Source organism: Capra hircus, chromosome 13 (genome assembly GCF_001704415.2).
Source record: "Capra hircus breed San Clemente chromosome 13, ASM170441v1, whole genome shotgun sequence".
Taxonomy (NCBI): Eukaryota; Metazoa; Chordata; class Mammalia; order Artiodactyla; family Bovidae; genus Capra; species Capra hircus.
Genome location: NC_030820.1, coordinates 72780143 through 73068500, shown reverse-complemented (window position 1 = coordinate 73068500; position 288358 = coordinate 72780143). Strand labels below are relative to the sequence as shown.

Below are 288358 nucleotides of genomic sequence, written 5' to 3'. Positions count from 1 at the left end.
TGAGACTGATGCAAAGTCAATCACGTTGGAGCCGTGTTTCCTGAGATAAACCGATGGGGCTCTTCTTAGCAGTCAGTTGAAGAGCCAGTTGAAACAGGTATGTCATTTCATATGCTCAAAAAAATCCTCTCACACCCCAGAGTCATCCTCACTGGTCTTGCATGATCATAATGGACATTTATTGTACACTGGCTACATGATGAGAAGTTTAAACAGTTCTAAATAGCGAAAGAAAGCCTTTTAAGGTGAAACCAAGAAAAAAAATGCATGAAATACACAAAGTAGAATGCAGGAAAGGAAAAAAAGAGAGTCCTCATGATGATGGTGACAGAAAATCCCAGAGTGAGACCTGAGTGCCAGAACAAACTAAAGGTTATGTGGGGAGAAGGAAGCTGGGAGGGACAATACAGGGGTAGGGGACTAAGTGTGCATGCTAAGTCATTTCAGTTGTGTCTGACTCTTTGCAACCTATAGACTGTAGCCTGCTAGGCTCCATCTGTCTATAGGATTCTCCAGGCAAGAGTATGGGAGTGGGTTGCCATACCCTTGTTCAAAGGATCTTCCCAACCCAGGAATCAAATCTGTGTCTCTTTCATCTCCTGCAAGGGCAGGCAAATTCTTTGCCATTAGTGCCACCGGGAAACCCAGGGGGACTAAGAGGTACAAACTGTTATGTATAAAATAAGCTGCAAGGATATATTGCACAACCTGAAGGATAGAGCCAATATTTTACTATAACTATAAATGGAGTATAACCCTTAAAATGTCAGTCACTATATAATATGCCTGTAACATATAATATTGTATATCAACTCGACATCGACACAAAAATTTTAAGAAAGCATTGTGCATTTGCTACTTCAAAAAGAAAAAAAGAAAAAAAAAAAAAAACGGAACTACCAGACCAGATTGGAGAGGGTCAGAGGGCCCCAGGAAATTCATCTTCTGAAAGGTGAAATTAATAGAGAACATCTGGCACTGATGAATACTTGGAGAGGAGATTGGGCAACTGGTGAAGAGGATGTGGTTGAATAGATGCTCTCTCAATTCACATGCAGAGAAGGCAATGGCACCCCACTCCAGTACTCTTGCCTGGAAAATCCCATGGACGGAGGAGCCTGGTAGGCTGGGGTCCATGGGGTCGCTGAGAGTCGGACACGACTAAGCGACTTCACTTTCATTTTTCACTTTCATGCATTGGAGAAGGAAATGGCAACCCACGCCAGTGCTCTTGCCTGGAGAATCCCAGGGACAGGGGAGCCTGGTGGGCTGCCATCTATGGGGTCGCACAGAATTGGACACGACTGAAGTGACTTAGCAGCAGCAGCAACTCATACGTGCTCAGTTGTGTCCAACTCTTGAGGCCTCATGGACTGTAGCCCACCAGACTCCTCTGTCCATGGGATTTTCCAGGCAAGATTATTGAAGTGGGTTGCCGTTTCCTCCTCCAGAGGATCTTCCGATCCCAGGATTGAATCCTCATCTCCTGTGTCTCCTGCTTGGTAGGCAAATTCTTTACCACTGAGCCACCTGGAAAGACCAATGTACATAGGAAATGTAGCAAACACAAAATCAGACAATTTTTTTTCACCTCAGAGAAAATAAAAAAGCCATATCAGAAGGGAAAAGGTGTTGGGTTTACAACAGAGTTCAACTACAACATGTTTTCGTAATCATGATAATGTAAACAACAGCGCGGATCAAATCACAAGGAGCATATAGTGTTGATGGGAGGGAGTGGCGGTGGGAGGGTGAGCCTAGGTGCCAGAGGTGTAGGGAGCAAGGAGGTGGACAAAAATCTCCTTTTCAGTCATGGGAATTCAATGGACTAGATCTAAAACTGAAAAGTCCAGATGCAGCATTATTTTATCAAGGTGTTAATATAATGGATATTACTTAGAAATGGAGATACAAATGCCAAGATGATAAACTAGAAATGGTTTCCTCTAGGGGGAGGCTGCTGGTAAGCAACCGATACTCTTCACAACATACTTTGTAAAAGCATGTGACTTCTTAGTCTATCTTCATGTATGAGTGAGTGATAGTCGCTCAGTCCTGTCTGACTCTTTGCAACCTGTAGCTTCCAGGCTCCTCTGTCCACGGGATTTTCCAGGCAAGAATACTGGAGTGGATTGCCATTCCCATCTCCAGGGGATCTTCCCAACCCAGGGATCAAACCCAGGTCTCCCACATTTCAGGCAGATTCTTTACCTTCTGAGCCATTAGGGAAGCTCTTACCTAAATGTATAACTTCAACAAAAATAAAGAAAATTATTTTTAAAAAACTATAAAACACTGGTGAAAGAAATCAAAGAGGACAGTAATAGATGGAGAAATATACCATGTTCGTGGATCGGAAGAATCAATATAGTGAAAATGAGTATACTACCCAAAGCAATTTATAGATTCAATGCAATCCCTATAAAGTTACCAACAATATTTTTCACAGAGCTAGAACAAATAATTTCACAATTTGTATGGAAATACAAAAAACCTCGAATAGCCAAAGCAATCTTGAGAAAGAAGAATGGAACAGGAGGAATCAACCTACCTGACTTCAGGCTCTACTACAAAGCCACAGTCATCAAGACAGTATGGTACTGGCACAAAGACAGAAATATAGATCAATGGAACAAAACAGAAAGCCCAGAGATAAATCCACACACCTATGGACACAATAAACTGTGGAAAATTCTGAAAGAGATGGGAATACCAGACCACCTGACCTGCCTCTTGACAAACCTGTATGCAGGTCAGGAAGTAACAGTTAGAACTGGACATGGAACAACAGACGGGTTCCAAATAGGAAACGGAGTATATCAAGGCTGCATATTGTCACCCTGCTTATTTAACTTCTATGCAGAGTACATCATGAGAAACGCTGGGCTGGAAGAAGCACAAGCTGGAATAAAAATTGCCAGGAGAAATATCAATAACCTCAGATATGCAGATGACACCACCCTTATGGCAGAAAGTGAAGAGGAGCTAAAAAGCCTCTTGATGAAAGTGAAAGAGGAGAGTGAAAAAGTTTGCTTAAAGCTCAACATTCAGAAAACGAAGATCATGGCATCCGGTCCCATCACTTCATGGGAAATAAACGGGGAAACAGTGGACACAGTGGCAGACTTTATTTTGGGGGGCTCCAAAATCACTGCAGATGGTGACTGTAGCTATGAAATTAAAAGACGCTTACTCCTTGGAAGAAAAGTTATGACCAACCTAGATAGCATATTCAGAAGCAGAGACATTACTTTGCCGACTAAGGTCCTTCTAGTCAAGGCTATGGTTTTTCCTGTGGTCATGTATGGATGTGAGAATTGGACTGTGAAGAAAGCTGAGTGCCAAAGAATTGATGCTTTTGAACTATGGTGCTGGAGAAGACTCGAGAGTCCCTTGGACTGCAAGGAGATCCAACTAGTCCATTCTGAAGGAGATCAGCCCTGGGATTTCTTTGGAAGGAATGATGCTGAAGCTGAAACTCCAGTACTTTGGCCACCTCATGCGAAGAGCTGACTCATTTGAAAAGACCCTGATGCTGGGAGGGATTGAGGGCAGGAGGAGAAGGGGATGACAGAGGATGAGATAGCTGGATGGCATCACGGACTCGATGGACGCGAGTCTGAGTGAACTCCAGGAGTTGGTAATGAATAGGGAGGCCTAGCGTGCTGCGATTCATGGGGTAGCAAAGAGTCAGACACGACTGAGCGACTGAACTGAAAGGAGTCAAGAATATACAATGGATTAAAGACAATCTCTTTAACAAGTGGTGCTGGGAAAACTGGTCAACCACTTGTAAAGGAATAAAACTAGAATACTTTCTAACACCATACACAAAAATAAACTCAAAATGGATTAAAGATCTAAACGTAAGACCAGAAACTATAAAACTGCTAGAGGAGAACATAGGCACAACACTCTCTGACATACATCACAGCAGGATCCTCTAGGACCCACCTCCCAGAATATTGGAAATAAAGGCAAAAATAAACAAATGGGACCTAATTAAACTTAAAAGCTTCTGCACAAAAAAGGAAACTATAAGCAAGGTGAAAAGACAGCCTTTGGAATGGGAGAAAATAATAGCAAATGAAGCAACTGACAAAGAACTAATCTCAAAAATATACAAGCAACTCCTGCAGCTCAATTCCAGAAAAATAAACAACCCAATCAAAAAATGGTCCAAAGAACTAAATAGACATCTCTCCAGAGAAGACATACAGATGGCTAACAAACACATGAAAAGATGCTCAACATCACTCATTATCAGAGAAATGCAAATAAAACCACAATCAGGTACCATTTCACGCCAGTCAGAATGGCTGTGATCCAAAAGTCTACAAGCAATAAATGCTGGAGAGGGTGTGGAGAAAAGGGAACCCTCCTACACTGTTGGTGGGAATGCAAAGTAGTACAGCCACTATGGAGAACAGTGTGGAGATTCCTTAAAAAACTGGAAATAGAACTGCCTTATGTCCCAGCAATCCCACTGCTGCTATACACACCAAGGAAACCAGAATTGAAAGAGATATGTGTACCCCCAATGTTCATTGCAGCACTGTTTATAATAGCCAGGACATGGAAGCAACCTAGATGCCCATCAGCAGATGAATGGATAAGAAACCTGTGGTACATATACACAATGGAGTATTACGCAGCCATTAAAAACAATACATGTGAATCAGTTCTAATGAGATGGATGAAACTGGAGCCTATTATATGGAGTGAATTAAGCCAGAAAGAAAAACACCAATACAGTATACTAATGCATATATATGGAATTTAGAAAGATGGTAATGATGACCCTGTATGCAAGACAGGAAAAGAGTCACAGAAGTATAGAACAGTCTTTTGGACTCTGTGGGAGAGGATGAGGGCAGGATGATTTGGGAGAATGGCATTGAAACATATATAATATCATATACGAAACGAATCACCAGTCCAGGTTTCATGCATGGTACTGGATGCTTGGGACTGGTGCACTGGGATGACCCAGAAGGATGGTGTGGGGAGGGAGGAGGGAGGGGGGTTCAGGATGGGGAACATGTGTACACCCGTGGCAGAGTCATCTTAATGTATGGCAAAACCAATACAATATTGTAAAGTAATCAACCTCCAATTAAAAGAAATAAATTTGTATTTTAAAAAAATTAAAAGAAAGCCTATTTTCTTACACAGATCCCCATGTACAATCACCCAGAATTATTCTTCTCAAGATAGGGCTCTTTTCTTTTTTTAATATTGACTTAGCTGTGTTGGGTCTTAGTTGTGGCACGCAGTCTTCTCTCTAGGCATGGTGCGGGAGCTTAGTTGCCCCCGAGGTATGTGGGATCTTAGTTCTCCAACCAGGCACTGAACCCACGTCCCCTCCATTGCAAGGCAGATTCTTAACCACTCCATCACCAGAGAAGTCCCACAATAGGGTTCTTTAAAACGTAAGACTTTCTTTCCGAATTGGGAGTCCTTGGTGGCCTGTTTTTTCATTTTCTTAACAGTGACTTTTCAAAGAGTAGAAGGTTTTAATTTTGATGACGTCGCATTCATTAGTATTTTCTTCATCATGCTTTTGGTTTTTTACCTGAGAAATCATTGCATAACCTAAGGTCACAGAGATTTTCTCCTTATGTTTTCTGCTATAGTTTCCATAGTTTTAATTTTTGCATTTATGTCTATGATCCATTTTGAGTGAGTTCTTGCAAATGATATGAAGTATGGCTCAAGGTTCATATTTTTGTATATGGATATCCAACTGTTCTGGCATCATTTGTTGAAAAGACCATTCTTTCTCTGACGAATTCCCTTTGCACTTTTGTCAACCGTCAACTGACTAGTTGCATGTGAATTCACTTCTGCACTGTCCATTGATCTGTGTGTGTATCCTTTTGTCAATACCACGGTGCCTTTATTACTATAGTACTGTGGTCTAAATGTTTGTGTTCCCTCAAAATTCCTGTGTTGAATCCCCAGCACCCAATGTGGTGATATTAGGAACTGGGGCCTTTGGGAGGTGATTAGGTCATGAGGGTGGAGTCGGGTGGAGCCTTCAACAATGGGGATTAGTGTCTATAAGAAGAGGAATGAGAGAAATGATCTTTCTCTCTCTGGCGGGATACAGCAAGGACGTGGTAGCCATCTACAAACCAGGAAGGGGAACCTCACCAGACATGAAATCTTCCAGAGCCTTGAATTTGGACTTCACAGACTTCAGAACAGTGAGAGATAAATTTCTGAAGTTTAATTCACCCAGTTCATGGTATTTTGCTATAGCAGTCTGGGTAGATTAAGACATGTAGCTTTAGGGGTCTTCCCTAGCGGTCCAGTTGGTAAGACCCAGTGCAGGCGGCATGTGTTTGATATCTGGTTGGGGAACTAAGATCACGCATGCTGTGGGCGTGGCCAAGTAGATAAAATTTAAAAGACATGTAGTTTTATAATAAGTGTTCATTTCAGCCAAAATTTTCAGCAGCCCCTTCTGTGCCCTGTCCATAGCCCCAGGGCACTCTCCACTCCATTGCATGCCAGTGGCATCTACTATAAGCCTGTGATTCTCTGCCTGAGGGGTTTCAGGGAGCAGCCCTTAGCCAATGACAGATAGGAGTGGGAGGATAAATACCTCCTCTTTCTCATCCAGAGTGGGAAATTCTAAGGCAGGCTCTATGAAAGCTCTGAGAGTTTTCCAACAGGATGTCCCCTCCGAGCCCCCAACAGTAAACTCCTCAGCCCTGCCCCCTTTATGGCTTCCTTCTACTCCCCGCCTCACAAGCCGATTCTCTGAAAAATGCTTCCTGGATCACTTCCCACGTAAATTATTTGTCCTCAAATTACTGCCTTAGGGTCTGCTTCCAGGAGAACTCAACCGAAAGTACATCCCAGCATCCAGCTCTGACTGACAGGCGTAGACTCCGATTGTCGTCAGGAGGAGGGTGGCATCTGTGTGGTTTGGCACAGCGACACATAGTATGTGTTGAATGAATGATTCCTTGAGGAAACCAGTGAAGGAAGCCAGAAAGTGCTCTCAGCCACACTCCAATCTCTCCCTCCCTAGTCCTGGGAGACACTCATCCATGTCCTGGTATGTACAGTATTATTGTCACATTTGGAAAAGTTTCTCTGAAAAATTCCAGTGATCTCTAAGGGGGTTGGAGGGCCCCTTCGCCATGAGGCTGGCTGCCTGAGATCGTGGTCTTATGCCAACAAGCTGGTGGTGGGCGGCAGGGTAGAAACCTGCTGAATTTGACTGAAAAATAGATATTGGGAAATCTGGTAAAAACAAGGGAAGGTCACTCCAAGCATACTCCCTTTCTTTCCAGTCATTTAAGGGATGACAACTGTGGCCGTCAGATCTCCTCCAATCATGAACGCGCTTCACAGTTGAAGCCTTTCTGCAGGGGTTTCCCCGTTCCAGCTCTTTCCACATGGGTCTTTTGAAATTTATGTAAGGTTCGAATGTCCTCGTAAACATCCCCACAATGAGCCCAGGGCCTTTGGAGGCGTCTGGGAGAAAGCACTGTCCCAGGTAACTGGTTGGGAATCCTTGCCTGGGGCAAGAGTGGTGTTAATGTCAGGGAGGCCTTGCACAAACTCTGCCGGCAATAACTAAGGAGGCAGCCCCTCCCCGTGGGTCTGGGGTACTGAGGCCAACTGGATCGAAGAAGTTTGATCTGAGTTTGGACTTCCTCTTTCCCTTCTGCGAGGTAAATGCATTGCTTTCCTACACAGGACCTCGCGATGTTCAGTCACACTTCTGCACTGGCTGTTGTTGACATTTATCACTGTAGAGGACCTTCTGCTGTGGCTTTGTACCACCAGATGCGTTCCAATCTTCCCAACTAGACAGAGCAGGGCACTGGGCACTCCCTCCTGACCCATCAAAGCTACTCTCTCTTCCAGGGCTCATACCAAAGATGTCTGTGATGGGAGCACTGTGGGTACTGGTTACACTGAACACTGTTGCTTCCATGCCCAGGTGCCTTCAATACCTTTGAGTGTCTCTGTATGGCGAGGACCCCAGTTAGTGTTTCATGCTAATATCTTACTCTGAGGCACATCTTTGAGCTATTGCAGTCCCTTTGTCCAGAGGAAGAACCAGAAATGCCTGGGACTTCCTTTGATCTCCTTCAGCTCCTAGGCAATGTTTGACCACTATGGGAGTACAAAACCCCTTTTTTGGTGTGCTTTTTTTAAATAAAAAAAATTTTTTTTTTGGCTGTGCTGCGCAGCATGTGGAATCTTAGTTTCCCAATCAAGGATTGAACTCACGCCCCCTGATTTGGAAGGGTGGAGTCTTAACCACTGGACCTTCAGGGAAGTCCCCCAAATCCCTCTTTTTAATGCTTCAAAGATCCCTCTGGGATCATGCTGTGTCTGGGACATCCTCTGAATGGCACCACTGCTAGGCTTCTTTCCCTCATCTCCTTACCAGTTTCTCCTGGGTGCCCTTGAGCCCTTGGCACTGGAGAAATGGGTAAGGGGGAGAACCCCCCGAGATGGTGACTCCATGGGACTCTTGCTGAAGGACTGGGAGTGGGGATGATACTGAAGGCCAGGAAGCCTGGCAGAGGGAACAAGGCAGAGAGCCCCTTTCTGTGGGTCTGGACCAAGTGGAAGATGGATTGAGACATTGAAATAAGCCTGGACCTCCTCTTTAGCTTTCATGAAGGGGCAAACATGTGCCCACACCTGCCTTCTTGGCCCTTGAGGTTATTACCCTAACCATCCTGCTCACATTGGTGCAGCAGGTAGAGTCTCCTATCCTTGCTAGAATCTCCTTGGCATTTTCCAGGCTTCACCTTAACAGGACAAGACAGAGGTGCAGGTTACAGGATGCCTCTGGGTGCCCCCTGCACTCTGCCAAATCCCAGCCCAGGTCTGAGTGTTAGTAAAGAAATCAACCTGTCTCATATCTCCCATATCTCAGGACCATATCTTCCATATCTGAGGTCCAATCAACTCCTGAAAGAGCGACTGATTCCCCAGGGAGCCTCTAGCAGTGCCCGTAGCTCGTGGCATGTGGCACTGACAGACAGGCTAACTGACTGGGTCACCAGCTGACTGACCCCCAATGGAAATGGACACCTACATACTGTGGAACTACTCTTTCTGGGCAGGAGCTTTGCTTTGGAGTCTGAGATGCCTGTGGAATTCCCATATGTGATGCAGCAGAGGCTAGGGTGTGTCTTTTCTGCCTGGGCACTGCCATCGTATGGCATTATGGGGGCTGAGCCCCCTAACGCGAAAGAGTGGTTTTGAGGGGAAGAACCCAGCTTTCTCTTCCTTCCCACATGCCGTGAGAAGGGGATGGGTACCCCAGTGCATTAAGGAGGTGAAAGGATCCAAACTGTCGGGGAGCAGTTGTGATGGGAGGGGGCGTTGAGGGGATAGTAGTTGGGTTATCCCATCAAGAAAAGTCACTGGCTTAGGAGGAAAGTTATAGAGCTCATGATCAGGTATCCCTGTTTCAGGGAAAGACAAAGACATCCAGAGACAAAGAATGCCAGAAACGAGGGTGGAGTGGAGATTAAAGACAAACAGATGGAGGCATCTGGATGGAGAGTTGAGAGATAGAGGCAGAGACAGGCAGACAGAAGAGAGAGTAAGGAACACACACAAAGAGTAAGAGACAAAGAAGGTAAATCAGATTAAAAGGAATCCAGACAGAGACAGAAATAGAGGCATAAAGAGAAAGACAGTGAGGAGGTATAGAGAATAAGAGAATGAAAATAAGAGAGACAGAGATGTTTAGGCAAAGGAGATCATGTTACTTAAAAAAAACAAAAACAAAAACAAAAACAGATAGCCAGTTATTTCTCCAGCAAAAACATTAAGGATCAGCAAAGAATTGCAACTTGGGGTTTGCAACCATGGTGGGCCAAGTGAAAGTCCCTGCCCAGCAAGGGAAAGAGAATGCTTTTACAGAGAGGAAAAGGAAGTGGTGGGGGGTGCTTCCCATGTGGCGCTAGTGGTAAAGAACCCACTTGCCAGCGCAGAAGATTTCATCCCTGGGTGGGGAAGATCTCCTGGAGAAGGAAACAGCAACCCACTCCAGTATTCTTGCCTGGAGAATCCCAAGGACAGAGGATAGACTCACAAAGAGTCGGACACAACTGAACAACTTAGCATGCACTCACATAAGCAAAGAAGTCGGGAGGACTCTAGGAAACAAAAGATCTGTGGCTTTTCATTGCCTGAGTCTTTGCTAGGGAGGAAAAGTCTCCTGCTGGGCTCTGCTACGGTCAGAGGGTGTGAGAGCGCCCCCTTCTGACCTCCCAACTCTAATTGCGGTTTCTGTTACAACCTCTATACTCTTGCAATACAAGTATATCACAATTTTGGTAAAACTGTATTCAACGATGACCTTTTGCAACTCAGTAAAAATGTCACTACTGAGTCGAGTTGTGTTCCATGATCACAGTTCATTCTTTATGCAACCATATCTCATTTTGTTGTACTTTGTTTTATTGTGCTTCACAGATGTTGCAATTTTAACAGACTGAAGGTTTGTGGCAATCCTCTGTGGTGCAAGTCTGTGGGTGCCATTTCTCCAACAGTATATGCTTACTTTCTGTCTCTGTGTCATGTTTTGGTAATTCTTGCAATAGTCGAAACTTTTTCACTGTGATCACATTTGTTATTAGGGACTTACGATCTGTGACTTTTGATGTTATCACTACAATTCGCTAAAGGTTCAGATGACCAGAATTTTTTAGCAATAAAATATTTTTAAATTAAGGTATGTGCATTTTTTAGACTTAATTCTCTTGCCCACAATAGACTACGGTATAGTGTAGACATATATATTCAGTAAATGTATATAGTGTACACATATACATTGTAGTACAAACATAACTTTGAGAGGCACTCAGTTAAGTTCAGTTCAGTCACTCAGCTGTATCCGACTCTTTGTGACCCTATGGACTGTAGCATGCCAGGCTTCCCTGTCCATCACCAACTCCCAGAGTTTGCTCAAACTCATACTCGTTGAGTCAGTGATGCCATCCAACCATCTCATCCTCTGTCGTCCCCTTCTCCTCCTGCCCTCAATCTTTCCCAGCATCAGGGTCTTTTGAAGGCAGGCAGTTCTTTGCATCAGGTGGCCAAAGTACTGGAGTTTCAGCTTCAGCATCAGTCCTTCCCCTGAATCTTCATGGTTGATTTCCTTTAGGATTGACTGGTTTGATCTCCTTGCAGTCCAAGGGACTCTCAAGAGTCTTCTCTAACACCACAGATCAAAAGCATTAATGCTTCGGCACTCAGCTTTCTTTATGGCACAGCTCTCACATACATATGTGACGACTGGAAAAACCAAAGCTTTGACTATATGGACTTTTGTCAGAAAGTAATGTCTCTGCTTTTTAATATGGTGTCTGGGTTCGTCATAGCTTTTCTTCCAAGGAGCAAGCCTCTTTTCATTTCATGGCTGCAGTCACCATCTGCAGTGATTTTGAAGCCCAAGAAAATAAAGTCTGTCACTGTTTCCTCATCTATTTGCCATGAAGTGATGGGACTGGATGCCATGATCTTAGTTTTCTGAATGTTGAGTTTTAAGCCAGTTTTTTCACTCTCCTCTTTAACTTTAGTTCCTTTTTGCTTTCTGCCATAAAGGTGGTGTCATATGCATATCTGAGGTTATTGATATTTCTCCCAGCGATCTTGATTCCAGCTTGTGCTTCATCCAGTCTGGCATTTTTCATGATGTACTCTGCATATAAGCTAAATAAGCAGGGTGACAATGTACAGCCTTGACATACGCCTTTCCCAATTTGGAACCAGTCCATTGTTCCATGTCTCGTCTAACCGTTGGCTTCTTAATCTGAATACAGATTTCTCAGGAGGCAGATCAAGTGGTCTGGTATTCCCATCTCTTGAAGAATTTTCCACAGTTTGTTGTGATCCACACAAAGGCTTTGGTGCAGTTAATAAAGCAGAAGCAATGTTTTTTCTGGAATTCTCTTGCTTTTTCTATGATCCAGTGAATGTTGGCAATTTGATCTCTGGTTCCTCTGCCTTTTCTAAATACAGCTTGAACATCTGGAATTCTCAGTTCACATACTGTTGAAGTGTGGCTTGGAGAATTTTGAGCATTACTTTTTTAGCAGGTGAGGTGAGTGCAATTGTGCAGTAGTTTAAACATTCTTTGGCATTGCCTTTCTTTGGGATTAGAAAGAAAACTGACCTTTTCCAGTCTTGTGGCCACTGCTGAGTTTCAAATTTGCTGACATATTGAGTGCAGCACTTTCACAGCATCATCTTTTAAAATTTGAAATAGCTCAACTGGAATTCTATCACCTCTGCTAACTTTATTTGTAGTAATGCTTCCTAAGGCCCACTTGACTTCACATTCCAGGATGTCTGGCTCTAGGTGAATGATCACACCATCATGGTTATCTGGGTCATGAAGATCATTTTTGTATAGTTCTTCTGTGTATTCTTGCCACCTCTCCTTAATATCTTCTGCTTCTGTTAGGTCCATACTATTGCTCTCCTTTATTGTGCCCATCTTTGCATGAAATGTTCCCTTGGTAGCTCTAATTTTCTTGAAGAGATCTCTAGTCTTTCAAATTCTATTGTTTTCTTCTATTTCTTTGCATTGATCGCTGAGGAAGGCTTTCTTATCTCCCCTTGTTATTCTTTGGAACTCTGCATTCAGGTGAGTATCAGTTCAATTCAGTCACTCGGTCATGTCTGACTCTTTGCGACCCCATGGACTGCAGCACGCCAGGCTTCCCTGTCCATCACCAACTTCTGGAGTTTACTCAAATTCATGTCCATTGAATTGGTGGTGCCATCCAACCATCTCATCCTCTGTCGTCCCCTTCTCCTCCCACCTTCAATCTTTCCCAGCATCAGAGTCTTTTCCAATGAGTTGGTTCTTTGCATCAGTTGACCAGAGTATTCGAGTTTCAGCTTCAATATCAGTCTTTTCAAAGAATATTCAAGACTGATTTCTGTTGGATCTCCTTGCTGTCCAAGGGACTCTCAAGAGTCTTCTCCAACACCACAGTTCAAAAGCATCAATTCTTCAGTGCTCAGCTTTCTTTATAGTCCACCTCTCACACCCATACATGACTAGTGGAAAAACCATAGCTTTAACTAGATAGACTTTTGTTGGCAAAGTAATGTCTCTGCTTTTTAATGTGCTATCTAGGTTGGTCATAGCTTTTCTTCCAAGGAGCAAGCGTCTTTTAATTTCATGGTTGCAGTCACCATCTGCAGTGATTTTGGAGCCCCCCAAAATAAAGTCTGTCACTGTTTCCATTATTTCCCCATCTATTTGCAATGAAGTGATGGGAGTGGATACCATGAATTTAGTTTTCTGAATGTTGAGTTTTAAGTCAATTTTTCACTCTTTTTCACTTTTATCAAGAGACTCTAGTTCCTTTTTGCTTTCTGCCATAAAGATGGTGTCATCTGCATATCTGAGTTTATTGATATTTCCCCTGGCAATTTTGATTCCAGCTTGGGCTTCATCCAGCCCAACATTTCTCATGATGTACTCTGCATATAAATTAAATAAGCATAGTGACAATATACAGCCTTGACATACTCCTTTCCTGATTTGGAACCAGTCTGTTGTTCCATGTCCAGTTCTAACTGTTCCTTCTTGACCTGCATAACAGATTTCTCAGGAGGCAGATTGGGTGGTCTGGTATTCCCATCTCTTGAAGAATTTTCCACAGTTTGTTGTGATCAACACAGTCAATGGCTTTGGCATAGTCAATAAAGCAGAAGGAGATGTTTTGCTGGAACTTTCATGCTTTTTCGATGATCCAATGGATATTGGGAATTTGATCTCTGGTTCCTCTGCTTTTTCTGAATCCAGCTTGAACATCTGGAAGTTCATGGTTCACGTACAGTTGAAGTCTGGCTTGGACAATTTTGAGCATTACTTTGGGTATTTTTCCTTTGCCTTTAGCTTCTCTTCCTTTCTCAGCTATTTGTAAGGCCTCCTCAGACAATCATTTTGCCTTTTTGCATTTCTTTTTCTTGGGCATAGTCTTGATCACTGCCTCCTGTACAATGTCAAGAACCTCCGTCCATAGTTCTTCAGGCACTCTGTCTATCAGATCTAATCCCTTGAATCTATTTGTCCCCTCCACTGTATAATCCTAAGGGATTTTACTTAAGTCATACCTGAATGGTCTAGTGGTTTTCCCTACTTTCTTCAATTAAGTCTGAATTTTGCAATAAGGAGTTCATGATATGAGCCACAGTTAGCTCCTGGTCTTGTTTTTGCTGACTGTATAGAGCTTCTCCATCTTTTGCTGCAAAGAATATAATCAATCTGATTTCGGTGTTGACCATCTGGTGATGTCCATGTGCAGAGTCGCACCTTGTGTTGTTGGGAGAGGCTGTTTGCTGTGACCAAATTGTTCTCTTGGCAAAACTCTGTTAGCTTTTGCCCTTCATTTTGTACGCCAAGGCCAAACTTACCTGTTACTCCAGGTATCTCTTGACTTCCTACTTTTGCATTCCAGTCCCCTATGATGAAAAGGACATCTTTTTTGTTGTTGTTAGCTCTAGAAGGTCTTGTAGGTCTTCATAGAACCATTCAGCTTCTTCAGCCTTAGTGGTTGGGGCATAGACTTGGATTATTGTGATACTGGATGATTTGCCTTGGAAACGAACAGAGATTATTCTGTCGTTAGATGCACTAAGCAACTAAAAATTTGTGTGAACTTGCTTGATTGTGGTGGTCTGGAACTAACCCCACATTATCTCCGAGGTATGCCGGTACAGTTTAAGTCTTTCCTGTAATGAATTACCTTATTATTTCATTTTTCTTCCCTTAAAAAAAAAGAAACTAGTGAAGTCCTCCATTATTCTGCAACAGCTCTGTAAAATGCTTCTGTACCAAATTTTTATGTGGCCAAAACTATCAGTCAGTCTATTGTGTTAGATTCTTATGACTGCTTTAACAAACTGGCATCAACTTACTGACTTAAAACAACAGACATTTATGCTTTTACATAAAAGTTCTGGAGGCTGAAAGTCCAACGTAGTTTCACTGGATTGAAACCCAAGTGTTACCAGGACCATGCTCCCTGCAGATGCTTTTGGGGAGAACCATTCCCTGCTATACTTATTTCCTTCCAAGACACAAAATTCCAATAATGCTTAGATGATTGCAAAGTGTAAAAAAGATAATCTTTCAATTCTTTTTCTGAAGTAGATATAAAATTGACATCCCAACTTGGTAAAACTACATAAAAAAGAAAACTACTGATTAATTTCAGTAATGAATATTAATTCCAAAATCCAAAATAAAATTTAGCAAGCAGAATACAAAGTATATTTTAAAAAATGATTCATTATGCTCAAATACAAGATGGTGGAAATCTTTAATATAATTTCTTATCTAAATATATCTAAGGAGGGAAAAATGATAGAATTTATTCTCACAAATGTTGAAAAGAACTTCAGAAAAATAAACACTTATTTATAATTTTTAAAAGCTATATGCACATAAGCTATAAAATGGACTAATAACCTCTTGAATAGAGAAATACAAAGACTTTTCCATTAAGATTAAGAAGGGGAGCATGTCCACTAACTTCACTACTGTTTCATATTGTAATGGAAGAAGTAGCTAACGTATTGCACAGGATTTTAAAAATCAGATACACCAAAATTAGAAATGAAGACACCATTGTAGATAACATGATTGTGTATCTGTAGAAGCCAGAAGATTCCATGTTAAATCCAAAGCATATAAATGATGAAAGCATTCAATCATATTTTATATTAGCACCAAAAATCACTGATATTCTTACACATGAAAAAGTTTAAAGATTTAATGTAAGACATTATGCATTTAATGCAACAAAACTTTACACTAGAAATAAATGCCTTAGGAAATTATCAAAGTTTTAAAACATTTGTCAAAGATTCAAAAGTATGCTTAAATAGGAACATCCCTTGTCCTTGGATGGAATGATTACAACATAATAAAAATGTCAAATTTCTTCATTAGTATAATTTCAATAAAGTACCAATAAATTTTAAGAAGTTGATTCTAGACTTCATATAAAAAGTAAACAGGCAAGAACACTAGGAAGCCCCTAAAGGAGAAAAGCATCAACAAAGGCTAGCCTTCCCATATGTTACAACGCACTCTAATGCCCCTGTAGTTAAAGCACTGTGGTTTGGGTATGTGAATAGAAAACTCCACATGGAAGCTGTACTGTTCCCTGTCTTCCAAACGGGCGGAAATTTAAAAGCTTGGCAGCAAACTCCATTACTAAGACTATGCAGAAACAGTCTTTCTCAGACATAGCTGGTAGGAATCCAAAATAATGCAGTTCCTGGGGACAGGAATTGAGCAATGTTTAACAAAATGACATGTTTTTAGCCTGTCAACAGTCTAACTTCTAGGAATCTACTCTGAAGACATGTGTCAACAACCATGTTAGCATAATTTGTAACGTCATTTGTAATAGCAAAGGATTGCTTATCTGTGCAGGACGAGAAAAATGGGATAATAAACGGTGATATATCAGCACAATAAAATATCTGGACAATATTTTAAAAAATAGAGTGAGGCAGGTCTCTATGAGTTGAGATGAAGAGTTGTCAGTTATCATGTTTAGCAAAAACAGTGTATATAGTAAACTATCCTTCATGTTAGAAATACAAGCAAATAAATCATGATTTTTTAAGATGTTCTAGATAGCGGTTTTATCGCCTTTGTATACATACCCAGAAGTGAGATTGCTGGATCATATGGTAGCTCTATTTTTAATTTTTTGAAGAACCGCCATATTGTTTTTCATAGTGCTCTACCAATTTATGTTCCAGCCAACAGTACGTGACGGTTCTCTTTTCTCCACCTCCTCAACAACACTTTATTTCTTTCCTTTTTTTATTTTTTTTTATTTTTTTTTTATTTCTTTCCTTTTTGATGATAGCCATTCTAATAGATGTGGGGCAATATCTCACAGTGGTTTTGATTTGCTGTTTCCATGATTATTAGTAATGTTGAGTTCCTCTTCATGTACTTGCCAGCCATTTGTATGTCTTCTTTGAGAAAAAGTCTATTCAAGTCCTCTGTCCATTTTTTATTGGGAGGTCTGTTTTTGTTTCTGCTATTGATTATATGAATTATTTATAGATTTTGGATATTAACCTCCTATCAGATATATGATTTGAAAATATTTTCTTCCACCCCTTAGGTTACCTTTTCATTGTGTTGATTGCTGATATTGCTGTGCAGCTTTTTAGTTTGAGGTAGTTCCACTTACTGATTTTTGCTTTTGTTGCTTGTGATTTTGATGTTGTGGCCAAAAACATCATCGCCAAGTCTGACGTCAAAGAGTGCTTTCCCTGTTTTCTCCTAGTAAGTTCAGTCAGTTCGGTCGCTCCTCCTATCCAGCTCTTTGCGACCCCCTGGACTGCAGCACGCCAGGCTTCCCTGTCCATCACCGACTCCCGGAGCTTACTCAAACTCAGGTCCATCGAGTCGGTGATGCCATCCAACCATCTCATCCTCTGTTGTCTCCTCATAGTTTAATGATTTCAGGTCTTATGTGTGAGTCCTTACTCCATTTCAAACTAATTTCTGTAAGTGGTGTAGATCCAATGCCTTTCTTTTGCATGAGTATATCCAGTTTTCCCAGCACCATTTATTGCAAAGACTCTCCTCTCCCCACTGAGTATACTTGGCTCCCAGGTCAAACAGTGGGCCATAATATGTTTAAGGTCCATTTCTGGGCTTTCATTCAACTGTGTCAGAGAGGCACTGTCACCTGCCCAAGGCAACAAGTCGGTCAGGCAAAGCTGACATTCAGACCTCAGTCTCATGAACCCTAAGTCAGGGCTGCTTCTCCAAGCTTCTCCAGACCATCTCCCGCCCGGGGCCCAGGTGATAGGTCAGGCATAGAGGCCCTGCAATGTGATCCTCTGAGGTTTTGTGCCCAGAAGACAGCGGGAGATGTTGTGGAAGGGCCAACATTCTGCTGAGGCAGCCCCCTGTCACAAAGCACAGACCTCCAGGGTACTTAGGCCAGGCTGAGGGAGACTGATGGCAGATGACTCAGAGATTTGAGTCTGGCTGACTTCTTACTTCCTCAGGAACGATGTACCACTGTCTACACTTGCCCTCATGTCAACACCGAGCAGCTTCCAAGTGTCTCTCACCACTAAACACTTCCCAGGCTTCACCTGAATTGGAGAGAGCAGGTCTGGAGCTTGAAACCCTCCCACTGTCCAAGACTACAGCCCAGTTTTACCCTCCTTCATGGAAGCTAACTGCCCCAGTCCCCAAACTGAGGCCTAAGCATCTCATGAAGGCAGACCTGATTCCTTTAACCCAGGGCGCCCCCTGCTGGACTGACAAGTGGCTGATCTCGAGTCAGGCTGAAAGTAAGTTCCACTAACTGATCAAGCCAACAACAAGAATCACAAAATTGGCAATGGCAGAGACTGGACTAGCTCCTGTCTCCAGCCACGTTCAGCAGACAGATGGGGAAACAATAGAAACAGTGAGAGACTTTATTTTCAGTTCAGTTCAGTCGCTCAGTCGTGTTCGACTCTTTGCGACCCCATGAATCGCAGCACGCCAGGCCTCCTTGTCCATCACCAACTCCCAGAGTTCACTCAGACTCACCTCCAACAAGTCAGTGATGCCATCCAGCCATCTCATCCTCTGTCGTCCCCTTCTCCTCCTGCCCCCAATCCCTCCCAGCATCAGAGTCTTTTCCAATGAGTCAGCTCCTCGCATGAGGTGGCCAAAGTACTGGAGCTTCAGCTTCAGCATCATTCCTTCCAAAGAAATCCCAGGGCTGATCTCCTTCAGAATGGACTGGTTGGATCTCCTTGCAGTCCAAGGGACTCTCAAGAGTCTTCTCCAGCACCACAGTTCAAAGCATCAATTCTTCGGCGTTCAGGTTTCTTCACAGTCCAACTCTCACATCCATACATGACCACTGGAAAAACCATAGCCTTGACTAGACGGACCTTTGTTGGCAAAGTAATGTTTCTGCTTTTCAATATGCTATCTAGGTTGGTCATGACTTTTCTTCCAAGGAGTAAGCGTCTTTTAATTTCATGGCTGCAGTCACCATCTGCAGTGATTTTGGAGCCCCAAAAAATAAAGTCTGACACTGTTTCCACTGTTTCCCCATCTATTTCCCATGAAGTGATGGGACCGGATGCCATGATCTTCGTTTTCTGAATGTTGAGCTTTAAGCCAACTTTTTCACTCTCCTCTTTCACTTTCATCAAGAGGCTCTTTAGTTCCTCTTCACTTTCTGCCATAAGGGTCGTGTCATCCGCATATCTGAGGTTATTGATATTTCTCCCGGCAATCTTGATTCCAGCTTGTGCTTCTTCCAGTCCAGCATTTCTCATGATGTACTCTGCATAGAAGTTAAATAAGCAGGGTAACAATATACAGCCTTGACGTACCCCTTTTCCTATTTGGAACTAGTCTGTTGTTCCATGTCCAGTTCTAACTGTTGCTTCCTGACCTGCATATAGGTTTCTCAAGAGGCAGGTCAGGTGGTCTGGTATTCCCATCTCTTTCAGAATTGTCCACAGTTTATTGTGATCCACACAGTCAAAGGCTTTGGCATAGTTAATAAAACAGAAATAGATGTTTTTCTGGAACTCTCTTGCTTTTTCCATGATCCAGCGGATGTTGGCAATTTGATCTCTGGTTCCTCTACCTTTTCTAAAACCAGCTTGGACATCAGGACGTTCACAGTTCACATATTGCTGAAGCCTGGCTTGGAGAATTCTGAGTATTACTTCACTAGTGTGTGAGATGAGTGCAATTGTGTAGTAGTTTGAGCATTCTTTTGCATTGCCTTTCTTTGGGATTGGAATCAAAACTGACCTTTTCCAGTCCTGCGGCCACTGCTGAGTTTTCCAAATTTGCTGGCATATTGAGTGCAGCACTTTCACAGCATCATCTTTCAGGATTTGAAAGAGCTCAACTGGAATTCCACTAGCTTTGTTCATAGTGATGCTTTCTAAGGCCCACTTGACTTCGCATTCCAGGATGTCTGGCTCTAGGTGAGTGATCATACCATTGTGATTATCTTGGTCTTGAAGATCTTTTTTGTACAGTTCTTCTGTGTATTCTTGCCACCTCTTCTTAATATCTTGTGCTTTTGTTAGGTCCCTACCATTTCTGTCCTTTATTGAGCCCATCTTTGCATGAAATGTTCCCTTGGTGTCTCTAATTTTCTTGAAGAGATCTCTAGTCTTTCCCATCCTGTTGTTTTCCTCTATTTCTTTGCATTGATCGCTGAGGAAGGCTGTCTTATCTCTTCTTGCTATTCTCTGGAACCCTGCATTCAGATGCTTATATCTTTCCTTTTCTCCTTTGCTTTTCATTTCTCTTCTGTTGGGGGGCTCCAAAATTACTGCAGATGGTGACTTCAGCCATGAAATTAAAAGACACTTGCTCCTTGGAAGAAAAGCTATGACCCACCTAGACAGCATAATAAAAAGCAGACACATTACTTTACCAACAAAGATCCATCCAGTCAAAGCTATGGTTTTTCCAGTAGTCATGTATGGATGTGAGAATTGGACTATAAAGAAAGCTGAGCACTGAAGAAGTGATGCTTTTGAACTGTGGTCTTGAGAGTCCTTTGGTCTGCAAGGAGATCCAACGAGTCAGTCCTAAAGGAAATCAGTCCTGAATATTCATTGGAAGGACTGATGCTGAAGCTGAAACTCCAATACTTTGGCCACCTGATGTGAAGAACTGACTCACTGGAAAAGACCCTGATGCTGGGAAAGATTGAAGGCAGGAGAAGAAGGGGATGACAGTGTATAAGATGGTTGAATGGCATCACCAACATGATGGACATGAGTTTGAGTAGGCTCTGGAAGTTTGTAATGGACAGGGAAGCCTGGCGTGCTGCAGTCTATAGGGTTGCAAAGCGTCAGACACGACTGAGCGACAGAACTGAACTGAACACCAGCATCCCAAGACCCTCTGCTGTCCGTCTCGATCTTTGCCCCTCTCATGGGTTCAGAACAGCTGGAGGATTCCTGTCTTTCATGCAACCAATACGAGGCCAGCATTGCCTCTTCTCTGAACACTGCTGGCCATCCTGGCACCCGTCCGGGGGCTGGGGGCAGGGGTAGGGGCTGGCTGGAAGCTCCAGCCCCAATAGGGAGTTTTGGGGCAGGGGAGAGTCTTTCGCTGTCTCTTCCTCAAGAGATACAACATAGAGGGAGGTGGATTTAAGGGCTCAGAGACCATCTTCCTGGAAGATGAAAGGATTCCCCAAAAACCAGAAGGAAGGCGGCGGGGGAGCAGACATGACCCAGAGGTGGGCAAGGGGAGGGTGCTAAGGACAGCCTGACAAGGGGCGTGACATGTCGCTGACTCCTGAGGGAATGCGCCGGGCCCCCACACAGGTGTTTCTGGCCCAGAGAAAGAGAACAGGCACACAGAACAAAGCAGGACAGAAAGAGAGAGAAGAAAGTAAAGCGCACGCATGAAAACACTGGATGAAAACTGAGGCGGAAGGACAAGCAAGACAGGAAAGGAGAGCAAGACAGCAAGACAGTAATAAGAGGAACAGGAAACGGAAAGAAGGATATGGAGGGGAAAGAAGATGAAGAGCAAGCGGACAAAGGAGACGCAGAGAATGAGAGGGGCGAGAGGGAGGGAGGAAGCAGGCGAGAGACACACAGGGTGTGGCAGACAGCGCTGTCTGCGCAGGGGTCCTTTCAGGTGGTCCAGGCACACTCCCAGATGAAGCCCTCACGAGAACTTGGTCTCTGTCAGGGTTCCCATTCCGGAGATGCCCAGTGGAAGGACTGGGTTGAACTCCTGCTCTAGGAAAGAAAAAGGCACTCCCCCTGCCCGCCGAGCTAGCCAGGCACCCCTCCACCCCTGCCCATTCTGAGCTACCCCCAGTAGTTGACTGTGATTCAGACCCTCGCCTTCAGCCAGGTCAATGCTCCTTTACTATTACACTGTCTTCAAAGACCCTTCCTCCTCAACCCTCCATCTTTCCCTCCTTCGCCAGGAGTCAACCCTGCACCTAGTCTGATGGCTGCCCTCACCCCCTTGTCACCCGTTTACCCCGACACGCCTTTTCCCCAGGAAACCCTTGGTGATCTAATCTTACCCTGACATCTGCCGTCCAGGGGACCTTAAGCTCAGTCAGTCACCTGTTTGTTTTCGGTTTGAATTGTTCAAGCAATGAAGGGAAAGGAAGCGAGGAGTCGGACACGACTGAACGACTTCACTTTCACTTTTCACTTTCATGCACTGGAGAAGGAAATGGCAGCCCACTCCAGTGTTCTTACCTGGAGAATCCCAGGGACGGGGGAGCCTGGTGGGCTGCCATCTATGGGGTCGCACAGAGTCGGACACTACTGAAGTGACTTAGCAGCAGCAGCATACATATATTTCAAATTTTCATAAATTTAAGAATTGATATTTATCTATTTATTAAGGGAATTGTTACAGTTCATGAAGGTAGGAAAGAAAAATACATTTTTTGAAGACCACTCTCTAAGAACTGAAATCCCTCTGTGATCCCAAATTAAGAAAGAATCACAAAGCAGAAAGAGAGGAAATGCATGGCTAAATAACACTTCATTATTAGGTAGATTAGGGTCTTCGACCCTTTAAATTAAGATTCAAGGTTGCTAAGCAGAATTTCCTTTTCTAAATTTATGAAGGCCTAGATTTTAGACGCTGAAGTAGCTTAGAACCAAGGCCACGTTCCACTCCATTTCCAGCCCTGAAGTCCCAAGTCTAGTCTTACATCATACAGCTCCCACAGGTGGAGAGGCACCAGAGATGATGTAGTGAAGAGACTTGTCCCTCGCCTCAGGATAAGAATGTACACCTTTCATAGCATCCAAACAGAAACTCTGACTCAAAAATGCCCTGGGAATTTAATGAACAGAGAGTCGGAGTGTCAGGAGGCATTAAAAAAAAAAGTATCAGAAAAACAGAAGTGCAGGCACTTAAGAGGAAGTATGAAACTGTGATCCCATCCTTTCATACAATCACCAAAGGGTCCCCCACGAAAGGCTGAAGACAGAGAAGAGGGCAGGAGAGAGAGAGACTCAGTAGTCATAGACGTCCCTGTAGTTTTAAATAGAGAACACTTTATTTCTTTGTGGCATTTTCATATCGAGAAGCATTCAACTCTTGATAAAAAGAAGTCTTGCGGAATGAGGCAAGCAGGGAAGCACCGGAGATCAGTTATCCAAGTCTGAGCCTGGACTCCCCCACGTCTTCTCAAGCCTTGAGAAGCCTCTTCTCAAGCCTTCTCAAGAAACCTGTAAAGAGAGGTTTCTACCTGGGGAGAGCAGAGAGAGAAACAGACATGGGATGATGCAGACCCTGAGGGGAACACGGACTGGATCCCACGACCACTATGGTCTGCACCCCATATACTCCTCCCAAGGATGCTGAGATGCACTTCCAAGGAATCAGGGTTCGGGAATTTTAGGCGAGCCATGCTGAAGAATTATACTCTCAGAACCCCTTACCTCACTGTTTAAATGTAAAGAGGTAAGTGCTTCCTCATTATGAGCGATTAGAAAAAATAATGGCCAGGGCTTCCTTGGTGGTCGAGTGGCTAAGACTGCACTCCCAATGCGAGGGGCTGGGGTTCCATCCCTGGTCAGGGAACTGGATCCCACAAGCTTCAACGAAGATTACAGATTCTGCGTGCTGCAACTAAGACCCAGTGTAGCCAAATAAACAAACATTTAAAAAAAAAAAAAAGGCCCTGGAAAACAGTTATGATAAAAATTCAGTAACAGTTCAGACGCTTAGAGATAATCTCATCCTGACCTCCTTGTCATTTCACCAAACAGTGATGCCTAAGACACAAATGGTGCATTTTCTGAAGAAGGTTTGAAGGGCCTCTCTCTTCACTGTCTTTGAGGTGAGTTTTGGGGCAGGCAGACCAGACCTTACTTCCCCAGTCAGGGACCCAACCAGGGCCCCCCTACAATGGAAATGCTGTGTCTCAACCACTGAATCCCCAGAGAAGTCCCAGACCAGATATCAATTTAAAAGCTCTTGTCTCCATGAAATCTAAGGGTACTGACAGTCCTCCACTCCCTCTGGAAGACCTGGTTCTTCTGCAACCTTTCAGGGGCAAAGTGGAGGGGGTGAGGGGTGGGGGCAGATGTAGGGCCTCTCACCTCACTCCAACGATGCCCAGGGTTCCATACACTGACGCCTACAGTTGTAGAAACAACACTTCTTGGTCCCCTTGCACCCTCTATCGCGCTGGCACATAGGTAAAAGGACGAAAGGGCAGGAAAGAAAAAATTCTGGGCAATATCCAGGTTTCTGGACGCCTGGGGAAAAATGCCACAAGATGAGGTGGGGGCCCCTGGGTATCTGCCCCAGCGGGTCCCACCGGTTTCTCCGGGAAAGCGTGCCCCCACCCCCACCACACCGAAGACCGCCGCGCCCTCCACGCACCCTTGCGGGGTCCCGGCTGCGCCGTGTGCAAGCAGAGCAGGAGGAAGATCACGGAGAGCGCAGAGAAGCTGCTCATCTTCATTGTGGAAGCAAAGAGTGTCGGTGAACGCGGAGACTGGATGTCTTGTTTATATCGACTCTGGCAGGCGGCGGCCAGCAGGGGGAGCTGTAGTTCCCAGGGTCCAAGGTCAAAAGCGCCTGCATTTGACCAGGAAGTATCAAGTCTCCCATCCTTGAAAAAGGAACTGTAATAACCTCTGAGGCATAACCTCTGAGACCCCACAAGTGCGCCCTCGTCTTCAGAGAGTGTCTGGGCTGGACATTCCTGCTTTATGCAGTGGATTTGGAGGCATATAGGAGGAAATGGTCTTTCCCAGGGCACTTCATCCGGTCTGACAAACTCTCTCCCCTTCTCACCATGTATCCAGGACAATGTAACCCCAACCCTCCCCACAGATTTCAGAAAGGGGTGCATTCAAAGAGTTTCCTTTGAACAAATTAACCTTTGAAACACACACAGGTACCAAGACAAAGCACAATAATAAGCTATTAGAAAAATAAAATGGAGCTTTTTTTCTAAAAAAACAAAAACAAAAACACCAACTCTCCTATTTAAAACATTATTTGTTTATTCGTCTTGGCTGCGCCTGGGCTTTCTCTAGTTGCAGCAAACGGGGGCTGCTCTCTAGCTGCAGTGTGCGTGCTTCTCATTGTGATGGCTTCTCTTGTTGCGGCTCACGGGCTCTAAGACGTGCGGGTTTCAGTAGGTGTGGCCACGGGTTTACGTGCCCAGTGGCATGTGGATTCCTCCCAGACCAAGGACTGAATCAGTATCCCTGCATCGGCAGGCAGACTCTTAACCACTGGACCACAGGGAAGTCCCTTAATACGGAGATTTACGGATACCATCGTGCATTGGTAGCGTGAGCATTCTTTGGCATTGCCTTTCTTTGGGACTGGAAGGAAAACTGACCTTTTCCAGTCCTGTGGCCACTGCTGAGTTTTCCATATTTGCTTAATTCAGACTGAAATTGAAGAAAACAGGGAAAACCGCTAGACCATTCAGGTATGACCTCAATCAAATCCCTTATGATTATACAGTGGAAGTGAGAAATAGATTTAAGGGCCTAGATCTGATAGTTAGAGTGCCTGATGAACTATGGAATGAGGTTCATGACATTGTACAGGAGACATGGATCAAGACCATCCCCATGGAAAAGAAATGCAAAAAAGTGAAATGGCTGTCTGGGGAAGCCTTCCAAATAGCTGTGAAAAGAAGAGAAGAGAAAAGCCAAGGAGAAAAGGAAAGATATAAGCATCTGAATGCAGAGTTCCAAAGAATAGCAAGAAGAGATAAGAAAGCCTTCCTCAGAGATCAATGCAAAGAAATAGAGGAAAACAACAGAATGGGAAAGACTAGAGATCTCTTCAAGAAAATTAGAGACACCAAGGGAACATTTCATGCAAAGATGGGCTTGATAAAGGACAGAAATGCTATGGACCTAACAGAAGCAGAAGATATTAAGAAGAGGTGGCAAGAATACACAGAAGAACTGTACAAAAAGGATCTTCACGACCCGGATAATCACGAAGGTGTGATCACTCATCTAGAGCCATACATCCTGGAATGTGAAGTCAAGTGGGCCTTAGAAAGCATCACTATGAACAAAGCTAGTGGAATTCCAGTTGAGCTCTTTCAAATCCTGAAAGATGATGCTGTGAAAGTGCTGCACTCAATATGCCAGCACATTTGGAAAACTCAGCAGTGGCCACAGGACTGGAAAAGGTCAGTTTTCCTTCCAATCCCAAAGTAAGGCAATGCCAAGGAATGCTCAAACTACCACACAATTGCACTCATCTCACACGCTAGTAATGCTCAAAATTCTCCAAGCCAGGCTTCAGCAATACGTGAATCGTGAACTTCCTGATGTCCAAGCTGGTTTTAGAAAAGGCAGAGGAACCAGAGATCAAATTGCCAACATCCGCTGGATCATGGAAAAAGCAAGAGAGTTCCAGAAAAACATCTATTTCTGCTTTATTGACTATGCCAAAGCCTTTGACTATGTGGATCAAAATAAACTGTGGACAATTCTGAAAGAGATGGGAATACCAGACCACCTAACCTGCCCCTTGAGAAATCTGTATGCAGGCCAGGAAGTAACAGTTAGAACTGGACATGGAACAACAGACTGGTTCCAAATAGGAAACGGAGTACGTCAAGGCTGTGTATTGTCACCCTGCTTATTTAACTTCTATGCAGAGTACATCATGAGAAACGCTGGGCTGGAAGAAACACAACCTGGAATCAAGATTGCTGGGAGAAATATCAACAACCTCATATATGCAGATGACACCACCCTTATGGCAGAAAGTGAAGAGGAACTAAAAAGCCTCTTGATGAAAGCGAAAGAGGAGAGTGAAAAAGTTGGCTTAAAGCTCAACATTCAGAAAACGAAGATCATGGCATCCGATCCTATCACTCCATGGGAAATAGGTGGAGAAACAGTGGAAACTGTGTCAGACTTTATTTTTGGGGCTCCCAAATCACTGCAGATGGTGACTGCAGCCATGAAATTAAAAGACGCTTACTCCTTGGAAGAAAAGCTATGACCAACCTAGATAGCATATTGAAAAGCAGAGACATTACTCTGCCGACTAAGGTCCGTCTAGTCAAGGCTATGGTTTTTCCAGTGATCATGTATGGATGTGAGAGTTGGACTGTGAAGAAGGCTGAGCGCCGAAGAATTGATGCTTTTGAACTGTGGTGTTGGAGAAGATTCCTGAGAATCCCTTGGACTACAAGGAGATGCAACCAGTCCATTCTGAAGGAGATCAGCCCTGGGATTTCTTTGGAAGGAATGATGCTAAAGCTGAAACTCCAGTACTCTGGCCACCTCATGCGAAGAGTTGACTCATTGGGAAAGACTCTGATGCTGGGAGGGATTGGGGGCAGGAGGAGAAGGGGACGACAAAGGATGAGATGGCTGGATGGCATCAGGGACTCGATGGACACGAGTCTGAGTGAACTCTGGGAGTTGGTGATGGACAGGGAGGCCTGGCGTGCTGCGATTCATGGGGTCGCAAAGAGTCGGACACGACTGAGCAACTCAACTGAACTGAACTGATTGAATGCAGCACTTTCACAGCATCATCTTTCAGGATTTGAAATAACTCCACTGGAATTCCATCACCTCCACTAGCTTTGTTCATAGTGATGCTTGCTAAGGCCCACTTGACTTCACATTCCAGGATGTCTGGCTCTAGGTGAGTGATCACACCATCGAGGTTATCTGGGTCATGAAGATCGTTTTTGTATTGTTCTTCTGTGTATTCTTGCCACCTCTTCTTAATATCTTCTGCTTCTGTTAGGTCCATACCATTTCTGTCCTTTATTGAGCCCATCTTTGCATGAAATGTTCCCTTGGTGTCTCTAATTTTCTTGAAGAGACCTCTAGTCTTTCCCATTCTGTTGTTTTTCTCTATTTCTTTGCGCTGATCTCTGAGGAAAACTTTCTTATCTCCCCTTGCTATTCTTTGGAACTCTACATTCCAAATGAGCATATCTTTCCTTTTCTCCTTTTCTTTTCACTTTTCTTCTTTTCACTATTCACTATTTGAAAGGCCTCCTCAGACAGCCATTTTACTTTTTGCATTTCTTTTGCTTGGGGATGGTCATGTTCCCTGTCTCCCGTACAATGTCATGAACCTCCGTCCATAGTTCTTCAGGCATTCTGTCTATCAGATCTAGTCCCTAAATCTATTTCTCACTTCCACTGTATAATCATAAGGGATTTGATTTAGGTCATACCTGAATAGTCTAGTGGTTTTCCCTACTTTCTTCAATTTCTTCAGCATTACTGGTCGGGGCATCAGTTCAGTTCAGTTCAGTCGCTCAGTCGTGTCCAACTCTCTGCGGCCCCATGAATCGCAGCACTCCAGGCCTCCCTGTCCATCACCAATACCCAGAGGTCACTCAGACTCGTGTCCATCGAGTCAGTGATGCCATCCAGCCATCTCATCCTCTGTCGTCCCCTTCTCCTCCTGCCCCTAATCCCTCCCAGCATCAGAGTCTTTTCCAATGAGTCAACTCTTCGCATGAGGTGGCCAAAGTACTGGCATTTCAGCTTTAGCATCATTCCTTCCAAAGAACACCCAGGGCTGATCTCCTTTAGAATGGACTGGTTGGATCTCCTTGCAGTCCAAGGGACTCTCAGGAGACTTGGATTACTGTGATATTGAATGGTTTGCCTTGGAAATGAACAGAGATCATGCATTTTGGACTCTTTTGTTGACTGTCATGGCTACTCCATTTCTTCTAAGGGATTCCTGCCCACAGTAGTAGATATAAAGGTCATCTGAGTTAAATTCACCCATTCCATTCCAGCTTACTTCGCTGATTCCTAAAATGTCGATGTTCACTCTTGCCACCTCCTGTTTGACAACTTCCAATTTGCCTTGATTCATGAACCTAACATTCCAGGTTCCTATGCAATATTGCTCTTTACAGCATTGGACCTTGCTTCCATCACCAGTCACATCCACAACTGGGTGTTCTTTTTGCTTTGGCTCCATCTCTTCATTCTTTCTGGAGTTATTTCTCCACTGATCTCCAGTAGCATACTGGGCACCTACCAACCTGGGGAGTTCATCTTTCAGTGTCCTATCTTTCTGCCTTTTCATACTGTTCATGGAGTTCTCAAGGCAAGAATACTGAAGTGGTTTGCCATTCCCTTCTCCAGTGGATCACATTTTGTCAGACCTCTCCACCAAGACCCGTCTGTCTTGGGTGGCCTTACACGGCATGCCTTAGCTTCATTGAGTTAGACAAGGCTGTGGTCCATGTGATTAGATTGGTTAGTTTTCTGTGATTGTGGTTTCAGTCTGTCTGCCCTCTGATGCCCTCTCTCAGCGCCTACCGTCTTACTGGTGTTTCTCTTACCTTGGACGTGGAGTCTCTCTTCACAGCTGCTTCACAATTGCACTCATCTAACACACTAGTAAAGCAATGCTCGAAATTCTTCAAGCCAGGCTTCAGCAATATGTGAACCATAAAATTCGAGATGTTCAAGCTGGTTTTAGAAAAGACAGAGGAACCAAAGATCAAATTGCCAACATCCGCTGGATCACTGAAAAAGCAAAAGAGTTCCAGAAAAACATCTATTTCTGCTTTATTGACTATGCCAAAGCCTTTGACTGTGTGGATCACAATAAACTGTGGAAAATTCTGAAAGAGATGGGAATACCAGACCACCTGACCTACCTTGAGAAACCTGTATGCAGGTCAGGAAGCAACAGTTAGAACTGGACATGGAACAACAGACTGGTTCCAAATAGGGAAAGGAGTACTTCAAGGCTGTATATTATCACCCTGCTTATTTAACTTATATGCAGAGCACATCATGAGAAACACTGGGCTACAGGAAGCACAAGCTCAGATCAAGATTGCTGGGAGAAATATCAATGACCTCAGATATGCAGATGACACCACCTTTATGGCAGAAATGGAAGAAGAACTAAAGAGCCTCTGAAAGTGATGAGCCTCTGAAAGCCTGATGAAAGTGAAAGAGGAGAGTGAAAAAATTGGCTTAAAACTCAACATTCAGAAAACTAAAATCATGGCATCTGGTCTCATCACTTCATGGCAAATAGATGGGGAAACACCAGAAACAGTGGCTAACTTTATTTTGGGGGGCTCCAAAATCACTGCAGATCATGAAATTAAAAGACGTTGCAGCCATGAAATTTAAAGTTTTGTACAATACAGATGTGGGAATGATTTCTGAAAGCCAACTGATACAGTTAACCTCAAGTAAATGAAAAACTTCTGTAGGGCAAAATTAATCCTACACTAGGAAAAAAATTAGAAATTCTGAAAATGTGAGTGAATACATACAATAGGAATATATATTCTATAATAAGTAGAAAGACATTTTACAATACAGTAAAGAAAACAGATCACCTAATAGAAACATGAACACAGGCCAGGGAGATATGGATGGCAGAAAATTTATACAAGTAGCATATCCATATATATAACTGTGCCTGTAATTAAAGAAATACAAATAAAGGCAACACGATTCTTATTTTTTTCCCCATGAGACTGGTTTCCCACTGTTGATTTGGCACAAATTTCATCTACCACTGGTCTCTGTCTCAGTTATTATAAAATGGGTGACTTAGTCCCTTAGGACCCATCTTGGTGGAGAAACGCTCCAAGAATCTAAGCAAAGGTCTATGCCTGGTGAGGAGTAAATTGGTGAGAGACAAGCAGAGGCATCTTTGAGAGGGCTCCAAAATGATGCCGGACACTCATGATAATAGCTGACCTGGCAAATTGCAGAGTCTCAGTTCATAGCTGACTTCTCAACTCTTGCCCAATTCTTTGATTATTATCTTTGATTCTATACTTTGGGATTTTTTTTTTCTGTTATGTTCCTTTTGTTGTTGCTGTTTGGGTTTTGTTTTTGTTTTTCTGGCTGTGCCAGATGGGCACGTGGAATCTTAGTTCCCCAGTGAGGGACTGAACCCATGCCCCCTGAAGTGAAAGCAGAGTCTTAGCCACTGGACCATAAGGGAAGTCCCTGATTCTACACTTTGGGTTGAGAAATTCTGTTACTCTGGAATTCCTGCCATGAACTTGAAATCCGGTTCAGATCAGATGAATAGATCATGAAGTCTTTCTTTGAAAGGTTACTTCTCCTCCTACTTCATTCAACATTTTGTATAAAATGGGAACAGTTATTAGGCAATGCTATTAAAATAAAAGCAGTGATAAAATACAGTAATGAAAAAAACACCCCATGGAAAGAGAAAAAAGATAATATCAGGACAGGTGGCTCCTAGCCCCAGCTCCGCCTGTGACTACCCATGTAAAGTTTGATGATGCCCCCAGATGTCAGTTTTCTACTTTTTGAAATGAAGGTGTTTGTCTGGCTCATGTTCAACTCCAATTCAACAGAATGTTGTGACTCTGAGCATCTGGGACAAGCTGAGAAGCTTGTGGTGTCTGTGCATGACCCCTGTCACACTGGACACCCGAGGGCAGATACACATGGCTGGCTAGAACAGAGTCTCCTCATCCAAGGAGGTTCTGGACAAGGAGAGCCTAAGAAGTGGCCAGAGAATGTCCGAGAATTATCAGTGACCCCGGGGCACACACAGAGCGTGCAGGAATGACATCAGAGCTTCATCTCAACAAAACATTCCTCAGCTGGGGAGCACTGCGTCTCTGGCAGGCATGTGGTAGCACTTGAGCTGGTCCCAATTAACCGTATATTTCCTGGCTGCACTGCCCATTCTGGGAACCTCAGCAAGCATCTCTTATTGACTTCACTAACATCATGCATTCAGAAAACTAACATCATGGCATCCGGTCCCATCACTTCATGGGAAATAGATGGGGAAACACTGGGAACAGTGGCTAACTTTATTCTGGGGCTCCAAAATCACTGCAGATGGTGACTGCAGCCATGAAATTGAAAGTCGCTTACCCCTTGGAAGGAAAGTTATGACCAACCTAGAGAGTATATTAAAAAGCAGAGACATTAATTTGCCAAAAAATGGTCCATCTCGTCAAGGCTGTGCTTTTTCCAGTAGTCACGTATGGATGTGAGAGCTGGACTATAGAGAAAACTGAGTGTCGAAGAATTTATGCTTTTGAACTGTGGTGTTGGGGAAGACTCTTGAGTGTCCCTTGGACTGCAAGGAGATCCAACCAGTCCATCCTAAAGGAGATCAGTCCTGAGTGTTCACTGGAAGAAAGGATGTTGAAGCTGAAACTCCAATACTTTGGCCACCTAATGTGAAGAGCTGATTCATTTGAAAAGACCCTGATGCTGGAAAAGATTGAGGGCAGGAAGAGAAGGGGACAACAGAGGATGAGATGGTTGGATGGCATCACCAACGCAATGGACATGAGTTTGAGCAAACTCCGGGAGTTGGTGATAGACAGGGAGGCCTGGCGTGCTGCAGTCCATGGGGTCGCAAAGAGTCAGACACGACTGAACTGAACTGAACATCATGCATCCCCAGAAGTTCTCACCTTCCCCATCATCCTTGTTGTCTCCTCACCACAACAGGCAGAGTGGAAAAGGCTTGATGAGGCAGTAGGTGGTTTAGAGAATATTGAAGCCACTCTGCTCCACCCAATTCCCTTCTTTTCTTTAAAATCTTTTTTTTTTTTAACATGCACACATTGCTTTATTTATTTATATTTGGCTGCACTGGGTCTTCCTTGCTGCACGCAGGCTTTCTCTAGTTGCAGAGAGCAGTGGCTAGTCTCTAGTTTGGTGCACAGGCTCAGCTGCTCAGAGGACATGGAATCTTCTCAGACTCGGATCGAGTCCAAGTCCCCTGCGCTGGCAGGCAGATTCTTCTCTTCGGCACCACCAGGGAAGTCCCAATCCCCTTCTTTTTAACAGGTGGTTAAACTGTAGGGCAGAAGCTGAGACCAGAAGACAGAATGGAGAGGAGGATGCAGAGCTGCTCCAGTGCTCACAGCAGGAATGAGGTGCTTTAGACAACTTTCACGTCTGGACTTCTAAGCATAGGTGGAAGGAGGGAGTGTCCCACCAGGTCAGTCTTGGGAGTGGGAGGTTGAGGCTCACCCCCTGTAGCAGCTGCAAAGTCCAGACATCAGCTCCCTCTTGCCTTCTTTGCAGCCATCACGTGTGCAAGAGTGCTGGTTTTAAGAACCCATGCACAAACACTGTCATGGGTGTGAGGACTGGTGACTGTTAGAAGCAGACACAGAGAAAGGAAGTGAGGATTTCTCCCAGCAGCCAATGGCTGCAGCATCTCACTTCCAGGCAGAGAAGCAGAAGGGATGCCCAAGGCTTTAGCAGTGTTGGCTGGACAAGATGTGACATCATTCTGCCCAGAGGCAATGGGGGATGGGGCACCCTACTGTGATTCAGGAGTAAACAACCCTGGGACACGTATTGAAGAATTACTATCTTAGTGTCTAAAAACACTCAGTTGCAGACTAGGGAAGACCAAGCGCCATCTAGTGTCAGAAAGCTGGAAGGTAATTTGGGATTAAAATCCCACTTTAGAGGGATAGGAGAAGGCAATGGCACCCTACTCCAGTACTCTTGCCTGGAAAATCCCATGGACGGAGGAGCCTGGAAGGCTGCAGTCCATGGGGTCGCTGAGGGTTGGACACGACTGAGCGACTTCACTTTCACTTTTCACTTTCATGCATTGGAGAAGGAAATGGCAACCCACTGCAGTGTTCTTGCCTGGAGAATCCCAGGGACGGGGGAGCCTGGTGGGCTGCTGTCTGCGGGGTCGCACAGAGTTGGACACGACTGAAGCGACTTAGCAGCAGCAGCAGGGCTTCCCTGGTGGCTGAGATGGTAAGGCGACTGCCTGCAATGAGGGAGACCTGGGTTCGATCCCTGGGTGTGGGAAGATCCCCTGGAGAAGGAAATGGCAACCCACTCCAATATTCTTGCCTGGAAAATTCCATGGACGGAGGAGCCTTGTAAGCTACAGTCCATGGGATCACAAAGAGTCAGACACGACTGAGCAACTTCACTGGTTCCCTGGTTAGAGGGACTTCCCTGATGGTCCAGTGGCTAAGTACTCCATGCTCCCTATGCAGAGGCCCTGGTTCAATCCCTGGTCAGGGAACTAGATTCCACATGCTGCAGCTAAAGATGCCAAGTGCTGCAACTAACACCCAGAGCAGCCAAATAAATAAAATAAAATGAGTAGCAAAACGATTCAGATCCATTAAAAATGACCCTGTGAAAGAGACTACTGCTAAGAGAGAAACTGGCAGAAGAAGAGTCCGATCAGAGAAGGTGCTTTCCAGGGACGTTGCCATGGTAACCAGGGAGTGTGGCTTCTGTTTCAGAGGTGGCAACATTTGTGATGTCCCCTTTGTAACCACCAATGTGAAGACTCTCTGGAGTTTCACGGGGAGTATGCAGAGGGTATCTGATGTTTGTTGACTGCCCGCTGTATTTTGGTACCTCCCTTTCAAGTTCATACTTGAGTCTTTTTTTTTTTTAATTTTTTAAATTTATTTGGCTGTGTTGGGTCTTAGTTGTGGCATGCGGGAACTTTAGCTGCAGCATTCGACCTCTTAGTTGCAGGATGTGGGATCTGGTTCCTTGACCAGGGATTGAACCCGGGTCCCCTGCATTGGGAGCAGGGAGGATTAGCCCCTGAAACACCAGGGAGGTCCCCATACTTGAGTCCTGTTGGACATTCTGGACCCCTGTTGCAGACACTGAACAAATCAATGAGTCACTTTGTTTCGCCCTGATACCTAGGGCTGCACTAAGATGCCTGGCAAATCTGATGCTCCTACATGACACTTAGATCTCCACTGAGTGACCCTAAGCAGCAAGGACCAAAGGGCAGCCTTTTGCAGGGCAATGTAATATTTTCATCCACAGCAGCACCCAGTCAGGGACCACTGGTGGCTGCGGTGAGTGTCCAGGACCAGAGTAAAGGTGTTCACATCACACGGTTGTTGAGCTGTGGTTGGCTGTGATCACGCCACCTGGACGCTCATTCTTGCAGTGCCCTGAGCCTGAATCCTCACAATCCCATGAGCCACGCTTTGCAGATTGCATTCTCCAGGGAGCAGAAGCTGAGACAGAGTTAGCAGTACAAGTTTCATGGCAAAGTAACATCAGTGAAAGGGAAGGAGAGGATGCAGGACTAGGTACCAGAAGCATCATCTTGCTGACCTGATCGCATCCCTGCCAGCCCCCCGGGGAAGCTCTGGAGCAAGGATTTTCCATAAGAGGGGGTCCTCCATTAGGCAGAAGAGGAAAGAGCCTTGAACGACAGCCTTACTCTGCCCCTGGCCAGGGGCTTCACCAGGTATAGTGTGATCTCAGCTCAAGTACCAGGTGTCTGAGCAGCACTTGCTGTCTGCGATCAGCTAACACACTCCTCGCAGTTGGGTGGCGAGCTGCTTCTTGAAGGACCTCTGAGCTGCACATCACCTTCTGCTCTGGGGATCCACATCTCCGTTCACACTGGGGAACAGCTCTGGTGGGCTCTCTTCCTGTAGGAAATCATAGAGGGTGGGGGTCCATGGGGCAAACTACAGCCCCAGCCCCTGCTACAGCTGCTCACCATCATCATCACCCCTCCTCATCACCCCATTCTAGTCTCCTTATCCTCAGCTACCATCAGAGTGGTGGCTCCTCTTATTGCAGAGCACGGGCTCCAGAGCACACAGGTTCAGTAGCTGCAGCTTGTGGGCCTATTTGCCGCACTGTATGTGGGTTTGTAGATCCCGGACCAGGGATCAAACCCATGTCCTTTTCATTGGCAGGTGAACTCAACTGAACCACCAGGTAAGTCCCCTCTACAGATATTTTATTGTCCCTAACCCCTTGCATCATCATCTTTTGAGCTATTTAAAATCCTAAAAGATGATTCTCGAGAGTTACTTGGACAGCAAGGAGACCAAACCAGTCAATCCTAAAGTCAATGCTGAAGCTGAAGCTCCAATACTTTGGCCACCTGATGTGAAGAACTGACTCACTGGAAAAGACCCTGATGCTGGGAAAGACTGAAGGCAGGGGGAGAAGGGGGTGACAGAGGATGAGATGGTTGGATGGCATCACTGACTCAATGGACATGAGTTCGAGCAAACTGGGAAATGGTTAAGGACAAGGAAGCCTGGCTTGCTGCAGTCCATGGGGTCGCAAAGAGTCAGATGTGACTGAGCGACTGAGCGACTGAATAACAATCACAATCACCGCTTCCTTGGATTGTTTTGTTAATCCGGTGCCAAAATCACCAAGGGAGTCTGTACAGGGACAAAACTATTGCATCCTTGAAAGTCACTGTGAAAGTAGAGCTTTAATGTTCTCACCATAACAACCACAACAATAAAATACCCATTACCTGAGAAAGATTTATGAACTATTTTTATTGTGGTAGATATTTTGCAGTGTTCAGTTCAGTTCAGTCGCTCAGTCGGGTCCAACTCTTTGCGACCCCATGAATTGCAGCACGCCAGGCCTCCCTGTCCATCACCATCTCCCGGAGTTCACTCAGACTCACCTCCATCAAGTCAGTGATGCCATCCAGCCATCTCATCCTCTGTCGTCCCCTTCTTCTCCTGCCCCCAATCCATCCCAGCATCAGAGTCTTTTCCAGTGAGTCAACTCTTCGCATGAGGTGGCCAAAGTACCAGAGCTTCAGCTTTAGCATCAGTCCTTCCAAAGAAATCCCAGGGCTGATCTCCTTCAGAATGGACTGGTTGCATCTCCTTGCAGTCCAAGGGACTCTCAAGAGTCTTCTCCAGCACCGCAATTCAAAAGCATCAATTCTTCAGTACTCAGCTTTCTTCACAGTCCAACTCTCACATCCATACATGACCACTGGAAAAACAATAGCCTTGACTAGATGGACCTTTGTTGGCAAAGTAATGTCTCTGCTTTTGAATATGCTATCTAGGTTGGTCATAACTTTCCTTCCAAGGAGTAAGCGTCTTTTAATTTCATGGCTGCTGTCACCGTCTGCAGTGATTTTGGAGCCCCAAAAAATAAAGTCTGACACTGTTTCCACTGTTTCCCCATCTATTTCCCATGAAGTGATGGGATCAGATGCCATGATCTTTGTTTTCTGAATGTTGAGCTTTAAGCCAACTTTTTCACTCTCCGCTTTCACTTTCATCAAGAGGCTTTTTAGTTCATCTTCACTTTCTGCCATAAAGCCTTCCTCAGCAATCAATGCAAAGAAATAGAGGAAAACAACAGAATGGGAAAGACTAGAGATCTCTTCAAGAAAATTAGAGACACCAAGGGAACGTTTCATGCAAAGATGGGCTCGATAAAGGACAGAAATGCTATGGACCTAACAGAAGCAGAAGATATTAAGAAGAGGTGGCAAGAATACACAGAAGAACTATACAAAAAAGATCTTCAAGACCAAGATAATCACAATGGTGTGATCAACTCACCTTGAGCCAGACATCCTGGAATGTGAAGTCAAGTGGGCCTTAGAAAGCATCACTATGAGCAAAGCTAATGGAGGTGATGAAATTCTAGTGGAGCTCTTTCAAATCCTGAAAGATGATGCTATGAAAGTGCTGCACTCAATATGCCAGCACATTTGGAAAACTCAGCAGTCGCCACAGGACAAAAGGTCAGTTTTCATTCCAATCCCAAAGAAAGGCAATGCCAAAGAATGCTCAAACTACTGCACAATTGCACTCATCTCACATGCTAGCAAAGTAATGCTCAAAATTCTTCTAGCCAGGCTTCAGCAATATGTGAACCGTGAACTTCCTGATGTCCAAGCTGGTTTTAGAAAAGGCAGAGGAACCAGAGATCAAATTGCCAACATTCACTGGATCATGGAAAAAGCAAGAGAGTTCCAGAAAAACATCTATTTCTGCTTTATTGACTATGCCAAAGCCTTTGACTGTGTGGATCACAATAAACTGGAAAATTCTGAAAGAGATGGGAATACCAGACCACTTGACCTGCCTCTTCAGAAAGCTCTATGCAGGTCAGGAAGCAACAGTTAGAATTGGACATGGAACAACAGACTGGTTCCAAATAGGAAAAGAAGTACGTCAAGGCTGTATATTGTCACCCTGCTTATTTAACTTATATACAGAGTACATCATGAGAAACGCTGGGCTGGAAGAAGCACAAGCTCGAATCAAGATTGCCGGGAGAAATATCAATAACCTCAGATTTTGCGGTGTATACATATAGCAAATCACCAGGTTATACACCTTAAACTTATACAATGTTATATGTCAATTTTATCTCAATAAAACAGAGGAAAGAGATAAAATCCAAGGGGTAAATATTTATTTCTATCTTCACCATACAGAATCTTCACATTCTGGAGCATGTTAATTATTTATGCAAGACTTTTTTATTTGCTACATGAATACTTGTTTACATTTCTTTTTTAAAATTCTGCCTTCTCTCATTAAGTTTATTTGTTGAGTGGTTTAATTGTGTTGATATTAGTATTTGGAATTTTTTTTCCATTTTCTGATTATTGCTGCTGCTGCAGCTGCTAAGTCGCTTCAGTCGTGTCTGACTCTGTGCGACCCCATAGACGGCAGCCCACCAGGCTTCTCTGTCCCTGGATTCTCCAGGCAAGAACACTGGAGTGGGTTGACATTTCCTTCTCCAATGCATGAAAGTGAAAAGTAAAAGTGAAGTCTCTCAGTCATGTCTGACTCTTCACGACCCCGTGGACTGCAGCCTACCAGGCTCCTCCGTCCATGGGATTTTCCAGGCAGAATACTGGAGTCTGATTATTGCTAGTTTATAATAACAATAGGATTCATGGGAGTTCCCTGGGGATTCAGTTAGGACTTGATGCTTTCACTGCCGTGGGCTGGGCCTGGGTTCAATCCCTGGTTGGGGAACTGAGATCCCGTAAGCTATGTGGTGCAGCCAAAAACTTAAAAATAAAACAGGATTTAGTTGTGCCCCTATGTTTATATTGGGACTTCCCTAGTGGCTTAGACGGTAAAGTGTCTGCCTGCAATGCGGGAGACCCAGGTTCGATCCTTGGGTCGGGAAGATCCCTGGAGAAGGAAGTGGCACCCCACTCCAGTATCCTCGCCTGGAGAATCCCATGGACAGAGGAGCCTGGTAGGCTACAGTCCACAGAGTTGCAAAGAGTCAGACATGACTGAGCGACTTCACTTCACTTCACTTCACTATGTTCAAATAGCCTATTCAAATAACCAATACATGGAAACAAACTAAATGACCATCAACAGATGAACAAAAACAAAAACAAATGGACGGATAAAGTAGGTGTGATATATACACAAAGGGTACTATTCACCCATAAAAAAGAATGAAATAATGCCTTTTGGAGCAACATGGGGGAACCCACAGATTATCACACTAAATGGAGACAGTCAGAAAGAGAAAGACAAACACGATATGACATCACTTAGAGGTGAAATCTAAACTATTACAAAAATAACCTTATCTGTGAAACAGAAACAGACTCACAGACATAGAGAACAAACTTGTGATTACAATGGGGTGGGGGTGGGGAGGGATGGACTGGGCATTTGGGATTAGTAGGTGCAAACTATAATATATAGAATGAATAAACAACAAGGCCCTCCTGTAGAGCACAGGGCACTATATGCAATATCCTGTGATAAATCATAATGGGAAAGCATATGAAAAAGAATCTGTGTGGATATGTGTAACTGAATCTCTTTGCTGTACAAAAGAAATGAACACAACATTGTAAATCAGTTATACTTCAATAAAAAATTTTGAAAAACTAGGACTTATCCTCACTTACTAGCTCTGTGTCTTTGGGTGATTAATGATGCTTTCATGACTTCAATCTTTTTTTTTTTTTTTTTTTTTTTTTGTCTGTGCAGGACCTCAGTTCCCTGATTGAGGATCAAAGTCACATCCTCTGCACTGGAAGTGCAGAGTCTGACCCATTGGACTGCCAGGGAAGTCCCATGGTTTCAATCTTTTAACAAAATTAAAGAGGTGTATATGGCCCAGATGAGGGAGTTCTAATGAGAAATAAGACAATAGTTATGACATGTTTAGTACAGGATCTGAAAGAGACAAAATACTCAGACAGGAACCATTCTTACCACCAGTGGTGCATCATATGTTTCTCAGGCCAGAAGTTTAAGCACTGCTCCTGTCTGTCCTCCAAGATGGTCCAGTCCATCCCCTGGAGAATCAGAGGGGAACCCTGGCTCCTGGGGGGTATGTCTAAGGGACACTGGGCTCTCTGTTCTCTCACCCCTAACAAAGCCTCTGCTCCCCACCTCCCCTCTAGCAGAGCCCAACACACATACACAAAGAAGAGATGTTTCAGCACCAGAATATCAGGGCTGAACTGACATTCATTACTATACTTCCAGAATAATTTCACCCAACTCCCCTCAAACTGAACAGATAAAACTGAGGCTCAGAGAAAGAAAGAGATTCATCTGCAGTCATCTAGCAAGTTGGGAGGAGGCTAGAGCTAGAACTCAGGTCTCTCGACTCCCAAGTGGGGTGCCCACTGCACCCCAAGGCTCCTCCCACTTCTTCCTGGAGAACTCCATTGCACAAGAGCAGGGGGCAGGTGAGCCAACAGCAGAGCCATGAGGTCATTCAAGGTTAGCCAACATACACCTTCCCGCTGTCTTCACTCCTCCAGTCTACTCTACCCCAACTTGTATGTCCCCAGCAATGACATGGAAGGATCGATGTGTCTTGCCTCCTCATTCACATCTTGAAATAGAAAGCTGGGAGAAGATATTGCTTCACCCAAAAGAATTATGTGTTATTGGAGGTCATCTCAATCATGAACGGGTGAAATGCATCATGAGCAGGGATTTCCTGGCATCTGTCTTTCTGTCTTCTTGGAGGATACAGATTCATGGGAAACATTTGAGGAAGGGAAGGAGGGAGTCAGGGGTTTAGCCAGGAGGGTTGGTTGGTCACACTGGCAGGATTGATCATAGCCAGGTCAGAAGTGGAGGTCAATGGGAAGGTTTGGGGGTTTATTTCCCTGGTCCAAGGCCAGAGGCCAGAGGCCAAATGTCTAGGCTTCCGTTTTCTGGTGAAATGGAGGCTGCGGTTCTTGGGTTGATTTTTGGATTTCTACAGTGAACCTTAGGAATAGGCCTCTTGTTCCTGCCCCTCCTCTCCTTCACACCCCAAGAACATCTGCCATGGGTTCTGCTCCACTCTTCACTAGGGACAGGAAGTCCCAAACCCACACCCATCTCCCCAGAGCTCTTGGGAGCCCAGAAGTCACAGAAACCAGAAACAAATGGAGTTGAAAGCAGTGTTTTATTGGAAAGTTCATGAGGGAAGCAGTCCGTGCTCAAGCTTGGGCCTCCTGGATGAGAGGAAGAAGGGGCAGTGTGGGAGAGGGTCATGCTACAGGCACCAGGGCCTACATCCCTGGGGACCTCACAGGTGCAGCAAGCACAGACTCTACCTGGTAGAAGAAAAGAGAGAGAATCGAAAATGTGAGTCAGCAGGTGGAAGACTCAGAGGCGGTGGGAGGCAGGGCCAAGTCCACATGCCATCCTCCTCAGGACCTCAGCTGTAGCCCCTGAGACCCCTCAGTCTCTCCATCACCTCCCATGTCCTTTCCCCCATAGCCTAGGATCGCCCTCTGCCAGTCGGCCTCTCTGCGCCCTCACGGGCCACCTTTCCCTCAACCCATTTCTCACCTCACTGGGGATCCATACAGGTCTTCCCACAAGAGCCTTCACAGCACTTCTTGGCCCCTGGGCATTGAGCATCTCTCAGACACCGGTTAGGGGGGTTCATCATGGCGCACCGGATCAGAACCCTGGGGCAGGAGCCACGCTTAGTGAGGAGTCGACCTCTGACTCGGTCTTGTCCTTTGACTGGATCTTGTCCTTTGACTGGATCTTGTCCTTTGACTGGATCTTGTCCTTTGACTGGATCTTGACCTTTGACTGGATCTTGTCCTTTGACTGGATCTTGACCTTTGACTGGATCTTGTCCTTTGACTGGATCTTGACCTTTGACTGGATCTTGTCCTTTGACTGGATCTTGACCTTTGACTGGATCTTGTCCTTTGACTGGATCTTGACCTTTGACTGGATCTTGTCCTTTGACTGGATCTTGACCTTTGACTGGATCTTGTCCTTTGACTGGATCTTGACCTTTGACTGGATCTTGTCCTTTGACTGGATCTTGACCTTTGACTGGATCTTGACCTTTCACTGGATTTGGTCTTTTGACAGGATATTGACCGTTGATTGGACCCTTTTCATTGACTAAAACATTTGTTTTCTTAGTACCTTGACCTTTTGGACGACCTGTTGAAAGAAATATCCCTACTATTACTATTTAGACCAGCATGTCTGCTTCAACTATCTAGTCTTTCCTCCAGGTCCAGCCACTGCTCACTGTGGTGCCCCTTAAGCTGAGGGACACTGAGACAGAGGAGGCTCACCAGGGCTAGCTAGGGTCTGCACTCTCGGATGGCTGTTCCCTGGGCTTTGGAGAAAAGGTCCATAGGACCAGGTTTCCTTTGGGTGTCCATTTCTTCCCCTCACCCTCCATTCTGGGTCTTGGGGCCCTCATGAGGATATGCCAGGGAGGAGTGACTTTCAGGAGATGAGGACACATTGTCATCTTTGAGGAAACTTGGTGGAAGGGCAAGGAGCTTTGAGACAAATGCCAGGAGACCTGAGCTCCAGCCTGGCTCTGGAGATTGCCCTGACAATTCCTCACCTCGCTCTAGGTCTCGGTGTCCTGCTTTGGAAAACAGAGGTCTTCAGACTCCATGATTTCTGAGGCCCTGTTAGTTCTTAACCTCCCCTTACAGGACTGATGGCTCAGGTGCTTTGATGGAGCAAACAGGCAGGGAAGAGACACCACCCAGGGCCCAGATTCCGGGGGCTCCTCAGCTTCATTGCATGTTCTGTCCAAGTATCAGTGCTTGAGGCCAAGGCCATGTTACAACACTCCTTCCACAAACAGCCCTGATTTCTCAGTCCTGGGGCAGAATGTACATGGAATCTAGTGGGCAACTTCCTACATCTCTGGATACACTCAAAACTTTAGCCTGCTGTCCAGGCTAAAGAGTGGGCTCCAGCTCTGCGTGCTGCCCCTTGTCAAGACCCAGGCTGCCCCTAACAACCTCTCCTCAACCCAAGCCAGCCTCACCCAGGCCACTTGTCCACTCACCTCTTATGATAGCTGCCTCTGCCACCAGCGTCCCAAGGACGAGAAGCACTACCACCTGGACCAAGAAGCTTCTGGTCTTCATGTTGTCAAGAAGATGTATGACTGAGAGCTGAAGCTAAGCCTAGTTTTATGCAGCTTCAGCTTGGCCAGGTGCCAAGGGTGGGTCTGTGGTTTCACAAGGGATAAGACTTAAATTTTCTTAGTTCTACCAGGAAATATACACCCTCATCCTGGGAGGGACCTTGGGCCCTTCCCCAAGGATTATCCACAGGGAGAAATGGTGGCTGTTACATCATTTCTAATAGCCCCAAGAGCTATCTCACATTCTCACAAAGAAGTAGGGCTGGCTGGTCTGTAGGCACCGTCATGACCAAATTCTTTATACTTAAAGAGTATGAAGCCCAAAGGAGAGAGAGGAATCGCCCACAGTCATTCAACAAGTCAGTGGTAGGTCTGGAGTACTGTTTGTATAGCCAAGGTGTTCCCCCATTTCTCCCGAGCTCCTGCAAGCCCCACCCAGACCTACCCTAACAATTTATTCTTCCCAGCATCATGCTAGGCTTTTCTTTCATTCTCCCCCTGATCCCAAGAAAAACTCTCAAAGGCAAATTTGCCCTGAATGTTTAATGACTAATCATTATACTTTTCCATTTCACAGGCAGCCTCTGAAATGCACCAAGAAAGTAATAGGGAAGGTGGCATTTGACATCTGGAGCGGCATGATGCTCTTGAAATCACAGTAAGAAGAGAGGGAATACCCATAAAGGGAAGAAAATAAAAACCATCTATAAGGTGGAATCTACAGTGCATACATCCAATATGGCTTCTTCCTTTTTAGAACAGGCCCCCTGTTTCTTCTGAAGGATTCCTGTTTCTTTGTACCACCAACTTAGGAATCTAATGGGGACTGTTGATCATGAAAGCTTGACAGCCAGTCACAGATCAGAGGTGCGTGCATATGTGGTCAGTTGACATCTTTTATTTAAATGGACACTAAGGGGAAGTCCCTCCTTTTGGTAGGAGAGATGAGCCTGGAAACTCCTGAAGCTACGGTTCCAGTCTGGGAGGAGGGCAACTGTTTGAGAAAAATAAACTTAATTCAATTAGAAAAGCAGAGAAAGGATGGTAAGAGCAGCTTTGGAAGGGACTAAACTTTGGAAGCCAGCCCTTCATGCCCCTCTATCTTGAGAGCAGTTCTTCCCACACCTTTGCCGTAGTTCGGTTATGACCCAATAAACTGCCTAAGCTAGTCTGAGTTGGTATTTTATCACTGCTGTCATAGTTCAGAGTAATAAAAATGAGTACACAGAAGTTATGTATTGACAGGAACAGAACCTGAAGTGTGGAAATAACAGTTGAGTTCTGGGCGAGACAGGGATGGAAGCAAACTAAGTATTTTAGAGTCAAACAGTTGTTTAAATCTCCATCCTTTGTCTCTCTGGACTCAGACCTCATCATGCCCACCAGTGCTGCTGAAACATTAAGAAGCCATAATAAATGCAAGACATTAGAGTTGGCAGGCTACTTAAAAAAAAAAACAAAAACGCTCATCACAAAATAAATTATACAAACAAAAAAAGTGTGTAGAACTTATATTATTCAAAGAATTAAAGCATTGAAATGGCAGCCTGCTTACTAGGTAAAAAAGGAGACTATTTCCTGTATATAGGCCCTATCAACATTTACTCCTCACTAATTTCTTCCCTCTCCATCTTCCACAGACGTAACCACTATCTTGGATTTTCTAATTTCCTGTTAACTCAAGCATCTTGCCCATTTCTAGCTGGGTTGTCTATTCTTTTTCTCATTGTTTTGTAGAGAGAAGAAACTCTCACTCATTACTAGTGAGAGTGTATATTCATGCAACCTATTTGAAAATGAATTTGGCATCAGCTAGGAAAATTAAACATGAGCAAAATCTTTTAGATTTTTACCAGTCTGGTGAGTGAGAAGCGATACACTCCTGAAGTTTTTAGTTAGCATTTCTCTATCAATTATTTCAAGCATTTTTTCATATCTTAAAAGCCACTTATATTTGTTTATCTGAAAGCTTCATTTCTTTTGCTCATTTTCCTCTATAGCCATTAGCTTTTTTCTTCTCAACTTCTAACTCCTTATATATTACAAAGGTCTTTATCTGTGATAAGGTTTGCAAGTAAAAATTTTAATTCATTCTTAGACCTGCTCAAAACACCTCAGGGTGGCACCCTTTTCTCCACTTATCTAGAGATTGCCTACTGTTGTTTGACTATTTCTGCTCTGGACTTCTGCATTTCTGCTTCATGATATCCTTAGATTGGTGAAACTGGGTCATTAATCTTTTTTCAATTTGTGTGCCAAAAAAATCTTAATGGTACAAATGAATCATAGAAAAAAATAACTTTCTAAACTGAAACTGACACAAGAAAAAGTAGAAAATTGGAATAATACTGTAATCATGACAAAGATGGAAACAACAGTCAATAATATTTGACCAAATTAAAGCATCAGGATTAGACCTCTTCATAAGCATATTCTATAAGGCAATCAAGGAACAACTAATTCTAATATGACATAAATAAAAATAAGAAACAATTCCCAGTTTTTTATGTTTTATGAAGTAAACATAACCTTGATACCAGAGCTTAATAAGAACTTATGTCAATTATATGTCAATAAAGCTGTTTAAAAATAAAATTATCAACAAGGTTTCTATGAAAAAGGAAAGCTTCTAGCAAATCTCACTCATAGAACATAGATTCATGAACATAAAAATCAACTATGTTCATAAAATTCCAAACAAATCTACATAAAATTGTTAGAATCAATAAGAGTTTATCATAATAGACGCATACAAAGGAAATGTACAAAAATCAATGGTACTACATATATTAACAACACAAATCAGCAAATGAAATTTTAATAATTTTTATAATCATATAAAATATGAAGAGCTTATAAATACAAGTAATAAATTTTGTGCAGACTCATTACAGAGAAAATGACAAAACTTTAATGAGAGATGTTTTGTAACACTCCCAAATCAGATATGTATACCATGTTCATGGATTGGAAGACTCAATATGATAAGCACGGCAATTCTCTTCATATTGATTTTTAGTCTCAATGCAGTCAAACCCCCAGAAAAGTTTTTATAGAAGTAAACCAAGAGAAAATTAGCAATGCAATTCTGAAATGCATGCAAAAAATGCAAAAGGCAAGATAGCCACAATACTCTTGAATAAGAATAATTTAATAAAACTTGATGTAAGAGATATCAAGCTTTATTTTAAAGCTGTAATAATCATGATAAAGTGGTATTGCAACAACCATAGATAGATATGCAAATGAAACAGAATAGAGAGTCCTCAAACAGATGACTGCACACGAGAGTATGTTTCTAACTTGGCTATAGTAAACAAATATCGCTACAGTCATATTAAGAAGGCTGCACATCATAATATTAATATGCATTCCCTAAGTGGCCGAAGGAGGATTCAGGTTAAGAAGGTAGGATAGAAGGAAGAAGAAGAGAAATAAATAAATGTTGATTTACCAAAAAACTCATCATGTCTCATGGGATACTATTACATTTATAAATGTATTGCCAAAAAATGAATATCATTAGATCTCTGTTTACTGTCTTCCAGTGATGTCCATGAAATCTTACCAACAGGAAAAAAAAGTTGGAGAGTAATATATGGGTTTTGATAATATTTCAGTTGAACTTTCCTGTATACAAAAACATTTATGTATGAAAAAGGAAAAGGGTTTGAAGGAATATCCACTGCTGTGAATACTGGTTACATGATGATGATGGGAGTGGAAAGGGGATAAGCATGAGTAGCTCTCCCTTTATCCATATTAGTTTCTAAGTTTTTTCTTGTTACAGCTGTCGATGAAAGCTCAGTTAACAGTTAAGAAGAAAGGGAATTTTAGTTGAACCAGACTGAGGATTACAACCTGGAAGAGAGACTCTCAGAAAGCTCTGAGAAACTGTTCCACCAGGTGAAAGTTGAAGGCACATTTTTGAGACAAAGGCTCATACATCAAAATGACATACTGATATTTTATACAAAGTTCACCAAGGACACGTAGTGCAGGTAAGCACGTATAAAGAGAGCAGGAAGTCCGTGATCCCCCCACAGAGTTGGGAAAGAATGCTATCCTTTTAAGAAATTATATTGCTAATGTCAGAAGAAAGGGGGAAATGTTATCTTTATGGTCAAGCAGACACTCCTGTCTTCAAGGAGGTTTGTTTAATATGTAATGCAAGCACACCCTACACATTAGGGAGGGAGGAAAGAGGCCCAAACGGATGCAGAGAGAGAGTTTTGTGTTTAACTTTTTTTTCATCCTGCCTGGAAATAAGAATTTTATTTCATCACAGCAAAAATCACTATTCTTATGATCTGAACATATCGAATAAAGAAAATTAAAATTCATAGTTTGTTGTTGTTGTTTAGTCGTTGAGTTGTATCCAACTCTCTTGCAACCTCACGGACTGTAGCTCCCCCCAGGCTCCTCTGTCCATGGGATTTCTCAGGCAAGAATACTGGGGAGGGTTGCCATTTCCTTCTCCAGGGGATCTTCCCAACCCAAGGATCAAACTCACATCTCCTGCACTGCAGGCAGATTCTTTACCACTGAGCCACCAAAATTCATTATAGGCTAGAATAAAGCACTCAAGTAATCACGTGAGTGGAGGAAACAGTGTAATTGAGAGTTGCATCTAAAGAAATGATTATACATACACATAATCATTAATGTGCTACAAAGGGATGTTTAAAATATGTCATAATGTAAAAGTAAAATAGGGCATGAATCAGAGGCAGTCAAAAGAAATCGCGTAGGTAGTTCAAGCAGAAAAAGAATTTCAGCTATTGTATGAGCACATCTCATTGTAAGAACCTGAATCACGCGTGAAATCCTGGATATGAAAGAGTCTGGGAAAAGATAGGCATTTGATTTACAACCCCTGCAGGAAGGCAGTCTGGGAGCAGCTGAAATGCTTGTAGATGGAGACACGGCATAGTACCTGCCATACCCCAGCTCCCTCCCATACTTATACTTCCCATTAGAAAATACTCACCTCTCAGAAAGCAAAGTGCCCACCTTGAGTGGGAGCTGAAGTGAGTGGGTCTGAGAATAAGCAAGGCAGGACACAAGTGCTGGGAGATATGAATAAAATAAATAGAGAAGAATACAGGGTATTTATGAGAGCAGTTGTTACCTTGCAATGCAGGAGTAATATCTCATAGTGGCCAGAGCTGATGGTGGGAGCCCTCCTCTTTCAACAAGTACCTAAGAAAGAGAAGTCCCCCTATGTATTAGGAAAACTGCAACAGAGGAGGGAGCCCTTGAGCTAAATTAAGAAACCTATTACTTCCAACCCTTCCCACTCAAATAAGATACTCCTTTCAAAAGATAGTCCCTGACTCTGATTTTAAAATAAGAAATGTGGAAACCATATAAGCTGTATAAAGAGACTCCTTAAAAAAAAAAAACAAACAGAAATGAGAAGCAAACCTTAAAAGCTTTTGAAAGAGGAGTTTTAAAATCCCCAGTAAAATATCACCACAAAGCTGAGAAAAAATTATAATCTAAAATAGATTTTTAAAACTAGTGAAACAAATTAAAGGTATGAGGAGAAATGAAAGTTGCTCAGCCGTGTCCAGTTCTGCTACCCTTTGGACTGTAGCCCACAGGCTTCTCTGTCCATGGAATTCTCCAGGCAAAAATACTGGGGTAGGTAGCCATTCCCTTCTCCAGGCGATCTTTCCAACCAAGGGATTGAACCCAGGTCTCCCACACTAAAGGCAAATTCCTTACCATCTGAGCCACCAGGGAAGCCAAAAGGTATGAGGAACCATCATAAGAGAAATATAGAAACTCAAAAAAGAGATAGCAAGGTAACAGGAAGATGTGAAATAGAATCTGATGGAGAGAAGAGAAATTGAAGAAAAGGACAAAAATATTTCATAAATAAGGACTAAGTAAAGTAAGAAAGAAAAAGGAAAACATTTTAAAAAGTATATAACATAAACTAAAAATAACTAAAGAAGTAGCTTAAAAACACAGAGTCTTAAATATTAAAAAGGGAATGAAGATCCACCAGACACAAAAATCAAGTCCTACAAGGAAGAAAACCGAGTCAACAAAACAGAAGAATTATTTAAAACAATAATCGAGGAAAATATTTCTGAAATAAAAGGTTTGAGTATGCATATTAAAAGCTCACATTATACTAAACATAAGATGAATGCACATAAATATTGTGGTCTTTCAAGATAAAAATAAAAGCTTTCAGGAGGCCAACACTCCCCCCTCCAACTAAAAAAGAAACAAAACCTTAAAAAATCAGGTTGTAAGATAGCAATACTCAACGCCAGAGAATAGTGGAGCAAAACTTAGATACTCTATGGAAGAAAATATGCACTGAGGATTTTTGTACAAAATTTGTCCTTGACCTAAATGTATTTCTAAATGTGCAAGAACTCAAGAAATATTGTTTCTGATAACTTTCCTGGGGAGTTTCCAAGAGACAAGATTTATTCAATCAAGAAACATTTGCGGGAATTAGCAACATGATTATTACTGAGTACTGAACATTTTCATTGTGGAATTAAATCTGATGAAGGAGTAATAAATAGTATGTAAATGTGACCTATTGTGATAATATACAAACGCCAAAACTTCCGTCAGACAGGAGGATGAGGGAGAGAGGTGGCTCAAAGAATAAGTCCACTGACTGCTTTATTTATAATAGCTTCAAGTCAAAGGATATTTAAAACACATAAGGGTCAACAAAATTAAAAAACTTGTGCATCAAAGGATCCTATCAGGATAGTGAGAAGATCCTGCTGAGAAGAAACAGACCAGGTCTCTGATAAGGGCCTATGACCCAGACTATACAAAGATCTCTCACAACTCCACATTAAAAAGATGAACAACCCAATTTAAAAATGGGGAAAGAACTTAGACATTTCTCTGAAGATACACAACTGGCCAGTGAGCACCAGGAAAAGATGCTCAACATCACTAGTCATTGCTGCTGCTAAGTCACTTCAGTCGTGTCCGACTCTTAGCGACCCCATGGACTACAGTTTTCCAGGCTCCTCCATCCATGGGATTTTCCAGGCAAGAATACGTGGGTTGCCATTTCCTTCTCCAGTCATTAGTCAGATGCAAATCAAAGTCACAAGATACCACTTCAGGGGCTGGTGCACTGGGATGACCCAGAGGGAGGGTACGGGGAGGGAGGTGGGAGGGGGTTCAGGATGGGGAACATGTGTGTGCCCGTGGTGGATTCATGTTGATGTGTGGCAGAACCAATACAATATTGTAAAGTAATCAGCCTTCAATTAAAATAAATAAATTTACATTTTAAAAAAATTAATGGAAAATGACAAGCATCGGCCAGGAGGTGAAGAAATTGGAACCCTTGCACATTGCTGGGGAGAAGGTAAAATGGTACGAACTCTGTGGAAAACAGCCTGACAGTTCCTCCAAAAGGTCAGCATAGAATTACCAGATGACTCAGCAATTCCACTCCCAGATGTATATGTAAAAGAACTGAAAACAGGAAGTTCTGGTCCATGACTGAGACACAGGAGGCTCCTCAACTCACCTCCACCCCTGGTCACACAAAGTTGACAGCTACAATACAAAGCCATTGAAAGAAATCCAGTAATGAGTTGAGCCAGTGCTACATATTGGGCAAGCAAGAAAATACTCACTTTGGAGAGGGTCTTGGCACACCCGCAAGCCACGAAGAACAAAGAAGTTGGCTTGGACAATTACAAGGGTTTGAGACACAACCAAGAGCTTGGGAGGGTGGGATGACAAGGTTCCTCTCCTATATGTGGTCATGTGGTCTAAACTGGAAGACGTTGCTATTTTATCTAATGCCCAGAAGCCAGTACAGACTGTGGAGGAAAATGAAGTCTCCACACTGGGTCTTGCACATTTCCCCCACACCTGCAGGTAGCTCCCTACTGGGCACACCCACTTTCACTGCAGGCTCCAACCCAGACCACTGGCCCTCACCTCTGCTAGCCCTGCCATCTCACCTCATTATGTCCCAGGAATATCAGAAAGTGTTGCTGCATCAGTTTACTGGGAGGTCCCTGCTCTTTAAGCATCTCTCCTGTTGGAGTCTGAGATTCAGCTTCACTGGCAGGCACTCCATCTGCCTGGATGGCACAGTAACCTCCTCCCTGTGGTCTCTTTTGAGAAATAAATGATAAGGCAAAACACCATGAGTCTCTGATATGCTAGAATAATTTAGTGGCATGAACAGTCTCCTCTCAGTTCAGTTCAGTTCAGTTGCTCATGTCTGACTATTTGTGATCCCATGACTGCAGCACGCCAGGTCTCCCTGTCCATCACCAACTCCCGGAGTTTACCCGAACTCATGTCCATTGAGTTGGTGATGGCCATCCAACCGTCTCATCCTCTGTCATCCCCTTCTCTTCCTGCCCTCAATCTTTTCCAGCATCAGGGTTTTTTCAAATGAGTCAGTTCTTTGCATCAGGCCAAAGTATTGGAGTTTCAGCTTCAACATCAGTCCTTCTAATGAACATTCAGGACAGATTCCCTTTAGATTGGATCTCCTTGCAGTCCAAGGGACTCTCAAGAGTCTTCTCCAACACCACGGTTCAAAAGCATCAATTCTTTGGTGCTCAGCTTTCTTCACAGTCCAACTCTCACATCCATACATGACCACTGGAAAAACCATAGCTTTGACTAGATGGACCTTTGTTGACAAAGTAATGTCGCTGCTTTTTAATATGTTCTCTAGGTTGGTCATAACTTTCCTTCCGAGGAATAAGCGTCTTTTAATTTCATGGCTGCAGTCACCATCTGCAGTGATTTTGGAGCCCCCAAAAATAAAGTCTGACACTGTTTCCACTGTTTCCCCATCTATTTGCCATGAAGTGATGGGACCAGATGCCATGATCTTCGTTTTCTGAATGTTGAGCTTTAAGCCAACTTTTTCACTCTCTACTTTCACTTTCATCGAGGAGCTCTTTAGTTCTTCACTTTCTGCCATAAGGGTGGTGTCATCTGCATATCTGAGGTTGTTGATATTTCTCCCGGCAATCTTGATTCCAGCTTGTGCTTCATCCAGCCCAGCATTTCTCTAGACAATAATAATTTGGGGGTAGGGAAGACTTAAGAGGTGGCAGGAGCCTACGGTGGAAGGGGGACTTTCCTAGACAGACCCCAGTGACCTCATGGCTCTGCTGTCCATGCACTGGTCTAGTAGTCGGGTTTCAAGGAGGTGCCAAGGAAGTTCAAGTTCCTGGGAGGAGATACTCTGAGTGACTTCAAGAACAATGGCCTGGAAGTCAGTCTCAGCTTTTCCCCAAACTTGCTGTGTGACCTCAGGAAAATAACTCTCCTTTTCTGAGCTTCAGTTTGGGGTTTAGATTTTTACTGAACTTGGTTGTGAGCAACAGCCAAGTAGTCTGTGTAGTTTGGAATCAGGAAAAAAAATCAGCCTCATAAAATTTGCCTTCTAAATAAAGCTGCCATGGGAATGCCAGAATTTCCAAAGTCACATCAGATCATGAACTACAGGGCCCTTCTTTTCCTGAGAGCTTAGAAGATAGCATGAGGTTAAACCCCCGGGAACACTTCCTGACTGTGAGGGTTGTCCTGGACTGGAACATTCTCTTCCTTTCTCAGGGTCAGAGGAGGTATCGCCTCACTTCCGAGAACAGGATGGGGATCATGGAGAGGCGATGTTCTCACGAAGAAGATGTCCCAGCCTAGTTAAGAATTAACTGCGTCCTTGAGCCAGCCCCCTCCCATCTACAGCTGACTGTTCCCTTATCTTTCAGATGGGAGGGTGGGGAGGATGGCCTTGGTCTCCTTCAGTCCTGGTGAGTTACTCAGGTTCAGTACATTTCCGCTTGGGGCCCCTTAGGACTTTGAGCTCCACTTGTCTCTCTTCCACCAAACACAGGAGCCAGATGATGTGAAATCTAGGCGGGGGGGCCTTGGCTAAGATGACCTTTTGCTAAGGATCCCTTAGGGCCAGGGAAGGGGACCCAGAGGCCACCTTCATCCTCTGTGACCAGCCACCACAGCCAAATCTAAAGCCTCGCTCCGTCCACCCCTGATAGCTCAGCCAGCTCCAACCAGACGGCAGTTCTACCAGATGCCACTGGAGGTGATTTTACCAAAGGCAGGGTGGTCTCTCTCTCATCCACCAGGCGCCAGCCTGGGCCAGCCATCTCCAGCAGAGTGCTTACCCTAACTCGAATGCTCCACTTCACAGGTCTCAGAGCTCTGCAAACCCTTCCTGGACGTTCAAAGCCGACTTCTATCCTCCACCTAAGCCATGGCTGGGGCTTCAACATGTTAGAGACCCAGGAAAGGGACCATCTAACTCAACAACTCTCACCCTTTATACAAATGAGAAAAACTGAAGTCCAAACACGGACAAGGTTTTTCCAAATCACAACCCAAGTAGGCGATACAAGCAGGACTGGATCCCAACCCCTTACACGCAGGATGGGTCCTCACCCGTCATCAATTCTTGCACAAGCAGCTTTGCATGGTGGCTCTTGGGCAGGGGGTGGGGCCAGGATGAAACAGACACATACCACTCTGTTTATCCTCTCTCCTTCCTCCCTTAACTCAGTTGCTCTAGCCTCCCAAGGTTAGTAGGTGTTAATCTGGGGGCCTCTGGGTTTTACCTTATCAGGTGTCAGCAAAAGAAATATGAGAGGCCAGAGCCTCCTCCTCCTGGTGGCCCTCCTGGGTTTGGGGAGCCAGTTACCTGCTGCCTTGGGCAGGAGGAAGGGAGGTGAGTATGGGTAGGTTCCTCTGCTCCAGGGACAGAGGTGGTTTCTACCTTTAAGGCGAGAATAAGGGTTTTGGGGAAGACAGGCAATGAAGTGTAAGTGTGTGTGTGTGTGTGTGTGTGTGTGCGTGTGACCACGTCTTAGTACCTCCAGCAGCTTGCCTCTTGTCTGTACATCTTCATGCCTGTCAGCCTGCTTGCGCGTGCAGCTGTAAATGTTTTCTTGCCAGTTTCCCGGTGCTTGCTTGTCTACACGTCTGAGTGTAGGATTGTGTTCACACGCATGTGTCTACCTCTAGTTATATGTGTACCTTTTGCCTGCTTGTCGGTGTGATCTGCGTCTGCCCATGTATCCCTAGGGTCGACCACAAACGTGTGTCTGAGCCTGCATGAGTGTCCATGTGAGAACACGTGTCTTCCTGTGCCTCTGGGGAGGGTTGGAGTGGACGGTCGGTCCCTGCTCCTCAGTGTCTCCATGGGGGCATCTGGACCTGTGGGTCTGCATGGCAGGGAGATGGTCTTTTCTGTCATCCTCTGTGGAAACGAGGTCTGGTCTGGCCCCCTGCCATCTTGTTTGTGTCCTTCTCCAGGCTTCTCTGTCTCCCAGCCCAGTCTGTGAAAGGGACTCCTGAGTTGAGTAGGAGGCGTGGTTTCTGGGATCGGGGATCTGTCGGAAGGAAGCTCCACCTACCCTACCTCTCTTCTCCTCCTCCTCCTTTAAAAGGCTGAGTCTGACCTGTCAACAGATGGGAGAGGCTGGGGCTGCAGAGATAGCAAGACAGGTGCCTCTCCACCCAGGCGATGCCTCCACCTCCATCCCTTCTGGGCCTGTAACACTCTGACCACACCGGTGTGTGTATATGACTGGGTCTCTGTGTATATGTCTGTGAGTGAGGAGCCTGGATTTGGAGAGAAGGTTAGGGATGAAAGGCAGATGAAAACTTGAGAGTAATACACGGGGCACGAAAAAAGGGCCTGCAAAGAGAAGCAGCTTGGAGTTGATCAGGAGCCGCCAGGTGGAGACAGGGCAGAGGAAGAGACCAGAGAGATGGGCTGGGGCTGGGCCAGGCGCGGTCCAGGTGCCCCGGTGGAGATTTTGAACTTAAAATTGTTTTTTTTTTTTTCCCCTGCCTTATATGTCTCAAACCAACCCTGGGAGGTTGGAGTTTAGCTTCCCATTTCACAGACAGCAAACTGAGGCTTAGAGTACAAAACAAACTAAAAAACAACAGCAGCAAAAGCCTTGCCAGCCATTTACAGGAGCCTGGATGGACCTGAGGCCGTTGTGCTGAGCGAAATAAATCAGAGAGAGATAACTACTGTACGGGATTATCTCAGAAACAAAAAAATCAAGCTCACAGACACAGAAAACACTGGGTGGTTGTTGCCAAAGCTAGGGTGTATGGGTGGGAGTGAAATGGGTGAAGAGGGTCAAAATGTACACACTTCTAGATATAAAGTAAGTCACGAAAATATAATGTACAGCATGGTGCCTACAGTTAATAATGCTCTAATTCACATTTGGATGTAGCTAAAAGAATTGATCTTAAAAGTTCTCATCACAAGAAAAACAATTTAACTATGATGGTGACGGACGTTAATGAGACACTGTGGTGATCATTTTGCAGGACATAAAAAATAAATCATCACATTGCACACCTGAAACTAACATAATGTTACATTTCACTTTAGATGTCAATAAAAAAAATTTAAAAAAAAAAAGCAAGTCCATTCCAAAAAAAAAAAAAATATTGCAAACGATGGGCAAAGAAGTATGGAATGGAGAATTTAGATCATGCTATCCCCAGGACAGCGCTTATACTGAATTCTGAACTGCCTCCAGTGGCAAAATTTGGGGAATTCTCTTACAGAGAAGTCTGGGGGCTGCCCACCGGATGACGGGCCCTGCCTCCTCCGGGTGCCTGATCAGTGTCTGCAAGACAGCCAGTGTCCCTCAGGGATGAAGTGCTGTCGCCAAGGGTGCTTCCTCCAGTGTGTCCGGAAGGTCTCAGGTAAGTGTCCCTCTCCACCTTGCTGATCGCCAGCCAGACCCCAGACGCCAGGGCCGGGGCACAGGCAGGGCTCACCCGGTCCCTGTGTTGCAGTTAAGATGGGCAGATGCCCTGAGGACCGTCTGCGCTGTGTTAGCCCCGTGCAGCACCTGTGCTCCAAGGACTCGGACTGCCAGGGCCGCAAGCGGTGCTGCCTGGGCGCCTGCGGCCGGGACTGCAGAAACCCTGTCTGAGGTAGGGCTGTGTGTGCCTCGGGCACGCTCCTTCCCTCTCTGAGCCCCAGCCCTAAGACATTCCTCAAGTTCAACCAGCTGAACAGGAACCTTCCCAGAAGTCTGGGCCTCCTGTGGCCAGCACTGGAAAAGTGGATGGGGTGGGAGGGGTCCTCCGAGGATGACAGAGGAACTGGGGGTCCCTGTTCTCTTGCTGAACTCGCATCACCTGGACCACAGCCCTAAATGCTCGGAGCTTCAGTTTGCCCTTGTGAAGGAGGGCGGGGGATCCTGCCTTCATGGCTGGGCTGATGGGGCCTCGATGGGGGAATCAGGCCCAGAACCCAGAGCTTTATTATGGAAAGGGGGTTAACCTTTTCCTTCTCTCTCCTCAGGCTAATTCTGGCTTAGGATCCATAACTCTGAACCTCGGGATGGGGTTCTCTGCAGGAAGATATGAAGATAGGTGGGGTCTGGGACCCAGCAATCCAGAGAGAAGCCCCTCTGCCAGTGGAAATTCCAACCTTCTAATAAACACTGTTCTAGAAGAATTTTCCAAACATCAATCTGTTCACAGTGTTCGCCATATCTGCAAAATAGCATCATAATATTTTGTGTATTGCCTGTACTCCTATTGACCTAATGTTTTTCTTCCAAGGGACTCATTTTGTATAAAAATAAATTTACTTGAGAAGAAAAACTGGATATCACTACTTTAAATGGGATAAGCAGGGACACTTTCACAAACAGAATGTAAGTGTAAAAACAGATGCAATGAAAGCAATTAAGTTCCATGTAAGTAAATCATGTCTGATTAAATGATATGAAATAATAATATTAGATTCTGGCTAGATACTGCCACCTGGCCGAACTGTGAGCCTGAAGCCTGCTCTCTGTCTCTGTTGTAATAAAGGAAGATTAATGAGGGTTAAAGAGACATTAAAGACACAGATCTCTAATCTGGGATATTCTTGCTGGTGTGATCAGAAGGATTGAAAAGAATTTTCTCAGTGCAAGAGTCACTGTTGTACAATGTTGCATCCAGACACACCCAAGATAATTTCAAATTGCTCCACATTTGGGGAAATGTTGTCTGAACAGTTGAGATGTCATTATTTATGGGTGGGTCTGACTCTACCATTGGATAATAACTCACTGGCCTCTATTTCTTGTGGGCCTGGTCCATAGTCAGAGCTTAATGAGTGGGGGTGTCAAGGGAATGACGACCATCCCAAGTGGCACTAGTGCTAAAGAACCAGCCTGCCAATGCAGGAGGTGTAAGAGATTAGGGTTCGATCCCTGGGTCAGGAAGACGCGCTGGAGAAGGAAAATGGCAACCCACTCCAGCATTCTTGCCTGGAGAATCCCATGGAAAGGGGAGCCTGGTGAGCTACAGTCCATAGCGTAGCAAAGAGTCAAGACACTACCAAAGCGACTTAGCGCGCACGCGCGCGCGCACACACACACGCACGCACACACACACAGCCATCCCAAGGGACATTCCTGAGAGTGCTCCCCAGCAGACAGCAAGCAAGAAAAGGTCCATCCTACAACCACAGGGAAATGAATTCTGCCAACACTCTGTGAGCTGGAAGAGAACCCCAAACCCCAGATGAGAACCATGACCCTGGCTGACACCTTAACTTCAACCTAGTAAGACCCTGAGTAGAGAATCCAGCCATGCCATGCCCAGGTTTCTGATCCACAGAAACTATGAGGTGATTAATTTCATATTTTTCAAGTTGCCAGGGAGACCAGGTTCAATCCCTGGTTGGGGAACTAGATCCCATATGCCACAGCTAAGAAAGAGTTTGCATGAAGTGAAGTGAAGTGAAGTGAAGTCGCTCAGTTGGGTCTGACTTTTTGCGACCCCGTGGACTGTAGCCTACCAGGCCCCTCCATGCTTGGGATTTTCCAGGCAAGAGTACTGGAGTGGGTTGCCATTTCCTTCTCCAGGGGATTTTCTCAACCCAGGGATCGAATCTAGGTCTCCTGCATTGCAGGCAGATGCTTTACCATCTGAGCCACCAGGGAAAGCCTGGTGTTTGCATGCTGCAACTAAAAAAAAGAAGAAAAGACCCCACATGTTGCAAGTAAAAGAGCCCACATGTGGGGCATCCCTGGTGGCTCAGATGGTAAAGATTCCACATGCCACAGCTAAACCTGGTGGAGCCAAATAAATAAATACTAAAAACAAACAACCTCCTCCAAAGTAATACCTGGATTTTGAAGACAGCGCAAAAGTGAAAATGTAAAATTTCTCATTCATACTTTTTTTACTGATTCCATGTTGAAATTATATTAATAATATTGGGGTTAAATAAAGTATAGTAGTAAGACTAATGTTACCCATTTCTTTTTACTGTTTTTAAAAGTTGCCTTAAGAAAAATTTAAAGCCTATAGGTGGCTCACATTACATCTATCAGACACTGATGGCCTAGAGGACTCAGAAGTCGACCGACCATATGACCTTGAGCAAGTCACCTCACCTCTCAAAGCCTTACATTTCTTATCTGCAAGATTGGAATAATAATAATGGCGCCTATGCCACAAACATTGTGCAGTTTAAGAGATGAGGTCTATAGAATATTGGAACCAAGGTAAGTGCTCAATAAATAAGCCATGATTATTAATAACAATATCTGTAAAGTAGGAATCCTTTCTTGTATCCAGGTCCTAATCTTCAGGACCAGGCATACAATAGCTGTTTAATAAAAGCTTGTGGGTCACACACTTTGACAAAGCTCTTTGGCAGGGTTCTGTCTTACCCTTGCCACTGTGAATCAGGAATTCTGTGGGCAGGTAAGGACACTGAATTTCGGGGGCAAAATGGTTTGTTTCAGGCTTCCCTGTTTCAAGATGTCCCTGCTGAAATATTGGAATATGTGAGTTCCAATTCCAGGGCCACAAGGTCTAGCTAAGTGCCCTGAGCAAGTGACACCTGGAAACAAGGAACAGAAGACCCTGCCGGCAAGAACTTAGATAAGCCACCTGAAGCCCAGCCCCTGGCCCATATTAAGGACTCAACTAACGAAGCTATTATTACTGTTGTCCTTCTCTACAGGGACCCCCCCCCCACCAAATTACCCCTCATCCCCTGGCCCCTGACTTGGTGAGGATGCTGTGGGGGCCCAGTCTCCATACAACCCCCTTCTTCTCTCATCCGAGTCAGGAATAGAAACCACTGCTTCCGGGCTCCCTCCCCGGGCAGCGGCAGCGATCAATAGACCTCAGCCACCGGGGACGGAGGAAGGTTGGGCAGAGGCGGCAGCGGGGCCTCTGGCTGCAGGCTGCAGAGGCACAGAAGGGGCGCGGGGCAGAGAGATCCCGCCCAGACAGCGGCTCTCCAGCCTCTGCGCCTTTGGGAACCACACGGCCTGCAGGCACCCTGGAGGAGCCCCTACAGGTAAGGGACCTCCCTTGGGGAGCGGGGAGTGACGAGGTTAGGGGAAGGGGTGTGGGCTGCAAGAATGGGAAGCCAGGCTGCCCCGGGGTTCCCAGTGCCTGGGGCCCCACTATGAGAAGCCCCTCAAGGAGCGAGCAGTGTGGGACTGGCTGAGCTCTGGGGCTGACCCATCGACTCATCTGTACAGCAGGAGTTGAAAACCTCCCAGTCAGGGTGGAGGGATTAAACTCAGCCAAGAGTATCTAGAGCCCAGAGAAGGGACCAGCACATACTAGGTGCTCAAAATTAATGTATGGAGAGTCTTGAATCAAAAAGTCTAGTCTCCAGCCTCAACTGTGCCATGGGCTAGCTGGATAATAATTTTGAGCAAATGATTTTGAGCAAATCATTAATCTTTCTTACTGATATTCAGATTCTTGTCAGGGAAGGTTTGTTAAATTATTCATCTTGTTTCATAAAGCAGGAAGGTGGGTTCTAGAAAAAAGGGAAAAGGATTTGCCCACAGTCATGTGCCTAATGCGTGATGGAACTGGATTAGAAACCCCATCTTTTGACTCCAAGTCCAGCAGAGGCATAGGAGCAGCATCACATATGTATTTATTGTGCATGAATTATGTGCCAGGAATGGTGCTGCCCATTAACAATTTGCCTCATTTAATCCTCAAAACGTCTCATGAAAAGTATGATGTTCCCCAGTTTACAGATGAGGAAACCAAAGCTCAGAGAGGGGCATGATTCTGCTCAAGGTCAACAGTTAGTAAATGGCAGATGCAGAATTTGAACCCAAGTCTAATGAGGGAAGTGCGATGAATTGACATTTATTGAGCATCTATTGTGTTCCAGGGGCCTCTGCACACATACTCACAATAACTCTTCACCGGAATGTATTATCTCCATTCTGTAGATAAGGGAGCTAAAACCCAGAGCTGGAGGAGACAGGCCAGAGGTCACACAAGTGACAGAGGTAAGGACGAAATCCCCACTTAATTAAACACCAGGCTCAGAGTGAGTGAAAGGTACCCTGTGTGCTTCCTGTCAGGCACTAGGCCAGCGGCTGGATACAAACTCAGTCCCTGGTCCACCCTGAGAAGCAGGTATTACTGAACCCACAGTCCAGATGAGATTACTGAGGGTCAGGAGGTGGTCACTAGCCCTTGAATCCAGCAGAGCTTGGGGACAGTGAGCAGTGGAAGGATCTAACATTTCCTGAGTATCCACTAAGGCTGAGCACATCCATAACCCACCTTAATCCTCCAGCCTTCGGGAGCAGGTGCTATTGTCTGCATTGTGAATTGTGCATTGTGCCAGAAATAGAAATCTGGAGAAAAGCATCTTCTTCAAGGCTCCAGCTGCATTGGGGTGGTGATAAGCCCAGGTTTGCCTAACTCTGGGAGTCAGTAAAACAGGTGAACGACTTACTACACCCCTCTGGAGCCAGGCCTGCTAAAGACATTAGGTCATTTAATATTTTTAACCACCCCTGGCGACGGTTGACAGAAGCTGTGAAAGGTGACATGACTTGTTTGTGGTCACACAAGAGCCAAAATTCTGTTTGACTGATGCTTACGGTTGTTGTTTAGTCACTAAGTCACATCTGACACTTTGCAACCCTATGGACTGACTATATATAGCCTGCCAAGCTCCACTGTCCATGGGATTTTCCAGGCAATATACTGGAGTGGGTTGCCATGTCCTCCTCCAGGGCATCTTCCTGACCCAGGAATCAAACCCATGTCTCCTGCATTAGCAGGTGGATTCTTTACTGCTGAGCCACCACCGAAGCCCTCTGACAGATTCTACCGATTAAAAAGTCTAAGCCAATGACTCGCAATCCTGACCGTGCATCAGAATCACCCTCCAAACTTGGTGAAACACACACTGCTGAATCCCCTCCCCTGAGTTTGTGATTCAGCAAGTCCCCAGCAGGCTAAGAATACGGTGCATCTTTGACAAATCCCCAGGTAATGGTGACGCTGCTAGTTCAGGGAACGCATCTTAAGAACTTCTGGTCTAAACTGATTCTCCCAATAACCCTAGATAGTAAGCATTAACTATCCCATTGTGTAAAAGAGGAAATTGAAGTTCAAAGTACGGGCTTGACCAAGATCCAGTAGGAAACCTCTGGTATGCGAAAATCCAAGTTTGGGCAAGGAGACATATTGTATGGGCAGCCACCAGGTCCCAGGACATCCTGCCTTCAATATGTAAATGAAGGAGGCGGACTTGATGATTTGGCCAAAAAAACCCCAGTCGGGGAGTGAGAGAGAGTCAAACCCAAGCCTGACTCTTGAGTCCAGAGGGCACTTGACACTCACTGTGCGCCTATGGCATACCAGACGCTTCACATGGAACCTCCAACACACTTGGCTGGTGGATGGCGCAGGGAGGGAATTTAGACCTGGTCTTTGGGGAAGGGGCTAGGCACTAGGGCTTCCAAGATGGTTCAGACGGTAAAGTGTCTGCCTGCAATGCGGGAGACCTGGGTTTGATCCCTGGGTAGGGAAGATCCCCTGGATAAGGAAATGGCAACCCACTCCAGTACCCTTGCCTGGAAAATCCCATGGACAGAGGAGCCTGGCGGGCTACAGTCCATGGGGTCGCAAAGAGTCAGACACGATTGAGCGACCTCACTTTGACTTTGGCGAAGGGAGGTCCGAGGACGCGCCCTTCAGCGTGACCCTCCCTGTCCGCAGGCCAGGGTGCCTCAGCCATGGTGAGCGAGTCCCCGGGGCCCGGCGCCCGGGTCCCTTGGCGGCGAAGCGACGAGGCGCTGCGCGTGAACGTGGGCGGCGTGCGGCGGCGGCTGAGCGCGCGAGCCCTGGCGCGCTTCCCAGGCACGCGGCTGGGCCGCCTGCAGGCCGCGGCGTCGGAGGAGCAGGCGCGGCGCCTGTGCGACGACTACGACGCGGCGGCGCGCGAGTTCTACTTCGATCGGCACCCGGGCTTCTTCCTGGGCCTGCTGCACTTCTACCGCACTGGCCACCTGCACGTGCTCGACGAGCTGTGCGTCTTCGCCTTTGGCCAGGAGGCCGACTACTGGGGCCTGGGCGAGAGCGCGCTGGCCACGTGCTGCCGCGCGCGCTACCTGGAGCGGCGGGTGACGCGGCCGCGCGCCTGGGACGAGGACAGCGACACGCCGAGCAGCGTGGACCCGTGCCCCGATGAGATCTCCGACGTGCAGCGCGAGCTGGCGCGCTACGGGGCGGCGCGCTGCGGCCGCCTGCGCCGCCGCCTCTGGCTCACCATGGAGAACCCGGGCTACTCGCTGCCCAGCAAGCTCTTCAGCTGCGTCTCCATCGGCGTGGTGCTCGCCTCCATCGCCGCCATGTGCATCCACAGCCTGCCCGAGTACCAGGCCCGCGAGGCGGCGGCCGCGGTGGCAGCGGTGGCCGCGGGCCGCAGCCCGGAGGGCGTGCGCGACGATCCGGTGCTGCGGCGCCTCGAGTACTTCTGCATCGCCTGGTTCAGCTTCGAGGTGTCGTCGCGCCTGCTGCTAGCGCCCAGCACGCGCAACTTCTTCTGCCACCCGCTCAACCTCATTGACATCGTGTCCGTGCTGCCCTTTTACCTTACGCTGCTGGCCGGTGCGGCGCTCCGAGACCGGGGCGGAGCGGGTGGCGAGGAGCTGGGCGATCTGGGCAAGGTGGTGCAGGTGTTCCGTCTCATGCGCATCTTCCGCGTGCTCAAGTTGGCGCGCCACTCCACCGGCCTGCGCTCGCTGGGCGCAACACTCAAGGTAGGGGGTGGGGGTTTAGGGGAGGTGGGTGTAACCGCGGGGCTGGTGAACAGGGGCCCTTCCAGGTCTGCGGTGTCCAGGCTCAGGATTCCAGGTGTGCATTTCAACAGGAGGCCTTTCTGTTATCTTTTTCCCAAGGGAGAAGGGGAAAACCGAGGCAGAGCTTAAACAAACCAAACCAAACCAAAAACATACCAAAAAAAAAAAAAAAGACAGAGCTTACTTTGGAGCTATCTGTCAAAACATTGTTGTTGTCCAGTCGCTAAGTCGTGTCCGACTCTTTGCAAGTCAACTATCATAAAAATATGCAAAGCAGGGTGCTAGCCGGCTCCTCCCGATGAGCCTTTGTGCTGGCGTTATCAGAGAACACAGGTATCATAGGTCACGCTGCCTAGGCTAAGTCTAGCAATGGGTCCAGAGCTAACAACTGAATGCTGCCTCTGTGCCAGTTTCATATCCATTCTCGATTTTATCCTCAAGAAGGTGCTATTATTTATTCCCTTCTGGTAGATGAAGAAGCTGAGGTCTGAGGGTTGGCTTTTTAAAGCCTGGTTGCAACTTATTGAGCAGCCTCCCTGTGTCAGGCCCTGCACTGTGGGTGAATCGCTGCCCTGGCAAGCTTACCCTCAAGGGGGTGAAATCGACCTGTTTGGAGGAGGGAGGAAATGTGAACAGCTTGGATGAAGGTTTGGAGGGGAATAAGGGTGATGCTGGGAGGGGGACCTGGAGGGAAGAACATGCCCACTGAGGAGGTTGGAGAGGTAAGTGGGGGAGGGTACTGAAGGGCCCTCAATTTATTTTTTAATATTTTATTTTAATTAATTTGGCTGCACCAGGTCTTAGTTGTGGCACACCAGAACTCTCAGTTGGGCCATGTGGGATCTAATTCTCTGACCAGGGATTGAACCCAGGCCCCCTGCACTGGGAGCATGGAGTCTAAGCCACTGGACCACCCAGGAAGTCCCTGGCCCACAACTTTGGATTTTATCCCATGGGAATAGGGGATCCTGTGAGAGTTTTAAACAGGGCAGGTATTTCTGTGACTACTTTGCAGATGTGGAAACTGAGGCTCCAAGAGGTGGCAGGACTTGTCAGAAGTTCCTCAGGGAGTAAGTGGGACAGCCCAGAGAGGAGTCCAGCTGGTCCTGACTCTAGCACCTCGGCTCCTCCTGAAGGTCCATGCAACCCTGTTAAGAATCCCTAAAAGGTGCTAAAAGGTCCCTTCCACGCATAGCTTAGGAAAACCTTTTGCATGCTTTCATGGCAGGGCAGCTAGGATGCTGAATGCAAGCAGGGCAGCTGGCAGAATGCTGGGGCAGGTAGAGGGAATTCATTTGCCAGACTTCCTGAACTCGGCATCTCTCCAGCGCCCCAGAACCCTGCCTCCACCCTGCAGGGAGCCAGGGCCTGATGCTGCTGACATTTTCTACAAGGAAGGAGAAGAGTATTGACCAACACTGCAGAGTCTAAGACACGGGTGAAAGACTCCTGATGAGACCCTGGCCAGCAGCTGCTTTCTTATTTCCAGGGAGCTTGCAAAATCTCTGGCCCTGTCGCAGACCTGGAGTTAAGGCTCAGCAGTAAAGACTTTGCCTGCCAATGCAGGAGATTTGGGTGTGATCCCTGGTTTGGGAAGATCTCCTGAAGAAGGAAATGGCAACCCACTTGAGTATTCTTGCCTGTGAAATTCCATGAACAGAGGAGCCTGGCAGGCTACAGTCCACGGGGTTGCAAAAGAGTCAGACACAACTTGGCAACTAAGCATTAACCCCAGAAATACTGAATTGGTCCCCCCTTCCTGATTTCTCTCCACCTTACGGGCTTCGGTGGTGGCTCAGATGGTAAAGAATCCGCCTGCAATTCTGGAGACCTGGGCTCGATCCCTGGGTTGGGAAGATGCCCTGGAGAAGGGCATGGCAACCCACTCCAGTATTTTTGCTGAGAGAATCCCCATGGACAGAGGAGCCTGGCAGGCTACAGTCCACAGGTCACAAAGCGTCAGACACATCTGAGCAACTAAGCACAGCACCGGACATGGTTTCTCTCCACCTTATAGTTGGGAGGCCCTGTTCCAGACTAGGGGTTCTCAGCCCTGGCACTGTGGACATTTAGGGCCAGATAATTCCTTGTTGGTGGGGCTGTCCTGTGCGTTGTAGGGTGTTTAGCAGCATCCCTGGCCTCTACCACTGATGCCAGGACTAGATGCTTCTACCTAGATGCCAGTAGCACATCTACCCCCCAAATGACTCCAGACATTGCTGCATGCCCCGTGGGGCACAGTCACCCTAGAGAATCAGTGCCATAGGGCTTGGCCTCAGGGGCAGAACAAATATACATACCCACAGGCAAGTGCATTCAATAGGTGGTCCAGGGAACCTATGTATCCTCTCAGCTTCCTTGAGTGGCAGAAAATATTTTTGTCCTTATCATAAATAGGATAGACCAAAGGACATGAGCCCACCTCTTTGCATTGTGGAATATGAACTGTGGTTCTCTTGGTTCTGCAACAGTGGAAAAAATTCTGAGCTTTCCATAACTGGCTGGTGTCACCAGTGGCCCCTACACTAGGAGAAATAGCCATGGCTTAGCTGGCACTCACTTTGGACAACAGGAATCAGGCCTGTGTTCAATCTCAGGGCTATCTGCTGGCTATTATAGTTGAAAGATCTTAGTGTGCAGCAGGGAACCCTGGGTGTTGGCATCAGTTCTGCTTTGCTGGGTGACTTCAGACCTGCCCCTAGGACTCTCTGAGCCTCAGTTTCCACACCTTCCCAACACAAAGTCTGTAAGCCAAGCCGGCTCTCACCTGGCTTCCTGCATTCTCTTCCAGCACAGCTACCGTGAGGTGGGCATCTTGCTGTTGTATCTGGCCGTGGGGGTGTCTGTGTTCTCTGGTGTGGCCTACACAGCCGAGAAGGAGGAGGACGTGGGCTTTGACACCATCCCAGCCTGCTGGTGGTGGGGCACGGTGAGCATGACCACCGTGGGCTATGGGGACGTGGTGCCAGTGACGGTGGCTGGCAAGCTGGCAGCCTCGGGCTGCATCCTGGGGGGCATCCTGGTTGTGGCGCTCCCCATCACCATCATCTTCAACAAGTTCTCCCACTTCTACCGGCGCCAGAAGGCTCTGGAAGCCGCCGTGCGCAACAGCGACCACCGGGAGTTTGAGGACTTGCTGAGCAGCATCGATGGGGTGTCAGAGGCATCTCTGGAGACGTCTCGCGAGACCTCCCAGGAGGGCAGGTCTGAAGACCTGGAGGCCCAGGCCTCCAGTGGGCCTCCAAACTCTCAGCTGTATTAAAACCAGGGCTCCATGCACCCCCTTCCCATACCCCTGCAATCAGCTGAAATGGAGCAGAGATTCCTCCCCTGCTTAACTTCTTCTTCGTGGCATGACCTCTCAGGATCACTCACTCTGGCCTCAGAAATAACACCTGGAGGCTGGGTCCTTTCCTCCAAAGACAGGGAAACATAGTGTTATCCTAGACTCTATGAGCCTGCGGAGCAACCCAAAGACCTTTATAAATAAAAGCCACCCACAGTACAGGCATGAGCCAAAGAGGGAAAGTCAAAAGGATGCTAACAATTCCTGAGCACTTCCTATCTGTTAGCCATGTCCCATTGACCCTATGTTAGAAGATGAGAATTATCCCCATTTCTCAGATGAGGAAACTGAGGCTCAGAGAGGCACAATGACTTGCCTAAATATCACACAGCTAGAAGTGGTGGAGCCAAGGTTGGAATCCCAGCTTGTGGATCTGCCAAGGCCAATATTTCTTGCTCTGGTTTTTCTTCTACCCTCACGAAGTTTGTAGGTGGTTTTAGGTGGTTCATGGGCCCCCAGAGTTGGTTTATAGGGTTAGACACTTCTGTTAGAGCTAGGGAAAGGACCAGACAGGGGATTCAGATGTAGAATCCCTGGACCTCATCTGTGGTTCTTTGCCAGGACTTTCCAGCAAGAATTAGGTCTCAAAGATGAGGTCTGGGAGGAAGGACTAGGAGGCTGCCTCCTCAGTGGATGAGTAAGACTTGCTAAGCAATAGTCCTGAGGCTTCCTCCCTGGACTCCTCCCTGGCTTAAGATACAGAAAATCTGAAGGGGCCCCAGCCTGAGGCCTGAAGTCTAGACCCAGCTGTGCTAGGGCTGCTCCATCTCCGTGTCACAGCCCGTTTATCAGATGGTCACAGTCTGTGCCCCAGAGGGAGATGAAAGCCAAATGGAGCAAGGGTGGCACTGATTTAGAGCCAGCTCAGCTCTGAAGTGTTGATGGCAAGGAGCTGCTGTGCCTGGACATCTGTCTCCCCTTCCCAGATCCCCCTAGACTGACCTTGGCAGTTCCCTTCTTCCCGTGATACAGACCTCCAGCCCTACCTTGGGTCACCAGCTAGGCAATGCTTGAGCCTCGTGTCCCTTTTGGCCAGGTCCAGCTCTCCTCTTTTCTGGAGCCATATCTCTTATATTCACCTGCTGAATCCTCTCTCTACTTGCCGAGAAAGTTGGGAGGGAAGGGTTCCCACAGCCCTTTCCACATACTGTGGCTAGGAGAGCCAACACAGGACCATCATGGCTGGACTATGGCCCTGTCTTTGCCCTACACTGAGCTCCAAGATGGAAGACGCTGTCTGATTGAACCCAGCTTGGTTCGGAGCAGGTGTTTTGTCAACGTTGAATGGATTGACCAATTAGTACAGTCCGCAGGATGCTGGGCGCTGAGGAGAAAGAGAAATAGAAAGAGACCTCGTCCTCAAGAAAGAGGGAGAAATTGAGATCGAAAAGGAGGTTCTGCCTCCCTCCTCCTTGCTTTTTGAGGATTTAAAAATGATTTCCTTATAGATTCTTTCCTCACTCATTCAACCAATACCTTTTGGAAGGGGCATAAGCTGGGACTACATGTGTGGCCTGTAGATGCTTTGTTTGGCCGAACAGTATTTTTAGTGTCTTTTTTAATGCAGACGTCGTTGGGGCAGGCACACGCTCTCCAGTTCCCCATAGCCACCCCCGCTTCCCCTGCACCTCCTCATACACACAGGCGCCACTGTATCAGCCCCACCGCTTCTCAGATCTGCGTCACCTGCCTGGCTTTTGAATTATTAACTGCTTACTAGGTTCCAGAGATACAATGGGGAGCAAAATATATATCCCTACACTCGTGAAGCTTATAGACTAGTGGAGGAAGTGGACTTTAATCCAATAATCACATAAATATATAATCATTTTATGAAGTAAAGGGAACTGTAAGCCTGTAAGGGAGCAGGGACCATTAACCAGGAAGGTCAGAGGAGACTTTTCTGAGCAAGTGGTCACCCCATCATAAGGATAAATACCAAATCAGGCAATGGGGTGCCTGGAAGCGTGTTTCAAGCAGAGGGAACAGCATATGCGAAGGCCTTGGGTCCCACACAGGGCCTAGTACACAGGCAGCCCCCACAGGTAGGTGGATTCTGAGTCTCCAGATTGGAGCAGAGACTGGAGCTAAGCCAAGGGGCTGCCTATGAATTCACCACGCACACACCAGCCCTCCTACACACTCACATAATTCCTAGCCCGGCTCTGCCCAGGTCAGGGCACAGAGACCTGAAGGGCTGCATGCACCACCCTTACAGTCTTGCTGAACATACCAAGGAGCCAGATAGCTTCCAGCCTTTGAGTCCCTAGAGCGGGTTTGAGGAAAGCTCAGGGAAGCATCGTCTGGCTTGCATCCATCACGAGGCTGCATGTGGTCCTGGCAGAAAAGCAACAAATTACTTCCTCTCCTGTGTATCAGTGAAAACCATGATGCAAATAAAGAGTCTGGGTCCAGGGACCTGTGTCTGCCTGTGTGAAGCTGGCTGCCTGGTGTGCTTTCTGGATGACTAGGGACGGAGGGTGACATGTGGAGTGACTCAGAATCTGCAGTCTCTGGTTCTAGTCTTCAATGAGGCACAGTTTATAAGCGATGGTGGTGCTAGTGGTAAAGAACCTGCCTGCCAGTCCAGGAGACATAAGAGATGCGGGTTCAGTCCCTGGGTCAGGAAAATCCCCTGGAGAAGAGCACGGAAACCCACTCCAGTATTCTTGCCTGGAGAATCCCCATGGACAGAGGAGCCTGGCAGGTCACAGTCCATAGCATTGCAAACAGTCAGGACTGAATTGACTTAGCACATAAGTGATAAGAACAGGAATCCAGCTGATTACTTAGAAAGCATAATTCATTAGAGTAAATAATTGAAATGATGAACAACAGTTACAATTAGAGTTCTTTGTTTGCAAGCAAGAGAAACTGACTTCCTTAAAATGATACTTAATTTATTGGAAGGTGTATTAGTTTCTGGTGGCTTCAAATTTCTACAAACTTGAAACAACAGAAATTTGTTGATTTCTGGCTCTCATTTCTGGGAGCCAGAAATCCAAAATCAGAGTGTGAGCAGGGTCATATTCCCTTAGATGTATATTAGCTCCAGGGACTGTAATTAGGAGCATGTTTCTAACACAGAAGCTAAGATTGGAATTGACACTTGATTAATGTCATTTTCTAAGACTCTTCTAATTTTGCACCAAACAGGGAAAAAACGGTTTTGTTGTTTAAAATTCTATTTAATTTTATTATCTCATCCTTTAAAAATTTTATGTGGCTATGCTGGGTCTTAGTTGCAGTATATGGGATCTAGTTCTTTGACCAAGGATCAAACCCAGGCCCCCTGCATTGGGAGCAAGGAATCTTAAACATTGGACCACCAGGGAAGTCCCTAATGGTGTTTTGATAGGAGTCATCACCCTGCAGGAGTTTTGGTAGAAGCACTAATCTTTCAGCCTCCCTGAAAGATGTGGGATCTCTGTTAAGTTCTCTATTTTGAAACAGTTAATTGAATTCTATTGGCCTTTTGTATTATAATGGCCTCCATGGGTCTGGGAGCCAATGTAGGGATCTTTTCCAGCTATCACTCCAAACTGAAGATACAGGATAGCTGTGGGATCCCACTAGAACTCCAGTGACAGAGACCAAGGTCAAAACATGGTTTTTCACATGATTGGTGGACCTACGGCGGTCATCTGGGTCCCCCCAAATTGTTAATAGCTCAAAGTCTTCATCCAAAGTTCCCTAAAAGATTTGGGTCTTTCCCTTTCTTCCACACCCAGTTACCCTGGAAAATGGCCGCAAGTCCTTCTGCAAGAGAAATGTTCACATTCCACTCATGCCAGAGTCCTTCCTCCAGGTTAGTTGTGTATGCTTCAGTCCATCAATAAAAACTCAAGCCTGGGTGTTGGGTGGTGATCTGTAACTATCACAGTGGCTTAAGTCAGGGCCGCATCCTCAATCTATTACAGATCAGAAAACAAAGACCCAGGGAGGTCCACAGTCATACTTGAGTTTGTTTGTGTGGAGATGAGATTTTTAGCTCAAATAAGGACCAAGCAGGGTGTTCACGGGCTTTCCTGGTGGCTCAGATCATAGAGAATCTGCCTGCAATGCAGCAGACCCAGGTTCAATCCCTGGGTTGGGAAGATCCCCTGGAGAAGAGAAATGGCTACCCACTCCATTATTCTTGCCTGGAGACTCTCATGGACAGAAGAGCCTGGTGGGCTACAGTCCAGGGTCATAAAGAGTTGGACACGACTGAGCGACTAACACACACACACACACACACACACACTGTGTTCATACTGGAAAGTGGAGGTGGAAGGGAAGCTGGTTGACTCATAAGGTACTTTTTGAGGCTCTGAGTAAAGATCATCCCTGGTGGCTCAGACGGTAAAGCGTCTGTCTACAATGCAGGAGACCTGGTTCGATCCCTGGGTCGGGAAGATCCCCTGGAGAAGGAAATGGCCACCCACTCCAGTACTCTTGCCTGGAAAATCCCACGGACAGAGGAGCCTGGTAGGCTGCAGTCGATGGGGTCGCAGAGTTGGACACAACTGAGCGACTTCACTTCTTATTGACTAATAATAACCACCCTTCATGTGTCTGGCAGACTACAGTTAAAGTGATTTCACATCCTTTATCTCATATACTTCTCACAATAACCCTGCAGGAAAGCAGCAACGGTAATAAAATAGTGTAATCATTATTGGGCAGATTCAGGAAACTAGTCATAGTCAAGAAGAAGTGAATAAAAAAGAGCAATGAATCAGGGATTCAGACTCGGGCTTCCTAATACTGCAGTGCTCTCACCTGGCATCACGGCCCACTGCCATCACTTCCTCTGCCAAACTTAACTCCCCAGGGATCGCTGAAGGAAGTGACTTTGAAATGTGGGTCCTGTTATGAATTTCTTCTTTCCTCTGGATTCTGGACGCTGTACTTAGGTGCTGGCTGGGATGGTCCTTGATGACTACCAGCCTTCTTATTTCAGGCCAACCAAGTCCTGTGCCTCAGTGTAGAAAGAATTTTCCAGAAAGTTTTAATAAGCTGAGAAGCTAACCTCATATGGCAGGAGCCTTTGAGATGAAAAGGACAGTGTCTTTCAGAATCATGACTGCTAGAAACAAGGAGCAGGACAAGGACAGGTGTTGACTGGTACCCTTTTTCCAAAGGAATAGGTTCAGAACCTTCAGGAAATCCAAGCACTGAGGAGGGACTGGGCACAGCTTGTTCTTGGAGTCAGATCTGGTTCAGATATTGGCTCCGCCACTTACCAGTTGCATGACCTTGGATGGGACCTGTTGGTCTCCAAGAAGCCCATCTCAGAGTCAACCTCCAACTGGGTTGGTAGCCAAAGCCCAGTTCTTCCTCCCTTCTCGGATTGGTAAGGTTCTTTCAGTTACAAGTTACAGAAACCCAACAAGGTGTCCTAAGTACAGGGGTTCCAGAGGTTCAACTGAGGTCACCAGCTCCTCTCTCCCTGTTCTACTTTCCTATGTTGGCTTGTTCTCAGGTGGGAAGGTATGAAAATTATTTGTATGTGATGGGAGACTGAGCATTACCATGTGGTTCAAAGTAAAGAATACGGGCTCTGAGGCCAAAGAGCCTTGGGCTTGAATCTCTTCTACTAGGAGATGTGTGATCTTCAGCTCAGTCCAGTCGCTCAGTCGTGTCCGACCCTCAGCGACCCCATGAATTGCAGCATGCCAGGCCTTCCTGTCCATCACCAACTCCCGGAATTCACTCAAACTCATGTCTATCGAGTCGGTGATGCCATCCAGCCATCTCATCCTCTGTCGTCCCCTTTTCCTCCTGCCCCCAATCCCTCCCAGTATCAGAGTCTTTTCCAGTGAGTCAACTCTTCTCATGAGGTGGCCAAAGTACTGGAGTTTCAGCTTTAGCATCATTCCTTCCAAAGAACACCTAGGACTGATCTCCTTTAGAATGGACTGGTTGCATCTCCTTACAGTCTATGGGACTCTCAAGAGTCTTCTCCAACACCACGGTTCAAAAGCATCAATTCTTCGGTGCTCAGCTTTCTTCACAGTCCAACTCTCACATCCATACATGACTACTGGAAAAACCATAGCCTTGACTAGGTGGACCTTTGTTGGCAAAGTAATGTCTCTGCTTTTGAATATGCTATCTAGGTTGGTCATAACTTTCCTTCCAAGGAATAAGCGTCTTTTAATTTTATGGCTGCAATCACCATCTGCAGTGATTTTGGAGCCCCCAAAAATAAAGTCTGACACTGTTTCCCCATCTATTTCCCATGAAGTGATGGGACCGGATGCCATGATCTTCGTTTTCTGAATGTTGAGCTTTAAGCCAACTTTTTCACTCTCCTCTTTCACTTTCATCAAGAGGCTTTTTAGCTCCTCTTAACTTTAAGGGTGGTATCATCTGCATATCTGAGGTTACTGACATTTCTCCCGGCAATCTTGATTCCAGCTTGTGCTTCTACCAGCCCAGCATTTCTCATGATGTACTCTGCATATAAGTTAAATAAGCAGGGTGACAATATACAGCCTTGACGGACTCCTTTTCCTATTTGGAACCAGTCTGTTGTTCCATGTGCAGTTCTAACTGTTGCTTCCTGACCTGCATACAGGTTTCTCAAGAGGCAAGTCAGGTGGTCTGGGATTCCCATCTCTTTCAGAATTTTCCACAGTTTATTGTGATCCACACAGTCAAAGGCTTTGGCATAGTCAATAAAGCAGAAATAGATGTTTTTCTGGAACTCTCTTGCTTTTTCCATGATCCAGCAGATGATGGCAATTTGATCTCTGGTTCCTCTGCCTTTTCTAAAACCAGGTTGAACATCTGGAAGTTCATGGTTCACGTATTGCTGAAGCCTGGCTTGGAGAATTTTGAGCATTATGTTACTAGCATGTGAGATGAGTGCAATTGTGTGGTAGTTTGAGCATTCTTTGGCATTGCCTTTCTTTGGGAATGGAAGGAAAACTGACCTTTTCCAGTCCTGTGGCGACTGCTGAGTTTTCCAAATGTGCTGGCATATTGAGTGCAGCACTTTCACAGCATCATCTTTCAGGATTTGAAAGAACTCAACTGGAATTCCATCACCTCCACTAGCTTTGTTCGTAGTGATGCTTTCTAAGGCCCACTTGACTTCACATTCCAGGATGTCTAGCTCCTGGTGAGTGATCACACCATTGTGATTATCTGGGTTGTGAAGATCCTTTTTGTACAGTTCTTCTGTGTATTCTTGCCACCTCTTGTTAATATCTTCTGCTTCTGTTAGGTCCATAGCATTTCTGTCCTTTATCGAGCCCATCTTTGCATGAAATGTTCCCTTGGTATCTCTAATTTTCTTGAAGAGATCTTTAGTCTTTCCCATTCTGTTGTTTTCCTCTATTTCTTTGCATTGATCTTAGCTGGATTTTTTTCTTTGTGTGATCTTAGTTGGATTTTTTTTGCCTCTCTAAGCCTGTTCTTCACTTGTCTTGATCTAATAAACTCCTACAACTCAGAGTATTATTATCAAGTGAGATAATACATGTGAAAATGCCTGATACTGTAACATATTAACCCTCAAAATATACTTAGGAAAGAGAGCTCAGCAATCCCCTTCAGAGCTCGTGTTCTCCTTAGTAAAGGAACTCTGCACAGAGGGCACTAGGAAAGGAAGTAGCTGCCTGTCCAGAGATCACAAGTCAGGCTCATTCTTCTACTTGAGGCCCCAGCTGGGGTCAAGAAACCCGAATTTGAGTTCAGAATCAATGTGGCCAAATCTGGGGCCTCAGTTATATCATTCATCAAAGCAGGATGCTGGCTGAGACAAATGCTGAGGGATAAAGAGTAGCTACCCCATACACGTGCATGGGGCTGGATAGTGACCCTCTGATGGCCTCCGTCGTATCAGGAATAAACATCCAAACCCCATCCCATAGACCACATGGCCCTGCATGCCCTGTCTCACCCCTCTGACCTCACTGCCACCTACTCACCTCACCTACTCCTTCAAACACTCTGTTCCAGGAACAGTGACTGTCCTTCTAGCAAGTCAAGCTTTTGTTCTTGCCTCAGGGCCTTAGTTCTTGTTGTTCCTTCAGGTTGGAATGGGTATCGTCCATGCCTTCCACCTGGCTGGCTTCTTGTTATTCATTTCAAAAGTCATCTTTTCTGGGGCAGGCACAGATCACTCTGTGTAGAGCTGTATTTCCCCCATCGCCACACACACACTGCTCTCAACCTTATTACTCTGCTTTATCTTTTATTTTTTTTTGGCTGCATCAAGTCTTAGTTGCAGCATGTGGGCTCTTAGTCGAGGTGCACAGGCTTTTCTAACTAGAGAGAAGTTGCTTAGTTGCTCTGGGGCATGTAGGATCTTAGTTCCCCGACTAGGAATCACTCATGCCCCCTGCAGTGGAAGCATGGAGTCTTAACCTCTGGATCACCTGGGAAATCCCCTCTTTTTCATTTTGTATTAGTAAGTTCAGGATGTTATTACCTCCTCCAGTAAAGCTTCCTTGGACATCCCAGAAGAACTGATTGTTGCTCCTTCCTCCTGTGTCTGCAGGCTGTGTACTTCCTTCTGCCATAATATTGTCAATGTTGTGTGCTCGTGGACTGGACTGACTCCCCGAGTGGCCTGCCAGAGCTGTGTCTAGTTCCATCTTTGAACCCCTGACAACTAGCTCAGTACCTGGCACGTAGCAGGTGTCCAACAAAAATTTACTCCCTACGCCACCTGCCTCTCCCCTGGCATTGGATTCTAGAATAAACACAGCACAGAGTCAGTGGTTCACAATACCATCATCCAGGCTGCAGATGGAGGATGCTGTTTTTAAAAAGAGAACAGTCTCTGGTCCAAAGGACAGTTTATTTAAAACAAAGGTGACAAAGTGGAGGAAGGAGGGAGAACAATTCTAACATAAAAGCACATAGGAAGCATCTCAATTTTAGAAAAAAAAAAAGGGCAATGGAGGAAGCTATGTCTCATACATATACAAACTGCTGACCTCAATTGATTATTTACATCCAAACTTTATAAAATAGCATTTCAAGTCAGCACTTAAGCCAGTGTTATTAGTTTTTGTTACAAAAAGTTAAAGCTACAAACTTCACATTTTTAAGTTGTACATCTGCAACAGCATTTAAGTTTTTTTTTTTCCAAGTTGGTCCGAGTGCAAGCTGGTGGAAGAGATTTTCTTTCCCCCCTCAAACACAAAAAAGTACATCAATTCCAAATACAATGACTATAATCCTGATGAAAACACAGACACAGTGCTTAAGAAAGGATGGGATGATAGGATGTGCACTGGGCAGGAACAATTTTCAGGTAAAAAAAAGGAGCTGCAGTCTTTAGAGGCAACATGGTATGCTAGAAAGGGCACTGGAAGAAAAGACCTGGATATGAGCTCTGGCTCTGCTGTATTCCAGTTACCTGACCTTGAGCAACAGACTTTACCTCTCGGAGCCTCAGTTTCCTTTTCGTAAAACGAGGACAAAGACACCTGTATCTCTCAGAGATATTAAGTTTTAGTAGATGTGGGGCTGTTCAGACTATCTCCTTCTTCTTGAGTGAGATTTGGTACTTTGTATCTTTCAAGGAATTTGTCTGTTTTATTTAAGTTGTTCATAAAATTGTTACTAGCCTTTTAGTATCTATGGGGTCTATACTGGTGTCACCTCTGTCATTCCTGATACCAGTAAGTGCTATTGAGTTTGAAATGGTATAATAAATTGCTGGCAGCAGGTGCTAAGTAAATGTTTCCTGGGTCAGAACCTACAGCTTCAAGGAATCAAGGCCATAGTTCTTAAGTTGCTTCAGAGTATTGGTTCTGTCTATATCTATCTATTTATCCATCACACCAAACATTTATCCACCAGTCCATCTATCTGTCTATCAGCTGGTGGCTGGGAGAACAGACAACAAAAAATAAAAATAGAAATTTGCTGCAAAATTTACTGATGAGGAAGCAATAAAGATATTCCTGGAGGATCTGAGATTTTTAAAAGACACAGTTAGGTCTGGGTCATTGTTTATTAGAGGAGAACAAGTGAGAGGCCCAGAGTTCTGTGGAAGCTGGAGTCACAAGTGATTGAAGCTCAGGGCTCTACAGGAAGCCAGCTGACCTATCATGAATTTAGTATCCAAGGAGAAAAATGGCTAGGATTGACTTCTCTGCCTTCCTGGCATAAGAAAACAAACACACCTTGTCAGAAAATCTGTCTCATCCAAAATAAATTGACTTCTGGCCAAAGGGCTCTGTCTAGCTCAGCTGGAGAGCGATGCGCTTTTTGGACCAGCATGGTGGACGCACACAAGGAGCTGAAACAAAATAAACTTCAGATCAAGACTCATCACCCGAGAATATTTATGGGGAAAAACTGAACCTTCTGTTACTTGGATCTAGCTTAGGAAGGGAGAAAATGGGCATTTCTCTCCTGTCTGGCCAAGTGCAAAATCCTTTAAAAAAACAAGAAAGAGAGGGGGAGGGAGGGAGAGAGGGAAACTGAGGCAGGACTGTTAATTAGCACAGCAGATGGTATAGGGAAATTCATGCTCCATACTTGGTTTTTTAACTCACTTGACTGTCGGACTTGACTGATTCAGTGGTTTCCCAACCTAAAAATGCCAACCTGGGTTTTTTTAGTCTGTGCAAGAAAAGCAGTCACTTCATTTTTAAGAAGGCTGGTTGGATAAACAACAAGGTCTCACTGTATGGCACAGGGAACTATATTCAATATCCTGCGATAAAATACAGTGGGAAAGAGTATGAAAAAGCATGTGTAACTGAGTCACTTCACTAACAGCAGAACCAACAAAACACTGTAAATCAACTATATGTGAATAAAATAAAATTTTTAAAAAGACTTGTGGTTTTCCTATTCCCTGTAAATACTGGTCCCACTTGGTGATGCTATGAATCCTGATTCTATCACTTACTAGGTGTACCACCTACGGAAAGAACTTTTTTTCTCTCTGAACTTGCTTCATCCTCTATGAAATGGAGATAAAATACTTAATTCACAGAGTTACTGGGGAGGTTGGAGCTGACATAAAGAGCCTACCTACCTAGCTCAGTGCCTGGCATATAGTAAGTGGTCATGATTGCTAGCTGCCCTTTATTATTATAGCAGGATCCTCAAATTGTCCTCTGTTCTCTGTATCTGCCAAGTAGCTGCATAACTGGCCAAGCCCTGCAGACAAGCAATGGCCCCTTGCCTTTTCAATAACTTGCTGTCACTGCGAAGAACAGAATCTGGCCACAGAAGAGGAACATCCCTGACTCTCCACTGATTCCCAGGTTTGGGCAGCAAGAGCAACAATGGAGTCAAATTACAGTATCCTTAGGTGCAACCCAGTCACGGCTCCCCTATCTGAGGGGAAGAGGTTCTAAAAAATAAAAAGGCATTTGCCTTTCCCAACTGTCTGCTCTCGGCCATGTGACTAAGGGACACGTGGCCTCGAGCCAAAGCTGCAGAGGGATGGCTCAGTGCTGTCTGTTGCAAAACCCTATGACCTGCTTTAGGCTCTGCGTCTACCTGGGTGGTGCTCGTGTGCTACCCGGCAGATGCCGTAGAGCTTGTGGGATGGCTGAAACGGAATGATCTTGGCTCCCTGTGGGAATCTCTTCACAGCCAGTCGCCTACTGAAGAGACAAAGGCAGGCAAGTTCCCATTAGCAGGGTTCCCTGGAACCTTACCAAAATGGACGTGAGTGTCTTCCTTCAGAGAAGGGGCTGCTTAGCCCAGTGAAGCAGGAGCGAAGGGCCCCACCATCCAGTCCCAGTGCTCTCTTTCATTTGCTTCATGATTTGGGCCATGTCACTTCCCTGCTCTGGGCTGCCATCAGGCCAGATGATATGTACATGGTCCCTTCCAGCTTTGGCATCCTACACATCTGGGTTGAGTCTCCTGGAGGACAAATCTTGGTCTGATATTCATTAACCCTTTCCAGACCCCAAGCAGAAAAATGAAAAAAGAAAAGAGTCACATGTTTGAATGTGGTCACAAAAGCAACGCCCCCTACCCGTCTGTAAGGAACATGGAGCAAAATGCCACGGGTGTCACCTTCACGTGAATGACGAGAACTTGGAAAGCCTTTTCCCCTTTTGCAGACTGAATGCAGCCCCACTTTGCAGGGAGTTCTGGGTAGGCCTGTGCCCTCGCTTGGATCACGTCTCCTCTTAAGGCACTGGGCAGTGTCTGTGCTGTGACTCTAGGCAGCTGGGAGAGTGGAGGTGGATGAAAGGTGTTGAAACTGCAAAGGCCAAGCTCGCAAGGAGGGCGCCAGGCTTCTCCTGGGACTCAGAAAGCCAATGCAAATTGTCTTTCCCAGGACATCACTAATAGCTTCTGGAAGCCAGGGGTGGCCCGCGTAAGGCTGAAAGCGTGGCGAAGGAACTGACCCCGACCTCATCTGTTCAGCACAGCCCAGCCAGAGGGTGAGGCCGGCTCCAGGGCGTGGAGGGCCCCCGCAGCCTCCTGGTGTCCTCTGCCCTCGTGTTCCATAGTACCGTCATCTTACAGAAAAGAGGCAACTGTTTTAAAACTGTACCTGTACAGAGATGCCACCACACCACGTGGGGAATCTAGTTATAATTTATATATATATGTGCATATTTATATATATATTTTAAAAAAGTCTTCCAGAAAAGAACCACTGAAAGCTACTGGGAGAAGAAAAACAAAGAGACCCAGCTCTCACTCGACGAGGAGTCTCTGGTTCTGGGGTGGGAAAGTCTGAGGTTCAAAGCGCCCGCGTGAGTCCTGGGAAATGATATATACCTGTCCACTTCAAATACACACGGCGGGGTGGCGTGCTGACTGGCTCTGCAGCCTTGGCTGCTGGCGCACCTTCTTGGTTCCTGAGTTCGCAGAGGGGGCTCTGGAGAGATGAGGGAGGCGAGCTGGAGGGGCGAGTGAGCCGGAGTTCACTGGCGGCCTGGGGCTGGGCCGCCCTCAGAAGTTCTGCTGCCGCCGCTTCTTGGCCTCAATGGCATCCAGGATGGGCTGCCGCTTCGACTGGTACTTCTGCCGGATCTCCTCAATCTCCTGCTCCATCATGGGGTCCAGGGCCAGGAGCCTCTTCTGAAGGTCTTCCACCGTCCAGCTCTTCAGCTACGACAGAGGCAGACAGCACAGTCACAACAAGGCCCGGGCCAGTGGCTTCTGGAAACAACCTATCCTAGGAAGAGGTCTTCTCTTTTTTGGGGGGTGGGGGGGCTGCGCCACTTGGCTTGTGGGATCTTAGTTCCCTGACCAGGGACTGACCAGCACCCTCGGCTTTGAACATGGGAACACCAGGGAAATCCCCCTCGGAAAGGGTTCTAAGTGCTAATCTCTGATTTACTGTTCCTTGACCAGGAACCTAATGAATGAGACTTTCACCTCCCCTCTCTGTTGTAAGTTAATTACACTGGATTCATGGTTAGGGCACTACTAGAACAGTACCTTGGTATATAATCAGCAGAACGGCTCCCTCCTAGCTCTCATCCTACCCAGAAGATGGCTGTGTGCACGGTGGCCATGTCTCCTGGATGCTGCACCAGGACAGCTGCTCTCCCCACCATCCCGCCTCCACACACTGTCTTGGCAATGGCACACTGGTCATCGCTGGCATCTACTTGGGGCACCACTCTAAGTAAGCACTTGTGTCTCAGGAATACAGACACAAACCCTGAGTGTGGGCAGGGGGTGGGGAGTAGTTGGAGAAGCCCTGAAACTTCTAAGATGAAGTTTCCATCAGGCAGAGAGAGAAAAAAAGAGGACCTAATATCTACATTAATAACAAAGGCGAACGTTTCCCCAGTGCTCTCCACATACCAGACACTTGAGTGCTTGATGTATATTAATATTATACATCCATTAATTCAATCCTCATGACAATTCTGTGATTTCAGTGTATTATTATCCCTACATTACAGATGAACAAGCCAAGGAAGAGGGTGGCTCATGACCTGCCCAATGTCTCATGGGCAAGAAGTGGCAAAGTCAAGGGACTTTCCTGGTCGTCCAGGGGTTGGGACTTTGCCTTCCAAGGTAGTAGGGTGTGGGTTCGATCCCTGGTTGGGGGAGCTAGAATCCCACGTTTCTCAACGAAAAAACCAAAACATAAAAATGGAAGCAATAGTATAACAACGTCAATAAAGGCTTAAAAAAAAAAAAAGGTCCACATCAAAAAAATCTTTGGAAAAAAAAGAAAAGAAGTGGCAGAGTCAAGATTCAAACCCAGAGTCCCTACTCTTAACCAGCACTGGAAGAAGGCAGATTGGCAGAGCACGGGCTTGAGAACCCACTCAACCTCTGTCGGAAACATGGTTCTGCCTTGTGCACATGCTGCGGGACTCCGGCCAGTGACCAGTCTCTCGGGGCTTCCTCACCTATGGAAGTGGGACCACATGGCCTCACCCTGTTTATTGTAAGAATTAAATGAGACTGGGGTTGACGGGTTGCTGGCACAGCGCCCGGAGCCCCGTGTGCTTCAAGATGGCAGCGCGTGTGCCAACACACGCTCCTGGCCACGGCCGGGGGGCACCATCTCCCACCTGGGTCTGCAGCTGCTGGGCACGTGCCCTCGTGGCCGTGGCATCTGTGTGGAGTGTCCACTGCATCAGAGCGAGGCCAGGCCAGGCGCGCAGGCGCGGGAATGAGTGCCAACATTCTCCACAGCAGGTGGTGAGATTCTGTGAGCTCACGGCCAGCTGACAGGCGCCGTGCTTCAGGAAAAAAAGGTTCACTCAAGCGTCACAGGAGATTTATAGACTCATCGGCTTTCCCGGCCCCTTCCTGAGGCCTCAGCAGGGGAGGGGGGTCGAAAGGTGGGTGAAGGAACCTCTTTCTGTCCCCTCTCCCTTTAGAGGGTGGAGTGGGAAGCGCTCCAGCGGCCTCGGCAGAAATGGCTTAATGACCAGTCACCACAGGAATGTCCCTTGGCCCGCTTCAGGGAGGCGGACTGAGACGTGAGAAAAGCCGCATAGTTCAAGACGAAAGGTTCTTTGTGAAGTGAGAATGCAAAGACTCGAGAGGGTGGGGGAATGCTGGAAAGTCGGACTGAAAAACTCCATCTTGCTTCCAGCCTGTGTGGCTTTATACCATCTCGGAGGTTGGTATTCTTGGCCCAGGGACACCCCAGAAAGCGATGCTTGCCTAGTCTTTAGCTTTTTTTTGGAGCCCTTCTCCAAAGAGAGGACACCTCAAACCTAAAACTGGATGTTACTAACAGCTCAGGACAGATCCTAACTGCACTGGCTGTGTCGGCTTGGACAAATAACTTGACCTCTTTGAGCCTCACTTTTCTCCTCTGGAAAACAGACAATACCAGTTCCTCCACCCTTGGGCTGAAATGAGAATCAGATGAATTCATAATAGGTGTGGCGCTCACAGTGCAGGACTTCCTTGTCGCGTGTATCTGGTGGATAGTTCAGTTCAGTTCAGTTCAGTTGCTCCGTTGTGTCTGACTCTTTGCGACCACATGAATCGCAGCATGCCAGGCCTCCCTGTCCATCACCATCTCCCGGAGTTCACTCAGACTCATGTCCATCGAGTTGGTGATGCCATCCAGCCATCTTATCCTTGGTCGTCCCCTTCTCCTCCTGCCCCCAATCCCTCCCAGTATCAGAGTCTTTTCCAATGAGTCAACTCTTCGCATGAGGTGGCCAAAGTACTGGAGTTTCAGCTTTAGCATCATTCCTTCCAAAGAAATCCCAGGGCTGATCTCCTTCAGAATGGACTGGTTGCATCTCCTTGCAGTCCAAGGGACTCTCAAGTCTTCTCCAGCACCACAGTTCAAAAGCATCAATTCTTCAGCGCTCAGCCTTCTTCACAGTCCAACTCTCACATCCATACATGACCACTGGAGAAAACAAAGCCTTGACTAGACGGACCTTAGTCGGCAAAGTAATATCTCTGCTTTTGAATATACTATCTAGGTTGGTCATAACTTTTCTTCCAAGGAGTAAGCGTCTTTTAATTACATGGCTGCAGTCACCATCTGCAGTGATTTTGGAGCCCCCAAAAATAAAGTCTGACACTGTTTCCACTGTTTCCCGTTTCCCCATCTATTTCCCATGAAGTGATGGGATCAGATGCCATGATCTTCGTTTTCTGAATGTTGAGCTTTAAGCCAACTTTTTCATTTTCCTCTTTCACTTTCATCAAGAGGCTTTTTAGCTCCTCTTCACTTTCTGCCATAAGGGTGGTGTCATCTTAGCATGTCACAAATGGTAGCTATCAATGTTATTAATAACTGTGATTTTTGTTGCTGTTAATATTATTATTATTAACAATATTATTAGAACCTCTCTAACCCCCCCTCATGACTTGGTGACTAAATAACAAATCTCTTATCAATAAGCTGTTCCTACAATCTCTGATCCAAACCAGTCAAACGAGTGAAAATGAAACTATACTACTCTATTTTGCGTTAACAGTGCCTAAGGGCTGGGGCTTTCCCACAATGCCTGTTAAAACAAGTCTTTATAGTTTAATAAAATAGTTTTCATCCATCCATTTATCAAACATCCACTGAATACCTACTATGGCCTAGGCACTGTCCAAGGCACAGAGGACACTTCAGTGAAAAGAAAAACAAAAACTCCCCAAATCGTTGCCCTTGTGAAATTTACATTTTAGTAAAGTGAGACAGACATACAGCAAGTAACACAGTAAATTAGTAAATGACTCAGATTAGAAGGTGATACAAAAAATAAAAGAAAAACATACAGTGAAGAGAGGGGAGTTGGGAATTGGGGTGGGAGGCTTACTTCTGGTCCATCCATTCAGATAAAAACTGAGTGGCAGGACTTCCCTGGTGGTCCAGGGGCTAAGACTGAGCTCCCAACGCAGGAGGCTCGGATTCAACTCCTGGTCAGGGAACTAGATCCCACATGCTGAAACTATGAAGATTTCTCATACAGTAACTAAGACCCAGAGCAGCCAAATAAATAAATAAAAACAAACAAGTATTCTTTTAAAAAGAAATGAAAAAGAAAAGAAAGAAAGTTGATGGAACTGCACTAGCTTGCCAGCTTGTCCTGCCACTTTAGGGAGCCCCTCCTCCCTCTAGGCCTCAGTTTCCCTGCCTGTAAGAAAGGGCTGCCTAGATGATCTTAAAGGTCTTTTGAAATTCATTGTTTCTCAAAGTACAACCCATGGGTCACCCGCATCAGAATCACTTGTTGAAAATGCAGACTCCTGTGTCCCTAGTCAGAGCTACTTCATCAGGCTCCCTGGGAGGGGAGGGGCAGGGCTTCAGACGCTTAAGATGCTCTTCAGGTGTTTCTTATAAGCCGTCAAGTGGGATAAGCCCGATCCTACATCTTCCTTCTCATTTTCCTGCCAGTGAAATTCTCACAGTCATTGGTGTGTGTGTGTGCGTGTGCGTGTGCGTGTCTGGTCGAGGCTTCTAGGTTTCCAATGTCTTTGGGGATCTTTTGCCCTTGATTCTAATCTTTGGGCAACAACAAACACCCTGACTTTATCTCAGCCAGCTTCAGACTGCTCTAAGTCCCTGGGAGCTTAAAGTTACACCTGACCTATTAGAACATGCCCAGCCAGTCACACCATCCAGATACGGATTTTTCTGAAAATGAGCTCAAGAGAATGGCTTTATGGCTCCGAGTACAGTACTTCACTGTCGTGGTCCTTGGTGGCATAAATAAATTTCAAATGGATTTCCTGCAGTGAAAGTTCTGCAGCAGCCAGAGTCCTCGGAGAGTAAATGCTCACACTGACCGCACAGGCGGCTTGAGGGGTGTTCACTAGCTAAAGGGAGGGCCACCATTTAGCATCTCCTCTCTACCCGGCAACCCCCACAATTCTACCTTTAGACCAGAATTCTCTGAACTCCAGACTCACACACCCCAATCAGATCCTGCCAGCTATCTCAGCCCCTCAACACATCCAGACCAAAAGTCTTGAGACCTACCCTTCCCTCACCTCCCAACCTCTTCTCCTTCCTCCCCAGTCTTCCCTGTCTCAGGAATGGTGCCCCCATCCTCCCAGATGCTCAAAATCATCCCTGATTCTCCTCTTTCTGTCACCACCTCTCTGTGCACATCCAATCCTCCGATCTCTGAAATACTCGTTAAGACTCAAATCCAACCATTTTTTTCATCTCTGCCTTCAACCCTTCAATTCAGGCCACCAACATCTCCTGCTGCTGCTGCTGCTAAGTCACTTCAGTCGTGTCTGACTCTGTGCGACCCCATAGACAGCAGCCCACCAGGCTCCCCCATCCCTGGGATTCTCCAGGCAAGAACACTGGAGTGGGTTGCCATTTCCTTCTCTAATGCATGAAAGTGAAAAGTGAAAGTGAAGTCGCTCAGTCATGCCCAACTCTTAGCGACACCATGGACTGCAGCCTACCAGGCTCCTCTGTCCATGGGATTTTCCAGGCAAGAGTACTGGAGTGGGGTGCCATTGCCTTCTCCACAACATCTCCTAGACACAAACAAAAATATAGAAATGAGCTGCCCTTATGTTGCCTACTGCACTTAGAAAAAAAATCCAACAATTCACCAGGGTCTACAATGGCCCTACACCTCTGGCCCATCGTCCCCTCCAACTTCCTTACCTGCTGCTGCCCAGGACCCTCTAGCTAAGCTTTATTTTAGATTGTCAGATATACTTTTCTGGCCTCAAAGGCTATGCAGCTAATGATCCTTCTGCATGGATGGCTTGTCTCCAGCTCTTCCTTATCCTTTAGGCCTCAGCTCAGGGGTGAACTCCTCCAGAGAACTCGAGCAAGCCTTCTCTGACCATCTCATCCAGAACAGCTGCTGGAGGAGTGGGTGGGTTTAGGGGAAGAGCAGTGGCTTTGAGTCAGGTGGCCCTGGTTCCAAGGGAGCTGCGCCCTTGCGAGCTGGATGGCCCTGGACAAGTCTCTGCTACGTGCCTCACCTGTCTTTTTCAAAGGAGGACAACAGGATTTTCCCAAGGGCAGCTGTGAGGCTTAGAGGGGCCGGTCAAATACAGAGCATAGTGTCTGGTGCACACAGAAAGAAAAGAGGGCAAGTGGGAGCTGCCACCTTAAATCTTTAAAAAAAAAAAATGGACCAAATAGGTTAGTAAAAGAAAGAGTGGCTGCTGTTGTAAGAACTGAGCTTGGTGAGCTCAGTGTGGCACAGGACACACACCCCACTCACAGACGCATCTCCAGTGAGCTCGGTGCATGCGTGCGAAGTCGCTTCAGTCCTGCTCGACTCTTTGTGACCCTAATGGACTGCAGCCCGCTAGGCTCCTCTGTCCAAGGGATTCTCCAGGCAAGAATACTAGAGTGGGTTGCCATTCCCTCCTCCCGGGATCTTCCTGACCCAGGGATGGAACCCGGGTCTCTTATGTCTCCAGCACTGGCAAACAGGCTCTTTACCACTAGCACCACCTGGGAAGCCCAAACTCTGTGGGAGAAACCCCAAATCAGATGGACCTGGCTTGTTTCTTCGGGGCCAGAGGACAGCCAAGTCCTCAGCTTCCAAGCATCAGGATGTATCCATGAGGCTGACGGGAAGTGACTTCTTCTCAAATGGCCTTAGCAACTCTGAGATTCTGAATGGCACTGTGTCAACGTCAGTTGCACAAGTGGCCTCAAGAACAACCGAGAAGATCCGGCTGGTGTGTCATCACACGCGACAAGTCACAGAGATTACAATGACAATGAGCAGAGTCACTGGAATCAGCAGAGTCAGGCTAAACTAAGCATATCAGCATGTACGGCAGAGTTCCTTCCTGCCTCTGCAATGAGGCCCATAGTGAACACACAACCCAAGGTACAGGGTGTGGACCTATCTCTAGGTCCTCCTCTGTGGCTACCAGAAACTCTCACCTTAGAAATCTATGGCGAGAATGGTGTCACAATATGTCCCTAAAAAAGAAACTCAAGCACATCATCTTTTCAGGACAGGTGAGTCAGGCTGATGTCCTGGCATGGGTGATGTTTTACTGTGGCCAAGAACCATGAAAGAACACACCTTTGGAATGTGCAAGATGACAAGGAAGCTCGACAGAGGCTAAAAGTTGGAGGAAGCTATCAGGATGCCACTCCAAAATTTATTTATTTATTGGATGGTGCTGGGTCTTATTTGTGAAATGTGGGTCTTCAATCATTGCGGCATGTGGGATCTAGTTCTGTGACAGGGGATAGAACCCAGGCCTCCTACAATGGGAGTGCAGAGTCTCAGCCACTGGACTGCGAGGGAAGTCCCTACTCCATGTCTTTAACACCCTCCCCTAGACGGTTAGCCAAAGTGCAACAGAGAAAACACATAAACATCAGGCAAAAGGCATTGAAGACACTGATTTAGATCCACCAAAGATAGGTAGCCTTTCTTGATGTGACCTTGTCTCCATCTAGGGGTGGATTCGAGACTGGAGACGGTGGACTTTAGTAAGATAAGATTCCTAGATGATGCAGTCCCCTCTCAGCAGGTGAGAAGACAGTGATGCAGAAGAGCAAGGATGCTGACAAGTAAATGACAGCTTGTGTGGATTAAGCAAGCACTGGGCCATTCCCTTTCAAAAGATCTTGCTCCTTAAATAAGCCTTGTGAGAATTTTAAGTGACTGCCTCTGATTCAAATTACTGTCATGCCAAATCACGCTTCCACCTTATAAAACCTTCCTCATGCCTCTCCAATAAGGAAGAAAAGTGGCAAAACTGTTACCAGTAAATTATTTCCGCAATCCCATTCTGAGTTTATGATGCCTTCGAATCAATACATGGAACTGTTACCAGAATTCTAACCAAAGAAGACATGACTGCACGTGTGTAAAGTATTTACTAAGATGACTGGAATGAAATGCAGGCTTTGAGCCTGGGTGAGACAAATAAATCTGGCTCCACGCAGGGACGGTGAGACAATGACAAGAGCTTTGACAGGGGTCAGAAGACTGGCCTCCGATAACCCGCAGATTGCATCCAAAGAGCCTCCCACTCAGAGAGGGCTCAGTATCAACTGTGTGTGTGCGCGAGTGAAGGATTAATTTGACAAATGGTATAAACAAAAAGTGGGCTTTCCAGGTGGCTCAGCGGTACAAAATCTGCCTGCAATACAGGAGATCCAGGCTTGATCCCTGGATCAAGAAGATTCCTCTGGAGAAGGAACTGGCAACCCACTCCAGTATTCTTGCCTGGAGAATTCCATGGACCGAGAAGTCTGGCGGGCTTCAGTCCATGGGGTGGCAAAGAGTTGGATGTGACTTAGAGACTAAACAATAACAAAATAAAAAGACAATGTTTCTTTAAATAATGGGGTTTTACTATAGTATATAGTACTTGCATTCTCTTAGTTATTTGTGATTTTCTCAAAGTCTTCCTTAAACTTCCATGACAAAATGGAATTTTGAAGTAGTACTTTCACATGCTTAGAATTTATTCCAACTCTGTTCTGGCATGAACTTTCACAGCTTACTCTGGAAATCACAGTGCACCTGCTTTTTCTTGTTGGTTTGGTTTGGTTCTGTGAGTTTCATAATAGTTGTTGGCCAAAAGTAGTCAGGTTTTGACCAAACCCAGATTTCCCCCGGACTTTATAAATGGGGCTTTTCACAGCAAAAACCCAAAAAGAAATTTCATACCCCAAATATAAAAGAATAATGGATCTCAAGATGTACTGCATTGCTAATATTTAACATTATAACTTTATAAAGATGCAATGAGTACCAGCTCTGTGTCAGACACTTGTGCTTGGCTTGGACTGGGCAGGAATGCAGGTGATAGAGGGATATGACCAAGGAAGGGTGTATACGGGACAAAAAGTATATGGCAGGGTCCCTTCACACAAGAAGCAGAAATAAACAAGGCAGGTAAGTCACAGAACCAAGCTACAATATGAGGCATCACTGAGCAAGTGCCCAACGACTGCTAACAAGAGCTGCTGTGAACCGAGTGCTATGTGCTCAGCCCTCTACGTGTATCACCTCATGGAAGCCTCAGACAAATCCACGGGATAAGTATCCATTTTACAGAGGTGGAAACTGAGACTGAGGGAGATACAGGAATTTCTCCCCTGACCCCAGAACCAATAAATGTAAGTGATCAGGTTAGGACATGAACCCTTGCTTGGCTGAGAGCAAAGCCAAGCCCAGTCTGTATCAAGACAACATGTACTCCAGTTAAGAGAAGGAAGAATCCCTGTGGTCAGTGTCTCTGAGAGAAAGACTTTGTCTTTTTATACATCTATTGTGCACAGAAGGGGCACTAACTGAATCGTAGAACTTTAAAAAAATGAAATGCAAATCTTATTTCCAGTCACTATCACACCTGAGGCACAGGGAGCTAATAAAATTAGGTTGAGTAAATGAAGGGATGTGTAAGTTCCTGTATCAGTATCACTAATAGCTACTGAAAATTCCTTTAAGTACCATAGTTTTTCATGCCTCCAGGCTTCTGCAGAACAGAATTCTGTCTTCGGTTTAGGGAATGCCCATTCAACCTTGCAGCCCAGCTCAACCCCCCACTCGTGTCTCTCTCCAATTCCCTTTTTCTTTTACTAAAAGTGGGAGTTGTTTAAGAGTGGGAACTACATCTATTTTCAGAGAGTCAGGACAGCATAAGAGAGTTCTCAATGAATATTTAATATAGAAACAGATCCTTCAATCTTGAAGCTTTTGCATGAAAATGATACTGACTTTTTACTGGGTTCCAGCAATTACTAGTAAGACACTGGGCTTTGCAGAAGCTTTGAAAATGTGGAATCAATAAATAAGCCTGAGTATAATGTAAGAGTGTTAAATAAGGTTATGTCAGTTACTCCAGACTGATAAATGCAGGCCGAAATCAAAACAAACAGCTTATCCACTCATGATTGCAGTAAAGTTACAAGAGAAAATGGACAGAAAAATCCACGCTGGTCTTGACTGCTAACCACTGCTCTTTTAAGAAAAATTCTACTTTCAGAGTGTATTGAGACATATACATTACCATATGTAAAACATAACCAATGCGAGTTTGATGCAAATTTGATGCATGACGTAGGGCACGCAAAGCTGGTGCTCTGTGACAACCTGGTAGGATAGGGTGGGGAGGGAGGTGGGAGGGGGGGTCACAGGATAGAGGGGACACATGTATACCCATGGCCGATTCATACTCATGTATGGCAGAAACCATTACAATACTGTAATTATCCTCCAATTAAACTAAATAAATTTTTTTTAAGTGGCTCTAAATTGGTTTATAGATTGCACACTGAAGGAAGCCAAACTATAAAAGGAAAACTTTCAGGAAGTTAGCAAACACATAGCCTTCTAGAATAATGAAATGTTATAAAATAATTGTTGATGCCTAAAGGAGGAAGAGTATGGGAACAGAGCTGAATATGATGCCCCTGATATTTGAAAGCACTAAAGGGAGACATCAACAATATCATCATTCTTGTGAGGATATTAATCTTTCAGAGGATATGAAAACCTAAAGCACCACTGCACCAAGCAGCTGCTGTTTTAATGCAGCTGAATAATTCAGGAAAGGAGCAGCTAGTCACACAAGAATCCCTATCGGTTGTACCTTTGGACACTTTTTGGGGCTGGAAATTTCCAAGGTACCAAAAAGTCCAGGCTATTTTTCTCTCTTATCTTGCCAAATAAGAGAAGCTCAAAGAATCCTAAAGCAAACTCTGAAGACTGAAATATAAATTAATGTCACTTTATTTCATAGTCTCCAAAGATATCTTCAGAGATAAATAAGACCCAATCTAAATACACTAAAATAACAATGTTTACAGAAAACTGGTAAAGAAGGAAAGTAAAAGCTCTCTGAGTAAGCTACTTTGCAGGCCTGAGTTTTTTCAGCGTGGGCTTTCTCAAAGTAGTAAAACTTGTAAGTGAACAGCACTCAATTTTTGGAAACATCTATGAGCCTTACTGCTGGGTGCTCCCCTGTAATGGAGGATCAGAGATTTATAACCCAAATACCCACAAGGAAAGAAAGAAAGTGAAGTCTGACTATTTGCAACCCTATGCACTGTAGCCCGCCAGGGTCCTCCGTCCATGGAATTTTCCAGGCAACAGTACTGGAGTAGGTTGCCATTTCCTTTTCTAGGGGATCTTCCCGACCCAGGGATCGAATCCGGGTCTCCCACATTGCAGGCAGATGCTTTACCATCTGAGCCACCAGGGAAGCCCACCCACAAGGAAACACTCTCTCAATATCCTTGAATAAAAGGACTCTGCAACAAAAGCAGTTAAGTTCTACCTGCAAGGCATGTCAGCATCTTTCTGCAATGGCCATCAAGTTTGGGGACCTAAATTCCTTGCAAAATTCTTGTCAAAAAGAAAAAAATTAGGCCTAGATAGATAGGGGTGTGTCTGTGTGTGTGTAAAATACTTTTATATTCTGCAAAACCACAAAACTGCTAAACAGGGATTTTTGCCATTTTCTTTTCTTTTTCTGATTTAAGACTTTTTTTTTCAAAGTCATCTTTTTTAGAAAACTTAAATCAGAAAAATAAAAGTATTAATATGTATGTGTCCTAGATGCTTTGAAACAGTCCTTTATTCTTTTCCACCAATGTTTAATCGTTATGGATAATCAAATGTGATTTAATTCATGCCACAGTAATACTTTTCAAATGTGTATAAATTCAGAAACCAGAAAGCACTCTTTGTAAAGACCATGTGTCCTAGTTTTTTGGTCCAGAAATAGTGATCACCATATTCTTAGCAGTAAGCTCATCCAAGCTCAGAGTTAAAAACCACTTAACTCCTCTGGTGTAAAACTGTTCTCTAAAATTTGTGTCCCAAATATTTTCTATAATGAGCAAGCAGCATGAAGAAAGAAACTATCTCCAACCAGAGATCTGGCATAAAGTTTGGAATCATTAATGATGGAGCGGGAAGAATGATGCTAATACTATGATGTACATGCTAATATGCTTCCCTTGTGGCTCAGCTGATAAAGAAACTGTCTGCAATGCAGGAGACCTAGGGTACAATCCCTGGGTTGAGAAGATCCCCTGGAGAAGGGAAAGGCTACCCACTCCAGTATTCTGGACTGGAGAATTCTACGGACTGTATAGTCCATGGGATCGCAAAGAGTCAGAAACCGAGCGACTTTCATTCACTATGTAATATATGCTAATATGGCATGGGAAGTCTGTTTCATGATTCAGATGATGTTGATACGTGTCTGTAAACGGAGTCTTTTTACGCTCATTTTCTTAAACTTTTTTCCCCTGGTGAAATATCTGACTGTTAATAGCACAAGTACATGGTTAGTACTGCTTTTGACTTGATAGTATTTCTTTGAAAAAGAACAGGGAGAGTGTATCAGTTACCAATTTACTGCCTCTCAGCTCCAAAAGCACCCTTCTCTGCCATAAACAAATGCTCTTAAAGTGCTTCTCCTTTCAAGCATATGTGATGTTAAGCTTTCTCAGAAGAGGCTGGAGGGACAGTGCAAGCAGGAGGCGGCTCCGCTGAATGCCCAGCATTGGGACAGGCTGTGTGGACAGGAGGTCAGTTAGTGGAGTGTGGCCCACTCACAGCCCAGGACCTGGTTCCTATGTTATCTTGCAGCCTCAGCCTGGCCATAATCTTTTGGCAGTCTTTGTCAGCGTGGATACCAGCGCCTCCACTGGCTCTGAAGGTCTTGTGGTCCCACTGGTACCCAGACCTGGACTGCACATCCACGGCACTGGCTGCCTCTTGCTTGCTCCTTGCCTGCACTCTGGAGGGCCATCTATGGTTTTCCCAGAGCTCGTGCGCCAGCTTGGGTCTAGCTAAACCAGCAAACTCCTCTGCTATGCCATGGGCCAAACCCTGCCTTCTCTACTGAGGTCTGAACCCCTGGTAGTTTGGCCTTCCTTGGTGACACTCCCTCAGCTCTAGTGAACCATAGAGAGTTTTCTTACACCTTGTGGTTCCTCATTTATCATAGGTAGTAACTCTTTGTATTTTTTCTTAATTTGTATTGGAGTATAATTGATTTACTAATACAGTGCTGTGTTAGTTTCAGGTGTATGGCAAAGTGAATCAGTTATATATATATATACACACACACACACACACACACACATATATGTATATACATACAGCCACTCTTTTTTAGATTCTTTTCCCATATAGGTCATTACAGCGTATTGAGTCAAGTTCCCTATACTCTACAGGAGGTCCTCACTAGTTTTCTATTTTATGTACAGTAGTGTCTATGTGCCAATCCCAGTCTCCCAATTTATCCCTCCCCTCTTGGTCCCCTGGTAACCATAAGTTTGTTTTCTATAAGTCTATTTCTGTTTTGTAGATAAGTTCACTTGTATTGTGTTTTAGATGAATGACTCCTGGTATTAAACCTCCCCTGTTAAACCTACTATGTGGCTCTTGTCTCCTGACTGGACCTAGGCTACTACCGGGAGGAAGGGCGCCACGGAGGACAACGTGAGCACATGCCTGCCCACAAACGGAAAAATGTCCACAATGCCAAACCCCAAAGAAAAATTTTCATGGGAAAAATACCCAGACAATTTCAAATCCAGAAGAGCCTGGTATGTTTATTTACAGCCCAAATGAAGGACTAAAATACTCTCACTTGCTCCCACTGAAAACTGTACTAATGATGAACAGAAAAACAATCTGTGGTTTAGCCAGACAACTGAAAGCTACTCAGTGGCCCAAAGGAGAGACTCCAGGGATGTGCAACCACATGGGTGAATCAAAAAGAGGAACACTCAGCCAAAGAACCCAACACAGAAGACTATGCACTGAATGACCCCATCCAGAGAGCATTACAGAAAAGATGAAACTATCAGGACGAAAGACAGGGCAGGAGGGAAACTCTGGGAGGCGATGGAAGTGCTCTATGTCCTGATGATGGCTGTGTTTACACATCTGTCACAACTCTGCAAACTGCACACTAATAAGCCAGTTTTATGGTATAGCCTCCATAAACCTATCTTGTAAAGCAAAAAACTAAATACATACAAAGAGAATTGTGGGGGACTTCCTTGGCAGTCAGTGGTTAAGACTCTGCATTTCCAATGCAGACAGCATGGGTTCAGTCGCTGAGTGGGGAACTAAGATCCCACGTGCTACACAGAGTGGCCAAAAAAAAAAACCCAACTGTGGAAGGTGGTTCATGTAATACTTAAAGGGAATTTTATACCTCACATGGATAGATTACAGAGATGATTTAAAATTATTACATTTAATTATCCAGTTAGAGAATAAAAAGCCCAGGAAAAACCACAGAAAGTAGATACGGGTAATATAAAATTATGAATTCAAAAGCTAAAGCTCAATGACAAGGATCTCCCAAACCAAAAGCTGATTCTTCCAAATGACTAAAAGAAAAAAAAAAAAACACACACACACAGAAGACTGCTGACAAGTTTAATCAAGAAAAAAGAGGAAACAAAACTACCGGGAATGAAAAGCAAGCTGGACTACAGATTCCATAAATTTTTAAATCTAAACCTTTCTGTCAAAAAAATCTAAAAACGTATACAAAATCAAGATTTCCAGGTGGGGAAAAAAAAATACCACAGATTTACCTGGAATTAAACCAAAAACACCACAGACTAAGAAATCTGGATGGCAAGGATACAGGCTGAACTGAATTCCAGTTCTCCCAACAAGGTAGATTCCGCCTATGGAAGAAGGGAAACCTCCAGGGGCCAGAATCACTGTTACATTAATCACACTAATCCTATCTTCTTAAATACTAACAGTGCAGTTTCTGGTAAATCAAGAAAATATAAAGGATGACAGAATGGAAGGATAAACAGAAGTCCCCACCACCCCACCCACCCTGGTTGCCTTGGTGAGAGGGTAGGATATAAGGAAACTGGTTTATGATGATTATAGTAATAATTACAATTATATAAGCCAGTATTTTTAAAATATTATTCTTAGCTGGTCACTGTATCAAGCACCTTTTGTGTATTATCTCATTTGATTGTCACTAAATCTTACAGCTGTGACTGCTCACCCAATTGTATAGATAATCTGAGGCATGCAGAATGACATACTTTGTCTGAAGTTACAGTCAGCAGGAGACAAGAGACCCAGACTGACTGGCTTTCTCCATCTGTAAAATGGAAAATCCAGATAATCCCAACTAACCTCTTGGAAAGGTTTTGTAAGGAATAACCAAAATAAACACGTGGGTAGAAGTCACCTGAGGACAAATTTTGGCTGAAATCAAAAAACACAGTATCTTCAGGCAGACCTTTTAAAGCAACAGTATGTATATTTCCCAACTATGGAATCCTCTCTTCTCAGAAATGACCAGAGGTGGTCACGAAGGGACTTTCCTGGTGGTCCAGCAGTTAAGACTCCACGCTCCCAAGGCAGGGGGCATGGGTTCAATCACTGGTCAGAGAACCAGCTCCCACATGCGACAACTAATACCCAGCACAGCCAAATAAATAAAAGTTAAAAAATCAAGGAAAAGACAGCCCACAGAATAGAGAAAAAAATTTTTTTTAAAGCAGGCAAGAAAATGCCAGATGATGTCTCTTGTTGGAGACACAGCAGGACTGGAACACGCGCCCTTTGAGGCCCCTTTCCATTCTGAAAGCCCAGCACTCTTCTGGCTCACCTGGGGCCAGAAGAGCTTATGGAGGGAGACACGGCTTCTAGGAATTCAAGACACAGGCCATTTGTTGCCTGCACTGTCAGTGAAGCCCAGTCGACATGACCTCAAGACAGCCCTTCCTAGAGCCTGACGTTGTCAATACACTGTTCACGGGTCTTAGGATCTGTTTCTGCTCTTCTGTTCTAAGCTACCTATATCTAAATTATTTCTTACTCCTGTTCTCACTGCCACTACCCAAATTCATGGAACCCATGGTCTGGACTCTGCTCTTTGGCTCACCATGTGGCTGAGATAAAAAAAAAACCATCGTATGTTGTAATAGCTGAGAATAACTGGCCATGAGGACTCAACTCAAAAGAAAGAAGTGCCAAGCAGACAGGGCTCAGACCGTCTCAGAACCAAACAGAGGCAATGAGAAGCAGTGTTAAGCTCACACAGGCTGACATCATTCTTTTTTCCCCCCTGAAATTGGAGTATAGTTGCTTTAGAAGGTTGTGTTAGTTTCTGCTATACAGCAAAGCGAATCAGCTACACACACACACACGTGTGTGTGTGTACAGCCACTCAGTCAGTCATGTCCGACTCTGTGCGACCCCATGGACTGTAGCCCACCAGGTTCCTCTGTTCATGGGATTTTCCAGGCAAGAATACTGGAGTGGGTTGTCATCTCCTACTCCAGGGGCTCTTCCCAACCCAGGGATTGAACCTGCATCTGTTGTATCATATGCATGGAATTCCTGTGCTACACAGCAGGTTCTCACTTGTGATCTATTTTATACATATAGCGTATATATGTCAATCCCAACCTCCCAGTTCATCCCCCCATCCGCCATCCCCCCATCCCAGGCTGAGAGCGTTCTAAGCAACCCTCTGGGGTCACAAGCCACAGCGCTGAAGGCTTGCTCTTGGAGCCGTGTCAATAACCAAGTTAAAAACCAAGCTTCCCTCAGCTGCACGATTCCCCAGCAGAACAAGGCCGCTGTGACTCAAGACAAAGACGACATTCATCTGCCATGTGGTTTCTCAAAGCATATCTAAACAGCAGGTTGCCCGGGCAATTTTGGATACATATTTCTTTTTCCGACTGCTGTTCTTGGCCGGTTTTCTGACAGTAAAAAGTACAAGATCTCGTTATATTCCCGCGTACAAATGAATTCAGCCTTAACATACTTTAAGCCCAGCTTTACAGGAAAAATAAGAAATCTGAAACAAAAATAGTATATACCTTGTCAGGAACAATTTAGGACAGTCTTCTCACCAGGAGCTGCTCGGTGTGGTTACCCCAGTAAAGACCATTAACGTGCAACTGGTGTTTATCCTGGCTGGCTCTGGGCACTCACAAGGCACTGCAGGGTAGGAGGCCAGAGTACTAATCACGGTCTCCATTCACCTTTCTTTCAGCACAGGATTATGAAAAGAAGGTCATCAAAGGAAGGTTAACAAGCACACAAGCATGGAGTTAGTCCAGGACAGAGAGATGGTGGCAAGAGATGGTGCTACAGAGAGAGTAGCATCTGAGGTTTAAAATCCTGACTTCATTCACACACTCCCAACAAAACACCACCAACAGAAGCAAACAGGCAGCCTCAATTCCTAACCCTCTCACTGACAGAGAGAAAGCCTGGCTTAATAAGTTCGAATGATCTCAAAGCAACCTGTGTGCGTGCGAAGCTGCTTCAGTCTTGTCTCTGTGTGACCTCATGGACTGTATCCCGCCAGGCTCCTCTGTCCATGGGACATGGGTTCTCCAGGCAGGAATACTGGGGTGGATAGCCATTCCCTTCTCCAGGGAATCTTCCCAACCCAGGGACCCAACCTGGGTCTCTTATGTCTCCTGCATTGGCAGTTGGGTTCCTTATCGCTAGCGCCACCTGGGAAGCTCCTCAAAGCAACCTAACTTCAACCAAAAAAGCTCCCAATACTGAACATCAAATGAAAGGAGAATGAGGAAGTTAACAAAAATATTATGTGGGGGAATTTCCTGGCGGTTCAGGGACTAAGACTACATGCTCCCAAGGGGGCCTGGGTTCAAACCCTGGTCAGGGAACTAGATCCCACATGCTGTAACTGAGCGCTCACATTCTGTAACGTAGATCGACAATCCCAGGTGCTACAACTAAGACCCAGCACAGCCAAATAACTAAATAAATATTTAAAAAAATAAACAAATTACAAGATGTAATGAACTATTATATAACCATCAGAATGATAATTTTATAGATGTTTCTAATACTATGAAAAAATGTCTGACATGTTAAGTGAAAAAAAAAATCAAGATGCCATATTATATACACAAAATGATTTCAGCTGTGTACAATATGTAAGTATAAGAAACTGAAAACGAATACATTAAAATGTGAACTGGGATTATTGTTGGGGGTGGTAGAACCATGGAAGAAATTTTCTTCTCTAAGCTTTTCAACCTCTAAACGTTATACAATGGGCATGTATTCTTTTTACTCCTTAAAGGTGGGAAAACAGCATAGCAACATCCAGAAGAGCAAACCAGCACTGAAAAAAGATGAGAAAGAGCGTTTATTAGGGGCTTAGTACAGGCCAGGCAACGGTCCTCAGGGCTTCACATGCACTCGCACATTCGCTTCTACAGCAACCCTATGAGATGAGCGTGACTTCTACCCATATCTGATAAGGAAACTGAAGGCTACCCAGGTGGCGTAACAGATGGATAAGACAGGACATGAAGCCGTACAGCATGGCTGGTGGTTTTAACCAAGACTTAAACCACCTCTCGAACACAACAGCAGAATCTGCCCTTCTGCCTGCAAGCTGGACCTAAAAACAAGCATCGATGATAAAAATCCTCTTGACACTATCATAATGGAGGAGAATGACTACAAAAGAGGAATCTGCCCAGATGCTAAGACACTTGGGTTTGAGTTTTCAAATTGGAAGAACTAAAAGCACTTTCTAATTAAAGTTTTAAAGAGAACTGATGCCGAAGAATTGGTGCTTTTGAACTGTGGTGTTGGAGAAGACTCTTTGAGAGTTCCTTGGACTGCAAGGAGATCCAACCAGTCCATTCTGAAGGAGATCAGCCCTGGGATTTCTTTGGAAGGAATGATGCTAAAGCTGAAACCCCAGTACTTTGGCCACCTCATGTGAAGAGTTGACTCATTGGAAAAGACTCTGATGCTGGGAGGGATTGGGGGCAGGAGGAGAAGGGGACGACCGAGGATGAGATGGCTGGATGACATCAATGACTCAATGGATGCGGGTCTGAGTGAACTCCGGGAGTTGGTGATGGACAGGGAGGCCTGGCGTGCTGCAATTCATGGGGTTGCAAAGAGTCGGACACAACTGAGCGACTGAACTGAACTGAACTGATGTGAAAGAATGAATCATCACTGTAGGTTAAAATATACCAGCACAACAAATTAAACCCACAGCTGAATTCTACAATACCAAAGAAAGCTGGGAATCACTGTCAAAAGAAAGACCTCAGGTAGCTATTCATCAAACTAATAAATAAATAAGTAAATAAAAGCATTTTAAGTCGGTGCTAGTGGTAGAGACTGGCTAGTTGGCGCTAATGTTGTGACTGTGTGGATCGCAACAAACTGGAAAATTCTTCAAGAGATGGGAATACCAGACCACCTTATCTGCCTCCTGAGAAATCTGTATGCAGGTCAAGAAGCAACAGTTAGAACTGGACATGGAACCACGACTGGTTCCAAATTGGGAAAGGAGTACATAAAGGCTGTATATTGTCACTGTGCTTATTTAACTTAAGATGCAGAGTATATCATAAGAAATGCTGGGCTGGATGAAGCACAAGCTGGAATCAAGATTGCTGGGAGAAATATCAACAACCTCAGATATGCAGATGACACCACCCTTATGGCAGAAAGAGAAGAGGATATGAAGAGCCTCTTGATGAAAGTGAAAGAGTAGAGTGAAAAAGCTGGCTTAAAGCTCAACATTCAGAAAACTAAGATCATGGCATCCAGTCCCATCACCTCGTGGCAAATAGATGGGGAAACAATGACAGATTTTATTTTCTTGGGCTCTAAAATCACTGCAAATGGTGACTATGGCCATGAAATTAAAAGACAGTTGCTCCTTGGAAGAAAGGCTATGACAAACGTAGACAGCATATTAAAACGCAGAGACATTACTTTGCTGACAAAGTTCCATCTAGTCAAAGTTATGGTTTTTCCAGTAGTCATGTACAGATGTGAGAGTTGGACCATAAAGAAAGCTGAGCACCAAAAAATTGATGCTTCTGAACTGTGGTATTGGAGAAGACTCCTGAGAGCCCCTTGTACCACAGGGAGATCCAACCAGTCCATCCTAAAGGAAATCAGTCCTGAAGTTTCACTGGAAGGACTGATGCTGAAGCTGAAGCTCCAATACTTTGGCTCCTGATGCAAAGAACTGACTCATTGGAAAAGGCCCTGATGCTAGGAAAGACTGAAGGCAGGAGAAGAAGGGGATGACAGAGGATGAGATGGTTGGATGGCATCACCGACTTGATGGATATGAGTTTGAGCAAGCTCTGGGAGTTGGTGATGAACAGGGAGGCCTGCTATGCTACAGTCCATGAGGTTGCAAAGAGTTCACTGAGAGACTGAACTGACAGTGGTAGAGAACCCACCTGCCAATGCAGGAGACGTAAGAGATATGGGTTCAAACCCTGGGTCAGGAAGATCCTCTGGAGGAGGGCATGGCAACCCACTCCAGTATTCTTACCTGGAGAATCCCACGGATAGAGAAACCTGGTAGGCTAGAGTCTGTGGGGTCGCAAAGAGTTGGAAATGACTGAAGCGACTTAGCACACTTGAGTTATAATTACTAAGGTTTGGACAAAGAGTACCTGAATTTGCCCTCCAAATACGAAGTACCCAGCAGCAAAGGGCACTGACTCTTACAGACTAGAGAATAGAAAGAAATTTAGGAGAAAAAGAAAAAAGCATTGTACTTGATGCCCAATTATATAACCTGCAACCAGCCTAAGAGGATCCCGACTCTTTTTTCAGTCCAGCATTGAAGGCCTTTGGTCAGAATCAATTTTGCTTGGCAAAAAAGGCATCAAGACATAGAAGTGCTTTGGATCAAATTCTGTAGAATCAGCCTCTTTGAGATGCATTAAAGTTAATGCCAAAACCAATATGGTGTTCTGTTCACAGCTCCTTTCTAGAGGCTTTAAAAGCAGAAAAATATTTAAACTCAAAGTCTGAAGTAGAAACTTGCTATCTGTAAAAACGAAGCCACTTTAATAGCTATGAGACACCACTGAGATTTGGTAATTCCAAATTCACCATGTATAATAAAAATACTGGTTGTTAGGGAAATTGGCTAGCTGTTTAGAAAAATATGAAACTGGACTGCAACCTTAGTCTTCATACCAAGACACATCCTGACAAGATAAATATTGAAAAAGAAAAACATAAACATTCTAAAACAAAGAAAGGGTTAATATTTTATAATGCTGGGATCTGAATAAGTTCTAAACATGGCATTAAATTGCAGAAACCACAAAGGAAAAGCTGCTAAATGAAAATACACGGAATTAAAAATATCTGAACAGACATCTTACATAAGGTTTTTAAAACTAGGAAAATATCTTTATTTAAAAATTCATAAGCTCACTTGATATATGAAGAACTCTTTGGAATCAGTAGAAAAATAAAAACTCAACTGACAAATAACATGAAGTGACAATTTAGATACCAAAACAATAGGGGAATGTGCCCATCTGTATCACAATTTCAAATTTATAAAGTTTGATCCTCAAGTGTTCTACTTGTAAGAATTACTTCTAAGGACATACATATCGTGCAAAGAGGTTCATTATAGCATGCTTAATTTCAAAAAGCTGGAAGCTACTTGAGGTCCATGATTTAGGGATTACTTAAATCAGAAGTCACAAACGCAGCTGTTTTCAGAAGCCAGTACAGCCAAGGAAAATGACCTCAATGGGCCAATTTTAACACAAGGAAGCAGGAAGTGGTAAGATCTGGGGTGAACTGGAGAGTACAGACCCTTTTTGGTAATCCAAATGGTAAAAATTATGTGTTCATGGCCACACTGGCTCTCCCTTCCCCGGTCTCCACGGCCCCTCAGGGTTGGACGTGTGATCCACGGCACGTACGGCAGCCTGGTTGCTCTGAGACACACCCAGGAGGATCCCCTTACTGTGAATGCAGGATGCTCCTCTACCGCATCGCACCAGAGAGGCTACAAAAGAGTTCACTGATGCCACATCACTGACTCCCAGAAGCGGATAAAACCTTGAAGGTCATAGTCTACACACTTCCTTGAGGCTATGGTCAGTGCAGCCTTGTTGAACAGTCCCAGGTACAGAAGAAAGACAGGGGGAAGGGAAGGCAGGGATGGGGGGAAGGCCAGCAGTCAGGGAAGACGGCTTTCTTGTGGGATTTTCATTTTTCATAAGAACAAAACTGAAACGGGAAGAGAGGTCGTGTGAATGAAAAAAAGGCGAAGTCCTCCGAATCACATACCTTCTATGGAAGTGTCTCTAAAACTGCACATACTGATCAAATACCAGGAAATCAGGCACGATTTCTGAAAATTCTCGCACAGAGTGCTGAGTTCACAGCACCACTGTTACGTGTTCCTTCGGCAATAAACTTCTGGGCAGCTGGTGGCCTCGTTAACCAAGCTGGCACAGGGAAGGGCTGCCACGGCTAATATGATATGATGTGTGGTATCTTTCTCCCAAGATCTTAATTCATCCCAGGAACCAGTTTAACTAAACTCATCCCAGAACGGTTGTAGATTATAATTTCAGTCTGGGCAGCACGACAGACGCAGAAAATGTCCACCTGAATGTGGAATGGAACATTTCTTCCCAGAGAAAAGAACTTGCCACTCGGTCCTGCCCCATCTGGGGTAAGAATCCTTGGGAGAGGACAGCCAATTCCTTGATTTTACTGCATTTTAAATACCACTTCCTTCAGTTCAGTTGCTCAGTCGTGTCTGACTCTTTGCGACCCCATGAATTGCAGCACGCCAGGCCTCCCTGTCCATCACCAACTCCCGGAGTTCACTCAAACTCACGTCCATCGAGTCGGTGATGCCATCCAGCCATCTCATCCTCTGTCGTCCCCTTTTCCTCCTGCCCCCAATCCCTCCCAGCATCAGAGTCTTTTCCAATGAGTCAACTCTTCGCATGAGGTGGCCAAAGTACTGGAGTTTCAGCTTTAGCATCAGTTCTTCCAAAGAAATCCCAGGGCTGATCTCCTTCAGAATGGACTGGCTGGATGTCCTTGCAGTCCAAGGGACTCTCAAGAGTCTTCTCCAATGCCACAGTTCAAAAGCATCAATTCTCCGGCGCTCAGCTTTCTTCACAGTTCAACTCTCACATCCATACATGACCACTGGAAAAACCATAGCCTTGACTAGACGGACCTTTGTTGGCAAAGTAATGTCTCTGCTTTTCAATATGCTATCTAGGTTGGTCATAACTTTCCTTGATCTGCTAAATTCCCAAAGAGGCACATCAGATGGAGATGAGTGGCTGCCACGCATTAGGGAACAGTGTGGGAAGATGCGCCTGTAAAAGCCAACGGGAGAGATCCTCGCAGTGACGAAACTGTTCTTCCATCCCCGATGGATGCTCGTCTCTCGTCTGGATGGATGAATCTCGATATCCTCATTGTGAAACTGTGCTATGATTTTTCAAGATGTTACCACTGGGGAAACTGGTAGAGAGAGCAGTGGTCCCCAGCCTTTTTGGCACCAGGGACTGATTTCATGGAAGACAAGTTTTTCATGGACCAGGAGGAGTGGGATATGGTTTTGGGATGATTCAGGCACATTACATTTATTGTGCACTTTATTTCTATTTTTATTATATCAACCCCACCTCAGATTATCAAACATGAGATCTCAGTGGTTGGGGAGTCCTGGTATAGAGTACACAGTATCCCTCTATATTATTTCATGCAACTGTATGTGAATCTACAGTTATCTCAAAATAGAAGTCTATATTCCTTTTTTAAAAGGGACATCCAAATCTGAAGGCTACAAAATCCTAGACTAGTCTTTACTACAATTGTGCTAAGTAAAGAGCAAATGGAAGTGATGGGTGGGTCTGTAAAGTCGATCCGAGCTTGCTCTTCCTCCAGCAGCTCCCCACCTTCTGATCTGACGTGTGCAACCTGAACTCAGCTACACGGGCTGGGGCACTTGGCAGGTGACGGATTCCAGAAATGGCTCTGGGTCTCTTTATCTCATTCATTCTCTCTCACACTCACTCACATACATACACATTCAAGTAAGCTATTTTATATGAACAACCACACCCATCTGGATTAAAACTGTCCTGACAAAGAACACCAATGTAACAACTTTCTAGGTCCTACAGCTTCCAGGCAGGCACAGAAAGGAAGTGATCTCATCAGAGAAGACACACAAGGTCTGTAGGAATTGGTTAAGTTTGATATTCAAACCCCATGTACAACAAAGTCTCAACAGAATTAAGCTCATTTCAGGTGTTAAGTGGGGCTTCCCTGATAGCTCAGCTGGTAAAGAATCCGCCTGCAATGCATGAGACCCCAGTTCAACTCCTGGGTCGGGAAGATCCCCTGGAGAAGGGATAGGCTACCCACTCCAGTGTTCTTGGGTTTCCCTTGTGGCTCAGCTGGTAAAGAATCTGCCTGCAATGTGGGAGACCTGGGTTCAATGCCTGGGTTGGGATGATCCCCTGGAGAAAGGAAAGGCTACCCACTCCAGTATTTTGCCCTGGAGAACTCCATGGACAGTCCATGGGGTCACAAAGAGTTGGACACGACTGAGCGACTTTCACACTGATGTTAAGTAAATACTTCAAGGCAAACCCCATTTAACTAGGAGGCGGAAACTGCAGCAGCAAGGCCCTAGACAGAGCTGTGAGCTGAGTTTGGGGCTTGCCTCCTGCCTCTCTTGTTTGGGGCAACACACCTCATCGTCTTTAGCTCTTTCCCTCCGGTAGTTCATCTCTCCCATCAACATCTTACAAATCTTACTAAATGCCTACTACGTGTGAAGCACTCTTTTAAACAGTTTAAAAGCCGTTTCTAATTTAATCTTCCCAATAACCCTGAGGTAAATATGATTAGTGATTCGAGGTTAAGGGACTTGCCCAGAGCTACAGATCTCAACAGTGAAGCAAGGATTGAATCCAGGTGTGTCTGGCTCTCGCTCAGTATGTTATCCTGCCTCCTGGTTCCATGCTGGTCTCCAGGGTGTCCAGAGCACCTCCCCGCATTGTAAAAAGACAGCAGGGACAAAAGCCTGACATATACTGGGCATCTTATATGCCTGACACAGGCTCTCTCTTTCCAGCTCAAATAACCCCTTTGAAGGTATGCATTCTCTCTATTTTAAAGATTAGCAAACAAAACCTGAGAGAATTTGAGGGCTCTTGAAGACTTTTTCATTTCACTTTTACGTAGCAGATGAGGAAACGAGAGCCCCAGAAAGATTAGGTGGCTTGCTGAAGGACACAAAGGACACAAAGGTGGTTACTGTCACAGCCGAGGTCTGGCTGCCAACCCACCACTCTCTTTCGCCGCATCTAACCTCTCGCTCTGAAAGGAACCAACATTATTAATAATAGAGCAGGAATGCGAGGCACTTTGCTAGATTAGATGCTTTACGCACTCTCTCCAACTCTGAGGGAGGGGGTTCCCAACACTGCTATTCCAATCAGTGCTTTCTTACTAACATGGACCACAGAAGGGGACCTCGACTTAAATGTCACACATCAGTTCTACAAGGTGGTTAACATGATCCTCTACACACAGACGAATGGATATCACAGGAAGAAAATATGGAAAGACTTGGAAAATCTGTCACAGAAGGCACAAAGGGTCTCAACAATGTAATCAAACGATGCTTTCTGAGCGCCTGTGTGCCCTGACAGTCTGCCAAGGGCTGGGCCCCACCGAGAAAGACAATTCAGCCCCTGAATCAAGGAACACTCACCACCGGTGCATGGGTGACGCTTCTTGCTACAGAAGCGTGTTATTCTGAAAAAAAGCAATGGTCTTGACATCAGAAAATCTAGACTGAGAGCCTAACTTCACCATCCATGAATCAGGTGCCCTGGGCGGGGGGAGAGGGGGAGAGAGGTGGGGGCACGTGAATGAGAGTGTCTGGGCCTCTCTGTCAATGAGGGGGGAGAGCTGGCATCTTCTGGGCCGAGATGCTGTGAGAGGCGAATGGACCAAGACGCCTGAGGGACCTGACGCGGGATAAACACCCAGTAACTGCTATTATCAGTTCTTCTCAAATCCTACACTTGAAGAGAGCACATGTTGCTGAGAGTGAAACTGAAAAGGAGACAAATGGGGAAACGGAGGTACTGGTCCGAGGGCACCGAGCTCAGGTGCACGAGATGAGCACGCCTTGCAGACCAACGGCCATGCTGCAACGGCGCCCACGGCAAACAGCCCGGTATTGTATGTCCCTGAAAATCTGCCAAGACGGTAGTTCCTCCGTTAAGTGTTCTTATCAAAAACACAAAAACTATATAGTAAAGTAAATACAGAAGGTGGGAAGGAAAAGAAGACAAGATCATGAACAGCCAACATGATTATTGTAGCGGGAGGCACAAACTGTTGGGTGTTAAGACAGGCCACTAGGAGGTATTACACAACCTGGGGAATAAAGCCAACATTTTCTAATAACTGTAAATGGAGTGGAATCTTTAACAATTGCATTAAATTTTTTTTATTAATAAAAAGTTAGTAAAAATATCCAGCATCTACCACTAACGTAAGAAGAGTAAATTTACAGAAAAGTTAACACTGAAGAGATGACAAGGTTGCTGCTGCTGCTGCTAAGTCGCTTCAGTCGTGTCCGACTCTGTGCGACCCCAGAGACAGCAGCCCTCCAGGCTCCCCTGTCCCTGGGATTCTCCAGGCAAGAACACTGGAGTGGGTTGCCATCTCCTTCTCCAATGCAGGAAAGTGAAAAGTGAAAGTGAAGTCACTCAGTCGTGTCCGACTCTTAGCGACCCCATGGACTGCAGCCCACCAGGCTCCTCCATCCATGGGATTTTCCAGGCAAGAGTACTGGAGTGGGGTGCCATTGCCTTCTCCAGATAACAAGGTTATGAGGGAGGAAAAATTTGGGAATAAGTGCTTGAATGAGACCGAAAGGCACCAGAAGGCATATCAATTGTTTGCTGTAGCCATTAAGACTCCTCTACAATTGATACCTTTGTTTTCACAGAGGTTACATTTCGTCAAAACTCAATAACAATGTCTTTTTATAGTTAGCAGGACAGTTCCTGAACAACAGCAGGATTACTGTAACACTCACAGTTACAAAGTAAATAATAAAGAACATTAAGAGAAGGTAAAAATCACACTGTTCTGACAAGGGGAATTAGTTATGTAAATAAGGAAATGCAAAGCCTGTCAATCTGCATGCACTCTGAATAAGCATGAAAAAAATTCAAGTCAATAATAAATAATCTTCTAATATTACAAAATTCCCAGTAAGATGTGATAAATCTGAAACCATTCTTCCTGGTCACTAGAACCCCCATCACGTACTATTTGAAAGAGGATTCTTTCACCTGCTTTGTAAAGTTAAGTAAGTACGTAGTATGTCATTGGGTAAAGAAGCCGCCTGCCAACACAGGAGACGCAGGTTCAGACCCCAGGTTGGGAAGATCCCCTGGTGGAGAAAATGGCACCCCACTCCAGTATTCTTGCCTGGAAAATTCTAAGGACAAAGGAGCCTGGTGGGTTACAGTCCATGGGGTCACAAAGAGTCAGACATGACTGAGCATGCATGCATGCATGTCACTGGAGCTCACAATTAGCTTGTTTTGTTTTTCCTGTAAGAAAATACCCAAGAGTAAACAGAGGCAGGAAGCAACCTGGGAGTTTTGGTTCGAGACTTGATTTTGGCATTAAGTAGGAAAGCTGTCTTTTAGCGTCTGGATTTCAGATATTCAAACTATAAAAGGGATTAAAAAAACTCATCTTGCCCCCTCAGAGGTACCCTGTAAGAATTGCCAAGTTAAAGAGGAAAATATGCACCTTTAACTGTATTACATGTTGTATTAACAAAAGTGATGATAATAGTATCATTATGAGCAACAGATGCATTCCAGAAGTCTGGGCTTAACTGCCCCTTTGGCCTTCTCTCTGGATTATCTGTTCTTATTCAAAGACCTAGTTTTTTTTTTACAAAGATAAACAGGAAAGTAATAATAATAAAGGAAACACTAACAGTAATATACAATGAACCAAAAGCAAACATAAACAACCCTACGATCCTCTGCTAATAGAATTCTATCACTGTTCTAAAAATAAACGTGATTCAAAAAACCCCAACCAAGTCATGTGATCCTTTTTCTAACCCTGGAGGAAAAGCAGGACAGGTGGAATTACATTTGAGTTTTACAGACTGCAAACCTGAAACACAAGCCTGAAAGAGAAAAGTCACCCATCCTACTTCCCAGCTAAAGCCAGGGCCATTCAACCCTCTTTCTGACATACTTTGCTATTCATTCTCCTGGTCTAGGAGAGTTACAAGGCACCCCTATTTTCAAGGAAACTCACTTCACATAATGTCCAACTTCCAGGCTGATGAAGTAATGGTATCAGTAATTTGCCACAGCTGGCAACCTCTCTGTAGCATAAGGAAATTCTTCCACCCAGGAAGCTGTGCACACGAGCAGAGAGATGGTGACATCTACTGGTGAAAGTGTGCACTGCAGTGGAAGCTGAGTGCTTCAAGATTTGAAAAAGATCGGTAATGTTAATAGGGGTGGGTACAAAGGGGTCGGAGAAGGCAATGGCACCCCACTCCAGTACTCTTGCCTGGAAAATCCCATGGACGGAGGAGCCTGGTAGGCTGCAGTCCATGGGGTCGCTAAGAGTCGGACACAACTGAGTGACTTCACTTTCACTTTTCACTTTCATGCACTGGAGAAGGCAATGGCAACCCACTCCAGTGTTCTTGCCTAGAGAGTCCCAGGGACGGGGGAGCCTGGTGCTGACTATGGAGTCGCACAGAGTCGGACAAGACTGAAGCAATTTAGCAGCACAAAGGGGTTAAAGGGGTGGGTACAAAGCAAAAAACATATGGAATAGAGCAGTAGGGGAAAGCCAGCAAGCACTGGGATGTTCTAAAAATGTGACTCATGACCACTTTGGGTAATCACTTTTGGTAAAAATCCTGACTCCTTTCTTTTAGACCAGTTTTAAATCAGTCTCTTAGAGAACAAGTTTTCTTTGGGAATGTATCTCTGATTTAATAATGAGAATCAGTGGCAAATCCCTGGGGAAAGGTGTTTAGGTCAGTGAAATTTACTCCACGGATGATGTTTCAAGAAAGGAGGGGAGAGAGGAGGGAAAGAGAAGGAAGTTAACATTTATGAAATGCCTATTGTGTTGAAGGCACTTTATAAACATGACCATGCTTAATTCTCACTCCCACATGAAAGTTATCCTATAGGTAATAGTATTATCTCCGTTTTACAGTGAGGAAACTGAGGCACAGAGAGAGGAAACTAGCCCCAAACTACTCAATAAATGGTAAAGCCAGGATTAGAAACCTAAAGGTCTGACCGTATGATCTAAACACCCCAGGCACGCAAACCACCTCAACCAAAATCAACACCTACTACCCACAGGCATAATATATTTCCTTAGAAACAGACACCATTTCACATTTAAACGCAAGTGAAATCTAACACTTTTCCTGTCCAAAAACTTGGATGTTGAGAGCAATCAATAACACACAATGAGTTGTGTCTTTACAATACAATAAATTACCATTGATCAGCCTTCTCCTCGCTGAATCATCTTCTCAATGCTGTCAACACTTCCTTACACTGTCAGCTCAAAATCTCAGTAACATTAGCATCGAATTCCAATGGTGAGATGAAGACAGGAAAAGACAGGCTTTCTACTCAGAATTATTGGTGCTTGGAGAGAACATGTCATCAAAGACAAAAGATGCTCAATTCTGTTGTATTTCGCTTGAGTGATGAAAAAGCACTGGGATTTTTAAGTAAATGTGGTCACATTTGGGGAGGGAAATGATATAAGTACTACATTTCAGGGAATGAGAAAAGTCCTGCACTATCTTCCTTCTTTCAAAGGCACTAGGCTACAAAAGCAAATACTACTTTCAGAATTCTAACAGACAGTGTCTCTGGATGGGGGTGAGAAAATTGGCATAAACCTTTTCCCTATCTTTCTCAACATTTCATCTCCCAGGAATATGGATTACCGACCTGCCGAGAGTCCATGTGAGAGAAAAATAGGAGAGGAAGTGGAGAAGAAAGACTGAAGAAAGGATCTGAGAGCTCAAAGGAAGAAGCGTGAAAAAAGATAGGTCTAGTTACACAGACCACAATTCAATGTCGTGGCTGTGGATTCAACAGAAAAAAAAAAATTACACTTACCGCAACTGAAAATGGAAAACTCTACTTTCTAGAGTAATAACTAATTCCCATTTTAAAGTATTTGGAAGCTTCTGATTGAGGACAAGTAAATGATACTAAACTTATAGTTGTTTTTCTTTTCTGACTTCAGACTTAGCAACATTAAAGTAACTGAGCAAATCTGGCTTCAGGTGTAATGAGATTCAAATTAAAGAAATTTCAGGTTCTGATTACAGCAAGTGGGAATCCCAGACCTCGAGGAATTCCTTCAGTTCTTAATACCAACCTGGCAACATTCTGGAGCATCTAACAATGTTTATTGGGACACTGATTACGCATGCTCCTGTGACACAGGTGTTATGGCTAAATTATAATTTCATTAGTTTATATCACCAGCCCAAGACTGTAGCAGAGAGATATCGCCAAATCAGTGTATTCATTGTTAATAAAAGACAACATAACTACAAAAAAGAAAAAAAAAGTTACAGATATTTAAAGTATGTAACTTGCTTCTCAAAACTGAAAGGCTACAGCTATTAAATACCTTAAAAAACAAAGGTAGCAATTATAAAAGTTTTGATCTATTAAGAACAGGTTTACAAAGTGATCAACTTGAAAACCACTACAAACAACCTAAACATCTATCAACAGAGGACTGGCTGGATAAACTATGGTACTTCTTCATGATATAACGCTAAAACATCAGGAAAAACGAAATAAGGACTATCCCTGTATACTGCTGTGGAGTGATTCCTAGGACATAGAGTTCAGTGACAACAGAAAAGCAGATGACAGTGTGTATCTTTATCTAAGAATGGGATATCTTATGTGTATCTACTTAACCAAGAATGGGATATCTTGATGTGTATCTACTTATCTAAGAATGGAAGTAGAAATATTCAGGTATTTGTATACCGTTGGCGAGTAATTCTGTTTTGTAGTTTGTCTTTGGAACCAATTAGTTTGTATAATTATAAGGGGAAACAATAAAAAACAATCTAAAAACAGATAGCAAATGAGAAATAGCATGAGATGCTGAGGAAAACTGAACACTGGCAGGGTATTTTATAGCTTTAAAGAATTATTGTTCTTAATTTTTAAACGTATGATGATGATATTATGGTTATTTTTTTTAAGCGATCTTTTATAGATTCATATGGAAGTATTTAAAAATGAAATATGCCTGGAATTTGCTTCAGAATAACCATGCAGTAGGAGTGATAAGTAATAGAAGAGGAGGATTAGAGGAAATAAGAAGAGCCATGAGTTGATGGGTGTTAGTCGAGTGACAGGAACTTCATTAGAGCCTGTCTTACCAATGGAGGCAGGAATATTTGAGGATATGCATTTTAAAAACTCATCTTGAAACAAATGGACAATAAATCCAAAGATAGAAAGTTTTAGGAGTGTTTCTTTTACTTCCATAAAATGGCAGATAAAGTTTCAAGTTGTAGATACTTGGGTTCCCAGAAAACATTAAGACGCATCCTTGCTGCTGCTGCTGCTGCTAAGTCGCTTCAGTCGTGTCCGACTCTGTGTGACCCCATAGACGGCAGCCCACCAGGCTCCCCTGTCCCTGGGATTCTCCAGGCAGGAACACTGGAGTGGGTTGCCATTTCCTTTTCCAATGCATGAAAGTGAAAAGTGAAAAGTGAAAAGTGAAGTCGCTCAGTCATGTCCGACTCTTTGCGACCCCATGAACTGCAGCCTACCAGGCTCCTCCTCCATGGGATTTTCCAGGCAAGAGTACTGGAGTGGGTTGCCATTGCCTTCTCCGAAGAAGCATCCTTAGGAGTATTAATTTAAACATGAGCAAAGCAAACATTTCTGCCACCATATCAATCATGAATTTAAATTATAAATAAGACAGCAATAATTCTCATCACTCACCAAATGTCTAATTTCTAAAGAGTACAGCCAAAAGCAAAAAGTGCCATCCAATAAAAAATGAGTAGCTGACTACGTCCTGACAGTTCAGGAAAGCTTAACAAAAGCCCAAAGAAATCTCTACTTAACAATCTGATTTGAAGGCCTGATCCAGGAAAGAATGCTTAAGATAGTCTCATAAAATCAGAGGTTTGTGTCACCCTCTAGGGAAAAAGTCAAGGCTAAAATGTATCCTTCACTACCACAGAAAGCCATCCAAATGGTTTATAACTATGCACAGAATCCAAACAGTCGATCTTGTTCAGGTTCTGCTGATCAAATTAATTTTGAATTAACAGTCTGGTGGTTTTGTATCCTGCCGGACCCATTATCAGACAACATCAGAGGGCTGTTAGCTCTTTGTGCTGCACTGGATTCTATTTTTAATTTTCTCTGATACATCAAGGAAAACAATCTAAGAAGGTGCTAACTAGTTCCAGAAAAACAAAAAGGGGCACACTGGGAACTAATTTACTTCACCTGAAGGGCACACCATTGCCTCGTGCCCCCTTCCTCACACATCCACACCCACGATCCGAACACCACGACTTATGACTTCTGTCCATTCCACACCCCTTCTGCCTCCACACACACACACCTCCCTCCCTCTCCATGTGTCTCAGCCTGCAGGGCCCTCTACCTCCTCCAGCTGCAGAATTTCTATTCATCTTTCAAAACACACTTTAGATGAGATTTCTTGATGCTGTCCTTGGGGTTCTTTTTCCTGAGGTTCTTGCTCCCTCTTCTGGGCTCCTACGGCATTTTTTTATAAGTACTTTATGAACAGAGTCCCTTGGACTGCAAGGAGATCCAACCAGTCCATCCTAAAGGAAATCAGTCCTGGGTACTCATTGGAAGGACTGATGTTGAAGCTGAAACTCCAATACTTTGGCCGCCTGATGCAAAGAGCTGACTCATTTGAAAAGACCCTGCCTGATGTTGGGAAAGATTGAAGGCAGGAGGAGAAGGGGATGACAGACGATGAGATGGTTGGATGGCATCACCGACTCAATGGACATGAGTTTGGGTAAACTCCGGGAGTTGATGATGGACAGGGAGGGCTGGCGTGCTGCGGTCCATGGGGTTGCAAAGTCGGACACGAATGAGCGACTGGACTGAACTGAACTATGAACAGAATTTACCAGAAGAGCCTAGAGAGAGGCCAAAAGAAGGTTAAGAGGACAGGCTCTGGACCTGAATCCTTGCTCAGCCACTTACGATCTGTACAACTTTCATCAATGACTTACTCCCTTTAAGCCTCAGTGTTCTCATCCATAAAATGGCAATAATATTGCCTACCACCTGGAATGGTTATGAGAACTGAGCTAATGTTTATAAAGGACCTTAGACCTATGCCTGGCACACAGTAAGTTCTCAAGGAATGTAAGCTATTATTAGCACAAGGTATTGAAATTATTTGATCACCTTTTAAAGCTACACTATGTGCTTTCTCAGGGTAATGACTATATTTGTTGAATTAATTCAATTAACTAATGGCATTAAAGAATTATTACTGTTATTAATTTTTAAGAGTTAAGAGAATCAATTAATTCAGAGACTATCTCTGAGGTTAACTGAAAAGTCCGTACTAACTATAAGCTAGGCGATTGCTAGGTGTTAGGAATATGAAGATAAATAAAATTCCCAGCCATCAAGGATCTTACAGTCTTGGCTACTCACACATAGAGGACTCAGTGTACACAGACGGAATGAGTATGTGGGGTCCAGTTGCTATCAAGTCTTTTTTAAAAGAATAAGTCGTAAGAAATCTGGAAACACTATTTGAATAAACAGGAAACTTACCCTTAGACCTTATATACTAAGAACTGATAATCAGCAATCTTTGCAAAGTTACTAAGATTGAAAAGTACCGTGGTTCATCTAGGTCTGTGGAAGCTCTGGCTAACTCCATTTAGACTAAAACCAGGAAGAATTTTTAAAAGACATATCTCACTCTATTTTTTAAATTTAAGCAAGCAATATGTTAATATGGCAATACATTCTCACTGTAGAAACAGTTAAAACTGAAGTTCTTCTCCTCAAATGTAGTGACTCTTACCAAGTAGTTTCATATCCTTTTCTACCTATACAGTTGCATGTGTGCATAACAGAAATATGTAGCATGGTTTGTGGTTTTCAAAAAATGTATACAAATAATATCACACTGTTTGCATTATTCTGCATTTTATTATTACACACAAAAATTCCTATATAGACACAGGTGTCTTTCTCAGCTCTGTCCTCTGCAAGGCCCTCTCTTAACACTCTCTCTTACTGTGCTCCTTTAAAACAATAATAGCCACTGTTATCTGAACTGGTAGATTATCTGAATTCACGTCTGTTCCCCTCACCACAGTCAAGTCCAGGAGAGCCTAGGGCTGCTCTGTCTTGTTCACCCCCCTTGGTATTGAGCCTCTTTAGACGAAAATACTACAGTGTGTTTTTGGAAGGTCCATGAGCCAAACCGGGTTTAAGTTGACAGCTTTTTGTGGCTTTTATGATGGCAAATGGAAGGGTTTGAATTCTCATAAAAGCAACATTCATTTCCAAAAACGCATGTGTTTATAGACTATAAAATACAAATTTTAGAGAATATTGCATGTACAAGTACATTTTATTTATACTTTAATCACTATCATGTCTCAAAAATTAAAGGAAATCTTTGTTGTTTTTTCAGCATAGCAAACAAGGCAATTCAATTTAAAAAATGCAACAAGAATTCAGTTGCAGATGAAAATAAGTTTTTTTGTCAGTATCAAATTCTGCCACTTTTGACTGATTAAATTACTTCCCATTTGCCATGTCTGGGCAAAAAAAATTCATTTCAAACTAGCAATTGCCTTCACAGGAAGAAAGAGAGTATCTTCTTTATAACTAAATACTGCCTGCTGGGAAATCAGAAAATCTCTGAAAGACCATTAAGGGGAACATGGCAGCTTGTCTGACACATACCCCTCTCTCTAAGCTTAGTGAGGTTACTCAGAACGCTTTCTTCACTCAATGGATTGGCTCTTTCTTTGCCAGATGTCATTTAATATTTTCTTTTCTAAACCATTTATTTATTTGGCTGCACTGGGTCTTAGTTGCGACATGTGAACTCTTAACTGCAGCACATGGGATCTAGTTCCCTGACCAGGGATTGAACCCAGACTCCTGCACTGGAAGCACAGAGTCTCAGCCAGTGGACCACTAGGGAAGTCCCTGCCAGATGTTACTTTCACACATACATTTCTCTGATTTTAGGTTCCTCCAGTAAGAGTACAGGAGACTCAAAAGGGGAGTAGAGAGGAAATTTAAAAATCATGCAACATTGTTAAAATATGGATTCATCCTGATTTCTGAATTTTTATAGCACCTAGTAGGAAAGAAGGTGGCTCAGCTGGTAAAGAATCCACCTACAATGAGGGAGACCTGGGTTCGATCCCTGGGTTGGGAACATCCCCTGGAGAAGGGAAAGGCTACCCACTCCAGTATTCTGGCCTGGAGAAGTCCACGGACTGTATAGTCCATGGGGTCGCAAAGGGTTGGACACAACTGAGTGACTTTCGGTAGGGAAGAAAGAAGAAATTTATATGAACTTAGCAGGTCAGGATCATGCATAAGGTAGGTTAAAACACAGATTAACAGGTGCTGTCCCCAGATCCTCTCAGTGTGTCTGGGGTGGGGTCTGAGAAGCTGCATTTCCAGCAAGTTTCCAGGTGATGCTGACACTGCTTGTCTGGAAATTGCACTTTGAGAAACACTATTTTAGACTACTGGGCTTCCCTGGTGGCTCAGATGGTAAAGGATCTGCCTCATGCAGGAGATCTGGGTTTGATCTCTGGGTTGGGAAGATCCCCTGGAGAAGGGAATGGCAACCCATGCCAGTATTCTTGCCTGAAGAATTCCATGGACAGAGGACTATTATTACTTAGACTAAGTACCTGATTACTTAGACTATTAAGTACTTGATTTGGGATTCAGGCCATACAGCTGGAGTAGTGAGGCATTAACAACAGTTTTCATCTGATCTTTGGAAAGTTTTGGTGTAGTAGCTTATGTATGGAAGAAGAAGTGGTAGTCACTCAGTTGTGTCTGACTCTCTGTGACCCCATGGACTGTAGCCCGCCCGGCTCCTCTGTCCATGGAATTCTTCGGGCAAGAATACTGGAGTGGGGAGCCATTCCCTTCTCCAGGGGATCTTCCCAACCCAGGGATTGAACCCAAGTCTCCTGCACTGCAGGTGGAGTCTTTACCATCTGGGCCACCAGGGAAGCCCAGCTCAAGTACATCCTACCTCAATTTTCTCTCCCTGCTTAGTTTGAAATTCTCTTAGAAGAGAATTCTCTTGAAATTTTCAAGGTAACATTAGAATAAAATTTTTTTATGTCAGGATGGGGTGACTTAGACACAATGTGGACACATACAAATCCAAATGATTTAGACCAGGAGTCCCCAGATCAAATGGCTCAGACGCCAGACAGGTCAGAAACTTAATACAAGTGAATGAAGTCGACAGTATCTTGAGGAGGACTGGGGTGGTCAGATCTGAAGAGATCAGCTTCTACTCAGCTCCAGACAACCTATCAATCAAAAATGGATCTTGGCTCTAAAAAAGAACGCATCTGAGTCAGTTCTAATGAGGTGGATGAAACCGGAGCCTATTACTTAGAGTGAAGTGAGTCAGAAAGAGAAACAGCAACATCAAAACCAATTCACCAATACAAACACCAACACACCAACGCATATACATGGAATTTAAAGAGACGGTAATGACAACCCTATATGCAAGAAAGCAAAGAGACACAGATATAAAGAACAGACTTTTGCACTATGTGGGAGAAGGTGAGGGTGGGATGATTTGACAGAACAGCATTGAAACATGTATATTACCATAAGTAAAAGAGAAGACCAGTGCAAGTCTGATGCATGAAGCAGGGCACTCAAAGCTGGTGCTCTGGGACAACCCAGAGGGATGGGGTGGGAGGGGAGTTCAGAATGGGGAACACACGGGCACCCGTGGCTGATTCATGTCAATGTATGGCAAAAACCACCACAATATTGTAAAGTAATTAGCCTCCAATGAAAATAAATTAATTAATTTTTAAAAAGGGTCTCTTGGACTTCCTTGGTGGTCCAGTGGTTAAGAACCCACCTGCCCACACAGGGGACATGGTTCTATCCTTGGTCCTGGAAGATCCCACATGTCTTGGAGCATGCAAACTCTTCACTGCAGCACAACCACTGAGTCCACTCTCTAGGGGCCCAAAGCCACAGCTACCAAAGCCTGTGCTCCACAACAAAAGAAGCCACCACAACGAGAAGCCCACTCGCCACAACTAGAGAAAGCCTGCATGCAGCCACAAAGACTCAGTGCAGCCAAAAATGCAAAAAAAAACAAAAAACAAAAAACGTTTTTTTAAAAATGTAGGTCTGGGGGTTTTCCTGGTGGCTCAGTGGTAAAGAGTCCCCCTGCAAGTTTAGGAAACGTAGGTCCTATCTCTGATCTGGGAAGATCCCACAAGCCTCGAAGCAGATGAGCCCGTGCATCACAACTACTGAGTCTGTGCTCTAGAGCCCGGGAGCCACAACCACTGAAGTCCAGGTGCCCTGGAGCCCGTGCTTGGCAACAAGAGAAGCCACGGCAACGCCTGCGCTCTGCAGCTAGAGAGTAGCCCCTGCTTGCCACAACTAGAGAAAAGCCTGCACAGCAAGGAAGTCCCAGCACAACCAAAAAGTTAATTGAAAAAAAAATTTTTTTAATGCATGTCTGCCAGGGGGCCAGCGTGAGGAATCCCGCCCGTGACAAGGTCATGCGGAAGGAAGCCTAACAAAATGCAAGGACGTGATCAGGTTTCAGGGGTTCCTCCTGGAATTTCCTGAGCATCCACCCCCCAAGACCAGGGTCTGCCTGCTTTACTGTGTTATGCTTTCCACCTACTCTTCTGTCATTAACAGGGGGCTGTCCCCCCACCACCTTTTTCTGGAAAAAATTAGAGCTTTTAGATAATAAATCTCCTGGGCATAATACGAGTGTTTCAATCCAAAAACCCCTCTGATGGCTTTCTAGCCTGCCTGTAGGACTCGTACAGCTGCGCATGTGATTGTTTGAGGCCTCCTGACTGCAGGAGGCACAGGAAGCTTAAAACATCCTAGGAATGTAGGGGCTTCCAAGGAGTCAAAATCATTAGAATAGGACTGATTAAAGGTTTCATTTGTTGAGCCAATACTTGCTGCCAAATTTTCATACCTTTTATTTGTAGAGATAGTTGGTATATAGAAAAACAGGTAGTAGACCTGGTATTAGCAACATTAGATCTCTGAGTTAAGTACTTTCTTTGTTATAACCCACTGCACCTTTGTTCTACAGGAATGTAACTTTATTTAGTACTTTGAGGGTGATGCAGAGTAAAGAAAAAACACTTCTAGGGAAAAGGAGTTTTCTGGTTGATAGACAATTATCCAGGAAGAGAGCCATAAAAATGTTAACAGGCCTCTTGGCCAGAAGATAATGTAAACCACCTGAGACCTTTTGTATACAGGAGGGTATGCAAAAAGAAAGCCTTGTTTGTCTCAATGAGGGTCAGGACTGCTGCCCCTGCATAACTCTGCATATTCCATTATTTCTTTATGTACAACTTGGGGTATATAAGCTGATTTTGAAAAATAGTTTTTGGAGTCTTGCACCAATTGCTGGGCTTCCCCATGTTGTTCTTTTCTCCCCCTTTTCGGCTGAATTCCCATCTGGAGTGGGGAGGCTCACCATGTCTACTTACTTGCCCTGGCTGCTAAGACCCACGCAAAAGGGAGCCTAAGGCAGGGCACCCTTCGATATTCAAGTGGGCGCCGGTGGCCTAACATAGATGGTGCAAACCTCTTGTCTCGATACTATTTCTTCCTAATCTAGTCTTATATCTCTAAATAAATAAGTTTTCCTCGCCTATCCATCTCCCCTTCGAATCACCCTGGATCCACCGGGGGCTGGACCCCGGCATAGGTCTTTTTTTTTTTTTTAATTTTAATTTTTACTTTATTTTACTTTACAATACTGTATTGGTTTTGCCATACATTGACATGAATCCACCACAGGTGTACATGCGTTCCCAAAGATGAACCCCCCCCCCTCCCCATAACATCTCTCTGGGTCATCCCCGTGCACCAGCCCCAAGCATGCTGTATCCTGCATCGGACATAGACTGGTGATTCGATTCTTACATGATAGTATACATGTTACAATGCCATTCTCCCAAATCATCCCACCCTCTCCCTCTCCCTCTCCCTCTGAGTCCAAAAGGCCGTTATACACATCTGTGTCTTTTTTGCTGTCTTGCATACAGGGTCGTCACTGCCATCTTTCTAAATTCCATATATATGTGTTAGTATACTGTATTGGTGTTTTTCTTTCTGGCTTACTTCACTCTGTATAATCGGCTCCAGATTCATCCATCTTATCAGAACTGATTCAAATGTATTCTTTTTAACGGCTGAGTAATACTCCATTGTGTATATGTACCACAGCTTTCTTATCCATTCATCTGCTGATGGACATCTAGGTTGTTTCCATGTCCTGGCTATTATAAACAGTGCTGCGATGAACATTGGGGTACATGTGTCTCTTTCAATTCTGGTTTCCTCGGTGTGTATGCCCAGCAGTGGGATTGCTGGGTCATAAGGTAGTTCTATTTGCAATTTTTTAAGGAATCTCCACACTGTTCTCCAAAGTGGCTGTACTAGCTTGCATTCCCACCAACAGTGTAGGAGGGTTCCCTTTTCTCCACACCCTCTCCAGCATTTATTGCTTGCAGATTTTTGGACCGCAGCCATTCTGCCTGGTGTGAAGTGGTACCTCATTGTGGTTTTGATTTGCATTTCTCTAATAATGAGTGATGTTGAGCATCTTTTCATGTGTTTGTTAGCCATCCGTATGTCTTCTTTGGAGAAATGTCTATTTAGTTCTTTGGCCCATTTTTTGATTGGGTCGTTTATTTTTCTGGAATTGAGCTGCATAAGTTGCTTGTATATTTTTGAGATTAGTTGTTTGTCAGTTGCTTCATTTGCTATTATTTTCTCCCATTCAGAAGGCTGTCCTTTCACCTTGCTTATATTTTCCTTTGTTGTGCAGAAGCTTTTAAGTTTAATTAGATCCCATTTGTTTATTTTTGCTTTTATTTCCAGTATTCTGGGAGGTGGATCATAGAGGATCCTGCTGTGATTTATGTCGGAGAGTGTTTTGCCTATGCTCTCCTTTAGGAGTTTTATAGTTTCTGGTCTTACATTTAGATCTTTAATCCATTTTGAGTTTATTTTTGTGTGCGGTGTTAGAAAGTGATCTAGTTTCATTCTTTTACAAGTGGTTGACCAGTTTTCCCAGCACCACTTGTTAAACAGATTGTCTTTACTCCATTGTATATTCTTCCGGCATAGGTCATTTATGGTAGGCTCTTCCAAATTTTCAAATAAGCTGGAGTTCCAACATTTTATATAGAAGCTCTCAATTTTCAAACACAGGCAACTAACTTAAAATGTTTAAACACTGCATGCTGCTAAGTCACTTCAGTCATGTCCGACTCTGTGCAACCCCATAGACGGCAGCCCACCAGGCTCCCCCATCACTGGGGTTCTCTAGGCAAGAACACTGGAGTGGGTTGCCATTTCCTTCTCCAATGCATGAAAGTGAAAAGTGAAAGTGAAGTCGCTCAGTTGTATCCGACTCTTAGCGACCCCATGGACTGCAGCCCACCAGGCTCCTCTATCCATAGGATTTTCCAGGCAGGAGTACTGGAGTGGGGTGCCATTGCCTTCTCCAAACACTGCATAGGGCACACAAAAAGGTATGTGAGCTGCAAGATGCCAGGTAATAACTTCTGGTAGGTCTCAGAACTTTCCTCCTGCACCAGCCGGGAAGAATACACGTTGGGCAATGTTCTAATCGAGTTTAGTCACTGTGCTCATAGGCACACTCACCCCAGTGGTCATCTGCTTCATCAATAAAAAGCTCTCCTTCTCTAAAGACCTACTAAAGCCCTTGTGCATAAGTAGTTTGCCTGTCCAAATAAATTCTCTGCCAGTGATCTGAGTTTGGGAAAACGATAGCAGAGAGGGATGAGTCCTTCAAACACAGGAACTGCTGATCCCAAATTAATGATTGAAGTGACCGGAATCTCAGGATCACTAACTAGACCTGGAGACTACTGATCTGAGGATTCTCAAACATCCTGTCACAACGGTGATGTGATTTGGCACCTGGAAATTGTTTCACTCACTGAAAAAATCAGTCCTTTCAAAGATGTCTAAGACAACTGCAGAGGCAAGGTGGAATAGCAAACCTGATGATTCACGACTCCTGGGTCTACTCTAATTAATGATGGCAGCCTGGAACACTGTCTTAAGAAGGATTCTGAAGCTGAATCCTGACACGGTTGAAAACCATGACTGCCAAAGACCTAGAAGAGACAAGTAGCAGCAGACAGACCTCTTTGGTTTAACAGGTACACTTGTTTTCACCAAACCTAGCTTTCCTATAGTGTATCAATATAGCAACCCATATAATATTTTCAAAACATAAGCAGGATCAAGTCACATCTTGCCAGTAGCTTTCCATTTTACTCAGAGTAAAAGCTGAAGTTATTATTACTACACAAAAAGCCCTATGTTATTTGACTCGTTATACCTGATCTCATTTCCTGCTACAGCATGTCCCCTTGATGCCATTCCAGACATTACCATTCACTCCACTATTCTGCCAACACACTAAGCATATCGCTGCCTCGGGACTTTACACTTGCTATTCCAGCCACTCTGGATGGTCACAAAGCTCAGTCTCTTATCTTCTTACCAATGAGACCTTCCTCAACTCCTTATTTAAAACTGCAACATATTCACACACACTCACACACAGTCCCCTGCCCCTGCTTTTCCCCTTCCCTTCCCCACCAATCTCTCTCCTGCTCCATACCTTCTACAACACTTATCACTATCAAGACACACTATTTTATGTTCTTATTTTTCTTCTTCTAAAATGAACCTCCACGAGGAATGGGTTTCTGATGGTTCTGTTCACCCCTACACCCTTAGCAAAGTGTCAGGCACACACTGGCACCCAAAGAGCTAATAAATAAATGAATGAAAAAATAGATGGTAACAGCAGATGATGAGTAAATCAGTGAATAAACAAACATGATAAAAACAAAGGAACCTGGGTCCTAACATGGGTTCAGGGACTAATAGGTTAAGTAACTTCAGGTGAGTTATTCTGGACCTCAGAAGCTTGTTATCCTTAGTTGTATAAACGTTGACATTCCTGCTACTCTACAAAAGCAGAAACTATGTTATAGAAGAATGACACCATTTCCTCTGAGCCAATTAGGAAGGCAGGAGAAAGCCAGGACCAGAAAGTCTCCCCAAGTCCAAACAGAATGCCCACACTAAGCTCTTACAAACAACAACAAAATTATGATAGAATTGACAAATATAAAAACTAAATAATCCTAAAGAGAAAATTCTAGAAAAGGAATGCAGAGCCGTTAGCTTATTTTTTTCCACTTTTTTTTTTTTTTACTGACTCTACTCACTAAATCTCTGCAAACATTAACAAGTGTCTGTGGTTAAAGGAGAATGTTCCACAGCACAAAAAGGAAAAACACACCCAGTTTTTCATAGGAAACTTTGGAATGATTTAATATTCATCCTCAGACAAAATTCAGAATAATCCTCTCAGAGAGCCTAATATTAAGATAGTGGTTAACCAAACAACAAAGACACAATAAAGCAGCACTAATTTCCCTCCGGTCTAATTCTTAAATATAAAATCACAGGCCCAGATGGACTATGAAAGACAGTGCATCTTCATCGGATGACTGAGCATTTCTTTTACTGTTAACAATTTCAAACTCAACTAAAGGAAAAATGGCAAGTGAGGAAATAATTATTAAAGCTGCTTTGGATGGTCACAAAAAACGGTGCCACTAATTGGGGGTCCTCGGAACGGCTCAAATGTCAGCCAAAATGTTGTCTCAAGACCCTGGAGGCCCTCGGGACGGGAGCTGCTGCCAGGGGCATTTAGAGGAGGTGTGAGCTGCACAAGAAAATGCTCAAGCACTTTGCACTTTGAGAGAAACAAAAGAATTGGATGTGTGATCTTTCAAACAGCTTTCCCCAGCAGACATGACCATCTGCTTCCAACTCTACTTACAAACTCATAGTCTCCATCCTGGGGAACTTTCCAATCTGAAGAGTTCTGCAATGGGCCAGGGACACTCTTGCCGAAGCTGTTGATCTGATTTTCCTTTTCTTTTTGTTCAAAGTATTCAAGGAACGACGGTCTGGCAGGCTGCATGGTCTCGTCCCTTCCTGAAAACCAAGACAAATACGAGGTGAAATATACTATCTCAGATTTCAGGCAAGTTTAGTAAATGGATCTGTCTCCAGGTGGGCTACTGTTATGGAATCAGTGGCTTTTTGTTAAATAATCCTTTAATGTTCTAGTGAAAAGTATAGGAAAATGCACCCAAAAAATTCTCATTCATAATACGTTCCATAGGATTTCAGAGGATTCATGGCCCCCTCTGGGTCCCTTTTTCTAAATGGAAAGACTTGGTGATGCAATGAATCTGAGTCAGCTGCAAGTCATAGTTTTCAGATCCCTGATAACAAAGAGTTTCTATAACATTTAGACTGAAAAGAGGAGCACAAGCCAAAATATTTATTAATCATCTACATATATAATATGCACCACAGGCATTAGAGTCAGGACAGGGGATGACACCACAGACTGATTGATTTCCCTTGGCAATCTCATGATCTAATTTGACAAATGAGAAAAACAGGTCTGAAAAAGAAAATCCAAGTATGTCACAATCCGCTTCACAAAATATTATGTAACTTTTAAAACACTGTTTACAAATGGCTTATTATAAAGTTAAGGAGGAAAAATAAAGATACAATATTATATATATAGTACAATCTCAACTCGGTAAAATTATATACAAAAACATGACTAGAAAAAATATGACTAAAATGTTAATAGGATTTATCTCTGATAGCAGGATTATAGGTGATTTTACTGAATTCTTTTAAATATTTTTTCCTTGATCCAAAGTTTTTTTTAATTTATTTTTAATTGGACGATAATTGCTTTACAGTGCTGTGTTGGTTTCTGCCATGTAACAGTGACTCAGACCTAAGTGTACATATACCCCGCCCTCTTGAACCCCATCCCTCCTCGAGGTTGTCACAGGGCGCTGGGTCGAGCCCCTCGTGCTATGCAGCAGCTCCCGCAGCTCTCTGCTTTACACATGGGGATGCAGACGTTTCGCTGCTACTCTCGCAATCGGCCCCATCTTCTCCTCCCCCCGCTGTGTCCACAAACCCGTTATCTACATCTGCACCTCTATCCCTGTGCTGCAAACAGGTTCCTCAGTACCGTTTTTCTAGATTCCATATACATGCGTTAATATATGATATTTGTTTTTCTCTTTCTGACTCACTTCACTCTGTGAAGAAGATCGTATAGGATATTAAATAGATAAAGTTGACTGTAAGAGTTACATGCCCAGGAGATGGCAAGATCTTGTAAGACAGGTGGTTGGGGAAGACTGGTCGAAAGACTTAGGTTAGCAGTCCCACAGCAGGGCGGCTACAGAGTAGAATCAGTGGTTATGTAACAGCAGTTACCATATGAGAGCAGAATACAGCAGTTACTCACTGGAACTAGTAACAACTGCAGAAAGAGCAACTGTACCCGAAATGACTTAAAAACCTACTTAGCTGAAGGTGTACTTATTTCACAGCAATCTAATACTGGGAAGTACAGAAGCTTTTATTTTTTTCTCCAGTACTTTGCATGTGGATTTATATTGCCTTTTCCAACCAGGAAAAGTGACTAGAAGGTTCAGAGCTATAAGAAGTGAACAGGTAGGGGCCCAGAACATAAAGAACAGCACATGTTTCTCTCCAAGCACCCTTGTTCCCTGCAGTCTTATTTCCTGACATCTGGTCAGTCCCAGTTTCAAGCCAGCATCCTGACTGCCTTTCAGATGTTTGTCTTACTTACCATCACCATTGCCAAGTTCAACAGCAGTCAATCCCAGATTTGCCCACCTCTAGATGCTGCCAGTAGCTTACTTCATTGTTGTCCCTTCATTTACTCGGGATTAAACACGATATTTGCTGGGACCAGTCAATAGTTGTGTTCAGTATCTGTTTTGTCTGTTCTAGGCATGATGTTAAGTGGTTTTTACACTTACTTTTTAAGTTAATTTTTTACACACTTTTAAAGTTAAATTTAATATAGTTCTGAAGGAACTGCAACAAAATAAAACTTGTGAAAATGGGGTGTTTTGGATTTTCCAACAAGTTAGGACATGAAGTCCTTTTGATCAGTCCTTTTCTATGGAGATCACCAGAGGAGAAGTTTGGCTCAGAGACGACTCTGTAGCAAGTCTACCCATGATCCTACAAATAAAAATGGGTGTTCTGAGGGCCTCTTTGAACCAAGCAGCTGTGACAGTGCTACAGGCGGCTGACACAGGCAGTGTGCAGTGTATTTTTATACAAAATATCTTGGAACTGCCTTGGTGGTCCAGTGGTTAAGACTCAGTGCTTCCAATGCAGGGGAGATGGGTTTCTTCTCTGGTCAGGGGAACTAAGATTCTGCAGGCCACACAGTGCAGCAAAAAACAAACAGCCAGGAAAAAAAAAACAAAAACAAAAAACCAGACTGGTTCAGACCAGCTGAAGAGAATAGAATAACCAGAACAAGGCAGAAAGCCTAAATATGTATCAAACAACCGGACAGCTGTTTAGGGAAAGACTGTATTTTAACCACATCTCCTATCTTCAACCAGGAAAACTCCAAATGAAAAAGAGCTCTAATTATAAAAATGGAAACCATAAGTACTAGAAGAAAACATGTGTAAATGCGATGTATTTAAAACTTGGAAGCAGAGAGAAGCCTCTACAGCATGGTCTTAGATGAAGCCTTCAGAAGTCAGCCCCAGCTGATCACTAAGGTTTTGAGGTGGTTTGTTACACAGCAAAAACTGACTGATTCAGTATCTGAGACCTGTCTCCATCTCTTTCCATCATACCCCCCATACATCGAACTATACCTACAAGAGGAATTACAGACTTCAGGAACTGAGGTTCAAATGCAACTAACATTGACTGAACGCTTTCTAAGTTTCAGGCCCTTGGCTTGATGCTTCCACAGGATGTTGCCATCCAAGCTTCAGGAACACCATGTAAATAAAGTGGGAGGGAAGATGCCCTTGTCGGCACCTACCAAGTGCGACAGGATGTATCGTTTCCCTTTGTCTTCCCATGTTTTGAGAACCCAGGTCGGAAAGATCCCCTGGAGAAGGAACTGGCAACCCACTCCAGTATTTGTGCGTGGGAAATCCCATGGACAGAAGAGCCTAGCAGGCTAAACCATGCGGTCAGAAGAGTCCGACACAACTTAGGAACCAAACCACCATCACCACCACTATCATTTCCAATTTCTAGCTGAGAAATCTGCCTAAGGTTATACAAGGATAGGATCTGAACCCTGATCATCAGGCTTCAAGACTGCCTCTCATATTGCAAAATGCTCTAAAATCAAAATGAAAATTCTTGACATGTCCGAACTGCCATTAGGCTGAGTGTAGAAAGACTAGGGGAATGGAATTTTCCCAGTAACCTTATCTCTGGACTCTTCTTTCAGCACTCCTGAGTGAGACCATCAGGCATGCTGGACAACAGCCTGACGACATTGAACGGTGTCAGAGAACTGCTCCCCGCTGACTCAAGACAACGCTGTCCCCAGGGCTTCTGCCAGCTGGTGGGCTTTGTGTTTCAGTGTGAGCTGTGGTATTTTTCTCAGGTGTATCCCAGGAAATGAAGACGTTCCACTGAATGATAATACCAGAAACCTGAAGCCACTGGGAGAATGGACTCAATAGAAAAGTCAAACTTGGAAAATAGCCATGTCTTTCTCTGATTCTTTCATCTGATGCGAAGAAAGCCTGAATTCCTACATTATGACTGGCCCATTTCTCTTTGTAAGCAGCACCTGGTAAGCTAAATGGATAATCTGTCAAAGTCCACAAAAGGGCAAATTCATAAGCAACTGTATCTTATATTTAATTTTCTTTGAAAAATGCTGTGTAAAAGCAGAAGGACACAACAATCCAAAAATCATCAGCTGATGAAGGAAATAATAAAATGTGACATCTTTATACAGATACAGTATTATCTGGAGATAAAAAAGAAACAGACACATGGTACAACACAGAGGAACCCTGAAAACAGGATGCTGAATGAAAGGAGCCAGTCACAAAAATCACAGTCTATGATTCTATTCAAATGAAATGTTCAGAATAAGCAAATGTGTAGAGACAAAAAGTAGATTAGCGGTTGCCTAGGGTTATTGGAGCAGTGAGTATTGATGGGTACAGAGTTTCTTTAGAGGGTGACCAAAATGTTCAAAAATTAGATTTTGAACAAAATCAGGTATATCCATACAAATGGAATATTATTCAGCTATGAAAATGAACTATTGATATATGCTACAACATTGACGAACCCTGAACACATAAACTAAGTGAAAGAAGCCAGATACAAAGGCTGCATTTTGCATGATTCCATTTATATAACATTTTCAGAATGCTGCTGCTGCTGCTAAGTCGCTTCAGTCGTGTCTGACTCTGTGCGACCCCATAGACGGCAGCCCACCAGGCTCCCCCGTCCCTGGGATTCTCCAGGCAAGAACACTGGAGTGGGTTGCCATTTCCTTCCCCAACGCATGAAAGTGAAAAGTGAAAGTGACATCACTCAGTCCTGTCCGACTCTTAGCGACCCCACGGACTGCAGCCCACCAGGCTCCTCCGTCCATGGGATATTTCCAGGCAAGAGTACTGGAGTGGGGTGCCATTGCCTTCTCCATTTTCAGAATAGGCAAATCCTTGAGACAGAAAGCATATCAATGGTTGCCTTGGGATGGGGGAAAAGGGTAACAAGAAGTGACTGCTAACAGGATATTGGTTCGGGGGATAACAAAAATGTATGGAATTCAACAGTGGTTATGACTGCACAACCCTGCTAAAACATTCTTAAAACCACAGAACTGTAACCTTAAAATGGTGAATTTTATATGTGAATTATATCTCAATTTAAAAATAATAAATTTAAAAAATTAGACCATGGTGAGTCCATAAAAATTATAAACTCAAAGTGTACAGTTCACTGAACTGTACACTTTAAATGAGTGGATTCTATATCAATAACTCAATTAAAAGAACAGAAGGACCCCTTTTCTCTATTTACTTATATTTCTGGATTTATATGAACTATAACACAATGCCAAGGCAGTCATAGCTGGGAAGAAGCTTGAACAAAGACTGAGGCCCTTCTTTTCCTTTGGAATGGCCATCTATTAGACATTAAACTTCATGCCCTTCCGTTTGAAATGTTCATGTTTAAGACTGTCATTAAGTAAACCATGATGGTTAATCTACTTTTTCCTTAATTTCTATAGTCACTCTTTTCTACCTGGTCTAAACTACAGAACTGGAAAAACTCTACATTTTCTTCTCTGTTTCATGCATGAATATTTACATGAAAACAACTCAAGTAATCTCTCAAATGTTTTCTTCTAGCATGGAATAATATACCTTATCATAGGGTTATTGTTTTGTTTTTTAATCTAACTTCCATTATGTGTGTGGTTTTTGGTTTCAAGACTGGGGCACCTAAGTGCTTTACATGTATTAACCCATCTAATGGCACAAGTTATTATCCAAGTTTTTGTATGTGGCCATATTCCTTTGAACGTTCTTTGAAACCACTAAGAATTGCCAGAATGATAAGTTACAAGGTTCCCTGGAGTCCAACCCAAATAACTCTTCTAGGAACCAGTTTTGGTCATTGCCTCTATGTAAACTGACTTCTGGGCAATGATGCTCTGGTTCTTTAAGTCTAGTATGCTACCATATATCTATTCAAAGAGATCTAAACCCAGATTTCAAGGTGCTACTGACTAAAGCAATAGAGGCGGCATACCCAAAAAGATACAAAAGGTTCACACATGAGAACGATCCATACTGTGGTTATTGCAACAATTTCCTAATTGGTCTCATTGTTCCTGAATTTCTTTTTAAAAAAACCGTTTGCTATATCACTTTTCTGATCAAAATGTCTTTGTACTACCCTATTACCAACAAGATCAAGTTCAAACTTCTTACTCTGGCATTCAAGGTCCTCCAGTATCTAGGCAACACCCACCCACTTCAGCCAAACTGAATGTTTAATATGTAACACACCCCATCCTTTCTGAGTCTGCACCTGCATGGAATATCATCCTCCCATCTCTCTGTATATCTAAGTTCTCACAAATCCTTTAACACTTTTCTGAATTACTTATCCAGTATTTGGCTTAACATTACTACTTGCCTCTGCAAAGGTCCTCCTCAACAAAGTGACGTCACCATAAATACCACTATGAGAAGCACCTAGGGTAAAGCTCCAGATATACAAGGAATTAGAAAGAATGGTAAGAATACAGTAGGCACTCTATACATGTTAGATAACAATAATGACAAATGTCATCATCCCCTTTCAACCTACAAATTCCTGGTTGGCAGCAAACGTCTCATTTGGTTTTTCGTATACTACACAGTATGGGCACATAGTGAAGATCTAATAAATATTTTTTGGTCGGGATTAAATATTCCTTTTTAACAAATACTGGTTCCAAGTTGATCTTTTTTAGAGCATAAACTTTTAAGAGAATCATCTACTTTTTCTTTGGGACCATTTAATTTGATCATAACGCATCTCTGTCTTCTTACTGAACAAGAGTAAGCAGGTCGGAAAGCTTTGAGCACCAGGAAAATAGATTCCCCTAACTGATCAAAACTGATTTATCGGCTTCTTAGACATAAGAGCCAAAGTATATCTTTTGGACTTTTCCCTTTGATCTTCATTACAACTATCCTCTTTTGGAAAATAGATTTTTCTCCCGATGGCTATTCTTGGCTCTCCTTTACCAACTTAACTCTAGAGGAGCAGCACCTTATCTTCCCCAAAATACAGGCCTTGAGCCCTTCAGCCACGTCACACTGAGATCCAGTACTTTCATATCCTAATATGTGGTCTGGCATGAGGGGTTTGAACGAATTTTCAGGCACCACGTGTCTGTGCTTTTTGGCTCATCCCACAAGAATCAAGAAGGTTTCCAAAGATAAAAGTGAGCCCGACATCTGGACATAATTAGAAAAACTGCACAAACAATTAGGATTTAGTCTCCGCTTTGGCAGGATGACCTTGAATTACTTGTGCAAAAATTATTTGTGAGAATAGTCTAAAGACCAAGATTTCTGCTCTTCTGTTGTGAATCCCACCCTAGAGGGAGCTTCTAATAAATGCTCAGTGAACGCCAGAGATTATCTTTCAGGGATGGAAAAAAAAATCAAGTGGGTAATAAATCCCACAATATTAAGATAACCTTTTGAAACTTCAAAAAGGAAGGTTCACAAGGATCCAAAATCTAGCCTCCAAAATCTAGCCTCTAAAATCTACGGTCTTATATTTTGAGGTACTACTTAACAGATTCTCAAAACATCTGTTACCTTGTTGCCAAGGAATTAGAATTAATCTCTCCTTCTCTCCCCGCTCCACATTTTAAAAACATTACTGAAACTGACAGGTGACCTTCCTTTAGATCAGTCAGCTTCAAGCCAGTGCCACAGAAGTGGCACTTATAAAATACCATTAATACCAAGAGTAAAAACAAACAAAAAAAAACACGACTAGCAAGAGAAAAGGAATTACAATGCAGAAACGTAGCTCTGGTTGAAGGAATTTTTGAAGGTCCAACCAAAGAAACACACCATCATATACTAAAAAAAACCCAAAAACCCACTGTCATATACTATCAAATACTACACTACTTACTCTTTTTAAGCTTTTCTAGGCTAAGCATTTTAAATATGTATTTCTTACCATCTTAATCTGACAAAATAGGAACTTTCATGCTCCACTTTTTCAGACTAAGAAACTAAGGCTCCAAAAAGGAAGTAACTTGCCAAAGCTTGACAAAGTTTGTAAGATTCTGAGCAAAGTTTCAAACCAAAGACTCTGACTACAAAAATTAATGTTCCCTCTACTACTCCTTTCTCTTTCTCCTACCCTTACTGAGAGATACGTTTCTAACCAAACTACAGGTTTTGGCTTTTAGCTTTGGTACATACAAGCACACTAATGCTATCTGAAACTCTCATATGATGCTGTGCGTGACAAAGATTTATGGACTGTATTTTTGAGAATACAAATATTCTCTGATGATAGTTTTAAACAATCTGAAGGGATCTGAAATCAGACAGTAAGGTCACTGTAGTAAAGAAGCTTTAAAAGAAATTCTGCAGTACTTTATGTCCTATTTACCATCCTTGCAAATATTAAAATCTGAGTCAGAGAAAATGAGATAGAGAACTCACAAGGGAGGCAATGTTATAACAGTCCTCTTTAAAAAAACTGCAGGTGGAAAGAAAATAGGCTGTGAGTCAAGAATTCCATCTTATGTAGCTCTGAAATTAGCATCTGACGGATGGTGCTGAAATAAAATCATTTCAACAAGATTCTGAAAATTTTTGGTTTTAACATGAGGAAACTCAACAACAATAGGTGCCTTCATGAGACCTAGGACTTTCTGGGAAACTATGAATACATAAAATTTTTATCACATAATACTATCACAGCAGTTTACGCAAAACATAGTTCTGAGCTGCTCTAAGTTAATAATGCCATGATGCTTTAGAATTCCATTTCGGGACTTCCTGGTGGTCCAATGGTTAAGATTTCGCCTTCCAATGCAGGGCCTATGGGTTCAGTTCCTGGTCAGGGAGCTTAGTAAGGTCCCACATGCCTCACAAACAAAAAGCCATAATGTACAACAGAAGCAATAGTGTAACAAATTCAATAAAAACTTTAAAAATGACCCATAGCAAAAATATCTTTAAAAAATAAAATTCCATTTCAAAGAGATTAAAGAGCCTCTTAATAAGGGTGAAAGAGGAGAGTGAAAAATCTGGCTTAAAACTCAACATTCAAAAAACTAAGATCATGGCATCCGGTCCTGTCACTTCATGGCAAATAGATGGGGAAAAAGTGGAAACAGTGGCTGACTTTATTTTCTTGTGGTCTGAAATCACTGCAGACGATGACTGCAGCCCTGAAATTAAAAGATGCTTGTTCCTTAGAAGAAAAGTTATGTCAAACCTAGACAGCGTATTAAAAAGCAGATATATCACTTTCCCAACAAAAGTCCTTATAATTAAAATTATGGTTTTTCCATGTACAGATGTGAAAGTTGGACCATAAATAAAGCTGAGCGCTGAAGAATTGATGCTTTCGAACTGTGGTGCAAGAGAAGACTCTTGAGAGTCCCTTGGACAGCAAAGAGATCAAACCAGTCAATCCTAAAAGAAATCAACCCTGAATGTTCATTAGACGGACTGATGCTGAAGCTGAAGCACCAATACTTTGGCTACCTGATGAGAAGAGCTGACTCACTGGAATGAGTGAGTGACCTGATGACCCTGATGCTGGGAAAGAATGAGGGCAGGAGGAGAAGGGGGCGACAGAGGATGAGATTCTTGGATGGCATCACTGATTCAATGGACATGAGTTTGAGCAAACTCCAGGAGATGGTAATGGACAGGGAAGCCTGGCGTGCTGCAGTTCACGGGGTCTCAAAGAGTTGGACACAACTTAGAGATTGAACAACAAAAACAACAAGAGATTAGAACGCAATTAGAAATTTAAGTTTCAAATAGAAATCATCCAGTCCCTCCCTTTAGTTCACTGAGTCTAGTTCAAAAGGCTTGCGTCAGTGGAAATAATCTTTTAATTCAGTTGTCCAAGTTCTGCCTAATCAGTGGCCTAATCAGCCCAGAGATAAGGAGAGGAACAAGCCACCATGTATCTCTTGGGAATGTAGTGAGGACAAGAAAACCATTTATAGCCAATGAGTCTTGGAAGGGAGAACCACTGCGTGTCAAATCTTTAGCACATGAGGTGCATAATTTAAGGGGTCATCCTTTGGCCTGTCATTTCATCCGGGACAAAAGCATTAACTGCTAAACTACAAATTTATGCCAATCAGGCTCAAGTTGCTCCAAGATTTTTTTGTTATCTCTGCCTCTGAAAAAAAAACTTCTTTTGTTATTTTCAAAGATACTTTGAAGTATTATTAAAGTATAATAACAGTTTATGTGACAAAATACTTTTAATATGTTTTAAAAGCTTGGATTCTTTCTATACTTCTTGTACAGAAGTAGAATTCTCATTTGAGCTCCTAATTATAATATCCTATTTGATCATGATGAAGTAAAACAGAAGAAATTCTCTTCCTTTTAGAAAAGATGCTTGCTTGAGGATGAAATGGTGGAGCAGTTTTCTTGCATATTCAGTGCAGTTCAGTCGCTCAGTCATGTCCGACTCTTTGCGACCCCATGAACTGCAGCACGCCAGGCCTCTCTGTCCATCACCAACTCCCGGAGTTCACTCAAACTCACATCCATCGAGTCGGTGATGCCATCCAGCCATCTAATCCTCTATCGTCCCCTTCTCCTCCTGCCCCCAATCCCTCCCAGCATCAGTCTTTTCCAATGAGTCAACTCTTCGCATGGCCAAAGTACTGGAGTTTCAGCTTTAGCATCAGTCCTTCCAAAGCACCCAGGACTGATCTCCTTTAGAATGGACTGGCTGGATCTCCTTGCAGTCCAAGGGACTCTCAAGAGTCTTCTCCAACACCACAGTTCAAAAGCATCAATTCTTTGGCACTCAGCTTTCTTCACAATCCAACTCTCACATCCATACATGACCACTGGAAAAACCATAGCCTTGATTAGACGGACCTTTGTTTCCACTGTTTCCCCATCTATTTGCCATGAAGTGATGGGACCAGGTGTCATGATCTTCGTTTTCTGAATGCTGAGCTTTAAGCCAACTTTTTCACTTTCCTCTTTCACTTTCATCAAGAGGCTTTTTAGTTCCTCTTCACTTTCTGCCATAAGGGTGGTGTCATGTACACATAGAAAAAAAACTCACATATAACAAAATTTCATTATCTTCATATTACTACTAATGATCTTCAGTGCCCAATATATTACTTTGAATGACATACATTAATAATTAATATAACTGAATCACTTTGCTCTACTGTATACTTGAAACTAACATGACACTGTAAAACACCCATACGTCAATTTAAAAAATGGACACTAAATTTTTTCAATAAGAGGACTGCTAATTTTTTTTAATTAACATTTTTATAAACCTGTGGGATATGCTTGATTTTCTGAAGCACATATTTCTATCAATATTAAAGACAGATGTAATACCTGAATCAGTAGAAACCAACACCCTCTAGATATTATTTTATTAGGAAACTCTTAAGTGAACCACTTTCAAACTTATATCTCAAATTAAGCCTCCTGAGATTCATTTCTAAAAACTGAAAATCATGAGTTAATAATCATGTAATGTTTTATGCTGATGTACCAGATGTACAAAACCTTCAAGGTTACAAAGACTATCCAGATAACCTTCACTCAGACTCCTCAAATGTTAAGGAGGAGTACATCTCCTCCTTAAAGCACCACAAACTGGGAAAAAATATTTACAATGTCCCACATATGAAACCTGCGGGATGCAGAGAAAACTGAACTTCGAGAAAAAATTATGTTAGCTGCATACATTAGTAAGCAGGAAAACTGAATAGCTGTGTTCAACCAAAAAAATGAACAATAAAATTTATCCCCAATTTTGATTAAATGCACATCTTACTACATCTGCGTTATCATCCTTTAATCAACCTAGCTGGCTAGCTACAGAATCTTATCACAGTTGTGAGTCTTGATAATCCAAAACACCAACATCACAAAAGTCTTAGGTTTGAAGATCCGAGAAATAGGTGTCAAAAGGTAAGAAATGCAGGCTTTTCACAATTTTAACAAGATGGCCTATATCCCAGATGCAGTGAGGAGAGAAGCCAAAGGCTTGCAATCTAGGGTGACTTTAGACAAGATGCTGAACTTTCAACTTGAACTTCCTCATTATGCTTGGCAGGAAGTTCATAACTGATAAACGTGTATCTCAGGGAAGTTATGAAAGTCAAATATAAAAGGAACAATTCTCAGGAAGAGTTAACAATTCTAAATCTATATACATCGGGCAATGCAACCTCAAAATACAAAATACCTCTCCCCAAAAATAAAAATCTCAAAATTAACAAAAATAAATAGACAAATCACAACCACAGAGTAACAATTTTAACATATCTCCCTCAGAAACCAAAAGATCAAATATCAAGAATTAGTTGTGAATAGCTATATTTGAAGATAATTAACAAGCCAAATCCACCAGATACATATAGATTCCTACAAGCAGTTTGAAAATACACATTCTTTCTAAGGCACCCAAACAACATTTAACAAAAATTACCGACATATTAGGTCAAATATATTCATTAGCCATAATTCTCTGAAACTGAAAATTAAAAATAAGTAGTTTAAAAAATTCATACAATTTGGTTTTTAAAAAGCACTTCTGAATAATTCAAGAGTTAAGAAAGAAATATGTAATAAGCACAAAGCACCACAAACTGGGAAAAAATATTTACAGTGTCCCACATATGAAACCTGTGGGATACAGAGAAAACTGAACTTCGAGAAAAAACTGTTAGCTGAATACATTAGTAAGCAAGAAAACCGAATAGCTGTGTTCAACCAAAAAAACGAATGATAAAATTTATTCCCAATTTTGATTAAAAAAGAAATCTCTTAAACTAGAAATAGACAAAATCTTCTTTAACTTGATCCACTACAATGACTTAGTGGAAATAATTGGAAGAAATTTCTTTAAGATAAGGAATCAGACAAGAATGCCTACTACCACCTCTATTTTTAGAGGTCTTACTAAGACAGAAAAATATATTAAGTATAAAGACCAAAAGGAAAAACTAAGAATGCAATTAGATTGTCTTCATTAAAAAAAACCTATTAGAACAAATAAAATAATCTATAAAAATTAATTTAACAAAAAAATCTAAAATATCTTTATGGATACAATTATAAAGTTATCTAAGAATAAAAGATAAAAGCCAAACAGATGAGAAGATATACTATGTTCACGAACAGGAAGAATTAACATCATAAAGATAGCCATTCTGCCTAATTAATCTGTGTATTCAATGCAATTCAGTCAAAATCCCAGAGGCATTGTACAAAATTCCACAGACTGATTCTACAATTTGCATGGAAGAATAATATAAATTTCAAGAGTAACCTGTAATTGAAAAGAAAAACAAGTAGAAGGAGAATTTATTTTTCATAGATAGGCAAGAAAGAGAAGATAACAGGACCAAAGATCTGAATGGAGGGAAAAGAAAATCTTTCACATGGAAGAAATAAAACTAGATGACTATAGCTCATATTGCAAATTTTTAAAAACATTTGCTTTATTAAAGTCCTAAATGTGGAGGGTAAAACTTTATAACCTTTAGAAAAAAAAAAAAAGGAGACAGTTTTTAAGACATTTGAGTAGCAAAGAATTTCTTTTAGTTGAAACATTGTTGGCACATGACATTATTTTAGTTTCAGAAATATTACATAATGATTTGACACTTGCATACATTATGAAATGATCACCATGCATTGCCTCGTAAACATCTTGATTACCAGGGAAGAGTGATAAATTAGGAGTCTGGGATTAACATATATACACTACTACATATAAAATAGATAATCAACAAGGACCTACTATATATAGCACAGGGAATCTTACTCAATATTCTGTAGTAACCTACAGGAAAAGAATCTGAAAAAGAATGGATGTATGTGTAACTGAATCACTTTGCCATACACCTGAAACTAACACAACATTGAAATCAACTATACACCAAATATAATTAATTTTTTAAAAATACATTATTAAGAATTTCTTACAGAAGGCACAAAAAACGTATGGTATAAGAAAATTCTGACAAATGTGACTTCATGAAAACAAAAGTTGCTTTCTAAAAAAAGAGCCTGAAAAATTAAAAGCACTCAAGTCACTAGCTGGGAAAAAATATTTACAGTGCATATAACTGATGAAAAATTAGTATCCAACACACAAAGAACCACTGTAAACCAGTAACAAAAAAAGAAAGAAAGAAAAAAAAAGGACATCATCTACTCTCAAAGAAAGTATTAGATTTGTGAAGTCAATATAGAAATAAATTAGAAGAAAACTAAAGTGGCTACACAAGAAAAGCTATAAACTGTCATTGTTAATGTTTATTATGATACATAATATAACTTTTCCCAAGTCAGTTTCTGCAGAAGAATTTTAAGGTTTTTTTTTTTTGGAATTTTAAGTTTTTAAAATATATATATACATATTCAGTTACTTTGTTAGGGTCACTTTGGCAGACGATAGTTTCAAAACTATATGCATGGTACCACGCTGCAGAAAGAACACCTCAGTTCTGGTTAAGGTCTACCAAGAAATCTGGGAAGAGAGAGGAAAAGTTTAAACTATTTTGAGATGTTCTGACCGACTTTCCTCTTGAACTTTGCCAAGCATGAGGTATTCAAACTCCTACCTAAATAAAAGAAAGACATTGCCCTAGTGTTGCTGTAGTTACTTAAAATAGATGTTAAAATAAATAAATCACAGTCTTGATCTAGAAAGAAGCCTTCCATAGAAAGGGGATTTGTGGACACAAGTGAGAATACCATTTAAACTCATAACCTATGACAGAGCTCCCTCTACTGGTGCAGAGAAAGTATGAGGACCGGGACACTGACACAGAACCCTCTCAAGTCATCTCAGGAATGTGAACTTCAAATCATGGGGGCAAAAGTTCTTCTCCAGTCATTATGCAAAAAAAAAGACCCCACTGACACAGACACAGAAGCAGCCTACCCAAATCCCCAAACTGGTATTTTATCCAGACAGGGGTTTTCCAAGTAGGGTGGGCCATGATTTACCTTTGTGGTTGTGAAAAGGTTGTTCTTGGGGTCTCTCATAAAGCAATCATATCATACCCTGCTTCAACCCTCCCTCCAACAGCAATCTGATTCTTTATGGTGGTCAGACATACACAACCAAGACATAATCCCTCAGATGTTAACAGAATCATCAGAGGCGGGTCCCCTTAGAAAACCTTGTGTTCTCTGCCTCTGGAAATCCTGGGGAAACACGTAGAGAGGTGAGTTACTCAAGCTGCCAGCATGGATCGTGGCAAGCTGAGACCTCCCATCAGACGCCCTGGTCCTGTCCCTCCACAACTTAATGAAGGGGCTCTGCTGAGGGCCAGGGTCACATAATGGTTAAGAGTGTGAGCCTGGAAATCAGATGCATCTGGCCTCAAGCCTTGGCTCTTCTGTTGCTCACTATGTAATCACGAGCAAGTTACTTAATCGCTTTGCAATTCAGTTTCTGCTGCTCTGAAAGGGGTGGAGGTGGCTATGAAAAACCACACAGCATGACTGCAATGATTAAAATATATGAGATGCTTACAAAGGATTAAGCACCACACCTGGTAGATATTAAGTGCCTAATCATTAATGACTATTATTACATCTATCCTCTTGGGTACAATTAATACATATATAAAAAGAACTGTTTCTTTAAAAAAAAAAAAGGTATCTCTGGAATTTCCTCAAAGCCAACACCAGTCTTAACATGAATTTTGATAGGTTTATATTATGGATCTAATGCACAGTATGGTTTCCCTGGTGGCTCAGGGGTAAAGAAACTGCCTGCGATTCAGGAGACACGGCAGGGGCCTCGGGTCTGGGTGGGGAAGATTCTCTGGAGAAGGAAATGGCAAACCACTCTAGTGTTCTTATCTGGAAAACTCCATGGACAGAGGAACCTGGCGGGCTACAGTCCAGGGAGTCACCAAGAGTAGGACACAACTGAGTGTGTGCATATGTGCGTGTACACACATACACAATATACATTAACACAAGAATTCCAAAACAAACCAAAGTCCAGGAGAATGAAAACAGCATAGACTTTGGGACTAAGATTAAGAACCTTTATAGTTTTAGTTGCTCAGTTGTGTCCAGCTCTTTGTGACCCCATGGATTGTAGCCCGCCAGGCTCCTCTGTCCATGGGATTCTCCAGGCAAGAATATTGGAGTGGGTTGCCGTTCTCTTATCCAGAGGATCTTCCTGACCCAGGGATTGAACCTGGGTCTCCTGCATTGCAGGCAGATTCTTAACCATCTGAGCTACAGGGAAGTCCCATAGACTTGGGAGTTCTTTCAATTTCCAACTCCAGTATTTACTAGTCATATGACTATAAACAAATATTAGCTACTGAAAAAAACACAATGTCTGGGTCAGACAGTTGATTAGACATGACTCCAAAAAGAACTTCAGAATTAGAAGATAAATCCAGAGAAAACACTCAAAAAGTGGCACACAGAGATTTAAAAGATAGAAACTATAAAAGGGAAATAGCTGGCTGTCCAGGGAAGAAACAAAGGATACTGATAATTGCTATTAATCCTTGTGGAATGTATACTGGTACAAACCTTCTGGAGGACAATATGGCAAACGTGCACATTATGTTGTTTAAATAATTATTCAAACAAAAACTGTTCCTAGGAAACATTAAAAGGAAGGCAAAATTTATATGTAGGATGTTTGTTCCCTGCAGAGTTATTTATAATAGTGAAAAACTAGACACAGAAAAAATGCCCAGCAATGGGGAAACGACAAAAAAACAGTTAAGTGTGATAAATATAAAAAGGACTATGCAAACAACATGGAAAATGTATATGCTTTTCCAGCAGAAAATAATCAGAAAGTAGAACATCTAGGCAAATTATTATCATATACGAACTATACAGGCATATGGTCAAGAACAGGAGTTATCTGCTGGAATGAGAGGACTTAGGAGTGAACCAATTTCTTTTGTGAGAGGGCATCGATACTGTTAGAATACTGCTGACATAAATAATTTTTAATATAGTAAATGAGAATAGAGGCAACTGAAATATCAAACCTTTTCTAAGGTAGTAAGTGAAAGCCTATTTATTATCACAAAATTTAAACTTGCAGAAACTTCAGTTCTGTATTAGTCATGAGTTCTATAATTTTTATAAACATGTGGACAAGTAGAACTATCAGGGACAAGGGAAAATATACGATTGATAACTCCGCTTTTATTGAACAGGGGCACTGAGGCCCATACAAGGAAAAAGAATTGATCAACATAACACAGACAGTATCTGAGTCAGCCTTGGTTGGTCTCCTTTAAATGTTTAAAAATCAATTCTGAAGGAGCAGTCGAATGTCTGAGATTTGCTTTAAATTAATTCAGCTTGCTATTTTTTTGGCATAAGGCAGAAATATGATGGGCAGTGAGTCATTTTTGAAACTGGCTGTATGTCCATAGAGGTTATGACATTATTCTGAAAATTAAAATTAAAAATATTTTAATTTTCCACAGTGAAAAGTTTCAACAACTCCTAAAGTAATGAGTAAAGATCTCAAAAGAAGTGGCAAATCTAACTTGTGACTCAAAAATTGAACTATACAACCTGAAACAGATTGTGAACAAAGTTTATTTAATGTCACTTAGCTGTGACTATTGAGGCTTTTAAGTGGGTTTTTCCCTCATGGCTATAATAAAAGATGCATGTTTCTCATTAGACATGATAACACTGTCCAAGTTCAAAAACTGAACAAACAACCCACTGAATTAATGAGCACTTAAAATATGACAATTACATTTGGAACAAAATGAATTCTTTAAATTAAAAAAAGGCAGATTTTCCATAACACGTGCACACACAACACACATTAATGGGTCAGCCAACTTATATTACATAGGGATTATAATCATCTTCATAATTAAAGCCCTTAAAACAAGGAGACGATATAGCATTTAGAGTCAATGAAAAGAACCAGGAGTCAGCAGCTCATTACTGCAAAACAAACAAACCTAACAAATTACATAGGCTAGCTACTTAAAAGAGCAAAAGAAAAACTAAATTTAGTACATAGCATTCACTTGACAATTTATGGAACACCAAATCTTTCATCCAGGGGATGAAATATACCCTAAGAACACTTTTGTAGTAAGAATTGAGACTAGCAGGGAGTGAAAATGTTTTTATAAACTCTTTGTGAAGTTGCTTAATCGTGTTCGACTCTTTGCAACCCCACGGACTGTAGCCTACCAGGCTCCTCTGTCCATAGGATTTTCCAGGCAAGGATACTGGAGTAGGTTGCCATTTCCTTCTCCAGGGGATCTTCCCGGCCTAGGGATCGAACCTGGGTCTTCCGTATTGCAGACACTTTACCATCTGAGCCACCAGGGAAGCCCATAAACTCTTTGCAACTATCCATTTTTAAGGCCATAAACAACAGTCCAAGACTAAGAAGAAGGAAAAAAAACAAAGATTCTTAAACCAATGCAGAATTCAAAGTCCTATTAATAATTTACAGGATACACTATGATATCAGCAGTATTTTTGGTGGTATTTTGTTCCTCTGAGAATAACTCTAGAAAATAACTTGGAAAATAAATACAGTTGAAAATACCTATTTATAATCCCTTTACCTACTTTTAATATTTGGTAGATTTTTCTCTAGCCTTTTGATTGGTTTTTTTTTTTCAGTCCTTTTTTTTTCATGTACATATTAACATGTTAATTAATCTTTTTACTTTTATAAAGCTGGAATATTAATTTGCCTAGATCTTCAATTATTTTCTTGGGCCAAATTCCTAGAAATGGAGTTTACTGAGTCAAAGGTTTGCACTTTCTAAGCTCTTGATGCGCACTACATTCCAGAAAAGTCAGAGCAGTTTACACATCCATCGGCAGTGGGACTACCTCACCATCTGTGTAATTCTGACCCAAAGTCACACACATGGTGAGCCCGGGCCCCAAACTAGAAAAAAGAAAACAAGAAAACCTTTCCCTTCAGAAACAAAGGGCTGATTATAAATACACAGACCTGGAAGGTGAAAATTCCAGGGGGCTGCCTGAGAACCAAAGCCCTGGAACAGTCTGTTTCAGCTGCGATAAACCGGCTGCGGTTCCCCTGAACTCACGGCCTTTTGGACTCTGTGGACCGGCCTCCTCTGCGGGCATATCTCTACCCACCCTACTCACTGCCAACCTCCCCGCCTCTTCCCTCCAGGAATTTGTCAGTAATCCCCAGCCTAAATTAAATACTCTTCCACTCTGCTTTGCCAACACCCTCAGATTACCTCTGCTTTAAAGCCCATTTCATACGCTGAAGTATAATTAAATGGTCTGTCTCCCAGACTAGACAACAGCTTCTTTCAGGGCACAGACTGTTTCTTCATTCTCTGCTGTATCCTCAGCATCTAGCGAAGTACCTGGGATACAGCAGCAGGCACTGAAGAGAAGTTTCCTGAATGAATCAGTCAGTCACAAAGCAGCACGGCTAAAGCACTGGTCAGAGAACTGTTTCTGTCTGTAAAGGACCAGACAGCAAACACTTCAGGCTTTGGGGGCCACCTGGTCCCATTCACAACTGCTCAGCTCTGGCTCCGTAGTGCAGAAGCGGTCATGGATAATAAGCAAAGGGATGGACATGGTGGTATTCCAAGAAAACTTAACTGCTGAAGCCAGGTGGCAGGCCGGATTTGGCCTGTGGACCATAGTTTGCCAAATAATCCCTGACTTAGAAGTTTAAAACTCCAAAGTTTTAAAAGATGAAGCACAAAAAACAACAACAACAACAAAAAAAACACAATGATGAAAAGACCATAGATAGTTAATGCTTTAAACCTACACAGAGTTTAGGCTACACTGTATGTTTAGAACTCAACTCAATTATTATTATTACTACTTTGTACTCCCAAATTCCTGTCCTCTGTGACTCGGTCTGTGATGCAGAGAGAAAGGGGAAAAGAAAAGAACTCAAAGGAAAGGGGAGGCCCCCTTCGATGAGAACTGAGTACAGGTATAAGGCCTTAGTCACAGGCTGAAGAAAAAGGACCAGCAGCGTTAGAGGCGTGTTTAAACCACAAGTGACTGATAGGACTCTTCAATTTGTACGCTCCCATCCTTAAGACGCTGACTGAGAATTCATAAACCTGATTTAGACACACAGACTAAGATCATGAAAACAGACTGAAGATCATCCGTATGTAAATAGCTCAGAGCTTCACTACACTTTAAACTACGCATCACAACGATGTATGCTCTACTCTAGAGGTAAAATGTATAACAACATACAAAGAAGGGGGAGAAGCAAAAGAAGAGATACAAATGACCAAGAACTACATGGAAGTATGCTCCAAAGCATTAGTTAATAGGGAAATGTACATTAAAACCACTATGAAATACCACAACACACCAGCTAGATGGTCTACATTGACAAAGAGCACCCATACCAAGTGCTGGACCAGATGTAGAACCACTGGAACTATTAGTTTGGGCCATATGAACAGTCACCTAATCACTTAAATCAACAATGAACACTATAAATTAAAAATAAAATAAACAATCACTTTGGGAGGAAAAAAGAAAAAGCAATGTATGTGCTTGCCTCTGCAGATCAAGGAAAAGAAGAAAAAAAAAAAAAAATGATGACATTCAACTAGAGAATGGCCGTTCAGGTCCGAAAGTCAATCCTCACCGCTGCTGTTTCCCTGCCTCTGACTGCAGAAGCCAGCTTCCTCCCTCCTCGAACCCTCCACGGCTGCCCCAAGGCTCCAACGCTCTCGCTCCTTAGACTGCAGCCACAGAGTGGAGCCTCAAGATTGAGTCCATGTGGACCGCGAGAATCTGCTTTCTCTGGAATGCACCAGGTCTGCCTGTGAAGTTAGTCTGTTTAATCAGAGCCTTACTTTTCATCGTGCCTTCCTCTTCCTCGTCCTCCGTGTTGATCACCATGGTGCCCAGCTGGGACGGCAACGTGTCATCGTGCTCGATCATCGTATTGGCCCCGTCACTCATGCTGCTGGCTACTCGGACGGTGCCCATCTCATCCCCTGCTGCTCGGACCATCGTGCCAGAATCTAGCTCATCCTCCTCCTGGAAAAGGAGGAAATCTCAAATGAGGGCTAATTTGATTAAAAAGATCGAGTTCCCTGCATTACTCATATTCATCTTGCTGCAAATATTTCTGGATTTGGGCCTTACTCATAGAACTAAGAACACTCTTTTAATTCAAGTGTAGTTGGTGTCATGTCTGTGCTCAGTCGTGTCTGACTCTTTGCGACCTTGTGGACTGTAGCCCACCAGGCTCCTCCGTCCATGGGATTCTCCAGGCAAGAATACTGGAGTGGGCTGCCATTTCCTTCTCCAGGGGATCTTCCCAACCCAGGGATCGAACCCAGGTCTCCCGCATTGCCCGCAGACACTTTACCCTCTGAGACACTAGGGAAGTGTAGTTGGTGTACAGTATTAAATATGTCATTGTTGTTTAGTCACTAAATTGTGTCTGACTCTTTTGCAATCCCAGTGACTGGAGCCCGCCAGGCTCCTCTGTCCGTGGGATTTCCTGGGCAAGAATACTGGAGTGGGGTTGCCTTCTCCAGAGGATCTTCTGACCAAGGGATTAAACCCGCGTCTCCTGCGTTGGCAGGTGGATTCTTTACCACTGAGTCACCATTATACATGTTACAGGTAGACAGTATATTGATTCACAATTTCTAAAAGCTGTACTCCATGAGAACACTCCCAGTCAACCAAAGAAAAGCATGCATTTATCCACATGAGAGCCGCATATCTAACCTGCATATTTTTTTTAACACTGCGCTAAGGAGCTAAGGTACACACCTTTGGAATCTGAGGGTTGTGAGAGAGTTTATCAGTGTAAAGTCTACATGGCTAGTATGGATACTAGATGCCCCCAAAGAGCACAGAAAAACCCAGTCTCAGACCTGAATGTTCTCTTTCCTGAATAAAAAGTTAAACAGAAGAAAAGCTATGGAGGCAAAAGAATAAAATATGGAAGTGTCTCAGGAAGCACTGGGAGAAGAACAAACATCCATCCAGCAAGCCCTGGTCCACGACAGGACCCGGTGGGGCATGGAGCGTCTCCAGCTCCAGGCGGACCCCACAACTGACTCGTCTTACCTGGCTGACAATCACAAAATGACAAGCATTAATGCCCAAGGCCCACCGCAACGCCTGCACTCACAGAGTTTTCTTCCTCATCCTGGTCCACCTCCCGCTGCTGGGCCTCCTGGCGCTTCAGCTTCACGTCCATGGCTTCATTAATCAAGTCCCGCAGTATGGACACTCCTTTGGCATTCTTGACAAACGGGTGCTTCAACAAGAAAGTTGAAGATGGTTTATGTGGCACTGATGCCGAAATACTAGCCAGCACAGAGGAGGCCCTCCATAGTCTTTGCTGCATCAACCAGTGCATCTAATCATTCTCTTTATGCGTTGGACAACAGCCAACCCTAACTCACACTCTCACCTGATGCGAAGAACTGACCCATTTGAAAAGACCCTGATGCTGGGAAAGATTGGAGGCAGAAGGAGAAGGGGACAACAGAGGATGAGATGGTTGGATGGCATCACCAACTCGATGGACATGAGTTTGAGTAGGCTCCGGGAATTGGTGATAAACACGGAAGCCTGGCGTGCTGCAGTCCACGCGGTCGCCAAGAGTCAGACAGGACTGAGCAACTGAACTGAACTCACACTCACTTTATAACTCTGAGCAGGCACATTCAGTTTTGCCCAGGTGTTTTTTGGCTTGGCTGGAATGTTTCCTCCATTTTTAGCAACTCTAGAGAGTGTCAACAGGCTGGCATCAACCCCCTAGAGGAAGCTCTGTAAATGTGTAAGGAGCTTACGGTTAAGATGTTTAGAGAACACAAGCTACACGGGACACAGGATAGGAAGCAGGGACACAAGCAATCTCATTCAAAATGCAGAGTCGTCCCGCACAAAAATACACCGTGCAGATCCCTCATGCCCCCTGCACATCTCAGAGTACGGACACACAGTGATCGTGTACACTGACAGTTTTTCAACAGATAAGCACAGTCTGGTTAATTTGGGAGGTGATTTCAGAGAGGGGGACATAGGTGGGATAAAGACACTGTTTAGAAATCACTGAATAGGTTACTCATCCTGCTTATTCTTTCTATTCAATGTCCTATAGCATTTCCAACTGTGTATCTGGGTAAAAAGGATTTGGTGGCTTCCCAAGTGGCTCAGTAGTAAAGAATCTGCCTCCCAATGCAGAAAATTCAGGAGATTTGGGTTCGATCCCTGGGTTGGGAAGATCCCTTAGAGGAGGAAATGGCATCTCACTCCAGTTTTCTTGCCTAGAAAATTCCATGGACAGAGGAGCCTATCAGACTATAGTCCATGAGGTCGCAAAGAGTTGGACACAAATGAATGACTAAGCGTGCATGCATATGCAAAAAGATTTTAGTGCCAAAAGGTAGTTACTGCAGAAATACTAAAACTGGTCACAAATACGTAACAGATGTAAGCCCAAGTATTACGCATCTGCAAAGGCACTTGAAACACAGGGATATTGTTGACTTTCCTCAATAGAAAAAAGGACTTAAAACTTTTGGGATTTTTTTTTTTTTTCTGTACCATGTGGCTTGTGGGATCTTAGTTCTCCAACCAGGGACTGAACCCAGGCCCTTGGCAGTGAAAGAGCAGAGTCCTAACCACTGAACCGCAAAGGAAGTCCTTTTATTTAAGTTTTTTTTACTGAAGTATATAGTTAATTTACAATGTTGCACCAATCTCTGATGTACAGCAAAGTGACTAAGTTATACACATACATTCTTTTCTTATATTCTTTTCCATTATGGTTTATCACAGAATACTGAATATAGTTCCCTGTGCTATACAGTAGGACCTTGTTGATCATCCATCCTAGGCTTTACGTTTTTAACATTAATACCATCTTATAATTTTGTTGTTTGCCTGTGTAACACAATAAAAAAAAATTATGCTGTGAAAGTTACACAGGAAAATTCCTTTCTGGAAGGGTGGGGGTTGCTGTTGTTTTCCAAACTTGTTCTAGTATTGTCCCCAGTGTTTATCTGCAATCCATTCTCTGTTCCCCACCACCCATCAGAAGATATGGGCTCCAAGGTCTTTGCAAGGACTCTAGAAGTGGACAGGATGCCTCAGCGTGTGGTAGGACTGAAATATGGGAGGCATCTTTTCTATAAAACTATATCAGTACCTCATCCAGGCAGGAAAAGAATTTGCCACTACTCAGAAAAAGAACCCAGCTCATCTGCAAGAGTAACTAGTTCCTGGTTCTCTCCACTGGGCAAGTCCATAAGTTGATTTCCCCCCTCTTATACAAATCAGGCTGCTCTGTTATTACTTAACATTAGACTTCTGTTAGTCACCCACTCATGTTCTGGTGTTTCTTGAATGGAAAGGTTTCTGTTCTTCTTACTGCTCTTAAATTTAAACTCATTCATGATGTTAGGTACAGGTGTCCGACTACTTCATCACATCTCTAAGTTGAAAAGCTGGAGCATTCCTATATTGACATATATATTACTTTGTTATAAATAATTATCCTTATATTTCTCCATCATATCACAGATATTACACTTATTCTTTTTAAATTATGGGCGTAAGTGGATTTTAGTATCTATGAGGTTCATTCCAAAAAGATAGTAAGTATTAAAAAATCTGTATTGATAAGGCAGCAATGGATCTGACATGACTGAAAAACACTGGCCTAGCTCAATAGTAGATATATGTCAAATTCATAATATATTATCTTTAATATGTGAAAATGTTATTCAAAGTCACGCGTATTGTATCACTTAATCTTCACAACCAACTTATGGGGCAGGTACTTGATCTCTACTGTACAGATAAGAAAACTAAACAGAAAGGTTATGTTACTTGCCCAAGGTCACAGAGCTAGCAAACAGGAAGCCAGGATTCAAACCTGGACAGTCAGGCTCCAGAATCCAAGCTCCTAAATATTAAGCAAGAAAGTGTGAAAGTGTTAGTCACTCAGTTGTGTCTGACTTCTTGCGACCCCATGGACTGTAGCCCACCAGGCTCCTCTGTCCATGGAATTTTCCAGGCAAGAAAAATGGAGTGGGTTGCCATTCCCTTTTTCAGGGGATCTTCTTGACTCAGGAATTAAACCCAGGTCTCCCGCACTGCAGGCAGATTCTTTACTGTCTGAGCCGACTAAGCATACTGCCTGCCAAATTCCACCCATCCTTCAAGGCCCAAGGTCGAAGTTACCTCCTCCAGGAAAGCAGTCCTGGCATCACCAGTTCAAAATGGTGGACCTACCACTGATCCCAGTTCTTTGCCAGAACTGGGTATGGCACTCCTGCTTTCGAATCAGAAAGACTTAGCTCCTAAGCCTGGCTTTGCTGTTTACCAACCAAGTGGCTCTAAATGAGCTAACCTCTCCAAATCTCTGTTTTCTCATCTATAGAAGTAAAATAACACTTCTCTCTCACAGGGTGTATGTGCGGATTAAATGGCACAACATGTAAAGTATCCAGCACACAGCAGGTGCTCAATAAAGGCCCATTCCTGTTCTCTGATCCCATACAGCCCGGTATTTTCTTGCATGATTGTCCTGTTCAGTGATTTAACATTCTTTTCTATGTCTCTTCTAAGCAGTTACATTCAAACCTCACAGGAGGCAAGGAATATCTTAACAGCTCTTCACCATCTCCATGTGGGTGGGTCAACAGCATCTTGGATGGATAACCTGTGAATGAAACAGAGAGAGAGGCAGCATCCCAGGGTGAGTCATACCTGGAGGAGTTGAGTGGCTGTGGCTCTCTGCTCGGGGCTCTTGACAAGACACTGCTTCACAAAATCCATGAAGCTATCTGACCACAGTTCTGGCTTTCGGAATGTGGGGGGTGGGTTGGTAGGAATCATGAAGATGGCCTGGTTGGAAAGAAAAAAAAAAAAAAAACCGATTTGGCAAAATAAAAGTGATATTCCAATAAAAACATGACTAGACATAATTTTGAAGTTTGATAAAATGATGTTCCTCTTCTCCTCTATAAGCCGATCCTAATTGCAACGAAAATCTAAGAATCTCCAAGTAGGAAGTATGACCGTTAGAGCAGGAGTCCCCAGGAACCAGGCCGCACAGCAGGAGGCGAGCAGCGGGCAGATGAACGAGGCTTCATCTGAACTTACAGCCGCTCCCCATCACTCACGTTACCGCCTGAGCGCCACATCTTGTCAGAACAGCAGCGACATAATAAAAGTAATGTGCTTGAATCATCCTGAAAGCCACACCCACCCCAACCAGAGTGTGGAAAAATTACCTTCCATGAAACTGGTCCCTGGTGCCAAAAACGTTGGGAACTGCTGCATTAGAGAATCTGACAGAGCTCTCCTACACCCTCCTCCTCTTTTCTCCCTCCCCCTCTGGCATATGTATTCTTGTCCCCTAAACAATAAACAGTCCATCCTGAAGGAAATCAGTCCTGAATATTCATTAGAAGGACCGATGCTGAAGCTGAAGCTCCAACACTCTGGCCACCTGATGCACAGAATTTGACTCATTGGAAAAGACCCTGATGCTGGGAAAGATTGAAGGTGGGAGGAGAAGGGGACGACAGAGGATGAGATGGTTGGATGGCATCACCGACTCGATGGGACGTGAGTTTGAGCAAGCTCCAGGAGTTGGTGTTGGACAGGGAAGGCTGGCGTGCTATAGCCCATGGGGTTGCAAAGAGTAGGACAGCACTGAGTGACCAAATTGAACTGAAACAATATCTGGTGAGCTTTGTTTGTTTTTTGCTGACCATGTTGCCTTTCAAATTGAAAAGACGAGCTCTAAGAACATCGATATCCTGAACATGACCTCAGCTGTCAAATGTCCCTGCTTCCTGAAAGTTACCCCCACCACTGGATGCAAGTGGTGACTGCGAGGAGGTCATAAAACCAGAAGTCCCCCCAAATCACAAGGGATTCATCAACCTCCAAGCCACGCCAACTCTACCTACATACTTGAAAACTGAAAGCTGGCCCACTACATTGCATTGAAATTCTACGATTTCAAAAAAGAAAACTACAGGAGATATTGCAAGTTCCATTCCAGACTGCTGAAATAAAGTGAATATCACAATAAAGCAAGTCATATGAATTGTTTTGGTTTCCCAGTGCATATGACAGTTAGACCTACCTTATTCTGTAGTCTATTAAGTATGCACTAATATTATATCTAAAGAAACAATGTATGCTGCTGCTGCTGCTAAGTCGCTTCAGTCGTGTCCGACTCTGTGCGACCCCATAGATGGCAGCCCACCAGGCTCCCCCGTCCCTGGGGTTCTCCACGCAAGAACAATGTATATACCTTAGTTAAAAATTACTCTATTGCTAAAAAATGCTAACCTTCAACTGAGCCTTCAGGGAGTTATTTTGCAATAGTAACATCAAAGATCATTGATTACAGATCACCATAACAAATATAATCATCATGAAGAGGCCTAAAATATTGTGAGAATTACCAAATGTCACACAGAGAGATGAAGTGAGCAAATGCTGTTGGAAAAATAGCCCTAACAGACTTTCTTGATGCAGTGTTGCCACAAACCTTCAATTTGTAAAAATCCAATAAGGCAAAGTGCAGTAACATAAGGTAAGCTTGTAAAATTATTTATTGAGTTTCCAATAGAAAAGGTACAGATTAAAAAAAAATAAAACTCTTTGCAAGAGGCAGCTTCAATTATGTTATTTGAATCTAAAAATAAAGCCAGTAAATCTTTCCATCCTTCTCCATTTCTGTCCCTCAAAAAAGAGAGGTGCTTACCTTTGGGCATGTGAATAGCTTAAAAAAAAACAAACAAAACTGTTACGTCTATTAACAGAAGGACTGCTTAATAAAAGAAGAGGAGGGGCTGAGTTGGGTGGTATGGAAAAGACTCTGGAGCCTCTGAGGAAGGCAGGGGTCAAGGTCTTGCGACAGTGCTGTGATGAGGTGTTCTGGGGGTGGGGAAAGTCAGGAAAACGCTTAATGCAGAAACACTGAAGGAGTGTCAATGGAGACACCTGTGGGCTCTCCACACTCCAGGACTGGATGGAGGTCAGGGAGCACAGAGCCTCTAGAAATCACACATGTAAATCCCTACCCAGGCCAGGCAGGAAGAAGACAACAAATGAATCAGGCTGAGTGTTAGTGATATGAGTCAAAAATACTCTGCTTTCCTCTTAAGGCTAGCATAAGAAAAACAGAGAAAACACGGCAATACATTATGACTGCTACGGGCGAACAGGGAGCCGTGGAGGGCACGCAAAGCGCATGCCCTGTATAAAGGAGAGGACTGTTTCGCAGCTCCCATTAATGTTGTTATGTTAAAACGTGAGCACTCGGGGACTTTCCTGGTGGTCCAGTGATTTAGACTCGGTGCTTTCAGCGCAGGGGGTGTGGGTTCATTCCCTTGTTAGGGAACTAATATTCCACATGCTGCGGAACACGGTCAAAAATTTAAAAATAAAATTTTTTAATATGTGAGTCCTTGAATTTCTAACAACATACACTGCACAAGTCAAACCAATCAAGTCCTGCCAGAGAGATATCAATACACAGCTTCTAGAATGAACAGGGGTGGATTACATTTGACTTAATTAGTGATTACAACTAGTGGAAGTATATCATCTGAAGTCTAAACTGACACTTATCAACTATTTACAATTAATTCATTTACTGTTTGGTACCTAACCAAGAAACTCATTTAACTCAGTTTCTCATTATCACCAGTAACTGACCATCCCACTGGTTTTCTGTCCATTTCCTTACCCTCATTGGATGGATATCAGCATATGGAGGCTTTCCTTCAGCCATTTCTATGGCTGTTATTCCCAATGACCAGATGTCTGCTACACAGTTGTACCCAATTTCCTGGATCACTTCTGGAGCCATCCAAAAAGGTGTTCCTATCACTGTATTTCGCTTGGCCATGGTATCCTGAAACAGAAAGGAGAGATCAACATTAACCACTGAAACTGTTGAGAAAGAGTCCCTTCTAACAATAGTGATTGTCATGGGCTTGAAATACATACACAAACCGTACTCAAACCCGATCAAGTAAGTCAGTCACAAAACAAATTCAAATGACATTGAAACATAAAAGATTCTCAATCAATTATTAAAACACAGAAATAACTATCGACCGGTTAATGAAACACCAAAATGAGACTGACAAAAATTAAAAAGATTACTAACAACTCATACGGATAATAGCAGAGAAAAAAATCAGGTATCAAAATACAATGATAAAGGAACACAAGTTGGTACAATGTTTTAGTAGGCAATTCAGCAATATTTATTAACTTTAAATGTCCATATCCTTTGATTGAAATCTATTTCTAGAAATGTATCCTATGTATAAGTATCCCAAGATAGATGCACAAGTATTGTAAAAATAATAATAATAGAAAGGCTGGAAAAGGGGCATCTGTCTATTTATTTGTAAAACTATACACTTGAATTCCTAACTTATACTTTCAGCAAAATAAGTTTAAATAGGTTAAAATTTTAAATGTAAAGAACAAAATCCAAAAAGCACTCAAGGAAAGTACAGATGAATAGTTATATAAGGTTGGAGCAGAAAAGGACTTTTAAAACATGACATCATGAAGATGGGAGTATTTTTCAAACTGATTTATGATTCAACACAACCTCGACACAATTCAATTCAATCCCAACCAAAATCTAAATGAAGTCCCACTGTTTATTCTTTTTATTGCTTGTGCGTTTAGTATCATATCCAAAAAATCATTGCCAAGACCAATGTCAAGGAGCTTTTCCCCTACGTTTTCTTCTAGTTTTCGGGTTTCAGACTTTACATTTATTTTAATCCATTTTGAGTTAATTTTTGTGAGTGGTGTAAGAAACAGGTCGAGTTTTACTCTTCTGCATGTGAGTATCAGGTTTTCCCAAGAACATTTATTAGAGACCGTCTTTTCCTCGTGGAGCACTCTTAGCTCCCTTGTCAAATATTAACTGACTGGATAAGCATGGGTTTATTTCTGGGTTCCTGATTCCATTCCATTGGTCTATGTGCGTATTTTTATGCCAATACTATACTGTGTTGATCACTTTAGCTTTGTAACATAGTTTGAAATCAGGAAGTATGAAGCCTCCAGCTTTGTTCTTCTTTCTCAGGACTGGTTTGGATATATGGGGCCTTTTCTAGTTCCATATGAATTTCAAGACTGTTATTTTCTATTTCTGTGAAAACCATCAATTACTAAAAAACAACTGATATTTTAAATTTATAATATCTTTTACACAGCAACAGAAGAATTTTTCTTTTCAATAAAGATTGTAATTTAGATAATACTGTTTGGTATTGTTTACTTATGTGTTAACAACAAAATCTTTTGAAGGGCCCACAAATCACAATATGGAATAAGTTCCTGAGGTTGTTGTTTTTTTTTTTAATAACATCAAAGCAATGTTTAATCGTTTTTCATTTAAATTTTTTAAAAATAAAAAACCTACATGATAAAGCTCTAAACAAACTATATATGGACGTAGCTTTCTATCACCCAAGAAACCTGATATATGACATTGCTGCAAATTTTTGTATACATCTGTCTAGAACTCTGTTTTCTACACATATTTCACACATCTCATGTATTTTACAAAATCAGATAATTTTAGACTTCTTGTTTTGAAAGCATAGTGTTTTTCATTGCCATGCACTACTGAGGTAGGAGGAAAATCAAGAGCCTGTGTTTTGGAACCAAATGAGGAGAACGCTCTCAGTAAAGCAGCTGCCAACTGCTACCTAGAGGCTGAATGAGATGACGTATGTCTTATCCAAGGAAAGCCGATTAGATTTAATTTTTATTCCTTTTGTAAATATGATGACGTAGACCAAAAGAATTTAAACGTCTACTCTATCATTTCTTGTTTTAGCTTTTATTTATTTCAAGCTAACAGAGTTAAAATATGGGACCTGAGCCCCAGGAAAGGATCGAAAATAACCTACCAGCTCATTTGTAACCTACTGGCACATTCTTTAATTTTTTAAAACACAATTATATCAAATATTACATTTTAAAATAAATAAATAAAAAGAACAGTTCTCAAGAAAGACCTGAAAGTTACCAACACAAGTAACACTTTCACTTACTGTAAGCTGACCTGCTACCCCAAAATCTGCAAGTTTTGCATGACCTTCTGTATTGAGCAAAATATTTCCTGCTTTGATATCTCGGTGTATTTTTCTCATAAAATGAAGATATTCCAGTCCCTTAAGTGTTGACTGTAATATTGTAGCTATTTCATCTTCTGTTAACTGAAAATATGAGAAATTAAAATACTATTAGTTTACATCGGCACATTTGAAAAAGGAGAAAAAAATTTTGATTCAAACTCCTCTCCTAGAATATAAATAAGATCTCATTCAATGTGTAAAATAGCATTTGACAGCTTATAGTACCATTGCTATGCTGACCACTCCCAAAGTTATATTTCCAGGCCAGATCTCTCCCCAAATATCAGATTTATGTATCTTCCCACACCACACCTCCAGCTGAATACCTAACAAGCATCATAAGCATAACATGTCAAAATCAAATTCTTTATTTTTACCACCACCCTACCCCTTTCCATACCACCCACCTACTCTATTCTTTCCACGGTCTTCTCTCTCTCAGTAAAAGGCCATTTAATTCTTCTAGCTGTTCCGGTCAAAAATCTTGAAGTCATCCTTGACTCTTCTCTATCTTCAAACTATATGCAATTATATCCTCTGGGTTCACCCTGATTCAAGCCACCATCATGCCTCGCCTGAATTGTTCTAATAATCTCCTAACTTGTCTCGATGCTTCTGCCCTTAACCTTATATAATGTATATTCCACAGAGCAGCCATAACGAACCTTTTAAAATGTAAGCCAGGGACTTCTCTGGTGGTTCAGTCCATAAGACTCTGCTCTCCCAACACAGGGAGCCTGGGTTCGATCCCTGATCAGGGAACTAGATCGCACATGTTGCAACTGAGATTCTGTTAAATATCTGCTCAAAATCCACATGGCTTCCTAAGTCACTCAGAATGAGAGCCAGTTCTCACGAAGGCCTCACCTTATCTGGCTCCCAGCTACCTTCATCATCTACCACTTTCTACCTCTTCATCCTGTTTCAGCCATGTAGGCTTCCCTGCTGTCCCTCAAAAACTCTAAACACACTCCCACTTCTGGGCCCCATTTATCTGTTCTCTCTGCTTGCAGTGCCCTTTAACCAGATTTCTGGATGAGATGGTTCCTTATGTCACTGTCTCTGCTCAAACATTACCTCATTAGGAACAGAGAGGCCTTTGCTAGCTCCCTCCACTCCTAGATCATTCTCTATCCCCTTATCCTACTTAGAGCTTAATGCAACATTATCACCATCTCACATACTATACATACTCTGTATACTTATTCATGTGACATCTTCCCTATTACACAGGTGAACTCCATTTTAAAATGCCTTTGATTAGGTTACTACTGAATCCCAACACCAAGAAAGTCTCCTGGCAGATAGCAGGTCCTGAAAAAAAAATCTGTTAAATGATGATGAATAAATGTAAGCAAAAATGCAGGAGACTGACACAGAACACCTGATCAGTCCAATGCTAACTCTGTGCTGATCCCAGCCCAGTTCTAAACAAACTCAATCAACAGACTCTGAATCAGTCCCCCTCATGACAAACAAGTCACATTTAGAAGAGAATAAGCAGTGGTGCAAAAAATACGTGATTTGGGTTTAGAAAGATCTAATCTTTAGCCTTGGCTCTACTTCCTCGTTATGACTTAAGCAAGTTATCTAGTAATGTCTCTGAATCGCAGTTTCTCAATCTAGAAAAATAGGCAAATCACCTTTTTTCAAGACTGTCACAAAAATCAAACGATACATTAAGGCATGGAAGAATCTATGGGGTTTAATAACTAGAAAATGCACTTCTACAAGAGCAGGGACATTGTTCTACTGACTACTGGATCCCGAAGGCCTAGATCAGTGTTCTAGAAATACTTACCTAATGAATAAAAAAAGAGTTTACGCAACTGAACTGCAACTAGAAATCATGACTCCTAGCTTTTCTCCCAGCCATCACAGTAACAGCAAACTATCTTTCACAGAGAGGAATCTGATGAGGAGGATTTAGTGGAAGTTAACCTGTGAACACCTGGGTAGAAGGAGAAAACCCAACCAACTCTAAACACGCAGAATTCATTGCTGAGCTTTCCTGGTGGCTCAGTGGTGGAAAATCTGCCCGCCAATGCAGGAGACACAGGATCAATCCCTGACCCAGGAAGATCCCACATGCCATGGGGCAACCAAGTCCACGTCCACAACTACTGAGCCTGTGCTCTAGAGCATGAGAGCCGAAACCACCACAGCCCCTGCGCCTTAGAGCCCGTGCTCCGCAACAAGAAAAGCCACCGCAAAGAGACGCTCGTGCACTGCAACTAGAAAGTAGCCCCCACTTGCTGCGGCTAGAGAAAAGCCGGCAGGGCCAAAAAATAAAAAAGAACTCGTGACCTAGCTAAGATTTGATAGTCATTTTTCCCCCAGTAAGAAACAAGTAAAGCACTTCACTGGACTAGGTTGGTTGGTATCAAAACTGCCACATTTAGTAGACATCAAAAAGCAGAGAGGGGAAAGAAGCACGGAAAGGGGGAGATGCAATAGCCATCTGTCCAGATACATTAGAAGGAGAGTGTACATGAATACAGAGCAGAGAAAAGATAGTGTGAGAGACCAGTGCAGCTGCACGATTCCAGAGGTAAACTTACCGTTTTATTTCGTAATCGAATGATATCAGATACAGAACCAGCCCCACAGTATTCCATCACGATCCACAAGTCCGTGTTCTTAAAGTAACTGCCATAATATTTGACTACATGAGGGCTAGGGAGAGAGACAATACTAATCAGTGGAACAACCTTCAAACATCCCTATGAATTCATGCTGTAAAATACATGCAAATCCATTTCTCAGCTCAAAAGATCAATTATTCATATTTAAGGTTAAAATGGGCACTCTCTTGGTAAGAAATTAAAATAGCATTGATTTCTGGTGGGCAATAAATAACACCAGTGCAAAAACTGTAGGTCCCTTAACCCAGCATTTCTAAGTCTGCAACTCACCCTAAGAAAAGAATCACAGATTTCAAAAAGAAAGAGTTACCATAGTCACAGAACTGCTTAAAAAAGTGAAAATTTAGATACCATCTAAATGTCTGACATTAGGGAGTTTCTTTAAGAAATAATGATCTATCTGTATAAAGGAAAAACCACGAATCCGTGGAAAATGTAATAGAAGAATACTTGATGAGAAGATTCTGCTTACCAAAAGACAAACAAAAAATGCAGATTATATAACAGAGAGCACAGTAAAACTCCAAAAAGACATACAGAAGGGCATGTATACCAAGGAGTATTTAACAATGATTATCTCTCCAAAGGGAAATGTGGTTTTCTTTTCTTATTTGCATTTTCCCAAGCAGTCACATATACTTTGTAATAAGGAAAAGTAAAACTACACTACAATCTATTGTAAGGGAAAAATATTCAGAATCAGACCTGAAATATAGAATCTTGAAGAAAGAGTTCAGGAAAAAGTCAAAATCCCTTTAAAATGAAATAATTTGGGGGGAAAAAAAAATAATAAGAATGTGTCTTCTGAAGCTACCAGTTTTAACTAGCTAGATCATTATCAGGGCTAAGTAATATTGCACAATGTAGTAACGGAAGAGGCTAAAACCAACTCAGCTGATTTAACTCTCAAAATTTCAAATGCCCCTTCATCCTTGGGAAACATGCCAAAATGACAGGATGTCAGGAAAACACACACACATATGCAAAATGAATATTAATGAAGAAATAGATGAATAAATCTCTTATGATAACATATTACCACATCTATGCTCCCGTCTCTGAATTTCTACAGTATTTACTGTCTCCATAAGGCAATTACTGTCAGGTATTTACTGCTAGAATATATCCTATACAATCACGCATCATCAACCAGATTTTCCCATACATATATAAGCCTGGCCTGTCCAACTACAGTCTGCAGACTCCAGCGGGACAAGCGTGCTGCCCTGTATTTCTGTGTTCCTTATGATGTTTAGCACAGAGTAGGCTCTTTGAAATCTCTCATCTTTAGAGGCATGTGCACACTGTGTTTGAAACACAGCTCCTACACAGCCTATCAAAAGTGCCAAAGTCCAACTTGCCCACTGGAAAGAGCTGCCATCATATATCTTTTGCACGAGACAAAAGAAACTGCTACCAGAAAGAAAACAAAACAACTGCTACCTTACTCTGGTCCCTCCAAACAAGAAAAAGGAGGGTTTTAGCCAGTTGAGAGTAACCACAAAAGTATCATGAAAAAAAGAAAAGGGGACTGTCTTGGTGGTCCAGTGGTTAAGACTGTGTCTTCCAATGCAGGGGATGCAGGTTCGATCCCTAGTCAGGGAACTAAGATCCATGGGGAACGTGTCTCATGGCCAAAGCACCAAAACACAAAACAGAAGCAGTGTTGTAACAAATTCAATAAAGATTTTATAAACATGGTCTAGGGCTTCCCTGGTGGCTCAGATGGTGAACAATCTGGCTGGACTGCGTGAGACCTGGGTTCGATTCCTGGATCAGGAAGATGCCCTGGAGAAGGAAATAGAAACCCACTCCAGTCTTCTTGCCTGGAGAATTCCTTGGACAGAGGAGCCTGGCAGGCTACAGTCCACGGGGTTGCAAAGAGTCAGACATAACTGAGCAACTAACACTTCAAAACATCGTCTATATAAAAAAATCTTTAACAAATTTATTCCTGAAAAGGAAAAAAAGAAAGGTGGGAAGAAGAAAAGTGATTGCATTCACAAGTCTATAAGACTTAAGGGCTTCTGGGCAAAATGCCTAGCTGCTGCTGCTGCTGGAAAGTCACTTCAGTCATGTTTGACTCTGTGTGACCCCGTAGATGGCAGCCTACCAGGCTCCTCTGTCCTTGGGATTCTCCAGGCAAGAACACTGGAGTGGGGTGCCATTTCCTTCTCCAATGCATGAAAGTGAAAAGTGAAAGTCGCTCAGTCGTGTCTGACTCTTCGCGACTCCATGGACTGCAGCCTACCAGGCTCCTCCGTCCATGGGATTTTCCAGGCAAGAGTACTGGAGTGGGGTGCCATTGCCTTCTCCAAAAAAAATGCCTAGCAGGTAGCCCCATCTATCTTAAGCTTTACCAACAGGAGAGACTGAGTTACCTGCTGACCCAAACAGCTTCAGAAGGATGAAGACAGCCTTGGGGTGTAAGACTTTCTCATTCTCAACTCCCAAGAGCTGCCCCAGCTTGTGTTTCTCAATCTGAACTGAGGATGCCTGCTCCCCTGCAGTGACCCCATGTTGTCATGGAAATTTGGGGCAAACCACGTGCATTTCTGCGGTCGCCTGCTGGCCTGACTTCCTGCTTGCAGCATTTGACAAATCTTAGTTCCTCAAAAATAAAACACTTAACTACTCTCAGCTGGAATAGTTTCTTAAACTTGTGAAGGAAGGGACAGAACAGTAATATATAAACAAGTATTCTCTTTTTATATTCTCTTTATATATTCTCTTTTTATACGTTTGCTGTTCTAAGGTTTCTGGAAGTAAAATCATTTGAACTATCTCTTCTGAGCTGTCTGCAGAAATGTTTTCTCAGAAGGAAGTGAGAGAGATCATTATCAAAAAAAGGCTAGGCAGCACCATGTTCTGCCTCTTTGCCTCTTCTTCCTAGTTTTGAAAAGGGCTAAACTGAAACAAAACAAAACAATGGAGAAATAGAAACTCTGAAAGTTTAGCTGCTGAAACACACAAACTTCTTCATTATTTTTTTTTTCTGAAAAGAAACGTGTAGGAAGTCCACTAAACTCCCCCTTTTGCAAAATATCTAAGTCGATGCAATTCTAGGAGTCAAACTCTAAATCAGAGCAAATTCAAGTGTTATTATTTCCAGAACACCATAAGCCTTTACCTGTCACACTGCTGCATGATAGAGATTTCTTTGATTATCTCCTGCAGGTCTGATTCCACAGGAACTTGCTTAATAGCAACAATCTGACCGGTCTCTTTATGAATAGCTTTGTACACGCTGCCATAGGACCTGTAATTGGGGGGACAAGGATACTTAGAAAGCCAAAACCAGCCAAGAGATTAGAAAGTGCTTAAATACAAGCAACTCACCATTCTAATTTACATCCCCAGGTGTCCAAGACATATATACTTAGCTACACTTGCAAAACTGAGATAGCTAAAGTATTGATACTTTGGGGAAAAACTGTCCTTAAGAGAACTACTTATAAACTTCCCATTTAAAGTTTACTGATTATATGAGTATGAAACAACAGTCATAAGGACAGTAGCTACCATCTCTGCTGTCCGCAGGAAGCAGCATCCTCTGAGGTTCACCCTTACAGAAAAGCCGAGAAAGGGTCATTATCTCTATTTTACAGGCAAATGAGAAAAGGTTCAGAGAAGTTACACGACTTCCCCAAGGTTACATGAAGTGATAAATAAGCAGTCAGTCCAGGATATGAATCCAGGTGTGTCAGAACACAAAGCCTATATTCTCTCTACATTTGTATTAGGGCAAAAAAAACCAAAAAAACATGGCGGGGGTGGGGGGGGTGGGGGGTGGGGCTCTTCCTTTTCTTGCACTCATTCTAGCATCACAAAGCCTTTTAGTCCTTGCTCCTCTTGCTTGCAATAATACTGAAAATGTTAGGAAATTTTTACTCCTCTTTAATTCTTTTTATCTTTCGCTTCACCTTCCCTTAAGAGTTTATTATCAAGATAAATAAAAGGTTGGGTAGCCTTTCAATTTGGGGGCTATAACAGCAATACATTTAGAATCTAAAGACCCAGGACTGGAGTCCTACCACCACTACTTCTCCGTATTATTACAGTATTACATATCAGATATATTATTAACCTTGTACCTCAATATTCTCACTTGTAAAATGACAACATTACAAGAGAATTGCGATGGTTAAATGAGATATCATTATCTTACATAGATTATATTTTCACTTAAATCCTGGATGGCTATCAGTGAAATAATGAGCAAATTGTCTTTCATAGTTTCCAAACACACCTGTTTCTTCACACTCCCTTGGTGAAAAGAAAGATCAAAATAACAGTGCACCTAATACATCAAAGTAGCTGAGTGCTCTAGCTAACAAAATGCTACTCAAGGATTGTTTCAATGTGAAAGTCACACAAAAATTTTTTTTAATGTCTATGCAAAGCACATAAAAAATTTCCACTTCATCAGACTCTTTCACTGGCGAAACTAATATAATGGTATTTAAATGTTGCCTGAAACATTTTTTGCAAGGGCAAGACAACCACTGACCATGTGTGGAAGATCCAACCACTGCCTCTTCTTCCTTGGCCACTGGAAAAAGCTGCCATCATGTATCTTACGCACAAGACAAAAGAAACTGCTACCAAAAAACAAACAAAAAAAACTGCTACCTTACTCTGGTCCCTCCAATCAAGAAAAAGGAGGGTTTTAGCCAGTTGAGATTAACCACCAAAGTATAATGAAAAAAAGAAAGGGGGACTTCTTTGGTGGGCCAGTGGTTATGACTGTGTCTTCTAATGCAGGGGATGCAGGTTCAATCCCTAGTCAGGGAACTAACATCCACGGGAAACAAGCCTTGCCTTATCTTCCTTGATAAGACAACCCCAAGATTTGTGACCAAACCTTTGTGACCAAATGCTTGGTCCCAGGAGATAAAGGCTGGTGATCCAAGCCAGTCCCAGGATTCTGATCCCTTTCTGCCAGCGACTAAACTAGCAGTAAGTCAAAGACCTAGTACAGACCAGTGAAATTTGAGAGGAATTCTTTTGAAGGGTCCCTGGGAAAGACTTTCTTCCCTGATAAAAAAAGAAGCAAACAAGGTGGCCCATTTTCACCTGCCACTTCCTTTCCTGCTTCTGAAGTGGCCATCTTGAGACTGTGAGACTACACAAATGCTTAATCTTTCACCCCCAGATTTTTCTGCTCGTTATTAAATGCCCTTACTGGTTAGCCACTATTAGTGGGTAGTCTGTAACGTTCATCCAAATTTATTGATACCCTAGGTCAGGGGTCCCCAACTCCCTGTTAGGAACCAGGTTGCACAGCAGGCGGTGACTGGTGGAGGGCAAGTGAGTGAGTGAAGCTTCATCTGTATTTGCAGCCGCTCCCCACTGCGCACATGACCACCTGAGCTCTGCCTCCTGTCAGATCAGCAATGGCACTAGATTCTCACGGGAACGCAAATCCTAACCTAAAGTCAAGGCAGAATAGCCTGAGATTGCCACAGATTAGAAGCAAAGTGAATAATAAATGCAATATGCTTGAATCATTCTAAAACCATTCCCCTCACTCCCGGTCCCTGAAAAACCGTCTTATATGAAAATGGTCCCTGGTGCCAAAACTGTTGGGGACCACTGCCCTAGGTCCCATATGGGTAAAGAAGTTCTTTATCTCATCTTCACTTTGGAATGAGTTTTGCTGGATATAGAATTCTTCTTTGACAACAGCTTTCTCTCAGCACTTGTACTGTAGTTTATCAGCTTCTATTGTAGAAAAGTCAACCGTCATCGGGTTATCATTTTTCATGGGTAATCTTGGGCTCTCTCTCCTGTAGTTTTTAAGATTGCCTTTTTATCCTTCACCTTCTGTAATTTTACTATAACTAGAAGTCGATTTATTCGGCACTTCATAAACTTCTTCAATCGGAAGGCATATGTCTTTCTTCAAGTCTGGAAATTTCTTAGTATTATCTCTCTATTTCCTGTCTCTTCCAACTTTCTTCTAGAGTTCGTACTGGACCTATAGTGGACCTTGTCAATCCATGCTGCCTCCCTTGTTTCCAACACTGCATTTCTGTCCTGCATTTTGTGATCAGTCTCATTTCTAGCTTTCAGCTCACAAATTCTCTTTTCAGTTTGTCCAGTTGACAGCTTTTGCAACTTACTGGGCATTAGAACTTCAGTTATTGTAGTTTTCATTGTCAGGCCCCTCAGCTGTTTCTTTCTCATGGGGCTGTTCGTGTTAATAATTTTGTGTTTGTCTTTTAAGGATTTTATTCCCTCCTTTTATCTTTTTGAAAATTGTAAATAAACATGAAATTCCATTTCAGATTGCTCCATTATTTCTATTTCCTTGGGTGGGAATTTCCTACTTGTTACATCTGTTGATTATTTAATGGCACTGGATTTCCTCATATGGGTTTCATTTTACTTTGAATGATTCTTTTCTATACAGTGCTCACTGTTCTTGAGCATTTCATGACATCATGATGGTTTCATGATTCCCTTAGCTCAGTTACTGAGGCTGTACAGTTTAAGCTAGGTATTGCACTAGGATTTAGGGTTTTCAGCCCTCAAGACACCATACCTGAATACACGCCAGGCCCAGTTCCTATAGTCAGAATAGTTCCTCTTTTTCCCCAGGGCACAGGCAACTGATACAAAAATTTCCTGCAGGAAGCCCAATCTCCCGACAACAACACGGCATGCTTTACCCTCCTATTACTATGACAGCTATCTTTTCTATCCCTGGTCTATAGCTGGCTATGTATCCTCATATTTTAAAAAACTAACTTTCATTCATTATTCTTATATATTTGAAATGGAAAGGAGAGGTTCCTGCATGCACTGAGAAATCTTGACTAGAAAACCCTCCACACCTTACTATGCTATCTTGACAGCCAAGAAAACTCCAAGAGCTCATATGAACAATTAAGATTCACAATTCCAGACTGCACTTAGAGTACAATTTAGAAGGCTTCAGCAAGAACCCCTTGCTGAAGGTAAGTCCAGGACCTGACTCTCTACAAAAAAAAAAAAAACACTACAGTGACTCAATGAATTTTAAGTGGCAGAGAACAAAACAAATAATACCACAAAGGAGGTGCTTCACACAAGCTCTGCAAAGCAAGGGTCAATGCAGAGAAACAGAAATTATATAGTATCTGAGGCCAAATTAACCAGGTATCAGTCTTAACCATATCACTCACTAGTTACAAAACTATACGCAAAATGTTTTTGCTCTTATCCCCTGGTTAAAAACTTAATGAGTCAACGGGTAAAACTTTAAATACAATAGAAGGAAGAAAGGTGAAGGCTCTAATTCAAAACACTTTCAAAACACTTTCTGAGGGCTGTCCATCCATTCTGGTTTGGAGCTTTGACCCTGCTCTGCCACAGAGCCACGATTTCCTCAAAATACAGAATGGCGGCAGTCTTGGGAATCCGACACAATCCTTTAGCCAGAACTCATTACATAAGGCCCAAGTCCATGAGAGTTCACAACCCATTCCTTTTCCAGAACCGTGGCATGGTCTTTTGTGTTCAGGAAGGAAGTGCAGGTCAGGCCTTCCTTCAGGACTCTGCTGATTAAATGAAGCTTGCTCAGGCTCATTCAGTCAGGATGACAGAAATCCAAGCACTTGTGGTAACATTTAAAACACAATATGATGATAACATTTGAAGATCTGAAGCTTTGTTTGTTTTCTTTCTGGTGATAGATTTACTGGGAAATTTCCAAGGTCCTTAAAGAAGACATCCACAGATCTAAAATGTAATTTAAAATAATCATAATTAGCTTGGTTTCTCCTTATATTTCTGATCACTCTCTGTCTGTAGTTTTCTTTTGACATTCCTCAAACCCAATCCACCCAAACAGAGCTCCCTTCAAGAACATCTAAATATACTTTAAGACTTAAGATTTAACTTTGGGCAAGATAAGATCTGAAAAATGCTTCAATTGATATATTTAAAAATAAAATAATAGTTGCCATTTACTGCGCCCTTATTAGGTGACAAGCACTGTATTATATACTTTAGTCTCATTATCTCACGTAATACTCAACATAATCCTATGAGGGAGATGTTAGTATCCTCACAAGCTGAGGCTTCTGAAGCTTCAATATGTTCATCAACCTTCAAAGTCTATGTTCGTATTACTGTAACACACTTTCATTAAAAATAGAACAAGTCAGTTATATACCTAGTCAATTATGCCTACCACTCTTGATCTTATTTTAAGTATAACCTGTGAGCATGGTTAGATTAAGGGCCTTGGACTCACTACATGGAGGAAAATACCGGGGATATCCAGCTAGAGTTGAAAATGGCAGGCAAAAGACATAAAGGGACTGGATTTTCTTTCCCCATACCTCTAAGGATGCCAAGTCAACTTGTAGGTTCAGATTCATCGAGTACTTGTCTTTTAGTAGCGCAGCTGTTGTCATCTTTTACTTCCCTTCTCTGCTTGATTTCTTGCTTGATTCCGAAGAGCATTTTTCCAACTTACAAAAAGATGATGACTAATGTTTTTCACAAGAAGGTAATCCATGAAATCCTATTCCATGTAATCCAGGATTGGGTTTAGCATTTGTTATCTATATTAGGCATAAATAACACCGACTCCAAAATAAACTTATGACATATAAAAGCTGATTGTAAAGAACAAACACTAATTAGACACTAGACATTTTCATAAATTAACATTTCAGCTCTTCTCTTGAACCAGAATTACTTCCAAGAGATTCTACATAATACACAAACACACACCCACACATTTACATGCTTATATATGCATAAACTACCTCTGAAAAATACATTAAAAACTGCTATACTGGTTGCTTCTGGGTGGCTGAGATAGATAAGAGGCAGATTTTTTTCAGGCCATTTTTTATGCCTTTTCAAATCTTGAATCATGTGACTTGATTACCTACTCAAAAATGAACAATGAAAACTTATGAAAGGGTGTCTAATATTTTAATGTCTTGGTCATTACAGAAAAAGAAAAATATATAAAAATATCAAAAGTATAAAAAATTATGATGTAACCTTAATTGTATCATGAAAGCCAATGACGGTCACTATCTATTACGAAATATCCTTCTACTCGTATTCTATAAACTCATTCACAAATCTGTGTTTCAAGAAGTCCTCCAGTTCCCAGCTTAGGATCCTAGATCTCTTAGGAAGTTGTAAAGATAGTAAGAGTCCTTGATTTATTTTCTTTATTTGCCAAAGAAGCACTAACTAAAATGCTGAATTCCTTTAAAAAAACAAAATGAAACAAGTTATTGAATATCTCTCAGAGGCTACGAACAGAAAATTAAAGTATGTCTGATTAATAAAATTTCTTGAACAAAGTATAAACTAATTAGTGTTATCTGTTAAATAGATATAATCACGGATACCACAGATTTTATGAGAGCAAACAACAGATGTCCATGGTACTGAAAAGACCAGGAATCACTAACTCTGTCTATCAAAGTGATTGGGGGATGAAAGAAAGGGCATTTCAAGCTGTAAATTTACCTCCCACCCCACCCAGAGCAAGGCTGATATGCAACATTTCCCTTTCTTTTCCTTAGCTTTACAAATTATTGCAAGAGAAAGGTTCACATCCTGCCGGTGTTGGGGCAGGAAAAAGACGGGAGACCTACTAGTCCACCTACATTTTTCTGGGCACTCACCCTTCTCCAAGTTTCTCTAAGACATCAAACACTTCTTCCGGTTGTTTAGTTAAACTATCTTCATCCAACTTTTTCAGCTGCCTGTGAATGAAGAAATTTAAGCATAAAATACATTTTACTTACCAGCAACTTGAGAGAATACAAAACACATCATTTATTTCACAATTAGCATCTGAGGAATTTCTCTGCAATGCCTACACCGGTAAATGCCAATAAAGGCAAGCTAAGGGACCTTTAAGGGAAGCTGAAGGGCTGGTCTGTGGAAATGTTATTTGTGTCCGGGGTCACCTTCATGAGCAAAATCAGTACCGGAGGGTTAAGAGCTACCATGAGGCTGACTTCAGTTCCACAGTTGTAAGAATTTTCTAACACTAAAAGTTGCTCTGAAATGATTTACACTGCAATTAAGAAGTCCCTAGATTCCCATCACTGGAGCATCTAGACAGAAAACGAGTCCTTGTGTAGCTGAAATGCAGTATAGTAGATTTAAGCAATAGCTAGAATCCGTTCAAATCTTGAGATTCCATCAACTAAGATGACATAACTCTGTTCAGAAATGATGCTTAATGCAAGTTTAGTAATGAACTGAAACATGGGCTTAGACTGGAGGCCAACAAAGATGGAGAAGAATCTTGCTCCCCATTAGCAAGATTTGGGTACATATTTTTGTTGAAACACATGGATTCTATAAGGTATCACAGAAACAGAAAGTGGAGAGTATATGCTTAGATGTGATCAAAAGTGAAGAAATAACCAGACAGCTGTAAGTTTCAAATAGTCTCACCAAGACTCTCCTGGGGTGACTATGTACCTGACTATTCCCCAAAATCAAAGATTTTGAACACAACTTCCAGATAATTCCGATTTTTCTACGACAAACCATGATCAACATAGGAGGTTATAAACTGAGCATAGGGTTTCTTTTTAACTGAGAACTGTGAAAATTATCAAGTCCTAGATGAGCTGTCTGCCAAGGAGCACTCGTGTGCGTGCATGTGTGTGTTCTACGCCATGGTTTCCTGAAACTACAAAGGACAACAAAGAAAGGAGAGCTCAGGAAGTGGTGAAATGTGGAAGCAGTCCACTGGAAATTTCTTTGTAAAGAAAAATGTTTAAACTAGCTGGACAATATACCAGCTTTTACAAGGAAAGATAAACTAAAATACACACACACACAAATGTGTACCTTCCTAGAGAAAATGGCAAAACTGTTAAGAGAAGCCAAAAAAACCCCCCACACACCTGAACACATCAAGTGTATCTTCCAGTAAATGCTGATCTCGAGAAGACAGTCTTAACAGGATTTTATAAATATCAAAGACTAGCAAAAGGGAGAACTACTCTAGGTCAATAATTGCCATGACTTGAAAATTAACCAAAGAAACAACCACAGTGACCTTTGAAAATCAAAAGGTCCTAAGAATTAAATTCCAATGACATCACAAAAACTCCCAGGTTCAAAACAAAAAGGGTTGAAGTGAAACTTCAATGTCAGAAGTGAAATTTCCATGAGCCCAGAAATCAGAATGAACATCTCACAATGGGATTGGGAGGGGCAGGAGTGGGTAAAGCATTGATTTATAACTATATAAACAATGGACAATACCGCTTTTCCCAAGTATAAAGTTTCATAAACAGCTTATGTAAAGGAAGATCAGATGTGTTCCTTTGAAGTGGTGGCTTTGTGGTTTATCAAGAGCAAAACTCACTATTTCAACTATTAGAGACCACGGCATAACACAGGAAACGGCCACTGCCATGAGACAGCTGCAGGCCTCTGATAATACTTTGACAGACAAACTTATATGAGTGTTCAGATGCTCCTTTAAAACAATCTAGGTGGGGTTTTGTCTGCTTTGGGCTTAAAGGATCTTATCTCTGGTGCCTGAACCTAGAGGTAGTCTATAAGAACATTTGCTAAATGGACTAATGAATGCAATGATGAGAATCCTAAACCTTTCTCAGCACTCTTAAAGAGGTTTCAAAATTAAAAAGAAGCTCACCCCGAGAAAGTATTACTGTGCTATTAACAAATAACAATTCTATGGAAAATCTTGACAAGGGACTCGATGTTTTCTACATGAGTCTTCATGGAAGAAGCATTCTAAGCAAACAGCCCAACTCTGATGATTCAGCCCTTTCGACTGTACTTCCCCAGGTCCTAGGTAGTTTCAGCGCTTGCTCATAACTGAACAGGCCTAGCCAACATAGCCTCCAAGGACCAGACAACAGGGGATGTTCACCCCTAAGTCAGCTGCGTGGATGGTCAGTATCCCAGAAATGCACTCTACACATTCCACCACACTATTAGTATCTAATGGCAACTCACTTCTTAAAATCATAAACTTCTAAAAAATAAACAGAAAGTGAAAAAACATAAAACTCCTATGCAAACGGTTAACTTTATCGTTATTCACTTGTTGTTGGTTGTTATTTAGTTGCTAAGTCATGTCCAACTCTTTCGTGACCCATGGACTGTAGCCGGCCGGGCTCCTCTGTCCATGGGATTCTCCAGGCAAGAATACTGGAGTGGGTTGCCATTTCCTTCTCCAGGGGATTTTCCCGACCAAACCCGCGTCTTCTGCACTGGCAGGTGGGCCCTTTGCCATCGTCACACTCTTGGTCACACACAAATATCAAACTCAGGAACACAAGAGCATTTCCTACCTTGGGATTGCTTTCCCTTATTGGAAACACATGCCATCTGAATCTCCGAAAGGACACCAGTACTTTTCCAAACACAAATAAGGGTGTTCATGAAGTTATTACTCACTGGTGTGGCTAGCTCCCAAACCTCTTTCTCCCATCTTAGAACTTCTGTAAGGTCCATTTTATTTATATATACCTATATTCTTTCCACACAGAATTCGTTATGGGTTACAACAAATATGTAAGATAAATGGATGGAGCTTTTCACTGAAAATAAAATATACGTGCCCACCCCAACCTCCTCAAATTCATGTTAAAGTCTTAATGCTCAATATCTCAGAATGTGACTGTATTTAGAGATGGGGCCTTTAAAGAGCTAATTAAGGTAAAAATGACATCATATGGGTGGGCCCTCATCCAACATGACTGGTGTCTTCGTAAGAGGAGATGAGGACATAGGTATAGAGGGAGGACCATGTGAAGACACAGGAAGGAGGCAGCCATCTGCAAGCCAAGGAGCGAGGCCTCGAAAGAAACAACCCTGCTGATGCCTAAACCTCAGACTTCTAGCCTCCAGAACTATGAGAAAATAAATTTCTGTTAACTCATGCCATCTGTGAGATCAACATGGCAGTCCTCACAAACTAATATCACTGGTAATAAAGTTAACTGGCCGAAAGGCAGTTCACTAGCTATGATGAGCAGGAAAGCACCTGTCATTCAAGAATTCAACCCTGCAGAGGATGGGATGATTTCAGAGAACAGCATCATCGAAACATATACATTACCACATGTAAAACAGATAACGGATGAAGCAGGGCACCCAAAGCTGGTGCTCTGTGACAACCTGGGGGGACAAGGTGGAGATGGAGATGGGAGAGGGGTTCAGGATGGAGGGGACACATGTACACCTGTGGCAAATTCATACTGATGTATGGCAGAAAGCATCACAATATTGTAATTATCCTCCAATTAAAATAAATTCAAATATAAAAAAAGAATTTAACCCTGCAACACTTTTCTCTTGCACATTTAATAAAATTTTTAAAATCCAAAAGGCACGGGAATGAGTGTCAAAAACCAAAACGGTTTACTTTTTTGCCCAAAATTGTACAGCATAAAGTAAAAGCAGAAACAAAACTCAGATTCCTAATCCTCTCTTCAATTAAACCAGCGCGTCCAGGAAAGAACAAACATATTTCAGAAGGAAATATAACCGTTATCCGTTTATAATTGGATCTATGGTGCAACAGCAAATACCTGCTAACATATACAAGCCCCCGTGCAACAAGAGCACTCCCAGAGAGGGATCAGAGCGAGGCAGCTAAGAGCAACGACTTCGGCCCAGACTGCCTGGATTAAAATCCCAGCTCTGTCACTTAGTAACTGTGCAACTTCTGCCCAATCACTAACCTCTCTGGGCCTCAGTTTCATCACCTGTAAAACAGAGATACAGGTGATAAGACTGTTAAGTGATGGTCAAACGAGTCAACAGTTAAGCTGAACCATATGAAACTACTATTTTTATACATCAAAAATGGTCAAATATCGGCAAATTCATATGGTTCAATGACAGACATGGAAAGCACTGAGAATAACGTCTGGCACCCAGTAAGTGCTAGATGGATGCAATAATCACTTTATTTCAGACTCAGCACGCTACAGTAGGGTGACTTACGAGTCCATCCCCACCAGCTATTTGCCTTCTGCAGTGTTTGTGCACTTCAAACAAAGCCAAGGGCACAGGCCCAGCTGTGGAACCCTTCCCTTCACCTCTCCATTGCCCCGCACTCCCACACACTGAACACTTCCTACTTTAGAGCTCATTTTGCTACAGGAAGTCAGAGGGCTCTGTGAAATTGAAGCAAACTTCATGGCACCTCAAGCTGTACTCCATTTTTATCCAGATGTGGCAGAGTGATTGAAAACCCCCAGGGTGCACAGAGCAAATCACTGATACAACTGCAACCAACTCAGGAGGTCAGACTATCTAGGATCAGCCACTCCCCCTGATCTTGACTTAAAACAATTCCAGGGAGCAGTAGGATTTGGAGCTGATACAAAACAATAGAGACCTGAAAAAAAGGGCCCAGTCTGGCTGAGTGCAGTGAGCCAGACCTAGAGCAACAACAGAAAAAGGAAACACACACGACTGTCTCTCAACTCTTCTGGGCCTCAATCTGCCCATCTTGAAAACAGTCTCTTATTTCTCTATCTACCTCCCAGTGTAGAAGTGAGGAAGATTAGGAAGATCCTGGATATCAGAGAGGAAAGATACCACCATCTAGAGAGAGGACACTACCAAAAACATCTAAATCGCTACCCTGCACGAAGCTTCCCTTACTAGACCGTCCACCTTGCACGGCACACCTTCGGCCTCAGGCAGCAAAGCTTCTCCCCTCAACAGACCCTCCCCACTGCACCTCTGGTGCGACCCCCTCCCTTAGAAAGTCTGCCCAGCTCTCCTCTCTGCTAGTTCCCGACCCACCCTTAGCCAGAGCCCCCTCGCAGGTCCTCATCTGGCTTCAGCATCCTCTCTAACTCAGTGAGTCCCTTCCAGGACAGGCTTCACCCAGCGGCCCCCGCCCTCAGCAGGTGCTCTCCCTAACTTGTCTCCAGTCTCCCAGCAGCTGCCCTCCCCACCTGTCCCCCACCTTCCGCCAGGATGTCCGCCTCGGCAAGCGATCTCTCTAACCAGCCCCACGTTTATACCCCGGGGCCGGACCCCCACCAGGCAGAGGTTCCCCCATTCAGCAGGTGCTCCTTCAGCCGGATCACCTCGCCCCGCAGGTCCGTCCCCTCCAAGGGGGCTCGCACGCCCGGGTCTCCCCTCCGCCAGTCCCCGTCTCTCCCTCCCTCCTCCCTCTTCGTCTTAGGCAGCGGCCCCTCACCGGCGCGGCGGGTTCCTAAGCTGCACCGTCTCCATGGCGCTGCCGGCAGCCGCCCAGACCCGTTCACTGCTCCATCCTCCCCCGGGACCTCCTCGATCCCGCCCAGCAGACCCTCCCACACTTCCGCTTTCCGCCCCTACCGGAAGCCGCGTGCTGCGCGGGAGCGGGGCGGGGCCGCGAGGGCTGGCCCCGGGTCACGTGGGGCGGACACCAGTCATGTGGTACGCTGGGGCGCGGACGCCGAACCGCGGAGCCGTGGAGGCTCCTCCCGGGAGGAAGTTTCAGTCAGGTTTCGAGATTTGCCGTCCTTGTCTCTCTGCGACACTTCGCCCAAGAAACTCGGTCTGAGACCCGAGAACTCATCTCTGCCTCGGGCCCTGCTCACCTCGTTTCTCAGACACAGATACTGAGACTTCCTGCGAAGAACCGGCTTAATAAAAAACTCAATTCTTAACCAGCCAAGTTTACACTGTTGCTGGGAAGCGCTGCTGCGGGTTTCCCTGGAGTTATTTGTGATTTTCTGCCATTCTTCCCTGGTTGAATTCTTGTTCCAGGTGGACGCTGGAACGTGCATAACGTCTCTTTGGATGTCATGGAGCATCAGCCTGCAAACTGCCCCACCCTCCTAAGAGCCTTACCTTTGAGTCACCTTGCAGACATAAAAATAGCCAAGGTTTATTAAGCTCTTGGGGCTTCCCAGGTGGCGCTAGTGGTAAAGAAGCCCGCCTGCCAGTGCAGGAGACATGAGAAACTCGGGTTACATCTCTGGGTGGAGAAGATCCTCTGAAGGAGCGAATGGCAACCCACTCCAGTAGTCCTACCTGGAGAATCCCATGACTAGGGGAGCCCGGCAAGCTACAATCCATAGGGTCACAAAGAGCTGGACACGACTGAAGCGATTTAGCACACATTAAGCTCTTAACATGTACTTGCCATTTTATATTATCTCATTTAATCCTTATATCAAGCCTGTAACTATCCCAGTTTATCTGTTATTTTCCACTGCTTATCATGTTCTCGACACTCTGTTACTAACTCAAAATGGCAACCCACTCCAGTATTGCCTGGAGAATCCCATGGACAGAGGAGCCTGGCAGGCCACTGTCCATGGGGTCGCAAGAGTCGGACACGACTCAGCAACTAAACTACTACTACTACTACTACTAACTCAGTAGTTTTAAAACTGTTCATGGTAGGTAATCGGAGAAGGCACCCCACTCCAGTACTCGTTTGGAAAATCCCATGGACAGAGGAGCCTGGAGGGCTGCAGTCTATGGGGTCGCGACTGAGCAACTTCACTTTCACTTTTTACTTTCCTGCATTGCAGAAGGAAATGGCAACCCGCTCCAGTGTTCTTGCCTGGAGAACCCCAGGGATGGGGGAGCCTGGTGGGCTGCCGTCCATGGGGTCGCACAGAGTCGGACACAACTGAAGCGACTTAGCAGCAGCAGCAGCAGCATGGTAGGTAATATTACTCTCTGAAGGCGATGGCACCCCACTCCAGTACTCTTGCCTGGAAAATCCCATGGACGGAGGAACCTGATAGGCTGCAGTACATGGGGTCGCGAAGAGTCGGACACGACTGAGCGACTTCACTTTCACTTTTCACTTTTCATGCATTGGAGAAGGAAATGGCAACCCACTCCGGTGTTCTTGCCTGGAATATCCCAGGGACGGGGGAGCCTGGTGGGCTGCCATCTATGGGGTCGCACAGAGTCGGACACGACTGAAGCGACGCAGCAGCAGCAGCAGCAGCAGCAAGGCCAGAGAGGTGAGCTCACATAGCTAAAAGTATAGGTTTGGGGATTTAAATCCAGATGGATAGTCCACCACGCTCCTTTGTCCATGGGATTTTCCAGGCAAGAGTACTGCAATGGGGTGCCATCTCCTTCTCCAGGATAGAATTCCAGAGCCTGCACCACCAAACTGGACACTGCCACTTGGACCCTCTTGTTGGGCATGAGAGTCAAAGCTTTGGCTCTACTCAGAACTCCTATGGAAGCTTATAAACAGCTATGGAAATTCATAAATCCTCAATTGCTACCACCATCAATGAGTGTTAAGAAAATGGAAAAATCCCAGTTTGCTTGTAGAGAAAGTTACTCAAAGCAGCCTCTGATATGCCATCTACAAAACCCCACCATGTGCAGTACATGGCAGGCAGGACAGAGGGGCAGTCTTTGCTCCCCAGCTGGGAAACGGGGAATTATCAGTTATAGAGGGATTGATCTCAGGTGGGGTCATTAGTTACCAAGGAAACCAGCAAAGGGGCTAGCCACTCACCACCCCTTTGGTAAGCTGTCATTAGCTGGGGCTTGGGACAGGTACATAGGAAGGTCCCTCATGTAAGTAGGGTGTAGGTGAAGCAGGCTCTGTTTGGGCAGGGGATGTACAGAGAACAAGAGAACAGCCATTTGAGTGGCCGAACCGTTTCACATTTCTTGTTTATTACTAAGAAGTCCAGGAGTCACTTGTAGGGTTGATCAGCACAAGGTTGATTTCATCATTCCCGAGGCCCAATTCAGCATGTTGGCTTTTCATACTTGTGCTTACTGACTCAGATGCAAAATGGCTGCCAAAACTCCAGGTGTCATATCCTTAACCTAACAGAAAAACAGCAAAAAAGGCTATCTGAAGTACTGTATCTCTTACCTGGGAAGGAAACCTTTCCCATAAGCACCCAGGATACATCCTTCTATCTCATAGATCAGGGTCACATGCTCACTCCTTGTCCAATCATTGGTAAAAGAATGAGATTATTGTGATTGCTTTAGGGAAATCTTGATTGATTTTCTAGGCCCAGAGAATCTCAGGCAAAATTATTAAAATAAAAATGGAGGTTGTTGAGTAGTTATCATTTGTGTGTATGTGTGTGTGTGTATGAGTGATCTGATTTCCCTGCCACACTAAGTGTTCCGTCTTTGTTTTTGTATTGGGCCTATGCTGGACTGCGGGGATTTAGATGAAAGAGCTACCCAGCCCTCAGAAAGTTTAAGGTCTGGTTGGGTTATGAGTTTACACAAATAATTACAGTTGACCCTTAAATAGCACGGGTTTTAGCTGCATGGGTCCGTGTGGATTTTTAAAAATAAATGTGTGCTACAGTGTTACAGAGAAGGCAATGGCAGCCCACTCCAGTGCTCTTGCGTGGAAAATCCCATGGACGGAGGAGCCTGGTAGGCTGCAGTCCATGGGGTCGCTAAGAGTCGGGCACGACTGAGCGACTTCACTTTCACTTTTCATGCATTGGAGAAGAAAATGGCAACCCACTCCAGTGTTCTTGCCTGGAGAATCCCACGGGCAGAGGAGTCTGGTGGGCTGCCATCTATGGGGTTGCACAGAGTCGAACACGACTGAAATGACTTAGCAGCACAGTGTTACACAATCTGAGGTTGTTTGGATCCCAGGATGCAGAACATCAGACAAAGAGGGGCAACTAAAGGTACACACCGATTCAGTTGTCCAGGAATTGATGTCCCTAACCATCAATTGTGTAACTAAATACCTGATGGCTGAGACTAGGTTTTTGTTGACGAAACTTTTTAAGTGCATGTTGCATGCCAGATCTTACAGGGCCTGGGGAGAGAGAAGACCTACTCACTGCCTTTAAAGACCTCACAGTCTAAGAAACACTGTAAACTGATGTGAAATAAAATCAATATTTTTTGGCAAGACTTTTTTTTTTTTTTTTTTTTTGCTGTGCTACACAGCATGTGGGAGTTTAGTTTCTGGACCAGGGATCAAACCCGCACCCTCTGCATTGGAAGCACGGAGTCTTAACCACTGGACCACCAGGGAGGTCCCAGGAGAAGAAAAGCTTGAACGTAAAGGTTTTTCTCTGCCCTTTGCCTTCCTCTGCCCCCTCTACTGTGCATTATATATCTGCATTATGCATCAACCAAACTTCCCCATTGGCAGAAATACCTGCTCAACCATAAAGAGCAACATTCTGCTAGCATCAAGAGAATTCCTTAAAGGATGACTTTCCTTCTTGATCTTGTAAGGGGTCACGATGACAGTTGCCTTCTGTCTCAAAAAACTTATATAACTGTGCCCTGACTTCTAATGTGTGGAACAGTTTTCAGAACTGAGATGGTGGTCCCAGGTTACAATCCTCCAACTTGGCTCAAGTAAAATTTTCCACTTCTTTATTAGATTGACTATTGATTAATTTTCATCAACTGACAATCACAGAATAAGTGCTAAATTAGGAATAAAACCTGAGAGCAATAGGAGCAGAGGAGGGAGATTATAAAGGAGATGATGTGTGAGTTGACTTTTGGCTCAGTGAGGATTAGGCAAGAGAAAAAAAAAAAAGTGTTTGGAAAAGAATCCCAGCAAGAAGAGAACATAAGCTAAGGTTAGGAAGCAAGGGAAACAGCATAATGTGCACAGGTAGCAACAAGCAGCTTAAAAAAAAAAATGGTGTAGTAAGTGGGACATAGAGTGAAGTCAGAGGAGGCTGATGATAAGCTCATTTCCCTCAGCGATTTACATCAACCTATCAGTGCATTCATTTATAAAATCAGTATCTATAGATAACTAGGTGCCAGTTTCCAGCCCAAGTACCTTTGCACTTGCTAACCCTCTGTCTGAAACAGCATCCCCTACTATATTCTCAGGTCTCAGCTCAATTATTAGTCTCTGGGAGATGCCTTCCCATCCCTCTTACTTAAAAAGTCTCCACGTGGTCACCTTCTATGGCATTACTGTTTTGTTTTCCTTAGAGCACCATCACATTAATGAAATTATCGTCTTCTTGTGCACATGAGGTAACTGAATGTCAGGCCCTAGTAGAATGTACACCCTAGGCGAGCAGTGACCTGTTAGAGTTTCACCTATAAGCTTCTATCACGCCAAGATGCCCCTCGCAGCTACAAACTCCCAGCGCGCGGGTACCCAACTGAGCGTGCGTGGAGGGCGGGGCACTAGGCGCCTCCGGTCCGCGCAGGCCCCGCCCCTGCCACGCCACGCCCACTCCTCGCCGGGTTAGCCGGCCGGCACGGGTACTCGCAGCTTCCGCGCGGGCGGCGTTGCGCCCGTCTTGGCGCCGGGAACTGTAGCGCCCCCCCAGTTTACCGGCCCAGCGCCAGGATGGCCCCCATACCCCCGGAGTCAGTGGAGGAGCTCCGCACCTCCGGCAACCAGAGCTTCCGCAACGGCCAGTTCGCCGAGGCCGCCACACTCTACAGCCGCGCGCTGCGGATGTTGCAGGAACAAGGTGCGACCCCGGCCCCCCGACCCCCGTTTCTCCGCCAGGCCTGCTTCCCCCTCTCGCCTCCCCCGACCCCAGCTACCCGGACCCCGCTCTGGCCCTCTCGGCCTGGGGCTTCCGTTTACCCCGCGGCTGACCGGCCCACCGGGTCTTCTCAGTATTTGCCCATTCCTTCCCCCCTCCCCCACCTTCGGCATCCTACGAGAAACTTCCCTGACCTTTCTTTCCGCTTTTATTATTATTGTAACGTGGCTTTATTCTGGCCCTTTTTTACTTACTGACATAACAGGAACATATTTTCATATTAATAGATCTTTTGTCACGCTTTATAGTGGTAGAACAACGACATCAAACTTAATCTCTTGTAACATTGTTGTGCGACAGATCTCTGGAACTTTCTCATCTTGCAGCACGGAAACGCCGTACCCACCAAACTCTGATTCCCCCCTCCGCCCGTGGTATCCACCTTTTCTTTTTTTTTTTTTTCTATGTCAATGATTTTTACTACTTTAGGTATTTCAAATGAATGGGATAATACAATATTTGTCTTTTGTGACCGAATAATATTTTTGACATTATAAACTGTGTTGTAGCACGTGACAGGCTTTCGTTCATTTTTAAGGTTGCCTGATAATTCCATCGTGTAGATATACCATATTGTCTTTATCCATTCATCCTTTAATGGACATTTGAATTGTTTTCACCTCTTGGCTATGATGAACATGAGTGTGCAAGAATCTCCCCAAATCCTGCTTTAATTTCTTTTGAATATATACCCAGAAGTGGGATTGATGGATTAGATCGTAATTGTATTTTTAATTTGCAGGAAAGGAGGGGGCTTCCCAAATGTTTTCCATAACTGTACCGTTTTACATTCCCACCCACAGGGCACAATAATTCCAACTGCTTAGCGTCCTTATCAACACATTTTATTTTGTCTTCTTTTGATAGTGACCACCCTGATAGATTGCCTGCTTTTTAACTGTCTTGTTGGACCCCATTCTAATATTCAAGCCTCATTCTGATCCCTGAGGCAACTCTCATTTTCCTCAACTGTACACTCTTTAATTAACATTATTAAGCAACTGTATGTAATAAGCGTATAATAAGATGGAGAAGGTCCTTTCTGTCAAGGGCCATTCTTTCTTGTTAATGAGGAGGCTCCAGATGTGATCTTAATTCATTGACTGGGGGATTTTTGCAGAAACACTTGTGGCTGGTCCTTTGTTGTGTAAGTGATATTGATGTTTTTGGTCAGTAATGTTTGGGTAACAAGAAACATGGGCTTTCCTGGTGGCTCAGATGGTAAAGAATCTTCCTGCAATGCAGGAGACCCAGGTTCCATCCCTGAGAGAAAATTCCCTGAAATAGGATATGGCAACCCATTCCAGTATTCTTGCCTGGAGAATTCCATGGACAGAAGAGCCTGGTGGGCTACAGTCCATGGGTCGCAAAGAGTCGGACACAACTGAGCAGCTAACACTTTGGACTTTCAACAAGAAACATATTAGTACATCTCCGGTCAATAATGTGTTAAGCTAATGAATATTAAACAAGAACTACGTGGAAATGATCTGAGCTGTGAAGCAGACAAATGCGGTTGTGTGGTAGATTTGACTAGGGAGCTCTGTTGTGAAGAAATGCAAGGTAAAGGACAACTTCTTTGAAGAAGTGACATTTGAGGTGCTACCTGAATGGTCAGAAGAAGCCAGCTGCGTGAAATTTTGAGTGCTGAGCACCCCAGGTGAAGAAGGCCGTAGTTAACAAAGGCCCCAGACAGCAGTACCCTGGTGTGTTCCATGACCCAGAGCATATGGGAGCCAGTGGAGGGAGTAGCAAAGACAGGCATTTTACACAGTAGTTCATGGGAAGGAGGAGTTTGGAGTTTATTCCCTAATGGGAAGCTGCTGGAGAGTTTTCAACAGAGGAATAATGTTTTTTTACCAGTCCTCCCGGTCTCTGGCTCAGTTCAGCCGACAAAGCCCTCTGCCCAAGGCCTCTCTGAAGTGGCTTATCCCAGAGCCTCAGTAGAATTCCTTTTCTGTAGTCCCTCTTTCCCATTGCTTTCCTTCTCTCTCATTTCCTTGGCTAGCATTTGTTGAGTACTTGCTAGACATGATAGACTTTTTCCCTTTTTTATATCTTCCCAGTAACTTATGGGTGAGGTACTTTATAGATAAGGGTTCCGGAAGACTTAAATCCCTTCTTCTGGGGTGACGCACTGAAATCAGAGGCAGAATTTGAACAGGGGTTCTCCAATTCCCAAGTCCAAGTTTTTAATCATTTTGCTGGACTTCTTCCCAAATCCTCTTCTAATTCCAGTCGATTTTGTTTGAATTTTTGCAGTTTCAAGCCACTCTTTTGCCCCCCACCCCATGTTTTTTTTTTCCCCTAGAACCTTTCTCTGTAGGCCCACCCTCATCTCAACTTGATAAAGTTGCGTTGTTTTTTTTTTTTTGTACCCTACTCCAGCTGCCTGGAAAAACTTGGCTTTTTTGTAGGATTTATTCTAGGCCCCAAGAAGAACCATACTGATACCTCTTCTCAGTTTAGCAGGGGACCAGAATTCGGTTCTGATCCTGCTACTAATTTTCTAGATAATTTATGGGCAAGTTCCTTGATTTCTCTGATCAATTTCTCTGATCTTGAAAAGAGCAGGGAGCAACCTAACACAGTGAGCCTTCTAGCCAGTCTGTGAAATGATATCTTCATCTGATAGGTAAGCACATGTGATCGGAGGGGATTGAATGACTTGCGCAGGGTCACAGGCTGGATTTGGGGGGGTCTGATGTCGTTTCTGCCACACCACTGCTGTTTTCTGAGCAACCATGCTCCAATGACTTGAGATGGGTAGCAAGGTTTGAATACTTGCAGTTGCTCCTCAAGGGCCAGGATGTCTTTTACTTATCTTTGTACTTTGCTGTCTCCCTTGGGGTCTGGCAACAAAAGGGAAGACAAGATCATTTTATTATTTTTGGTATTGAATGAAGCAGGTTTTGCATCAATGTGGTAACATGATAATTAGCAAAGAAGGCAAGCCCCAGAAGGAGAGGCGATATGATACCACTTAGGAAAAGTTATTTAAAGGATATTGTGTCCTGCCTGTGAATACCTATATAATGAAGACGGACACACACAAGAATGTGACATACCCACTTGAGGACTGTGGCAACTTTTGGGGACCTGAGGATGGGGCAGAGGGGAGAGAGTAGAGGTATTTAGTCATAGTGAAACCAAAAAGGTGAGAGGACGTCCCTGGTGGTTCAGTGGCTAAGCCTCCGTGCTTCCACTCCAGGGGCCGCAGGTTTGATCTGTGGTTGGTATGCAGCCAAAAATAAATGAACAAAAAAACCCCAAAAAGGTGGGAAGTAAATATTAATACAATACATGCTGGTTTAGTGATGGATAGCAAGTATCTATTAAACTGTTGTCTATATGTTTTACCATTTTCAAAGGAGAGCTTGTTTTCTGTTCTTCTAGGCATGTGCCTGGGAATGGAATCACTGAGTCAATGCTTGATAGTTTCCATGTTTTATTTTCATTATGGCCCCTGCTAGTGGTTGAAAAATTATTTTTGAAAATGAATATCATCATGGCCACAATAAAGGACTTGAGCCTCTGAGATTCCTGAGGATAAAGATTCTCTTTAGGGAAACATCTATGATAATTCCCCTCCCCACGGGATAGCTTGAGCTCTTCCCCTGATTAAGCTTTCCAAAGTCCTGCCAGACTCAGAGGTCTTTTCCCTGGCGAAGTCCTCTCTGATTTGACCAGGTAGAATTAGTCTGTTTTTTTGTGTCCCCACAACACTTGTTCAGTCCATTTATCATAGCATTTATCAGATTTTTGTCTCCTTTTTTTTCTTTATTGGATTTATATGCTTCTTGTAATAAAAATTAACATATACGCACACCCCCAAGTAGTTACACCGTGGATTTCTTTGAGCTATTTCATTTTGATCTCTGGCCTGGTACCAAGTTCAGTGCATGACTGGGTAGATGAGCAGGTGCTTGGTCCCTGTGGATAGCAGGAAGCTTGGTGTTCTTGCTCCCTTGCCAGTCCATCAGACCAACATGCATGATGGGGTTACAGTCATCTCTGCTGCCCTTTACTAAACCACAGAGAGCTCAAGGTGTGGAATGCACCCCCGATGTCCCAAGGCCCCCATCTCCCAACCTGTTAATTGTGCATTTTCTGCTTCCACCGGGGCAGGTTCTTCTGATCCAGAAAAAGAAAGTGTTCTCTACTCTAACCGAGCAGCCTGCCACTTGAAGGACGGGAACTGCGTCGACTGCATCAAGGATTGCACTTCGTGAGTGGGCACGGCTGCCCCTGGGGTGCTGGGGGCCTGGGAGAGGAGACTGGGCTTCTCTGGCCCCACCAGTTACCTCTGATATTAGGAAGTGTCACTCAGGATCAGCTGGTCACTGAAAATAGGAAGTTCTCCTTGGTCCTTGTGGCCCCTGACTTGTGTCCCTGGAGCCTCATCTCTGCTGCTGAAAGGAGTAGGGTGGTCAGTTAGAGGAAGGCCTTTAGTCTTTGTGAGATGTTTAACCTGGGCATGACCTAGAGTTGCAGACCAGTGACTGGCATGCTCAGGTTTTTTTCTGGGACGGATGTGGGTGAGAGAAGGAGCGAGGGAAAGAAAGAGGGATGGTGGTTAATAGATAGCCTTGAAAGGAGAAAATGGTAACCATCACTGACCAGGTATAGAGCATGTTAAACCGTTTTTTCATGCTTCTTCTTGAAGCCAGACCAAGATTGCCTTCATGGTCATGGCTGAACTAGCACTTGCATCTGATGTGTCCTCAGGAGTCTGATATCCTGGGGTGTTGCCTTAGCTTTGGGCCCTGGTGGTGGGTGGGAGAGGAGGACAGAGGTGAGCGTGCTCATGGAGCCTCTGCTCCGTTGATTTGTACCAGGCCCTGTGCTAGGTCTCCTTTGTGGAGTGCTCGTGAGTGCTCTGTGGGGGAAGTTTGCCACCCTGTCCAGGCTGGCCCTGGATTGTGGAGGTCAAGTGATGTGCCTGGGGTCTCGTGGTTAGTGGCAGAGGTAGAATTCAGACACCGCTCCATCTGACTCCAAAGCCTGTTTGTTATTCCCACTTGGCCACCCTCTGTAGAAAACAGAGAAGCATGGAAGCTATCAGGCACTTACTCTTGATTTCAGAGGGATCATACCTATGAAAATTGATGCACACGCACACACACATTTCCCGGTAGCAGTGCTTTTCTGTCCTCCTTCCCTTCTCCACGTCAGTCTGAGCTGAAAAGCCCCTCTTCTGAGAGTTGACAGCCTTCACAGCATCTGTCGCCAGAAATGGCCTCCCATGCACTGAATGCTGCTGATGACCCAGACCGGAAGGAACTGTGGGAGGGTGGGTGCAGGGAGCCCCCGGGACTCAGCAGCCCAGTGACGTCTCTGCCTCCTGTCCTAGAGCACTGGCCCTGGTTCCCTTCAGCATGAAGCCCCTACTGCGGCGAGCATCGGCCTACGAGGCCCTGGAGAAGTACCCTCTGGCCTACGTGGACTACGTGACCGTGCTGCAGATTGATGACAGCGTGACGTCAGCCTTGGAAGGCAGCAGCAGGTGAGCCCAAGTCACTGAGGCCGTCTCTCCAGAATGTCCTGTCCTGGCCTCTCCGATGAGCTTGGAACCTTCGCTTTGGGCGTCTGGGGCAAACCCTGTGGTTTAGGCTCAGAAACTTCTAATGAGCACATGCAGAAAGTGTGGAAAGACAATTTGCTGTCGTATTTTAGCAGATTTTTAAGGAGTCAGAATTACTGAGTTTGGGGGGGGGGGTTGGGGTTTTTTGTTATTGTTCTTTTGCCTAGATGCTCAAATGCATTCACACAGTAATACTTAGTTCAGCTCTGTCTAAGCCAGATTCAGTGGGAAATACTGAGATAAAAAAGAGATACAGACCTCACTTACTTCAGAGAGCTCCCTCGAGTGGGGAAAGGAAGACGCAGTGCAAGCAGCTGTGACCCCAGGCTGTGGGGCTGTCGTTTGTGGGTATGGTTCAGTGTACTGGGCTGTGATCCCTTCACAAGGCCGCTCAGGTGAAGTTCTTTCTGGTCTCTTGAGCAGTTGTCTTTAATCTCATCAGTCACGTGTAACTGATCCCGTTTCCCCTCTTTGCGTGGTATCTGTCCAGTGCATCGTTTCTGGCTTGACTTATTTTCTCTGTGCTTCCTCTCAGTCACTATCATTCCACAGATTTGCCACTTCTGTGCCAGACTTTGCACTCAGGCCGGGGCTGAGGAGGAGACAGACCTCTGCCCACCCTCGAAGAGCTCCCAGTTTCCTGGAGAACCGCAGTCAGTCACAGGCAAACTTCGGCAGTGTGATGAGGGTGGGACGTGGTGGGACATACCGGACAGCCAGTGGGGTCGAGAGAGGGCTTTTCGGAGGAGGTGAGCCGAGACAGAAATGCATAGTTGTCTGGACCAGGGGCCAGCAAGGGGCCTGGGCAGCACGTGCACTGTGAGTTAGTCGAGGTGTTAGAGGGGTGGTGAGAAGCCCACCACTCGTGGTGCGGCGGGCGAAGCGCTTGGATCGGGATAGGTGACGAGGCCCAGTCACACACGCTGTGGTGCCCAGGGACTTGGACTTAATCTGAACATAGTGAGGCATTGTGAAAGGGTCTTCAGCTGGGGGGCAGCCTGAGCAGATTTGAGAGAAAAGCTGGCTGGCTGCCTGCCGTGTTGATCATGAAGGAAAAGAGAGTAGAAAGGGGGTAGGCAGTAATCCAAAAGAGACGGTGGAAAGAGAACAGTGGAAGGGGACCAATTCAGGGGACATCTAGGCAGTATTTTGACAAGTTTTGGTGGTTGGAGGGTGGGGAGAAGGGAAGAACAGGTGTCCATGTGGTTGACATGCTGAGGTGGCAGCATGGGGCTGGAAACTCGAGATGCAAGGAGGCCGGCTGGATGTTTACGTGCATTTGGAGCAAAGGAGAAAAATACAGGTTGAACATAGAAATTGGAAGGTCACCAGCCTAGAGGTGGCTTGGAGTTCTGGGAGAAAAATGGAGTATTGCCACGAGTGGGGGTAGCCAGGGAGCTTTGCAGAATCCCGACGTTTGAGGCGCACAGAGAGGAACAGCAGCTAGTGCAGCGGGAGGAAACTAAAGCGTTCAGTGTCGCAGAGTCAGGAGTGTTTGCAGAAGGATGAAGACGTCATTCATATCAGGTGTTCAGTCAGCTTAAGTACACTGAGGGTTTCAGAATGAAGTCACTGGTGATCCTGATGGAGTCAATCCACTGGGGTCCAAAGCAGATGGCAGTGGATTAAAGGAATGTGGCTGTGAAGGGGCGGAGGGCTGTTCAGGAAGAAGGAGCCTGATGCTGGTAGCTGGAGTCGGTAGAGGGAAAGGAAATAGGTGTGGGAGAGGGTGGTGCTGGCTGAGTGTGGCCCGAGAGAGGCAGGGAGCAGTGGATCCCGAGTGCAGGTGGAAGGGTTGGCCTTGTCACCTCTCTGTAGCAATAGAGAAGTAGGAAGTGTGCCCAGGCAGGGAGGTCTGTGTTCAGGGTGTGAGGAAGTCCAAGGTAGGAGAGGGTTAAGGAGCATTGGATGGAGGAGGGTAGAGATTTGAAGACCGATCAAGAAAACAGCTCTGGGGGCTGAGCCAGAGACCGTGAGTTTGTAGTGATAGCAGTCTGTGAGCTCTTCGTTGTAGTAACACAGGAATGTGGTTGTAGAAGCAGAAGTTGCTGTTGGCTTCATCTGCTCAGTCAGTACATACCTCTGGATCCCGCTGGGTGCCAGGTGCTCTGCTGAGTACTAGAGATCGGTTAACAAAACCAGCGTGTTCCCTGAGCTTAGAAGAGGGGAGTGGGGAGTGGTGGGGTTTGTTCCAGGGTGGGGTGGGGCGGGGAAAGACTTGAACATGAGGATCGAGAGAGGCAATGTGGCACATGGTAAGTGTGGAGCGGTGGGAGGGGACCAGGTCTCAGGCCTTGCCAGCCTAATGCAGTGGGAACCACTGAGAGGTTTTACAATTTGAGAATGACAGAGGATTTGCATTTAAAAATCTCTGAGCATTAATCAGATGTCAGGTGTTTGCATGGCCTTGTAAATAGATAAGTTGTTGTTGTTGTTTTGTCGCTAAGTCATGTCCAGCTCTTTTGCAGCCCCGTGGACTGTAGCCTGCCAGGCTCCTCTGTCCATGGGATTTCCCAGGCAGGGGTACTGGGGTGGGTTGCCTTTTCCTTCACCAAGGATCTTCCTGACCCAGAGGTCAAGCCTGTGGTCTCCTGCATTAGCAGGCAGACTCTTTCCCACTGAGCCACCAGGGAAGCTCAAATAGAGTAAGAAAACATAAAATGTGGGAAGGAGGTTCAAGAGGGAGGGGACCTGCACACACCTGTGGCTAATTCATGTTGATATACGACAAATCAAACCAATACTGTAAAGCAGTCCAGTCAGTTAAAAGTAAATATAATTTCTTCAAAAAGAAAACATAGCATCCATTCTTGGGAACATGTGTGGTTCCTTGGGGATAAGGTTTAATTACCTTAACAAGCACCACATCCCTCTCTTTGCAGTTAACAGTGTGACCAGGCAAGGGCCAGGCAGGGAGGGAGTATCATGGTGGCTGAGCTGAAAAGGCCCTTATGGGTGGCAGGCTCCTGTTCCTTTCCTGCTGCAGGTCGGAAGGGTACAAAGCAATGGTTCAAACCAGGGAAGATGATAACTGGCTCTCATACACCTCCTTTGGGCTTATGAGAGAAAGAATACCTTCTTGACCCAGCTGGAAACCTTTCTGTCATCCTGCCTGCCTTTCCAGAATGACCAGAACTCTCATGGACTCCTTTGGGCCCGAGTGGCGCCTGAAGCTGCCCTCTATTCCCTTGGTGCCTGTTTCATCTCAGAAGAGGTGGGAGTGTCTGCCTTTGGAAAACCACAAAGAGACATCTAAAAGCAAATCCAAAGAAACCACAAGCGCGAAGAGCAGAGGTAAGCTGTGACTTCCTACCCAGAGAGAGTTGCAGTCTCCCCCAGAGCCACATTCTTTAGAGTAATTCTATAAAAACTGGCCTCGCTTAAGATGAATTATTTTTAAAGTCCTATAAACAAAGTAAAAAAACAAGAAGCTGTAACCCCTTAGGGATGGTCTCCTCAGCATTACAGTGGGCAGTGGGAAAGCCAACCCCACAGGTGTAAGGGAAAGGTGATGTAAGGCACAATGAACTCCCAGCCTGGCACCCAGTTATCTGGTGTTAGTTCCCTTCTCATGTCTTTGGCAGCATTTGGGATGTATCATTTAGGATGTTTTTGGTTGCAGAAACAGAAAACTCCGTGTGGTAAAAATAATAAAAAGAACGTATTGGCTCATATAACAAAAAGGGCCTTCAGGCAAGGCTTGCTCCAGCAGCTCACTGCAGCATCAGACTCCCATTTCTGTCCTTCTCTCAACTCTTTTCTCTAGGATGTGGCAGCTTTGTCTTCAGGCAGTCTTCCCTCCTGAGTTGTACAGTAGCAGTAGCAGTTCTGTGCCTCACATCTGCGTGCCATGCCTTATGACCAAGAGGGAGAGAAAGAGTTGTTTTTCTAATAGCTCCCTAAGAAAGAGGGTTTCTTCCACTAAAATCCCTGGCTCATCTTTTCTTAATATAGTCTAGCCTATAAACACAGGCCATTCCCTTAACTAGTCCCTGTGACCAGGGCCTGAGATTTTGTGACGAGCTAAACCTGACACCATCTGCTCCATCTCCGTAGCCAGCGGCACTTTACTAGTCTCTGGAAGGGAATAAACAAGGGAAGGGAGATCAAGGCCAGGTAGCCCCAAACGGGAGACCTCAGCTTTATGAAACAGAGAGAACCTTCCCTGGGCAGGGGTGACAGGAAACTTATAAGGCTCCAGGGGAGTTCTCCTAGCCCAGCAGGCTCAGTATTGAGGATGGGAGGCTCGGGGCAGGGCTGTAGCCTGGCCTTGGATGTACAGGAGGACAGGGATTCTCCCCTTCCCAACAGGAAACCTATCTGGCCATGTAGAATGAGAACATGAGCCGCTAATGAACTTGATGGCTTCAATGCACCTCCTATTTATTTCACTGATTTGAAGTCACAACCATGTGTGGCCTGGAGAGGCCCTCTCAGAAAGGTCCCAGCCCAGTGAGAGACTGAGACACATAAACAGAGCCATTTAAAACACAGCAGGGAGAACGGGTGCTTGAGAGTCTCTAATGTTTGAAGAATTCAAATTGGGAACTGATGTCAGGGTGCTGGGGGAAGTTGGGGAAAGTGTCATGGAGGGGACAGGTTGAGCTGGACCTTAAAAACCAAGTTCTTCAGGCGAGAAGGGAAGGGAGTGTTCAGCTGAGACAGTGGAAGGAGTTAGAGAATGAGGTAGTGGGGGTATCACATGTTATAGCGTAGGATGCCTTGCAAAGTCAAGGTGATGCTGTGTACATTGCAGCCCACTGGCTCTGCTTCTAGAAAACCTCGTGCATGTGCCCACGAAGAGATGGGTACAAGGTGTTCAGAGCAAAAAGTCGGTAAGAACAAAAAGCAAAACAACCCAAGTCCCTGTAAATGGAACAGATGAAACAGTTGCATTGCCTCAGTAAGAGTAAGAGTGAAGCAGCTGGGGGTGTGAAAATCCCAGGGATGTAATTTTGAGGGAAAAAGAAGACCAGGTCATGGTAGAATACATAGAATTACACACTCCTGTATTTGAAGTTCTCAAACAAAGTAAACAGTAAATAGTTTCTAGACACTATCATATCTAGTTAAAGTAACCCCAAAAGGGGGGGCATCGTCTCGTTGTACGGCAGAAACCAATACAACGTTGTAAAATTATCCTCCAATTAAAAGTTTTTAAAATAACAGTGTGGGGGGCACAGAATTGAGGAAAATGGTTTCCTCCAGGGGTGGATTGACCGGCGAGGAGAGGCCCATAGGACTTCAAAGGTCTTAGTAAACATTCTGTTTCTTAAGATGAGGGATGAATTCAAGGGTGTTAGTTTTAGTCCTAAAACTTTACCCTTGTAAATATTCAGTATTTTATGAAGAAAGTTTCAAAAATTGACAAAGTAGATGATAACGGGAGCTGAGGCTGGAAAAATTCATTAGGGCCGTGCAGTGAAGTGAAGCCCCAGGACTCCACGGAGCAATTTGGATCTCACCTTGTTCTCATTATGTCTCCTGGAGGCTGGGACAGAGCTCAGGTGTCAGGTTGGGGAGAACACTGCCAGACTCAGACCAGAACAGCTGAGTAGGGCCTCTGCCCTTTTCTGGAAGCCCAAGAGCTCCACTCTTCTGTTTAAGCAGATGCATGTTTAAATACTTCCTTACTTACTTTCCTGCTTTAAGTTTATACGGTGCTCTGGACTTTCTCCTATTTTCTCCCCATTTCATCCTGACAGTAGCCCAAGGTGGAGTAGGTATTGCCCCACACGTGTTGGTGAGCAAATTGAGGTCCAGAAGCATTAGGTCCCACAAGGCTTCCAGCTCCTGAGCAGCAGTGCTGAGGCCACAACCTGAGTTACTTTCTACTGTGTATATATCATTGTGTGTGTAGAAATATATCTACATTAGGAGCCCCCAACCTCTTCTGAATGAAAAACTTTTTCCCAGAAGCCATTGCTCGGGGGAACTCCTGACTCAGGAAGGGTGCTTTGCACAGTGCAGGAGACCTCGGGGGACAGAGCGCTGTAGACGGCTTGGAAGAGGCGCTGCCCAAGAGAGCTCCTCAGGCTGAGCTGGGCACCTGCTCCATGGTTTTTTCCTCTTCTGAATTTGTATCTAGTGCCTTCTGCTGGGGATGTGGAGAGAGCCAGAGCTCTGAAGGAGGAAGGCAATGAGCTTGTAAAGAAGGGGAACCATAAGCAAGCGATTGAGAAGTACAGTGAGAGCCTCTGGTTTAGTAACTTGGAATCCGCCACGTACAGCAACAGGTACCTTTCACACGGCTGGCCTGGGGGATTTCAGGACACCGGACATTCTCCCGCAGTCTGCTCTTGGACTGTGATGGTCTCTGTGTCCTGGCATTTAGTCAGTACAGGCAGACCTCAGAGCTGTCTCAGGGTCTGCTCCAGACCACTGCAGTAAAGTGAATGTCGGGAGAAAGGGAGTCACACACATTTGGGGGTTTCCCTGTGCATAGAAGAGTTGTGTTTACACTCTACTGTAGTGTGTTAAATGTGCAATAGCATCATGTCTAAAAAAACAACATACATGCCTTAATTTTAAAAAACTTAATGGCTACAAATTGCCAACCACCAGTCATCATAACATCAAAAATCACTGATCACAGATCACTGTGACTAGTATACTAACAATGAAATAGTTTGAAATATTGTGAGAATGACATAAATGTGAAACAGGTACAAAGTGAGCAAATGCTGCTGGAAAAATGGCACCCATAGATAGACTTGCTCAATGTAGGGTTGCCACAAATCTTCAGTTTTGGTGTCTTTAAAGTATCTGTGAAGCACAGTGAAATGAGGTATGCCTCTATGTTACATCTCAAAACATGTGTTCACATTCCCTTTGGTCATCATGAGATGGGCATTGCCAGTGGCGTTCACGCTGTTAAATGGGTGGAAACTGGGGTTTCCCACAGGGAGCCCGGGCTTTGTTTCAGCACATTCCAGAATTTTCATTCACCAGGTAAGCATAGGATGTAAGTAAAAGCCCTGGGCTTGCTGTGCAAACACAACCCCAACACAAGTCTCAAAGCCTCTGTGCTTTCCGTGACTCTCACCCCATGGCTTCTCTGAGACTCTCTGCTTATAAATTCTGCCAGTCTGTCTGTGAGCATCAGGGTAGAACCCAGGGAATTACCTGACCTGAGCAAGAGAGGGGTCTAGTTGAGCCTGAGGTGTTGGACTTGTGGGGCTGTAGAAAGGCCTTCATCCTCAGCTGTCGCCAGTGGTCAGTGATCCTTTCCACCAGCAGTGAGGGCCTCGGAGCCAGGGCAGCATCCCTTCATCGTGTGTGAGTGCCTGCTCTGCAGCAGCCCACAAAGGTTTTGGTAGTAGATGCTCTTCCTGTCTTAATGTCAAGTAAACCAAGGCTCAGATGGAAGGGCTTTGCTTCAGCTCACCCAGCCAGTAAATGGTGGAGATAGAATTGGAACCTGGCTCCAGTGAGATCTGTTCGTTTTACAATCAGAGGCTTAAAACATTCAGCAAGGGACCAGATCTGCTCTAAACATTTCCTATAAAACATAAATAAATCTTGTGAGTTTGTTTTCCCTTCCCAGCCAACATACTCACATTACTCTTAAGTTCAGAGATCTCGGATCTTCTATAAGCTCACTGCTCCTTATCCAGAACTCCTAGGATAAAATGTGTTTCAGATTTTAGAAAGGGATGATAGTGCATATAATGAGTTGTCTAACACTCCAGCAGTGTCTGGGCAGCTTGCTGAAGTTTTAATCACTAGCATTTCTGCAGTGAAACGTGGAAATTCCACTGTCACACAGAATAGTATCAAGAAAGATGAAGCAGCCTCATGTCGGTTGAGGTCATTTTTTTTTTGCCAAATGATTTAAAAAGGGAAACTTTAGTTTCACAGCATGGATTTTGGCACAGTGAAGCACAGTGAAATGAGGTATGCCTCTACATTACATCTCAGAACGTGTGTTCACATTTGGACCTGTGGTTTTATTGGCTGATTGGACCCAAGGGTGCCTCAGTCAGCCAGGCGCACTTGGGATCAAAGACTGCAGCCCATTCGTCCACATTTGTGCAGGAGCATCTTCTAACTCCTCTTTCTGTGGGCTCTGTCTTTGCTTACCTCGTGTTGCTAGAAATCTCTGTTAACCCATTTTCCTGGATTTTTACCACATTCAGGACAGTGTTTTGTTTAAATACTGATTTTCATGCAAATGTGTCCATGCCGTGCCGTTTTAAGTACTGTTTCTTTGTAATATATCTTGTAGGCTGATCTCTTCATTAGTCTTCGTAACCAGAGCATCGCTGACTGTTTTGCCAGCTTTGATCTTCTAGCTCAGCCTTGGGCTCACTGATAAATTTCAATCCATTGAGCTTTAGGTTGTGATTACATTGATTTATTTAATTTATAAGACTGAAAACCTGTTACAGAACTGAATTTTCTGTCTGCACAGTTGAATATACCACATTCCAGATGCCATTTTAATGCTCCACTTCATGCGTATGCATCTGTATGGTGCACGAACTTAGGCTTCGGTCCTCTCTGTGCACTGACATCTGAGTGGGTATCACCATCAGGTACTTGGCACCTACAGTTTGCCAGGTCCTGAGTGGACCTCCAGAAGAGTCTCACTGAGTACTCACAGCAGTTCTTCAGGTTAGCTCATGGTCACATTTTACCTAAGAAAACGGGCTGAAGATGAAAGTTTGGCTTCCTTTTCACTCATTCATCTTGTCTCTCAGACTCCTACTTTGTAATGAAAACCCTTCTCATTGGATACAGAATATTCAGTTTACCAAAAGCCACAGGTGATTATTTTAGAGGCCAAAGTTACGCATTTTTAACACCAGAAAGTGAAGAGGAACTAAAAAGCCTCCTGATGAAAGTGAAAGTGGAGAGTGAAAAAGTTGGCTTAAAGCTCAACATTCAGAAAACGAAGATCACGGCATCCGGTCCCATCACTTCATGGGAAATAGATGGGGAAACAGTGTCAGACTTTATTTTTGGGGGCTCCAAAATCACTGCAGATGGTGACTGCAGCCAGGAAATTAAAAGACGCTTACTCCTTGGAAGAAAAGTCATGACCAACCTAGATAGCATATTCAAAAGCAGAGACATTACTTTGCCGACTAAGGTCTGTCTAGTCAAGGCTGTGGTTTTTCCTGTGGTCATGTATGGATGTGAGAGTTGGACTGTGAAGAAGGCTGAGTGCCGAAGAATTGATGCTTTACTCTTGAGAGTCCCTTGGACTGCAAGGAGATCCAACCAGTCCATTCTGAAGGAGATCAGCCCTGGGATTTCTTTGGAAGGAATGATGCTAAAGCTGAAGCTCCAGTACTTTGGCCACCTCATGAGAAGAGTTGATTCATTGGTAAAGACTGATGCTAGGAGGGATTGGGGGCAGGAGGAGAAGGGGATGACAGAGGATGAGATGGCTGGATGGCATCACTGACTTGATGGATGTGAGTCTGCGTGAACTCCAGGAGTTGGTGATGGACAAGGATGCTTGGCGTGCTGCAATTCATGGGGTCGCAAAGAGTCAGACACGACTGAGCGACTGAACTCAACTGAAATATGATCTTTGGCATTCATATGGAATCATTTTCATTATAACAGTTACATTCAGAAGTCACCAGATAGCACCTAATGCTTACAATGTGCTGCTTCTACTTCCCAGAAACTTGGCTTATTCTTTAAATTGCTGGAAGCCATTGGGAGAACACATCAGTTTCCTTAGAATTCTTGTGTGTTCAAATTAAGATCAGGGCCTACTGTTCTAAAACTTAGTGGTCTACAACTGCCATTTTGTTTTGCTCATGATTTGTGAACCAGGAGTTCAGGAAGGGCAGTTCTTTGACTCAGGGTCTCATTCAGGGTCAACAAGAAGGGTCCTGGGACTGGAGTCATTTAAAGGCTTCTCCTGGGCTTCCCTGGTGGCTCAGACAGTGAAGAATCTGCCTGCAATGCAGGAAAAGTGGGTTCCATCCCTGGCTTGAGAAGATCCCCTGGAGGAGGGCATGGCAACCCATTCCAGTATTCTTGCCTGGAAAATTCCCATGGCAGAGGAGACTGGTGAGCTGCAGTCCATGGGGTCACAAAGAGTCGGACACGACTGAGCAACTAAGCACAGCACAGAGCTTTCTCGTACATATCTGGCACCAGGCTTGCGATGACTGACATGGCTGGCAGTGGAACTGATAGAGCAAGCTAGAGCCTTTTTTCTCCCCTCCTGGCAGTCTGTTCACTTGTGCCAGCTTGAGCTTCCTCACAGCATGGTGGCCTCTGGGTAGTTGGCTTCTCACAGGAGCAGCTAAAGGCTCCAAGAGCAAGTGTTCCCAGAGCTCAGGCAGGCGCTCCCAAGACCTCTGAGGCCTAGTCATGGGACTCACACTGTCCTTTCCTCTGTGCTCCACTGGTCAGAGCAGTCACAGAACCTGCCTAAAGTCAAGAAGAAAGTGTTGATACATAGGACCTCTTCTGTGGAAAGAATGCCACAGAATTTGTGCTGCTTTAATTTCATTTTTATTAATTTTTTATTTATTTGGCTACACCAGGTCCTAGTTGTGGTATGTGAGATCTAGTTCCCTGATCAAGGACCGAACCCTGGTCCCCTGCATTGGAAATGTGGCATCCTAGCCACTGGATCACCAGGGAAATCCCTGTGTCTGCTTTAAAATTGATACAAGGAGAAGCTTTTCCTAAGTTAATTTATAACTTCCATGCAATCGAATGAAAATACTAGATTTTTTTTTTTTTTACATTCTTCCATGATAATAATTCCAGGAGGAAAAATGGAATAATGGTAACAATTCCATGGTAATAATCCCATGAGGAAAAAAAAAAAACAACATAAGAGAATTTAGTATATGATAAATTGTGGGGAAAAGGAGGAATTATCCAATAAATGGTATTGGATTGGCTGGAAAGAATTAAAAGGAAACTTGAACCTCCATCATCACTCTTTATTTTAAAATAAAATCTAAATGGATCAGTTTCAAATGGAAGAAGTAAAACCATTAAGTTCTTAAACAACATGTGGGTTAATTATCTTGCAGTGGGGAAGGTATTATACGGGGTGATGGTGGAGGGCAACCTGCGGAAGTCATTAAATAAGTTGGAGAAGTTTTATTTCATAAGATTTAAAAATCTTCCATAAAGATGCTCAGTTTGGGGGCTTCCCTGGTGGTCCAGTGGGTAGGACTCCATGCTCCCAATGCACGGTGCCTAGGTTCAATTCCTAATGAGGGAACTGGATTCCGTGTGCCACAGCTGGGAGCCAGCACAGCCAAAATAAAAAAATAAATTTAAAAGGTATTCAGCTTAACTGTATTTAAAGCAACTACAGTAAAACAGATACTGTTTTCTTCCATATTGGCAGAACTTAAAGGCTGAGCCCCAGGGTTGGTACAGCTGCAGAAAAATGGGTTCTGTTAGTAACTGTTCTCAAGTACAGTTGACCCTTGAAAAAGTCGGCTGTCAGGAGCACTGACCCTCCTCTCAGTCAAAAAATCTCTATATAATTTACAGTCAGCCTCTCATACCTGCAGTTCTGCCGCATTCACAAAGTCAACCAAATGCAGATGATGTAATACTGCAGTATTGCTGAAAAAAAAATTCTGCACATAAGTAGACCTGCACAGTTCAAACCTGTGTTGCTAAGGTCAGCTGCTTTATTTGGGAAGCATTTTGGTAAGAGTCAGAATTTCAAGTGCACGCACCTTTTGATGCAGCGGTCGGCAGTCCCTCCTAAGACTGACGTACAAGGATGTTCATAGCAGCAGCATTTATCATTTAACTGGAAATAGAAATATGTCTCCTGATACGGAGTTAATAAATTAGGATACAGACAAGTGAATATTCCATAGCCACTGAAAACTGTCTGTTTCATTTTTAGTCACTGGGGAAGAGGACTAAAATTGAATAAGAAAGATACACACAAGTATGTACTTGTCCCCCACTGATGCAGAATGTAAGAATGATGCGAAATATAAGTTGGAAGAATTAGATCTCAAACACCCATATACTCCCAATTAAATTTATAAGCAGTTATAGAAACAACTATAACTTCAGTTAAAAAGTTTTGTGTAACACAACTATCAGAACAGTTTGGTTGGTCACTATGGCCGTCTATTGATGCATCTTCTTTACATTTCACCCCAAACATGTCAGTGTGCATATAATTAATTAGAGCCTAGTATTTATGTGGCTGTCCTGATGGCTCAGATGGTAAAGAATGTGCCTGCAGTGCAGAAGACCCAGGTTCAGTCCTTGGGTTGGGAAGGGCCTCTAGAGAAGGGAGTGGCAACCCACTCCAGTGTTCTTGCATGGAAAATTCCATGGACAGAGGAGCCTGGCAGGTTATAGTCCTTGAGGTTGCAAAGAGTTGGACATGGTTGAGCAACTAACACTTTCATTTATGTGGTTTTTTTCTTAAGGTAGATAATTTTTTGTCAAGGGGAAGGTTTCCAGTCCTTGCTTGAAAGAGTTAAGTGTGGGATGATAGCTCTGAACACTGTCGGGATCTCAGGTTGTTCAAACCCAGATCAAGCCCCAGGTCTGCGCACCAGTAGTGGAGGAAGCCTGAGGAGTCTCTTCACCCCTTTGAGCCACTCTCCTCTGTAAAAGCGGGCTGGGTGGCTGTGAGAACCGAGGAAGGCGTGATGCACCCAGCACAAAGTGTTCGGGGCGCTCCTCAGAGTTAGTGGCCCCGAGGGAGCAGCTGACAGCCTGGTCTTTCCCCGCAGGGCGCTCTGCCATCTGGAGCTGAAGCAGTACCAGGAGGCGGTGAAGGACTGCACAGAAGCCCTCAGGCTGGACGGGAAGAACGTGAAGGCGTTCTACCGCCGGGCTCAAGCCTACAAGGCTCTCAAGGTAAAAAGAGCCTGTCCAGAGGCACCAAAGAGCCACAACCAATCATGCCTGTGGTGGCACTACAAGAGCATGGTCCAGGTGAGGGGGGGCCTTTCACGTCCCTCCTCATCCAAGGGCCCCAGGTGCTCCTGACAGGCCTCCAGCCTGGGGTGCAGAAACCAGCTCGGCAGCGGTCCTCACCCCCGCCTGGTCCCCCAGGGCCCAGGCTTCGTCCCCGCAGCTTCTCGTCTCCTCTCAGGACAGCAGGTCCCCACAGCCTCTGTCCTCTCAGGACTTCAGGTTCCACAGCCTCTCTCTTCTCTCAGGACTGCAGATCCTCACAGCCTCTCTGTCCTCTCAGACTACAGGTCCCCACAGCCTCTCTGTCCTCTCAGGACTGCATCCCCACTGCCTGTCTTCTCTCGGGACTACAGGTCCCCAGAGCCTCTCTGTCCTCTCAGGACTACAGGCCCCACAGCCTGTCTCTCCTCTCAGGACTACAGGCCCCACAGCCTGTCTCTCCTCTCGGGACTGCAGGTCCCCACAGCCTGTCTCTCCTCTCGGGACTGCACGTCCCCACAGCCTGTCTCTCCTCTCGGGACTGCAGGTCCCCACAGCCTGTCTCTCCTCTCGGGACTGCAGGTCCCCACAGCCTCTCTCTCCTCTCGGGACTGCAGGTCCCCACAGCCTCTCTCTCCTCTCGGGACTGCAGGTCCCCACAGCCTCTCTGTCCTCTCGGGACTGCAGGTCCCCACAGCCTCTCTGTCCTCTCGGGACTGCAGGTCCCCACAGCCTCTCTCTTCTCAGGACGGCAGGTCCCCACAGCCTCTCTGTCCTCTCAGAACTGCAGGTCCCCACAGCCTCTCTCTCCTATCGGGACTGCAGGTCCTCACAGCCTGTCTCTCCTCTCGGGACTGCAGGTCCCCACAGCCTGTCTCTCCTCTCGGGACTGCAGGTCCCCACAGCCTCTCTCTCCTCTCGGGACTGCAGGTCCCCACAGCCTCTCTCTCCTCTCGGGACTGCAAGTCCCCACAGCCTCTCTCTCCTCTCAGGACTACAGGTGCTCACAGCCTCTCTCCCCTCAGGACTTCAGATCCAGCTTTGCAGACATCGACAGCCTTCTGCAGATAGAGCCTAGGAACGGCCCTGCGCGGAAGTTGCGGCAGGAGGTTAACCGGAGCTTAAACTAAAATCCCAGAACGGCAGCAGGACACCTGTCTGCCTGAGCACCTTCTTCTGTGCCTGCTCCTGGAACCTGGTGGGCCCCCGAGTGGGCTCTGAAGCCCCCTCCTTTCCCCCTCAGAGACGTGATGGCCTCCCACCCCTCAGGAGGCTCCGCCTGTTCACCTTAAGCTCAGTGTAGTCAGAAAGCAGACGTTTTGTTGGGAAAGCCTCCCCCTGTTCTGCACTCCCCTGTGCTGTGGACAGTGAGCAGGTCACAGCGATGGGTGCTCATCAGCAGTGTGCTCAGCCTGGTCTCTGCCCAGAGGCTCCAGACCCAGTGCTGCCCTCTGGTCACCAGGTCCTCTCACCCCGGTCCATCTGGGCGCTCAGAAAGCTGCCAGTCCCATGGGACACAGGCTGGCGTGGGAAGGACAACTGGGAAACCCTGGCCCGCCTATACCCATGGCAGCCAGCTGAGCTGGTTCTCCAAGGCTGCCGACCCCTTCCCTGTCCTTGCACAGCACTCGTGTTCTGAGCCCCAGTGCCTTTTGGCTGAGCCTCCTGACAGGAATGCGGAACCTGTCCCCTTGGCCGGCGTTTGTGGCTCTGCGCTGCTGTCGCCCACATAGAGATACCTAAGTTCTTTCAAGAGCCCAGAGGTGTGGCTGCTGCTCCTGAAGGTGGGATGGGGAGAAACCTCCTTGAAGTCCGTGTCCTTCCCTTCCCGGCAGGGACTTGCCTTTTGACTCCCACAGTGGCCCCACTAGGCTTCTTAGTTCTTTGTAATACGTTGAAGTTAATTTGAACTGAATAGACTGACTTTTGTTGAACTGCGAGTTTAAGCTACTGCATTCACACCATCTACATGAATGTCTGTTGTACTTTGATTTATGGTTCAGTTTTGGTTCACTTTGGAACTTTGCAGTAATAAAAAACTGGTTATGCAGCATTCATCCTTTTTTTGATCAAATTTACTGCGATGTGTCTGCATGGGCCAGGCCCTACTCATTGTGCTGGAGAAACAGCAGTGAATGAACTGATAGGATCCCTGCGCTCAGAAAGCTGACAGTCCCATCGGACACACGGTGCGTGAAACCGCAGCGGCTTTAGTGTTATAAATGAGCAGTCACATTTTCCCCTCCAACTAGGGAGATTTGACCCTGTGGAGAAAAAGGGGTCCCTGAGGAAGTCCAGTTTGAACTGAGTTTTAACACTGGGGTGGGGAGGGTCAGTGGGTGAAGAAGGGAGGGAAGAGCCACCCGGGCAGGCGAACGGCATTGGTGAAGACCTTGGCTGGGAGGACCTGCCAGCAGTGGTTCTCAGCCTCACAAAACAAGTGGGTGAGGCTGGGAGCACCTGAGGATCAGCCTGAACAAAGGGCTCCCCTCCACCACCCGTGTTCCTGGGCTTGTCTTATTGTCTTCAGTTAAACCATTTTCCCCTTAATGGAGACATTTAGACTCTCTAAAGCCGAGCAGACAGGGTCTATTGCCTGCTCCCCATCATGCTCAGTGCGGGGCAATACTCAGCTCTTAGGGTTCCATCCTCTCCGAGGGCAGAGTCTCTGAGCAACCAGACTTCCAGGCTGAAGCAGATTTGAATCAGCAACTCTGTGGGCCTGGCCCAGGGACCATTTCAAATTGGGCAGCTGCACGCCCCTTTTCTCCCTGCCTCTTAAGCAGGCCTGACTCTTCCCCTAATTTTAGGCAGGCTCAGTGGTAACATCTAGTCTCAAGTGACTTTCCCTTCTCGAGGTCCTCATAGAAGGCAAGTATCTTGATTTACTCACAAAAACGTTGGAGCATAAACAGCAGCATAAATCAACAACCTGGGAGGGCATCCTGAGGTCTTTCTACAGGAGTGGAGTTGCCATGTGACCCCTTAACCAGCCAGTCCAGAGCAAAGCAGCGGCTGGTGCCCTCAGAGTGTTCCGCCCTGCAGGCTGCTCAAGCCAGGCGTCCAGAACCCCCACGCACGTCTCACGTGTGGCGCTCCAGCGCCCTGTGATAACTGTTTAGCACCCCGAAGCACCATTGGCGGGTGGCCTGGCTCAGTCCTTGGCAGCTCTGCTCTGTCAGGTGCACGGTTGACAGGCCTTCTGTGTACATTACCACAGGTCTAGGCTCCCTGTTCCTTACAGCCAAAGCCCCCAGCAACCAAGGCTACCCCCTGCCCTGCCCACCTCCCTCTGACACAAGGCCTCCTGAGAGACAAGGTGAGGTTTGCAGCAGTTTTAATACATAAAGCAACATGCAAGAGGTCGGCCGGGTGACCAGCCTTCACTCCACAAAAAGCTCAACTACAGATACACCCCAATCGGGAAGTCACGGCTCACAGGGCCTTAGAGACAAGAGCAGGAAACACTTTCTCAGCCAAGGGAGTGAGGATTCCATTTTCTGGGGATGAAAAGATAAGATGTTTCTAAAACAAGCACAGCAGTCTTTAAGTAAGGATGCAGACTAGCCCAAGCACCAGCAGGCATGCCCCAGGGCAAGGCCAGCCTGTTCTGAGCTGGGCCCCCACGGTGGGCAGCCAGTAAGATAACCACCCCTCCACTGGGCACCAGAGTCCACGCCAGTTCCCATCACAGTCTGTCCTCACCTCTCATCCTCACCGCTTCCCCTGAACGCCTCCTCGGTGTCTCTGAGATAAGCCAGTGACACCACAGGGTTCTCGGGGAGTCTGAATGTCCCTGCCCTGTTCCTTAGAGCTTCTGGACTCAGCTCACCCTTCTCCCGCCCCCTCCCACCCACCTGGTCTCAGCGCAGGTTCACTCCTTGCATGTGCTCCGTGGCCTGGTGGGCCTGCAGCACTGCCAGAGCCTCTTCGACCTGTGGGGTACATGGCGGGGGGCCCAGTGCAGCAGCCCCAGCAGGGTCCTGAGACAGCCTCTCCTCCCCTACCTCCAGCTGAGGCTAGAACCCCCACCTCCCCAGCATTGCTGCAGAGCTGTCATCTGACTGCACCAGCTCCCATGACAGCAGCTCCCATGACAGAAACCCCCAACGGCCACCTTCTTCCCTAGCCAGACAGCGGTGGGGAATCCTTCCCCTAGGCTGGGTCTGAACACACCTCCCTGTTACACAGTCCTGCCTGTGGAGCTGCAGAGAATGGGAGGGGCTGAAGTTGCAGGCCCTTTACCAGGCTCTCCCCGACCCCCACCTCCAGCAGGTATTAGCAAGAAAACCCACCTCCTCTGTCCCAGTAGCAGATGCCTGGCTCCGTAACCCTCCTCCACCCTCAGGCCTCCCCGGCCCCCTGCCAGGCTCCAGCCCACCTTGGCGTTGAGGGACTCTGGGGACTCCAGCATGAGCAGCAGCTCCGAGTTGTCAATCTCCAGCAGCATGCCCGTGATCTTGCCGGCCAAGTGGGCGTGGACATTGTAGACAAGGGGGAAGAGACGCTCACCTGTACAGAACAGCCTCTGAGGCTTAGGCACACACCTGGTGGGCAGCCGGGCATCCCCGGGGCAGGGGTTGGTGTATATCGTGGAACCGAACAGAGAGGCATTTCAGGTTTCTGCCCCAGGACGGCTCCTTCCAGGTGTGTCACTGAACGTTCTTAGGAGCCTCTTCCCCAAGTGTAAAGTGAGCACTGCAAGCCCCACCTTGGAGGCTGAAGAATCAAATTTGACATTATACCGCATAGGTGCTCTGGCACAGCCTTGATTGCTGTGTCTTAAAAACTACTCTTGCTGGACTTCCCTTGTACTCCAGTGGTTAAGACTCTGTGCTTCCAATGCAACGGGCACGGGTTCGATCACTGCTCGGGGCACTAAGATCTCACATGCCTCAGGGTATGGCGGGGAAAAAAACCAAACTACTCTTGTTCATTGGGCAAGAAGTCATTTGAAGGATCACATGGAATTCTAGACAGGATACAATAATGTGGAACTTGATTCTTTGGAGAGACAGTGGAGCCAAACACACGAGATAAATTCACCTTCCACCAGCGGGCACTTCCAGGGACGGGGCCTCGTGCTGGTGGCGATGTGTGGAGGGTGCAGCCAGGACAAGGCACTAGGTGCCATTAGTGGGCGTGGGAGGGCTTCCCCCATGAGGAGAGTGAAGGAGTTTCCAGGGCACTGCCCACAGAGCCTTCCCCTCCATGAAGCCCATTTAGAGTTCTTCTTTGAGGGGTGGGTAGGAGAGTGACAGAAGCCCCAGTGAGCTGAGTAAACTATGGGGTGACGGCAATGGGGGCCCTCAGAGAAGAGCCTGGAGGTCTTGGTGAAGAGAGAGCCCAGGGACCATGGCGAGCTCGTTCATTCATTCATTCTTTTAATTAACCGTAACCCTAACACTTCCGCAGGGCCTGCCAGACGCCAGGAGGGAGATGCGTGCACAGGAGTTCAGGTGTGGGGGACACCGTTTATTTCCCCAGTGCATGTTTATATCCTGCCTCCCAGCAGTGGGCACTGGGTGACTGATGAAACGTGGTGACAGCCTCTTCCCATCAGGAGGGGTGTGAGGAACCACAGCACCCACCCTACAACAGGCCATCTGCTGACAGAAACCCAAGACCCTACCCTCCTGGCTCCTCCTCCTACCCCCTCGAGTTCCCCCCAACCGATCTCCTGCATCTAGGGTTTCTCCCAGCCTGAGTCAAAGTCTTTGAACAGCGAAGCTGGAAGAAATCTCGGACTGCCTGGTCTGACCAGTGTTTGAAGATGAACAGGAGCCTGGGAAGTAAAGGCGCTTTGGACAAGGTCACCCAGCAGGCGGGTCAGCTTGAGGCTGGGGACCTGGTCTCCACATCTGACCTCCAGCTGGTGAGTCAGCTGGTGGCGCACCCCCCTCCCACTCCAGGGTAGGGGAACCAGCCACTCACCGATCATCTGCTTCTGCTCGTGCAGCGGTGCTGCAGCCAGTGTGGACGCGGTCAGGGGCTCCTGTCCGAGGACACGCACAGCGGGCTCCTGGACCTGCACATGGCACAGGGACACATCCCTTAACCACACAGGTGGGCAAAGCTACCCCCAGCGGGTGAGCACAGGCCTCCAACGAAGTCTCTGGAAGAGGGGGAGCAGGGGGCAAGATATGGACAATCGGGGGCGGGAGGCGGGCAGAATCCCTAACAAGGGCACAGTGGACTAGAAGACAAAGTGACATTCTAACAGACGTGTTCCGTGGTGCTAGTAACCAATGCGTGTGGCCAAGTGAAGCTACGTGCTACTGACCACCTGGTGCCGGACAGGCACCTTTTAATCAGGTAGCTCTATGGCTGCATCCCAGCATGATTCCTGACCCTTACTTGGTGGGCTTTCCCTGGAAAAGAATCTGCCTGCAATGTGGAAGACTTGGGTTTGATCCATAGGTCAGGAAGATCCCCTGGAGAAAAAAAGGGAAATCCACTCCAGTATTCTTGCCTGGAGAATTCCATGGACAGAGGACCTTGGGGAATATAGTCCATGTCACTGCAAAGAGTCAGACTCAACTTTCACTTTTCACATCTTGGTAACTTTAAAATAGTTTTGCTCTCTAAAGCCTACTTTTGTTCATTCTGTAGGAAATAGTTTGAAGTATATATACAGAAATTCTAGACAGGATATGAAAATGCTGACTTGGAGACTTTTTAAAGGGGCAGGAAGATAAACACTAATTACAGAAGATGTTTTCAGTCCCGTTCTGCAGACTGATCACATTCTCGCTGCTCACCACGTAAATACTAAGGAAACCCAAGTTAATCCTGGTAATAACCCAGGCAAAGCAGCTTGTGATGAACAAACAAAATGTGATCCTAGCCTTTTTTCCCTTTCTGTTGGTAAGGGTGGGATGCAGGGGGGAGGGTGGAATATCTCTTCTGATGGTACATATTAATAAATGAAACTTTACAAGCCAAGAAAAGAAAGAAAACCAAGGCCCAGAGACCAGCAATGCCTTAGAGGAGGTTCTGAGCCAGGCACCAGCTGGGCCAGCCTTACCCTGTCAGTGCAGTGTGCTGGCGTGGAGTATTTGTGTGTCAGGAGAGGCCTGCTAGGGGTAGAGCATCCCGTCACACTGGGTCCTATGGTCTGGGTACCAATGTTGGCTGGAAGAAATAAGTAGGAATGATAAGGTCCAATAGCAACTCAAAAGCCTAACAGCTCAAAACCAGCATTCACACTGAATTCCCTAAACGGCATAAAGGGTCAACACACAGATGTGCAAACATCTGCCAGGTGAAGGAACAGATGTTGGCCTTATAGCCAGCACCTATGCCCCTGTTCACAGCTGCTGAGGTACTTAAGATTCAGGTCTGGTGCTGAGCCCCTGCAGGTATGACTGCATTCACTCACATAACACAGCAGGAATACTGTTTTCACCCAGATTTTAGGGACGAGGATACCAGGTACAGCAGCAAGCAAGATCAGAGTGAGCCAGCCCCAGAACTAGGTCTGTAGGACCCTAAAGCCGATGCTGACTATCACGCTGCACAGCCTCTAATGCCAGCATTGCCCTCGAAGGGGGCCAGCGGCAGGGTCACTGTGGAGGCCGGTTCTGACTCCCCACCAGCATCAACCCCAGCAGCAAGCCCTTGCTCCCCCACCTGCCCTCCATTCAGTTCCTCTTGGCCCTGCCCACACTCACCCACTCGCTGGGTGTGGGGCACCAGGTGTGGCATGTGGGTGGAGACCTGCCTGGAGCTTCCAATAGGGGCCAAGGGCCGCCGAGACATGGCTGCTGGCAGGACCATCGAGGCCCCGCGCGGGTAAGCGGCTTGTGGCACAGGGAACACAGAGAAAGTTCAGTGGAGGGGGACAATCAGAGGGACACACTGCACCCTGACAGTTCCAAGGTGAGGAAGGGGGTGGCAAGGTGAACATGAACAGCAGACAGGGGAGGGAGGGAATTCACCGGAGACCCAGACCTCCAGGGGAGGGGGATGGAAATCTGCAATTACAAAGCCCACCCAACTGCTGTCTACCCGGGACCCCAAGAGGCATAGGTGTCAGGACCACACACCCTGGCCCCCCAAAGTTAGCTTCAGGTCAGGGTGAACTTCCCTCTGAAGAGAAGGACCATCCGCAACAGTAAAGCCAATGGAGTTTCGTTTTCTCAGCTTTGCAGGAACTTTCACCACCACCAGTCAAGAGAGCCTTTGGAGCTCACTGAAGGTAACAGCTCAGGTGTGCGTGTCTTCTACATGCACACAGCCCTGTCCTTGGTGTTTTACACACATCTCACTTGGGCTCATGTTCACAAGAGGAAACTGAGGCTCAGAGGGGAGACATCACCCACCCAAATGACTAGAAGCCACAGAGCCAGGCTTGACCCCCAAGTCCACATCTTTAACACATGCTGCCCTGCCGGGGGTGGGGCACGAGGGGGGAGTGGCTGGGTCACTCACATGACGGTCTGGGTGGCTGGGCCGTCCACCTGGGGGCAGGCTGGATGGGTGGGCCAGAGCCATAGTACTGAGCCTGAGCCGGAGGCTGTGCAGGAGAGAAAGACCTAGAGTGAAGGGGGGTGGCAGCAGCAGGGGGCGCAGGGGGAGAGGTGAGCAACTACATCCCTCAAGGACACCACTGCAGGAATACCAGTCTGCCCTCCAGGGTACTAGTCAGCAAACACCCAGAAAGTTGGGGTGAAGGCTCCTACTTCCCATCTCAGGAGGTCCGTTAGCCCTGAGCCCTTCAGGGCAAGACCTCAGGCTCAGTCCTTGCTCTGCTGATCAGTGATACTAGCCCAATAACCTGGATAAAATGGTGACACATCCCACTGTCCCTCATGCCAGCTTAAGTAACTACAAAGGGGAAGGAATGTTCCCATTCTCTGAGCCATTCATCTTCCTACAGACATCTTCCTACAGACATCTTCCTACCCCTCCAAGTCACACAAGCTCCTTCCCCAAACAAGACCCCTCAGGACATCAACATCCAGGAGAGATGGGAGAATCTGTAAATCCTGCCAGTTTGGGAAAGTCACAGTGCCTGCTGGCATATTAGGGTAAGAAGCTACACAGTAAAGAAATCTAGGCTTGTCTGGCTTAATGCAATCTTTTCACAGAGCATGGAAAAACCCGAGTGAACTTTTTGGCCAACCCAGTATTTGACCACAGAGTATCTTTCTCTGCACAATATTCACAAATCTCTCCTAGATCAGGAAGCACTGTTGGACACACTATTACCCGTTTCAGAGATGGGGTGACTACGGCCGCCTGCCGAGTGAGTTTCCAGCAGAAGCACCCTGGGAATCCCTCTCTGCCTGCAAAGCTCGGATCTGCCTGCTCTCCCTGGCCGTCAGGGAAGGGGGTTGGGCAGGCGGTCACCTGGGGCACAGCAGGCAGGAAGTAGCTGGCAGGCTGCTGGAAGGAGCCCAGGATGGGGCCACCCAGGGCCCGCATGGTGGAGAGGCGCTGCATGTACTGGTTGGTCAGGATGGCCTTCCGCTCTTCCTTGCGCTGGGCCAGTGCCACGTACAGTGGCTTGGTGCCCACGATGCGCCCATTCATCTCTGTCACGGCCTTGGTCGCCTCTTCTGGAGAGGAAAAACACACAAAGCCAAACCCTTTGCTGTGGCCACCCTCTGTCATCACCTAAAAGCAAGACAAGACAAGGGCTGCTGGGGGTGAAGAAGGAAGACTCCTGGGGTCAAGCTCCCCTCCCTCCCCCAGGGAGGGGGCCAGCCTGGTGCAGAGGGCACCCAGAATTTGCAATTGATGGAGGTCCTTCCTCTCACCCTTAAATTTACTGAGGCCCACCGCATGCCAGATGCTTGACAGGCCTTCTTATTTGACAGTCAGAGCCACCTGAGCGGGGAGCCATGGCCACACCCACTTTACAGGTGATGGAAGTGAGGCTCAGAATGACTTGTCCAAGACCAGCCCACCTGCTACCTGGGGGATGATCCTCAGTTTCTAGACCATTCCCCAGAGTTAGTGAGAACAGGTGCATTTCAGAGTTCATTTTGACCTCTAAATTTTCCTCCTAAAGATTTTCCTGGGACTTCCCTGGTGGTCCAGTGGTTAAAGAATCCACCACACATTTTAGGTGATGTGGGTTCAATCCCTGGTCAGGGAGCTAAGATTCCCACATGCCTCAGAGGTACTAAGCCCATGAGCTGCAACCACAGAAGCCACAACTAGAGAGCCCACGCTCTGCAACTAAGACCCGAAACAGTCAAATAAATAAATATTTTTAAGAAGATTTTCCTAAGTAGTGATGGAAAGCTGCTTTAAATTGTTACTATTTCTGCCCTCATCAGTGAGGCTATAATGAAGTGGGTTGATAGTTTGGAACAAGTTAAAACTTAGGGGCAGGGTTCCTCAGCCAGGCTACAATCTTAAACCTTTTGGTGGGCATCACTATGATGAAAAATCTGTATTTCAACTACTCTCTGGGTTTCATTAAACTACCCATATAGTTCTTTAGTTCATTTGTGAATTATGAACAAAGTGAAATGCTCTTAAGAGCTGTAGTTTCTAGAGACTCCATTAAAGGGATTTGTATTGAACAAGAAAATAATTTGAATTGTATTTTTGGTGCTTTATCATGTTGATTTTCTTTGCAATAGAAACAAAAATCCTATTATGAAAAAAAATAATAATAACAACTTGTCCACGGTCACCCAGTCAGCAGGTCACACATTAGCCACAACTCAAACCCAATGCACAGTGCTGGAAAACCTCCACTGCCTTGGCAAGGCATGAGCCAAGTTCTTTGGAAATCTCGGGAAGAGGTGCTTAACCTTTCTGGAACTTCCCTGCTGGTTCAGTGGCTAAGACTCTGTGCTCCCAATTCTAGGGGCCCAGGTTCAATCCCTAGTCAGGGAACTAGATCCTGAATGCCACAACTAAGACCCTGAGCAGTCAAATAAATACATATTTAAAGAGAAAAAAGAAGCCACTTTTCCAGCCTGGTTCATATCGGTCATAAAGGTGATATTAAAAAAAAAAAACTTTTCTATGGTGGAAGGACTTCAGATTTATAGAAAATCTGCAAAAATAGTACAGACTTACTACATACCTTTCACCTAGCTTGACAAATGTACCATGTTAACATGGGAACAAAACTACAATATCCACTGATTGGGACAATACTATGAATTATTATCTACAATGCTATTAACTGAAACACAGATTTCATTCAGATTTCACTGGCCTAACACTTCTCTCTCCCAAGATTCAATCCATATTGCATTTACGATTCCTGATTTTTGTTTTTTTTGGGGGGGGGGGTTGAGACACTGGCCTGACTCCTTGAGGACTTGAGCTGAGAACATTGTAAATCTGCTCTATTAGAGTCCACACCCTAACATGAGTGACTTTCAACTGCACTTTGCTACCCATTCATACAAGGCCTTGACCTGAGCGTTCACAGATCCCCTCAGAAAGATCACTGGATAGAATTCTAGGGGTCTGTGAACTTTGATGGGGGAAAAAATGGTATATTTTCATATTAGCATTTCCTTGTATTCTGAATATAGGCAAAGAAAAAATAAAGTAGTATTAGCTGTGCAGACTTTGTCAAGAGGAATATCTTCCTATCACATTAATTATTGCTGACCTTGATCTTTTAGGCTCATTGCCAGTTCACTAGTCTTACAGTTTTTTCTTTTGGCCATGCCACGTGGCTTGTGGGAATCTTGGCTCCCCAACCAGTGATTGAACCTGGGCTCTCAGCAGTGAAAGCACAGAGTCCTAACCACTGGACAGCCAAGGAATTTCCCCAGATCTTAGTTTTTTGTTTTGTTTTTTTTTTTTAGATCTTATAGCTTGAGGCATTACTAAAGGAGCACATACTGCTGTCACCTTAGTATTTTAACAAATATATTGCGATACAGCTGTTTTGTGTTAATCCTATGAATTTTCTCTTATGCATTTTAAAATATCTTCAGAAGGGGTCCATAAGCTTTATCAGACAGCCAAATTTTCTTGGCACAAAAACAGTGTTTTAACAAGTTAATAAGAACTCCTATTAGGTGGTTTTAAAGAGAAAATTATACGATGAATACTTATGCAGAGCTTACTATGAACTTAATCTATGTAACATACTTACAACACTATCATCTCATTTTCAAGCACTATTTTATAAAATAGAAAATAAATTATATAAGTCTATGTAAGATTATAAAAAATTCCCATTTTATAACAAGATAATCACCCCAGTGTGCCTCATCTCTAAGCAACCCAGATTTTAATAATTCCCTTCAATTCAAGAGCTTTTCAAGGAGGTCAGGGAGCCTCCTGAAGTTATATGCAAGATGTGTAAACAATTAGATCATTATTTCACTACCTATCGAGGGCAGGTGCTCCACTTGCTGGCCTTTTAGTTCTTAGGACACCTCTCAAAGTAGGCAGTATTACCCCCGTATTTTACAGATGAGTAAGTAACCAATGGAGAAGGCAATGGCACCCCACTCCAGCACTTCTGCCTGGAAAATCCCATGGACGGAGGAACCTGGTAGGCTGCAGTACATGGGGTCACTAGAGTAGGACACGACTGAGTGACTTCACTTTCACTTTTCACTTTCATGCATTGGAGAAGGAAATGGCAACCCACTCCAGTGTTCTTGCCTGGAGAATCCCAGGGACGGGGGAGCCTGGTGGGCTGCCATCTATGGGGTCGCACAGAGTCGGACACGACTGAAGTGACTTAGCAGCAGCAGCAGCAAGTAAACCGAATGGCTTCCTCCAGGCTCTATAACTAGTTAATGCTAGGACTGGGATTTAGACCTAGTTCTGATTAACTTTAAAATCCCAGCTTCCAACCACAATACTATATAAAGTATGCATTTGTCAGGAAAGAGGGCCCAGACCTTCATACAAATAAAATTTATCAGCTTATTGATTGTTCAGTTGAATCTGAGTTACTGGTGTTTAATTCATATGTCCCATAGAGTTCTATCACTTTTTTTTTTTGAGAAAAGGTCCTTAACTCAAAAACTGTTAGAACCTCGTCCCCAAATACCAGGCTCCCTGAAGAACATTTTAAAAGGGTTCAATAGGCAAAAGATCTTCTAGACCACATCCTAAGAACCCAACTATCACACTACATGTGCAGGTCCCAAGGCCCTCACCCACACTGATTTCTTTGGAAAGCTCTTCATTCCCACCTGCAGCTTGCTACCTCTTCACAGCCACGGCAAATGCTGCTGCCACTGCCACTTCTTACTGGAAGTCCTCCTTCCTGTTCTGCTAAGCTACCACAACTCTGCCTCCTATACTGACCTCACCCCCACCACACCCTATAGTAGACATGAGTTAATGATGCATCTGACTTCCCCACAAGACTATAAGCTACTCAAGAGCAAGGACTACATCTGACTGATTCCTGTGTGCTCCCCACAGGGCCTGGCAAAACAGCAGGTGCTCAAGTATGGAATGAATGATCACTGTGTCTTTCTTATTAAAAATAATCTGGGGAGGGACTTCCCTGGTGATCTAGTGGTTAAGAATCCACCTTGCAATGCCAGGGACACGGGTTCAATTCTTGGTCAGGGATCTAAGATTATACATTCCTTGGGGCAACGAAGCCCACAAACTGCACAACTGAGCCTGCATGGCATAACTACAGAATCTGTGCACCACAAAGACCCACATGCCGCAGCTAAGACTGCTGCTGCTAAGTAGCTTCAGTCGTGTCTAACTCTGTGCAGCCCCATAGACGGCAGCCCACCAGGCTCCCCCGTCCCTGGGATTCTCCAGGCAAGAACTCTGGAGTGGGTTGCCATTTCCTTCTCTAATGCATGAAAGTGAAAAGTGAGAGTTAAGTCGCTCAGTCGTGTCTGACTCTTAGTGACCCCATGGACTGCGGCCCACCAGGCTCCTTCGTCCATGGGATTTTCCAGGCAAGAGTGCTGGAGTGGGGTGCCATTGCCTTCTCTGCAACTAAGACTTGAGACAGCCAAATAAATATTTTTTTAAAATCTGGAGAGCTTTTAAAATTAAGATGTGCAGAGATCTACATTCAGGTTCTCTGACTTGGGTGTCTGCTTTAGAGCTCTCCAGGGGATTTTAATGAGAAGCCAGGGTTCAGAACCATCCATGGAGCCCATCACCCTCATCTTACAGAGGAGGCGAGGAAAGCATCTGTTCAAGGTCACAGAGCCAACATCATGTCTCTGATGCTAAGAGGGCTGAGCACACAGCAGGTGCTCAATAAATAATATGCAAAGAATGATGTAGGCCAACTATTTCATTTTCCGTATGGGGAAACTGAGGCCCAGAAACAGGTTATATCACCGGCCAGGGCCAGACAACAGAAGTCAATGGAAATTCTGAGATATAAATTTCTGGTATCTGGCATACAGTAGGCACTCAATAAATGCTTGTTGAATGAACGTAGGTTACTGTGAGCCCCAATAAGTCCAGCTGTGTGAATGGGCCTGTATTTCTACCCTCTTCCCCTCCAGTCCAGATAAGATGCAGATAAACAAGCTTCAGTGGTATCAGACCCAGTTCCCACTCCGGAAGATGCAGGTTAGCACCACCAACTCCCTGAAAGCCACAAAGCAGGGCGGGGGTGGGGCGTTCAAGGCCAGTGAGGATGGAAGGGAGCTATGGATCCCCTGTGGGTACCCCAGGCCCTCACCTTGGCACTGGTGATCACCCCATAGGGAGAGAACTCTTTCCTCAGTTTCTCATCATCTATGGAGTCATCCAGGTTCTTCACATACAAGTTCACGCCCTAGATAGAAAAGGATACCTGCTAGACATGCCCCTTCCCCTCCAAGTCCCAGAATGCCTTGGCATGGAAGGAGGGGCTTATACGGGCTCCACCCACCAAGCCTCCAGTTCCCAGCAGGCAGCACCCCAACACCCCACCCTTCACTCAACCAGCCCAGCACCTGGAAGCTGCAGCCCCTTCCCACACCCTCATCCCCAAAGCCAAATTTCCGGAAGTGGGACTGCTGGGGGAGGGAGCCACATTCTCAGGGCAGCACACACACTGTCACATCGAAGCAGCTGCCCCAGGAAGCCTGATCCTCACCTGGTAACGGGTCAGCCGGTCCTGCTTCATCTGCTCGAACCTGCGCTTCAGCTCATTCTGCCGCTCAACCCGCTTCTGGGCCCGGCCCACGTAGAGCAACCGCCCGCTCACCTCCCTCCCGTTCATGTTCACCACAGCCTGTGCAGAGAAGAGGCAGCCAGTTACCTCATTGGTAACCACTCTCATGAGCCCTTGGCCTTAACCTGGCCTCCAGTCCCATCTCCTCGGTGCAGGGGGCGCCACTTGCAAGCCAGGCCAGCCTCGTTAGCTGAGAGAAACTGGTACCAGGATCAAGGCCATTTAAAGTGACTCCATTTTTTAAAAAAACATGGGACAAAGTTTCAGAGTAAACTGTAGATTTTTTTTTAAGTTGCTTTGAGCTTTACTTTAAAAAGTGAAATTTTAATTTGCGACATTTCCCATACTTAATATTTAGCTTCCAAGTGTAACTACACACTGATGATTTGAACAAAGCAGCAAGCATGATTCTTTCAAAATGGTGTGATGCCATCATCCACAGCCTTCATGTTGGGGTTTCACAGCAAAGATAACCCTTTTTGCTAACTATGAAGGCTTTAGATTAGAAGCATTGACTTAACCCTTGTTGGTTTTTCTTCAGTTATGGAATCCTACATCTTCTGTAAGAGGTACAATCTTTCTGCAACCCATTCATAATGAACTGAATCTGCATCAGTTCATCTGTAAAAATCTGCAAAAGGCAGACCCATATGTGTACTGACTCAAAGACGTGGATTAGGGAGGAGAAATGTTTGGAAGGGAATTTAATTTTTAAGTGGTCAGTTCATTAGTAAATACTTTCACATGATGATGACTTGCTTCTCTACCTAAACATGCAGATGAATGTAAATATATATAAAAACACTGGGCCCCCAAGAACTGACTGTCTACATTAGTCTCAGGTCATTACCTAAGACCTTGGAGACTACGGTTCCCCCTGCCAGCTTCATCCATCTACTCCAACTTATTGCTTTATAGTTGGGACAGTCAAAGTCTACATAAAGGAGGGGACTTGTTCAAGGGCACACAAAAAGTTAGTTTTCAAAGGAGCCCTTTACTTAAGGACAAAACTTCATAGAATTGGTTCTAACTCCAATGATCTGTCTTCTTAGCTACAACCTACTGGATCCTGATAATTACAGTAGAGCCCACATCGGTGGGAGAGACAGGAGAGCATATGAAAAACCAGGCAGCGCCTGGCCCGTGGTACATGCTCAGTGAGAAGTGGCTGCTCTCAAGATGGGCCCAGGATCCCACCATAGGCTGAGCTCTTCCATGACCAGTGAGCTTAATGGGGCAGCAGTCATGGAAACAGCTTCACGGTGGGAGGTAAAATAGGACATTAACCCTTTGTTACTCATAGTGTGACCTTTAACCTTTCCCTAGGTCAGGATATATGTACCTAGTACCTACCAGCAATACTAGAGATTTAACAGTGACACAAGACCAGTCCCTGCCCTCAGTTCTATCCAAGGAGAATCTGTGCTAACGATGGAGACAGACAGGAGGGGCACCTCATCAGAAGCATTGAGGACAGGAAGAGGTGGCTTCCTGAGGAGGGAGAAGTATAAGCTGAGACCTGTCAATAGTCTACAGTTATACTGTCCAACATGGCAGTCACTTGTCACATGCAGCTCCCGAATACTTGAAATATGGTGTCTGAACTGATGTGCTAGAGGCACCAGATTTCAAAGAATTAGTACAAAAAAGGCAATGTAAAAATCTCAGTGTTTATCAATAAAAATTTTGTATCACAATCCATTGTATCACTGTTATATCACATTAAAGTGATCATTTGAATAACAAAATATATTATTAAAATTACAGGAGTTTCTTTATCCTTGCTACCATGGCTGTTGGACAGTTTTGAACTGCACACGTGGCCCATGTTATATTTCCAGTGGACAGCACTGGTCTAAAGAATACGGGAGGGGAAGTATTTTGAGAAAACGTTTGCAAAGGCTTGGAAGCAAGGAATAACATGGCACTGCCCCTCCCTGGCCTCAATCCCACCATCAAGTCAAGGTCCAGTGGTTAAGACTCAGTGCTTCCACTGCAGGGAGTGAGAGTTAGATCCCTGGTCAGGGAACTAAGATCCCATATGCCATGTGCAGGGCCAAAACAATGGCTGTCTCAAAGGCCCCTACTAGCTCCCATGTAGTAAGATTCTGTGAAAAGCCAGCCAACCTCAGGGTATGGAAGCAACCAGAGGAGGCAGAAGGAATCTGCCTTCACCACAGGCATGAAGGGCCCTGGCTCCGATGGACCCAATCTGGGGAGGGACTTTTTCCTCCATGGGAAGCTGGAGCCCTCAGCTCCTAATCTCTCTTGTTCCCAGGCCTGGCTCCGCACCTCCTCCATGAAACAGGGCCATGGGGATGCTCCTACCTTCTGGGCTTCCTCATGCTTCTTGAAGTTGACAAAGCCAAAGCCGCGGGAGTGGCCACTGTCATCCCTCATCACCTTGACACTCAGCGTCTTCCCTGGGAAGGGCAACTCAGCTCAAAGGGGTGTCAAGGAAGCCTCGAGATGGCCCCCAGCCTCCCCCCAAGCCTTCCGGAAGCCCCAGGGGGCCCTCCCCTACAGCCTGAGCTGGGAGTAGAAGTGATCTTCAACTCCCTTGGGAAACACGCCCACCAAACTGGGAGAAGAGGTCCTGCAGGCGCTGCTCATCCACGTCCACATGGAGGTTCTTCACGTAGATGTTGGTGAACTCCATGGCCCGAGCGCCCAGCTCCACCTCCCGCTCCCGTCGGGACTTGAAGTGGCCAACGAAGCTGTGGACACACAGACAGGGTAGGCAGCTGCCCTACAGCTGCCATCAACCACCCTCATTGCTGCTCCAGCCCGCCCAGCAGGCCTGGGTCACTTGAGTCAATTGCTGCCGGCCTTGGGGCCTCTGTACTCCTCATGTGGGGACTGGGCAGGACAATACTCCAAGACCCAACCACTTCCAACAGCCAAGACTCTATGTCCCGGAGTAAGGTTCAGATGACTTTCCTCTTGTAACAAATGCACTGGATCTCCTATTGCACATGAGGCAGCTGAGTGCCCAAGAGACAAGAGCACAAAGCTGGGTGGGAGTCACACAGAAAAGGGCTTGAATCCTCACTTGGTGGTTGCCAAGCTGTGTGACCCCAGGCAAGTTACTAACCTCTCTGAGCCTCAGTGGTCATTTCAGTAAAACTGAGGATCAAACTCACATCACAGGGATATGCTTATTCATTTAACATGTATTGGGTGCGCTGGTTGTGAGAGAACCAGATGCAGTTTATGCCAGTGTCGCTGGGGCAGGTGGCAGGGTGGGGGTGGGGGGCCCTGAAATAATTTAAATGTAATATGAAGTTTAAAAATTGTAATTTCCAAGTCCACAAAAACATAAAATCTAAGAAACTATCCTAGATTAAGGGGAAAAGAGCAAGCACAAGAAAACTTGAGGTACCTATAAGATATTTAGCACAGGATAGTTATAGCTGGCACCAAAAATTAAAGGAAACTGAACAACAGGAAAACAGGCAAAATAAACCTGCCAAAAATAGAAACATGCTTCTGGAGATTCAGGAAAAGCCCACCAAAGTTCAGGTTTACAGACAGAGAAACTCTGGACAAAATGACCCTGGGCATTTCCCAGCTCAAAGTCTCTTCCACTGCTCAGCCTCAGGCTTAGGGCTGGGCCATCTGATGAGCAGAACCAGAATTAGGGGGGTGGAATTCCCTCGTAGTCCAGTGGCTAAGACACCACACTCCCAATGCAAGGGGCTGGGTTTGATCCCTGGTCAGGGAACTAGATCCCATATGCTGCAACTAAGACTCGGTGCAGCAAAAAAAAAAAAAAAAAAAAAAAAAAACCAGAACTAAGTGAGAATCACTGGAGCAGATTCTCTCCAGAGCCTGTGACTCAATTTTCCATCTGTAAAGTGGGAAAGATGCCAAACTTAAAGGCATGAAAGTGGCAGGCTAAGCGTATGCCAACCTTCCTTCCTGTCTCCAGATCCCAGGAAACAAAAGGTTTAATAAAGTTCACAGCCATACTGAGAAGGCTGGAAAACAGACACAGATCACTGAGTCCATGGATGACTTGGCCATTAGCTGGAATCTCCAAAGCATCCCCTCATTTACTATTCAGAATCACCCTCCAACACATGGCAGCAGCCCCATGTTTTACTTGGAAAAATGAGTCCCTGGGAGACTGAGCAGCTCACGTGAGGTCCCACTGCCAGTAAGACCACAGCTGCTCCGTGTCCAGTGTCCGTTAGGGGGCAGCAGCAGGACTGGTCCCAGGCTGGCGGTACCATGATTCTGCTCCTTTAGCCCTGACCCCACGCCCCCCACCTCTCACTCACACTTTGCGGTCATTCAGCAGCATTCCGTTCATGGTGCTGATGGCGTTCTGAGCAGCCTCGTGGGTCTCAAAATGCACAAAGCCGAAGCCGCGGGAGCCGTGCTCATCACACACCACCTGCATCCCAGGGAAACAGGACACAGAGCATCCAACAGGAGGTTCCCGTAGAAAAGAATGACAACCATGATAAATGACCAATATCTGAGTGCTGGCTCCCTGCCTGTCAAGACAATCCTATGTCACGCAACAGCCCTATTTTACAGATGGGAAATGAAAGCTCAGAGAGGTCAATCTGTTTGCTTAAGATCACACAGTAAAGAGGGACAGAATCCTCAGATTGAACACAGGTCTTGTCTATACCACAGACCAGCTTTTAATGATCTTCCTAATGCGATGGATAAAAGGATTAGATTCAAGTCACTTGCCCTCCCTTGCTGCATCGTGAAACAACCCAAGTGTCCCTCAAGAGGAGACTGGCATCCCAAATGCTGCTTGTGTGAAATTAACTTCTTTCATCCCTGTTATAACACTATGCTGCTGCTGCTGCTGCTAAGTCACTTCAGTCATGTCCGACTCCGTGCGACCCCATAGACGGCCTCCCACCAGGCTCCCCCGTCCCCGGGATTCTGCAGGCAAGAACACTAGAGCGGGTTGCCATTTCCTTCTCCAATGCATGAAAGTGAAAAGCGAAAGTGAAGTCGCTCAGTGTGTCCAACTCTTAGCGACCTCATGGACTGCAGCCTACCAGGCTCCTCCGTCCATGGGATTTTTCAGGCAAGCGAACTGTGAGGTAGAAGTTATTAACCCCTATTACAGATAAGTGAAATGAAACAGGCTTCATAAATTGCTCCAGATTGTACAGCTAGTGAATACCAAAACTGAGACTTGAACCACTTCACTTCACTGTCTCTGGCATATAGCAAAATAATAATGATACACTGTTTCTAATATTTATAGATATAATTTGTACATTTTATTAATGCTGATCTGTTTTAAATAAACAATCTATTTATTGGCAGATCCAAAAAAAAAGAGACAGAAGAGAGAAGACTGGTTAAGTAAATAACACATTTTGGTCTGCTGTATGCATAGTCAAAGAGATTTCATGGCTGGCAGAATTACCTGTAAGGTATATTGTTACCTGGGAAAAAAATCGAGTCCACTTGGATTCAAGTGGGCATCTACACATTTGAGAACATTTTTTTTGGCATTTTTGATAACATTTAAGTTTCTGCTAACACAAGAAACACATATGTAGTGGAAACCATTTGGACAGTGAGAGAGACAAAGAGATAGAGAAAGAATGGAAAAGTGACAGAGAGAGGGGAAAGATAAGAGAAGGAAGGAAAGCAGGGAGAGGGAAAATGTGGGATGGCCATATTTTTATTTTTATATAATTTTTAAAGGTTACTTTCCATTTACAGTGATTACAAAATATTGGTTATAGTCTGTTATACAATATACCCCTGAGCAAGCCCTACGCCCAGTACTTTGTACCTCCCACTCCACCACCTCTATTCTGTCCCTCCTCCTCTCCCCACTGGCAAGCACTAGTTTGCTCTCTATATCTGTGAGGCTGCTTCTTTTTTTAATTATATTCACTCATCTGTTGTATTTTTTAGATTCTATATATAAAAAAATGATGTCATAGAGTATTTGTTTTTTCCTGACTCATTTCACTTGGAATAATGCCTTCCACATCTATCCACATTCCTGCAAAGTGGCAAAATTTCATTCTTTTTAATGGCTGAGTAGTATTCCATTGCATATATAAACCATACCATCTTTATCCATTCATCTGTTGATGGACACTTAGGTTGCTTCCATACCTTGGCAAAGAAATTTTTAAACAGACACACAAAACTGTTAAGAATTACTATTTTGGGGAACTACAGTTGAAAGTGATGGAATCTTTTTTATTTTATTTCTTTCCACATTGTTTACACTGTAGCAATTAATGGGATTTCCCTGGTGGTCCAGTGGCTAAGACTCCATGCTCCCAATGCAGGGGGCCTGGGTTTGATCCCTGGTCAAGGAACTAGATCCCATATGCCACAACTAAGAGTTCACATGCTTCAACAAAAATTGCAGCCAAATAAATATTTTCAAAAAACATTTACCAATTAGTTATTTCAACAGCAGACTTGTTTCAAATTTTGAAAAGACCTACAAACATCCTACTCCCATTCTATAAGGTTCCCCTCTCAAGTTAGGAGAGACCTCAAGAACAGGAAAGATCTTGGGTTCATAGAGTCCCCTTTCCTCTGACTGAATTTGCCCTAAGACCCCTAGTGACCATGTCATGGGGTCCCCGGCTCCCCTCACTGAGGGGACTGCCCCCACTCAGCTAAGTGACACTTTTCTACCTCAACCACCATCCCAGTTTCCCAACCGAGTTTCTTTCTGGACTGACCTGTGTGACACTTTTTCTAAAATGTAACTGTGACCATGTCTCTCTGGGAATAACCCCCAGCAGCTCCTACAATCCACAGAACTACACCAACCTGACAACTGAGGCTCTCCACCTGGCGTACACAAGTCCTGCTTCCAAATCCATAACCAACACACACCGCTCCAGCCCCAAGTAGGGCCCCTCCATGTTCAACTCAAGCCCAGCTCTGCCATTCAGATTTAATCACACTGACTGAGCCCCACTCCAAGCCAAACACTGCTAAGGGCATCCCATACTGATATATTTGTCATAAGAACCCTCCTAAGCAATTCTTATCCTCTGAGTCTCAAATGCCTGATTGGGGAAAATGGGAATAATTGACTTGTCCAAGGTCAGCCAGCCAGCAGAAATAATTATTTGATTCTTGTAGGCGCTTAATGGGCTTCCCCACTAGCTCAGCAGTAAAAAATCTGCCTGCAATGCAGAAGAGCCTAGTTCAATTCCTGGGTTGGGAAGATTTCCTGGAGGAGGGCATGGCAACCCACTCCAGTATTCTTGCCTGGGAAATCCTGTGGAAAGAGGAGCCTGGTGGGCTACAGTCCATGGGGTCACAAAGAGTCAGACACAAATGAGCAAGTGACACTTTTGACATAGGCTTATTGGGAAGTCCATTACTCTCTCTAGGGCTACCCGTGTTGTGAAAATTACCTGAGTTAACACTGGGTGGCCAAAAATTTCATTCAAGGGGTTCTGTAGGATGTTATGGAGACACACAAATGAAACGTTTGGCCAACCAATACATTCACCACCACCCTAACAAGGTAGGTTTTGTCATTGCCCCCTTTTAGAGGAAACTGAGGTATGGAGAGCTTAAACAACCAGCCCAAGGCCATACTGCCAGAAAGTGGAAGAGGCAGGATTTGAACCCAGGACTCTTGGTCCCAAAGTCCAAGGTCTAACCAACTGTGTTACATTGCCTCTCTGCTTGGTAGGCTGGGCTGACGTCTGCACTTGGGGAGCCTGGCTCCAGATCAGTCCCACCATGCCTCACAAACCTTTCCTCAGCCACTCAGGGCACTGTCCTTCCTGGGCCTTTGTCTCCCTGGGTCCCAATGCATCTCTCTCAGAGCTCAATTTCCTGCTGTTGCTAAAAGTCTCACCATTTCCTCCCAACAGCCTGAGAGCATGCAAGAGAGAGTTCTAACACAGAGGGTGTCATCACTCCCAACCTCTCTCCTGCCCTCGCCATCTCACCAGAAGGCTGGATATGCCAGGGTCTTGGGTAGGGTAACTGACCAGCCATCCTCATAAAATATAAAGGCAAACACTCAGGGTAATGGACCACATTGAATGCTTTGTACCTAACCAGGTCCCCAACAGGGCTTCATTAGGCCTGCAAAGACTTGCCCAAGTCACACAGAGCTTTTGCTCCAATCCTCAGTGACCTAGAAGGAGCCTCAAGCCCTCAGTGATGGGGACAGACATACTCATCCCTGTTAAGTTAGCTTCAACTAAGCTGGCAAACCCACTGCTTCAGATCCTGGCTTAGCCACTTATTCCCACCCCCATAACATATAACTGGGAATAAGTGATCCCAATTCTGAGCCTCTCTGCCCTCCACGTAACTCAGGGATCCTCCTATTTACATCTTAAGAGGCCACTGTAGGTAATTCCATGAGGATGTATATGCAGAAGATCTGCACACGGAAAGTGCTGAGAAAATCTGCTATTCTTATTGTAGGAACTTAGCACACAGTTAAGACTTCCCCTTCCACTGATCCTCAGAGATAGGAAACAGCTCTTTCCATCATGGAGTGCCTTTAGCAGCTAATGCACCTCCTCCAGTCTGTGTGTCCCTCTGAGTCACGAGAATACCCCCTCACTCACAGAGAGGGGTTAAGTCCTCACTTGAGAACTTCAGGACTGTGCCTGTCACACAGGAGTCAAGGAAGAGTTCTAACACATGGGGGCGCCATCACCCCCCTTCCCCTGGCCACCTCCCCAGAAGGCTGCACATACCAAAGGCTGCAAGGTAACTGACCAACCATCCTCATAAAATCAGGGGGCAAAACCACCCAGGGTTAGGCCTGTCAGGACAGACTAGCCGGCTGTATGGCCCCCTGCCCGTCAACTATAAGTCAGAGAAATGCCCACATTCCTTCCCAAATGATAATACAGCCATTAGCTCAACAAATATTTATTGAGCACCTACTATGTTTCCATATCCCATTTAGGGACTGGGAGACAGTGGTGAACAAGATCCCTATTCTTAGGAAATTTCCATTCTATCATAAGAGAAATGCTACAAACATGATGTCCACTGCCATCATGGCCCCAGTTAAGGGCCTTCTTGCATCTACTTGTTCTGTCCTATCACGTCTCCTGCCCTCTCATTCTGAATTTGGGTTGTTCTCATGACTTACTTTGGCCAGTAGAATGCAATGAAATGACAGTGCTAGTTCTGAGTCTAGGTCTCAAGAGGCCTGGCGAGCTTCCGCTCTCCATCTGCTGAGACCCTACTATCGCCATGAGAACAGCCCGAGCGAGCCTGCTGGAGGAGGAAAGCCCACAGGAAGGAAAACCAGGACAGTCCAGCTGACAACCACTCACTCCCTAGCAGCAGAGCCATCCAGCTCTCAGTGGGCATACGAAGGATCCAGCTAAGAGCAAAAGAACTGCCCAGCTGAACTCAGCCCAAACCACCAATGGCAGAATTATGAGCAAAATAAATGGCTGCTGTTGACACCTGCTATATCGAGGTGGTTATTCGGCAATAGTTAGCCGATCCATAGGTGACCACTGAATAGTTCTATGAAGAGAAAACTGAGAACGACTATCATTCAGGTGCTAGCTGAACCTGGAACTTTACTGACAAGACCTTGTAAAGTGTAAAGTGAGGTGCTGCTTGCTAATCCTCTACCATCATTCAGATGTCTCACCCAGAACCAACCGCCACCCCCCACCACAACAGGCACACCCACCTTACAAGAGAGGATGTTCCCAAAGGTGGAGAAGGTGTCGTACAAGGCCTTGTTATCAATGGAGTCCTCCAGGTTCTTGATGAAGATGTTGCCCACACCTGACTTACGAAGTCCTGGGTCTCGCTGGGACCACATGATGCGGATGGGCTGGCCTTTGATCACCTCAAAGTTCATGGTGTCCAGTGCCCGCTCCGCTGGACAGGAGGAAAGAAAGGAGCTAACTAAGGGCATTTTCTTTCCCTGAGCCCTCAACAGCTTAATTGGGAGCTGAGCCAAGCAATAAATGAGCCACTGGCTGGGTCTCACTCAAGATGAGCTTGAAGGCGCAAGAGGAATAAATAGAATTCATGTGTGTGGCTTCCAGGGAGGATCTCCTTCAACTCTTTTATCATAGTGAAACGAGCATGAATTTCTACCTCCATTTTATAAAAAGACAAACTGAGGCTCAGAAGGGGAAATGATCAGAAGGGTCCCTATGACAAGGGTGGCAGCAGTTTGAGGAAAGTGAAGCTCAGAGGTGCTGGGCAGCAGAGTTGAGATTTGATCCCAAAGAGGATGGCTTTCAGGAAAGTGAACATCACATCTCTGAGCCCATTTCTACACTTGGAAAGAGATGCTGATGATTATACTACTCAAGGACTTCCCTGGTGGCTCAGTGGGTAAAGAATCCGCCTGCAATACAGGAGACTCAGGTTCGATCCCTGGGTTGGAAAGATCCCCTGGAGAAGAGCATGGTAACTCACTCCAGTATTCTTGCCTGGAGAACTCCATGGACAGAGGAGCCCAGTGGGCTACAGTCCACGGGGTCATAAAGAATCTGACACAACTGATTGGCTAACACACTTTCTACATCTAACAAAGGGAGAGAATATCACTCACCTCCAGCTTGTCAGACAGACTGAAAATTAAATAAGGTGTGGGACTCCCCTGGTGGTCAAGTGACTGACTCTGTGCTCACAAATGCAGGGGGCCCTGGTTCCATCCCTGGTCAGGGAACTAAATCCCACATGCAGCAACTAAGAGTTTGCATGCTGCAACTAAGAGATCCCGCATGTGGCAATAAAGACCAGGTGCAGCCAAATAAATAAATCATTTTTTTTTCAGTGTTAAAAATTAAATAACCTGTGCAAAGCGCTTTGTGACTAGCTCAAATAAGTATTTGGTAAACAGTAGTATGTCTAAGCACAACAGCATATGCCCATCGTCCTGCCAGGTGGCGTGCTGTCCCCAGCTACAGGGACACTTCAGGTTTCAGAGGCATGGAGGGGAACCATGGAATACTCAGTGGGCAAGTTTGGAAAAGTCTGGGTTTTGCATCTAGTCCTGCCATAAACAGCCAGGAGTAAATTCCTTCTCCTGTCTGGAGCTCAATTTCCCATTCTATTAAATCAGGTTGTACAGGACTTGGCAGAAGACGGCAAGAGTCAGTGGCCGGGTGAAGCAGAGCAGAGGGGAAAGCTCCCTGGAATCCGGCTCAGTCACCTGCTGGGAAACCAGCTAAACCTCCCCAGCAAACTCCCAGAGGCGGGTACCTCCCCAGCCTCGCAAGAGCCTCAGAGTAAAGGCGCCCCCTTGTGGACTTGGCTGGGGCAGGCCTCTTTTGGTTACGTCTCCAGAGTCTCACACCTGCTATATATAGTTACCAGGATTCTTCTTAGGTTAGCACTTACCCAGGGCTTACAATGTACCACATGACACTGGAACTACTTCCTAGACACAATCCCCATTGCCTCCATGCTCCTGGGGAACAAGCGTTAGTCCCATTTTACAGAAAAAGAGGCGCCAGGTGTGACGACTTGCTCGAGCTCACACTCTCATTGGCAGAACTCCAACAAAATCCAGCGCTCTTAATTTTTCTCCTCTCGGCTCTGAACAGAAATCAGGACATACCCAGCTGGCAAGCTCTGATCGATCCTATCAGTTCTGAGAAATGGACTGTGGACTCCAGAGGGGAGGCAGCTTTTCAGGGTTCCCCAAAGTGGAGGCGCCTGATGCAGACAGACCTCGGGATCCGCTGTCAGGAAAGGCCGCAGACCGAGGCTGAGCACTCCTGGCTGCCCCACCCACCATCACCTGTGCCTGCCGGGGCATCTTCCTCACCAGGTGGTGTGCATTGCTTTCCTCCTACTCTACGAGGCAGGTGCCACCTCCATTTTGCAGACAGGTAACTGAACTTCAGACTGACTCATTTGCTCAAGGTCGCACCGTTGCTGGCCTTCTAATCCCAGGTCCGGCTGACCCCTAAGCCCTTGGCTGTTTTCACTCAGCAGCATCACCTCTCTTCTGGAAGATGGAGCACCAGTGAAACAGAGTAGGGGGCACACAAATTGCTAGTTCCTGTCTCAGGGGCCCCCTCCTGCAACTCTGGACCTTAGTTTTCCTGGCTGCAAAATGGAAGGTGCGGGAGTGGCCAGAGATGAAAGCGCGCTGGTGGCTGGGATACAGTCTGTCTGTCTGTCGGTCCATCACCACCCCCCCGCCCCACCGCTCCCCTGGGGGCTCACCGTCCGCTGGCTGCTGGAAGTTGATGTAGGCGTAACCCAGCGAGCGGCGCGTGGCCACGTCGCGGCACACGCGGATGGACAGGATGGGACCAGCGGGCGAGAACTTCTCGTAGAGCATGGCCTCGGTCACGTCCGGGTGCAGGTCGCCCACGTAGAGCGAGGCGAGCGGGTAGCCCGGGCCGCTGGCGTTCATGGTGGGCGCGCGGCCCCGCGCTCGGCGCCCGCGTGCGCTCACCCGGGTGGGACGCGGCAGCGGGGGCGCGCAGGGCGGCGGCGCTCTTCCCACCCACGGCCGCCCCCGGCCTTGACCGCCCCCGCCGTCCGAGCCAATCGCCAGCGCGCTCAGGTCCCGCCCCCGCAGCTGGGATTCCCCGCCCCCCACCTCAGCTTTCTAGAAGCCCCAGGTGGGAGCATCTCGGCCCCGCGACGGGAAGCGGGTAGAACCCTCACCTGGCCCCGAGTAGGGCTCCGGGCCGGCGCCACCGACGCGGAGAGGGCGGCACTCTACGGCGAGACCTGGGTTTTGATCCCCATCACGTCTTTGTCTTTCACCCGTTTCCTCTCTGTAATTTTGAGGATTCCCTCTACACGAGGATGAAAGGCGACCGTGTGCTCTGTGCGTTTTACACACAAAGGGGAGAATTCCCTGCAGGATGCCGTTTCAAAATGTGGACCTACCCTCCTGAAAGGAGGCTTTCTCTCATCAAGACAGCCTGGGTTTAGTCCCAGCCATCTGGAACCCTCTTGGTGATTTGCTTTTGCGCCCGTACCCCACGGCACAGGCTGGGGGGTCTTGGTTCCCCGGCCAGGGATCAAACTCATGCCGGGTGCACTGGAAGCACAGGATATTCTTAACCACTGGACGGCCAGGGAAATCCCCCGGCTTGGTGATTTGGGCCTGAAGGCTCCATGTCAGAATTCCGGACCATTCCAAGGTCTTTCTTGACCGGAGTTCTTCTGCCAAGAGCCTTTCGTGGGACGTTCCCTGATCATCTCTCAGCGAAGCCAACCCACCTGCCCTCCACCTTGAAGGTTCACCAAGTCCAACCTGTATGGCAACTGTAGGGACCTAACCTAATAAGGTCATAGTGGTGGTCCCAAACTAAGCCCCAAGACCCTTCCGTCCAGCCTTCGTTGGCAGCCCCAATCTGTGGTGTGGAGTCCTTTTTGAAAATATTGGTCCAGCCTACCGTGAAATACTTCCCGAGTCTCTGTTTCCTGCTTCAGTAAAACAGGTAGGTTCCCACTGACCTTTGGTTGGGTGTGACAAGTGGAACAGCTTGAGAACCAGGGGCAGGAGTGCGTCTTGGCTGTCCCACCTACACTACCAAGCATCAACCAGTTCTTACTTGGGTTTCAATTCTTCCTGTCTTGACCCTCCCCTCCATCCTTGTGGGAATGTGGATGTTTTCATTTTTGGCTGCACCGCCCCCGTGGCTTGCAGGATGTTAGTTTCCTGATCAGGAAGCAAACCTAGGTGCAGTGAGTGAAAACACCCAGTCCTAACCACTGGACTGCCAGGGAATTCCCAATGTGGATGTTCTGAGACTGGGGCAAACCCCATGAGGAAACTCAATGCTGCAGGCTATCTTAGATAATGTTAGGGTAGATAACAGAGCCTGTACAACCTTGGAGATGACTAGGACTTCTGCTACCATCTCGTTTGGTTACATCTCAGGGTTTTAAAAAAAGTAAGTGGTGGTGGTATATGAGTGGGATGCAAAGTAATAACCCGTATCACCAAGTCATCGAAGCCACAGATGAGGATCTAACACCTTGATGGTTTGCTGTGGAAGGTGGACAGGCACTGTGTTCATTCAAGGCAGTTTCTTCCCAACACTACTTCTGGCTCAAAAGGATGAAATGAAGCTGCTGCCACCTTTTGAAGAGTAAAAAGTGAGTCACTCACTCGTGTCCAACTCTTTGCAACCCTGTGGACTATACAGTCCGTGGAATTCTCCAGGCCACGATACTGGAGTAGGTGGCCTTTCCTTTCTCCAGGGGATCTTCCCAACCCAGGGATCGAACCCAGGTCTCCTGCATTGCAGGTGGATTCTTTACCAGCTGAGCCACCAGGGAAGCCCAAGAACACTAGAGTGGGTAGCCTATCCCTTCTCCGTCAGGTCTTCCTGACCCAGGAATTGAACTGGGGTCTCCAGCACTGGAGGCAGATTCCTTACCAACTGGGTTATCTGGCTCAAAAGGATGAAATGAAGCTGCTGCCTGTAGCGAACCAAGTAAGTGTGCTCAGAAGTTAGCTAGTTCTGGTGGTGATACAGGTGACGCCACATATCAGTGCATCAGCCAACTAACTGATAAAATTTTTTATTTCACTTTTGAGTTTTTACACTTTTCCTGATTATTCCGTGTAAGGTGGAAACTAGAACTGTTTAAAAGACATACACAAATCTAGTACATCAATAACCGGGGTTTTTTCTTTTTTGCTATACTATTTTCACAACCACGGGTGTGCTTGCTAGGCAATATAACCATCACAGAAGCAAACGTGAGGCAGAATACTGGTGAGGAAAAACAAAGCGAGAGAGAGAGAGCTACCAGATATACAGACAGGCTCGTTCCACAGTCACTACTGCATTTTCAAGCGGCAAGTATTAACTGCACATTTTTGTTCAGCTAGAAAGGAGGGGTGTTTTTTTTTTTTTTTTTCCTTTTGGTTTGTTTGAAATCAGTGCATGAATGTTTCTTTTCTTATTTCAGCAGATGGACAAACAGATGGGACACTACGGCTACGTGGAATGTTCGGGGAGGAAGGTGGAGACTGAGACTGCTAGGCCGGGCTATTCCTGACTCTCCCCATCGCAGTGTTCATGCAACTTCCCTGACATGTGTCTGTGAACTTGACGGGATGGGTACCCTTGGGAGAGCTGGTGACAGGTGCTAACAAGCATTATCAGGGTTGGCTGCAATATAAAAAGAAACCATGGATATTTAAAAATACTTTTTGGAGTCAGATCTTGGTGTGACTGAAGAGCAACCACCGAGCTGAGAATTGGAGGAAGACAGCTGAAATGTGGGAAGCTCTTTTCAACTCTGAAGAAAGGCTGGCTCACCAAAGTGCTCGCCAACATCTTTCATCCCCTTGTGGACCCCCTGTCCCTGCCCGTCTAGTCCTAAACCACGAATAAAAGGCATAGAGAGAGAGTGAATGCCCAAAGGAAAAAATATAAGGAAGCAGGACAGAAATTTAGAGAATACTAAAGTCAACAGTCATAAAGGACTGTGGGAAAGAATGTTTAGATTTCAAAATTTTAAAGCCCCGAGCTAGGAAGAACCCAAACACTGAGTACTTACTTCTCAAGTGAAAGATAAATCTCTGCACAACATTATTCTCAAAGGTATTACCCAGGAAACAGATAAGGCCATTCATAAGATACACGGCTTTTTTTTTTCCATCTTGGGCTCATGGTTACAGGGAAAACAGATTCCACTACCTAAGCACAAGCTGCCAATCAGTAAACATGCTGCTACAGGGGAAGGGGCTGGAGTCACAGGTGGTCTATGAGCAGTGGACCTTTGCATGCTGTCATAACCCAGTTATCTGCGACCAAGAATGTTCATTGCTGGCTTCGAGTTTCCTTGGAGGAAGACACTGTGGCCATCTGTGGTCACGAACTTTTCAGTGGCAACAAGCCCCAACATACCAAGTGTCTAAAAGCCCTGATCAGAATGGGCAGAATCACTAGAAATTACCGTAAAACTCGAATACCAAGTGAAAGGTGACCCACTCCAGGTCCCAGTGTCACAATAGAATCTCTAACTTTCTGTACAGCTTTACAATGGAACTGTATTTCAGGGACAACTGTTTTGAATCAAATTTAACTTTCCAAAAAGTAACACATAATTCAGGTCTATTTTTTTTTCTACCAGTAAGAGTTCTGCTAAATTACAAAACCCCATAATCACAGTGTTCAGTTTTGTTTTTTTTTTTAAATGAAACACACAGTAATCCTGTCAATGTTAATCAAAATCAAAACTTCAGAATGCCGTGGCATTTATGTGACCAATCTGAATTTTAGATACAAATACCAGCTGTTCATCCCATGGACCATTTTTGCTAGGCTGAGGCTGTGAAACATTGAAAGTTGACGTACGTTTCTTTTTTTTTTTATCGCACAAAGGGATATATGTGGAGGGTACAGAGTGACACTCAAGAGATCGCGAAGCAGGCAGACATTAGTTCTCTCCCTCCCCAGCATCTCCTTCGTCTCCCTGGTTTTCCGACGTCCACAGCTGCAAGAGAAAAACAGAGCTATAAACAAAGTAGGGCTCTGAGAACTCTCCGCGGGGAGGTGGCCTGCTCTGTATCACCTCATCTCAACTGTTTATAATTCTTCTCATATGACTGCAGACAGTGATGGCAAAGGTCAAAACTTCAGCAGGTGCTTATAACCAATTAAACAAATTAATTACACCTACAGGGCAGAAATCCTGTCCTGAGTCTCAGGCTATGAGGCAGAGGAACAGGAACAAGCCATAAGCCCCACCGTCCGGAAGCAGTCATGGAATGGGCAGTACTTACAGTGAGATTGTCCCTAAGCAGCTGCATAATCAGGGTGCTGTCTTTGTAAGACTCTTCATTCAGTGTGTCCAATTCAGCAATCGCCTCATCAAACGCCTAAAACAAAGAGCCTTTAGCTAAGATGTCACAGGTTCCTTGGAACTAGGTTAGCCCCGTTTTCTTCCTGCTACCAAGTGACTTATCATTTCTCTTCCTGTACAGTATTCTTGGGGAACCTAGGTTATTGTTACCTTACTTGCTAGTCATGTCAGTAAACATATGATACTGGTTTCTAAAGCATCAACCAACCATGACAAAAATTCCTAGCTAAGAACTTTACTGTACCTATCAAGTCAACAAGTATTACTCATTCTAAATGAATTCACATGGTATTTGAATTACCAAAGACATTTCTAGTAATCCCTCCCCCTTTTTCATTAAGAGGAAAAACAAAAGGTTTAGATACAGGAGATAAATGGAGAACAGAAGTTCACATCACTAAATCTGAGCTTCAATTAAGTGATGGAACTCTGAGCATTCATTTCACACAGTTTTTACCAATTAAAAAAATGTTCAAGGACTGTGCATATTGAAAGATGACAAAAACACGTAGAAAAGGCAGTTTTCTACCCAAAGGAGACAAGACGTAATTCAGGACACAAAGAAACAAGATCTGACTTTCTTCTCTACACCTCCTGCCATAACTTCCCGCCTCAGTACAAAGACGACACTGTGGAGCAGAGGCCTACAGCCCAGAGCATGATGAGAGCAACAACGTGCCTCCTCCCTGGGCTGTCTACCACCTCCACCCCGAGAGGGAAACCGATCTCAAATGCCAATCAGTAGAGGCGCTGAGAAGTCGTCAAGAAGTATTAGTAACTGACTCCATAAAAGATGGAGGCAATACAGATGGTTTCTCCTACCCCCAGAAAAATCTTCAGAGAAGTCCAAAACAATGAGTTACGTTCAGGTAATTTTAAAACAAGGTTCTAGAAGCCATGAGCACTTTTACTATCAGAAACCCCAGAAGGTCTTTCTCACCGTTTTTGCCAGGCTGCAAGCCTTTTCAGGAGAGTTTAGAATCTCATAATAAAAGACGGAGAAATTAAGTGCCAGCCCCAGTCGAATGGGGTGTGTAGGCTGCATTTCTTTCTTACTAATTTCAAATGCTTCTTGGTAAGCCTGCTGGGAGTTCGACACAGTGGCTATAAGAAAGAGAAAAAACATGAAAGGGTGGGTCTTACATAAGGTTGCATTGTACGCTGGATCCACTACCAAATTATTTTGCCAAACTGGGCTGGAGCAAATATGTTGTCAAATGCCTCTACTATCCGATTAATAATCATCTGTTAAACATATACTCTAATCTGAGTACTGTATGAAATGCTTCGAGGGAAAACAAAGACAATGACGACAAAGTCTACAAAAGCAGTTAGGAAATACAGGAATAACTCTGAACAAGATGGAACATGGAAAGCAATGTGCTCTAATGGAAAGACTGTGGACTTCAGAGTCAAGACGCAAAGCTGGAATGAATTCCCAACTCTTAATTGTGTGGTCTGGACTGAGTGAAAACCTCTGGGAGTGCTGGTGTCCTCATCAGAAGAAAAGGACAGACTCCCACCTACACTCCTCGAGTTGTGTGAGGAATAAATGAAACACACAGGAGGCACTTAATAAAGCAGAGCCACGATCACCATTACACTCACACACATATATGACACAAGAAATGCACTTCTCTTTACCTTGGCAGTTTTACTCTATCAAACATTTTAAAGTTTCACATCTAAGACAGCTACCAAACAATCCTTACAATAAAGATCTTTTTAAATGCACTACTGCACCAGACTTTTAATACCCCCATACTTGCCCCTTAGATGTATCTGTCAACCCTATGACCCTGTTCAGGAGCTTCCCAGGTGGCACTAGTAGTAAAGAACCTCCCTGCTAATTAAATGTAGGAGACACAAGAGACCCAGGTTGGATCCCTGGGTCAGGAAGATCCCCTGGAGGAGGAAACAGCAACCCACTCTAGTGTTCTTGCCTGAAAAATCCCATGAACAGAGGAGCCTGGCAGGCTACAATCCATGGCGTCATGAAGAGTTGGACACGACAGAGCAGCTGAGCACATGTGACCCTGTTTGTCACTGGTCAGCATAATGCTGTGGTTCCTTAAACTCTTGACTACAGACCAAGCAAAAACTCAAAATTACTACGAAGATGGTCTCTGCTACTGGTCAAATTCCTCAAAAAAAGAGAAGAAAGAAAAAAAAAAAAGTTACTTACTTTGTTTATTGTCTCCAGACGCCACCTCAGAAAGATATCTAAAATAATCGCCTTTCATTTTCAAGTAGAACACCTTACTTTCTGGTTGTGTAGCATTGGGAATAAGGTATTTATCCAACAGCTCCTAAAAAATGATCCACATTCTGTTAAGACTCTGGAAATATTACTTACAAGATGTTAAAACTATGTTTGAGATTTGAGATGCTACCACTTCTATATAATTGGGGGGGGGGCGTGATTACAAAATACATGATTTTCATCCGAAGTTTTTAAATAGTTTTTAGCCCAGGTCATAACAGATGCCAGTATCCATTAAAATCCACTCTGATGGTCCAATAAAGGGTTAAAGTACAGCCATACAATGGCATGCTACAGGCATTAAAAATGACGAGGCAGAACTACACTGATAATGTGGAAAGGCTCTCCAAAAAGAAGTCTGAGTGGGGAAAAAGAAAAACGGATAATAAATACCAAGTGAATCCTATTTTAATATTAAAACATATATGCACATGCATATAAATACCTAAGGGAAAAATCTAGAAGGATATTTATCAAGATGTTAACAATGGTTCTCTAAGTAATAGTATTAGAAATGATTTTAAAATTTTCTTATTTATACTCTTCTGCCTTGTGCTTTAAAAAAAAAATCGTATTCTGTAATTAAAGAAAAAAAAAATCTTTCCACTTCAGAAGAAAAAGGCTGATAGTAGGGAGAAATTCTAAGAACTAACTTTAGAATTGCTCAGACCTGGGTAAAAATCCCTCCTCTGCTGCTTACCATCTGTATGACCCTGGACAAAGGACCTGATCGCCCTGATGCTGTTTCCTCAGCTACACAAGGGGAAGCCCAACAGCCATCTCCTAGTGCAGTTACGAGGATAAATGAGCCAATGTTCAGAGTGCTTAACACGCCGCCTGGCACTAGGAAGCACTCCAAAAGTAGCTAAGACTATTATTAATAATAAATTCCTTTAAACATTTATGCTTACAACAAAAGCAGTTGTGAAGGAGTCCACGCTTCGTATACAGAGCAATATTTTCGAAGAGTTGTTTTAGAATGTGGCATCCTGAAAAACTGGTTAAGAGGCAGTAAGTACCATGCTTTTCTTCACATTCTTTCAGATGCTCGTAAAAGCTGGTCTACCGTTCAGGAATTAGGGAACTTTCTTGCCTTGGGAGTGCATGCCATACTTCATCTGAGTACCAGATGTACCTAACATTCGGGAATTAGCGCACCATTAACAAACCCCCAAATGACCGACAGGCAACAAATTTAGCCACGACACTCTTACACCACGAGTCTAACCAAAAAAAATAAATAAATAAATAAACAGCAGCTTGATGCAAAAGCTTAGCAGTAAGGGGGACCGAATCAATCAAAGTGAGAGGATGCGGGGACGGGCGGCGGTAGTCGTTTTAATCATCTGTGCAGACAGACAGGGTGCGACTCCTTATGGGTTGGACATGAGGAGTCCTGCCTGATGGCTAACAAGCTCTGTACTGGTTTTCAAAAGGTGTCAAGGGCAGTAACTCGGAAAGGCAGCCAGCAGGGGAGGAGGGAGATCCACAAGTGCGAACTCCTTCTCCCTTCAAAGCAGCCCTCACCATTCATTTTTACCTGATTTCACCTGGAAGAAAGAGAGAGTTCCCAGTGGGCTCAGGACGTGAGGGAAAGACAGTGTGATCATGATTTGCTCTACGGTATGAGGCCCTCCCACCCACCCCCAGGTGATGGCTCGAGGGAAAGCAGCGAGGAATCAGTGTTCATATGAAATCACGGCAAGGGAAAATCCCCATACCACTTGTGATTTGCCTTTGGAAAGAAGGCCCGAACTGATGGACAGGGCTAACTTACAAAACTACCACTGTGCAGGGACCAGGGAGCAGCTGAGAGATAGGTCAGCTTTTGGCTCCCCTCCTGGAGAGGACACCGCCGTCAGACTCCACAGAGAACAGCCTCTCTGTGGGTGCACCTATCGAAAATGCTGCCTCTCTACCCTCAACTTCTAAAGAAAAGATGGAGGGATGTTGAGCAAACGTTCCCGTTTTTCAGAGGTCTTTGCAAGAGAGAGGAAAATATCCCACAAGTGATGAGCAACCTCTGATCAGGTTAAGAGCTGAGGGGGAAAAAAAAATCACATCGTGTGCTTAAAACTTAGCTGCAAATGGTTTGCAGCTTCCCAGTATATTCAGCCACCTTTCTCTCAAGAGCTGTTTGAGAGGTGGCGTTTGTTCATGAAATGAACGCTATTAGGAGGTGTTCTTTAGAACAGGAACACTGGCCTCTTACCAGCACATCATTGCAGATGTCCTGCAGCTCGGCCTCGATCTTCTCGCGGTACTCCTTGCCCATCTGCTGCTTCTTCTCATTCCTCTCGGTTTTCTGTTCGATGCTAGAGATGACACGCCAGGATGAACGGCGGGCGCCGACCACATTCTTGTAGGCGACGGACAGCAGGTTTCTCTCCTCGTTGGAAAGCTCATGCCCCTGCTCCGTGACCGCCTTCATGGCTGCAGCCATGTCATCGTAGCGCTCGGCCTGTTCGGCGAGCTTGGCTTTCTGTACCAGCTCACTTTTATCCATGGTCATTCCCTAAAATGAGAGGGAGAGAGAAAGTGAACATCAGGCTTCGAGGCCCAGGAGGCGCATATGTGCCAATCTTCTTCCAACCCATCTGGGAGGAAACACAGCTAAATGGGAAATGTCTATTTCCAAATGCCTCCGGTAATACTTGAGCAGGAGCACCCACCGGGTTAGGAACTTTGCTAAAAAGGTGTTTTTACCTTCACAGCAGTCCTACAGGTAGATCCATTTCCAACACTCCCTTCCCCCTCCATGAGGTGAAGAAGTGGAGGTTCAGAGGTGCCAACTGCTGTGTCCAGGGCAGCACAGCCAGGAGAGAGCAGAGAGCCAGAACTCAAACTCACATCTATCTCTGGAGCTGTTTTCTTCCACTTTCCTAATCTGCCTCCTCAATGCCAGAGATGGCTCAATTCTTTAGAAGCTTATGTTAAACATACAGCCTTTTCAAGAAATAGCTGGTTTTCACCAAATTTGTTTTTCCCCATACTATAGGGAAAAACACCATGCAATGATTGTTTCATCAACCTTAAAGCAAAAGATAGGACTTTCAGTGTTACATTTGGCAGTGCCCATCAAGTGGTAGGTACCTTAAACATACAAGCCATTTTTATCCCATCTTCTGCAAAGTGCTAACTTTGGTACAAGGACACACTGTCCACGACAGCAGATTTGGCTCAACCTTGCACCAGCTCAGCCACTTACAAGAAACATGACCTTGGTCAAATCACTCAGCTTCTGAGAACTTCCGTTTGCTAACTGGAGAGGAAGAACACTGCCAACTCTCTGGGGGCCGCTGTGAGGCCAAGTGGCCTCATCTGTGTGAAGGCACCGTGGAAAGCCCAGGGCAGCGGTTCCCAGTTTCTGGCACCAGGAACTGATTTCGTGGAAGACAATTTTTCCACCAACCAGGGGTGCAGGTGGGATGGTTTCAAGATGATTCAAGCACATTACACTTATCATGCAATTTATATCTAACCTGACGCCACCGCTGATCTGACAGGACGTCCCAGTCCATGGCCTGGAGGTCAGGGACCCCTGGTCGAGAACATTATATACAAATACCAGGCACTGACTCTGTACACGGTACAGACTGCGAGAGACCTGGGTGTATTCACCAAGACGCACAGCAACAGAGCTGTGAACCATAATTGAGTTTGTTTAAAAGTCTTCCCGAAACAGACAAAAATCTTGGTGATTTCAGCTTTTCGTTTTCTCAAACCCTCTATACAGCAATCAGTGAATACCTCTTAAAATGATTCACCTCACCTCAGTCAATTCCCAACTATACTAATCACCATTATGGGAATTCCCTGGGGGCCCAGTGGTTAGGACTCTGCTCTTTCATTGCCAAGGGCGTGGATTTGATCCCTGCTTGGGGAACTAAGATCCCACAAGCCTCAAGGCAAGGCCAAAAAAAAAAAAAAACAAGGCAAAAATAGCCACCATTAATATAATGCAATAATTTCTGGATAACATGTAGCTAAAAAAAATATTTATTAACCAGTAAGAGACAGTTTTATGCACTGCTGGTTTAAATCTCAATTGTATTCACCTATTCCACAGTGTTAAAATACACTAATATCTTGAGGCGGAAAAAAAATAAAATACTACTTATAGTATTTTATTTTATAACAGTAGTGGGAATACCAGTGTTTTTTTAAACAAATGCTCTCATTACTTTATACATCATATCACAATTTAAGACTCTGGTTTTGCCTTCACAGCCATTTCTGTATTTTCAAGAGAGAAATTCTACAGACAAGACTCTACCACATGAAAAGGTCTTATTAAATGAAGGACAATTTTAAGATACACCCTAAATCTAGACAATTTAGAAAGAGTTGGTGCTCCAGTTCAGAACTGTGAGTTTTCTCCCCACCTCTTTTTATCTAAGTCATATTAAGAGTTGTGTCCTATGTAAGGCTTGCTGACTCGAATCTTACACTCTAAGACCAGTCTCACCTTGACCTGTCTGACATCTTCACCCACATCACTAGAATAAGCCTACAGCAGAGATAATAATTCATCTGCTCACCTACATCTCCCAGCAACCCCCCTGTACTTAGGAGCAGTCATATGGTTCATTCTGTTCAGTAAGGATAAATGTTGAAACTGCAAAAAGCCACGCGAGGCTCTCTTCTCTTACAGCAGCCATGTCACTTAGATGGTGCTGTCACAAAATAGCAGTTTCTACAGCCTGAGTCCCCGAGTGACTGAGTAGTGCAGAGACTCCTGCAGGCCCACAGTGGACACGCAGGGTGAGAAGGAAATACACCCTTGTTGGCTGAAGCCATTTAGACACTGGGGCTGTTTGTTACAGCAACACAACTTAGTCTGCTCTGATACACGTGCATCACAGGTACACTAGTCATCCTCTTAAAATTACATACTTTCTCCATATAGCTTTCTTGATCATGACATCTTTCTGATCAGGATACTATCTTTACCATTAGCCAACCCTACTTCATGGTCCCTAAAGGTAAGAGGCAGAGGGAAGCCAACTTTTAATAAACTTTTAAGAAATTTTCCAGTCTGTAGACTAATTCAGAGTTAGAAGTTACTTAGTACATAAACAGCACCTGTGCAACTCTACCCAGGAACAATTCCAATTAATAACAGTCCTGGCCAAAGCCAATTCAAAGTGAAGCCATCCCATGGAGTTATTACAAAAGAGTGATAAAAAAATACAATCAGCACTGCTAAAGGATACTGTGAAACTCTTCAGCCTACTAGGCTCCTCAATTAAGGTCCCCTCACCCCCCACTTCTTCTCTTCCCAAACATTAAAAGTTCAACCATACCTCTCCAAAGAATCCTGACTACTCCCTGAGACCTCCCAAATGTACACGCCCTATTTCTCAAAATAAAATGTGGCCTTTCTGGTTTGGAGTCGACTATTTCAGGCTTCTTTGGGATCCCTGCAAGAGCTCTTAGAGATGGAGAACCATTATGATACGGTAAAATTGAATGCATGCCTTAAAAAATGTATCCATCTATTTAAAAATTTCTTACCTACAACCCCTGCCCCCAACTTACAACAAACAAAATCCATAGCTAAATGTCTGATGCCTACTGCTTACATAACTTGTGCTTATATAACAAGGATTTTGAAGCAGCTAGACCAATTTCAACAGGAAATGGGTTACACAACACCCAGCAGTTTGGAGGAAGGCAGCAGACAAGGGAGGAATGAAAGTGTCCCTATCTGTGCATCCTAATAAACCTCCTATACCCATCGTCTTTCCCTAGTCCCACTGCCTTCAGTCTCCCATTTTCTTTAACCCCCTTCATATCTGCTATCAGATCCATTTTAAAGCTCTGATCAAGTCACTGTCTGCTCAAAATTCTTTAAAGTTCCCAACTACTGCCAGTAAAGTCAGACTTCCTCCCTTGTCAGTGTAGGCTTTCCAAGCTATCTTCCCAGACTTTTGCCCTAATAGGCCTTCTACACAGTAGGTGCTTCCATCACGATGCTTTTCTTCCACATGCTTTTTGGTCTTTGCTCATCCAGCACTCCCTCTACCTGGAATAGCCTTTCCCATTTATTCTGCATTTAAAATTCTTCAGAGCGTGGCTCAAAGGACACTCCCTCCATGAAACCTTTCTTAAGCTGCTTAACCTAAGCTGTCTAATAAGACTGCCCAGGCCACATGTTAAAATTGTACTGTTTTGGATATATGGAGTTAATTTTTTTTAATTAACAAAATTAATTTCATCTTTCCCCCTCACATTTTAAAGGTAGCTACCAGAGTAATTTTAAACTACATGGGACTCACATTCTATGTCTATTGGACAGCACTGCTCTAAGCTGAAAACAGTCTCACAAAGCGTTTCATCCACACTTCTCTTTAATGTCTTATCGCGTTTCTTCGGTACTAAAATTATTTGTCTACATCCCTTAAGTCCCCTCCCACACTACAAACCCCTTTAGGGCACATCACCCACAGCACCTTGTGGAGAATCGGCATGAATGAGTTTTCACTGAATGAACAAACAGATCCGAAAACGGCAAATCTGGTAGAGTTCTGTCTCTTCTCAAGTAATTCAAAGCACCTATTCTTCACAAGCACATTAGATCCTCATTAATCCATACCTCACTCCCTATGCTTCTGACTCCAAAACTCCCTCAGTCATGCCCTGACTCTCACTCAGGGACTTCTGATGACTCTCTCCTCTACTCCATCCAGCCGAAATTCTTACCTGGCTTGCAAAGTCCTCCATAACTTGGATCCTCTGTACCTGTTTTTCATCCACTGTTCTCCGACATGTACCTTTCTCGCAGGCTGGACATCACCAGATACCCTTAAATGTCAGGCTTAAACATGTCTGAAATTACTTCTGTAGTTCCCTATTTACTTCCTGCTGGGGTAAACTCTACCCATCCATGTAGGCCTACAAAGCCTTCCCTGACTACCCTAGTCCCCACTGATCTACCCAGACTATGAATTCAAACACACTGTAGCCTCTTACACAGTCCACGCTTCTCTAGGCCTCCGTTCTATACGTTCTATGGTCCAGGTGATGAGTGGTGGACCATGTACAGTGTGTCACATATATGTCTTCTGAAGGAAAGCTTTGCATTTCTTTCTCATCTAATGCCTAAAACTCTGCCAAGAACAAAACTAATACTCAAGTTATCTGTGAATTTTTTCAGCAAGTCATTACTGGGAGGCTACTTGTATGTGGTGTGAAAAGAGGCCTCTGTGTGAGAGCAGGGGCTGACACATGGCCTTGTCAGTTCAGTTCAGTTTCTCAGTCGTGTCCGACTCTGCGACCCCATGGACTGCAGCACGCCATGCTTCCCTGTCCTTCACCAACTCCTGGAGCTTGCTCAAACTCATGTCCATCGAATTGGTGATGCCATCCAACCATCTCTTTCTCTGTCATCCCCTTCTGCCTTCAATCTTTCCCAGCATTGGCGGCTTTTCCAGTAAGGCTGTTCTTCACATCAGGTGGCCAAACTACCGGAGCTTCAGTATCAATCTTTCCAATGAATATTCAGGACTGATTTCCTTTAGGATTGACTAGGTTTGATCTCCTTGCCATCCAAGGGACTCTCAAGAATCTTTTCCAACACCAAAGTTCAAAAGCATCAATTCTTCGGTGCTCAGCTTTCTTTATGGTCCAATTCTCACATCCATACACAACTATTGGAAAAAACATAACTTTGCCTAGATGGACCTTTGTCGGCGAAGTAATGTCTCTGCGTTTTACTATGCTGTCTAAGTTGGTCATAGCTTTTCTTCCAAGGAGCAAGGATCTTTTAACTTCACGGCTACAGTCACCATCTACAGTGATTTTGGAGCCCAAGAAAATAAAGTCTGTCACTGTTTCCGTTGTTTCCCCATCTATCTGCCATGAAGTGATGGGACCAGATGCCATATCTTAGTTTTTTGAATTTGAGTTTTAAGCCAACTTTTTCACTCTCCTCTTTCTTTAGTTTTTCTTCACTTTCTGCCTTAAGGGTGGTGTCATCCACATATCTGAGGTTATTGATATTTCTCCCAGCAATCCGGATTCCAGCTTGTGTTTCATCCAGCCCAGCGTTTCACATGATGTACTCTGCAAATAAGTTAAATAAGCAGGGTGATGCTTCCTAAGGTCCATTCCAGTGAGTGATCACACCATCGTGGTTATCTTGGTCATTAAGATCTTTTTGGTACAGTTCTTCTGTGTACTCTTGCCACCTCTTCTTAATACCTTCTGCTTCTGTTAGGTCCATACCATTTCTGTCCCTTATTGTGCCCATCTCTCAATGAAATGTACACGGCCTTGTCAGCTCAGTCAAACTCAGTCTTCCAATTCCTGAACTGTTGCCCTAACAGCAGCTTCCTCGGTGCGGAACAGCTATGCCCGTGAAAAAGACAGACGAGGAATTAAATAAATGTGGAAATCTTTTTTAAAAAGTACACAGGGCAAAACAAATTGGAAGCAGTGTGATTCCTCTAATAGTATCGATACATCACCATTGGCCCACAAATGTGAGCCTGGAATTAAAAAAAAAAGAAAAAGAAAGGAGCCATGAGAAGAAAAAACAAGTCTAGATTAATCTTGTACAGGAAGAGAGTATGTTACAATGTTCACATTCCTAGATAAGACTCTACCCTTCAATGTCCTGAAAAATGGGACACACTCCTTAACTATAACACTTTCATTCATTAGTTCCTGACTTCCTTAGGAGGTGCCAGTGAAAGTGAAGTGAAGTTGCTCAGTCCTGCCTGACTCTTTGCGACCCCATGGACTGTAGCCCACGAGGCTCCTCCATCCATGGAATTTTCTAGGCAAGAGTACTGGAGTGGGGTGCCATTTCTTTCTCCAGAGGATCTTCCCAACCCAGGGATCAAACTCGGGTCTCCCACATTGCAGGCAGATGCTTTACCGTCTGAGCCACCAGGGAATCCCAGGTGGGTGCCAGTAGTCATGGTTTATATACCAGGACCTACCATTCCCCTGGTGAGACTTTTGAATCAAGGACCCACCAAGGAAAGCACTAGCAAGAGAGCCTTTATTTGCCCCTAAAAAGCCTTAAATGACCACAGTCTCCTCATCAGGCCTGCCTGGCACTAAAGCAGAGTCATGACACCAGAGTGGACAGAGGAAGCCGCTGACACATGTCAGAGCAGAGGTCTCAAGCACAGGTTTCCCCATCTCTTCTCAGCCACTGCAGGCTGCACTTTAGAGGACTGGGGAGCACCGGCTGATTAAACCAGCAACTGCTTAGTGAAGAAGGGGAAACTGTCTTACGTAGCCAACAGAGGAATGGCTAAAAAGACACAGTTGGTACAAGATTACATGGCCATCAAAAGGGATTTCATGTCATAGATTTGTTAAAGAGGTGTAATGGGGGGGTGAGTTTACAAGTAGTCTTCCATTTTGTAAAATGTCCCCTAAAGAATATTATGAAGAATAATTCTAAAGGTGCCCATGAAACAAGAGGATTTCCCTCAAATAAATGAAAACCTAAATAGTAAATGCTGAAACAAAAGTATAAATCAATCAACCTAGCCCTTCTATCTGGATTCTTTGCCTAACGGACATTTTTTTTAAGCCTGGGTCGGAATCCTGAGAAGTCATTTTCCAGTGGCCAGAAGGAGACATCCAAGAATAAGAAAGGAAAAAAAATTAAAAACGACTATTCATTGCTAATATTAAAAAAAAGGCACTGCAAAGGACCTTATGGAATGTGGGTTTTAGAAGTATTAGCTTTCAGCTCTGTTTTGTTTTCAAGGAAAGGAAAATGCCCAATTCTAGAATTCTGAGGTTTTGAGTTTAGCAATTTGCTAGAAATTTAAAATGAGGAGTCCATTATCAGGTGTCAGGATTACCAAGGGCTTCCCTGATGGCTCAGCTGGTAAAGAATTCGCCTGCAATGTGGGAGACCTGCGTTCGATCCGTGGGTTAGAAAGATCCCTTAAAGGAGAGAAAGGTTACCCACTCCAGTATTCTGGCCTGGCGAGCAGGACGTGACTGAACGACTTTCACTTCACAGGATTACAGAAGTTCCAGCATTAAAACCCATGTGAGTGGGATCTGTTTCTAGGAAAGCCCTACACACAACACATCTGGGCTTCTAAAGAGAATCAGGTGACTTTAAAATTAATGTCTCTGAATCTCAGTTTTCTCACATGTTAAAAGGAAACATTAATAGCTATCAAAAAAGACCATATACATAAAAATGCCTAGACAGTGCTGGCCAAAGTGGAGGCTCATAAATAGGCCTACACTCTTAAAGTTACTTCACAAAAACATAATGTACATAAGCTGGTATGTGTTGCAATAACTGCAAGTGAAAAAAGAAAAAACTACCAGTATTTCCAAGAACTCTTTTTCAGAGTTCAGTATAGTATGGTTCTCCCCTCCGAGAGCTGAAACTCCCAGGGTAGAACATGAGAAGGGCGCACACAAGAATCTCCTTGAGGAAGCAACCAGGTAGAAAGGGAGGAGGTTTAGCTGTAAAGAGGCTGGGTTCTTCTTGGTTTTATGGGTTGGAGGGGTTCTGAGAGAAAAAGAGGGCTCTACGCAGAGACAAGAAACACAGATGTATGAATAAAATGCATTTGTTTCTAGATGCAAAAGAAATCACAGGCCAAAGTAGAGAGGAAATGAGAAAAGGTAGAATCTGGAGATCCCAGCATCACTGATGCAAAGGACACAAATCTGAGTAAACTCCGGGAGAGTGGAGGACAGGAAAGCCTAGTGTGCTGCAGTCCATGGGGTCATGAAGAGTTGGACCTGACTTAGCAACTGAACAACAAAGAAATTTGGAGAGAGGAAACTGACAGGAGCACCCTAAAAATCTATGCTAGAAGGTTCCATTGGGTAAGGAACTGACAGTAAATTCTGAATAGCATTCACTGACGTACCATCCCAGACACAGCATCCACAGCACCATTAACTCAAACTCACAGTTCTGGAGTCACGGCTGGAGGAGAAACAGATGCCAGGTGACTGTGGGAGGGACTGAGAACGCCAGTGGGCCCAGGTGTTTGGTGGGTGCTACCCAGAGAAAAATGAAGTACTCCTGGCTCTTAAAGAATTTTAACTGCTCACTGAAAAACACCCGCTCTAAAAACAGGTCTGTGTGCCATTCTACACACAAAATTCTGAGTACTGTAACAAATTTAATTCCATTCACATGCTTACAGGCTCTTTGTTAGAAAAAGAAACACAACTGCTGGGCCTACACACCAGGGAAACCAGAAATGAAAGAGACACGTGTACCCCAATGTTCATCGCAGCACTGTTTATAATAGCCAGGACATGGAAACAGCCTAGATGTCCATCAGCAGATGAATGGATAAGAAAACTGTGGTACATATACACAATAGAGTATTACTCAGCCATTAAAAAGAATACATTTGAATCAGTTCTAATGAGATGGATGAAACTGGAGCCGATTATACACAGTGAAGTAAGCCAGAAAGAAAAACACCAATACAGTATACTAACACATATATATGGAATTTAGAAAGACGGTAATGATGACCCTGCATGCGAGACAGCAAAAGAGACATAGGTGTGTAGAGCGGACTTTTGGACTCTGAGGGAGAGGGAGAGGGTGGGATGATTTGGGAGAATGGCATTGAAACATGTATACTATCATGTAAGAAACAAATCGCCAGTCTATGTTTGATGCAGGATACAGGATGCTTGGGGCTGGTGCACGGGGATGATCCAGAGAGATGATATGGGGTGGGAGGTGGGTTCATGTTTGGGAACTCGTGTACACCTGCGGCAGATTCATGTCAATGTATGGCAAAACCAATACAGTACTGTAAAGTAAAATAAAGTAAAAATAAAAATTTATTAAAAAAAAAAGAAAAGAAAATGAAACACAGCATATCTAAAATACAAAGGCAATAGCTCTGATATCCAGCCAACACTGAATTATGGAGAGAAATATCACTTCTATTTCAAAATTTGTTCCTTCTTTCATATCAGTTGTTGAATATCACTGCTAATTATGTCCAATTAGCCAGAATCAAACTTAAAAACAATCAAGGTGTTATACCAAGGTCATACAATGTGAATCAATAGCAGACGGGACAATAAACTGATCTCTCGGCTTGAAGTGATCTATAATATAGAATAAATTTTTTTTAATGTGTTAATTCTGATTCAGAAAGATAACCAATTGGTCAACCAGGTGAATAGGGTTCAAAAGCTCTGGGCCCACCAACACAATAGAACAACACAGTCCAATTTACCAGTTCCAACTCCATAGGTCACCTGACCTCTGTGAAGTCTGTTTTCTCATGCATAAAATAAGCAAATCTACCTTAGAGGGTTCTTGTAAGTGGTAAATTAGTTCACAATGCAAAACATTTAGCAGTGTCTCCATAAGCACTAAAATGGCAGCAACAGTATATTCCACACAGAAGTCAATAAATGGTCAGCCAGTGAAGGGACACTTACTTACACACCTCATTTCTCTTCAATCCATATGGCTTTCTTTAAGACTTTTAAGAGGAAGGTACATGTTAACTTACCCATGCCTCCTTCTAAGATAGCATTTATCAGAATCTAGAGAAATGTCTTTGTTGGCTCCCACACTGGACCGTGAGCTTAAGATGGGAATCCAGACTTCCATCTCTGGCCGCCCAACACGTGGCATGATGCCTGGCACGATGCATGTGAAACTATCTGACCAACTGATGCAGCTTTTTAAAGAAGTGAACAAGGCTGCTATTTCCTATGTGGAGAGAGGTAAGCAGACCACATATGGCCTATAAAATACAGAGTACATTTATATGCTGTCTTAAGAGTGCTCTTTGAAAAGAGCCATCTCAGCTCCAACCAGGAGACCACAGTACACTTTCTGACCAATCATTTCTCAGGTACCCCTTGTTCTATTTATAGGTTCAAACTGAGTTCCAAAAGCCCTTTGACTCCTCTCTTCAGAAGTCCAAACGATTAGCTATACAAAAAGCCACACCAGCTTATTAGTAAGTAATAACAAAATATCCCTCATTTATGGTCTGCCTCTATGTGCAAAACAGGGGGTTGTATCAACTCCTTTCATCTCAAATATCCTAAGGGGTAGGCGTCACCATCCCAGTAACCTGTCCAGGGTCCCACAGGTGTACTTGGCACATGCTCTTTCCTCTGTGTAGCACCATCTCCTAAAGATCAATTATGACTCTGAATGATTACTGAAGGAAAAGAGAGAAAGAACACTTTTTCAACTAACCACACAAAGTTATCAGTGAGGTCTGAGAACTGGCCTTAATTTATGTAGCTTTAAAAATCAAAATCAAACTAGCAGTTCAAACAGCATATGCCAAAAGCTCATCAGGCTTTAAGGTGAGGTTTGTGGGCAAACAGTTAACAAATGGCAAGGACTCACTTCGACTTTATTGCCTCCTCCAATCTCTGCCCAGGTCAAGGCTATTCAGAAATAACTTTTTATTGTTGGGTCTCTTAGGGAAAACAATAAAATAAACTAACCAGTACAGGAAAAAACTTACATAACAGAGGGCTGGCCAGATTATTAAAAAGTCACCTTACTAACCTACAGTCTGCTAGAAATGCCTTCATCTTGAGGCCATCAATCAATTTCATCTCATTGTAACAGAAACACATAATTATGCTTATGTTAGAAAATCTTTTAGCAGAGAAAGCAGAAGAATGGCTGACTTTCAACATAACACATGACAAAACAGAAAGTACTTTCGTCCATTTTTTCCCCCTACGTAGTCTCTTCAGACAAATTCCCTCAGAATCTAGCTCTGTCAGTTTCTCCATTATGACAGAGAAGACTAGAACCTATTTGTGGGGAGACCAAGATGGTTCTAAAACTTAAAAATTTCTATTACACAACCAATTTCTTGCCTCCTAGCTAGTGAGAATTGTCACCTCTCCCGAGAAAAACATAGGAACCTAGGAACTTAAATTCCCTTTACAAGTAAATTTTAGTTCATTCTCTAAGGTACCCTTCATTTAAAGGAAAACCTCTTAGTTTGATGCCACTGAAGGAGCAGGCAGCACAAAACGATGTTCTCATTTAGAATTCTTTCTCTACTTATGGATATATATTAATAGATATTTGGTCCTGACCAAATTCTATTAGAACCACCTAGGATTGGATAAATCAGTATGCCATAAAGTGATTGATGAATTTTCTCCCTAGTATCAAGCAAATACTAGAAAAACTGGATTTTTCAGAAGCTTCCTTCCTAAAGCACACCAGCAGTTATCTTCCCTGCATTCCACAATAAATATACTCCCCCCGACTCCGCAATAAACTATATTTCCAAAAGTAGCTAAAATTCTCGTCCAAACACATTTACTTGAAGAAGATACATGTAAAGAAAAATTAACTACTACATGGTGTTCACATGAAGATATACATCTGCTGTTTCTACCACAAGTAGAAATCTATCATCAGAGTCAGACTGCCTGGGTTTGATTCCTGGCTCTGGCACTGACCCAGTGCTGCGTGTGTGTATGCCTCCAGGAAAATTATTTAACTTCCCTGTGCCTCAGTTTCCTCAACTAAAATGGGGCTAGCAGTACTTACCTGTCATAGATTGTTATGAAGACTTAGTTAATACGTGTAGAGTGCTCAAAACAAAGCTTGGCACATATAAATAACAGCTATTATTACTATTACAGCTTGATACCACCTCATCAGTTGATGAATAAACATTGGATGGACTCTCTATGTGCCTATGCATTATAGCACATATGCATGTGTCTTATCTATATATATGTATACTCACGAATATAGTCAAATAACATTTATTAAACATCAGGTAGATTTCACACCCTTATTTTAATTACTGAGTTTGTCACAATAATACATCAAAGACTACTACCATGTGCACGGACCAATGAGAAAATTGACTCAGAAAGACGAGATGCTCCACAAATGCAGTTCCATAATACCATACCAGTTTTTTTTTTTTTAAAGCAACATGTATACAAAGTAAGATTGGGTCTCATCAGAATGCAACCAAGGGGGGAAAAGCCCTTAACAGTGAACTCTATGATTAAAACACAAAAGCTTATATTTAACAGTTTACAGTTTGTAAAAAGGTCTCTTGACAAGCCTGGAGATAGAGAAACCAGGAACCAGAGATTAAGCAGAACACTGAAGATCACACAACTAGACAACGCTGCAAGGAAGGGTGGAATCGAATTTACCTGACTCCGAGTCCAGTGCTCCTCCTGCTTCCACACCCACAGCCAAATGGGCAAAATACACTTTTTGCAGTGGCCCAAATCTCTGGAGACTCTGCCTCAAGAACTAGCATTATGGGAATGTGCTTAGCCTGGCTCTCTGGAGGCTGCCTCCCCAATCTATAGAGCTCTGATTCTAAAATGGCTCCAACCTAACACAAGCACTGCCTGATGGGAAATGTACAGAAGATTATAGGGTAGGAGCCACACTCCTGGGACTGACAGGCCATAAATATTTGCTACTGATGAAGGAGGATATTCAACTTGGAAACCAGGTGTGTGGTCTAGGCCAAATCATCTCCTTTCTCTGAAGGATTTCATCTGTAAGACATGTGAAGGGTTTCTTATCTCACTGAAAGGAGGTAACAGGGAAACAGTTCAGCAGTGGCTACTGGATTAGCTTTCCACCATGAAGATCACCTGGAAAATTCTTACTTGGGTCCAGCACAATGCCAGGTTTCGTGCTCACCGTGTGTGCTTAGGACACAGATCCTAAAAAAATGAGGGCTCAGGCAACTGACACATTCCTCAAGAAGAAATGGAGTGCCCTGGAAGCAGTCAAGAAGGAAATGACCAAGAATCAAGAACACATATTAATACATAAATTTCTAACATGAAAAGGCAAAAAGCAGAGTACCCACGTGTCTAGTTCTGTAAGCTGCGTGTGTGTGTGGTTTCATATGAACAATTGAGATAGACTGAGAAATGCAGACAATTTTTCATATTCTTCCAAGTGCTTCATCTTTTTGTTCTGGCTCCCCTGGCCGCCTGATGTTCTATGTTCATAATAGAATCTTGCCAAATCCTCTCTCCCACACAGGGCAAGTAAAATCAGAACCTGATGCGATCTAGCCTTACTAAAGGGAAAAGCAGTGATGGCAAGGACAAGAGACAAAAATTTTACAGAAAGGTTGGCAACCTGTCTTACCAATACTGCCACCTTTCAAAGCCCCATTACACGCAGAGTTCTCCATTTGCAACAGACAAAGATGCACTCATTCTGTGAAGAAAAGGGTCCTAATTACTCCCACCCCTTCGCCACCACCAGGGAGGCCACCAGGCAAATTTCAGTCCTAAAGCCGCGTTAACACACAATATGGGGAACTGGGGGCGAGGACACAATGACTCTGGCATTAAATGACGGTAAATGCCGTTGGGAAAATATTCCAATTCTGAGCCTCAGACATTTTATTATTTTCCTGGGGATCCGGCCTGACTCAGTAACCAGTTCCAGCAAATGCATTTTCTTGATACAAATCTCAACCCTGTGCCTCCCAGGGAATCTCGGGTCCTGCCAGGCTCCCAAACCAGCGAATGATGATGAAACGGCTTTACTGCAAAGTGGGAGGGGGATTTTCCCTTTGCTCTCTCCCAAGGTTAAACCTGTTACCCATCCCGGGGGACGGGGGGTGCGGGTAACGAACAGAGGAATTGGGCCTGAATGCTCGCCTGCATTTGGCTACATTTTCATTTTTGAAAACCGGAAAGCGAGGAACGAGGGTGACCGAGCTGAAAGGGTAGGATCCGGCCGCTCAAGGTGCAGGGAAAGGTCGCGCGGGGATCGAGGCTGGGTCTTGAGGAAGAGTCGGGAGTCCGCGGCTCCTCGTCCCTTCCCGCCTGGTAAGGGGAGCCGCACCCCGCCCGCCGGGCAGGGCCGCAGGCGGCGAGGGTGGCCCGGGCCTCTCCCAGAACGACGGGCCCGGCCCCGGAAACAGGGAGGGGCCGCGGTGAGGCAGAGCCCGCGCCGCGGGCGGCCTCGCGGGGCCGAGAAGGCCGCGCGCCGCCGCCCCCGAAGCCCACCCGGGAGGTCGCCCTCGCCGCCGCCGCCGCCGCTGCCAGTGATGGGGGAGCCGTGGGCTCGGGGCCCTGGGGGCCTCGGGCGGACCCCGCGCCGCACTCACCGTGGGAGGACTGCAGGGGGCAGAGAACCTTGCGAGCAGAGCTCCGGGCGCAGTGACCGCTTCCTCCCCAATCCCACTCCTCCGGCGGCGGCGGCGGCTGCAGAGGCGGCGGCAGCAGCTACCCCGGCTCCGGAATCGGCGGCTGCGGCGGCTCCACTTCCGCTCCGGTCACCACTTCCGCTCCGGCTCGAGCCCCGCCCCTGCGCCGCCTCTTCATTGGGCGATCGGGGCACGGGGTCGCCCCGGCCGCCCAAGAGGGGCGCCGCCCGAAGGAGGAGGGAGCAGAGCGGAGGGCAGGGGTGCCGCGGCCGGGGCGGGGCGCGGCGGGGGTCTGGCCCGGGAGCGCGGAGGAGGCGGGCTTGGGGGGAGCTACGGAAATGGAGGGGGGAGCGGAAGAAGGAGGTGGGCGGAGTGCAGGCGGGGCTGAGAGGGCTCTAGAAAGGGGCTGTGTGGAAACTGGGGGCACGGGGCGAGGCTTGGGGCTGGGCGGGCCTGAGGCTTAGGCTCGGAGCTCGCCGGGGCCAGGCCCAGTGTCCGAGGTCGTTGGTTCCCACCCCTCCCCGAAAGGAGTCGTCACGGGATCGGAGGTGCAAGTCAGCCCCCTATTGCTGCGTGCTCTGGAAATACTAGATTTAGGGAAGGATTGCAATTGCTCATCCACAGAGTTTTCTTTAGTCCTCCCGTCCTTCAAGGTATGTCATTTTATGGACTGAGGAAACCGGGAATCAGACTGCCGATGATCGCTCAGTGGTGTCCGACTCTTTGCGACCCCACAGGCTATACATACAGCCCATGGAATTCTCCAGGCCAGAATACTGGAGTGGGTAGCCTTTCCCTTCTCCAGGGGATCTTCCTGACCCAGGAATAGGGTCTCCTGTATTGCAGGCAGATTCTTTACCAACTGAGCTATCAGGGATTCCCGAATACTCTCTACTCAAGATCTTAAAGGAAGTTTAACGAAAGGAACCAGGCCTTCTCTGCCTCCTACTCCTCATGACTGCTCTCACCCTTTATTAACATTAAGCTCTTCCCAAGGCAGTTCTTCAAAATGCCTCACCTCTACTCCCCCCACCCCACCCCACCCCCATCATTCATTCTTTCAGCAAATACTTATTAAGCAGGCTTTATTTTGGATGTTGGAAACAAAGCAAGAACAAGGCAGAAGGGGCCCTGCTGTGTTGGAGTTTACAGGCTGGTAGGAGACAGAACAAAGTAAATAGTCCTTGTCATTTCTCCTTTAACTTTACTTAGGTTTTGAGCATCGTCCTTCCCTCAGACCTGCTCCGATCAACTGCAAAAGTGATTGTTACCCGTTCTAACTGGTGCCTCTTCTTTCTTAATGTGTTCGGTGATCACTCAGACCTTGAAGACAGTCGATAAGCTCCTTGAATGTGACAGTCAAGATTCTCCAGAAGCTGCCCTCATCTTTCAGCTTCTCCTTGCTGTTTCTTCCCATCCCAAATCCCCAGTTCCTTATCCTCTCAATATGCCAGTTTCAGTCTTTCTAAACCATTGGTGTTAGTTGCCAACATTTTTTTTAAAGATTGAGAGGTATCTTTGTGAGGGAAAATCTGCATCTCTGTGTCCACATTTCTGTGTGGCAACAATTGGCTGAAACCAAGGAATGACTGTCCTTGGTTTAGATCAGGCATGGACTTGCCAAAGTGCCAAGGTACCCACCTGACCTGAGACTGCCTTCATCATTTACAATGTCTGTCCTACAGGCATCTGTGCCAATGCCTCCTTACTATTCCCCCTTTTAACTTGAGCAAGATTGAAAGTGTTGTGTAATATACATGATATGGACTTGACATCAAAACCACAGGATTTGATCCCAAGTGCAAAAACTTCCCCATGGGAATCCATCTCTGGCAAACCAAAGATCTGTAGTCCAGAGACTGCTCAGATTGAAATAAACCTTCATGTGATATGACCTTAGGTTCCCATCCAGTAAATACCCTAGAAGGTTGGAGGGTCATGTTAATTACACCCCAAATGACATCATCAGTACATTGAGGGAACAGAAGTGCCCTTTGCCAGGCATCCCTGGGTGCCTGCTAACAGGCTGCAGGATTACTTTCATTACCTCTGCATTCTCAGCCTGGGGTTGGCAAACCACAGCTATTAACTAACAGAGAAGCAAGGAGATATTAAAATACAATGTGGCAGATGCAGCCACCGAAATGTATATGCCCAGGGCATTATGGGAGCCTAAGGGAAGAGCACCTAACCCATCTTGAGAGAATGGTGAGAGACAGGAAAGAATTTCTCAAAGAGGTAATATTGGAGCCCTAAATTTCATAATGAATTTTTAAAGATTAATAGACTTTATTTTTTTAGAATGGTTTTAGGTTTATAGAAAATAAACTAGATAGTACAGAGAGTTCCCATATATCCAATATCTCCCCATCACAGCTTCCCCTGTTATTGACATCCTGCATCATTGTGGTATACTAGTTACAACTGATGAGCAAATACTGACACATTTTAAGCTAAAGTCCATAGTTTGCATTAGGATTCATTCCTTCTACTGTACAGTTCTGAAGATTTTGACAAATGGATAATGTCGGGTATCTACCATTACAATGTACAGGACAGTTTCACTGTTGTTTCAATATGTTGTTTTTAGAATGGCCTATTCTTCACCTATTCAGCTCTCACCTTCTCCCCTCACCTCAACCCTTGGCAGTCACTTCTCTTTTTAGTTTTGCATTTTCCAGATGTCATATAGTCAGAATCATACAGTGTGTAGCCTTCACTAACTGGATTCTTTCATGAAGCACAATGATTTAAAGATTCCTCTATGTCTTTTTATGGCTTGATAGCTTGTTTTTTATGACTGAATAATATTTTGTTGTATGAATGTAGCCCATTTTGTCCATTCACCTGTCATAATGGATTGACTCAAGTTCTCCAAAAAGATAATGCTGAACTCCTAATCTCTGGTTCCTATGAATGTAAACTTATTTGGAAAAAATAAAAAGCCTTTGCAGATGTAATCAAGTTATGATGATGTCATTAGTGTGGGCCCTAATCCAGTATAATTGATGTCCTTATAAAAAGAGCAAGAAGGGACTTCCCTGGTGGTCCAGTGACTAAGACTCCTTGTTCCTAATGCAGGAGACCCAGGTTCAATTCTGGTCAGGGAGCTAGATCCGACATACCACAATGAAGATCCTGCATGCTGCAACTAAGACCTGGTACAGCCAAATTAATTAATTACTGTTTTTAAAAAGGGAAGAGGTCAAATGGACACACGAGGTGGGGGAGGAGAGAGGGTAATACCTTTTGATGAAGGAGTGAAGGATTGGAGTGATACAGTTACAAAGCAAGGAATGCTAAAGATTCAGAGCTACCACCAAAAGCTAGAAAGAGGCAGGAAAGGATTCTACCTGGAGTCCCAGAGTGAACTTGGCCCTGTTGACACCTTGGTTTTGGGCTTCTCACCTCCAGAACTGTGAGAGAGTAAATTTGGTTGGGTAAGCCCTTGGTTTGTGGTACTTGGCTGCAGTAGGCCTATAAAAATGATACACCTTTCAAGAGACACCTTGATTCAGCTTTTGACTGTTATGAGTAAAGCTGCTACACACAGCTGTGTGCAGGTTTTGGGTGGACGTGAGGTTTCAACTCGTTTGGATAAACACTTGGGAGCATGAATCCTAGATCATGTGTTAAGATTGTTTGGCTTTGAAGAAATTGCCAAACTGTCTTCCAAAGTGGCTGTACTATTTTGCATTTCCACCATCAATGAAAGAGAGTTTCTGATGACCCATGTTCATGCCAGCCTTGGGTATTATCAAGTTGGTTTTTATTTTGTTTTGTTTGCTTTTAATTTCATCCATTCTTAGCATAAATGTGTGATGTAAGATCCTGGTTTGTCTCCCGCAAAGTTTCTTTTTGTTCCTACTACTCTGAAACCCAATATGTTTCCTTCTGTCCTTTCTTCCGTTTTTTCTCCTTACCTCCGCCCCTCCCTTCCTGTCTCTTCCTTTCTTTTTCTTTCTTCTGTCTTTGTTTCTCTTTCTTTCACTTTTTATTATGATAATTTTCAAACAAATACAACAATAAATAGTACAGTGAGCTCTATGAACTCATAACTCAGCTTTATTTTACTATTCCACTATTCCTCACAGTTTTGGGCAGCACTGCTGCTGCTGCTGCTAAGTTACTTCAGTCGTGTCCGACTCTGTGTTACCCCAGAGACGGCAGCCCACCAGGCTCCCCCATCCCTGGGATTCTCCAGGCAAGAACACTGGAGTGGGTTGCCATTTCCTTTTCCAGTGCATAAAAGTGAAAAGTGAAAGTGAAGTCGCTCAGTCGTGTCCGACTCCTAGCGACCCCATGGACTGCAGCCTACCAGGCTCCTCTGTCCATGGGATTTGCCAGGCAAGAGTACTAGAGTGGGTTGCCATTGCCTTCTCCGTTTTGGCAGCACAATCTTACAGCAAATCCCAGACATATCATTTTATATCATTGCTTTTGTAAATATCTTAGTAAGAAGCTCTAACTCTAAGAACTTACATAACCATAATTCATGATCACACTGAAGGAAATTAACAATAACGCCTTACTATCTTAAAAGAGAGTCCAGGTCCAATTTTCCCTAATTGTCTTAAAAATTACTGTTCACACTGGTTTATTTAGATCAAGATCCAAACAAGGTCTACACAAAGAATTTAGCTGCTGAGTCTCTTAAGCCTCTTTTAATCTGTAACCGTTACTCCTATTCCTCCATTTTAAAAATGCAATTGATTTGATGAAGAAACTAGGTAAATTCTCTTACAGAGTTTCTTACAGTCTGATTTTGGCTGATTGAATCTTTGCAATGTTTTAAAAATGTGACGCTATCCCTTGAATGTCCTGTAAACAGGTAGTGAGATCTAGTGGCTTGATTAGATGTCAGTTTTTGGCAAGAGTGTTTTACAGGTGAGACTGTAGATTTTTTATTTCATCAGATCAGGAGGCATGTAAAGTCTAATTGTTCCTCAATGATCTCTTCCAATCTGAAAACTCATTTCTTTCAGCTCTGAAGTATTTTTGAGAATTATTTCTTCAAAGATTTCCTTCAATTCATCTCCATATTTTCTACATCGTCACTCCAATTATTTGGAATCTGCGGTCCTGGAATGATTTTTTAATTTTGCTTTTTTATATTTGTTTTTATTGATTTATTTAGTTGTGCCAGGTCAGAGTTGTAACATGTGAAACCTTACCTGTGGCATGTGGGATCTAGTTTCCTGACCAGGGATTGAACCCGGGCTCCCTGCATTGGGCGCTCAAGAGTCTTAGCCACTGGACCACCAGGGAAGTTCCTAATTTTATTGCCTTTTTTTTTCCTCCCTCTCTTATTTTATTTGTTTACCTTTTTGTGTTTGGGTCTCCTTTTCTGAATAGTATCTTCCAACCTGTATTTAGTCAGAGTTCTGTGCAAAACACAGGATCAGAAACCACTCTAGGTATTTTAGTTCAGTTCAGTCGCTCAGTCGTGTCCGACTCTTTGCGACCCCATGAATTGCAGCACACCAGGCCTCCCTGTCCATCACCATCTCCTGGAGTTCACACAGACTCACGTCTATCGAGTCCGTGATGCCATCCAGCCATCTCCTCCTCGGTCGTCCCCTTCTCCTCCTGCCCCCAATCCCTCCCATCATCAGAGTCTTTTCCAATGAGTCAATTCTTCGCATGAGGTGGCCAAAGTACTGGAGTTTCAGCTTTAGCATCATTCCTTCCAAAGAAATCCCACGGTTGATCTCCTTCAGATTGGACTGGTTGGATCTCCTTGCAGTCCAAGGGACCCTCAAGAGTCTTCTCTAACACCACAGTTCAAAAGCATCAATTCTTCGGCGCTCAGCCTTCTTCACAGTCCAACTCTCACATCCATACATGACCACGGGAAAAACCATAGCCTTGACTAGACGGACCTTAGTTGGCAAAGTAATGTCTCTGCTTTTGAATATACTATCTAGGTTGGTCATAACTTTTCTTTCAAGGAGTAAGCGTCTTTTAATTTCCTGGCTGCAGTCACCATCTGCAGTGATTTTGGAGCCCCCAAAAATAAAGTCTGACACTGTTTCGGCTGTTTCTCCATCTATTTCCCATGAAGTGATGGGATCAAGACCATCCCTATGGAAAAGAAATGCAAAAAAGCAAAATGGCTGTCTGGGGAGGCCTTACAAATAGATGGGGAAACAGTAGGTATTTTAAGCAGAAAGGAATTTAATGTAGGGTTGAGGTTGATGAAGTCAGGGAGATTTTTGTTTCAAAGTCTCCATAACTGTGACTGAGAGGTTACCTTTGCTACTCCTGCGGTTGCCATCGTCACTTCCTGACCACAGGAAGCTGGGAACTGGGTACTGGATCAGGGAGTCTGATTACTGACATTTGGTTCAAAAGTAAAGTTTAAAGACAAGAGGGTTTTTGTTTGGCTTGAATAAGATGTTGAAATTGTGGGGTAGTCTATGACATGTCAACTTGCAAGAGGACTTTGATGTTCATCCAGCCAATTTTGGGCTTTCGTTTTAATGGAACAGAAGCTGAACTCCTGACTCAGAGAGTTGTAAGGTGTAATCAGAAACAGAGCTCTGATAGCTCTCACTAACTTTGCCAGACCAGAGTAGGCTGTGTCAAGGAGACCAGAGTTCTCCAAACTCACTGAATTGAATTTTGGTCACATAATCACTTTGGCTCTTCATTTACTTCATTCCAGTAAATGAAGTCACTGGAAAGGTAGGCATCATTATGGAAACAAATATGAATCTGTATTTTGATTTCATGATAACTAGAAATAAGTTTCAAAATGTGCCTGCTGCTGCTGCTGCTAAGTCGCGACCCCATAGACGGCAGCTCACCAGGCTTCCCTGTCCCTCGGATCCTCCAGGCAAGAACACTGGAGTGGGTTGCCATTTCCTTCTCTAATGCATGAAAGTAAAAAGTGAAAGTGAAGTCACTCAGTCGTGTCCGACTCTTAGCGACCTCATGGACTGCAGCCTTCCAGGCTCCTCCGTCCATGGATTTTCCAGGCAAGAGTACTGGAGTGGGGTGCCATTGCCTTCTCTGCAAAATGTGTCTAGGTTTTAAAAATTTGTACCTGTTGAGGAAGTGGTGAAGCATCATCGCACTCCAGTACTTGCTCTAACCTTGGAAAGTTCATGGAACTATCCGCCTCCAGTCTCTTTCTTCAGAGTGCCAGCTGAGCAAAAAGAACCATTAATTTCTTGGGTGTTTGTCTATGTATTTTAAGAATGATATTTTGTAGCGTTTAATTTTAAGTAAGCAAACATCTGCTGTATTCATTTTAACTCATGTATTTTTATTACCTGGTTATGCATGAATATATTTTCACTGTAAGAAAGCTAAAATATTAAAGATAAAAACTAAAGTCTCCTGTGATCCCCACCCCCAATGCCATTTCTCTTCCCCAGGAAGTAGTGAAAAGTCAAAGCGTTCATGGCTCAGTTGTGTCTGACTCTTTGCGTCCCCATGGACTGTAGCCCACCAGGCTCCTCTGTCCATGGAATTCTCTAGTAAGAATACTCAAGTGGGTAGCCATTCCCTTCTCCAGGAGATCTTCCCAAGCCAGGGACTGAACCTACCTCTCCTGTATTGCAGGCAGATTCTTTATGGTCTGAGCCACCAGGGAAGTCCCAGAAAGTAACCAAGTATCAGTTATATAGCAGCATGCATTTGTCAAGGGAGGTGAGGTTTTGCTGCCATAAGAAACACCCTCAAAATTTCAGTGCCTTACCACAACAAAGGTCTGTTTCTTGATCCTACATGTTTGTCATGTGGTATCTCTGGACACAGATTGAGAAAGCAAGAAGGTTATGGTAGTCTCAAAGCAGAGGGAAAAGAAACAGTGAGGCACCTCTGCTTGAAAGGCACGTGTCGTTTTCACCCACATTTCCTTGGTCAAAGCAAATTATATAGCCAAGTCTACTTCAGTAGGGATGTATAATCTTCTGTAGAGAAGGGCAGTAAAAATTTTTCTGCAGTTTTATAGCGTACGTAAAACTATAGAAATAGGCATCATTTTATTTTTATTAAAAAAAAATTTTTTTTTGGCCACAGCTTGCAAGATCTTGCTTCCTTGGCAGTGAAAGCTCAGAGACCTATCCACTGGATTGCCAGGGAATGCCCAGGTGTCATTTTAATACAATTTATTACAATATTGAGCTTTACTTTTTTCATGCAAAAATGTCTTAGAAGTCTTTCCATGTTATAAAAATAGACCCGTCTCTCACTTTAAAATATATCTGTATATATAATCTCTATATATTTATTTACTTGGCTGCACTATGTCTTAGTTGCAACATGTAGAATCTAGTTCCCTGACCAGAGATCTAACCTGGTCCCCCTGCATTGCAAGCACGGAGTCTCAGCCACTGGGTCACCAGGATAGCGGATCCATGTCCCTTTTATTTGTTTATTTATTTTTTAAGCTTACTTTTTCTTCATTGCTGCATGGGTGCTCACTAGTGTCCGACTCTTTGCGACCCCAGGGACTGCAGCACACCAGGCTTCTCTGTCCTTGGAACTGTTTTGAACAGTTGTATTAACATGCCATAATATGGATGCAGTATTGTTTAGTTAGCTATTTCCTTATTTGAAGACATTCAAATTGTTTCTGATGCGTTATTATTGCAAACAAAGTGTGGTAAATATCCTCAAACTTGCCCCTTGTGCCCATGTGCAACTTTCTCTGGGGTGGGTACAGAGAAGTGGAATTGTTCATGAAGAGCTCACGAATAGTTCCAAAAGAACTGCCAATTCTCTCTCTGTATCCTAGTATGGCACACTCATCAGGAGAATGTCAAAGAGTTTGACACAAAGACTATTTACAAAGAACAGTGTAGTATCCCAGGACTGAAAACGGTGAGGCTAGACCCGAAGGAACAAGAAGAGAGCACTGAGCAGCCACACGGAAAGGAAGGGTGAAACCAGACCGATATGGCCCCACAGGGAAGGAGAAAAGGGAGTAAACGTCTCAAATCCCGCTTTTCCCTCTGGTCCCCTATGGGACTGACCTCAACCAGCTAACAGACAGCCAGGGTGTCTGTTTATCTAGCCCATCCTGGCCTGCCTTCTGGAACACAGAAGAGGCAGAAAGGAAAGAAAGCCAATCTAAAGGAGCAAATAGAAGATACTCATCCATTCTCTTATCCATGGAACAAGAAATGACCTAATTGCTTGCCAATATTATAAGAAAAAATAAGATACTTAAAAGTACACTTTGAACTTGCATTTCCCTAATTGTGGTACTGGAAAAGACTCTTGAGAGTCCCTTGGACTGCAAGATTAAACCAGTCAATCCAAAAGGAAATCGACCCAGAATACTCATTGGAAGGACTGATGCTGAAGCTGAAGTTCCAATACTTTGGCCACCTGATGTGAAGAGCCAACTCATTGGAAAAGACCATGATGCTGTAAAGATTGAGGGCAGGAGGAGAATGGAAAAACAGAGGATGAGATGGTTGGATGGCATCACTGACGCAACAGACATGAATTTGAGCAAACTCCAGGAGACAGTGAAGGACGCTATTCGTGTGTCGCAGTCTATGGGGTTGCAAAGGGTCAGACACAACTTAGCAAATGAACAACAATTATTAGTGAGGACTTCTGGTTATAACGCAGAGACCCAGACAAGCTAGGTTTAAATAATCTAACCCTAACTGCTACAGCAAGGGTCACCAACCTCTGGGATCTAACCCTTGATGATCTGAGGTGGAGCTGATGTAATAATAATATAAATAGAGTGCACAATAAATGTAACGTGTTTGAATCGTCTTGAAACTACCACCACCACCGCCCACCTCCGGCCCCCTACCCAACAGTGTGTGGAAAAATTATCTTCCCTGATGCCAAAAAGATTGCAGACTCATGTGATACAGCATCCAACTATTGACAGTTCATAGTGTTTACATTTAATTAGAGGCAAAGAGATCTTGTTGTTACTGTTTGTAGAAACAGTGGGGTTGATTTGGTGGTTTGTACTTGTTGCTTCATTTTACATTAATTGTTCATTTAGACCAAGAGCACCTCGTGGGTACAAAATGTCTGTTTCAACTCCTGCCATTGCATCTGCATCCAAACCAGAAGGAAAAAAGAAGAAGCCAGAGGGAAAAGGTGGAGGTATTGGGTACAACCTCTTAAAGGTTCTAGAATCTGCTATGTGATTATCTGATTTATATCTTATTGGACAGGACTCAGTTACATGGCCATACTTGGCTATAAGGAAAGTTGAGAAGATTAACATTTATTTGGGAGACTATGTGCCTAGGCACTAGGGAGATTACCTGTAAATATTGTTTTTAAGAGCCCAGGAATTGGACAGACATCCTTCTCTGGAAGGTGAGTGGGCCCTGCTTTCTAGGAGTGTACCTGTCCTCTAACCTTCATAACCTCTGGCTCTTTCCTTGGGAACACTCTTCCTAGTTCAGTATTCTTATGGCTAAATTTTAATAGATACCCTTTTTAATAGATACCCTTTAATAGATACCCAAGTGTAACCCTTTTGGGGACTGCACAGATACTATACCCCTGTTTCCTGATAGTTTGGAGACCCTAGGGTTTCTCATTTCTTTGAGGAAGAAATAAAGGTAGAGATGTTTATTAGGGGAGATTTAGTGGTCTCTTCCTCAGATACTCAGAATAATGCCCAGCCCATTTTTTCTGTGTTTTTAGCACAGGAGTCACATCTTATATGGAGGTTAAGTTCTAAAGACAGTTCTTTTTTCTTTTCTTTCTTTTCAAAATACTATTTACTCGTTTGTCTGCACCGGGTCTTAGTTGCGGCCCATGGGACCTTTGGCCTTCACTGTGGCATGCGGGATCTTTAGCTCTGCCATGTGGAATCTAGTTCTCTGACCAGGGACCAAACCCAGGCCCCCTGCACTGGGTGAGTGCAATCTTAGCCATTGGACCATCAGGGAAGTCCCTAAAGACAGTTCTTAAAGAAAAATCATACACAGTCAAAATATTATTGATACATTGTTATCCTGCATGATTTTGTAAATGTGTATCAGTTAGCCAGGACTGCCTAACAAGCCACTCTAAGACCCAGTGGTATAAAACAGCAGTGATTTACTTTCATGTATGCAGCTACGCTCTGGCTGATCCAGCAGCCAGGCACTCTCTGGCATAGCAGAAGCACAGAGGGCAAGGCCAACTTGTTTTTAAACAATTTAAATTTGCCAGAAAATTGATTTTTAAATAAATCACTCAAATGCGTTAGTAACGTTGAGGCACTCGATTCTTCCATTACTTATTTGAAGAGGTCAAGGAATCCATTACCAACCACTTGCCCAGTTAGTTGAACATTGCTTAACATGAATGATGAAATAGTCAGCACTTGGGAATAGTCATCATTGTTACTGGCATGAAACCATAAAATAATATATGTATTATTTCTGTATGAATTGGTCAAAGTACATTGGTTATTACAATTGAGAAGGCCTAGGTCACAGGTTCACTGAGTGGATGACAAGCATAACCATTTTCATTCTTTAAATCCCCCTTCCCCCTACCCTGAGAGGGACATTGGTTACCTACCAGTCGTTCCCCCTCTTTGAAGAGCAGTGCAGATGGAAAAAAATATGTGGGTTCTGTAGTGGATACAGTGACATGCTGCCCAGACCCCTCATTCCAGGGCTGAGGCACTTATATTCCCCCTGCTGCTGGAAGCATAGGCTGCTGACAGCTTTCAACTGAATCCTTCATGAGGATTTGCCCTTGGCTGAAGAAAGCAACCTAGTCCAAGTTCTGCACGTCCAATGACTGGGTGAAGTAGGAGTCCCAGAGGCTAGCCTCCATGCCATCTGAGCTCTGTGCTTACCTCTTTGCATCAGCTGAGGCCTCTGGGGACTCTAACCCACAACAGGCTCTGAGGTCAGATGGAACTGGCTTCTGAGTTTTATCCCAAATATTCACAAGCTATGTGGCTTTAGACATGATGCAACCACCTTAGCCTCAATTTTTTAATCTCTGAAGGCAAAATAATAATAGCATATGCCAGTTATATTTACAGTGAGGATGAAGAGAAATAATACATGTAGATCACATGGTACCTGGCACATGTTAGATTGGGCTGAAATGTATTCCGTTTTCACTCAGATCTTTGCCGGGACTTCCAAAGCCAGTGTCCTCATACTTCACCAAGGCAGAAATGGATCTGTTATGCTAAGTTCTTTCCAGCAGATGACGCCAGTGGGTAAGGCTGCAGTCCTGTCCAGCTCAGTTACAATTCTCACTATTCACAGATTGACATCAGTTTCATTGGGATTCTCATTTGATTCTCTGTCATCAACTATGTCTCAAGGGCTAACTATTTCATCATTCTTTCATCTCTTTCTCAACGCATGCTTACCGAGTCCTTACTCCAGCCAAAGAGCAGACTTAAATCCCTTCTAGAGCATCCCTTCTTAAGCATTTGATTAAGAAATAAAACAAACAAGGGACTTCCCTGGTGGTCCAGTGGTTAAGAATCCACTTTGCAATGCAGGGGACGTGGGTTTGCTCCCTGGAATCTGCATGCCACAGCTAGAGAGAAGTCTGGGCATGACTACTAAGACCCAGCACAGCCATAAATAAATACATAAAATTTTTTTTTTTAAAGAAAAGAAATAAAATTCCAAGACCCTGCTGGCAAGCTGGACTTTTACAGATAAAAAAGACAAGTTTTAGCCACTGATTTTGTTCTGGTCCTGACCCGCTGCCAATTCTGCTTTCAATAAAGCACTAAAGCCCAAGAAGCTTGATCTGAGTGAAACGGAGGCAGGAAGATGATGCCTCTGCAGGGACAGCTAAGGTGGCTCCCCAGAGACCTTCCGCTGTCCTTCCCAAGGGCCATTGATCTGAGGGCACACAGCACATGGCACTTGGGCTGGTTAAAATGGCCCAGTCAGAAGAAAAACAAATCTGTGAAGGAAATGCTGAAGGCTTGCGGGGAAGAGGAGTCAGCCGGCGTGAACGCAGAAGCCCCTGGGAGAAGTGACTTTGCAGCAGTTCCTTCAGTAGTCAGCGAGCATCCCTGGAAGCCAGGAGACCAGGCCAGCTGAGGTCCTGGTGGGAGAGAGGGTCCCCCCTCAGCCTTTTCTCACCCACTCCAGAGCTGTAGGGGAATGAACTGACCGGAAGACCTCGCCAGCAGGGCAGTTTACGGGTGCCAAGAAGGGCTTCTTCCACAGATGAAATCCCTCTCTCATCAACCAGGCTCTGGGCCCCAAATGCCACCATTAGTGTTTCATTGTCCCTTAAAATGAAAATTGCGAGAGTTCAGAACAGAAGAACAGAGCTCCTTTATATAGGTAGGGGTGTGTGTGGGAGAGAGAGAGAGAGAGAGAGATTATACTGACTTGGAGAAAAGTCTGTAAATGTGCACATCAGCTATTAACATGGCTTGTCTTGAGCCAGAAGGTGTGGAGTAAGTTAGAAAGATTAATGGAGGATAGGACAAGAGGATGAAAGGAGTAAGTGAGAAAAAAAAATTCACATGAAAAAGGATGTTCATGATTGTAAAGCATTTGCCTGCAATGTGGGAGACCTGGGTTCTATCCCTGGGTCGGGAAGATCCCCTGGAGAAGGAAATGGCAACCCACTCCAGTACTCTTGCCTGGAAGATCCCATGGACGGAGGAGCCTGGTAGGCTACAGTCCACGGGGTCACAAAGAGTCGGACACGACTGAGCGACTTCACTTTCACTTTCATGATTGAAAGAATTATTATTTTGCATGACAACCAATATGACTTTATTCCGCGAATATAAAGTTGATTTAACATTAGAAAATGAGGGACTTACTTGGCGGTCCAGTGGCTAAGACTCCAAACTCCCAGTGCAAGGGGCCCAGGTTTGATCCCTGGTCAGAGAACTAGATCCCACATGCTGCTACTAAAAGGTCCTGAGTGATACAATTAAGATCCGGGGCAGCCAAATAAGTAAAATAAATAAAAATAAATATTAAAAAGAAAACAGACATTAGAAAATGAACTCATATAATTTACTACTTTAATAAGTAAGGAGAAACGTCATACAACCACCTCAGCGGTGGTGGTGGTGGTTTTGTCACTGAATTGCGTCCGACTCTTGCCAACCCCATGGACGGTACCTTGCTAGGCTCCTCTGTCCATGGGATTCTCCAGGCAAAAAGAGTGGAGTGGGTTACCATTTCCTTTTCCAGGGAATCTTCCCAGCCCAGGGATCGAACCCAAGTCTCCTGTGTTGCAGGCAGATTCTTTTACCAACTGAGCTATGAGGGAAGCCCAACCATCTCAATAGATGCAAAGAAAGCATTCAGTAATATAGAACACAAGTTTATGATAATAAAAAAAAAGACCTTCAGAAATTAGCAGTAGAAGGGAACTCCCTTAGTGTGATAAAGATTTTCTACAAAGATCACATGGCATATTTAATGGGAAGATATTGAAAGCATTGCCACTGAGATCAAAAAAGAAACACATTCCTAGTATGTCCATTTCTATTTATCATTGTATTTGAGATCCTAGCCAGTGGAAAAATAAAAGATATGAAAGGAAGAGAGTTACAAACATGGTTACATATAAGGAAAAATCCCAAATCTACCAATAAGCTAATAGAATTAAAAGTAAATTTAGCAACATCACCATATACAAAGTCAGTATACAAAAGTCAGTTGTATTTTTATCACAAAAATGAAATATAAAAGTTTATTTAATAACATTAAAAAGAAAAAAATACTATTTACTTGGCATCACAAAACTCAGATAGCTAGGAGTAAGTCTAAAGAAATATGTGCAAGACCTGTAAATTGAAAAGCTTAAAACATCACTAGGAGAAATGAAAGTTCTAAATAAACAGGTATTACTTGTTCATGGGTCAGAAGACTCAATATTGCCAAGAGGTCAGTTCTTTCCAAATGATTCTAAAGATTCAGTGCAATTTTTGTCTTTGAAAAAACAAGGAATATTTATGGTTTCAATTTCTATAAAAGGTTACATCTGTTGCTCGTGAGTGTAAAGACATGCATGAAAGATACCCACTAAAATATTAACAGTAGCCATATACCATGATGAGAATTTAAGGGATTTTATATTCTTCCTCGTAATTTTATATATTTAAAAAATTTTATAGAGAGCATTTGATTAGGAAAGTGGATTAAAAAACAAGACAAAATGAAGAAAACTATTGCAAGCCATATGGGGAAAGCAATGACAAAAGCTGAGATTTTAATGTTAGATAGGATTCAAATTCCAGCCCCTCCATCTGCTAGCGGTATAACTCAAAGCAAATTGCTTAACCTTTCTCTGCCTCAGTTTCTTCCTCTTTAAAAGCAGGGGTTGAGTAGATAGCTCTTCTTCTTGCCTGCCCAGCATCTTTCCCCTTGATCTCCCTTTGGCAATCATCCCACCTAACTTCCTCCACAATTCGCTTGATTTGTGCAAAACTGGCGAGCCCAGGCACCCACGGGGTCTACTCTGGTCATGTAAATGAGGGAAGCGGGCCAGATGTGAAGAAGGACATGGGTAAAAGAAATATTTTACTTTCTTCTTTAACCCACTGTTTAAAAAAGATAAAAACCGATATTGTAAGATTTATGACAAATGGTTCTGATATGAGGCTTCAGGGCTGAAACAGCAGGGCTCGGTGGGAACTGCGGAGAAATGGAGAAACCATGCTCTATCCAGAGGGGACCCTTGTCACAAGGCGAAGAAGTGCACCCATGTTGCTGGATTTCCAAATTGTCAAGAGAAGCAGAAATCTGGATTTTTATGTGAAATCTCTGGATATTTCATTTTTGGCAATGAATGCAAAGAAATTTTTAAATGCTAGGAGGGCCCAAATGGTGGAGGCCAAAAAACGCGATATTCTGTCTGAGTGCCACGTCTGAGCCTGAGGGTCCATGTGTGTGATCACCGGCCCAGTGAGAGAGACAGATGGGCGGGGCATACGGGCAGTTTTGACATAGGCTGATAACCGGAAAGATGGAAAGACATGACGTCATGGGGGCAGAGAAGAGAAGCCGAGGCGGGGAAGAGGCAGGTCTTTGAGGAGGAGATGGCACCCAATCTGTGTCCTAGAGGAGAACTCAGCAGGTCAAGAACTGGGGTGGAGCAGTCTAGGCAGAGATAACCGTCCAGGAAAGTTCCGTGCTCAGGAATCTAGTAGACCGGCGCTCAAGTTCAGATGGGGGTGGGGAGCAAAGGAAGATGAGCCTGGAGAGATGGGCAGGACCCTATGGAGGGTGGCCTTGACCACATCACATGTATATTCAACCATTTCTTTTTTTTTTTTTTTTTTTTTTGAGGAGAAATATTCATAGTTTTAATTGCATAAAATTTAAATGAGTTTGCATAGAGCAAAAAATGATTTAAAATGTAAAAAATCAATACTGAGAAATATATGTAAACATTATTATCAACAGATTAAAAAAGAAAACATTTCACTGAAAATGGACATAGAATTTATCATAAGAAAACACTTTAAAACATAATTCATATGATTTATGATGTCAGTTCAGTCTCAGTCACGTCCTACTCTCTGTGACCCCATGGACTCCAGCATGCCAGGCTTCCCTGTCCATCACCAACCGCCGGAGCTTGCTCAAACTCAGGTCTATCAAGTCAGTGATGCCATCCAACCATCTCATCCTCTGTTGGCCCTGTCTCCTCCTGCCTTCAATCTTTCCCAGCATCAGGGTCTTTTCCAATGAGTTAGCTCTTCGCATTAGGTGGTCAAATTATTGGAGTTTCAGCTTCAGTATCACTCCTTTCAGTGGGTTCAACCATTTCTTAATTTTTCCACATTGTAATTCTGCTCTTTTTGTTAGAAAACCAGAGGTTGTTTCTATTCCCTGCCATGCAACCATTTCCTGTGATAATTAGTAGTCCTTTCAGCTCTCAGACTTGGCAAAACTCCTCTCTCTCCTCCCTACACCCAACTGCTCTCGGGCTCACCCTCATGTGTATTTCTTTTTTTAAATTAATTTATTTTTTAATTGAAGGGTAATTGCTTTGCAGAATTTTGTTGTTTACTGTCAAACCTCAACATGAATCAGCCATGAGTATACATCTCCTGTGTATTTCACTTTCACCCCTGGAGTACCCAAGAAAATAAATACTTTTGACCTTTGTCAGAACACCTTGGATTTGCCAGCATAAAAGAAACAAAATTTGCACAGGAGGAAATGTTTCAATTCCTCCCAAATGGCTCTCTTTTCTCTTACGTCCAGAGCCAAATGCAGTTTTTTTTTAATTAACTTATCTATTTATGGCTGTGCTGGGTCTTTGTTGCTGCACGTGGTCTTTCTCTAGTTGCAGCAAGTGGGGACTACTTGCTCGTTGCAGTCTGTGGGCTTCTCATAGCAGTGGCTTTACTTGTTTCGGAGCATGGACTCCAGAGCATGAGGGCTTCAGTAATTGTGGCACATGGGTTTAGTTGCCCCGAGGCACGTGGAATCTTCCTGGGCCAGGGATCGAACCCCTATCCCCTGCACTGGCAGGTGGATTCTTAACCACCAGGCCACCAGTTCAGTTCAGTTCAGTTGCTCAGTCGTGTCTGACTCTTTGCGACCCCATGGACTGCCAGAGGAGTCCCCAAAGGCACTTTTGATTTTGAGACCACAGGGGTGGCCCACAGGGAGGTTCCAAGCCTGTTCTCATACTGGTCTCATGGCCTGACTCCTCCAATAAGACCAGGCCACACACACCTAACTGGAGTATAAGCATTTATACTAGATGGTCTCCTTGAACCTGCTCCATCATGACTCAGGGCCCAAATCTCTTGCACACAGAGCCAGCGTGGACCTGATGTCAGTGATGGTGTGAAAAGTCCATTTAGCCAGCACATGATACATGCCAGAAAGTGAAAGAAAGTAAGAGTTGCTCAGTCATGTCCAACTCTTTGCGACCCCATGGACTATGCAGTCCATGGAATTCTCTAGGCCAGAATACCGGAGTGGGTCACCTTACCCTTTTCCAGGGGATCTTCCCAACCCAGGGATCAAACCCAGCTCTCCCACATTGCAGGTGGATTCTTTACCAGCTGAGCCACAGGGAAAGCCCAAGAATATTGGAGAGGGTAGCCTATCTCTTCTCCAGCAGATCTTCCCAACCCAGAAATCGAACTGGGGTCTCCTGCGTTGCAGGTGGATTCTTTACAAACTGAGCTATCAAGGAAGCCCAATACATGCCAGAAGCTGTGCCAAACTCTCACCATACATGAGCTTGTATAAGCCCGTACAAGTTTCCTCCCATATTATAGAAAAGGAAGCTGAAGTCCAGGGAAGCTTGATAATGACAAGTTACCCAGTGTGATGAAGCTTACATATCTGATCTCAAAGGCTATGCTGTTTGAAATGAAATGAAGTTGATTGCGATGATTTTTTTTTTCTTAGTGCAACATATAGGATCTTAGTTCCCTGACCAGGAATTGACCCCGCATCCCCTGCCTTGGAAGCACAGAGTTAACCACTGGACTGCCAGGGAAGTTCTGATGATTTGTTCTACGTGTCAACTTGACTAAGCTAAGGGATGCCCAGATAGCTGGCAAAACATGATTTCTGGCGGTGTCTGTAAGGGTGTCTCTGGAAGAAATTAACATCTGAAGCAATAGACTGAGTAAAAATGGCCGTCCACTGTGTGGGTGGGCATCCTCCAGTCCACTGAGAGCCTGATTAGTACACAAATGTGGAGGAAGGGTTGAATTCACTGTATCTCCAGAGCTGGGTGGCGCTAGTGGTAAAGAACCTGCCTGCCAGTGCCAGAGACGTAAGGGATGCAAGTTCCACCCCTGGGTCAGTAAGAGCCCCTGGAGGAGGGCATGGCAACCCACTCCAGTCCTCTTGCCTGGAGAATCCTGTGGACAGAGGAGCCTGGCAGGATACAGTCCATAGGGTTGCAAAGAGTCGGACACGACTAAAGCCACTTGGCACACGAGTTCCTCTTCACCAGCCAGACGCATATACGCTCCCTCCTGCTGCCGCTCCTGGCAACATTCCATGTAGAAGAATCTCTGTCACCCTGGGCCCCAGGAGAGCAGAGCAACCCCCACCCCTGCAATATTCAGTCGACATGTAATATGAGGGAGACCTAAGTCTTGTTATTCTAAGACTTTGAGAATTTACGGGTTATTTTTTTACTGCAGCATAACCAAACATCTTCTGACTAACCTAGTTAATATTCTGTTCTGTCCTGCAACTACAACCAGCTTTGTTGGTTAATGTCCATCCTTTAAAATGAATAGATTAGAATAAACATAAGCCATTTCTATCCTGGCATGTGTGACAATGTCTTTATTTGCCTTCACACTTGGTTATGTTTGCCTGGGAATAGAATTGCCTGGGAATAGAAATCTCAGAACTTTCAACATACTGGGTTATTGGCCTCTGGCTTCTGAATTCTGGTGGGAAATCTGATACTGGGCTAAGTATTTTCCCTTCATAAATGAATATTTCTAAAACCCAAGAGAAACTCAGATTCTTTAAACTGTGTTGCATCTGCCACAATCTTTTAACCTTTTTCTCATGTTCTCTCTCTTGGTCTTTTCCATCTCTATTTCTTTGTTCTATGTTGGAGGAACTTTCTTCAACTTTAAATTTCAGCCATCTATTAAAGTTTGCTGCTGCTACTGCTAAGTTGCTTCAGTCGTGTCCGACTCTGTGCGACCCCATAGACGGCAGCCCACCAGGCTCCGCCATCCCTGGGATTCTCCAGGCAAGAACACTAGAGTGGGTTGCCATTTCCTTCTCCAATGCATGAAAGTGAAAAGTGAAAGTGAAGTCGCTCAGTCGTGTTTGACTCTTCGCGATCCCATGGACTGCAGCCTACCAGGCTCCTCCATCCATGGGATTTTCCAGGCAAGAGTACTGGAGTGGGGTGCCATTGCCTTCTCCATTATTAAAGTTTACATTTAGGAATAATGTACGTTTAAGAAATTTTAGCAGTATTTATATAACAGACAGAAAAACCTGCAAATCATAAGTGTACAAGTAGATGAATTATCACAAAGTGAACACACTCAGATAAGGATACTCAAGTCAAGATATTGGTTATTACCAGAAAGTCCTCTTGTGCTACCCCCAATCACTACCCACCCCTTCTACCCAAAGATCACCCATTCTCCTTTCTAACTCTGTCAATGAGTTCTTGTTGCTTTTTGAAACTTAAGTGGAATCATACAACAAATCATATATCCTCTTGAAGATTTAGTTTCCTCAGCTATAAATTGGGAGTAAAAATACAACTAAAAGAATATGGCTAATGATAATGCTTAGGACATGTTTGTTAAATCTGAGAGTCTAGGGACTTCCCTGGTGGTCCAGGGGCTAAGACTCCATGCTCCCAGTGCAGGGGACCGAGATTCATTTCCTGGTTGGGGAGCTAGATGCCACAACTTAAGATGCTGCACCCTGCAATGAAGATTAAAGATCCTGCAAGATGCAAAAAAGACCCAGTGCAGCCAAATAAATAAATATTTTTAAAAATCTGTGGTTCATTGTACCTTAACTCACTTGCACAAGTGCTGAACTTATGTCATTGAAAAGAGGTCATATAATCAGTGAACCAGAAAAACTGTAGTCCTTGGATCTGATGTGGGCAGACTGGGAGATGCAAAGCCACAGAGTAGGAAAGCAGCATTTTCTGTTGACAATGAACAAGAATTCCTCTTGCTTCACATCCTCACTAGCACTTGGTGTGGTCCATGTTCCGGTCTGGCCATTCTAATGGGTGCATAGTTTTCTTTTTTTTTGTTTGTTGGTGCATAGTTTTAATTTGCTTTTCCCTGATGACGTGTGATGTGCAACCTATTTTCTTATGTTTGCTTGCCATCTGTTTGTCTTCTTTGGTAAGGGGTCTGTTTAGATCTTTGACTCAACATTTAATCAGGTTGTTTGTTTTCTTATTGTTGGGGTTTTAAAGAGTTTTTGTATATTTTGGATAAGTCCTTTATCAGATGTGTCATCTGCAAATATTTTCTCCCAGTCTGTAGCTTTCTCATTATCCTCACATTGTCTTTTGCAGGGTAGAAGAATTTAATTTTAATGAAGTCCGGTTTATCAATTTTTTTTCTTTTGTGGATCATGCCTTTGGTGTTATATCTAAAAAATTATTATCATACTCAAGGTTTTCTCCTGTTCTCTTGTAGAAGTTTGGTGAGTGTGTGGTTTTCATCTAACCTGTGGCTGTTGCCTCCCATCCAACTGATTTCTAACAATGCCCTTGGCTCATTGTCTTCTGACAGTCATGCCAGTGTTAACATTCTATAACCCTCTCTCCCTTATCTTGCTAAGGAAGCAATTTCAGCCCAGCATTTAAAACCTCCAAGTACTTGTGTTCGTCAGATTACTTATCCTCTCTTTACAAGTCTTCTTATCAGATCCAATTGAGACTTACGCTATGGTAACCAAGATTCATTTGATTCTACACAGGCTTAGGAGCTGATGTCTTGTCTCAGAGGGGGAATTACATTTACCAAGCTCAGGAGACTGATGTGAAAAATCAGAATGTCAGTGTATTCACCGATAACAAGAAATAGAATTGTTAAACAGACTGCAAACTTATCAGTCTGACCAGCACAGTCTTTCTTGAAGACAAATTTAAGTGAAAAGCAAAATTATCTAAAATAAAGGAAAGAAGATGGCTTGGTGAGCATTCTGCCCCTCAGCTCTATTGACTAAAAGCCTGTTACATGTCAAGCATCATGCTGGACCCAAGGCAGAGAGCAGCCAGTAAGAGAGATAGGACTCTATGTTCACAGCTCCTAGGCTGCACAGCGAAGGCAGGCCCAGAGCAGATAGAAAGGCTTCTAGATTGAAAAAAGAGACTGTACACCTTAGCCTCTGCTTCCTCTCTGAAACTACCAAAATAGCAGTACAGGGATCAAAAAAAAATTACAATGCCCCAGGAAGGGAGGATGGATAAATTGGGAGACTGGAATTGACATATACACACAGCTATATATAAAACAGATAACTAATAAGAAGTTACTATCGAGCACAGGGCACCCTACTCAATACTCTAATGATCTACATGGGAATAGACTCTAAAAAAGAGAAGCTATATGTATATGTATAACTGGTTCACTATGCTGTACAGCAGAAAATGACACAACATTGTAAATCAACTATACTTCAATAAAAATTAATTTAAAAATTAAAAAAATACAATGTCCTAAGACAGAGGGCAGCAAGCTATAGTCACAGACCAAATCTAGCCTGCTCCCTTTCTATGTACAGCTTGTAATCAAAGACTAGTTTTATAGTCTCAGATGGTTGGGGAAAAAAATCAAAAGCAGATTAATATTTTATGACACATGAAAATGTTAGGAAATTTGGATTTTAGTGTTCCAAAATAAAGTTTTGTTGCAACTTAGCCGTGTGTTCCAATGCATGTTCCATGTATTGTTAATGGCTGCTTTTGTGCTACATTGACATAGTTGAGTGTTTGCAAAGGTGACCATGTGGTGTGCAAAGCCAAAAATACTTACTATCTGGCCCTTTACAGAAAAGATTTCCCAAGCCTTGCTCTACAGTAGCTATAGTCCATAGAACTTTCTGCAGTGACAAGAAATGCCATGTGCTGTCTATTACAGTCATTAGCCACTAGCTCCATGTGGCTACCGAGTGTATGAAATGTGAGTATTGTGATTAAGGAATTGAAAGTTCATTCTATTTTGTGCTAGTACTAAGTTGCTTCAGTAGTGTCCAACTCTTTGCAAGCCTATGGACTATAGCCTGCCAGGCTCCTCTGTCCATGGGATTCTCCAGGCAAGAGTACTGGAGTGGGTTGCCGTTTCCTTCTCCAGGGGATCTTCCTGACCCAGGGATCAAACCTGTGTCTCTTACATCTCCTGCATTGGCAGGCAGGATTTTTACCACTAGCACCACCTGGAAAGCCCATCAATTCAAATCGAAGTTGTGGGAGACCAGAGGCTTCTGTGTTGGATAGTGTAGCTGTAGAGAGTAGTAGAAGGAGATCTGAATTGGAAACACCATGTGCAGTGGTTGATGGGGTGGCATCCATCCTGAAAGCAGAGAGATGAAGTGAAAGCTTACATGTGGAAGACTAAGATGTTCTGCCCAAACTTCTTCCCTCCAGCTTCTTTCCCAATGCAGATTCCAGCATACTGACATGAAGGATATGAGCTTAGTTGCTCAACTGTGTCTGACTCTTTGCAACCCTACGGACTGTAGCCCACCAGGGTCCTCTGTCCACAGGAATTCTCTAGACAAGAATACTGGAGTGGGTTGCCATTCACTTCTCCAGGGGATCTTCCCAACCCAGGGATCAAACCCAGGTCTCCTGCATTGCGGGCAGTCTTTACCGTCTGAGCCACCAGGGAAACCCAAGGACTCGGAGGATAATACTCTCCTAAAGAGAAGATGTAAGAATCATCTCTGGAGAATTTGATCAGATCAGGAGGAAAACTCTAAAGAGACATACTGGGACATTGGACGCTTCCTAAGAAATGGGTAGTCTTTCCTTCTCCAAGGGATCTTCCCAGCCCAAGGATCAAACCCAGGTCTCCCACATTACAGGCAAATTCTTTACCACCTAAGCCACAAGGGAAGCCCAAGAATACTGGAGTGGGTAGCCTATCCCTTCTCCAGCAGATCTTCCCAACCCAGGAATCAGACTGGAGTCTCCTGCGTTGCAGGCGGATTCTTTACCAACTGAGCTATCAAAGAAGCCCTCCTAAAGGACAGTCACATCAAAGCTCACGGTTAATAATTAGACCTCTTCACGTGCATCCAGTGTCCAATCAATACAGACTAGGTCCTGTCCTTCTATGTGAGCAGACAGCCAAAGCTCATCACACATTTAAGACAAGATGCAGATGTGAAAGAGATCAAACATTCAGACTTAAGCAAAGACCTGAGGGAGAATATAACCTACGAAAGTTGGAGGCCCATGAAATTGGGTGAGAAAAATGATCTTTATTTTCACTAAGTTTAATTGAAACTCAGCATTTCCTCCATTTACGAACATAAGCAAGAAACCAGAGTAATATTAGCAGTTCCTGTGACTTCATCCTCAGTGGAAAGCGGATATTTTCCTATCACAATGGTCTTGTTGAAGGTATCTCAAAATATTAATTCTGCTCATCACGACTTTGCAATTATCTTAGTTATTAGACACATGGCTAAATCTTCTAATACAGAAGCACATATGTTACTATATGACAGATTTGTTTTTAAAATATTTTGATAACTATTTCAAAATAAAAGATTTCCTCTGTAATCTTATGTATGGAAGTTTATTCATTTAAAAATATTATATTGAGGGAATTTTCCTGGTGGTTCGGTGGCTAATATTCTATGCTTCCAGTGCAACGCGGTCTAGGTTCGATCTCTGGTCAGGGAACTATATCCTACATGCTACAACTAAGACCTGGAGCAGCCAAATAAATAAATATTAAAATTAAAAAAATAATGTGTTGAGAAGAGGTCCAGGGGCTTCATCAGACTTCAAAGGGATCTATGGCACAAGAGGGGTTAAGAATCCCTGCATTTGTGTTCTCTTTAGAGCTATAAGTGGACAGGGAATGGAGGTAATAGCCATAAAGTACTATGTGCCAGATTTTAATTCTCATCACTCTAAGAGTAGGTGTTAGTAGTAGTAGTAGTACTTGGAAATGCTCACTTTGTCATTTCAATGAGGTGTTTGGAGGGAGAAAAGATGAATAGATGTGCTTAATCAGCCCTCTAGACCCAAATTTTAGTTTTCTTTTCATAAAAATAGTACATGCACAACATAAGCAAATTAGAGAAGTGAAAAGGAGACAGCAAAAATCACCTCCAACCTCACTCCCTTTTTGGAGAACATTGTTCTAGACAGCACCGGGTGCATATATACAGGAATACACGTACACATCCACACAAACTTACATAAAGATAAATATAGGCATAAAGATATATGTGTGCACGTGTGCATGCTCAGTCGTGTCCCCATGGACTGTAGCCCACCAGGCTCCTCTGTGAGATTTCCCAGGCAAGAATACTGGAGTGGGTTGCCATTTCCTATTCCATGGGATCTTCCTGACCCAGGGATCAAATTCTCATTTTGTGTGTCTCCTGCTTTGGCAGGTGGATTCTTACTACTGCACCAGCTGGAAAGTCTTATAAAGATATATACATAGTTTTAAACAAAAATGGGATCTAACTACACATTTATTATTATTATTTTATTTTTATTATTTTAACAAACAGTACATTCTGTTTATCTTCCATATCAATAATGAGAATTGAGGCGAGTTAATGATATTCACCATACAGCTAAGGAAACAGACTTGGATGAATCAAAGCCTTGTCCATGATCACACCTGATGAGAGAGGAAGAACTCTCTTGGTCATCCTGGAACTACTTACTCTTCAAGAACCTCATATCTGTGAGGGAGTAAACCCTGTAGTTCAGCTGAACTGAGAAAACTTCATCCTCTCAGCTGCATTCACCTGAAAACTTGTAACTTATGCTACTGGAAATCTTAGCAACTTCCGAGGATGCTAGCTCAGGAGCAGGTGACCCATATGCTGAATCCCAACAGAGATCTATTGCTAAAAAACTTCAACTCTACTGTCAGAGTGCGCAGGCAGGAATCTGGCGCCTCCTGGGCTCCTTTCTTTATTTCGGTTCTGAGTCTTCTGTGAAATAAAGGGGAGAAAGAAGTCACTTGTCTCCTTACCCCCCGCCATCCAGTGCTGTAGCTCACCACTAGGTGTCTCTGTGGCAGCGCGCGCGGTAATTCGTGGATGGAGAGCCACGCCCACAAAGATTGATCTCTTCATCCGGTGTGGCTCCCAGGAAAACGTGAGAAGACAGAGAAAGCAGACTTCCTGATCTTGGTCCCAGGGTTAATCTGAGGGATACCAAAGCTCAGAATGGCTACATCAGAATCACCTAAGGAGCTTGTTGAGAGCAGTGATGCCAAGGTTTTGCATCCAGATAAGTGGATATCAACCTTGGCTACACATTAGAATCACCAGGGAAGCCTTTGGGAAACTAAATGTCAGCAAGTGTTATGGACTAATGTTTGTGTCTTTTCCCAGTTCGCATGTTGAAACCTTCCCCTCCCCCAATATGTGATGGTCTTAGGAGGTGGGGCCATTGGGAGGTAATTAGGAGTAGGTGTGATCATGTGGGTGGAGCCCTCATCAGTGGGATTAGTGCCCTTTGGAGTCACAAGAGAGCTTGCTTCCTGTTTCTGCTCTCTGCCATGAGAGGATACAACAGGAATTAATAACTAGTTTGCAACCTGGAAGAGGACTTTCACCAGAACCTGATTATGCTGGCATCCTGATCTTGGACTTCTAGCCTCCAGAACTGTGAGGAGTACATTTCTGTTGTCTATAAGCCACTCAGTTATAGTATTGATATTTCTGTTATTAGCAGCCCAACGGCTGCTAAGACAAGACATTCCAAGCTCCTCCATAGAAACATTGAAAAAACAAGCAGAAACTGTCAGAAACAACTTTGTAAGAATTCTGGAAAACCATCAGGGCTTACAGCAACCAAGTGAATGCTGAACCAAGAAAAAAAAGGCAACTCAAAGATGGCTCAGTGCAAGCGGGGTGTATGGTCTAAGGCTGAGTTGCAGACACCCTGGCTGAGAGGTGGGGTGCCACAGTGCAGAGCCCAGCTACAGAGACTGAGAGGTGTGTTTTGTTGTGTTTTTGTGTGTGTGTGTGTGTGTGTGTGTGTTTGTTTTATGTTTAGTTCCTCATGTTCAAAGAGATCTCTGTCAGGGTGCTAGTTGAACATGAGCTGAAGAACAGATTCAGTGACTACATATGACATGAAATGCAGCCTTTGTAAAATAGTTTGCGACAATTACTATGCAAGTTAATGATGGCAGTCTTCGTCAGTCACAATCAGCAACTCCTGGAGAAGGGGGAGAATCTGATTTCCAGTTACCACATTGTGATATTCAGATGTCCAACTTCTGAAAAAAAATTCACAAAGCATACAAAGAAACAGGAAAGTATGGTCCAATGAAAGGAACAAAATTAATCGACAGAAATTGTCTCTGAGGAAGCCCTGACTTTGGACTGATTAATCAAAGACTTTAGTTTTTGTTTGTTTGTTTCATGTTTTGGCTTTTTGGCTACAAGGCGCATGGGATCTTAGCTCCCAGTGCATGCGTCCGTGCTCATTCCCTTCAGTCCTGTCCGACTGTTTGCGACCAAGCCCACCAAGCTCCTCTGTACATGGGATTCTCCAGGCAAGAATACTGGGGTGGGCTGCCATTTCCTCCACCAGTGTATCCCTCACCTAGGGATTGAACCTGTGTCTTCTGCAGTGCAGGCAGATTCTTTGCCACTGAGCCACTGGGGAAGCCCCTTAACTCCCAGACCTGGGATCAAACCCGAACCCTCTGCATTGGAAGGGGAAGTCTTAACCACTGGGCCACCAGGGAATACCCCAGTCAAAGACTTTAAACCAACTGTCTTAAAAATGCTCAGAGGACTGAAGGAAACCATAAACAATAAAACCTAAAAGAACGAAAAAAAAAAAAGTATGAACAAAATATGAATATCAATATTCTATCAAAAGAGATAGATATGATTAAAAGAAACTAAATAGAAATTCTGGAGCTGAAGAGTATAAGTGAAATAAAGAATCTGATGCCCAGGGCTCACCCTAGTCTGCGTGCGTGCTCAGTTGCTTCAGTCATGTCTGACTCTGCGAAGCTATGGGCTGCAGCCTGCTGGGCTCTTCTGTCCAAGGGATTCACCAGTCAAGAATACTGGAGTGGGTTGCCATGCCCTCCTCCAGGGGATTGTCCCAACCCAGGGATTGAACCTGGGTATCCTTCACTGCAGGCAGATTCTTTACTGCTGAGCCACCAGGGAAGCACCCCAGCCTAGAGGTAGTGTTAGCTGCTCAGTCTTGTCTGACTCTTTGCAACCCCATGGACTGTAGCCCATCAGGCTCCTCTGTCCATGGAATTCTCCAGGCAAGAATACTGGCTTGGGGAGACATTCCCTTCTCCAGGGGATTATCCCAACTCAGGGATTGAACCCAGGTTTCCCTCATTGCAGGCAGATTCTTTACTGTCTTAACCACCAGGAAACTCCAGTCTAACTGTATCCAAATCTCTGGGGTTGGGACTCCAGTGTACTGAGAACCACTGTCACAGAGATTCTGCCTTAGGAGGTCCAGGGTTGGGAATCTTAATCTCAGAGGTACATTAGCATCACCTGAAGAACTTTAAAAATACTGATGGCCAGTCCACACCTCAAAATCTCTGAGAGAAGGCACCAAGGACTGGCATTGTGAACAAACTTTTCTTACAATTCTGATTACTGCCAATGTGTAGAAACCATGGAAAATTCCATGTTGTCTAATCTTCATCTCTATGAAAGCTTTGTGTTCAACTGAAATATCAAAAGCCCCAATATCTAAAATGTAAGTTAATAACATATGTTTATTCCTTTTTTTCTGGCTGTACTGCAAAGATTTCAGTTTTCTGATCAGGGATTGAACCCAGGCTACAGCAAAGAAAGTGCCAAATCCTAACCCCTGGACCACCAGGGAGCTCCCAACACTTGTTTATTCTAAAGTCCTTTGATGAGGCAATGAGATTAGCATCATTCATTTACTCATGTATTTATTTATATAAATGCATTGAGGGGACTTCCTTGGTGGTCCAGTGGCTAAGACTCTGAGCTCCCAATGCAGGGGCCCTATGTTCGATCCCTAGGAGGGGAACTAGATCTCCAATGCCACAACTAAGACCAAGAGAAGCCAGAAAGGTAAATATTTTTTTTAATGTATTGAGGGCCCCTCTGTGTGCCGAGTAAGGCAGCAATGCACAAAATAGCCAGCCCCTGCTGTCACCAAGCATTCATCCTAGCACAGAAGCCATAAATCAACAAAAATGATATGTGTGTCAAGCAATAAGAGAATTAAAGTGAGACAAGAAGATAGGGAGGGATGAGAGCAGGTGTTTTGGATAGAGTAGTCACAGTGTCCCTGAGTAGCTGACATTTCAGAAGTCGCCTGGAAGAAATGAGGGAGTGAGTTTGGTGCTGGAGAACGTCTGGGGAAGAGCTATCTGTTGAACAGAAATCTTTGAAATCTTGGTTTAAGGATGATACTCACAGTCTCCCATCAGCCAGTTTCTTTCTTTCTTTTGTCTTGGCTGCCCTTGATTTTAGGGCTTCTTCCCTCCAGGCCTGCAGAGAATATATTTGTGTTGTTTCAAGCGCTAAGTTTGTATTAATTTGTTATAGCAATGATAGGAAACTGACACAGTTCTCGATAAATGTTAGCTCTTGTCATTAGGTATGGCCATCAGGACAAGTAGTTAGTGTCCTCAACAAACCCCAACCACAATGATAATAACAAAGCTGGGGACTTCTCTGGTGGCTCAGTGGTAAAGAATCCACCTGCCAATGTAACAGACATGGGTTCGATCCCCGGTCCAGGAGGATTCCACATGCAACTAAGCCCGTGGGCCACAACTATCGAGCCTGAGCTCTAGAGCCGGGAGCAGCTACTGAAGCCCCCGCCCCCTAGAGCCGGTGCTCTGAAACAAGAGATGCCAACTCAGTGAGAAGCCTGCACACCGCAACGAGAGAGTAGCCCTCGCTCGCCACAGCTGGAGAAAAGCCTGTGCAGCCAAGAAGACTCAGCACAGCCAAAAGAAATAGACAAAAAACAGAACAACAACAACACAGACGAATTCACCGGAAGGGGCACACTGGGATGTTCTTCCACTTCTAACTTTTGGCGTTCTAGGCGTCTGAAAGCACTTTGTCTACAGTTTAAAGAGAAGTAAAATTCTACTTGTTTTATTTCGGGGACTTTGTGTGCTGTTGTTGTCTCTGGCTGCACAGCACAGGATGTGGGATCTTAATTCCTGGACCAGGGATCAAACATGTGCCCCCTGCATTGGAACCACAGAGTCTTAACCACTGGACTGCCAGGAAAGTCCCCAGAAGTAAAATTCCAAACTAGCCTCCACCACTTAGGCCTAATCTCACACTTTGGGAAAAGTTAATAATTGTTTAACAGGAAGTAGTGGTGAAATGGAACATGTTCCAGGTTGGACGTCAGAAAGACTGGGTCCCAGTCCTCAGCCTGTCTCTTTCTGACTGTGTGACTTAGGTTATTGTGCTTCCCATCTCTGGGCTTCATATTCACTGTTTAGAAAATGAGAAAATTAAACCAAAACTAACTGCCATTTTGTTGGATATCTACAATGGACAGTTTATACATATAGTCTTGTTTGAGTACAAGATATCATTCCCATTTTCTATAGTTGAGAAAATTGAGAGGCCCAGAGAGGTTAAGTGATTTGCCTGAAGTCACAGAGTAGGTACCTGGCAGAGCTGAGATTTAAAAAATTTTTTGCACATTTCAGAGTTCAGGGCCATCTTTATTATTTTTTATTTTATTTCTTTTATCTTTTGGCCATGCCAAGTGACATGTGAGATCTTAGTTCCCTACCAGGGATCAAACCCATGTCCCCTGAAGTGGCAGTATGGAGTTTTAACCACTGGCCCACCAGGGAAGACCCCAAGGCTTTCTTTAAAGGACATATTGATGCTGCTTCTGGTTTTCTCTGTAGGTCCTAATGTGGATGATTGGAGGGGCTGTGACCAGCCCTCAGGCCATTTTCCATCCTCTCGAACTTTCCGCATCAGGGCTCTGGAAACTGATTCATCTCTTGCGTTTCTCAGAAACTCTGACTCAGCCCCTCAGAGGCTTCTCTCACAATGATCCATGCCCCATCTCATTTTCTTCGACAGATGCTACTGCTTAACCAATATCTAATCTTCCCTTCTTACTTAATAACAGAACCCCAACTTTGCTTGACTAAAATATGCCCAGTGAAAAATACCTCCCCATACGCCCTTGCAGCTTGGGGTGATCTTCTCACCCAGGTCTGACTGACAAGATGTGAGTAGAGATTTGGGTAGAACTTCCTGGGAATCTATTTCTTCCTCATAAGAAAGGGTGAGGAATTTAGCAGGCACGTATTTTTCCTCCTTGCTTTTACTTTCATTTCTGCCAGGAATATAGGTGAGATTTTTGGGAGTGAAGCAGCCATCTTGTGACTATTAGGGTGAGAGCCACCTGTTAAGTGTAACAGAGCAGGAAGATAGAAGGAGCTTCGGTCCTTAATGGTTTCTTTGAGCCTCTGTACCAGCCTGGACTGCCTGCCTCTAGCCTTTTTGTTACATGAGGAAAAGAAAGTTATTTGGGCAGATTTCTGTTGCATGCAACTCCGTGCAATTCTAACTGACAAGTTCTCCAAGAAAAGTCTCTCTTCTGCCCTGTACCCCTGACATGTGCCCTTAATAAGCATCTGTGGTGACCCAAAAATAGACCTGGGGGGAGGAGGGATTGGCCATGGATGTGATTCTGAACTTGCTGAGTCATCACCTGTTTCATCCATGCTCTGGAGAAGAGTGCTGTTAATTACACTCTCCCCGGCCAGCCGAGCACAGGAGACGTCTGTGTGTTCTCAGGGAAGCTCAAATATAGCTCAGGCTCCTTCACTGCTTTTGCTGAGTGTGCAACATCTTCATGTCTGGCAGCCCCACTGAAAAATGGGGAAGCTTCTCCTGGGAGGTTAGGGTCTGAAAAGATGCTAAATCCAGGGGATGTTGGCAAAGCCTGGCTCAAGGAAACAAGATCTCTGTTTGTTCTCCCTCCTGCAAGTTGGGTGTTATTTCTCCTAGTTAGCAGACGATGAAATTAACTTGAGGTCCAGAGGGTAGAGGGACCATGTGTTATTTTCTTTGACTGCATGAAACTAACTGGACTCTATAACTGGGAAAAAAGATAACTTGGGGGATGAATATAAGATGGCTCACAGAACTGCACATGAGACTGAAAATCCAACTTGGACACAAAGGCAGAGTTCCAAGGGGTCTGGGTGGCAGAAACAAGCATTGAGGTGACAGCTTGGGTCATGAGCTCATTCCATGGTTAAAGGAGGGCTGGACACCTTGACTGACAGCCTCTCTAAAGTTTATTGGGAAGAATGTCTTTTAAAAATTTATTTTATTGAAGTATAGTTGATTTACAATGAATGCTGTGTTAATTTCTACTGTACAGCAAAGTCATTCAGTTATATATGTATGTGTGTGTGTGTATACATATATACAGTCTTTTTCATGTTCTTTTCCATTATGGTTTATCACAGGATAGTATGTAGTGATATAGTTCCCTGTGCTATACGGTAGGACCTTGTTGCTTGTTCATTCTATATGTAATAGTTTGTGTCTCCTGGCCCCCAACTCCCAATCCATCCCTCTCCCATCTTCCTCCCTCTTGGCAACCACAAGTTTGTTGTCTGTGTATGTGAGTCTGTTTCCGTTTCACAGATGAGTTCTTTTGTGTCATATTTTAGATTCCACATAAAACTGATAGCAAACGGTACTTGTCTTTCTCTTTTCTGACTTTATTTTAAGATGATAATCTCTGTGTTCATCCATTTGTCTGCAAATCCATGTCTGTTCATCCATGTCACTGCAAATGGTATGATTTCATTCTTTTTCATGGCTCCATTGTATATATGTAGGGAAGGATGATTTTCCTGAAGCATCCTGAGGGTTCAAGTACCAGAAGATTGGAAGATTGGCAAGAGGAAGATGGGTGGTAAAAACAAAAAAAGTCCCCTGCAGATAGTATAGGATCAGTCAAGATCAAGGGTTTGGGGAGCTGGCTGACCTAAGTTAAAATCTTAGATTTGCCCTTTACTATCTATCTTTGGTTAAGTCAGTTAACCTCTTTAAGCATCAGCTTTCTCATCTGTGCATGATGGGAGTAAGACATGTTTGAACCCAGCAGGATGTAAACTCTTGACAGCAGAGATTTTTGTTTTGCCCCCACTGTTATATCCCCAGCATCCAGACTAATGCATGGGCATTTTTTTTGGAGAGGGGTCACAAGTCATGCAGGATCTTAGTTCACAGATCAGGGATCGAACCTGTTCCCCTTGCAGTGGAAGCTCGGAGTCCTAACCACTAGACCACCAGGAAATCCCCTGGTGCGTGGTTTGTAGTTGATGCTCAATGCATATTTATTGAATGAGTGAATTAACTTTACATTTGTCCCAAAATACTTGTTAGATAGTGAGCAATTTAATTGGAAATATAATGCGATAGAGGTACTTGGAGTGGAAATGAGCAGCCCCTCCTGCTGCATCACCTCACTCTGAAGAGGGAGAAAGAGGAGATCCAGGCAGACACTGAGATGGATACAAAGATATCCACTCTGTAGGCTCTTCCTTGAGACGCTCCCCACCAGCATGCTGACCTGCATCTTCCCACCACAATCTCCAGCCCTCATACTTACAAGCAAGACTCTTCTGCTGAGAACAAGGCACATTGAGAGCAGGATGGATCTGGCCCAGTGATCTCCAGGGCTCCAGTATAATGTTGCCATGTACTACTTGGCTTCGAGGTCTGACAGGTTAAGATGTCTGAATTCACCACGGCCCCACACTTCACAGTGAACTGTGGCACACAGTCGCAAATAGAATAAATTACAGCCCCACAGAACGTGTGCCTTGTTTTAAAAGGCACACACGGTGGGACTTCCCTGGTGAACTGACGTCCACTCTCTCAGTCTTGTTTTCATTCAAAGCTTGATGAGCTACCAAGCTGGTTCCTAACCCAGGAGCATGGCAGAAATACAAAGCATAAAAAAGAGAGGCAAACCTGGAATAAATTGGGATTTTGGTATCTTTGTGTGCGTGCATGCTGTCACTTCCGTCATGTCTGACTCTTTGTGACCCTCTGGACCGTAGCCTGCCAGGTTCCTCTGTCCACGGGATTCTCCAGGCAAGAATACTGGAGGGTCGCCATGCCTTCCTCCAGGGGATCTTCCAAACCCAGGGATTAAGCCCTTGTCTCCTGTGGGTCCTGCAATGAAGGGGGATTCTTTACTGCTGGGCCACCGGGGAAGCCCTTTGGTATCTTTAGTCCCTGCAATAACCAGGACTTTTGCGATGTTCCTCACTACCCTCAGAAGCATCACCATCACCATGCCCCTGATGACCACTACCACCACCATTTTCCATGACTGTTACTCCACCAATATTATCACCATCACCACTGTGCCATAATTACCATCTATACTACCACCACCAACCCAATCAAGCCCAGTGCTCAGCACAACCATATTCTCCATTTCCAGCATCTCTGTCTCCATCATCTTCACTATAAAAATTGTCATCAGCATTGTTATCACTACATAATACATGATACTGGGGTCCCACTCGGGGCCTCTTTACCAGGTTGGTACACTCATCCCCTAGCTGCTGGGAGAGTTGCTTGCTCACAGATTACAGCTACTCCCTTGTCCTGAGAATTCCCCTTAGCCAATGAAACTTCTGTGCTAGGAAATGCCCAGAAAGTTACACCCCTGAAGGCAGCGTGCACCCAATGACTGACTGGCATGTGCAAGTGCCCCGCCCCTTGCCTCAAGCTGGGACAACTTTGTGGTGGTACAGAGCTTCCTCAACTTATGGTGGGGATATGGCCCAAGAAACTCATCATAAGCTGAAAACATTGTAAGCTGAAAATGCATTTAGTACACCTAAACTGCTGGACATCCTAGTTTAGTCTAACCCACCTTAAGTGTGCTCAGAACACTTATATTAACCTACTGCTGCTACTGCTAAGTCGCTTCAGTCGTGTCTGACTCTGTGCAACCCCATAGACGGAAGCCCACCAGATTCCCCCGTCCCTGGGATTCTCCAGGCAAGAACACTGGAGTGGGTTGCCATTTCCTTCTCCAATGCATGAAAGTGAAAGGGAAGTCGCTCAGTCGTGAGACTCTTCGCGACCCCATGGACTGCAGCCTACCAGGCTCCTCCATCCATGGAATTTTCCAGGCAAGAGTACTGGAGTGGGGTGCCATTGCCTTCTCCGTTCTTCTTCGTTAACCTACAGTTGGGTAAAATAATCTAACAGGAATACTACTTTCTAGTAAAGTGCTGAATGTCTTTATGGAACACTGTACTGAAAGAGCACAGAATGATTGTCTGAGTACAGAGCGGTCGTACGTGTATTGGTTTTTCATCCTTGTGATCACATGGCTGACTGGGAGCTGTGGTTTGCCACCACTGCCTAGCACCATAGGTGTCTTGTACCACGTATCGCTAGCCTGGGAAAAGATCAAAATTCAAAATTCAAAGTACAGTTTCTACTGAATGAATATCACTTTTGCACAACTGTCAAGTTGAAACATCCTAAGTCCTACCATCGTAAGTCATGGCTGACTGTATACATGCCCCCAAAGCTCTCTATGGGGTCAGCCTAGAGAGGCTAGACTTCAGATGAGCCCACATTTTTAGCCTAGCTTTCTCCATCTTCCCATCTGCTTCCTTCATCTCCTGGTAGAGTTCACCTAAGTCCCTCAATCAAGAATCCCAGAGACTTAAGTCCACCTTCCAATGCAGAGGACACAGTTTCAAGCCCTGGTCAGGGAACTACAGATCCCACATGCTGTGGGGTGACTGAGCCCACACACCATAACTGCTGAGCCCTCTGGAGCCCATGCTCTGCAGTAAGAGAAGCCCCTGCGTATCACAGCTAGAGAAAGTGCGCAATGCCACAAAGACCAAGCGCAGCCAGAAATAACATGAATTAATTAAAAAAAAGAGAATGCCATTTCAGACTTTACTTTGAGAAACCCAGTGTAAGACACACTATTATCACTTTCATGACTGTCCTAGTGGACACGTTTTGGACTGCTTTCCCTGTCCACAGCCCTCGTGGAGGGAATTCTGCCTGCGCAGAGAGGGCTGTGCTGGAGCTGGCCAGCTCGAGCTCATGAAGGTCAGTCACCCACATCTTTCCCAACTCTGTGTTCAGAGCCATCACACAGACATCTTGAAATCAGCCATGGTGGGAGAACTTACCCTGCAGAAACTGCCAGAAACATTTTCTTCTTTTCATTTGTGTGCTTTGGAATGCTGGTTGTTAAATATTTACCAGCATACCATCCGGCATAGATTGCCCATACAATTCCAAACAATTCCAAACCTTGGTTGGAAAAGATCAAAATTCAAAGTACAGTTTCTATTGAGTGAATATCACTTTTGCACCACCGTCAAGTTGAAAATCCTAAGTTGTAACTTAAGGAGCTGAGAGAGACTCCTGCCCCTAGAGAGACTTATCCATAAGCTACCAGTGACATATGAATTATGTGGCCTAGGGAGAAAAAATGGCTTAGGCCAGCAGATGTCTTATGGAACTGGGAAATCAATAAATTACGGTCAATTGGCAAGTAGAGTTGAATAAAAATAATCATCCTAGCTACTTGCAGGCTAAGCACAAGTTGGGATGCACTGAGCACTTTGTATGCATTATCTTGTGTAATTCTCACAACATCCATTGCAGGATATGATCATCCCCTTTCATCAGGTGGCGCAAGTTCAAGGAAGTGAAGTCCTTGCCCAAGACCACACAGCTTGGTGGAGGAAGTGAGATTCAGTTCAATCCACTGTCTTTCTGTCTCCAGAATCTGCATTCATAATCATATAGGAATCAGTGCTAGGGGCTTAAACAGGCAAAAAGCGCAGACATGGTGATGTTACGAGGGAGTAAAAACTAGAGTAAGTAGAATGGATTCATCAGGATGCTTTGTTTTCAAGTTATAGAAACCAATCTTGAACTAAATTCAGTGAAAGAGTTCTTCACTGGTTCAAATCCATCCCTAAGATGAGTGCTACTGGGGCCCTTAAGGCTGACTCAAAGAAGAGTCTGGAATCCAAAATGAAGCAATTTCTCTCTCTCTCCCTCTCTCTCTGTCCCTCTCTCTCCCCTTTCTCCCCATATCTCTCTTTGTTTCTTTCTGCATGCTAGCATCCTACAAGGAGGGGCTAAGTGAACACTGTTCCAGCCATTCTGGGTCCCCAGCCCCATCTGATTGCAGATGGTAGTTGTTCAAGGCATCTAGAAGGTCATGGGATCCGGAACCAGGGGATACATGCCCAAGTGATTCTCTGATCAGTAAGGACACAGCTCATTCAGACTCTGAGCAATCTTATGGATAGGGGACAGTTGCCAAAGTTCATCATCTTTCCCCACAGTTGGAATTTTCACCCACAGTTGTTCCTGGGCAGCACATGCTGTGAGGTCTGATGTCACAGAGTCTTAGGTTCAGAGTGGCGTTCCCATGCACACCCAGAGTACTATCTGAGTGATATGTGATGGTTAGCTGACTTTGGGTAAGTCGCTTCTCTTCTCTGAGTCTCAGTCTCCCCACCTATAAAATGGAGGTGACCACTGTACGTAGCTAGAAGACTTGTGAAGATTCAGTGAAAGAGGTGAAGCACCAGGAACACAGATGGGGCTTAGTCAATGTTGAGTTCCTCACTTGCTTTTCCAGTGGAATCAGCTCTCTTCTGTTCTGCCATTTCCAGCTGGGCTAGTGGGGTGGCCTCTATCCTTACCCAGGACCGTAGGGTAAAGGGAGACATATTAAAAATATCTAGATGAAACCCTAATTCTTTGCTAGCAGTTACATAAAGTCTAAAGTCATCTCCATCTTTCTCTGCCCTGGCTAGCCTCCAGAGCAATTAAACATTGATGTTGTAGCTATACTTATCTCCTCTTCCCTCTTCCAGCCTAGGACATCAATTCTTCTTATCAAATGAAAAATTTAACCCTCACATTTGTGGACATCTTCGGTTTATGAAGCACTTTCAGATTCACAGTTCTCACATACTTATTATAGGAATTAAAGTAATATGAAAAAGTACAAGGAAGAAAGTTGAAAGAAGTCAAGTGATCAAGGTCAGCATCACCAGTGGTGCGTCATATTGTGATCATGTATTGCTGATAGGATGTCATGAGAAAAACACATAACTTCTGGGGTCTTCTTCCCTCAAACCTACAACTCCAGTCTAATCATGAGAAAACATCAGGCAAGCCAAAATCGAGGAATGTTCTACCAAATGTCTGACCACCCTAATGGCAGAAAGTAAAGAGGAACTTAAGAACCTCTTGATGAGGGTGAAAGGGGAGAGTGAAAAATCTGGCTTGAAACTCAGCATTCAGAAAACTAAGATCATGGCATTCAGTCCCATCACTTCATGGCAAATAGAAAAGGAAAAAGTGAAAGCAGTGACAGATTTTATTTTCTTGGACTCCTAAATCACTGCAGACGGTGACTGCAGTCATGAAATTAAAAGATGCTTGCCCCTTGAAAGGAAAGCTCTGACAGAGCCAGACAGCGTATTAAAAAAGAGACATCACTTTGCCGACAAGGGTCCGTATAGTCAAAGTGATGGTTTTTTCCAGTACTCATGTACGTAGAATGTGAGAATTGGACCATAAAGAAGGCTGAGTTCCAAAGAATTGGTGCTTTTGAATTGTGGTACTGGAGAAGACTCGAGAGTCCCTTGGACTGTCAGTCAATCCTAAAGGAAATCAACCTTGAATATTCATTAGAAGGACTGATGCTGAAGCTGAAGCTGAATCTCCAATACTTTGGCCACCTGATGCAAAGAGCCAACTCATTGGAAAAGACCCTGATGCTGTGAAAGATCAAAGGCAAAAGGAGAAAGGGGCAGCAGAGGATAAGATGGTTAGATAGCATCACCAACTCAATGGACATGAGTTTGAGCAAATTCTGGGAGATAGTGGAGGACAGAGGAGCCTGGTATGCTCCAGTCCATGGGGTTGCAAAGAAATGAACATGACTTAGCGACTAAACAATAACAACAAAATGCATAGAAAGGGTCAAAGCTGTGAAAGACAAGGAAAGACTGAGAAACTGTCACAGGCCACTGGAGATAAAGGAGACATGGCATCTAAATGCAACATGGTTTGAAAACTGGGACCAAAAAAGGACATCAGTGGAAAAATCTGAATAAAGTCTTTAGTGTAGCTGGTAGTATCACAGGGCTTCCCTAGTAACTCAGTGGTAAAGAATCCACCTGCCAATGCAGGAGAGGCCAGTTAGAGCCCTGGGTTGAGAAGATCCCCTGGGAAAGGAAACGGCAACTCATTCCAGTAATTCTTGCCTGGGAAATCCCATGGATAGAGGAGCCTGGCAGGCTACAGTCCACGGAGTGACAAAAGAGTCAGACACGACTTAGCTATTAAACAACAACAATAGTATCATACCAATTACCAAATTAATTTTTTTAAAAAAATATTTATTTATTTAGCTGCACCAGGTCTTTAGTTGCGGCATGAGGGATCTTCACTGTGACTCACAGGCTCTCCAGTTATGGCCCTCAGGCTCAGTAGCTGTGGTGTGAGGGCCTAGTCGCTCCTCAGGACAGGGGATACCAGTTCCTGAACCAGGGATCAAACCCACATCCCTTGCACTGCAAGGTGGTTCCCAACCACTGGACCACTAGGGAAGTCCCCCAAGTTAACATCTAATTTTGATAAAGGTACCATGCTTGTGTAAGATGTGAACATTAAAGGAAGATGGGTGAAGAGCAAATGGAAAAATACTTTCTGTACTCTGCAACTCTGCCCTAAATTTACAGTCATTTCCAAATTAAAGGTTAAAAAAGTCTGAAATTTGCATAATTCAAATGAGATGAACATCATGTCAAATATTATTCAATGCATGTATGGAGATAGGTCATCAAAAATAATTTTATAAAAATTGTTTCACATAACACTCTTCTTAAATTTTGAAAGATGTCTTATTTCACTTGGATTTAACAGTAAAGATGACACAATTTCTGAACTTTAGATAGCTTTTTTTTTAACATCAGAAGAGATATTAGTTCCCCAAAGAACCTTCTGGAAAACATCAAGACATTGCAACCATCATCATTTTCAGCCATATTTTTCAATTTTAGATGGTGACTACCAGCAGTGAAACACTGGCACTTTTCTTCAAATGTCCTGTTTTATATTAGTTATTATTTTTATATTGTTGGGCACATCAGTTAAAGATTGCCTTTAATAATGAAACCTGAGCAGAAAATCTGAGCAGACAGCAGCTTAAATAAACTGTTACTAGTTCAGTGCCTCAAGGATGTCAGGACTGAGTTCTCTGCAGTTCTTCTGGGATTTTCCTCATGATTACAAAGCAGCTGTTGTAGCTCCAGCCATCACAATTTTCTTTCACTAAGGAGGGAGAAAAGACTCCTTCAAGAAAGGAAAACTCTCTACAATTTCCTAATCTATACCTCATCATCCATCACTGTATATGCCACCCCTAGCTACAACAAAGGCTAGGAAATATTGAGTTTTATTTACTAGGAATATGTGATGGCCCCAATAAAATTAGTATTTCTTAGTAAGGAAGAAAGGAAGAGATGCTAATTCTCAATTATTTTTTCTTGTTTTATATTTAAGCATATTATTTACAATATTAAATAATTATGATTTTATATGCCAAAGCTTCTTTATATCCAAATTATTTTGATTCATGGCTTGGCTGGCTGGATTTCATTGCCACAGTTGATCTCATTAAGTCCTCACAGAAACCTGCCTTGCAGTACCCTAATTTCTTTACTGGCCTGGAATCAAAACTCCAAACGGAAAGAAAGAGTCACAGCAGTCCATACCTGGCCCCCTTATCTAGGCAGAAGCCGTCCCTTTCAAACATAGTGACAACTTACTGCTGCCAGAAAGACTTTTGATTGACAACCAGTGGGCTCCCTGGAGGCCTGATGTATCGCCAGTCAGCAACAAGGCATCTAAGTGGCAGCGCAATGATGAGCTGTTGCTGGGACTGGTATGGGAGCAAGAGTGCAGTACCCACCCAGCAAGATTTTAAAGCTGGGGGGTCTATACCATCCTGAATGCACCTGATCTCATCTGATTTTAAAGCTGATGGGATTTGTGTTAAGGGTATTTTTTCTTGTCCATCCCTGGCTCTTCAGGGCTAGTCCCTTAGCTTTACCCATCAAGCCAGGCTGGGCACTGGGCTTCTCTCCTCTCTTCTGTCTTTGGAAGCTGGGCATCCTGCCTGCAAGACCAGACTCTGGAAGGTGCCCAGGACTGGAAACCCTTGAGGAGTTCTGACCACTTCAAGAATCCCAGGTCTGAATCTCAAATGGTTTTCATATGCATGTCCTTTCCCCCTACTCCTCTCCAATAATAAACTGGGTATTATTTTTTTCTGGTTATAAATGTAATACAGGTTTATTATTCTTAGAAAAAAAGAAAGGAAAAAAAGAATAGTATAAAGAATAAAATGAGGGAATTCCCTGGCGGACTAGTGGTTAGGACTCTGTGCTTTCGCTGCTAAGGGAGCAGGTTCAAACTCTGGTCAGGGACTAAGATCCCACAAGCTGTGTGTGTGGCAAGGCCAAAGAAATTTTGAAAAAGGGAATAAAAGGAAAATTAGCAACAATCACTACTAACATTTGTCTGTTCTTTCCCTCCAGGATTTTTTCTATGTATTGTTTTTTCTTTTTAGTGAGATAGGATGTATAAACTTTCATAAAGCACACATTTTAACCATACACTGAATTTTTATGTATAAATACACCAAGTTGACCCCAGTGCAGTTCAAATTTTAGAACATTCCCAGTGCTCTCAGCGTGCTTCCCAACTGATAATCCCCCTCAAATCTTGATCACCATAGACTAGTCTTTCCTATTTTTGAACTTCATAAAAATGAAATGGATCTTAAAAATGAAAATGGGACATAACTGTTTTGCCTCTTTTTTTCACTTAGTATATGCCATTTCTATTTCCCCATGTCCTCCTTTTTCACGACTTATTTTTAATGGCTAAGCATTTTATCATATGATTCTACATGATTTATGTAAGTATCCCCCAATTCCTACACAATAAAATGATTTTTGAATTTTTGCTATTTTAAAAGAGTACCAGGCAGAGCATCATTTTTCTACAGTTTTCCAGAGAATGTGTAGCAAAGTGGTTCAGAGCATGGTTTTTGGAGTTGAGATCAGGGTCCATCCCCTAATCTATCATTTACCAGTCGCTTGAACTTGAGCAACTTACTACACCGCTTTGAGCCTCAGTTTTCGCACCTGAAAAATAGACACAATAATACTCATCGTATGTTGCTGTAAAGGCTAAGTGAGTAAAGTGTCAAGTTCTTAGCATATTGTCTGGCACAGAGCG

General features: G+C 44.4%; 7 protein-coding genes across 8 annotated transcripts; 3 read left to right on the top strand and 4 right to left on the bottom strand.

Annotated features, from left to right (window-relative positions):
• PI3 (peptidase inhibitor 3) lies at positions 41181 to 43240 on the bottom strand. Its single transcript, XM_005688585.3, has 3 exons — positions 43081 to 43240; positions 41589 to 42206; positions 41181 to 41350 (listed from the first exon to the last, which is right to left on the bottom strand). The coding sequence occupies exons 1-2, from the start codon at positions 43160 to 43162 to the stop codon at positions 41590 to 41592; spliced, it is 699 nt and encodes a 232-aa protein (XP_005688642.2). The 5' UTR covers positions 43163 to 43240; the 3' UTR covers positions 41181 to 41350; position 41589.
• On the top strand, positions 53710 to 56872 carry WFDC5 (WAP four-disulfide core domain 5). The gene is made up of 4 exons (XM_005688586.3): positions 53710 to 53878; positions 55747 to 55887; positions 55981 to 56121; positions 56495 to 56872. The coding sequence occupies exons 1-3, from the start codon at positions 53794 to 53796 to the stop codon at positions 56118 to 56120; spliced, it is 366 nt and encodes a 121-aa protein (XP_005688643.1). The 5' UTR covers positions 53710 to 53793; the 3' UTR covers position 56121; positions 56495 to 56872.
• On the top strand, positions 61471 to 66543 carry KCNS1 (potassium voltage-gated channel modifier subfamily S member 1). The gene is made up of 3 exons (XM_018056903.1): positions 61471 to 61546; positions 62200 to 63242; positions 66073 to 66543. The coding sequence occupies exons 1-3, from the start codon at positions 61471 to 61473 to the stop codon at positions 66541 to 66543; spliced, it is 1590 nt and encodes a 529-aa protein (XP_017912392.1).
• On the bottom strand, positions 75406 to 171493 carry STK4 (serine/threonine kinase 4). Its single transcript, XM_013968939.2, has 11 exons — positions 171381 to 171493; positions 165841 to 165921; positions 159327 to 159455; positions 156113 to 156227; positions 153468 to 153632; positions 151124 to 151291; positions 148120 to 148257; positions 144527 to 144655; positions 143229 to 143415; positions 122550 to 122707; positions 75406 to 79671 (listed from the first exon to the last, which is right to left on the bottom strand). Exons 1-11 carry the CDS (start codon positions 171413 to 171415, stop codon positions 79513 to 79515), a joined length of 1464 nt encoding a protein of 487 aa, XP_013824393.2. The 5' UTR covers positions 171416 to 171493; the 3' UTR covers positions 75406 to 79512.
• On the top strand, positions 176362 to 197190 carry TOMM34 (translocase of outer mitochondrial membrane 34). Its single transcript, XM_018057915.1, has 7 exons — positions 176362 to 176601; positions 180808 to 180907; positions 182033 to 182185; positions 185388 to 185557; positions 188352 to 188499; positions 194968 to 195094; positions 196159 to 197190. The coding sequence occupies exons 1-7, from the start codon at positions 176475 to 176477 to the stop codon at positions 196261 to 196263; spliced, it is 930 nt and encodes a 309-aa protein (XP_017913404.1). The 5' UTR covers positions 176362 to 176474; the 3' UTR covers positions 196264 to 197190.
• PABPC1L (poly(A) binding protein cytoplasmic 1 like) lies at positions 198454 to 222658 on the bottom strand. Of its 2 annotated transcripts, XM_018057914.1 has the most exons (15): positions 222387 to 222658; positions 219883 to 220076; positions 214511 to 214626; positions 212805 to 212944; positions 212556 to 212650; positions 210150 to 210287; positions 209751 to 209846; positions 204488 to 204754; positions 203565 to 203651; positions 202807 to 202918; positions 202161 to 202267; positions 201068 to 201161; positions 199515 to 199645; positions 198991 to 199068; positions 198454 to 198633 (listed from the first exon to the last, which is right to left on the bottom strand). In XM_018057914.1, the coding sequence occupies exons 1-14, from the start codon at positions 222577 to 222579 to the stop codon at positions 198997 to 198999; spliced, it is 1842 nt and encodes a 613-aa protein (XP_017913403.1). In that variant the 5' UTR covers positions 222580 to 222658; the 3' UTR covers positions 198454 to 198633; positions 198991 to 198996. The 2 variants fall into 2 exon arrangements, 1 of the variants encoding a protein (XP_017913403.1); XR_001919078.1 differs by lacking the exons at positions 198454 to 198633; positions 198991 to 199068; positions 199515 to 199645; ... (2 more) ...; positions 202807 to 202918; positions 212556 to 212650 and having other exon boundaries at positions 203567 to 203651; positions 204488 to 204696.
• On the bottom strand, positions 224696 to 246545 carry YWHAB (tyrosine 3-monooxygenase/tryptophan 5-monooxygenase activation protein beta). Its single transcript, XM_018057913.1, has 6 exons — positions 246357 to 246545; positions 231482 to 231784; positions 229192 to 229315; positions 227947 to 228110; positions 226927 to 227022; positions 224696 to 226637 (listed from the first exon to the last, which is right to left on the bottom strand). The coding sequence occupies exons 2-6, from the start codon at positions 231779 to 231781 to the stop codon at positions 226581 to 226583; spliced, it is 741 nt and encodes a 246-aa protein (XP_017913402.1). The 5' UTR covers positions 231782 to 231784; positions 246357 to 246545; the 3' UTR covers positions 224696 to 226580.

What these genes read in the sequence shown, in the direction of transcription:
- TOMM34 (XM_018057915.1), top strand. Translation starts at nt 176,475, where the DNA reads ATGGCCCCCATACCCCCGGAGTCAGTGGAGGAGCTCCGCACCTCCGGC. An exon ending in TGCATCAAGGATTGCACTTC is followed by an intron (nt 180,908 to 182,032) that starts GTGAGTGGGCAC and finishes CTCCTGTCCTAG; the next exon opens with AGCACTGGCCCTGGTTCCCT. An exon ending in AAGCCTACAAGGCTCTCAAG is followed by an intron (nt 195,095 to 196,158) that starts GTAAAAAGAGCC and finishes CTCTCCCCTCAG; the next exon opens with GACTTCAGATCCAGCTTTGC.
- PABPC1L (XM_018057914.1), bottom strand. Translation starts at nt 222,579, where the DNA reads ATGAACGCCAGCGGCCCGGGCTACCCGCTCGCCTCGCTCTACGTGGGC. An exon ending in GCCCCACACCCAGCGAGTGG is followed by an intron (nt 202,268 to 202,806) that starts GTGAGTGTGGGC and finishes TATTTCTTCCAG; the next exon opens with CCAACATTGGTACCCAGACC. An exon ending in CAGAGTCCCTCAACGCCAAG is followed by an intron (nt 199,069 to 199,514) that starts GTGGGCTGGAGC and finishes TGTACCCCACAG; the next exon opens with GTCGAAGAGGCTCTGGCAGT.
- YWHAB (XM_018057913.1), bottom strand. Translation starts at nt 231,781, where the DNA reads ATGACCATGGATAAAAGTGAGCTGGTACAGAAAGCCAAGCTCGCCGAA. An exon ending in ACATCTGCAATGATGTGCTG is followed by an intron (nt 229,316 to 231,481) that starts GTAAGAGGCCAG and finishes ATCATTTTTTAG; the next exon opens with GAGCTGTTGGATAAATACCT. An exon ending in TGCTTAGGGACAATCTCACT is followed by an intron (nt 226,638 to 226,926) that starts GTAAGTACTGCC and finishes TTTCTCTTGCAG; the next exon opens with CTGTGGACGTCGGAAAACCA.
- STK4 (XM_013968939.2), bottom strand. Translation starts at nt 171,415, where the DNA reads ATGGAGACGGTGCAGCTTAGGAACCCGCCGCGCCG. An exon ending in GGGTAGCAGGTCAGCTTACA is followed by an intron (nt 151,292 to 153,467) that starts GTAAGTGAAAGT and finishes TTTCTGTTTCAG; the next exon opens with GATACCATGGCCAAGCGAAA. An exon ending in AGAGGAAGGCACGATGAAAA is followed by an intron (nt 122,708 to 143,228) that starts GTAAGGCTCTGA and finishes CTTGGTTTTCAG; the next exon opens with GAAGGGACGAGACCATGCAG.
- WFDC5 (XM_005688586.3), top strand. Translation starts at nt 53,794, where the DNA reads ATGAGAGGCCAGAGCCTCCTCCTCCTGGTGGCCCTCCTGGGTTTGGGG. An exon ending in CTTGGGCAGGAGGAAGGGAG is followed by an intron (nt 53,879 to 55,746) that starts GTGAGTATGGGT and finishes ATTCTCTTACAG; the next exon opens with AGAAGTCTGGGGGCTGCCCA. An exon ending in GTGTGTCCGGAAGGTCTCAG is followed by an intron (nt 55,888 to 55,980) that starts GTAAGTGTCCCT and finishes CCTGTGTTGCAG; the next exon opens with TTAAGATGGGCAGATGCCCT.
- PI3 (XM_005688585.3), bottom strand. Translation starts at nt 43,162, where the DNA reads ATGAAGACCAGAAGCTTCTTGGTCCAGGTGGTAGTGCTTCTCGTCCTT. An exon ending in AGAGGCAGCTATCATAAGAG is followed by an intron (nt 42,207 to 43,080) that starts GTGAGTGGACAA and finishes TTCTTTCAACAG; the next exon opens with GTCGTCCAAAAGGTCAAGGT.
- KCNS1 (XM_018056903.1), top strand. Translation starts at nt 61,471, where the DNA reads ATGGTGACGCTGCTAGTTCAGGGAACGCATCTTAAGAACTTCTGGTCT. An exon ending in TCTCCCAATAACCCTAGATA is followed by an intron (nt 61,547 to 62,199) that starts GTAAGCATTAAC and finishes CCCTGTCCGCAG; the next exon opens with GCCAGGGTGCCTCAGCCATG. An exon ending in CGCTGGGCGCAACACTCAAG is followed by an intron (nt 63,243 to 66,072) that starts GTAGGGGGTGGG and finishes ATTCTCTTCCAG; the next exon opens with CACAGCTACCGTGAGGTGGG.